This window comes from Ranitomeya imitator, chromosome 2 (assembly GCF_032444005.1).
Source record: "Ranitomeya imitator isolate aRanImi1 chromosome 2, aRanImi1.pri, whole genome shotgun sequence".
Lineage (NCBI taxonomy): Eukaryota > Metazoa > Chordata > Amphibia > Anura > Dendrobatidae > Ranitomeya > Ranitomeya imitator.
Genome location: NC_091283.1, coordinates 467,262,988 through 467,551,345, shown reverse-complemented (window position 1 = coordinate 467,551,345; position 288,358 = coordinate 467,262,988). Strand labels below are relative to the sequence as shown.

General features: G+C 42.8%; 2 protein-coding genes across 3 annotated transcripts; one reads left to right on the top strand and one right to left on the bottom strand.

The window, feature by feature from the left end:
* Positions 1–18,693: 18,693 nt before the first annotated feature.
* LOC138664486 (androgen-induced gene 1 protein-like) lies at positions 18,694–36,935 on the bottom strand. Of its 2 annotated transcripts, none has more exons than XM_069751225.1 (6): positions 33,465–33,704; positions 25,932–26,072; positions 25,708–25,809; positions 24,536–24,651; positions 19,678–19,829; positions 18,694–19,326 (listed from the first exon to the last, which is right to left on the bottom strand). In XM_069751225.1, exons 1-6 carry the CDS (start codon positions 33,594–33,596, stop codon positions 19,280–19,282), a joined length of 690 nt encoding a protein of 229 aa, XP_069607326.1. In that variant the 5' UTR covers positions 33,597–33,704; the 3' UTR covers positions 18,694–19,279. The 2 variants fall into 2 exon arrangements, with proteins under 2 accessions (XP_069607326.1, XP_069607325.1); XM_069751224.1 differs by lacking the exon at positions 33,465–33,704 and adding an exon at positions 36,649–36,935 and having other exon boundaries at positions 18,983–19,326.
* A 21,588-nt stretch (positions 36,936–58,523) lies between these two features.
* On the top strand, positions 58,524–272,612 carry ZNF831 (zinc finger protein 831). Its single transcript, XM_069751223.1, has 6 exons — positions 58,524–58,584; positions 189,342–192,826; positions 206,288–206,382; positions 206,751–206,869; positions 269,668–269,768; positions 271,485–272,612. Exons 2-6 carry the CDS (start codon positions 189,365–189,367, stop codon positions 272,112–272,114), a joined length of 4,407 nt encoding a protein of 1,468 aa, XP_069607324.1. The 5' UTR covers positions 58,524–58,584; positions 189,342–189,364; the 3' UTR covers positions 272,115–272,612.
* Positions 272,613–288,358: the final 15,746 nt, after the last annotated feature.

Sequence of the window (288,358 nt, the reverse complement as noted above, 5' to 3'; positions counted from 1 at the left end):
CAGTTCTCATTAGCCATGTCATTGTGAGGGCGCAGTGTGCCTTGGTCTCTATTTTCACGCTCTGTGCCGCAGACACCCGCTGAAAAGGCCCCATTTTAAAACTGTGTCACTAAGACCCTGGTTCCCACAGGGGACGGGACAAAGCCTCGGCGGGAAAAAAGGTGACGTATTACGGCTGGTGATCAGGGACCACCCAGGTGATGATGGTGGAGAGAGGCAACGAGCGGCTACAAGACAATTAAAAGAGCAATTATTGTGCGGGATGTGTATAGGGTGAAATCAGCTTCCTATATGATGCTAGTCATCTCCAGGAAGCAGATGAAGACCCCGTAAGGAACTGCGAGCAGACTCTGACCATCTGTTCCTCAAAGACTGGTACCGGGATGTGTGCCAGCCATTAGGGAAGCTAAGGGGATCTAACTCTAAAGATACAAGATGAGTAGATTTAGATCGCTGGCATCTTACAGAAAAGCTTAACCAGCAGGCGAGAACGGCTGTGCTACATATTTCATGGAGTAGTAAATGGACACCTTGGTCAAGACCTTACCTGGGAAATGTAGTCCTAGTTCTCAGTTTAATGGGAACCATGCTGAAACTTTTCCTCAATGTGCCTTTGCAATTAAAGAGGCTGGCCTGGATTAGAAAAACATGGTGGCTTTCTTTCGGAAATAGCGCCACCCCTGAGTATAGGTTCATTCGTTATTGGTACCTCCACCCCATTGAATGGAGCAGGGCTGCAACACCATGTGTAACCCATGCCCAGGTCCTGTTTCTAAAAGAAAGCAGCAATGTTTTTCTAATTCTGTACAATCCCTTTTATACAGCAAGGAGCACATTCGCAAATCAGCTTACTGTCCTAGCTCCATATCTAAAACCTTGGTCAAACTTACATTGCTGCACCCCTACAGAGTTCTTCTCCACCATTCACCATTATTTTGGTCTTCTCAGCAGAGCCAACAGTGGTGGCATGTGCCATGTAGTCAGCTACCCAGCCAAGTTAATTGGCGCTTTTCTGCGCATCGGAGGAGGGCTACATTACTAGACCAGTCAGTGGATAGATTCAGCGTTAAATCAGGCCAAGGAATGTGTTTCTGTGTGCAAGTTATTGTAGACATCCTCCTGGAGGAGAGAAGGTTTTCGTCTGGAGGAGAGAAGGGTTTTCCACCAACATAGAAGAGGATTCTTTACTGTTAGGGCAGTGAGAATCTGGAATTGCTTGCCTGAGGAGGTGGTGATGGCGAACTCAGTCGAGGGGTTCAAGAGAGGCCTGGATGTCTTCCTGGAGCAGAACAATATTGTGTCATACAATTATTAGGTTCTGTAGATGGACGTAGATCTGGGGATTTATTATGATGGAATATAGGCTGAACTGGATGGACAAATGTCTTTTTTCGGCCTTACTAACTATGTTACTATGTTACTATGTTACTAATGATGAGCGGACGTGCTCGGATAAGATGTTTTCCAACCATGCTTGGATGCTAAACGAGTGTCTTCGGCGTGCTCGAAAAATATGTTTGAGACCCCGCAGCTGCATGTCTCCTGGCTGTTCGGCAGTTGCAACACATGGAGGGATAGCCTAACGAACAGGCAATCCCTGAGGCTGTCAAACAGCTGCGAGACATGCAGCCACCGGGACTCAAGCACGCCGAAGGCAGTCGGGTAGCGCACAAGCACGTTTGTTCATCACTACTCCTGATGTTACGTGATGCTCCATTCTGGACTATTTACTTGTGTCCTGACCTGGCTATTACTTTCCTATTCTAGAGTAACCAAGGGCAGCATGGTGGCTCAGTGGTTAGCCTTGCAGCTCTGGAGTCCTGGGTTCAAATCCCACCAAGGACAACATCTGTAAAGAGTTTGTATGTTCTCTCCGTGTTTGCGTGGGTTTCCTCCAGGTTCTCTGGTTTCCTCCCACATTCCAAAGACATACTGATAGGGAATTTAGATTGTGAGACAGCGATGATAATGCCTGTAAAGCGCTGCGGAATATGTTAGCACTATATAAAAAAAAAGATTATTATTATTATAACCAACACTCTTCATTGGCCTAATAACTCTACTGGATGCTGAACCGGCTACCCCTTACATTGTCTTTTGGTGCTTCACTTCTCAGGTTGAGACATCGATTTGTTTCGTGATCCCACAGCTCACACCACTAGTCCGCGACAACTCTGCAGACACCACCCCCAAGCCCCTGTCATTACATATATTCTAGAACAAGTATGCAGCACCCCAAAGGCCTGGTCGTTGCAGGAATGTCGCTCTGCCACTAAGGGGAGTGATGGTACGTCTGATGGCACTAAAGGAGTTCACCTGACCAGGTATCACAGTCACACACTACATTTCACACTCCGGCCACCAGGGGGAGCAAAAGGTTCTACCTACTAGGCCACTCCTCACACTTTGGTAAAACTGGGGGTTGGATAGGAAGTTAGTCAGAAGCTGAGTGGGTTTTGTCCAGGCAACATCCCGTGGCAGGGGGTGTTGCGGGGAAGATTCAGAGGGGTCCCTGTCAGGCCTGGGAACCTGGCAGTGACTTAGCAACAAGGAGAGATCGTTATAGAGCCGCGCCTGCACTACCTTGCGGTGGCATCTAAAGAAAGGACACAAAGCGAAGTATATTGTGGAGAAGTGAGAAACGAGATCAAAGCACAAAGGAGAGCCAGTAGGGGTCGTGCCCCGAGATCGGCAACATCCTACTGAGGCGCGTAGCCGGTGGCCAGAACGCAGAGGAAGTAACTGACTCCAAGCATTACTTCAAACAGAGGCAGGACAGTTGATTATAGGTTGGCTGTCTAACATACATCACCTAAGCAGACATAGGGGGCAACCGTGGAGAGGGGCATCTCTAGGGTCCCAGAATAGCTCCGAGCCTACCCGTCATACGGGTGCGTCCTAGCCATAACAAACTGGGGGACGAAGCAGAACATCAGAACAGAAACGACAGTTGTGAGGTCTATCCCAGCAGGGAAGAACTACAACACACAGGCGCTAGTGGTAGGCACTGATTTCCACCTGCAAAGGGAACTCTGGATGTGCCTTCGGACCGGCCGGTCTCAGCCAGCCCTGTTGACAGTGCTCCGGATTGAGGATCCTGAAGTCACCAGTAAAGAGACTGCAACCCTGTGTCCTCGTTATTAACTGGGCCTCACACCGTCGCCACCTACACCACTGGGAAGCCCTGGGGATTCACTTCACCTGTGGGAAGGTATACCATCTAGCTGCCATCACATCACCCCAGCGGACCCCAAGCAGCATCGGTCACCCTGACCAAACACCACAGGTGGCGTCACAAACACCTAACAACTTCCATCACCCTTTCATTGGGCGCCCCTTAGCAGGGTCGCGGACCGGGTCCAGCCACTGTGACAACCCTAGAACTGAGCCATGAAGCAATTCACCAACTGCATACTGTATAATCAGCCATAATAGCTCTAGATACAAAGTCAGGGCTTTTATAGGATTTAGGCTCATTCAGACACCCGTGCATATCGGTCTGATATTGAACCACAGACTGACCGCGGGACTCCCCACCCAAATGTGACAGCTTATTTCTATCTCATGCTCAGATAAGGAACGATGTGGCGAGTACTTGCATTGCGGACTGATCTTGGACCAATTAGCATAGACATCTGAATAAACCCTGAGGGTACGTGTACACGTTCAGGATGGCCGGCGGTTTGGACAGAGTGGCAAAATCGCTCTGCCCAAAGCTCTGCCCCCTTCTGGGGACGCGATGATGCCGGATGTGTTCATTGCACAAATCCGGTATCATCGCACCCCACACATAGGGCCCTGTGTTATACCTTGCGGCGGCGCAGCGTCGCCGCAAGGTAAACGGACATGCTGCGATCTAAAAAGACGCGCCGCATGTCCGGAAGCGCAGGGCCGCCGGATGCGTGTTACCATGCATAGTGGAGACGGTATTTCATTAAATCCCCTCCACTATGCTGTAACATCTGGACACTGCGTGTTTGACGCTGCGTCTCTATGCAGCGTCAAACACACAGCGTTTCCTGAACGTGGAAACATACCCTCAGGGAGTTGGGAATTTGGCTAGGACCAACAGTGTCCTCAATGCTGAAAACTACAGGCAGATACATATACATCATGTAATACCATCAGGGAGGCGTCTAACTGGCTCCATATTGTTCTGTAGGAGAACAACGACCCCAAACATACAGCCAGTGTCCTTACGAACCACCTGTAGTAGTCATGGAAGTGATGATATGGCCCCTTCAGAGCCCTGATCTCAACATTACGTGAAGAGACAGAAAGATTAGCATAAACCTACATCCACAGATCTGCGTTTTTTTTCTCACTGATGTTTGGAACAACCTCAATGCCAAGTTTCTTAATCCCTTCATGACATATGACGTATATAAGTGTCATAAGTCGTGTCTCCCACCCTTTGATGCGGGCTTCGGCACAGAGCCCACATTTTTTCCGATGCATGACAACTGGTGTCACTTGTGGGGAGTTTCCACTGTTTAGGCACATCAGGGGCTCTCCAAACATGACATGACGCCTGCAGACCATTCCATCAAAGTCTGCGTTCCAAAGAATCACTCCTTCCTTGACAAACCCTGCCGTGCGCTCGAACAGTAGATTTCCTCTACATATGGGGTATTGGTGTACTCAGTAGAAATTGCACAACAAATTTCTGCAGCCTATGCAGCGCCAATAGTAAAAACATTGAATATTAAAAATAATAAAAAAAATAAAAAATGATTATATACTCACCTACGCCGCCTTTCCCGCTCCTCGCTATACAACCGGCACGTTCCGGTCGCACGGATGGTGTGGCACAAGGACCTGCCATGACGTCACGATCATGTGACCGCGACGTCATCACAAGTCCTGTGTGCCTGCGCGAAAAGGACCTGCCGTGATGTCACGGTCATGTGACCGCTACACGGTCATGTGACCGCGATGTCACGGCAGGTCCTGCACGACAAGGACCTTGCCGCTTGCAATGGAGCGGTCGCGGGAGCGTGGCGAGGAGCAGCAAAGGTGGCGGATGGTGAGTATAGCAGGACTTCCAACGGGCCTTCGGAAGGTGAGTATAGGTTTATTTTTTTTTTCCGTCTCTATGCTACGTGGCTCTGTGCTGGGCAATATACTACGTGGCTGGGCAATATACTATGTGGCTGGACAATATACTCTGTAACTGGGCAATATACTACGTAACTGGGCAATATACTACGTCGCTGGGCAATATACTACATGGCTCTGCTATATACTATGTGGCTGGACAATATACTACATCACTGGGCAATATACTACGTGACTGAGCAATATACTACATGGCTGGGCAATATACGTCTACGTGACTGGGCAATATACTACGTGACTGGGCAATATACTCTGTAACTGGGCAATATACTACGTAACTGGGCAATATACTACGTGAATGGGCAATATACTACGTCGCTGGGCAATATACTACGTGAATGGGCAATATACTACGTCGCTGGGCAATATACTACATGGCTCTGCTATATACTATGTGGCTGGGCAATATACTACATCACTGAGCAATATACTACATGGCTGGGCAATATACTACGTGACTGGGCAATATACTACGTGACTGGGCAATATACTACGTGACTGGGCAATATACTACATGACTGAGCAATATACTACATGGCTGGGCAATATACTACGTGGCTGGGCAATATACTACGTGACTGGGCAATATACTACGTGGACATGCATATTCTAGAATACCCGATGCGTTAGAATCGGGCCACCATCTAGTACATTATAAATTTCTGTGAAGCACCTGGGGGTTCAAGACGCTCACCACATATCTAGATACATTCCTTGAGGGGTCTGGTTTCCAAATTGAGACCTGCCGTGCGCCCAGTGAATTTCCCCCACATATGGGGTATGTGCATACACAGGAAGAATTGCACAACAAATTTTAGGGTCCATTTTCTCCTGTTACAAATTTGATGATTAAGTGTGAAGCACCCGAAGGGTTAATAACCTTCTTGAATGTGGTTTTGAGGACTTTGAGGGGTGCAGTTTTCTAGAATGGTGTCACTTTTTGGGTAAGAGTCCCAGAGTTAGGCTGCTGTCACACTAGCAGTATTTGGTCAGTATTTTACATCAGTATTTGTAAGCCAAAACCAGGAGTGGAACAAATAGAGGAAAAGTATAATAGAAACATATGCACCGCTTCTGTATTTATCAGCCACTCCTAGTTTTGGCTTACAAATACTGATGTAAAATACTGACCAAATACTGCTAGTGTGACGGCAGCCTTATAACCTCATAAAGTGACAGTGGTCAGAATTGTAAAAATTGGCTTGGTCATTAACCCCTTAAGCCCCGAGGGTGGTTTGCATGTTAATGACCGAGCCAATTTTTACAATTCTGACCACTGTCCCTTTATGAGGTTATAACTCTGGAACGCTTCAACGGATCCCGGTGATTCAGACAATGTTTTCTCGAGACATATTGTACTTCATGATAGTGGTAAAATTTCTTTGATATTACCTGCGTTTATTTGTGAAAAAAACAGAAGTTTGGTGAAAATTTTGAACATTTCGCAATTTTCTAACTTTTAATTTTTATGCCCTTAAATCACAGAGATATGTCACACAAAATACTTAATAAGTAACATTTCCCACATGTCTACTTTACATCAGCACAATTTTGGAAACAAATTTTTTTTTTGTTAGGGAGTTATAAGGGTTAAAATTTGACCAGCAATTTCTCATTTTTACAACACCATTTTTTAAAGGGACCACATCACATTTGAAGTCATATTGAGGGGTCTATATGATAGAATATAACCAAAATAACCAAGTGTAACACCATTCTAAAAACTGCACACTTCACGGTGCTCAAAACCACAATCAAGAAGTTTTTTAACCCTTCTGGTGCTTCACAGGAATTTTTGGAATGTTTAAAAAAAATGAACATTTAATTTTTTTTCACAAAAAATTTACTTCAGCTCCAATTTGTTTTATTTTACAAAGGGTAACAGGACAAAATGCACCCCAAAAGTTGTACAATTTGTCCTGAGTACCCTGATACCCCATATGTGGGGGTAAACCACTGTTTGGGCGCATGACAGAGCTCGGAAGGGAAGGAGCGCCATTTGACTTTTCAATGCAAAATTGGCTGGAATTGAGATGGGACGCCATGTTGCTTTTGGAGAGCCACTAATATGCCTAAACATTGAAACCCCCCACAAGTGACACCATTTTGGAAAGTAGACCCCCTAAGGAACTTATCTAGATGTGTGGTGAGAACTTTGACCTGCAACTGCTTCACAGAAGTTTATAATGTAGAGCTGTAAAAATAAAATATAATATTTTTTCACAAAAATGAATTTTCGCCCCCAATTTTTTATTTTCCAAAGGGAACCATAAGAAATTGTACCCCAAACGTTGTTGTGCAAGTTGTCCTGAGTACGCTGATACCTCATATGTGGGGGTAAACCACTGTTTGGATGCATGGCAGAGCTCGGAAGGCAAGGAGCGCTGTTTGACTTTTCAATGCAATATTGGCTGGAATTGAGATGGGATGCCATGTTGCGTTGGGGAGCCCCTGCTGTGCCTAAACATTGAAACCCCCCACAAGTGACACCATTTTGGAAAGTAGATCCCCTAAGGATCTTATTTAGATGTGTTGTGAGAGCTTTGAACCCCCAAGTGTTTAACTACAGTTTATGATGCAGAGCCGTGAAAATAAAAAAAAAATATTTTCCACAAAAATTATTTTTTAGCCCCGTTTTGTATTTTCCCAAGGGCAACAGGAGAAATTGGACCCCAAACATTGTTGTGCAATTTGTCCTGAGTACGCTGATACCCCATATGTGGGGGGTAACCACCGTTTGGGCGCATGGCAGAGCTCTGAAGGGAAGGAGCGCCATTTGGAATGCAGACTTAGATGGATTGGTGTGCAGGCATCACGTTGCATTTGCAGAGCCCCTGATGTACCTAAACAGTAGAAACCCCCCACAAGTGGCCCCTTAATGGAACGTAGACCCCCAAAGGAATTTATCTAGATGTGTAGTGAGAACTTTGAACCCCCAAGTATTTCACTACAGTTTATAACGCAGAGCCGTGAAAATAAAAAATCATTTTTTTCTTACAAAAATGTTTTTTTAGCCCCCCCAAATTTTTATTTTCCCAAGGGTATCAAGAGAAATTGGACCCCAAAAGTTGTTGTATAATTTGTCCTGAGAATGCTGATACCCCGTATGTGGGGGGAACCACTGTTTGGGCGCATGGCAGAGCTTGGAAGGAAAGGAGCACCATTTGGAATGCAGACTTAGATGGATTGGTCTGCAGGCGTCACGTTGCATTTGCAGAGCCCCTGATGTACCTATACAGTAGAAACCCCCCACAAGTGACCTCATATTGGAACCTAGACCCCCAAGGAACTTATCTAGATGTGTTGTGAGAACTTTGAACCCCCAAGAATTTCACTACAGTTTATAACGCATAGCCGTGAAAATAAAAAATAATTTTTGTCCCACAAAAATGTTTTTTTAGCCCCCCAAATTTTAATTTTCCCAAGGGTAACAAGAAATTAGATCCCAGAAGTTGTTGTCCAATTTGTCCGGAGTACGCCGATACCCCATATGTTCGGGTAAACCCCTGTTTTGGCGCACAGGAGAGCTCGGAAGGGAAGGAGCACTGTTTTATTTTTTCAACGCAGAATTGGCTGGAATTGAGATCGGACGCCATGTCGCGTTTGGAGAGTCCCTGATGTGCCTAAACAATGGAAACCCCCCAATTCTAACTGAAACCCTAACCTAAACACACCCCTAACCCCAACCACACCCCTAACCCTGACACACCCCTAACCCTAATCCCAACCGTAAATGTAATCCAAACCTTAACCCTAGCCCCAACCCTAACCTTAACCCTAACCTTAGCCCTAACCCTAATGGGAAAATGGAAATACATTTTTTTAAATTTTTTTTATTTTTCCCTAACTAAGGGGGTGATGAAGGGGGGTTTGACTTACTTTTATAGCGTTTTTTAGCGGATTTTTATGATTGGCAGCTGTCACACACTAAAAGACGCTAAATATTTTTTTGCGTTACCACATTTTGAGAGCTATAATTTTTCCATATTTTGGTCCACAGAGTTATGTGGGTCTTGTTTTTTGCGGGACGAGTTGACGTTTTTATTGGTAACATTTTCGGGCATGTGACATTTTTTGATCGCTTTTTATTCTGATTTTTGTGAGGCAGTATGACAAAAACCAGCTGTTCATGAATTTCTTTTGGGGGAGGGCGGGGGGGTGTTTATACCATTCCACGTTTGGTAAAATGGATAAAGCAGTTTTATTCTTCAGGTCAGTACGATTACAGCGATACCTCATTTAGATTATTGTTTTATGTTTTGGTGCTTTTATACGATAAAACCTATTTTATAGAAAAATAATTATTTTTGCATTGCTTTATTCTGAGGACTATAACTTTTTTATTTTTTCACTGATGACGCTGTATGGTGGCTCGTTTTTTGCAGGACAAGATGACGTTTTCAGAGGTACCATGGTTATTTATATGTAATTTTGATCGCGTGCTATTCCACTTTATGTTCGGCGGTATGATAATAAAGGGTATATATATATATTTTTTTTATTTAGGAATTTATTTATTTTTTTTAGACATGTAAATTTTTTTTTTTTTTTTTTACTTTGCCCCAGGGGGGGGGCATCACATTATATTGACTTTGCTGTGCACTGTGTCAGATCAGCCATCACACAGGCACAGCAGGGAGGCTTACCAGCACTTGCTCGGAGCAGGTGCTGGTAAGCAACCTCCCTGCAGGACCCGGATGCAGCCCAGCGGCCATTTTGGTTCCGAGCCTGCAGGGAGGAGGAGTTAGGAGACCCTTGGTGCAACGCGATCACATCGCGTTGCTCTGAGGGTCTCAGGGAAGCACGCAGGGAGCCCCCTCCCTGCGTGATGCTTCCCTATACCGCTGGAACACTGCAATCATGTTTGATCGCAGTGTGCCGGGGATTAATGTGCCAGGGGCGGTCCGTGACCGCTCCTGGCACATAGTGCCAGATGTCAGCTGAAACCCGGCCGCGATCAGCCGCGCTCCCCCGTGAGTGCGGCTGATCGCACTGGACGTACTATCCCGTCACTGGGAATTAAGTCCCAGGTCACCTTGACGGGATAGTACATCCAATGGGATTAAGGGGTTAAGCAGCAAATTGGCTTGGGTTAAAATACTGGCGCAGGTCTGATAATGACTAGATTAGTTTGATATCTTAGATATATTCCCATTATTAGCACAATGAATGAAAAAAAAATACCATAAAATGAACTTGGGGTGGAATGAGCTGAGCTGACCTTGAGCTAGGAAACATGGAGGTGCCTCAGCTCTGATCTGACAAGCTTTCTGCATTTTAATATTCTTGGACCCTTCCATATCAGACTCATAATGGAGAGACAGAGTATCGTTCTGCCAAGTCCACAGGGGGGAGACATCTTAATAGCTCAGGAAGTTATCTAACCCACCACAGATGTACTCATTCTAGAATTACAAATGTATTTCTAACCCCTCAACCTCTAGCACAGTCCTCCTTCAGCAATCTACCGCTAGCATCTTAGCTATGCAGACATTACAACCATATGTTTTAGGACATCTATGAAAGCACTCACTGTTTCCCAAAACCATATCAAGCTCTAGTAAGTGGAGGGACGGTGACTGCCATCAAATACAGGAAAGATAAATATCTTGGTATCGTGTTAGCCAGTGGATAGAAAAATATATATAATTGAGAGTCCTCAGTGGTTGGTACCTTTTAATGGCTAACTGAAAAGATGGTAACAAATTGCAAGCTTTCGAGACTACATAGGTCTCTTCATCAGGCATGCACTAAAAGAAATTCTGGAGAATCACATATTTATGCACAACACATCACAGAAAAAAAAACTGGAAAAACCATGGATAAGACAGGTGACAGGAGGCAGAATTACCATGAGTGATAAACAGTTATGTCCATAAATATTGGGCCAGTTCTTAGATAAGGATTGTTTTATTGTCCTCTGATTAGGGTCTCTGTTGTGATGACCCCACATGGTCTGAGGGGTAAATTCCTTAGTTGATGTAAAAAGACATAAATCCGTGTGACACATTCATTCCTGCATTAAGACTGTCAAAGGTCATCATCAGTTTATATTCCCAGATTCTTCTGTCTTGAGATTTGAAGTACAAGTAATTTCATGTCCATAATGCTATGATTGGGAAAACAAAAATGTATTGCCACAGGTAGGTCCATTCTTTTTTCTTATTGTATGGCGATGAGAGTTCATCCTTGTTCTCAGTTTCTGCCCAGTCTCCCCCACATACAGACCCCCAGTTGGACATTTAGTACAAATAATTAGGTACACCACATTAGAAGTGACGCAGCTGAAAGTACCTGGTATCTTGCAGTCCTGATGTGAATTGGGGATCTTTATCTTGTCCGTGGTCATTATAAATGGACAGGTTTTACATTTTTTCTGGTTGCAAGGAAAGGTTCCTGCAGCTGTTGGAGAGGACAGGGAGCTCCTGACAATGATGCTTCTTAGATTTGGGGGCTGCCTAAAACACCGTAGTGGGGGGGGTCTGTAAAAATTGATTGTAAGCGGGCATCTTTATGTAGTAAAGGTTGTAATTTCTGTGCAGCTCCCCTTAGCACCTCCAGATTTGGATTGTAGGTAACTACTAGAGGTACCCGGTTATTTTCTTCTTTAGCTTTGTAATGTAGCAGGTGATTCCTTGATATTCTGGTGGCTCTTGTAATCTGGTTTTCAATTGTTCTTGGATGGTAGCCCTGATTCAAAAAGGTCTTTCTGAGGCGACCAAGGTGTTCATCCCTATCCATTGGGTTGGAACAAATACGATTGTATCTGATGGCTTGGCTGTAGAAAATAGAGTTTTTTCATGTGTTTGGGATGGAAACTGTCCCATTTAAGGTATGTTGGGCGGTCGATTGGCTTCTGATACAGGGATGTCTCTATTTTATTGTTCTGCAGCTTAATGATGGCGTCCAAAAAGTTAATTCCAGTGCAGGAGTAGTTGAGTGTCAAGTTGATGGTGGGATGAAATTGATTAAACTGTTCATGGAACATCTTTAGCAGTGGCTCCAACTCCGTCCAGATGATTAAAATGTCATCAATGTAGCGGTAGTACGCCAGAGGCCTGATGGGACATGAGGACAAAAAGTCGCTTTCAAGCTTGGCCATGAAAAGATTTGCATACTGTGGGGCCATTTTACTTCCCATTGCTTTGTCAGTCTCCTGTAGATAGATCTTCTTGTCAAATTCAAAGTAATTGTGGGTGAGGATGAATTTTATAAGTTTCACCACAGAATTTGCATCAGTCCCTGTGTTTTCCAGGAAGAATTTGCAGGCATTTAATCCATCCTGGTGTGGGATATTGGAGTGCAAAGATTCCACATCCATGGTGGCCAGGATGGTTCCTTATGGTAGAGGACCTATTGCTGATAGTTTATTCAATAGGTCAGTTGTGTCCTGAATGAAGCTGGGTGTATCCTTTACCAGGGGTTTAAGAATACCCTCTACCCATCCAGATACCTGCTCAGTAAGGGTGCCCACGCATGATATAATTGGTCTGGAAAATTTGCAGGATACGTTTTTTTTTTTTTTTTTACAAAACAACGCATTATGATGGAAAATGAAAGAAGGAAGTGTGAAAGAGGCCTTACTACAACATAACATCGATACAGTGCTACCACAAACTGTTGGTGTGATTACCCACCAGACCAAGTGACTGTATTTACTTAGCAGAAGAAATATCAATGTAACAATAAATATTAAATTACTCCCCATTACTGAAAACATTAACTCTGCATTTGTCGACGCCAAAACCCACACCACATGTCTAACAGTTTACAGCGTATTAACTCCAAAGATGATCTGAAGTATGATCCAGCGTTAACGAGACCTCTACACAATCCAAACCATCATCTAAATATTGCAGATTTACAGTGTTGTGCGTGTCAATAAGTTACATTCACATCAATTTGTATAATCATTTATGCTTGTGTACCGTGTATACAGGCGCTCGTAATAGTGGTATCCAAAATTTTGCAATAACAAAAATCTAAATGACGTACAACAGTCACTTTTTAAACAGCTAAATCCTGTATTATACTTAAGCACTGTATTCACTATTCTACCCGAGGAGATACTGCATACATTACTTATCCTGTACTGATAGTGAGTTAGATCCTGTATTATACTCCAGAGCTGCACTCACTATTCTGCTGGTGGAGTCACTGTGTACATACATTACATTACTTATCCTGTACTGATCCCGAGTTACATCCTGTATTATACTCCAGAGCTGCACTCACTATTCTGCTGGTGCAGTCACTGTGTACATACATTACTTATCCTGTACTGATCCTGTTACATCCTGTATTATACTCCAGAGCTGCACTCACTATTCTGCTGGTGCAGTCACTGTGTACATATATTACTTATCCTGTACTGATCCTGAATTACATCCTGTATTGTACTCCAGAGCTGCACTCACTATTCTGCTGGTGCAGTCACTGTATACATACATACATTACTTATCCTGAATTACATCCTGCATTATACTCCAGAGCTGCAGTCACTATTCTGCTGGTGGAGTCACTGTGTACAAACATTACTTATCCTGAATTACATCCTGCATTATACTCCAGAGCTGCACTCACTATTCTGCTGGTGGAGTCACTGTGTACATACATTACATTACTTATCCTGTACTGATCCTGAGTTACATCCTGTATTATACTCCAGAGCTGCACTCACTATTCTGCTGGTGCAGTCAGTGTACATACATTACATTACTTATCCTGTACTGATCCTGAGTTACATCCTGTATTATACTCCAGAGCTGCACTCACTATTCTGCTGGTGGAGTCACTGTGTGCATACATTACATTTCTTATCCAGTACTGATCTGAGTTACATCCTGTATTATACTCCAGAGCTGCACTCACTATTCTGCTGGCGCAGTCACTGTGTACATACATTACTTAACCTGTACTGATCCTGAGTTACATCCTGTATTATACTCCAGAGCTGCACTCACTATTCTGCTGGTGCAGGCAGTGTACATACATTACATTACTTATCCTGTACTGATCCTGAGTTACATCCTGTATTATACTCCAGAGCTGCAGTCACTATTCTGCTGGTGGAGTCACTGTGTACATACATTACTTATCCTGTACTGATCCTGAGTTACATCCTGTATTATACTCCAGAGCTGCACTCACTATTCTGCTGGTGGAGTCACTGTGTACATACATTACTTATCCTGTACTGATCCTGAGTTACATCCTGTATTATACTCCAGAGCTGCAGTCACTATTCTGCTGGTGGAGTCACTGTGTACATACATTACTTATTCTGCACTGATCCTGAGTTACATCCTGTATTATACTCCAGAGCTGCATTCACTATTCTGCTGGTGCAGTCACTTTGTACATACATTACTTATCCTGTACTGATCCTGAGTTACATCCTGTATTATACTCCAGAGCTGCACTCACTATTCTGCTGGTGCAGTCACTGTGTACATATATTACTTATCCTCTACTGATCATGCGTGACATCCTTTAAAAGCTGCACTCACCATTCTCCTTTTTTATTAGAAACAGTCAGCAATCACTCCTAACATCGTAGCAGAGCCCTTATAACGCAGCATACAGTTATTTTGCCCCACATCTGATTACACTGCAGCATAGTCTAGCAGAATGACTACAGTTCACTGAAAGCAAAGCAAACTCTGTTCAGACACCAAACAAGAAAGGAAATGGACCGAAAGACTGTAGCTCTGAAGCCTGCAGAATTGTAAATGCAGCTCTGGAGTGTAAGGCGTACTCAGAATTGGTTCTGTGCTGTATACTACATCACTGGGCAATATACTACGTGGCTGGGCAATATACTACGTCACTGTGCAATATACTACGTGGCTCTGTGCTGTATACTACGTCACTGTGCAATATACTTCGTGGCTCTGTGCTGTATACTACGTCACTGTGCAATATACTACGTGGCTCTGTGCTGTATACTATGTCGCTGTGCAATATACTACGTGGCTCTGTGCTGTATACTACGTCACTGTGCAATATACTACGTGGCTCTGTGCTGTATACTACGTCACTGTGCAATATACTTCGTGGCTCTGTGCTGTATACTACGTCACTGTGCAATATACTACGTGGCTCTGTGCTGTATACTATGTCGCTGTGCAATATACTACGTCACTGTGCAATATACTACGTCGCTGGGCAATATACTACGTGGACATGCATATTCTAGAATACCCGATGCGTTAGAATCGGGCCACCATCTAGTGTTATATAATGTCGGTCATCGTTGCTCCTTTGGTGGCTGTCTGCAGAGAAACATATGAAAAAACGTCCCAAGTTTCATACAGATAACTGACTTTTTATCGGTGTGTGATTTTTTTTTTCTTTTTTAGCACCCAGAGACATGAATGGGCGAGTCTCAGAGACTTTGAAGCAGTGCATGCTGTGATTTCTTTCTCCAGGACATTTGGAGAGAGAATGAAAATCGTTCATCTGAACAGCCCTACAGAATAACATGGGTCACTGTGCTGTCCAATAGAGTCGAGCCAATATGTTTGGATTCAGTGGCCAAATCTGAATTTGCCATATTGGTACCCTATTCGTGGCGAACATATTCGATCATTTCTACTCCCACTGACTAATGACATTCTGCGGTGTTTGGTGAATATTGCAAAAACAATATTCGCTGCCGATCATAATCAGAACAGAAATTTGAAAAAAAAAATTTGCTCAATTCATCTGTCCAATCAAAAATCTGTTAGCGCACGTCCAATTATATGCTCGTCTGCATGAGCCCTTAAGGAAACACAACCTTAAGTCTTCTATCTCTAAGGAGTTAAATAACAGATTTAGCTCTACTACATTGCTATAATTGTTATATGCCTTGAGATTAAAAAAAGAAACTTTGTAATATCCATTTATTTCAAGTTTTCCTCTGTTCCCACCAACTCTATGTACCCCGACCACTTATACATGTCACATGATCATTGCTAAATGGAAGTCATATTACAGAGATTTTTGTTTCCCCATGCATGCAAAAGGAGTACAAAAAGGGTTTTTTTTTCCACTTACAAACATCAGTCCTGTCCTATATTAAACTGTATGGTTAGGATTTTTTTCTATAAATCAGTAGTAAAGGAGTATAAAATAAACTCTTGAAAAAAAAAAATCTTAGGGTAATGCGGCATCATCCCCCGCAGCAGCCCATACCTCCCACTTTCTTGCCTGCAGACACTGGTAAATGTTTAAATGCTAATACACCATATGGTGTAAACAGTACAAAAAAGGGGTGTGTGGGGAGAGGAGGGAGATGGAGCTGCACTTTCTTAGTGCTTTAATGAAACTGGAAGCATCTGATTTACTCAGAGGCCACAGTGCAGGTCTGACATCACACAGGGAAAGTGTCCCACTCGTCAATTTATAGAAACCATCAGAGGGCAAGTAAAGACCCCAAATTTATAGTGCAGGCTACATACAACATTATCTACAGCTGCCTCTAGAGTAATTTTTAAAAATCCCAAAATACTTCTTTACAACATAATCCCAGGTATTTGCTACAATAATCTGCTCCTGTTATTCCTCAAGAAATAGAGAAATAAAAAGACAACTTCTCTTTGAGGAAATGTTGTATCTTATAAAATCAGTAGTAATTGGACACAACGTAATGTCCAAACATTAATTTACTCATACATTTCCAGGAGGAATAACAAAGAGACCGATTTCTAACATTTTTAATTGTTAAATTATTGGGAATGGAAAGAAGAACTAAAACAAACATAAATGGATCCATGAGAACTCGGCTCCAGCACCGATGGGAAAATGATAAAACATAACTTTCACTGTACAAATAAAAACATGGCTAGAAAAAGCAAAAAAAAAAATTAAGGATCCATAAGCTTATATGTTTTGGGTTAGAAACACTTAATCGTAGCTGTGAAATAAGGTTGATGACCTTAAACGCATAAGCTTATGAATCCTTAGTCTCATCTGTTTTTCATTGTATAGTAAAAGTTATGTTTTATCATTTTCTCATTTGTGCTGGCAGAGTGACTTTGGCGTGCTCCAATAATACATTTGAGTCCTCGCTGTTGCAGGTCCTGCAGCTGTTGAACAGCCACAACACATGCAGAAATAGCCTAACAAACCGAACAGTAGCGAGACATGCATCCGCAGAGACTCATACATATAATTGGAGCATTATAACAGCACGTTCGCTCATTGCTAATGTCCAGTAATCATAAGTTAAAACGAATCCAACAGCAATAGGTTCTAAAAAATAAAAATAAAAAAAAGATTTCAACTGGATCTGTTGTTTGTTTTTTTTTAACATTGAAGTCAATGGAGGAAAACAGATTCCTTAAATAGCTATCCATTTTGTTCCATTTGAAACTGATCCAGAAAGCAAACAACGGATCCTTTTAAAATGAAAAAAACAAAACAAAAAAACTGATTAATGGATCGGTTTTCCATAGACTTCAGTGTTAATACAACAGATCCAGTTGAAATCAGCTATTTTTAGCTGGACAAAAACATTTTCTGCTCAACTTTGTCGGCAGATTGCTGCTGATCCACTCTGATTACTACTGGACATGTGAACAGAGCCATAAGGTACCTTCACACATAACGATATCGTTAACGATATTGTTGCAACGTCACGCTTTTTGTGACGTAGCAACGATCCCGCTAACGATCTCGTTATGTGTGACAGCGACCAACGATCAGGCCCCTGCTGGGAGATCGTTGGGGAATGATCAGGACCTTTTTTTGGTCGCTGATCACCCGCTGTCATCGCTGGATCGGCATGTGTGACGCCGATCCAGCGATGTGTTCACTTGTAACCAGGGTAAATATCGGGTTACTAAGCGCAGGGCCGCGCTTAGTAACCCGATATTTACGCTGGTTACCATTGTAAAAGTAAAAAAAAACACTACATACTCACATTCCGATGTCTGTCACGTCCCCCGGCGTCAGCTTCCCTGCACTGACTGTCAGTGCTGGCCGTAAAGCAGAGCACAGCGGTGACATCACCGCTGTGCTCTGCTTTACGGCCGGCGCTGACACAGTCAGCGCGGGAAGCTGACAGCGGGGGACGTGACAGACATCGGAATGTGAGTATGTAGTGTTTTTTTTTTTTACTTTTACAATGGTAACCAGGGTAAATATCGGGTTACTAAGCGCGGCCCTGCACTTAGTAACCCAATGTTTACCCTGGTTACCCGGGTGCTGCAGGGGGACTTCGGCATCATTGAAGACAGTTTTAACGATGCCGAAGTCTTTCCCCTGATCGTTGGTCGCTGGAGAGAGCTGTCTATAGGCAGTAAATGTCGTGTCTGAATGCTTCGTGTTGAACAGCCTCCTCGAATGGCTGGTGAAAAGAGCGAGAGCGCACCAACAAGCCAGGAGTGTCCATATTGTTGGCCCGCAGTTTTCTTGTTCTTGGCTCTGTAGCTTTCCCAAGTCCTTGTGAAATTGTGCCACACATACAGCACCCCTACAAGTCACCAGTGATATTTCTGTGTGCACGGCCTTCCTCTAATGAAATGCAAAACCATCACTCTGGGACCTGTAACATCAAGAGGCCCACAGGGAAAGAAATGTAGGATCAATGAGAGCAAATATACAGAATATTGTACAGTCCACGGTCCTATGATGCACAATTAAAAAAATACAAATTATAATAACAATGTAGCATTAAACCTCCACAGTCCCATAGCCATGCAGCAAGCCATAACCCAGAATTCCTTTGTGCATAGGCTGCTGCGAGGCCACAGATTAAGGCAGGAACTAGGACCAGCTTACAGTACATTCCTGCTTGGTAAAGCCATGTCTCCTGTATGTAAACATAAAATTAAAAAACAGCAAGAGGAAAAAAAACAAACAAAAAAAAACAATATTTGGAGTTTTCATTTCATTCTCAATGTAAATTTGGAAGGGAGATAGAAGGGGAAAACCATTAGTGCCAATGAGTTAGCGGGTAGCATCGTCCGTGATGCAAGCTGTGGACCACTAGGTGGAGCCAGAGAGCTCCTCTCAGCTGGATCTGCAGAGAGGGGGGACCTGGAGCCATCAGCATTACAATGATTCTTCTGCTGTTTTCCTTCCCTCCTCCGATTAAAGGAAAAGGGTTCCTTGTTCAATTAAGAGGAAAGCAAAAACAAAACTGTTTGTTGGTCCTGAATCCGGACTTTTAACTTTAGTTGCTCTTCTTTTTCTTCTTCTTTTTGGAGGGACGTCCGGAGCCTGTGGAACAAGCAGCGAGAAGTAAAGTATTGATGTCAGAACAAGGTAGTGAATCAAAATAGGCAACTATTAGGACTATGTTTTCTGTAAGCCTTTCTGGCCATTTATCAGCACTGGGATGGCCCAGGCATCTGTATAAAGGACTACCTCTCCCAAAATACGTGCAATGGGGGCAGTTTAGATATTTTTCCATAGTTAGATCTAAATTATATTTCCTTAGGAAAATCAGGAGTTAATAGAGCAATCCTATTGGCTTCATTTCACCTCTTATAGTCCCAATATTTGACCATTAATAAACACTGAATATGTAAGTTGTGAATGAGGCGCGGCGTAAAACGTAGAAGTACTTACCCCAGCGCAGCCTTGTCAGCCACTCTCCGATAAAGTACAACGTGAGCATAATTAGGAATGATGATGCGAAGAAAATGAGCATCCCTACTGCATCCAGCTTAGCCAGGATGGGATACACCCAGATATCGGCGGCATAATGCACCCAGTACACCCTGCACATAAGACAAGAGGATATTAATACTTTATATGCACGGACCACCATCAACTGGATCCCCAGATCTTCCCCATAAAACGGTCACTGTATAATATAAAGTTCTGCATCATTCTAGCGTACCACATTAATCAATTACTCAGCATGTTTAACATGTCTCCTTGAAGTCACCCTCCTGTCCGGTGCTACCTGTCAGCATGTTACATATGGAGGTGGTGGCATGACTGTACAGCCAATTGTCCCCCAGTTAAAAAATTAGGCCTTTTTTGTACCGATCTGATGTGCCATTCATGAGAAATCTAATGCAGAAACCATATGCCAATCAGGCTGAAAGTGCACTGGGGGAGTGTCAATGCACCTGGAAGCATGTGTATGCACACGCCCCCAGTGCACCTGCCAGCATGATTTGCATATGGCTTCAACATCCTCTTTCCCCATGATTGGCACAATGAATCATTAAAAAAAAATATAATTATATCTATATATATAATTGTCTAAGGGTTTTTCCGTCTGTCTGTCTGTCTGTCTGTCCTGGAAATCCCGGCTCTCTGATTGGTCGAGGCCGCCAGGCCTCGACCAATCAGCAACGGGCACAGCGACGATGATGTCATAAAGGACGTAGAAATCCCACGTCTGATTGGTCGAGGCCGCCAGGCCTCGACCAATCAGCAACGGGCACAGCGACGATGATGTCATAATGGTTGCCATGGTGACGATGTCATAAAGGTTGCCTCGACCAATCAGCGACGGGCACAGTCTGCCGCGAATTCTGGAATCATCATTGTCCATATACTACGGGGATATGCATATTCTAGAATACCCGATGCGTTAGAATCGGGCCACAATCTAGTATATATATAATTGTCTAAGGGTTTTTCCGTCTGTCTGTCCTGGAAATCCTGGCTCTCTGATTGGTCGAAGCCGCCAGGCCTCGACCAATCAGAGACCGGCACAGCATCGACGTAGAAATCCCGCGTCTCTGATTGGTCGAGGCCTAGCGGCCTCAACCAATCAGCAACGGGCACAGCGACGATGTCATAAAGGACGTAGAAATCCCGCGTCTGATTGGTCGAGGCCGCCAGCAACGGGCACAGTGACGATTATGTCATAATGGTTGCCATGGCGACGATGATGTCATAAAGGTTGCCTCGACCAATCAGCAACGGGCACAGCGACGATGATGTCATAATGGTTGCCATGGCGACGATGATGTCATAAAGGTTGCCTCGACCAATCAGCGACGGGCACAGTCTGCCGCGAATTCTGGAATCATCATTGTCCATATACTACGGGGACATGCATATTCTAGAATACCCGATGCGTTAGACCAATCAGCGACGATGATGTCAAAGGACGTAGAAATCCCACGTTTCTGATTCAGCGACGGGCACAGTATCGACGTAGATGTCATAATGGTTGCCATGGCGACGATGTCATAAAGGTTGCCTCGACCAATCAGCGATGGGCATAATCTGCCGCGAATTCTGGAATCATCATTGTCCATATACTACGGGGACATGCATATTCTAGAATACCCGATGCGTTAGAATCGGGCCACAATCTAATATATATATATATATATATATATATATATATATATATATATATATATATATATATATATATACATATACATATACATATACATATACATATACATATACATATACATATACATATACATATACATATATATACATATATATACATATACATATACATATATATATATATATATATATATATATACACACAGTTAGGGCCAGAAATATTTGGACAGTGACAATTTTCGCGAGTTGGGCTCTGCATGCCACCACATTGGATTTGAAATGAAACCTCTACAACAGAATTCAAGTGCAGATTGTAACGTTTAATTTGAAGGGTTGAACAAAAATATCTGATAGAAAATGTAGGAATTGTACACATTTCTTTACAAACACTCCACATTTTAGGAGGTCAAAAGTAATTGGACAGATAAACATAACCCAAACAAAATATTTTTATTTTCAATATTTTGTTGCAAATCCTTTGGAGGCAATCACTGCCTTAAGTCTGGAACCCATGGACATCACCAAACGCTGGGTTTCCTCCTTCTTAATGCTTTGCCAGGCCTTTACAGCCGCAGCCTTCAGGTCTTGCTTGTTTGTGGGTCTTTCCGTCTTAAAGGGAACCTGTCACCCCATTTTTTGAGATTGAGCTATAAATACTGTTAAATAGGGCCTGCGCTGTGTGTTCCTATAGTGTATGTAGTGTACCCCGATTCCCCACCTATGCTGAGAAATAACTTACCAAAGTCGCCGTTTTCGCCTGTCAATCAGGCTGGTCAGGTCGGGAGGGCGTGGTGACATCGCTGGTTCTTCCTTAGCTTTACGTTGGTGGCGTAGTGGTGAACAAGCAGCGCGCGATCTGCGCTGTCATCCCTTTCGTCGGTGGGGGCGGCCATCTTCCTGGGGCCGTGCGTGCACAGATCGAGTGCTCTGCTGCACGGGGCTTCAGGAAAATGGCCGCGGGATGACGCGCGTGCGCATTAGAGATCGCGGCGGCCATTTTCCCAAAGCCGAGATGCAAACTCACGTGACCGGGACGTCATCGAAGGTCCTTCACTCACTGTATTCTTAGGAACAAAGGCAGGCGCTTGCACCGCTGAGAGCCAGGGTCCGTCGGAGGGGTGAGTATATCCATATTTTTTATTTTTATTCTTTATTTTTTACATTAATATGGATCCCAGGGCATGAAGGAGAGTCTCCTCTCCTCCAGACCCTGGGAACCATCCAGGATCGCTCCCTGCACCAGGCATATAAAACGACCCCCGACTTTTGGGTAGATTTTTAGGGGTTAAAAAGTCGTCTTATACGCGGGAAAATACGATAATCTTTTGTATTGGGATTTTATCTAGGCTTAGAGACCATACACGGCCTCGCTGCTGGTGGCTATATGACCCCTATGGATTTTAGGCCTTTTGGTGGGGCTTATTATCAAGAGAAAATGTGTCTATTTTTGACTAGTTATCCAAGTTTTGAAAACGTACATCTCATTAATATCGGATGGATAGAAATTCCAATATTCTATATTTTCTTACGGAGCCATACTGTCTGCTGGTTTATTGTAACAGCAGTGACCATGGCTATTTGTAAAAGGTGTCAGATCTTCGTTGATTCACTTAGATCCTAATTACCTTTTCCTGTCTCTCTCTATGGACAATACTCATCCTCTTCAGTCACCTGGACATAATAAGGAATCCTCCCATTTTAATTAATCTGCTTCACATCTCTGTTACTGCCATTTTACATAAAGACAGGGTTGAGTGCTAGCTGGTTCCGCCTCAGGACAAATGGTAGATGAAAGAAAAAAGGGAGAGGGGATGAGGGACCTCAAGGATTTTTAATATTTTCTATGATACATGTGTACACAAGCTGGCAGACGTTTCCCTTTATACTGTTACTTTAATTTCATGAAGCTTTTAACTGATCGCTGAAATGAAGGGGTATAAGCGTTCAGCCAAGCATTGTGCCCCTTTGGCACCGCCTATCACAGAGATAACTGTGTATGGGCTTTCTGTGAGCCATCCACCACTCCGCTCTGAGGAGAGCATACCAAAATGAAGGAGCATAATCATCATGTTGGTCCCGGTGTGGGCAGGGCTGTGGAGTCGGAGTCATGGAGTCTGTGTCCATTTTGGTGGAGTCGGTATAAAATGAACCGACTCCTAAATATATAATACATTGGATTCAGTAGTTCAGTGCAGGATGTGCTGAATATTTTTTAATAAAAATTGGGGAAAGTTATGAAATGTGCTATAAATGTCTGTTCTTTTCCCGACCTAAGAATCTTGACTTTTAGTTGAGATGAATCTGTGCTGCACTTTATGTACATACTCAGTAGTGAGACAGCGCTGTGCATTCAGGGAAATTGAGTAGTTGGAGGTCTGGCTTATGGACTCCCCAGCACTGTCGGGTGCACTTCCTGAGTTATGCACAGCACACCTCCGTCGAATATATAGTGTCTGCGGTTGGGTATTGCACATCTGCCGCCACCGCAGATGGCGTAGGGCACACCACCCATCAACCACACTGACGCAAGAGCCCCAGCAGGGAATTAATTTCTTTTTTCTTCTCCAAACAAGTCTCGTCTACCTTTCAGTGAGGTTTGACAAAGACCCGAGAAGGGACGAAACTTAACCTTACCTTCAATGTCTCAACTCTCTGTGGTGTTTTCCCTGCACATGTAATGAACACGCATAACTTTTTTGCAACCTAAACCATTTATTGAGTGCAGCTGTTTTCTCTCCGAGTTTGATCTTTTCGGCTTACCCAAGATCAGCCTGCACCTCCGCATTAGCAGAGTGCACTTCATTTATTTTGCTATTCAAATCAATAGGGCACAACCACCACAGACACTGGGAAAAACTGATCGGCCAGGGTGCTGGAAGTCGCACCCCCCACAGACCAGACATTGAGGACCTATCCCAAGGATAGACCATCAATATTAAAGTCCCAGAAAATCACTTTTATTGGGTAATTCAACACCTTTGATTAAGGTCAGTGTTTCAGCACCCAGATCCCCAATGTGTTAAACTCCTAACATGTTACTGTGACATGTCAGATTTCAGTAATGATCAGTAATAACTGTACTCCACTCTATTGTGTCTGAGAAAAGCCCTAGTTTTCTAATCCCGGACCACCTAATTAGTAGAAAAGAACCACTTACCATGACAGATACGCAACCCCGAAGCCTACCAGGACAGCAAGGCCACTCTTCTTGCTCGGGTATTGGTGTGAACATGTAACAAGCTCGATAAGTATAAGCGGAAGGATGAATGTATGCTGTAAAGAGAAAGGGGATAACAAGGAGCAAGACATCACACAGGGCTACATGCGTCTATGACCAGATTACCCCAAAGGGAACATATTGATATGCTCCCCTCTTTGGGAACCCCGCCTTAGATGAAGTGGGGCATGAGGGTGTTGAGTCGCCTAATACACCCATTACCCTGTGCTTCACCTAAATCTTAAGCAAATGCTATTGCATTACAAGTCTCCATGTGCTACCATAATGGCTCCATCAGGAATTGTGTTTATGATGATATCAACAATATAATAATATGCAGCAAAATTCCATTACTTGGTCACCCAATAATCCAGTAAATCTGGTCATTAGACATGGAACTCCAGTATAAGCTAGACTGTCACTGGACCACAAGACTGAAAAGGGAAAACTAATGATATACTTCCACTACCGTCACTGTGAGGTTTAGCTATAACCTGTCAGATACTTTATGATAAAGTGATGGCGTATAAATATAGTGTATGAATGGTGGGGGTCCGATCTCTGTATCTCTCATTAGGGAGATGCAGTGCGGTCCCCAATACAGTCAGGTGGAGGGGGGAAAAGAAAAGAAAAGAAAGGAAGGCAACACAACGGTACATAGCACAGCCTCCCTATTATCCCCTTAATTCTCAGGATATGTGCCAACGGCATATCCAGCAATGTGCCAGCACTGTAGGAGACAGGAAAACTTCTTAAAAGGATCATTTTTTCTTTACTAGAGATCAACACAGAATAGATATGACAAAATTCCTTTCCCCAAAATCAATAGAAAAGGATAGGTGTCAGATAGTAACGTATTCTGGATTATTAACTTATATGTTTCCAGTTGCATTTACAGTGCTGACATCTTCTGCAGTGCTGTCCCATCTACTTTCCCTCATTTTATGGCAAAAGCTAGAGTCAGGCTTTCTCCCAAAGTCATATTGATAGGGAATCTAGAATGTGAGCCATAATTGGGACAGTGATGTACAACGCGGTGGAATGTGATGGCGCAATACAAGTAAAATAAATAAAAAGCCGCACCAAAAGGAGAATTCATAGGATACTCTTACCATGGCATGGTTAAGCCACTGAGGAATGATGCGGTCCAGTTCTTTGGGGTAGACCAGCTCCCGGTCATAGGCATAAATACTCCAGAATGAAGTAAATACAAACTGGAAAAGGAAAAAAAATATATATATATTAAAAATGGAATGCCTGAACAGTGCAGATCCTGCTGAGAGAGCGCGCCACCTTGGGGACAATTTAATAGAAGTGTGAAATGTGTCAAACTTACCACGCCAACTGGGAATGCCAGTGCAGCAAAGATGCAGTCCTTTACCCGTGTCAGAACGGAGCAGAACCGGTTCCGATTGGAGAGGCAGAGCTGGAGGAGATCACACAGTAGGCAAACACCAAAGAACGTCGTCTGGAGGACCTGGGGAGACATTACAATAACGGAAAAAATAAAATGCAGCAGACATCCATGTATCTGCCATGGATCTATGCTGATGTATACATCTACGTCTGATGGTGAGGAATAGAGAGCCATGCAGGCATGGCCACCTCCACATTACTGACAGAGCAAGACATGTCGCCATCCTCAAGATAGTTATTGATGATATATAAAAGGATGTAAAAGCCTACCTAAGTGGGTTCTGCCCACAAATGGAAAAACATCCCAATAAAATATAATGTACAATAGTCATTGCTGCTTATCTACGTATTTCTATCTTGTGAGATACAAGTGCTTCTCACTAAATTAGAATATTATCAAAAAGTAGGGTATGGGGTATTGTCAAGAGGAAGATGAGACACCAGACCCAACAATGCAGATGAGCTGAAGGCTGCTATCAAAGCAACCTGGGCTTCCATAACCCCTCAGCAGTGCCACAGGCTGATCACCTCCATGCCACGCCACATTGATGCAGTAATTGATGCAAAAGGAGCCCCAACCAAGTATTGAGTGCATTTACTGAACATACATATCAGTAGGCCAACATTTCGGATTTTAAAATCATTTTCCAATTGGGTGTTATAAAAGAATTCTAATTTAGGCCCCTTTCACACATCAGTTTTTTGCCATCAGTCGCAATCCGTCAAATTCTGAAAAACAGATCCGGCGACTGATGCCGCTGGATCTGTTTTTTTCTCATAGACTTGTATTAGCGACGGATTGCCTCACATTTCATCCATCATTCGCTGGATTCGCTGAAAATTATTTGTCCGGCGGCCGGAGACAATGGACAAAGTAATGTTTTTTGTGTGTCGAAAAAACGTGGACAGCGCCGAATCCGTCGTTTGCTAGAATGGAAGCCTATGGCGCTGGATCCGTCAAATGACGGAATCTGACAATGGATTCTGTTTTTTTTTTTTTTAACTGAGCATGCTCCAATTTTTTTAGGATCCAATTAGCCGGATAAGCTAGTCGGATCCATAAAAAAAAAAAACTGATCCGTCGCATCAGTTTTTCACTATCTGCAACGGATCTGTTTTTTTCAAAATTCGACTGATTGTGACTGATGGCAAAAAACTGATGTGTGAAAGGGGCCTCACTGAGATAATGACTTTTGGGTTTTCATTGGCTGTAAACCATTATCACCAACATTAACAGAAATAAATACTTGAAATATGTTATACAAAACAGAGTGATCTACGAGTTTCACTTTTTGTAATAAAGAATTGAAATAAATTAACTTTCTGATGATATTCTAATTTAGTGAGAAGCACTTGTAGGTTGGTAAAGGGCAGGTTCGAAGACCACATAGAAGAAAATGCGACCCGGGAAGCCCTCATCCAGGTTGGCCACCACCTTATCCCCACCCAGCAGGTTTACCGCCAATTTCCAGTGAAAGATGGTTGATAGACTTGATGACATCCAATGTCTAGCTACACATTTCCGGCCATAAATAGGACTTCAGCCAGGAATGATTCTTCTACAATCCTTTGTTATTGTTCAGGGTCAACAAATAGAACACCCATGCAGTTGTGTAGGAACTGAACAACTAAAGGTACCTTCACACTAAACGACGCTGCAGCGATCCAGACAACGATCCGGATCGCTGCAGTGTCGCTGTTTGGTCGCTGGAGAGCTGTCACACAGACAGCTCTCCAGCGAACAACGATGCCGGTAACCAGGGTAAACATCGGGTTACTAAGCGCAGGGCCGCGCTTAGTAACCCGATGTTTAACCTGGTTACCATCCTAAAAGTAAAAAAAACAAACGCTTCATACTTACCTTCCGCTGTCTGTCCCCGGCGCTCTGCTTCTCTGTACTGGCTGTGAGCACAGCGGCCGGAAAGCAGAGCGGTGACGTCACCGCTCTGCTTTCCGGCCGCTGTGCTCACAGTGAGTGCAGGAAAGCAGAGCGCCGGAGGACAGACAGCGGAAGGTAAGTATGTAGCATTTGTTTTTTTTACTTTTAGGATGGTAACCAGGGTAAACATCGGGTTACTAAGCGCGGCCCTGCGCTTAGTAACCTGATGTTTACCCTGGTTACCGGCATCGTTGGTCGCTGGAGAGCTGTCTGTGTGACAGCTCTCCAGCGACCAAACAGCGACGCTGCAGCGATCCGGATCGTTGTCTGGATCGCTGCAGCGTCGTTTAGTGTGAAGGTACCTTTACCCTGGTTACCAGCGAAGACATCGCTGAATCGGTGTCACACACGCCGATTCAATGATGTCAGCGGGAGAGCCAGCGACCAAATAAAGTTCTGGCCTTCTAGCCCCGACCAACGACATCACAGCAGGATTCTGATCGCTGCTGCGTGTCAAACTGAACAATATCGCTAGCCAGGACGCTGCAACGTCACGGATCGCTAGCGATATCGTTTAGTGTGAAGGTACCTTTAGGCCTACCTAATATTCTCTAATCTCTGGGCAATCACATAGAAAGTGAAAAACATGTTCCCTGGCCCATGTGACATTTGCAGACACTAATCCAGGAATTCAGGTTATACCCTGTGTATTCTGGCTGTGGTGTAATACATACGGTGAAGAATATAGAACATTGTGACTCTCTAAGTATTATTAGAGGAAACCTGTTTAGGAGCTTCCAAGGCTCCGTTCCCACGACCTAATGATTATCAGTGCCAAGTCGGTCTCCCACTTGCTTCTCGTCAGGTCATGTAGTGGCTCTGCGCTCCAGCCAGCAAAAGAGCATATAATCAGGATATTGGCAAAGATCCAGGTAGATCCAGTATCACCTGGGACAAAGGAATTCTCCCAGGACACGGGGTGGACCCAAGAACAAGGTCTGAAGGGTATGTCGAAATTGTAGTTAGCGAAAAAGATAACTAGAAGGTTTAGCACGTCTTTTAGGTCTAAAAAGGCTTAAGGCCCCAGTCACAAATATCTGTCCAAGGTAGATCCATCCGGCCCTTTTCCACACATGTCCCCATTCTAGATTTGACAGTTCAGTGAGGGTTTTATTATGGCAAAGTGTTGTGTGGCAGCCAGTCATTGTGAGGGCACGGAAGCAACCTCCATGCTGCAGACCAAAAGGGCCTGCCTGAGATTCAGATATTGAGCAGAGACTCGTGGGGTCCTCGCTGAGAAGCCAGGTGCAACCATGTAGTGGATGTGTGATCTCTCGGTTGGAGGTGATAACGTTAAATGTTAGTAGTTGAACGCACTGACATTACTGTATTAAGAGGAACAGTGACGTGTCCTGATACGTCTTAACACTTGTATTCCTCATAAGCATTCTTTCCTTAGAGTTCTGCACTGTGTTGTCCCTCTGTCATTCCTCCAGGAAACTTGACAACTGGGTTGTTCCCATTCAGAACTGGCATTTCATGGAGTATGAGAACTTATTAGAGAGACATATCTGGGGTGCAGATTGGTCCTACACTTTATAGGCTGGTGGATGTGCGCCATTCCTAAATCCTTTATTTCCCCACATCCACAAACTGTTATCTAACTGCGGACTCGGGGCTTACCTAACCACATCACTATGAAGACAGACATATGGATTTTTCCAACACTTTAGATTCCTTAAATTCTCCCAACCTCAGATAGTAAGGCACAAATCATCGGCTCTGGCAGGTTTCTTTGCTGCCTCACCCCAGAGGATTAGATACAGGTGTAAGCATCCGTCATTCTTGATAAATTGGGATCCATATACTCTGCCCCAGAAATGTAATAGAGTTGAAACATCCCATATATCTGCCAGTTACAGCGGGGAAGGATCCACGGTATGAAGGGAGAACAACTGAACTTAAAGGGGCTCTCCGGACCTCAATAAATACGGGCAAACATTTTTATACAGTCAGTGCTCACTTTTGGGATCAGGCAATTGATTTCATCATACCCAGTCGTAGAAGATAAATCATTAGCAAAAGTGATGGGCAGCACCTTATGCCACTGTCCTTACTGAAAACACATGTAATTGGCAGCGCCAGAGCGACATGTGTGAGAGGGCGGTGGGGTTAATTGCTGTAGGTACAACTGGCAATTTTACTACGTCTCAATAAACACAACCTTTAAAACGTTGAGTCACTGTCACCCACAGGCAAAGTCCCCTCTGCCCACGAGATTGTGATCTCTGCCAGCTCCGCAGTCTGCACACACCGCAAAAAGGACCCACACCTTATCAAGGCGAGCAGAGGTCGGGTAATATCAGTTTGGCAATTCCTATAAATGTCTGTTCTGTTCCCGATCTAAGGATCTGGGCTCTTAGTTGAGATGAATCTGTCCTGCACTTTATGTACATGCTCAGTAGTGACCAGTGCTGTGGGGTCAGGGGTCAGGGAAATTGAGGCGTCGGAGGTTTGGCTTACAGACTCCACAACCCTGGACTGCCCGCGTATGGAGGGGATCAAGAGAGGAGTTTGAGCAGCTGAAAAATACAATAAAAATGCTTGTAATCTGAACATGATTGTATAAATAAATAACAAAAAAATCAAAGCCAAATAGAGAGAGAAACAAATAAAGCAGCTTTATTTTAAACAAGACATACCAAAAGCAAAAAAAAAAAAAAAAACCCAGCTGAAAAAAAACCCCAAAAGGACTTGTTCATACGTAGCATTTTTTTGCAGTGGTTTTTCCATGCAGAAAAGGGAAAAAAATGCAGTAAAAGAACTGAGATTTCTAAAATCTTGTTCAAACTGTTTTTTTTCCTCATTTTTTGATCTGCGGTGAGGGTTTTTTTTTTTTTTTTTTTTTAAACCGCAGTATGTCAATTTTTTCAGTGCTTTTACCCTTCAATTGAATGCATGAAAAACAAACAAATAAATGCATTGAAAATGAGTGTGAATACACCCTACCTCAAAGTGATGAAAATGGTGTATTTATTCTAAAATCGTATCAATAAAAAGAACCAAGAAAAAAAAATACCTGTCCTAACAGCTCAATTAAGGCAAAAACGAAAATGGCTCAGAAAATGGCAGCACAAACCAAAAAGTCCATCATTGTTTCATGCCACACAAAAAAAAAAAAAAAAAAAAAAAAAAAAAACACAGGAAATGAAAACATAGGTCTGAGTATACTAAATTGGAAATCACCGAGACAAGGAATACTCCAGTTTTTGATACACTAAAATATAGCTTTTAATATTAAAATTATTCAAAAACATGATTTACACATATACGACCACCAAAGTATCAAAAGACTCTTAGGAAAGATACCTAGGGAGGTGTCTATCCCTATGGTATCCTGTAATTACCCTACCTGTCAGCGGAGGTTGGCACCCTTGATCCTGCTCAATGGCGCTCCTGCTCATCGACGGCTCACCCTGCTATCCCTATTTGTGGAGTAGGAGTGAAAGAAGAAAATGTGGCACAAAGGAGGAACAAGGAGGTATATCAAAGATATTTAGTATATCTTAGATATTGGCGTCCAATCATTAGTCTACTAGGAATATATAGACGTGTTGATGGTATATTTGCCCTTATTTTAAAACTGCCTAGCAGCGGAGGTAAGCGCCTTAGAGTATAGCGAGAGTGGCGCCCCGCTCATCAGCGGCTGTCCCTTATTGAATGAGGAGGTCACTTGTCATAGTGAGAGGGTGATGGATAAGGTGCTGCTGTGATCCATTGTGGCACCTTAATGTACAGCGATGCACAGTGCAGCAGAAGTGGAATATTCACAGATAAGGTGCAGTATAGGCTACATAGCCATAGTAATTAGTATATAACGGCATCATCAGAAAAGAACTTTGCATGTGATAAGTGAACAGATAACGGTCCTCCTCAGAGCTGCAAAAGTTGTCTCTCCAAGTACGTTGATCAGATAAAGTGCCTTATATTCAGGTATAATAGATAACAGATATAATGCACGCATTGGTAGAGTAGCTCCACATAAGGGGTTCAGTATAAACCAGCAGAACCATGATAACTAGTCTGTGACAACATTGTGATAAAGAAACAATTGACCAAAAAAAACAAAAACAAACACGCATTACACTCGACGCGTTTCCCTTCTCTTGAGCTTCATCAGGAGGAATAGTACAAGGCATAAGGTCGGTACAAGGCATAAGGTCGGTACAAGGCATAACGTCGGTACAAGGCATAAGGTCGGTACAAGGCATAAGGTCGGTACAAGGCATAAGGTCGGTACAAGGCATAAGGTCGGTACAAGGCATAAGGTCGGTACAAGGCATAAGGTCGGTACAAGGCATAAGGTCGGTACAAGGCATAAGGTCGGTACAAGGCAGGTACAAGGCATAAGGTCGGTACAAGGCATAAGGTCGGTACAAGGCATAAGGTCGGTACAAGGCATAAGGTCGGTACAAGGCATAAGGTCGGTACAAGGCAGGTACAAGGCATAAGGTCGGTACAAGGCATAAGGTCGGTACAAGGCATAATGTAGGTACAAGGCATAAGGTCGGTACAAGGCATAAGGTCGGTACAAGGCATAAGGTAGGTACAAGGCATAAGGTAGGTACAAGGCATAAGGTAGGTACAAGGCATAAGGTCCATATGATACAGGACGTCAGAGTCAGATCCCCTCTGGTTAAGTGGCTGGCAGGGTGAGCTGTTGATGAGCGGGGGCTAGGTTGCCAACCTCCGCTGACAGGTAGGGCAAATGCAGGGTACCATAGGGATACGCACCTCCCTAGGGTATCTTTTGGTGGTGGTATGTGTGTAAATCCAGTTTTTGAATAATTTTTATATTGTACACTATATTTTAGTGTATCAAAAAACTGGATTATTCTTTGTCTCGAGGAATGCCACAAAAAACCCAGCTATACATGTTTGGCATCGCCCTATCGCACCCCTCTGGAGGATCATACTGCCATGTAATTTTTAGGCCACGTTCAGTATTTTACATCAGTATTTGTAAGCCAAAACCAGGAGTGGATCAATCAAAGGAAAAGTATAATAGAAACATATGCACCACTTCTGCATTTATCACTCACTCCTGGTTTTGGCTTACACATCCTGAGGTAAAATACTGACCAAATACTGAGGTAAAATACTGACCAAATACTGACTGTGTGACCGCGGCCTTACCATACAATCAACGCTGTAAGAACAAAACCCCAAAGCAATGCTGGAATGGCGGGATTTCCACCACTTCACCTCATTTGGATCTTTTTTTTTTTTACCATTTCTCAGTAAGTTGCATGGTGAAAAAAAGAAGGCAAAAAAACAAGCGCTCATAAAGATATGTAGACTGCAAAATAGTAATGGCTCTTGGGGGAGTCAAAATGGAAGTGCAAGAATTAGAACTGGGTGCAGAATTAAAGGGTTAATCGAGCAGTGTGCTACCCTCTGACATGCTGGGCTCTGTAGTTCCATAGCTGCAGCAAAACTAGAGTATGCTGCATCTGCTCCAAGCATTCATCCTGCTGATGGAGAGGCAGCTCCTTATCTCCAGCCATAGCTCACCTGGTTCAGGAAGGTCAGGTACTTCCACCTGCCTCCATATGTATTGGCTCCATGGCTCAGCTGGTTCTGCCATACCGCGAACACATTCCAGGCCAAGAATCCCACATGAAGGACGATCCCCAGCGCCGCCATCTTGGTGAGGACCCCAAGGAGCCTGCATACGGAGGGCGTCCCTTTGTGTCACTGCCGTCAGCGAGCGACCCAGGCAGATGGCGACTACACGGACGCACAGTGTTCTGTGGGTACAAGGTCCACACAGTCACACGCCAAATACAGAGATTGCAAACGCTAGAGGCCAAAATGTTTTCAGTCACATGTCTCCACCTTCCCTGGGCGGCGGCCATGTTAGTGGAGACCATGATTGACACAATCCCTTTATTTTCTTTCCTGTCTTAATAGAAAAATAAGCTCGTAAATGCAATGCTATCTGTCACATTAGTTTGTGGTTATGAGTGGGTACATGCATGGGTAGTTTTGTGGTAATATTTTACAAGAACAATCAAACAAATGGCGAGAAAACTCTATTTGGAATAATTTGTGGGGTACATTTACTTGTCCTGTCACATTTGCAATTATAGCAATTAGGACAGTTCGCGTTATGCCCCCATACACGTTAGGCTAAATTCGGCTGAACGCTGTGATACCAACAGGCTGGCAGTCTCATGTTTGGGGGGCCCGGATAAATGATGTCTGGGGAGATACGGATCCGGCATGTCCGATCAGTTTTGTCCAGCTGTCTCCAGACATGTCCGGTAGCGGCCCTCTCCGAGTACATAGGAGCTATCGGCAGAGCCTTCACTCCAGTGTATGAGAGACAGCTGTGTCCGAACCATCGATCGGACCACCACTTATCTAAGGTCTTTGGGATTTGTGGTCAGGTAGAAATGTGTTGGAAATAGCCTGAGAATTGGCGCAGCTCTGGAGCTCCAGGGTGTATTCCCCCCATACATCCAAGGAGGTGGCTATTGGAGCTATAGAACCAGGTACGGACTGGGCCTGAATTTCAGCCCTGGCATTTGAAATCACACAGGCCCATGCTATCCCCATCCTCAAGCGCCAGATGGGATATATTACTAAGGCTACTTTCACACTTCCGTCGATACGGGGCCGTCGCCATGCAATGCGTCGCTAATGCAAGTCTATGGAGAAAAAAACGCATCCTGCGGGCAACTCAGGATGCATTTTTTCTCCAAAACGATGCATTGCGACATCTGTCAGAAGACGCTAGTGTGAAAGTAGCCTTAACAGTATAGGTATCTTGAGAACACCAATTCTGTTAACAACATAGCAGACAAGGTGGCCCACGACCAGACAGGCCCTTCTGACATTTGCCAGAATTGCCAGTCCGGCTCTGTATAGAACCCATTGGGGTCCAGAGATCCTTTTGCAATACAAACAAGAACAGTGCCGGGTTTTTCTATTTACTACTAGGGATGAGCGAATAGCTGCATCGGGAACCCGGATACCTGGAGCGCTCCCGATAATCAGCTGTTTGGGGCCGCAGCTGCATGTGTCGCGGCCGTGTCACTGTCACAGCACATGCGTGGAGAGGCCAACACACAGGTTCTCCACACATGTGTTGTGACTGTCACACAGCTGTGACACATGCAGCTGCGGCCCCAAAAGCTGATTATCGGGAGCGCTCCAGGTATCCGGGTTCCCGATGCAGCCCTTTGGTAAGCGCTATAGCTATTTAGATAAGGAGTTATCTGAAGCCTCCAGATTGCAACCTGCAGTTCATTCCTCCGGAGCGCGCATTTCTACTGCTGGAGTCCAGTGCTGTGAACAACATATGATATCTGTTATCCATAGATCTTAAAGTAAAGGGAAGCTGACACATGCTGCAAAAGCGTGGAAAGCATGTGTCAGGCACGGGCTCTATTAACACAGCCATGCATATCTGTCTCTGAAACGCTGCGATGTTTAGGGAAAAAAAAAACACACTTTTCATAGCCGCTGAGACTCAGCCGCGCTATTGACTAGTCGTACAGGCCTCTCTCTGCCCGCTGACAGTGACTGACAAGTCTCTGCCTATACGCCAATGCAGGCCTGTATCATCTGTCAGCACAAAATCACTGCTCAAACCAAGTACAGGCGCTCAGTGGATCATGGTGGAGACAGTCATTTAAATCCTCCTTCCCACCTGCTTGTTATAAAAGTTTTTATCCACTTAAAATTTTGCAATCATCATATTATATAGCACTGATTTTTCCTTTCTACACAGTTAATTCTTCTCTTTCCCATTAGGTCTATGACGTCGCATGAGTAAAAATTGACCAGCTGAATCCTAAGCTCTATGTAGAAACAGGAGGTCAATTTTCCCTGCATGAAACATCAGTCACTGCAACGTCCATAGCAGAAGGGCAGGGGGGAGAATGATAAATGCATGGACAAGAGGCTAACTGTTTCCACATAGAGCAGAGAAAAGAGAAGCATTATCTAGGTAGAAGGCAAAAAAAGAGCAATTGTAAGTACAAAGTACTATATAATATGATGATTGCAGTATATTAGGATACAAACTTTGAAGGGAGAGGGAGTGCTTCTTGAAATGATTGGCCCCGCCATTGCCATGGTGCACCAAGCGGCAGTGTTTAGTTTGAACAGTCATTCTTTGCCGACAGAGTCCTTTTAAGGCCACGTTCACATGTTCGTTATTTGTAAGCCAAATGTAGCGCAACAATCAGAGGAAAAGTATAATAGAAACACGTCATCACCACTTCTGGATTTATCACCCACTCCTGGTTTTGGCTTACACATACTGAGGTGAAAATACTGACCCAATACTGACTGTGTGACCGCGGCCTTACCGTACAATCAACGCTGTAAGAACAAAACCCCAAAGCAATGCTGGAATGGCGGGATTTCCACCACTTCACCTCATTTGGACTTTTCTTTTTACCATTTCTCAGTAAGTTGCATGGTAAAAAAAAAAGAAGGCAAAAAAACAAGCGCTCATAAAGATATGTAGACTGCAAAATAGTAATGGCTCTTAGGGGAGTAAAAATGGAAGTGCAAGAATTAGAACTGGGTGCAGAATTAAAGGGTTAATCGAGCAGTGTGCTACCCTCTGACATGCTGGGCTCTGTAGTTCCATAGCTGCAGCAAAGCTAGAGTATGCTGCATCTGCTCCAAGCATTCATCCTGCTGATGGAGAGGCAGCTCCTTATCTCCAGCCATAGCTCACCTGGTTCAGGAAGGTCAGGTACTTCCACCTGCCTCCATATGTATTGGCTCCATGGCTCAGCTGTGAGCTAGTCACCTCCAGGTTCTGCCATACCGCGAACACATTCCAGGCCAAGAATCCCACATGAAGGACGATCCCCAGCGCCGCCATCTTGGTGAGGACCCCAAGGAGCCTGCACACGGAGGGCGTCCCTTTGTGTCACTGCCGTCAGCGAGCGACCCAGGCAGATGGCGACTACACGGAAGCACAGTGTTCTTACATGTGGGTACAAGGTCCACACAGTCACACACCAAATACAGAGATTACAAACACTAGAGGCCACAATGTTTTCAGTCACATGTCACCACCTTCCCGGGGCGGCGGCCATGTTAGTGGAGACCATGATTGTCACAATCCCTTTATTTTCTTTCCTGTCTTAATAGAAAAATAAGCTCGTAAATGCAATGCTATCTGTCACATTAGTTTGTGGTTATGAGTGGGTACATGCATGGGTAGTTTTGTGGTAATATTTTACAAGAACAATCAAACAAATGGCGAGAAAACTCTATTTGGAATAATTTGTGGGGTACATTTACTTGTCCTGTCACATTTGCAATTATAGCAATTAGGACAGTTCGCGTTATGCCCCCATACACGTTAGGCTAAATTCGGCTGAACGCTGTGATACCAACAGGCTGGCAGTCTCATGTTTGGGGGGCCCGGATAAATGATGTCTGGGGAGATACGGATCCGGCATGTCCGATCAGTTTTGTCCAGCTGTCTCCAGACATGTCCGGTAGCGGCCCTCTCCGAGTACATAGGAGCTATCGGCAGAGCCTTCACTCCAGTGTATGAGAGACAGCTGCGTCCGAACCATCGATCGGACCACCACTTATCTAAGGTCTTTGGGATTTGTGGTCAGGTAGAAATGTGTTGGAAATAGCCTGAGAATTGGCGCAGCTCTGGAGCTCCAGGGTGTATTCCCCCCATACATCCAAGGAGGTGGCTATTGGAGCTATAGTACCCCATTGGGGTCCAGAGATCCTTTTGCAATAGAAACAAGAACAGTGCCGGGTTTTTCTATTTACTACTAGGGATGAGCGAATAGCTGCACCGGGAACCCGGATACCTGGAGCGCTCCCGATAATCAGCTGTTTGGCGCCACAGATGCATGTGTCGCAGCTGTGTCACTGTCACAGCACATGCATGGATGCATGGAGAGCCCAACACACAGGTTCACCACGCATGGGTTGTGACTGCCACACAGCTGTGACACATGCAGCTGCGGCGCCAAACAGCTGAATATCAGGAGCGCTCCAGGTATCCGGGTTCCCGATGCAGCCATTTGGTAAGCGCTATAGATATTTAGATAAGGAGTTATCTGAAGCTATTTGCTCATTCCTAGTTACTACCCCTCACCCACATTCCTGTATTCGTCCGTCAAACCTCCAGATTGCAACCTGCAGTTCATTACTCCGGAGCGCGCATTTCTACTGCTCAAGTCCAGTGGTGTGAACAACATGTGATATCTGTTTTACATAGATCTTAACATATAGGGAAGCTGAAACGCTGCGATGTTTAGGAAAAAAACACACTTTTCATAGCCGCTGAGACTCAGCCGCGCTATTGACTAGTCGTACAGGCCTCTCTCTGCCCGCTGACAGTGACTGACAAGTCTCTGCCTATACGCCAATGCAGGCCTGTATCATCTGTCAGCACAAAATCACTGCTCAAACCAAGTACAGGCGCTCAGTGGATCATGGTGGAGACAGTCATTTAAATCCTCCTTCCCACCTGCTTGTTATAAAAGTTTTTATCCACTTAAAATTTTGCAATCATCATATTATATAGCACTGATTTTTCCTTTCTACCCAGTTAATTCTTCTTTTTCCCATTAGGTCTATGACGTCGCATGAGTAAAAATTGACCAGCTGAATCCTAAGCTCTATGTAGAAACAGGAGGTCAATTTTCCTTGCATGAATCATCAGTCACTGCAAGGTCCATAGCAGAAGGGCAGGGGGGAGAATGATAAATGCAGGGACAAGAGGCTAACTGTTTCCACATAGAGCAGAGAAAAGAGAAGCATTATCTAGGTAGAAAGGCAAAAATGAGCAATTGTAAGTACACAGTACTATATAATATGATGATTGCAGTATATTAGGATACAAACTTTGAAGGGAGAGGGAGTGCTTCTTGAAATGATTGTCCACGCCATCGCCATGGTGCACCAAGCGGCAGTGTTTAGTTTGAACAGTCATTCTTTGCCGACAGAGTCCTTTTAAGGCCACGTTCACATGTTCAGTATTTGTAAGCCAAATGTAGTGCAACAATCAGAGGAAAAGTATAATAGAAACACGTCACCACTTCTGGATTTATCACCGCTTTCAAATACTGAGGTAAAAAAACCTAACCAAATACTGAATGTGTGCACGTGGGCCTAAAAGAAAAAGTCTCTGTTTCATCTAGGGGGCAGCACGGTGGCGCAGTGGTTAGCACAACAGCCTTGCAGCGCTGGAGTCCTGGGCTATAATCCCACCCAGGACAATATCTGCAAAGAGTTTGTATGTTGTCCCCATATTTGCGTGGGTTTTCTCTAGGTACTCCGGTTTCCTCCCACATTCTAAAGACATACTGATAGGGAATTTAGATTGTGAGACCCATCAGGGACAGCGATGATAATCTGTGCAAAACTGTAAAGCGCTGCGGAATATGTTAGCGCTATATAAAGATTATTATTATCTACTGTTTTTATTGTGCACACTACATTTTTCGTCCACTGCACAAATGTTTGTTTAAAACAAAAAACAAACCAAAAAAAACGACAGTTACTTTTTTTTTTTAACATTATAGTCTATGGGAAACAGACAAAAAGGATGAAAATGGAAGAAATTTTAACCCCTTCACGACGTGCGCCGTACATGTATGCATGTCGTGTCTCCCCCTTTGATTTGGGCTTCTGTGGGGAGCCCACATCTTTCCCGGCACATGTCACCTGTTTTGAACAACTGACATGTGCCCGCTACAGCCGCAGGTGGACTCGTGATCCAGCTACTGTAGACATATTTGGAGTCTTTGAACTCGTAATGGCCTGGAAAATCATAACGGCAGGTCAGTTTTAGCACTTTAGAACATGGTAAAAAAAATCCAAAAAAATGTTGTGGAATTGCACTTTTTTTGCAATTTCACTGCACTTGGAATTTTGTTTCCTGTTTTTCAGTACACAATATGGTAAAACCAATATCGTTCATAAGTACAACTTGTCCTGCAAAAAAACAAGCCCTCACATGGCCATATTGACGGAGAAATAAAAAAGTTATGGCTCTGGGAAGAAGGAGAGCGAAAAACAGAAATGCATAAAACGAAAATGGCCTGCGGCGCCAAGGGGTTAAGTAAAAAAAAGAAAACATTGAGTCTTGTAACCAAACATTTTATTTTCGTTGTTCTTCTCAAATGAATCGGAAAAATAGAACTCTGAGGGTATGTGTCCACGATCAGGATGGGCGGCGGTTTCGTCGGAGCTGCAAACCCGCTCTGCGCTAAGCTCCGCCCCCTTTCTGGGACGCGATGATGCCGGATGTGTTCATAGCACACATCTGGGATCATCACACCCCACCATAGGGCCCTGTGTTATACCTTGCGGCGACGCAGCGTCACCGCAAGGTATACGGACATGCTGCAATCTTAAAAGACGCGCCGCATGTCCAGAGTCGCAGGGCCGCCGCGTGCGTGTTACCACGCATAGTGGAGACGGGATTTTATTAAATCCCCTCCACTATGCTGTAACATCTGGACGCTGCGTCTCTATGCAGCGTCAAACACGCAGCATTTACTGCACGTGGAAACATACACTGAAAGGAAATGTAATAAAAACTAATGGCTGTAGAGATGACATGGCTGTGCTTGATTTTATCCATGTGTTTGCACTGAACTTGGCTAACGCACCTGAACTCAGTATTTAGGGGGAAGGGGGGGGGTGTACATTTTTTTTACCATATGTTCCTCAAGAGAAATATGTGACATTGTATTTGTTTGCTGTGAAAAGGCCAAACACCGCAGTTTGGCAGAAGAGCTACATGTTTTAGTTCTCGGAGATGACCTCCTCCCAGAAGCGAAGCATTATTTCACAAGAAGTCTTCCAAAGGCTGACATTCGCATAAATTCTTAATTACATGAATTATTTAGTTACACTGAAGCCCTGGAGTATTTAGATATTCTCCAAGTGAGAATGGCCAGGTCAACGTCTACAAAGATGCAGGGAGCAGGCCAAGTTTATATTTTTGGAAACAAACAAAATTGTATTTTTCTGTAAAGATTTGTGTAATCGGAGGAAAGATATGAACAAAGCAGAATGGGAGCAATGAAAATGTCACCTCAGACTCTCCTTAATACCACCCCAATGTTTCACCCATTTATATTTATTTTTTCGGGAGGGTTATCGATTCCATTCTGATATAGTTTATCGAAAGGAGCACTGTTTTGTGCTGCTACGTTCTTATATAACTTTATTTTTCTATTCCTCACCATTAGTGATGAGCGAGTGTGTTCGTTACTCGAGTTTTCCGAGCATGCTCGGGTGTTCTCCGAGTATCTTGGGCGTGCTCGTAGATTATGTTTGAGTCCCCGCAGCTGCATGATTTGCTGCTGGTAGGGACTCAAACATAATCTACGAGCACGCCCAAAATATTTGGAGAACACCTGAGCATGCTCGGAAAACTCGAGTAACGAGCACACTCGCTCATCACTACTCACCATATTTGAGAGCCGAGTTTGTTAGTGAATGAAAACATTGGTGTTTACCCCCAGAGGCCTAATATAGCTAACATCTAGTACAGTGTAAAAAAGGGAACAGCCCAACACTTTACTCCTCTTCGGGTGCAATGCCCCAAGGTAATCCGTCCAATGATTACACCAATTCACAAGTATTCAAAAAAAGAGGCATCACTCCATTCCTTCAGTGAGAATGTGGGAGATTTAATCAACCCACATGTCTGGGCAACGTTTCGGCTCCATATGAGCCTTTCTCAAGCCAAACATCTAGTATTGATCCCAACTAAGCCATCTAACAGGTGGTGAGAGCCGACCGTCTAGAGATGTTCCAGCTATGTTATCCGGCATGTGCCACTTTAAGATGCTTTTTAAAACTGTCTAATCTAAAAAATTAATCTACCGCATTATAGCATTATAGTCATCTTAACTTGTAAAGGGGTTGTCCACTAATTGCAAATTGTGATCTTTAAAAAAATATAAATAAATAAATAAATAAGTAATAAAATAAGAGCAAAATCTGGCCATTTTTGACCTGGTTATAGGTTCCTTTTAAAATATGAGGATCAGAAGGCTCATGAATTCAATGATACATTTGTCCATCAATTCTATTAGTAATTACAAAATAGCAATGTGAAAACAGGTATGTTAAAGAAAAGACAAAGAAAACATAGGGAATGATACAAACTTAAGTCGTTTTATTGGTTCAGATGGCGTATTTAACGTTGAATCTGGGTATTGTGATCCGCATACACACCATCATATGTGGCCGTCTAGACTTGAACTTAAAGTTCCACTTTGGCTTTTTTTTTAATTTCACTGCTAGAGTGGTATCACTAATGTGTGGTCCTTGCTCCCTGTAAAATACCAGCCGCCATCTTCAGCTCCTGTCCCATTCTGCCATCTTGTGACCATAGCTCCTGAATGACCAGAAGTCATAACTAGTGGTCACAAACTCTCAATGCAAGGCTATGAGAGCTTCATTTTGGCTTTGTTCAGGCTCACATAGACTTATATTGAGAAGTGATTTCCGGTCCGACAAGCAAACAATGGAGTGATCCAACTACCAGAAGACGATGGGACCGCCACCGTAAGTATTCTACTATAGACAGGGAACATACATTAGTAGTGAAATAAAAAAAAAAATCGCCATCGCCAAAGTTGTGCTTTAAGTGCAGAAGCTGCTACTCGAGGATGTATCCCTTTAATTAACCAGTGCTCACAATGTAAAATAAAGTGAACATACAGTACAGACCAAAAGTTTGGACACACCTTCTCATTTAAAGATGTTTCTGTATTTTCATGACTATGAAAATTGTAAAATCACACTGAAGGCATCAGAACTATGAATGAACACATGTGGAATTATATACTTAACAAAAAAGTGTGAAACAACTGAAAATATGTCATATTCAAGGTTCTTCAAAGTAGCCACCTTTTGCTTTGATGACTGCTTTGCACACTCTTGGCACTCTCTTGATGAGCTTCAAGAGGTAGTCACCGGAAATGGTCTTCCAACAATCTTTCCCAGAGATGCTTTGCACTTGTTGGCCCTTTTGCCTTCACTCTGCGGTCCAGCTCACCCCAAACCATCTCGATTGGGTTCAGGTCTGGTGACTGTAGAGGCCAGGTCATCTGGCGTAGCACCCCATCACTCTCCTTCTTGGTCAAATAGCCCTTACACAGCCTGGAGGTGTGTTTGGGGTCATTGTCCTGTTGAAAAATAAATGATGGTCCAACTAAACGCAAACCGGATGGAATAGCATGCCACTGCAAGATGCTGTGGTAGCCATGCTGGTTCAGTATGCCTTCAATTTTGAATAAATCCCCAACAGTGTCACCAGCAAAGCACCCCCACACCATCACACCTCCTCCTCCATGCTTCACGGTGGGAACCAGGCATGTAGAGTCCATCCATTCACCTTTTCTGCGTCGCACAAAGACACGGTCGTTGGAACCAAAGATCTCAAATTTGGACTCATCAGACCAAAGCACAGATTTCCACCGGTCTAATGTCCATTCCTTGTGTTCTTTAGACAAAAAGTCTCTTCTGCTTGTTGCCTGTCCTTAGCAGTGGTTTCCTAGTAGCTATTTTACCATGAAGGCCTGCTGCACAAAGTCTCCTCTTAACCCCTTTCTGACATATGACGAACTATCCCATCGAGGTGGGGTGGGCCCGTATGACCACCGACGGGATAGTACATCATAGCGATCGGCCGCGCTCACGGGGGGAGCGCGGCCGATCGCAGCCGGGTGTCAGCTGACATCCGGCACTATGTGCCAGGAGCGGTCACGGACCGCCCCCAGCACGTTAACCCCCGGCACACTGTGATCAAACATGATCGCGGTGTGCCGGCGATATAGGGAAGCATCGCGCAGGGAGGGGGCTCCTTGCGGGCTTCCCTGAGACCCCCGGAGCAACGTGATGTGATCGCATTGCTGCGAGGGTCTCTTACCTCTTCCTCCTTGCGGGCCCGGATCCATGAAGGCCACGGCATCCGGGTCCTGCAGGGAGGTGGCTTCACTGCGCCTGCTCAGAGCAAGCGCCGGGAAGCCAGAAGTGCACATCAGATCGCTGATCTGACACAGTGCACAGCAAAGTGTCAGATCAGCGATCTTACACTATAACATGATGCCCCCCCCGGGGCAATGTTATAGTGTAAAAAAAAAATATTCACATGTGTAAAAAAATTAAATAAAATAAAGTAAAAAAAAAAATGTAAAAAAAAATTCAAAAAAAAAAAAAATTCTTCCTATAAATACATTTCTTTAAATAATAATAAAAAAACAACAAAAGTACACATATTTAGTATCACCGCGACCGTAACGACCCCATCTATAAAACTATATCACTAGTTAACCCCTTCAGTGAACACCATTACCAGAAAAAAACGAGGCAAAAAACAACGCTTTATTCTCATACCGCCAAACAAAAAGTGGTATAACACGCGATCAGAAAGACGGATATAAATAACCATGGTACCGCTGAAAACATCATCTTGTCCTGCAAAAAAAGGGCCATGATACAGCATCATCAGCGAAAAAGTAAAAAAGTTATAGTCCTCAGAATAAAGCGATGCAAAAATAATTATTTTTTATATAAAATAGTTTTTATCGTATAAAAGCGCCAAAACATAAAAAAATGATATAAATGAGGTATTGCTGTAATCGTACTGACCCGAAGAATAAAACTGCTTTATCAATTTTACCAAACGCTGAAAGGTATAAACGCCTCCCCCAAAAGAAATTCATGAATAGCTGTTTTTTGGACATTCTGCCTCACAAAAATCGTAATAAAAAGCGATCAAAAAATGTTACGTGCCCGAAAATGTTTCCAATAACAACGTCAACTCATCCCGCAAAAAACAAGACCTCATATGACTCTGTGGACCCAAATATGGAAAAATTATAGCTCTCAAAATGTGGTAATGCAAAAATTTTTTTTTTTGCAATAAAAAGCGTCTTTCAGTGTGTGACGGCTGCTAATCATAAAAATCCGCAAAAAAACCCGCTATAAATAGTAAATCAAAACCCCCTTCATCACCCCCTTAGTTAGGGAAAAATTTAAAAGTTAAAAAAATGTATTTATTTCCATTTTCCCATTAGGGTTAGGGCTAGGGTTAGGGCTAGGGTTAGGGCTAGGGTTAGGGCTAGGGTTAGGGTTGGGGATAGGGTTAAGGCTACAGTTAGGGTTGGGGCTAAAGTTAGGGTTAGGGTTGGGGCTACATTTACGGTTGGGAATAGGGTTGGGATTAAGGTTAGGGGTGTGTCAGGGTTAGAGGTGTGGTTAGGGTTACCGTTGGGATTAGGGTTAGGGGTGTGTTTGGATTAGGGTTTTAGTTATAATTGGGGGGTTTCCACAGTTTAGGCACATCAGGGGCTCTCCAAACGCGACATGGCATCCGATCTCAATTCCAGCCAATTCTGCGTTGAAAAAGTAAAACAGTGCTCCTTCCCTTCCGAGCTCTCCTTTGTGCCCAAACAGGGGTTTACCCCAACATATGAGGTATCAGCGTACTATTGGGGTCCAATTTCTCCTGTTACCCTTGGGAAAATACAAAACTGGGGGCTAAAAAATAATTTTTGTGTGAAATTTTTTTTTTTTTACAGCTCTACATTATAAACTGTAGTGAAACACTTGGGGGTTCAAAGTTCTCACAACACATCTAAATAAGTTCCTTGAGGGGTCTAGTTTCCAATAAGCGGTTCACTTGTGGGGGGTTTCTACTGTTTACGTACATTAGGGGCTCTGCAAACGCAATGTGACGCCTGCAGACCATTCCATCTAAGTCTGCATTCCAAATGGCGCTCCTTCCCTTCCGAGCCCTCCCATGCACCCAAACTGTGGTTCCCCCCCCATATGGGGTATCAGCGTACTCAGGACAAATTATACAACAACTTTTGGGGTCCAATTTCTTCTCTTATCCTTGGGGAAATAAAAAATTGGGGGCAAAAAGATCATTTTTGTGAAAAAATATGATTTTTTATTTTTACGGCTCTGCATTATAAACTTCTGTGTAGCCCTAGGTGGGTCAAAGTGCTCACCACACATCTAGATAAGTTCCGTAGGGGGTCTACTTTCCAAAATGGTGTCACTTGTGGGGGGGTTTCAATGTTTAGGCACATCAGTGGCTCTCCAAACGCAGCATGGCGTCCCATCTCAATTCCTGTCAAATTTGCATTGAAAAGTCAGACGGCGCTCCTTCCCTTCCAAGCTCTGCCATGCGCCCAAACAGTGGTTTACCCCACATATGGGGTATCAGCGTACTCAGGACAAATTGTTCAATAATTTTGGGGGTCCAATTTCTTCTCTTACCCTTGGGGAAATAAAAAATTGGGGCGAAAAGATCATTTTTGTGAAAAAATATGATTTTTTCTTTTTACGGCTCTGCATTATAAACTTCTGTAAAGCACTTGGTGGGTCAAAGTGCTCACCACACATCTAGATAAGTTCCTTAGGGGGTCTACTTTCCAAAATGGTGTTACTTGTGGGGGGTTTCAATGTTTAGGCACATCAGTGGCTCTCCAAACGCAGCATGGCGTCCCATCTCAATTCCTGTCAAATTTGCATTGAAAAGTCAGACGGCGCTCCTTCGCTTCCGAGCTCTGCCATGCGCCTAAACAGTGGTTTACCCCCATATATGGGGTATCGGTGTACTCAGGACAAATTGTACAACAACTTTTGGGGTCCATTTTCTCCTGTTACCCTTTGTAAAATAAAACAAATTGGAGCTGAAGTACATTTTTTGTGAAAAAAAGTTAAATGTTCATTCAAAAAATTCATGTGAAACACCTGAAGGGTCAATAAACTTCTTGAATGTGGTTTTGAGCACCTTGATGGGTGCAGTTTTTAGATTGGTGTCACACTTGGTTATTTTCTATCACATAAACCCCTCAAAATGACTTCAAATGAGATGTGGTCCCTAAAAAAAAATGGTGTTGCAAAAATGAGAAATTGCTGGTCAAATTTTAATCCTTATAACTCCCTAACAAAAAAAAATGTGGTTCCAAAATTGTGCTGATGTAAAATAGACATCTGTGAAATGTTATTTATAAGTATTTTGTGTGACATATCTCTGTGATTTAATTGCATAAAAATTAAAAGTTGGAAAATTGCAAAATTTTCAAAATTTGCGCCAAATTTCCATTTTTTTCACAAATAAACGCAGGTGATATCAGAGAAATTTTACCACTATCATGGAGTACAATATGTCTCGAGAGAACAATGTCAGAATCGCCAAGATCTGTTGAAGTGTTCCAGAGTTATAACCTCATAAAAGGACAGTGGTCAGAATTGTAAAAAATGGCCTGGTCATTAACGTGCAAACCACCCTTGGGGGGTAAAGGGGTTAACAGTTGTTGTAGAGATGTGCCTGCTGCTAGAACCCTGTGTGGCATTGACCTGTTCTCTAATCTGAGCTGCTGTTAACCTGCGATTTCTGAGGCTGGTGACTCGGATAAACATCTTCAGAAGCAGAGGTGACTCTTGGTCTTCCTTTCCTGGGGCGGTCCTCAAGTGAGCCAGTTTCTTTGTAGCGCTTGATGGTTTTTGCAACTGCACTTGGGGACACTTTCAAAGTTTTCCCAATTTTTCAGACTGACCTTCATTTCTTAAAGTAATGATGGCCACTCGTTTTTCTTTACTTAGCTGCTTTTTCACCACAATAGAAATTCTAACAGTCTATTCAATAGGACTATTAGCTGTGTATCCACCAGACTTCTGCTCAACACAACTGATGGTCCCAACCCCATTTATAAGGCAAGAAATCACACTTATGAAACCTGACAGGGCACACCTGTGAATTGAAAACCATTTCCGGTGACTACCTCTAGAAGCTCATTGAGAGAATAACTAGAGTGTTCAAAGCAGTCATCAAAGCAAAAGGTGGCTACTTTGAAGAACCTAGAATATAAGACATATTTTCAGTTGTTTCACACTTTTTTGTTACGTGTATAATTCCACATGTGTTAATTCATAGTTTTGATGCCTTCAGTGTGAATTTACAATTTTCATAGTCATGAAAATACAGAAAATCCTTTAAATGAGGTGTGTCCAAACTTTTGGTCTGTACTGTATATGGGATGATTAAGAAAATGTAGCACCTGCAAGGGATCCTACACACTTAAAGGAGTTCTCTGGTGAAAACAAGTTATCACCTGTACTAGGGAAAGGTCAACAGTGAGGTTGATCAGTTGGAGTCTAACTGCTGTAACCCGCACTGATTAGCAGAACGGGTAAATGTTATCCATGTCAGGATAGAGCGGCGGTGCATACACCTGACCACTTCTACATTCATTCCCTGTGAGGCTGCCGAGCGCTGCACTCGCAGCCCCTTAGAGAAAGAATAAAGCGGCAATTGGGCGTTTGACCTGCCATTACATTTTGTAACAGGAATAAAAGTTCCCCGTAAGGTATAAAAATTCTACGTCATGCTGATCAGTGCTGGTCTGAACAGTCGGGCCCCCAACAATCAGCAAGTTATCACCTTTCCTATGGATAGGTGATAACTTGGTTCCACCGGACAAGACCTTTAAGGTTGAATGAAAAGGCCAATTTCGAACATCTACTATGTAATTGTCTAAGGGTCACTTCCATCTTTCTGTCCTTCTGTCTGTCTGTCTGTCACGGATATTCATTGGTCACGGCCTCTGTCTGTCATGGAATCCAAGTTGCTGATTGGTTGCGGCAAAACAGCCACGACCAATCAGCAACGGGCACAGTCCGGAAGAAAATGGCTGCTCCTTCCTCCCCGCAGTCACTGCCCGGCGCCCGCATACTCCCCTCCAGTCACCGCTCACATAGGGTTAATGCCAGTGGTAACGGACCGCGTTATGCCGTGGGTAACTCACTCCGTTACCACCGCTATTAACCCTGTGTGACCAAGTTTTTACTATTGATGCTGCCTATGCAGGGTCAATAGTAAAAACATCTAATGTTAAAAATAATAAAAAAATAAAAAATCATTATATACTCACCTTCCGCCGCCTTTCACGCTCCTCGCGACGCTTCGGTGACCGCTCCATGCAACCGGCAAGTTCCGGTGGCAATGATGGTATGCGACAAGGACCTGCCATGATGTCACCACACCCTGGGAGCGGTAGCTGCCTCGCGGTGACAGAACTACACCGGGCCCTTGGATCGGAAGGTGAGTATGTTTATTTTTTATTTTTTAACCTGTGGCATACGTGGCTGGGCAATATACTACGTAGCTGGGCAATGTACTACATGACTGAGCAATATACTACGTGGTTCTGTGCTGTATACTACGTAACTGGGCAATATACTACGTGGCTCTGTGCTGTATACTACATCGCTGTGCAATATACTACGTGGCTACGTAATATATTACGTGGCTGGGCAATATACTACGTCTCTGGGCAATATACTATGTGGCTTGCCAATATACTACGTCACTGGGCAATATACTACGTAAATGGGCAATATACTACGTAACTGGGCAATATACTACATGACTGGGCAATATACTACGTGACTGGGCAATATACTACGTGGGCTGTGCAATATACTACGTAGCTGGGCAATATACTATGTGGCTAGGCAATATACTACGTGGGTTGTGCAATATACTACGTAGCTGGGCAATATACTACGTGGCTCTGCTGTATACTGCGTGGCTGGGCAATATACTACGTGGCTGGGCAATATACTATGTTGCTGGGCAATATACTACGTGACTGGGCAATATACTATGTGGCTGGACAATATACTATGTGGCTGGGCAATATACTACGTGGCTGGGCAATATACTACGTGGCTGGGCAATATACTACGTGGGCTGTGCAATATACTACGTAGCTGGGCAATATACTATGTGGCTGGGCAATATACTATGTGGCTGGGCAATATACTATGTGGCTGGGCAATATACTATGTGGCTGGGCAATATACTACGTGGCTGGGCAATATACTACGTGGCTGGGCAATATACTACGTGGACATACATATTCTAGTATACCCGATGCGTTAGAATCGGGCCACCATCTAGTTACAAATAATTGGTGGCTGATTTGGTGAACATTTTGACAGAGTGAAAAGAATTAATAACTAAATAATAACATTCTGTCATCTTGGATTTTTACGGCTGATGATCTGATCATTGAAAGAAAAAATCCAATATTGGTCTATGTATTTTGGGACCTTCATCAGCTCATTTTTATGTAATGTGTATGGGGGCCTTAAGAGTCAAGTCTGTGAGAGGAAAGACTCCTTGGAGGAGGTTCCAGTCAGGCAGGATGATGTCATCAGGTCCAGAATGTTGGAAAGACTCCAGGATGTCAGCCAGTGACTGCAAAGGAACATTGCAGCCCTCTATGGTAATCTGCTCTACTTTTTTTAGGAGGGGAGGAGGAAGGGATTTTTCATGAATACTTGAGTCACAGGATTTGGATGCAGTGCATGTGAAAGTAATCATGTGACGTGACGGTGTACCTAATTTTGCCAGAGGACAGGAGAAGACGAAGTGAAAACAATGTTGGAGAATGTGCAAGTCATTATACCTTGAGCTATGTCGTTGTGGTTTGCTCTTTGGGCGAGAGAAACATAATGAAACAAGCATCCTTCTCCATTCTTTTATGTCACACCAGAGGAGTAGCTTTTTATATGCTCTGCAATTTTAATTAACCAGCGAATACTGGCGTGGTTGCTATGGAAGTAGTCTCCCCTGTTATCACCAGCACAAACATGATATGTTGCCATAGAGACGCCTGTCACAGGAGTATTGCAAGTAGCACGATGTGAGCTGCACCCTCAAGCTTCCATTGGCCCAGCTCACGTGTCTGGTGAATGACAGCAAAACATCATGTAACGAGCTGAAGATTACAGAGCACAACAATTGCTGCAGGCTCCAAATCATAAGCATGTCCCTGTCATTGTCCCGTCAGGGCACAGTAGGATGCTGTTTGGGTGAGAGGGGCCTTAGGGGGCCATCTAGTAGTTTAGAGGTCAAAGGGCCTAAACTTGCTTCTGTTTTGGAGGAGACTTTGGTATGCTTAATATCTTTAGCAGTGATGATCAAGCACTAACATGCTCGGTACTTGAATTGAGCACGTCGGATGCTCGGACATGGTCGACTCGAGTAGCGACCACAAGGAAATTAATGTGAAACTCAAGGATTTTCTGGAGGATCTCTCTCTTTTGTCCCCAGAAAAAGAGTCCGGCTGACACAGGAGTTCCTGCGCTCTCGGAAGGGAAATACTCTGCTTCATTGTGCTTGAACGTCTTACGGGGACCCGAGCACTCAAGCACCACAGAATACTTGGCACTGCTTGATGGTCGGTCAAGCACCCCAATGCGCGATCGAGTTTCTGGCAGTGCCGAGAACACTTGCCCATCACAAATCCTTAGTCATGGTGTAAAGCTTTTTAAGGGTCAGATAAATAGAACCCGATACGTCACCTGTTTTTTTCTCGAGTTTTAGAGTCTGATTCATAATTTGCTTGAGTTTTTGAGTTCCTTTTTTTTATCTGTTGGTATTTGCTGATTTTTTTGTGCCCTATCTATTCAGCTATGTAATTACCCTGTGACGAAAGTTGGTCCAGATGGATTAGTCTGTCCCATTCCATCAGTCATGACAGTGGTCTATGGCATCTGGTCGGGTCATGGAGTACTAACTCTTACCTTCCAACATCCTTGGCTCTTCTTTTGATTAGCCCGCCAGGTGCACTGTTATCGTTGCGGTGTGATGCACATATGACATCACGCTATGCCGGCTAATAACAAAAAAAGCCGTGCATGCTGTCATCTAAGCAGTGGTACTGCCTCTCTTGTCTATTTTCTTTAACCATTTTTGCAAAAATTGAACAAAAATTTCTGTCGTACAAAAAATCTCTGCAGAGTATGTGTGCATCAAATTTATAGATTTTTTTTTAAGTGGCAGATGCTGAATCAGGCAAAAACATATGAAAACCCACAAAAAATCCTCACAATAGAACAATAGGGGAACATATTTAAAATAGGTTTAAAAAAAGGCGCAAACAGATTAATTTTGTGCAAACAATAGCCCATACTTACAGATTTGAAAGGACGAGAGAAATGGATATTGTAGCGCCGGCGTTCCTGCACGCTTCCTTCCTCCCTTGAATGGATGCCAACTCACCCACTGCCGTGACCCCGTCTCACTCCTCCTCCTCTTGCTGCTGCTGCCTGGGGTCTGCACATGGCTCACAGTTACCCGGGTACATTGCTTAGGGCGCTCGTGCTCGTGCCCTCTTAAATGGGACAGCGCACGTCACCCTAAAGTGGGAGACGCTTATTATTTAAGCCATCTCCACTTGTTGGAAGGTGCCTGAACGTGTATGCTCTGCTTGTTGCATGCAATACTTGCATGCTAGTGATCGGGTCCCCTGTTCTAGTTTGTCTTTCAGTACCTGACTGTACTTGCCTGTGCCTGCCTGCATACCAGCCGTGTTTGCCGAACCTTCCTGCCCCTGCCGTGCCCTCCTGTATACCAGTATACTTGTTGCGTCCCTGTGCGGTCAGCCAGCGCATCAAAACAACGCTCTGCATACAGTACATCCGCATGTCCTGCTGTCATAATGTTAAAGATAGGTATGCAGGACACATGCAGAAGTAGGTGGACCTAAATGGAAGAAGTGCAGAAGTGGGCGGAGCTTCAGAGAGGAAGTATGCAGCCATCCGCAAAGCCGTGGTACGCAAGTGTGAACTTAGCCAAAGCCAGAGAGAGAGAGAGTTTCCCGCTGACAGCGAGGGCAGAGGCAGGCGTGCTCCACAGTATGAGAGACAGCGCAGGGCAGAACTGCGGCAGGGCATTCGCGTACGGGCTACTGAGCCAGTGAGAGCACAGAGCGCCCGGCTATGCAGGGTGCAACGCTCACGCGGAGGAGCAAGGGCCCGGTGAAGAACCATAAGGTGCGTCCCCCATTGCTGACAGACGCACAGCGGCACCCATGTGGGACAGAGACTACTGCAGTGATCCTCACTTCTGCTGGCACACAGAAGAGCGTATGCCAAGCAGAGTCGTGCAGAGCAGCCGTTCAGGTGCGGCAGCTGCTTCGAGAGACATGTGCCAAGAGGAACCTTGCAGAGAGCTTTACTCTGTTGCTCCACAGTTAAATGGACTAGGGGCTCAGCGGGTAAAACCGGAGACAGCCTGCTGGCGCCAGAAGATGAATTGTTAACTTTGGACCCTATCTGAGGACCGTACACTGGCCATAGTCGGCACTACTACCCCCATCGAACTGTGGCTTAAAGAGCATCAGCGGGAGCCACGATAAGTGTTATTTGAATATAGGACTGTTGCTTTTATTCTGCCTGTTCCTTTAACCCTGAGTCATTGTTTATTAATTCCCTGTTATCTCCCTGTCAGGAGTTTATTACTGTAGATTAAACCACATTCTTGTGACCCCTGCTCTGCACCTCTGCGTTACTGCATCCATTTAACTTGCTTACATGTATACCAGTCGTACCAACCTACACCTGCCATGCTCACCTGTATACCAGCCTGCACCAGCCAATGCTTGCCTGTATACCAGCCGTTCCCACCTTCACCTGCAGTTCCTGTGTTCCTGCAAATGTGGCCGCTGAATAGACCAATAGGTTCATTGAGTTGTGCAGGGGCACTGAGTACTCAAGTAAGGGCTTATTAGATAGTATCGCCTATAGTATGCCTGACATCTGGTTTTTACTATCTGCACTGATTTTGTCTTGAGCACCTTTTATTTTATGTGTCACAAATAATACATGTTTTACTGGTGTTTGAAGCATACTTTATTCTTAATTTATTAAAAGTTACGTTTTACGGTATCCCATGATATAGAATTATATTCCTGCTGTGCCTGCCTGTACCAGCTGTGCTCTCCTTCTGGGCCATTCCGGCTCACTGGCCCTTGGGAGTTGATGCCGTGCGTCCGTGGTCTGTCCAGGTGTAGCACCTGGCGTGCATCTGGAGCCAAGTCTAACCCCACCATCAGGGGCTCTAGTGAAAAATCAGATGTTTCAACTAGTTACGCCCCTCTAATCTCCTCGGATTACGGCAGAGTGGTTCCACCATTTCCATTACAGCTATCAAGCAAAATATATATCAAATCTGGAGCTCGACAAGCAATGATTTGTGGAGTGTCTGAAATGTACTGTCTAATTTGAGGACCGGGAAAGAGAACATCCCAATGTTGATAGAGCGGTCACCCCATTGGTGATAAGTCTTACCTGCTGATTCTGTGGTTTATATCTCTGCTGAAGGAGCTCAACTAGTTCCAAAGTCTTGTCCTTTTTGTAGGCCCCAGAGAGGGTTTTCCTTGTACAGTTTCTTGCTTTTAACCTATGCGTCAGATTTTGTGTTTCTAATTTATAGTTCACCTCCTGAAAATAATTTTGCCTAAGTTGCTAAAACTGTCCAACTGGAATACCAATTTTGTCATGGATTCTGGTTGAGATGTTCTATAAAATGGACACACTGGTCCTCACGTTCTGTCCAAAGGAAGATCATCAATGAATCTGTACCATTTAAGGACATAATCCTGAAAATGCCACGATGGGTACACCCAACCCTGCTCCCACAAACTTATAAACGGGTTGGCATAAGCAGACTCACAATGTGTGCCCAACGCGTTCCCGGAAGCTTGGCGATAGACACAAATTATTATGGATTGAAAACAAAGTATAACAAATTAATCAAGAAGGAGATTTCCATCTTCTACCCAGGAATGTTTTCAGTCAAATATTCTGAAATAACACCAGTGCTGTCCTGACACAAGTGACCAAAATCGTCCTCGGAGACTGACGTGTCACCCAAAGGTTTATACCCTGTGCAGATTGTGTGAATGTACGATGGTAAAGTGGGAACCTCTAAATTGTAACTAAGTATCCGTAAATATTCAATTGAAGAATTTAGAACAAAAATGTCATCAAATACCACAAGACAAAAAATAAAAGCAGGTAAAAGATGCAAATGATGAATCAGATCCATAGGGTTACTGCTTCTTAAAGTGGCATTTCAAAGACAGCTTTCTTTCCTTTGGAGGAAAGCTAATTTCCATAACCTTTCCCTTCAAGTCTTTATCCACAGAGAAGTTTTTATTAAAGATTTTTAATGCCGTTAAAGCACAGAGTGGGTTCTAAAAAAGAACTCTGTGGCCCATATTCATAATTTTGTTTCAGTAATTTTTGTCTGTATTTATATTTGAGCTGCCGGATTTTCACCAAATGTGTCAAAGCAGGAGCAAAATATTTGAAGAATTTGTACAAATTCAAAGATTCTTAATTTTTATTTTTTTTTCTGCTTTATTGCATCAAAAGTTGCACGATTCTCTACGATGTCACACGTTAGTCTTCATTGGTACAAAAATTAAGATCAGACAAATGGGGTAACTGGAGTACAACTGCACAGAAAATGTTGCAACATTTTTAAAAGTCTAAACGGATGAATTAGAGTAATGGTTTAGATTTAGTTTATATAACTAAAACCACATCCATATTGCTGAACAAAGCAAAAAGAAACTAAGTCAAGCTAAATTGAAAAATGGAGCAAATTAAGTAATGAGTAAGGTGCAATTAAAAGAGTCACTATTAGGCCAGGGTCACACGGCCGTCATAAGAGAATCGGGCCAATTATGCAAATGACACTCAAACTTTTTCAGAGTTTGAGCCAAGTGTCATCATAATGTGCTGCAATTCACTTGCGGAGAAGATTGTGAACTTAATGTCTCCATTATCTCTGTGCACGTACATTGGATCAGACTGCACTCAGATGACATATGAGTGCAGTCCAATGTTTCACATGCACCCATAGACTTAAATGGATGAATGTGATCGGATTACCACAACATGCTGCTATTGTTTTCCCATGTCAAACTGGTGTGAGAAAAAATGCAGATTTGCACTGCCCCATAGTATACTATTGGGCCGAGTGCTATCCAATAGAACACTCGGTCTTGTTATATGCTCATGTGAGCGACCTCTTAGAACCATTCGTATGCCTGAAAAAAGGTTCAATGATAAATCGGCCCTTTTAGTCTCTTATGAAGATTCAACAAAATTTATAGGTTCTACCCATATACATATACTAGACTGGGGTGTAACTAAAATATATAGGACCTCATAGGAAATGGAAACCACAACATAGTATAGATAATAGTGCCATATATCAGAAAACCCACATGGTAGTGGAAACTCACAAACCTCTTTTTCCCCACAAATAATTTTTTTATTACCCCAGTGGTCCCTTAGGGTATATGCACACGTTGCCGACTTTGCTGGGGATCTGCAGCGGATTGGCCACTACAGATTTGCAGCAGTTTTCCATGAGTTTATGCAGCGCCCCAGAGTCCTGGTCGTTGCAGTAATGTCGCTCTGCCACTAAGGAGAGTGATGTTATGTCTGATTGCACTAAAGGAGTTCACCTGACCAGGTATCACAAGCACACATTACACTTCACACTCCGGCCACCAGGGGGAGCAAAAGGCACTATGTAGTAGGCCACTCCTCACACTGGTAAAACTGGGGGTTGGATAGGAAGTTAGAACAGAACGCAGCCTGGGAGAGCTCCAGGGAGGACCTGTCAGGTACCTAGCAGAAAGAGTAAAAAGTGATGGAGCCGCGCCTGCACTACCTTGCGGCGGCATCCTAAGGAAGGACACGAAGAGAAGGATATTGTGGAGAAGTGAGAAATGAGATCAAAGCACAAAGGAGAGCCAGTAGGAGTCATGCCCCGAGAACGGCAACATCCTACTGAGGCGCGTAGCCGGTGGCCGGAACACCGAGGAAGTAACTGACTCCAAGCACTACTTCAAATACCGCAGGACAGTTGATTATAGGTTGGCTGTCTACCATACATCACCTAAGAAGACATAGGGGGCAAGCGTGGAGAGGGGCGTCTCTAGGATCCCAGAATAGCTCCGAGCCTTCCCGTCAAACGGGTGCATCCTATCCAGATAAACTTGGGGGATGGAGAGAGAGAGAGAGAGAAAGAACGAACATGAAAGTTGTGAGGACTATCCCGAATGCTCAGCAGGGAAGAACTACAACACACAGGCGCTAGTGGTAGGCACTGATTTCCACCTGCAAAGGGAACTCTGGATGTGCCTTCGGACCGGCCGGTCTCAGACAGCCCAGTTGGCAGTGCTCTGGATTGAGGATCCCGAAGTCTTCAGTAAAAGGTAAAGAGACTGCATCCCTGTGTCCTCGTTATTAACTGCGCCTCACACCATCACCACCTACACTACTGAGAAGCCCTGGGGATATACTTCACCTGTGGGAAGGTATACCATCTAGCTGCCATCACATCACTCCAGTGGACCCCAAGCAGCGTTGGTCACCCTGACCGAATACCACAGGTGGCGTCACGAAACCTTAGCCGACTTTCATCACCCTTTTCATTGGACGCCCCTTAGCAGGGTCACGGACCGGGTCAAGCCACCGTGACAACCCTAGAACCGAGATAGAGAGGACCGGTACCGAGTAACCCGTGGCCCTGCGTCTGGGGGCGTTCCATTTACAGTACCATGTAAACCTATGGAAAACAAAATCCGCAGTGCCCATGCGGCTTAAAAAAAATGTGCGGAAACACTGCGTTGTTTATTCCACAGCATGTCAATTCTTTGTGTGGATTCCGCAGCGGTTTACACCTGCTCCTCAATAGGAATCCGCAGGTGTAAAACCGCAGGTGGAATCCGCACAAAAACCGCGGGAAATCAACAGGGCGGATTTCCTTTGGATTTACCAAAATCAGTGCAGAAAAATCTGCACACCTTTCCGCAACGTGTGCACATACCCTTAAACTTTGTGACCTATACCATCTTATATGACTATAGTCACTCCCATGACACTAGGAACAATTTTCTACAAAGACATTAAAATATATGATTTTTTTTACATTTTAGAGGAAACCATAGTAAAGCCATGGAGAACTTAACAACTCTTTGTGCGGATGTTGTCCATGGTGTCTCAGATTCTCGGTGGTCAAGAGGGTTCTCAAGAAGACTGGGGACATTTAGTATTATGTCCTTTTAGAGGGGTTCTTCAGGGTTTTTATATTGATCGTTGGGTATGTGACACCCGACATCGCCACCGATCAGCCGTTCCCAGTGCCATTGGCGACCAGACATGCAGAGTTCCAGAGTTGACAGCACAGTTCCGTGAACTGCATAGTGGCTGTGGCCGGTACTGCACATGTTCCCCCTCCTAATTTGAGTAGGGGGGCAGATGTGCTCTACCTAGACTCAGCCAGTATTCTGTTGACAAAGCTGTGCTGTGCAGATCCGCAACTCAACACATCCCAGTGACCAGCTGATTGGCGGGGGTCTTGGATGTTGCATCAGAAAGTGATGCCATATCTTAGCGCTCACGTCATCTATTGTAGCCATATAGAAGATCGCCATGTATTGCTTCTTATAAAACCCAAGGACAGATATTGATATCATATCGATGGTGTTCACTTACACGTGTGCTGTAAATCCATAAACTTACAGGACCCTAGAATTGTCACTTTTACATTCTTTGGTTGTCTTGTAGCCATGGTTACTGAAATGTAGACATTCGAGTGGAAACAGAAAAAAAAAACAGTGTTTCCGTGACAACTGATGAAAGCATAACTGCATGAAAGCAAAAAAAAAAAAATATAAAAAATAATAATGCAAGAGCTGTATCTTTTTTTTTAGAGAGAAATCAGGGAAGAGACGAGCTTCACACGCACCACATGCCTGGTGTCAGATCGCTGGTGAGTCCTGCATTTGTCTTATTCTGTCCCCTGTCCTGTGGCCGGATATGTGCTTGTCGTGCCGTACCCTGTGTCATGTGCCTGGGCTGATTCCATACATTTCCCTAGAATGGTGGTGATGCGACCACCCTTGTTCTGCTATGAGTAATGATCTGCAGTCTGTGTTGAGCTATTATTGATGTGGACAGTCATGTAGAGCACGGTGATGTTCGAACAGAACATGCGTGTGATAGGAAAGTGCTGCTCAAGTGGTTGTAAAGGGCCCAGATCTTTTTTTGAGTAATTTATGATGCGTTAGCCGGCATGCATTGTTTGATCTGGAGTCTGTTATAAGATTATATGCACACTGCCAAAAAACAAGAATGAATATTTCTCTCATCCTGGGCATGTGTTCGGTTTGGTGCCCACCTGGCTTGCATTTTCAGTAACTGTTGCCCAGATGTATCCCTTTTTATAATTAAAAATTATTATTAAAAACAACTGCATTGAGATTCTTACCCATATGGTTCATGCTGAAGTCTGTATCCTCCATGTTTAAAGTTTGTGAATAAAGAAAACTCTTTTTTACTGATTCGGTGAAGTTGGACATTCGTTTATTTTTTTGCCCTTTTATTCCTGCTTTTTACAGAGGGGCATGGTTCCTATGGTATTAATGCAGAGCTGCCTAAGGCCAGTCTCACATGTCCAGATAATTCCGGTACCGGAAAAATCGGTACCGGAATTATCCGTGTCCGTGTGTCCGTGTGCTTACGTTGAACATCAGTGTGGCACAGGTGCGGCAGCCGTGTGCCGCCCGTGTGCCGACTGAGGACCACACGGACCGTGCAGGAGACAGCTCTAGAGTTAAGCGCTGTCCCCTGCGTGCGGTGCTGAAGCCGGTATTCATCCCTTCTTCCCAGCAGCGTTCGCTGGAAAGAAGGAATTAATAATCTTTTTTTTTTATTTATTTTTGTTTTTAAAATAAAGTTGCCGGTAATCTGCCCCCTCCCACCCCCTGTGCGCCCCCCCGCTGGCATTAAAATACTTACCCAGCTCCCTCGGCGCTTACATCCTCTCAGCGTCGCAGCTCTTCCTGTATGAGCGGTCACGTGGGGCCGCTTATTACAGTAATGAATATGCGGCTCCACCCCTATGGGAGGTGGAGCTGCATATTCATCACTGTAATGTGCGGCACCACATGACCGCTCATACAGGACAAGCAGCGACGCTGGGAGGATGGAAGCGCCAAGGGAGCCGGGTAAGTATTTTAATGCCAGGGGGGGGAGGAGGGGGAGGGCGCACAGGGGGTGGGAGGGGGCAGATTACCGGCAACTTTATTTTAAAAACAAAAATAAATAAAAAAAAAGGTTATTCATTCCTTCTTTCCAGCAAACGCTGCTGGAGAGAAGAAATGAATGGGGCTTCAGCACCACACGCGGGGGGGACACCGCTTACAGTAGCGCTGTCTCCTGCATGGCACACGGACTGCACACGGACAACATCTGTGTGCGGTACGTGTTTTACACGGACCCATTGACTTTAATGGGTCCGTGTAATACGTGCGCTCCCACGAACACTGACATGTCTCCGTGTTTTCCAAACGGACACATGGTCCATGAAAACACGCTGACATGTGCAGAGACACATTGATTTTAATGTGTCTACGTGAGTCAGTGTCTCTGTTACGTGAGGAAACTGTCACCTCACGTATCGGAGCCACTGACGTGTGAAACCGGCCTAAAGATATACCTCTTTAGTATTGCTGAAACTTAGGGGTAGATATATCATTAGTGCAATCTGGGGCCCAAGAGGTAAGTGGGTCACTGCCACCTCCAAAGCAGCAGTGGCTTTTGTCATAGTCACAACTATAGGACTGCAAAGGGTCCATATATTGTTCTTGCACCTCTTGCACAGGAACACTTTACTATCTCTGTCCTCCACTGCTAAACCATATGGTGGACTTAAACAAAAAAAAAACCCAGAATACTCTGAAGGAGCAGGAGTAAAATAAGAACATAATAACTTTGCCACTTTACCTCTTGCTGGTAAAGGGCAACCAGGGCATATGCCTTGCCACCCTGTCTACACCACAGTAAGTAGGCCACTGACATGTTGGACTGTGCAGTTATTTCAAGGTACAGTTGTCTCTGATGAAGTTTTACAATCGAAATATGTAAACTGACAATCTGCCACGAATAGCGACGCTTCCAGACAGTGTCTTGTGTGGAAAGCCGGGATGCTCCATGATTGCACTGAGCCCCTGTGTTCAAATCATAGCGCAACAAAGATGAATGACTAGTGGGAGAGCTGTGGGGTGTGACTTGATAAGTGATGTAACTATAAGGGGAGAATTTTTCAAAACTCTCTTCCCACAAAGATATCTTTATCTTAACAGGGTTGTCTGATCATAACATATTGATGACCTAGTATGACTTTTTTTTGTATCAACATTTATCAGGCAATGACAATTGAAAATATTAGGCAACATGCATAAAAGTGACCTGATCATGTTTGAGCCACTTGCATGGTGCACAGGGGCTTATTATTGCTCTGTACATACTCATAAAAGTGATAAAGCATACGTAGTGGTCTATGGGGCCATGCTGTACCTCCATATGTGACACAGTTCCCTGTGGACTGTACAGAGGCCTGAGGCACCATATGGGGGTATTTAGATTACCTTCGTGTGTAAACATTAATTCATGGATTTCTGTGATGACGATAACTGTCTAGAGATTACCACCGCAATATGACCTGCTGTGCTGCATGCTGTAGACCTATATATGAGGCACTCCGAGGTACAGTATGGATCCTTACCACACCATGGGTCCTTTTTTATATATCTACGCAGCACATAATGAGGTCTAATCACTGTAACATAAATGTTTGAGCTGATTCTTGGATGTTTTCCATTGGTCTGAAGATAAAAATACTAAAGCCAATTCTTGACTAGGTGATTCATCATGGTGCACAAAAGTAACAGCTAAATCAACCTTAGCAATGCTACATCTGTGTATTATATTTCACAAATCTATATATAAAATGCCTTCACTGCACAGCTTTGTTATTCTTAAGCTTCGTATTTATTACATCAGGGATTTGACAAATTCCTTTCTTATGATACTGACTTGTAAGTCATTTTCTCACATCGTGTTTGATCGCTTTGTGACCATATAAGATGTGTTGGACAGACTGGTGATCAATAAACATGAAATTTCACAGATATTTCTGATGTGACAAGTCAATAAAACCTGGAGCTGATGTGGAATTATGACCTTAAAAAACACCAAGAAAAAGGCAGAGAAGCTTACCTGCCCAGGCCTCAAAACAAATGCACTAACAGGGCGCAGTGGACCCAATTAAAGATGGTGGCTACACAGGTGCAGTAATACCGATGAGACAGCCAGCCTACAATCAGGGATTGACCGTTTGGTACACCAGTGCACAAAAAGATACAGTCTGCATGCGGCAATGTTCACACACAGGAGATGCAGAGCATTTGGCTCACACAGCCTATTAAAGACGCCCATACTCTTAGATCAGGCGGGCTGTCCAGTGCTAACTAAAATGCATCTCCTGTGTGTGAACATTGCCGCATACAGACTGTATCTTTTTGTGCACTGGTGTACCAAATGGTCAATCCCTGATTGTAGGCTGGCTGTCTCACCGGTGTTACTGCACCTGTGTAGCCGCCATCTTTAATTGGGTCCACTGTGCCCTGTTAGTGCATTTGTTTTGAGGCCTGGGCAGGTAAGCTTCTCTTCTTGGTGTTTTTTTTTATAGATTTTTTGGAGGATTTTCAAGTCCTCTTTTTGTGGTTATGATGTTAGAGTAGAATTATGACATTAGTCATAAACTATGCTTCGAGGGTGCACATGTTTATTTTTCAAGGATAAAGGAGATCTAGGGAGAGGACGCTCATTCCTGAGGGAAATTACATGATTCATTCTTGTGAACTACACGCTAATGTGTTTAATACCATGGTCTAAGAAAAGATATGGGAAGGTTTAAAGGGACCATCAAAAGTCATTGATTGACTTAAAGGGGCATGTCTCATCAAAGACTTTGTTGGTATAGTCACACTATTTGGGCTCCACCAGATTGCTAGAATGTTGTGCCATTTTGTCTTCTGGTGCCACTTTGTTGACTCTGCTCAGCCTTTTCCAAGTGTTAACATGGGCAGCAATCATCTGTAATGGTCACTAAAGGAGACTAGTGCATTTTGTTGGGTCTGCTCAGCATTTCTCAGGTGTCAGTTGTAGGCAGTGATTGACTATAATGGTCATTGAAGGAACCTGATACCATTTTGTTGGCTTTGCTCAGATTTTTCAAGATGTCAAATGTCAACATGGAGCGCCATTCATTATATTAGTCATTGATCGATCCAAGTGGATTGGACAATAATGGCACAATGCTTTTCTAATGATATTGCTCCACCATAGTGATGCAGAAAAAATACTGTTAGACCAGTGTTCCCCAACTCTGGTCATCAAGAGCCACCAACAGGTCATGTTTTCAGGATTTCCTTAGTATTGCAGAGGTGTTGACTGCATCACCTGGACAAGCAATAATTCCATCACCTGTGAAATACTAAGGAACACCTGAAAACATGACCTGTTGGTGGCTCTTGCGGACTGGAGTTGGGGAACACTGTGTTAGACCCTCACGATGGAGGAATGTTCTAGTAATATGCCTCCAATATCATTGATGAGATCACCTCTGAAAAAGGGTTTTCCTACTATGGACCTTTATTACCTACCGTATACACTGGATAGATGTTGCTGATTATGATAATTGGGGGCCTTACAAATGGGATCTCTGATGGTGTGATATGTTATGTGGGTATCATTTTGTGTATATTTATACTTTACTGATTTTCATAGTGTTCTCTTGTTGCCCTGTATCATTCCATGTATTCCCCATATTGTCTAGAGTCTCAATTACCTTCCAAAAGGCTGATAATTGGATTAGCTCACTTACTGTCTGCAGCCTGACTGTATCTATGCCTCTTGATGAACCCTCTGTAGTGCCTTAATCCCTGAGGCACCTTTGTCAGGTCTGGGAGGCCTGAAAACCACCCCAACCTGTCTGACTACCCCTGGACATAAGGAGGGGGCTGGGGAGGACAGGAACTGAGAAGTCAGTTCCTGTGTGGTGAGGATGGTGTGAACACAGCACATCAGAGAGAAAGGGAAACATATGGATTTTTTATCCTCTGTCTGCTGGATTATTGGACTCTCATCTCCTTGGACATTTTATCCTGTTACTGAACTGCATTCGTGTTCTGGACTATTGTATCCTCAGTGTGGTGGATTGTTTATGGACCTTTTAGTTTTGCCTGTAATAAAGGTCTTGGGATTGTTCACACTTCCCTCGCTCTGTTGATTGTGTGGTATCGAAGAAGGACCCCGTGACAGGATCCCTGTGACTATTAGAACTAGGGTCATAATCCTGGACAAACACTGTAAGAAATTAGCACTGCTTCCGTGGTTTAAGGCCATGGGACTGACAGAAACAGACATTTTGGTTGATTGGCTTCTTGCATATATTCCTAGAAACCCCCATTATCCAATTTTATGGTATCTTTCAACTCCCTACCCCCAAATATAAGTTAAACCTGTATGAGTAAATACCCAGCACATTATGAAAGTAAAGACTCCCCCATACACCTTACATGGCTGTCGGACAAATAATGGTTCAGCTAAGTATGATTGCAGCCAGGTATGTTTTTGTTTGAAATGCTCCATCATTTTAGTGAAAATATAGTTTGAAGGTCTGGGAACTATAGGGAGAGACTTGTCTAGTCAGGTTTCGCCTCTAGATGGCTTCTCCCTGTTCTGCTGCTCCAGGTGATTCACAAGTTATTCCCAATGTACAGTAAATGGAAACATTGCGACACTCCTGTTATAGGTGCTCAAGTCCTAAACAATAGAAGTATTCAGCAAAAACTTGGCACTCAGATGGATGCAAATTATTTACACTTTAATGGCAGTGAAGTAGTACAGCAGAACGACAACAGACGTTTTGGTCAATAAAGACCTTCATCAGTGTACTACAAATCAATAGGAAAAGAAAAATATACAGTACAGACCAAAAGTTTGGACACACCTTCTCATTTAAAGATTTTTCTGTATTTTTATGACTATGAAAATTGTAAATTTTTGTGTAAAGCAGTCTTCAAAGCAAAAGGTGGCTACTTTGAAGAACCTAGAATATAAGACATATTTTCAGTTTTTTCACACTTTTTTGTTAAGTATATAATTCCACATGTGTTAATTCATAGTTTTGATGCCTTCAGTGTGAATTTACAATTTTCATAGTCATGAAAATACAGAACAATCTTTAAATGAGAAGCTGTGTCCAAACTTTTGGTCTGTACTGTATATAAATCCAAAGTCACATATGTCAATAAATTCAAAGATAAATAAATAAATAAAATAATTGTGAGAAAACCTCCATGAATGACTCTTTCTTTTGTTAACATCAAAATCTGGTATCTAGGTAAATATATAAAAGGAAAAAGAAAAAAAAACATACCACACTGCTTATGAGAATTGGGAGAAGAGAGGGACATAGTATCCAGCAGCATGTGCCATCTGTGAGCGCCATGATAAATGACAGGTGAGGGAAGCTCATAAATGTACAGTGGGAGAAATAAATATTTTATCCCTTGCTGATTTTGTAAGTTTTGCCCACTAACAAAGACATGAACAGTCTATAATTTTAAGGGTAGGTTAATTTTAACATTGTGAGATAGAATATCAAAAATAAAATCCAGAAAATTACATTGTATAAATTATATAAATTTATTTTCACTTTTGCAGTGAGAAATAAGTATTTGATCCCTCTGGCAAACAAGACTTAATACTTGGTGGCAAAACCCTTGTTGGCAAGCACAGCAGTCAGACCTTTTTTGTAGTTGATGATGAGGTTTGCGCACATGTCAGGAGGAATTTTGGTCCACTCCTCTTTGCAGATCATCCCTAAATCATTAAGATTTTGAGGCTGTCGCTTGGCAACTCAGAGCTTCAACTCCCTCCATAAGTTTTCTATGGGATTAAGGTCTGGAGACTGGCTAGGTCACTCCATGACCTTAATGTGCTTCTTTTTGAGACACTCCATTTTTGCCTTGGCTGTATGATTTGGGTCATTGCCTTGCTGGAAGACCCAGCCATGACTCATTTGTAATGTCCTGGCAGAGGGAAGGAGGTTGCCACTCAGGATTTTACGGTACATGGCTCCATTCATTCTCTCATTGATGCGGTGAAGTAGTCCTGTGCCCTTAGCAGAGAAACACCCCCAAACATTATAAAGATACAGTCATTCATGGAGGTTTTCTCACAATTATTTTATTTATTTATTTGAATTTATTGACATGGCATGTGACCTTGAATTTATATATATTTTTCTTTTCCTATCGATTCATAGTGCACTGATGAAGGTCTTTATTGACCGAAACGTCTGTTCTTTTGTACTACACTGCCATTAAAGAGTAAATAATTTGAATCCATCTGAGTGCCAAGTTTTTGCTGAATAGTTCCCTGTGTACAGATATGGAATAAACTTGTCAATCAATAGGAGGGGTGCGGGCAGAAGCCAAACAAGGACGACGTTGGACTAGTCTTTACTCTCGCCATGGTCTCTATGACCCCTATGTTTGCCCTTCAAACTATATCTTCCCTGAAATGCCGGAGCGTTTCCAAGAAACACTTTCCTAACTGCAATTGTGCAGCTAGATTATGATTCATGCTAATTGGGGTTTAGGTAGTATGAATCAGCTGACAGTTTCCCTTTAATACCCTTAGCTGTGTCTGTGTTTCCAATGGCTTCATCCTAAACTCCTCTGTGTCCTCTGCCAATGTGTTACACATATGGTGACGTAAACTCAAATCCACTATTTGTTCTATAAGAGAATCTGAGGGACAATGAATTATGGATATGAAAAAAACATTTGTGGTATGGATGGAATAAATGCTGCAGCTAATGATATAATATGGGTCGTTAGCTTTGTTGTTAGGTATAGCCTTCTATTAGTAATGAGAAGTAATTGTAATTGAAAGTTTACTTCATGTAAACCATCCTTTGCCCTAGTTGGATGCCATCCATTTCCCGCTTTCTTTACAATATGGTATGCTGATTCAGGCTCCGTTAAACTGTGGCTTTTGGTTCAAGGGTCTAATCTCATAACTCATAGTCTCTGTGAGTCTGACTATCATCAATCCCTCTTCTATCATCTCCTATTCAATTATTTTAATGTTTTGGATGTTAATAGAGGTAACCATTATGACCAGTACAACCAAACATTCCGTAAAAATCCAAGGGTGACTGTAGATCACCTCAATTTTCCTTTGTTCTTGCTATGTTCTACCTAAAGAGGGACAAGATGCTGACATACTGGTAGGGGAGGGTAGCAATGGCTCTTTAACCAGGGATGTCCACCTTTACAGGGGCTCTACAGTCAAGAAAAAAAATCAAGGGAGGCACCAACCCCAAAGATTGAATAGTCAAGTGGGTAAGTAAGTATTGGGCTTTCGCTTTCATGATCCCTCAAGTAAAGGGTGAGGGTGAGTCAGCACATGTAATTGGCCCCATTGCGATAGGCCCCTGTCTATCTATATAAGCCCCTGCTCATAAGACCCACATACTATACAGGTGCTGTTGACATTGAGGAATTAAACTGAACATGGACCATGACCATGGAAATGGAATCAAAATCCCAAGTGCTGTGTTTATGTCAAAGGGGTATAAAGCTAGAGCCGTTCAGTCTGAGGACACCATCAAACAGCATGTGATATTTCTCTTCCCTAATTGTGGCATTGTGGGGTGTAGATAATCTACACTGTCTGCCCCACATGAAGATCACGATGTCACATTTTCACATTGAGTTAATGATTCTGAGTGGGTTGCGTTGCATCGTGCAATAGCAAGAACAAATGTTTTTGGTCATTTGACTTGTCTGAAACTTACAGTCATGCAACCAGAGTTGGTGAACAGGTGGACTCTCATGAATTGGCCAGTTTGTGCGCTAAGCACCTTCATTTTTTAACACATTTTCTACTGAAGTAATGCAATTCCAATTTCATGCATTCAATGTTTGCATATTATAGCATTTCAGAATGCAGCTGTATTTTCTTTGTCATTCTTTTTATAAATAGTCCATTTTTTATAAGGAAAAACAAACGGATTTTCAAACCTGTTCCACATATGTCTAATTTTTTTACATCCATCCACGTGGAATTTGTTTTTGTACATTAACAATTGAAAAATATATGAGACCAAATTCAGTTTCCTATGTTAATAATTACAACATGTCTGCATAAAACAGATGGAATAAGGATAATTATTTCAAGGGCTTTTTGGAGCAGAACCCAAAGACTTGAAAAGATGAGTCTCATCTGAAAAACGGAAGAGAATAGTGCACCCTGACATTTTTTCACATGGACTTTTGGTCCATATGAAAGAACACTCATCTGAGCAGCCCAATTGAACAACATTAGTCAGTGCGCTGTCAGTGTGCCATCCAATTGCAACACGGACAGCACATGTACGTATACCACGCTTGTCTTAGCGAGCCCTTAATTGGAGCCATGCTTTACTCTTCAGAGCAAATGGCTGGGGAAAACAGTTTTAAGTACTGTAAAAATATTTTTTTTTTCTAAATATAATTTATGTTCCATTTAGGCACCAGTTTTGGACGTGCTGTGCTTGCTGAAAGTGAAAGCGTAATACATATGGATCCCCCTCTTCATTAAATTACCTGGTACTGCAGGAACACACAGTGAAAACTACAGTATATACAAGCAGGAGAAAAGCAAAGAACATAATCTTGTGAATCAATTTTAGATATACCAATTTTCCCTACATGCCAACTTAATCACATCTAAGTGCTGGAATTCTATTACTGTTCTTTTGCTAAAATGATCCTTCAATAGCCGACTGGTTCAGGCATTGTCTGGATGGAAGTCATTGATATGCCTCGTACATATATGCACATATGCCTTCTTGTAAAAAAGAAGAACACTTCCAGAATACTAAATGTTTCTACACATTGCACTGTAAACAAGGGGGGTGGAGAATTTGTATGATGAGCGAGTGGTGTCCCCCACAGTTGTGTGCTACTGATTTTAACAATGTATGACGAATGTCGTAATGTCGCATGAGGACATGTTGATATTGTTGGAGCCAAGTGATCACAAGAAAAAACCCAAAATGCCACTATTCAAGTGCAGAACAAGAAAATTCGTACTGCCTTGGTCCGGCAGCCACAGAATGCCGACGTGGGTGTAAGACCACAACTGTAGCTACAGGAATGAAAAGTTTGAGGATGTGAACGCACAGAGCCGCTGGCTGCATGTGGCAGAGACTTCACCCAAAAGTGGTAAATGTCCATATGATTATGAAGCAAAGAAATAACACTTTCTTTATGTGCTGAGGATTAGGTTTGACTTTTATTGACTACCGCTTTTTACAAGGTGCAAAGCTTGGAGGTCATGCTCAGGCAGAGGTGCAGTTTGCAACAACAACTGAAGAAAAGTATTTTTAAAAGTAAATACCACCTTGTTATGTTCCAGTGGTGGCTTTTGTCCTGTTGTAAGGAGATGGACATATTGCCCACGTTCCCACTTGAAGAAACATGTATTATTGTAATGTGAATTGTAATATATAATGTGAATGGTGACGTGTGTTAAAGATATTAGTAGTGTTGATAATGTGAATTATCTGACAGAAGGGATAGCACAAGTTAATGTTTGGAACTAGCCCAGAGTGGGAGGGGATATGTTGAAGGGAAAGTGACAGTTTCCTGGTAGTGAGGCAAAGAGGGCCTGGCCTGCTTAGAGAAGGGACCTAAGGTCCAATGTGAGCAGTGCCACATCATTGGGTTTCCCTAAAGTGAGAAGAGTTTAGAGGAAAGGGATAGTGTGATCTGGAGCAGAAGTGACGGAGAGACAGAGTGAATTATCGGAGACGGGTCCTGGAGGCCTAGAGTTTATAGCTCCGGAAGATAAAGGGCATAGACAGGACTGGGTACGCTAGACAAATAGTGTCCCGGGTGGGAGTTCCAGAGCGTCAGAATTAGAGAAGATAAGTATAGGCCATACTGGCACCATATGAGTAAATGACTCTTGCTAAGCTGAACTGTAGTATTGAGCTGGGTTGTGGTAATTTAGTGAGAAACAGTGAATACAGAGGACAAGTGAAGAGAGTAAAGAGAGTAAAGTAGAAGGAACTGAAACTGTGTGGAAAATGCTCCAAATTGTGAAGGAAATATTCATAAGCTTCTGTACCCACTCTTCTCCTGTATATATTCCCTACCAAGTACCCTTTCAGTAAAAAGTTTATTTCTAAATGGTGGTCTCCCTCAATGAACTGTATAACATCTGGTCCTGGTAAACTGGCATCATTGGTTACATGTGGCTTGCTCGGGCGTAGCATCCTCACAGCACAAGCCATGCATCCAGTCAGGACTCTCACTTTCATATAACTTGCCAGGGAATATGTGAAGAGTACCTCACCGATGGCTACGGCTCCACACCACGTTACACTTGGTGCAGTTGACAGAACCGTGTCTTGCAGCTAAAAGGGCAGAATGATGCAGGGCAGACTTGAGTTGCGTGAAGGATAACGACCGTTAAGCAGTCTAAGATTGCACTGAACATGGACTCTGTAATGGTGGTTAGTGGCACAGAAGAACAAGAAGGTCCCACCTATCATGAGCGTAGAAGGAGCGAAAGAGCACAATGAGGTATCCAGCCCTCCAGAGCTTACGCCTACTGGAGGGAGTGATGGAACTGGAAATCCTGGCCACTGCAAGAAAATGAAGTGGAAGGAAAAGACCCTCCCAAGAAGGTGTGACTCAAGAAAATGGTCGGAAGAAATAGAGAAACAGGATGGAGAGCCAAAGAGAAGCCCATCCAGCAAAAGATGGAGCTGTGATGTAGGACGCAAAGCGGTGAGAGAGACGGCGCCATTGGTCTGCTGCAGGTTGATGAGAATGTGCTACTGCATGGTGACAGAGTCGAGAGTTATGAGAGCGAGATAAGGCCTGATGTTAAGTGTGAGACATTGAAGGCAGGGGAAGCACGTGAGGAGAGAGACCGGGAATGGAGCTGTAACTGAGCTCTTCCCAGGATAAAGCGCAAAAGAAACCGGACACCGGAGTCTGTGGTTGCACAGGTACTAAGGGTCCAGCAGCTAGAACCAGGGGGCAGGAGATTGCAAGTCTCCTGGCCCATCTAATACCTGGATGCACCACAGCAAGTCAGGAGCCTGGGGCTTCCAGTGAGAAGACAGTGCCCATGAAAGGCTCATGCTGTTAACCATACAGGTTAGGAGTAACAGAGACTGAGAGGAACTTGTGTAAAGCTTCAGGCAGCAAGGGACACAGAATTCAGTGCAGATGGAAGGCCTCCGAACCCACCTGGCTAAGTGGATCCTAAGTTACTCCCAGGTTGCCCGGACCCCATCTACACCTGTACCCTGTGCCCAGGACTGCACCTGAAATTCACCAGTAAAAGGTAAGGAGACTGCGGTCAGCTGCGAGAGTTGATGAGCCTCATGAGAGAAGGGCTGAAGCACGATTTCATGGAGGGAGCGATCGCTTCCCTAATCGACGAACACTAGTGCCAAGTGAGAAGGTGCCATCCCGTGAGTTGCCAGTTCCTGTCTCGGGCTATGTTGGGGACAGAAGAGTTAGGCGCTTGTGACCTGAAGGTGAGGGAATGCCAGATGACCTGGCGGAGCAGGTCACCAAGTTCTTTGTTGACGGATCGGAGAATGGATCTAGGAGAAAAACCTGGATCTGAGCGAGGTCAAAGGAAGACCGGTGAGGAGAAAGAAAATAAGATTAGAAGCTGGAAGAGACCGTGTTGTGATTGTTTCACCTGATAGCCAGAACAGTTCAAGGTTCCTGAGGGTCATGGTCCAGCGGGTGTAAGACCTACATATATCTGGAACTCCCCTACCTTATTAGCCATGAATAATTGAAGTTGTTAATCCCCCCTTGTGGATTGAGAGACATTGCAGTCACTGGAGGGTTCTACACCCTCAGTCGAGGACTGAGTCTGAATTCTGGTGGATGTTGCCCCTAAGGGACTAGGTGTGTACCTGTCTCATGGACAGGAGTGGAGTTGAAGGACTGTGTCCCCGTCCTACGAACTGATGGGGACAATGGACTGTACCCATGCTAAAAAGGGCTACCCTTAAAGGGAAGGACTGAATATGTTGTTGGCTTGGGGGCCCTTGTTCAGAGGGGGCCAAATTAACCCGAAGGACCTTTGCCGGGTTAGGAGAACAGTAAAAAGGACTCGGATCGTCGTAGTTCCAGGGTCCTAACTGAGAGGACCGGCTCTGTGTTTCTCAAGCAAAAGAATGAGACTTTTTCTGGTTTGAGCTAAGTAATGTGCAGTAGAGTGGTTCGGTATCTTTTACTGCATCTGGTGATGTAAGTTATGTTTCTTTTACCTTTACCGTGTTTTTGGTGGCCCATTAGCCTTTTTTGAGGGCCGTATTGCTGCAATTTTCACAGTCTGCCGCAATAACGGACCTCAAAAAATCTGCGGATCACCATTTTTCGGATTTCCAATACTATGGCAAAAGTATGTGAAAAAAAGGCATTCCGCAAAAACGGTAGTCATGGTGCACCGCAAAAACAAGCTTCCGTTGTTTTTGCGGCCCCATTGATTTTCAATGGTGGCCGTGCCTGTAAGCCGTGAAAAATATCGAGCAGGCTCGATATTTTTTCAAGGCGTAAATATGACTCTCGGAATTATTGCAGCCTGTTTTTGCGGCCCCATAGAAATCTATTGGGGCTGCAAAAACGGGACGCAAAACCACAGCAAGTGTAAAAGAAGCCTTACACTGACGAGCAAAAGGATAAAACTGTTTTGAACTTTTGACTTTCAGGCTCCATATCTTGCCATCCCCTACTGCTTCGAATATGAGACACCATCATTTTAAAGGCAGTCCTCTTGGCTATCTTACACATAAATTTGACTTGCAACTGTTTAGCATATGATTAGTTATCAGATTCTTGTCATGTCACTGCATTGTTACTGTTTTACACCTGGTGGTGGAAAAATTATTTTCTTCCTGTATACTACAAAATACAAACTGTTCTCACATTCGCTAATAGCTCATTGTGTTATTATTAGTTTGATTGCCAAGCAAAAGGTTATTGGTTTGAATCAAGTTATGAAGAAAATTTCCCAAGAAAAGAGATAGAGCATCATTCATTTCATCGATAGCAGTCTTAGGCAAGAAAATTGCCAAACTGAATCATGTAAGTGCCATGACAGTTGGAAGAATACGAAATGAAGTCTGTCCATCCATTCCAAAGCAGAGAGGTGGACATGCAGGCAAAATATTTGAGTCAACAAGTCAGCTCATAACAAGGTCTTTCATTTCTGGCACAACAAACTAGGCAGTGGAGGTGGCTCATATGCTTCATAAGAGTGAGATCACAGATGTCCATGCAAGCACTATGTGATGCACGTTACACAAGTCTGTAATGGTGGCCAGAAAAAAGCGAAGAAGCCTTGACTTCAATATTGATATAAGAAGCGTTGGCTTGAGTTTGTAAAAAAGTGCAAACATTGAACAGTGGAAGATTGGAAACAGGTGATTTGGAGTGATGAGACGAAATTTAATAGACTCTGATGGGTGCAAATGAATCTGGCAGAAACAAGGGAGCTACAGGTGGGTATCCTACAAGACGAGTTTCTTCGTACATTCGAGTACTGTGGATATGAAAAGGACATTGAGGATTGCTGAAGAAATGGTTCAATGACAATGATATAGAGGTGTGGGATTGGCCTAAACAGTCCCCAACCTCAATCCAATTGAACACTTGTGGGTATAGTTGAGGAAAAAGCTGTACACATATCTAAGTGAGTATACTTTGGGAACGTGTAGAAGAGACCTGGGATCAGATTTTGGTCGAGACATGCTTCAATCGGATCGAGAGCATGCCCAGAAGGATTCAGACAGTATTGAAAGGTGGATTTACAAAATACTAACAAAATAATAAAAATAACATTTTTTAGGAGCAAAATAGAAACAACGCAGTGACATGACAAGAATCTTCATAACTAATCATATGGTAAATAGTTGCAAGTCAAATTTATGTAGAGATAGCCAAGATGATTGTCTATAAAATTATGGTAATCTCACATTCGAAGCAGTAGTGGATGGTGAGATATGGAGCCTGAAAGTCAAAAGTTCAAAACATTGTTACCCTTTTGCTCATCACTGTATTTGTCAAAAATATTTAAAAGCTTATGAAGGGCTTATAAATGTACTTCACTAACCATAGAAACCATAGAAAAACGCATGAAAGACTCCCAGACTATAAGAAATAAGATTCTCTGGTCTGATGAGATGAAGATAGACCTTTTTTGTGATAATTCTAAGCGGTATGTGTGGAGAAAACCAGGCACTGCTCATCACCTGCCCAATACAATCCCAACAGTGAAACATGGTGGTGGAACCATCATGCTATGGGGGTGTTTTCCAGCTGCAGGGAAAAGACAATTGGTTGTCATTGACGGAAACATGTCAAGTACAGAGATATCATGGATGAAAACCTCTTCCAGAGTGCTCTGGACCTCAGACTTGGCCGAAGGTTCACCTTCCAACAAGACAAATACCCTAAGCACAGAGCTAAAATAACAAATGAGTGACTTCAGAACAACTCTGTGACCGTTCTTGATTGGCCCAGCCAGAGCCCTGATCTACACCCAATAGAGCATCTCTGGACAGAAATGAAAATGGCTGTCCACCAATGTTCACCATCCAACCTGACGAAACTGGAGAGGATCTGCAAGGAAAAATGGCAGAGGATCCCCAAGTGCAGGTGTGAAAAACTTGTTGCATCATTCTCAAGAAGATTCATGGCTGTACTAGCTCAAAATGTTGCTTCTACTCAATACTGAGCAAAGGGTCTGAATACTTATGACCATGTGATATTTCAGTTTTTCTTTTTAAATAAATTTGCAAAAATTGCTACATTTTTGGTTTTTTTTTTCAGTCAAGATGAGGTGCAGAGTATACATTAATGAGAAAAAATTTACTTTTTTGAATTTACCAAATGGCTGCAATGAAACAAATATTGAAAATTTTAAAGGGGTCTGAGTACTTTCCATACCCACTGTATGCGATGACCCACAAATAGGGTGGGAACTTATTCAGTCAATAACAGTGAAGTAATGAACCGCTATAAGACAGAAGAGAAGGATCCCATATCTTCTAACAATCCATAATGATATGCAGAATTATGCCTCTAAAAATCTTCATATGGTCCTGGCTGAAGAGGTCAGTGTGAGTACATTAGAAACTGTAAGCATCCTCAGCAGAATAAAGAAAAAGGCACAGGGTGGATCAGAAAGGGAATCTAGAATCCTGGAACAAGTCTCTTGGGTGATAGACATCACCACCACCACCACCAGACAGTAATTCCATCTGTCCGATCGAGGCTTTGGTCCGTATGGACTTCCTCTCTGGGACTCAGTCTTCACCTTTTCCTCTCTCTCTGACTCAGTCTTCACCTTGCATCACCTGGGAGGCAATTCATTTGATAAAGATTTATCCCTCAACCTTTTTTGGCATCTAATCACCCCATTTAGCGGTATATACAGCAACTTTCCCAATCAACTCTCACACTGCAAAGCTTAGTGGCCACACATTTCCAAATTCCTTCATGGTCCCCTGACCATAAGTTATAAAAGTCACAAGTGCTATATTTCTGCCAGCGTGACTCACAAACCCAAGTCAAATGCCACTACCCACTATGACAGAACAGCAGTGGAGGATCCAACCGTGCTATATGTGCGCTTTCTCTTCTTAGTATGCCGCTGAGAACCATTAGCACCATTTTGAATACACTAAAGCCATGGTCTTTCCTTTGTATGCAAATATGATGAAGAGAGCCATATCTCCTGCTCTTGAATATCATCTTATAGCAGATAAGTCATTTTTGGATTGCGTCTAGAAGAGGTTAAAACACAGTTGTGTCATTTTGCACGCCCACACAGAGCTGCAGTGGCACAGACATTATGAGCAGGAAAACCATATTACGGTCATTAAAGCTCTACCCACGCCATGCCATTCAGGTCCTTAACGCACAGGCAGAAAGTACTGAGAAGATGTTAGTGCATAGAGGGAAGAACCTTCCCAAAGTGTGCAAACCTCAGAGCGCATCTGTACACGGACATGAAGTCAACCTGCTCAAAGTAAATTCTTAGTTATATAGTCTGTGAATTGCATGCAACAGATAGTGCCTTGTGTTTTTGTAAAAATGCATTATTCAATGCATGCGTTATGTGTATGTAAGAATGTGGAAGCTGCTATGTACAGGAAGAATAGGTAGATTTATAGGCACTCTTGTACAAATTTAAAGTAATATTCCACCTTCAGCAGAAAAGAAATCATAGTTAATTTAGCATAAAAAAGCTGAGTTCTAAAATATCCTATGCATCCATTTGACATTTTCATGTTCTTCGCCTTTATTTGTTGAATAGGAATTGGTAAGGCCTCTTTCACACTTCAGTTATTTGGCGTCAGTCACTACCGACATAGTGACGGATTGACGGATCCGTCACAATTGTTGTAAAAACGGTTCTAACGGATCCGTTTTTTTGACGGATCCGTTACTTGGGGGTTGTCTGGGAAAAGTATCTTCTTTTTGGAGCATGCGCAATTGAAAAAACGGATTGGTGCGACGGATCCGCCGAAAAAACGGTTGCGGCGGATCCGTTGCCCATAGGCGCCCATTCTATGGAATGGCGGACGCGACGGATCCGTCGCGATCCGCCATTTCGGCGTTGACAAAAAACGTTTCAATGTCCGTCTATTTTCAGAAAACGTCCGCCAAATTTCGACGGATCCGTCGCATGGCGGATGGAACATAGTTACATAGTTACATAGTTATTAAGGTTGAAGGAAGACTATATGTCCATCTAGTTCAACCCATAGCCTAACCTAACATGCCCTAACATGTTGATCCAGAGGAAGGCAAAAAAAACCCATGTGGCAAAGAGTAAGCTCCACATTGGGGAAAAAAATTCCTTCCCGACTCCACATACGGCAATCAGACTAGTTCCCTGGATCAACGCCCTATCAAGGAATCTAGTGTATATACCCTGTAACATTATACTTTTCCAGAAAGGTATCCAGTCCCCTCTTAAATTTAAGTAATGAATCACTCATTACAACATCATACGGCAGAGAGTTCCATAGTCTCACTGCTCTTACAGTAAAGAATCCGCGTCTGTTATTATGCTTAAACCTTTTTTCCTCCAAACGCAGAGGATGCCCCCTTGTCCCTGTTTCAGTTCTATGATTAAAAAGATCATCAGAAAGGTCTTTGTACTGTCCCCTCATATATTTATACATTAAAATAAGATCACCCCTTAGTCTTCGTTTTTCCAAACTAAATAGCCCCAAGTGTAATAACCTATCTTGGTATTGCAGACCCCCCCGTCACAATCCGTCACTAATGCAAGTCTATGGGAAAATAACGGATCCGTCAAAAAAAATTGACGGATCCGTTATTTGAGGAAAATGGAGGTTTTAGACTGACGCCAAATAACTGAAGTGTGAAAGAGGCCTAAGACGATAAAAATATATCTTTATGTGATGGTCATACAGTTACAAGGTTATAGTGAGCCAAGCCTCTCTGTGACCATTCAGTTCATCATTAGAATAGTTCCTATTCAACAACTACAGAGACCTTAAAAGTGGTGTGGAATTGGTATACAATGTATTAGAGAATTGTATGGAAGGCATGTATTCCAGTGGATGGGATGTAAAGACTTTGAAAGTATTGACATGCTTCACTATAGACAATGAGCAACGGGAACGAAGGGCAACAGAAGTCCTTCCTTCCTTCCTTCCTTCCTTCCTCTTCCCCTATATCTCCTCCTATTACTCTGGAAAAAATTAAGAGACCACCAAATCAAAACCCTGTCATGGGCAGCCCAATCTCCAGACCTGAACCCCAGTGAAAACCTCTGGAATGTAATCAAGAGGATGATGGATAATCACAAGCCATCAAACAAAGAACTGCTTACATTTTTGCGCCAGAAGCAATGTGAAAGACTGGTGGAAAGCATGCCAAGACGCATGAAAGCTGTGATTATTAATCATGGTTATTCCACAAAATATTGATTTCTGAACTCTTCCTGAGTTAAAACATTAGTATTGTTGTTTCTAAATGATTACGAACTTGTTTTCTTTGCATCATTTGAGGTCGGAAAGCACTGTTTTTTTTAAATTAGGCTATGTTGTGAGACGAAATTTTAACCCCGCGCATTCCAATTCACCAAACAATTTTGCCCCTATCTACATAATGGGGAAAAAGTGAAAGGAAAAGTGTTGGAGGCAAATTGACAGCCAGGAGGAGATGGCATACAGGTATATACTATATACAGGGGAGATGATATACAGCTATAATATACAGGAGGAGATGACATACAGGTATATACTATATACAGGGGAGATGACATACAGGTATATACTATATACAGGGGAGATGACTTACAGGTATATCTAATATATAAAGGTGAATGTGTGTGTGTATGTCCGGGATTGGCATCTGCACCGTCGCAGCTACAGCCACAAAATTGGACCCCGAGAGCGTCATAGGCTATGTTGTGAGGCGAAATTTTAACCCCGCGCGTTCCAATTCACCAAACAATTTTGCCCCTATCTACATAATGGGGAAAAAGTGAAAGGAAAAGTGTTGGAGGCAAATTGACAGCTACCAGATGTGAACAAGGGGGACTTAAAGAGTGAGAGCGATGGCGCCAAAGAGTATATACCGTACAGTTGCCAAGGTGGGGCCCCGACATGGGATACTCAGCACACACGGGGATATGAACACACACACAAAATGCGCCACACACTACCACGTGCTTGAACACATATACCACCCTCAGCACACATTTCACCACACATACACCAACCTCGCCACATAAAAGTCGAAATACAAAAGTTGCCGCTCAAAACTCGCCACACGCAAAACACGCCACGTGCAAAACTAGGCTCACGCAAAACTAGCCACACGTGCAAAACTCACCTCATGGAAAACTCACCACACGCGGAAAAATTGCCACATGCACAAAAAGTTGTAACACATGCAAAAGTTGCCTCACACAAAACTTGCACATACTCAAAATGCACCACACATAAAACTCGCCACGCGCAAAACTTGCCATGCGCAAAACTTGCTGCACACAACTTGCTACACTAACCTATCACATGCAACTCGACACAAAAAGTTGCTACACGCATGTCGCCACACAAAACTCATCTGACAAAAGTCGCTAAATGCATGTCGCCACACGCAACTCAACACACACAACTCGCCCAAAACACACATAAGTCTGGTATTATACTTCAAAAATAAGAATCTGATTAATAAGCAGACAAACTACAAGAGCAACAACTGTACCATATAGGAAATATGGCAGCTGTCAATCACATGACCTGTCTATTATGTGTATGTGTGAGCTAATATATACTGCCAGGGGGAGGGCTTCCTGTTGGCTGGGGATTTATCAGGCTGCCAATTTAGCTTACAAATACTGAGGTAAAAATACTGAGCAAATAACGCGTGAACGCGGTCTAATACAGGAGGAGATGACACACAGATATATACTATATACAGGGGAGATGACACACACATATATACTATATACAGGAGGAGATGACACACAGGTATATACTATATACAGGGGACATGACACAGGTATATACTATATACAGGAGGAGATGACATACAGGTATATACTATATACAGGAGGAGATGACACACATATATACTATATACAGGGGAGATGACACACAGGTATATACTATATACAGGAGGAGATGACACACTGGTATATACTATACACAGGGGAGATGACATACAGGTACTATATACAGGGGAGATGACATACAGGTATATACTATATGCAGGGGAGATGACACACAGGTATATACTATATACAGGGGAGATGACACACAAGTATATACTATATACAGGAGGAGATGACACACAGGTATATACTATATACAGGAGCTGATGACACACAGGTACAGTGCCTACAAGTAGTATTCAACCCCTGCAGATTTAGCAGGTTTAATAAGATGCAAATAAGTTAGAGCCTTCAAACTTCAAACAAGAGCAGGATTTATTAACAGATGCATAAATCTTACAAACCAAAAAGTTTTGTTGCTCAGTTAAATTTTTATAAATTTTAAACATAAAAGTGTGGGTCAATTATTATTCAACCCCTAGGTTTAATATTTTGTGGAATAACCTTTGTTTGCAATTACAGCTAATAATCGTCTTTTATAAGACCTGATCAGGCCGGCACAGGTCTCTGGAGTTATCTTGGCCCACTCCTCCATGCAGATCTTCTCCAAGTTATCTAGGTTCTTTGGGTGTCTCATGTGGACTTTAATCTTGAGCTCCTTCCACAAGTTTTCAATTGGGTTAAGGTCAGGAGACTGACTAGGCCACTGCAACACCTTGATTTTTTGCCTCTTGAACCAGGCCTTGGTTTTCTTGGCTGTGTGCTTTGGGTCGTTGTCTTGTTGGAAGATGAAATGACGACACATCTTAAGATCCTTGATGGAGGAGCGGAGGTTCTTGGCCAAAATCTCCAGGTAGGCTGTGCTATCCATCTTCCCATGGATGCGGACCAGATGGCCAAGCCCCTTGGCTGAGAAACAGCCCCACAGCATGATGCTGCCACCACCATGCTTGACTGTAGGGATGGTATTCTTGGGGTCGTATGCAGTGCCATCCAGTCTCCAAACGTCACGTGTGTGGTTGGCACCAAAGATCTCGATCTTGGTCTCATCAGACCAGAGACCTTGAACCAGTCAGTCTCAGAGTCCTCCAAGTGATCATGAGCAAACTGTAGACGAGCCTTGACATGATGCTTTGAAGTAAAGGTACCTTACGGGCTTGTCTGGAACGGAGACCATTGCGGTGGAGTACGTTACTTATGGTATTGACTGAAACCAATGTCCCCACTGCCATGAGATCTTCCCGGAGCTCCTTCCTTGTTGTCCTTGGGTTAGCCTTGACTCTTCGGACAAGCCTGGCCTCGGCACGGGAGGAAACTTTCAAAGGCTGTCCAGGCCGTGGAAGGCTAACAGTAGTTCCATAAGCCTTCCACTTCCGGATGATGCTCCCAACAGTGGAGACAGGTAGGCCCAACTCCTTGGAAAGGGTTTTGTACCCCTTGCCAGCCTTGTGACCCTCCACAATCTTGTCTCTGATGGCCTTGGAATGCTCCTTTGTCTTTCCCATGTTGACCATGTATGAGTGCTGTTCACAGGTTTGGGGAGGGTCTTAAATAGTCAGAAAAGGCTGGAAAAAGAGATAATTAATCCAAACATGTGAAGCTCATTGTTCTTTGTGCCTGAACTACTTCTTAATACTTTAGGGGAACCAAACAGAATTCTGGTGGGTTGGGGGGTTGAATAATAAATGACCCTCTGAAAAGACTTTTCACAATTTTTAAAAAAAATAAACAAAGAAATAACATTCTTTTTTGCTGCAGTGCATTTCACACTTCCAGGCTGATGTACAGTCCAAATGTCACAATGCCAAGTTAATTCCAAATGTGTAAACCTGCTAAATCTGCAGGGGGTTGAATACTACTTGTAGGCACTGTATATACTATATACAGGAGGAGATGACTTACAGATATATACTATATACAGGAGGAGATGACACACGTATATACTATATACAGGAGGAGATGGCATACAGTTATATACTATATAAAAGAGATGACATATAGCAGGTATATACTATATACAGGGGAGATGACATACAAGTATATACTATATAGAGGAGATGACATACAGGTATGTACTATATATAGGAGGAGATGACATACAGGTAGATAGTATATACAGAAGAGATGACATACAGGTATATACTATATACAGGAGGAGATGACACATAGGTACAGTGCCTACAAGTAGTATTCAACCCCCTGCAGATTTAGCAGGTTTACACATTTGGAATTAACTTGGCATTGTGACATTTGGACTGTAGATCAGCCTGGAAGTGTGAAATGCACTGCAGCAAAAAAGAATGTTATTTCTTTGTTTATTTTTTTTTTAAATTGTGAAAAGTCTTTTCAGAGGGTCATTTATTATTCCACCCCTCAACCCACCAGAATTCTCTTTGGTTCCCCTAAAGTATTAAGAAGTAGTTCAGGCACAAAAAACAATGAGCTTCACATGTTTGGATTATTTATCTCTTTTTCCAGCCTTTTCTGACTATTTAAGACCCTCCCCAAACTTGTGAACAGCACTCATACATGGTCAACATGAGAAAGACAAAGGAGCATTCCAAGGCCATCAAAGACAAGATCGTGGAGGGTCACAAGGCTGGCAAGGGGTACAAAACCCTTTCCAAGGAGTTGGGCCTACCTGTCTCCACTGTTGGGAGCATCATCCGGAAGTGGAAGGCTTATGGAACTACTGTTAGCCTTCCATGGCCTGGACAGCCTTTGAAAGTTTCCTCCCGTGCCGAGGCCAGGCTTGTCCGAAGAGTCAAGGCTAACCCAAGGACAACAAGGAAGGAGCTCCGGGAAGATCTCATGGCAGTGGGGACATTGGTTTCAGTCAATGCCATAAGTAACGTACTCCACCGCAATGGTCTCCGTTCCAGACGAGCCCGTAAGGTACCTTTACTTTCAAAGCGTCATGTCAAGGCTCGTCTACAGTTTGCTCATGATCACTTGGAGGACTCTGAGACTGACTGGTTCAAGGTTCTCTGGTCTGATGAGACCAAGATCGAGATGTTTGGTGCCAACCACACACGTGACGTTTGGAGACTGGATGGCACTGCATACGACCCCAAGAATTCCATCCCTACAGTCAAGCATGGTGGTGGCAGCATCATGCTGTGGGGCTGTTTCTCAGCCAAGGGGCCTGGCCATCTGGTCCGCATCCATGGGAAGATGGATAGCACGGCCTACCTGGAGATTTTGGCCAAGAACCTCCGCTCCTCCATCAAGGATCTTAAGATGGGTCGTCATTTCATCTTCCAACAAGACAACGACCCAAAGCACACAGCCAAGAAAACCAAGGCCTGCTTCAAGAGGCAAAAAATCAAGGTGTTGCAGTGGCCTAGTCAGTCTTCTGATCTTAACCCAATTGAAAACTTGAGGAAGGAGCTCAAGATTAAAGTCCACATGAAACACCCAAAGAACCTAGATAACTTGGAGAAGATCTGCATGGAGGAGTGGGCCAAGAAAACTCCAGAGACCTGTGCCGGCCTGATCAGGTCTTATAAAAGACGATTATTAGCTGTAATTGCAAACAAAGGTTATTCCACAAAATATTAAACCTAGGGGTTGAATAATAATTGACCCACACTTTTATGTTTAAAATTTATAAAAATTTAACTGAGCAACAAAACTTTTTGGTTTGTAAGATTTATGCATCTGGTAATAAATCCTGCTCTTGTTTGAAGTTTGAAGGCTCTAACTTATTTGCATCTTATTAAACCTGCTAAATCTGCAGGGGGTTGAATACTACTTGTAGGCACTGTATATACAATATACAGGAGGAGATGACATACAGCAGGTATATATTATTTACAGGGGAGATGACATACAGGTATATACTATATACAGGAGATGACATACAGGTGTATACTATATATAAGGGAGATGACAAACATGTATATACTGAGGGGAAAATGAGAGGTGTGAGGTGAAAATGAGGGGTGTGAGGTGAAAATGAAAAGGTGTGAGTGCAAAATGAGAGGAGTGAGGGAAAATAGTGGAGAGATCGGAAAATGACAGATGTGAAGTCGAAATGACAAGTGTTAGAGGGAATGAGAGGAGTGAGGGGGAAAATGAGAGGTGTAAGGGAGAAAATGAGAGATGTGAGGGGGAAAATGAGAGGCGTGATGGGAAAATAAGAGAAGTGAGGTGCTATAACTAACCACAGATATTTACTATGCCCAGGCAACGCCGGGCTCTTCAGCTAGTCAGTTCATATAAACTCCTTAGATCTCCTCCTATTACTCCATATAACCACCCTATATCTCCTCCTATTACTCCATATAACCTCCCTATATCTCCTCTTATTACACCATGTAACCTCCCTATATCCCCTCCTATTACTCTATATAACCTCCCTATATCTCCTCCTATTACTCCATATAACCTCCCTGTATCTCCTCCTATTACTCCATATAACCTCTCTCTATCTCCTCCTATTACTCCATATAACCTCCCTAGGTCTCCTTCTATTACTCCATATAATCACCCTATATCCCCTCCTATTACTCCATATAACCTCCCTATATCTCCTCCTATTACTCCATATAACCTCGCCTTTATCTCCTCCTATTACTACATATAACCTCCCTATATCTCCTCCTATTACTTCATATAACCTCCCTAGATCCCCTCCTATTACTCCATATAACCTCCCTATATCTCCTCCTATTACTCCATATAACCTCGCCTTTATCTCCTCCTATTACTCCATATAACCTCCCTATATCTCCTCCTATTACGTCATATAAGCTCCCTTGTTCCCCTCCTATTACTCCATATAACCTCCCTATATCTCCTCCTATTACTCCATATAACCTCCCTATATCTCATACTATTACTCCATATAACTTCCCTATATATCCTCCTATTACTCCATATAACCTCCCCTATATCTCCTCCTATTACTCCATATAACCTCCCTATATCTCCTCTTAATACTCCATATAACCTCCCCTATATCTCCTCCTATTACTCCATTGATAGGGAAATCAAGGACCACCTTAATGTATTTTCATAATTCATACATATGTCTCTGAATATGTCCAGACATGTTTCACCTTGCTAAGACTGATTCTGCTGACTATTGATTAATGTTGTTGACAGGGTGAGGCTAATCAATAGATGAGACTTAGGACATTAGCCCCTACGTGCCTGAACCCAAGTTACCTCTTATGTAAGGATCACCTGATGAATTAAGAATGATTTCATATGTAATAAACAGCTGATTTGCGCACGAACATGATGTATACACCTACTCAAAAGTGTATATAACTGAATGACCTTTTATTAAAGGATACGGCTTGATACAGATCCACATCTGTCCCTGTCCGTCATTTCTCTGGAGAAACTCACACATTTGGCAGCCATCCAATATCCCTGAGGGTCTGACTTGCATACCATCCTAACATTTTTGGCGTCCCTGGGTGGGCGGCCAAACGGAAGACCACCAATATCTGGAAGTCCGGCAGTCGCAGACCTGAGACCAGGACACACAGACAACATCACCGGTGAAGGTAAGAACTGTTATGATCTGGTGGTTTAGGAACAACATGAGACAAGCTCTGAAGGAGGTGGTATCTGTACTGACCACAGACCCTGAACCTAGCAGCGCAACTAGAAATAGCCGTGGGGGGTACCTGACGCTCCCTAGACCCCTCGGCACAGCCTAAGATCTAACTTCCCCTAAAGATGGAAACAGGAAACCTATCTTGCCTCAGAGAAAATCCCCAAAGGAAAGATAGCCCCCTACAAATATTGACGGTGAGAGGAGGGGAAAATAACATACACAGAGATGAAATCAGATTTTAGCATAGGAGGCCAGTCTAGCTTGATAGATAGGACAGGAAAGGATACTGTGCGGTCAGTATAAAAACTACAAAACAATCCACACAGAGTTTACAAAATCTCCACACCTGACTAAAGGTGTGGAGGGTAAATCTGCTTCCCAGAGCTTCCAGCTAACAGAAAAAATCATTAATGACAAGCTGGACAAAAATAGAATGCACAGAACAATAAGTCCACAACATGTGGACTGAAATGAGCAAAGCCAGAACTTATCTTTGCAGAACTGGTCAGGAAACCAGGAGAATCCAAGCAGAGATGTGAATCCAGCAGAAAACATTGACAAGTGGCATAGGCTGAAGACTAGAGTCAGGAGAGACGATTAGTGAAAGCAGCTGCTAAAGCTAAACCCAAGGAGCGGCAGTTCCACTCAAAACCACCAGAGGGAGCCCAAGGGCAGAATTCACAAAAGTGCCATTTACAACCACCGGAGGGAGCCCAAGAACGGAATTCACAACAAAGAACCTTAGCTTCTTACAATCTCTCTCTGTGTCTCCACCTGTCTCACAATCTGCAGCCGAATTTCAAGGTATGTTATAGTCAGGTCCTCCTACAAGGCCATCCATATTATTTGGCAAAGAACCATAGAATATCCAAGTGATATTTAAAAGGCATATTGGATTGATCAATTTTATGTGCTGTTATACGTCTTGTTATATGTCTAGCACATGACTGAAGAGTGAATGAGTGTGTGACTCACCCGTGAGGAGACGTCCTCTTGGAGAGTGATAGAGATAAGGTGTAAAAAGCCGGTTGAATCGGGATAGGGCCTCTGCAGTTCCCTATGGTGACTCCTTGGGGCATCCTGGGCCAGAGGTCAAGTCTGTCTGTGTCTATCTGTCCTTGCACGCACAAACTGCCCTTCCCTAGGTGGTGCTAGCAGGTCGGGAGAGAATTTTGGTCACATTAATCTGCCTGCTGTTAGCTAGTTTTGTTCTCTGGTTAATATATAGGGTTTCTGTGTATGCCATACTAAGTCTGAAGGCGGTGCCCTTAGCAAGACCAGGAGGCCTGAGTGGGATTAGTGAGTGACGCTGCGGCAGTCACAAGGGCCAAATCACTAATCATTGTCCCCTGCACGCCTATTGGCTGAGTATTTAGCATAGGTACGGAGCAGCAGAGAGGAGAGGGGACTTAGGGGTTAACACACCCCAGCACTGATACGTGAGTGCGGGGTCACTAAGTTGTTACGAGGTAGAGGCCGTGAGAGGTGGGCACAAAAGAGGCTACACAGTGAGATATCAGTGTCAGTCAGGAAGACCAGAGAACGCAGACAGAGAGAGAAAGAGCAGGCAGAAATGGGGAACATAGATAGCAAAGAGCACTGGGAGGGTTGCATTGCCCATGAGATAGTGAAGAAAAGAAAAGGTCAAGTTGCTGTGAAGGACTCTAGTAAGTTGTTAAAAGGATTAGGAATGAAGAATGACCCGCTAGATTCTTTCCTCTGGGACTCAGCTCTAGCAGGGAGTATGGGATGGATTACGGATAATAAGTTATTGGTACAGGCAAGGGCTTGGGCAGATGTAGCAAAGGAGTTAAAAAGAGAAGGAGGATGGGTTAAGGCAGAAACACCGCAAGGAATGAGATTCAGACAGAAAGCAAAAATGCCTCCGCCATATCAACCCCATCTCACGGCTCCTGCTCTGCCAGGTCCGGAAGGGTGGGTGTGTGTGTGTGGACAGCAAAACCCCGACTGGCGTGAACAATGTTCTGCCTGCGGGAGACCAAGACCCTACGGGGCAACGACGACAGGACTTTATCCTGTCATCCACACACAGACTAGGACACAAGACCCTGGGCGCAATGTGACAATAAAATCAAAAAGAAACATAGGCACATCAGTAGATGACGGTGACTATCAACCTCCACTCCTCCACACCTTGGACGAAACTGGCGCTGGTGTAGCAACATCCACCCCCATGCGCACAACCGCACCTATGATGACAACTGCCTCCCATTACAAACCATGGGGCCCAAAAGACCACATGACACTAGTCAAGGATGCACCAGACCCATATGACTTACCCATGGCCTTCTATAGATGGATGGTAGGATTGAATAATACCTACACATGTACTTGGGTAGACTTAGAGTCCATCTTGAGGGGGAAAATTGGGGACGCAAGAATGGAGTCAGTTCTGGATGCAATAAATAGGGCAGGGAGAGGATATGGTTTAGAACGAGACTTGGGAGCACAATATGTCAGAACTGTGGAATCAGGAATAGACTTCCTACAGGGTCTACATGCATGGTGCCAGGCACGGGTGGGGGAATCCACAATTTCTCTGCTAGACATAGTACAAGGTCCTAATGATACAGTAGAACACTTCTGGGGGAACTTGAAGCTTAGACACGCAGATTTGGGTTATGGAGACATGGGGGAAGCAGGTAGAAGACTTTTCCATGGGGCATTCATGGCGGGGCTAAAGCCACAGCTCAGGCAGAAGGTCCAGGCAGCTAAGCCCGACTAGAGAATATGCCAAATAGAGGAGTTGGTGCGGGTGGCAAAAGGGGTGGAATTAGATCAGAAGGCAAAGCCAGTACAGATACACTATGCTTCTGATGACGTTCAGGGGCACAGGACAAACTCTACCAAAAGGGACCGACGACAGATTGAGTGCTATAACTGTGGGAAGAGGGGGCACATCAGCCGTCAGTGTAGGGCACCCAGAAAGGAGACTCAGCCCAAGACGGACTCCCCAACCCAAAACCCACAATAGAAAACAGGCAACCCCGTAGCCATCTACCCCCCTTAGGGCACCTACACACCGAAGCCCACAAGGGGTAGTCCCAGTACGTCTCCCAGATGGTAGAAAAATCCCATTCCTGGTGGGGCAGCCAAAACAGTAATCCGCCAGGAACATGTCAAATCATCAGACATATCAGTCCCAACCTCCCTGTATCTCCTCCTATTACTCCATATAACCTCCCTATATCTCCTCCTATTACTCCATATAACCTCCCTATATCTCCTCCTATTACTCCACATAACCTCCCTGTATCTCCTCTTATTACACCATTTAACCTCTCTATATCCCCTCCTATTACTCCATATAACCTCCCTATATCTCCTCTTATTACACCATATAACCTCCCTATATCTCCTCTTATTACACCATTTAACCTCCCTGTATCTCCTCCTATTACTCCATATAACCTCCCTATATCTCCTCCTATTACTCTATATAACCTCCCTATATCTCCTCCTATTACTCCATATAACCTCCCTATATCTCCTCCTATAACTCCATATAACCTCCCTATATCTCTTATTACTCCATATAACCTCCCCTATATCTCCTCCTATTACTCCATATAACTTCCCTATATCTCCTCCTATTACTCCATATAACCTCCCTATATCTCCTCTTATTACTCCATATAACCTCCCCTATATCTCCTCCTATTACTCCATATAACCTCCCCTATATCTCCTCCTATTACCCCATATAACCTCCCTATATCTCCTCCTATTACTCCATATAACCTCCCTATATCTCCCCCTATTACTCCATATAACCTCCCCTATACCTCCTCCTATTACTCCATATTACCTCCCTATATCTCCTCCTATTACCCCATACAACCTCCCTATATCTCCTCCTATTACTCCATATAACCTCCCCTATATCTCCTCCTATTACTCCATATTACCTCCCTATATCTCCTCCTATTACTCCATACAACCTCCCTATATCTCCTCCTATTACTCCATATTACCTCCCTATATCTACTCCTATTACTCCATATAACCTCACTATATTTCCTCCTATTACTCCATATAACCTCTCTATATCTCCTCCTATTACTCCATATAACCTGCCTATATCTCCTCCTATTACTCCATATAACCTCCCTATATCTCCTCCTATTACTCCATATAACCTCCCTATATCTCCTCCTATTACTTCATATAACCTCCCCTATATCTCCTCCTATTACTCCATATAACCTCCCTATATCTCCTCCTATTACTTCATATAACCTCCCCTATATCTCCTCCTATTACGTCATATAAGCTCCCTTGTTCCCCTCCTATTACTCCATATAACCTCCCTATATCTCCTCCTATTACTCCATATAACCTCCCTATATCTCCTCCTATTACTCCATATAACCTCCCTATATCTCCTCTTATTACTCCATATAACCTCCCCTATATCTCCTCCTATTACCCCATATAACCTCCCTATATCTCCTCCTATTACTCCATATAACCTCCCTATATCTCCTCCTATTACTCCATATAACCTCCCTATATCTCCTCCTATTACTCCATATAACCTCCCTATATCTCCTCCTATTACTCCATATAACCTCCCAATATCTCCCCCTATTACTCCATATAACCTCCCCTATATCTCCTCCTATTACCCCATATAACCTCCCTATATCTCCTCCTATTACTCCATATAACCTCCCTATATCTCCTCTTATTACTCCATATAACCTCCCCTATATCTCCTCCTATTACTCCATATAACCTCCCCTATATCTCCTCCTATTACCCCATATAACCTCCCTATATCTCCTCCTATTACTCCATATAACCTCCCTATATCTCCTCCTATTACTCCATATAACCTCCCTATATCTCCCCCTATTACTCCATATAACGTCCCCTATATCTCCCCCTATTACTCCATATAACCTCACTATATTTCCTCCTATTACTCCATATAACCTCTCTATATCTCCTCCTATTACTCCATATAACCTCCCTATATCTCCCCCTATTACTCCATATAACCTCCCCTATATCTCCTCTTATTACTCCATATAACCTCCCTATATCTCCTACTATTACTCCATATAACCTCCCTATATCTCCTCCTATTACTCCATATAACCTCCCTATATCTCCTCTTATTACTCCATACAACCTCCCTATATCTCCTCCTATTACTCCATATAACCTCCCTATATCTCCTCCTATTACTCCATACAACCTCCCTATATCTCCTCCTATTACTCCATATTACCTCCCTATATCTACTCCTATTACTCCATATAACCTCACTATATTTCCTCCTATTACTCCATATAACCTCTCTATATCTCCTCCTATTACTCCATATAACCTGCCTATATCTCCTCCTATTACTCCATATAACCTCCCTATATCTCCTCCTATTACTTCATATAACCTCCCTATATCTCCTCCTATTACTCCATACAACCTCCCTATATCTCCTCCTATTACTCCATATAACCTCCCCTATATCTCCTCCTATTACTCCATATTACCTCCCTATATCTCCTCCTATTACTCCATATAACCTGCCTATATCTCCTCCTATTACTCCATATAACCTCCCTATATCTCCTCCTATTACTCCATATAACCTCCCTATGTCTCCTCCTATTACTTCATATAACCTCCCCTATATCTCCTCCTATTATGTCATATAAGCTCCCTTGTTCCCCTCCTATTACTCCATATAACCTCCCTATATCTCCTCCTATTACTCCATATAACCTCCCTATATCTCCTCCTATTACTCCATATAACCTCCCTATATCTCCTCTTATTACTCCATATAACCTCCCCTATATCTCCTCCTATTACCCCATATAACCTCCCTATATCTCCTCCTATTACTCCATATAACCTCCCTATATCTCCTCTTATTACTCCATATAACCTCCCCTATATCTCCTCCTATTACTCCATATAACCTCCCCTATATCTCCTCCTATTACCCCATATAACCTCCCTATATCTCCTCCTATTACTCCATATAACCTCTCTATATCTCCTCCTATTACTCCATATAACCTCCCTATATCTCCCCCTATTACTCCATATAACGTCCCCTATATCTCCCCCTATTACTCCATATAACCTCACTATATTTCCTCCTATTACTCCATATAACCTCTCTATATCTCCTCCTATTACTCCATATAACCTCCCTATATCTCCCCCTATTACTCCATATAACCTCCCCTATATCTCCTCTTATTACTCCATATAACCTCCCTATATCTCCTCCTATTACTCCATATAACCTCCCTATATCTCCTCCTATTACTCCATATAACCTCCCTATATCTCCTCTTATTACTCCATATAACCTCCCTATATCTCCTCCTATTACTCCATATAACCTCCCTATATCTCCTCCTATTACTCCATATAACCTCCCTATATCTCCTCTTATTACTCCATATAACCTCCCCTATATCTCCTCCTATTACCCCATATAACCTCCCTATATCTCCTCCTATTACTCCATATAACCTCCCTATATCTCCTTCTATTACTCCATATAACCTCCCTATATCTCTTCCTATTACTCCATATATCCTCCCTATATCTCCTCCTATTACACCATATAGCCTCCCTATATCTCCTACTATAACTCCATATAACCTCCCTATATCTCCTCTTATTACTCCATATAACCTCCCCTATATCTCCTCCTATTACCCCATATAACCTCCCTATATCTCCTCCTATTACTCAATATAACCTCCCTATATCTCCTCCTATTACTCGATATAACCTCCCTATATCTCCCCCTATTACTCCATATAACCTCCCCTATATCTCCCCCTATTACTCCACATAACCTCACTATATTTCCTCCTAATACTCCATATAACCTCTCTATATCTCCTCCTATTACTCCATATAAGCTCCCTATATCTCCCCCGATTACTCCATATAACCTCCCCTATATCTCCTCCTATTACTTCATATAACCTCCCTATATCTCCTCCTATTACTCCATATAACCTCTCTATATCTCCCCCTATTACCCCATATAACCTCCCTATATCTCCTCTTATTACTCCATATAACCTCCCTATAGCTCCTCCTATTACTCCATATAACCTCTCTATATCTCCTCCTATTACTCCATATAACCTCCCTATATCTCCTCCTATTACTCCATATAACCTCTCTATATCTCCCCCTATTACTCCATAAAACCTCCCCTATATCTCCCCCGATTACTCCATATAACCTCCCCTATATCTCCTCCTATTACTTCATATAACCTCCCTATATCTCCTCCTATTACTCCATATAACCTCTCTATATCTCCCCCTATTACCCCATATAACCTCCCTATATCTCCTCTTATTACTCCATATAACCTCCCTATATCTCCTCCTATTACTCCATATAACCTCCCTATATCTCCTCCTATTACTCTATATAACCTCCCTATATCTCCTCCTATTACTCCATATAACCTCCCTATATCTCCTCCTATTACTCCATATAACCTCTCTATATCTCCCCCTATTACTCCATAAAACCTCCCCTATATCTCCTCCTATTACTCCATATAACCTCCCTATATCTCCTCCTATTACTCCATATAACCTCTCTATATCTCCCCCTATTACTCCATAAAACCTCCCCTATATCTCCCCCTATTACTCCATATAACCTCCCTATATCTCCTCTTATTACTCCATATAACCTCCCTATATCTCCTCCTATTACTCCATACAACCTCCCTATATCTCCTCCTATTACTCCATATTACCTCCCTATATCTCCTCCTATTACTCCATACAACCTCCCTATATCTCCTCCTATTACTCCATATAACCTCCCCTATATCTCCTCCTATTACTCCATATTACCTCCCTATATCTCCTCCTATTACTCCATATAACCTACCTATATCTCCTCCTATTACTCCATATAACCTCCCCTATATCTCCTCCTATTACTCCATATTACCTCCCTATATCTCCTCCTATTACTCCATATTACCTCCCTATATCTACTCCTATTACTCCATATAACCTCACTATATTTCCTCCTATTACTCCATATAACCTCTCTATATCTCCTCCTATTACTCCATATAACCTGCCTATATCTCCTCCTATAACTCCATATAACCTCCCTATATCTCCTCCTATTACTTCATATACCCTCCCTATATCTCCTCCTATTACTCCATACAACCTCCCTATATCTCCTCCTATTACTCCATATAACCTCCCCTATATCTCCTCCTATTACTCCATATTACCTCCCTATATCTCCTCCTATTACTCCATACAACCTCCCTATATCTCCTCCTATTACTCCATATTACCTCCCTATATCTACTCCTATTACTCCATATAACCTCACTATATTTCCTCCTATTACTCCATATAACCTCTCTATATCTCCTCCTATTACTCCATATAACCTGCCTATATCTCCTCCTATTACTCCATATAACCTCCCTATATCTCCTCCTATTACTCCATATAACCTCCCTATATCTCCTCCTATTACTTCATATAACCTCCCCTATATCTCCTCCTATTACGTCATATAAGCTCCCTTGTTCCCCTCCTATTACTCCATATAACCTCCCTATATCTCCTCCTATTACTCCATATAACCTCCCTATATCTCCTCCTATTACTCCATATAACCTCCCTATATCTCCTCTTATTACTCCATATAACCTCCCCTATATCTCCTCCTATTACCCCATATAACCTCCCTATATCTCCTCCTATAACTCCATATAACCTCCCTATATCTCCTCCTATTACTCCATATAACCTCCCTATATCTCCTCCTATTACTCCATATAACCTCCCAATATCTCCCCCTATTACTCCATATAACCTCCCCTATATCTCCTCCTATTACCCCATATAACCTCCCTATATCTCCTCCTATTACTCCATATAACCTCCCTATATCTCCTCTTATTACTCCATATAACCTCCCCTATATCTCCTCCTATTACTCCATATAACCTCCCCTATATCTCCTCCTATTACCCCATACAACCTCCCTATATCTCCTCCTATTACTCCATATAACCTCTCTATATCTCCTCCTATTACTCCATATAACCTCCCTATATCTCCCCCTATTACTCCATATAACGTCCCCTATATCTCCCCCTATTACTCCATATAACCTCACTATATTTCCTCCTATTACTCCATATAACCTCTCTATATCTCCTCCTATTACTCCATATAACCTCCCTATATCTCCCCCTATTACTCCATATAACCTCCCCTATATCTCCTCTTATTACTCCATATAACCTCCCCTATATCTCCTCCTATTACTCCATATAACCTCCCCTATATCTCCTCCTATTACTCCATATAACCTCCCCTATATCTCCTCCTATTACTCCATATAACCTCTCTATATCTCCCCCTATTACTCCATAAAACCTCCCCTATATCTCCTCCTATTACTCCATATAACCTCCCTATATCTCCTCCTATTACTCCATATAACCTCTCTATATCTCCCCCTATTACTCCATAAAACCTCCCCTATATCTCCCCCTATTACTCCATATAACCTCCCTATATCTCCTCCTATTACTCCATATAACCTCCCTATATCTCCTCTTATTACTCCATATAACCTCCCTATATCTCCTCCTATTACTCCATACAACCTCCCTATATCTCCTCCTATTACTCCATATAACCTCCCTATATCTCCTCCTATTACTCCATACAACCTCCCTATATCTCCTCCTATTACTCCATATAACCTCCACTATATCTCCTCCTATTACTCCATATTACCTCCCTATATCTCCTCCTATTACTCCATATAACCTACCTATATCTCCTCCTATTACTCCATATAACCTCCCCTATATCTCCTCCTATTACTCCATATTACCTCCCTATATCTCCTCCTATTACTCCATATTACCTCCCTATATCTACTCCTATTACTCCATATAACCTCACTATATTTCCTCCTATTACTCCATATAACCTCTCTATATCTCCTCCTATTACTCCATATAACCTCCCTATATCTCCTCCTATAACTCCATATAACGTCCCCTATATCTCCCCCTATTACTCCATATAACCTCACTATATTTCCTCCTATTACTCCATATAACCTCTCTATATCTCCTCCTATTACTCCATATAACCTCCCTATATCTCCCCCTATTACTCCATATAACCTCCCCTATATCTCCTCTTATTACTCCATATAACCTCCCCTATATCTCCTCCTATTACTCCATATAACCTCCCCTATATCTCCTCCTATTACTCCATATAACCTCCCTATATCTCATCCTATTACTCCATATAACCTCCCTATATCTCCTCCTATTACTCCATATAACCTCCCTATATCTCCTCTTATTACTCCATATAACCTCCCTATATCTCCTCCTATTACTCCATATAACCTCCCTATATCTCCTCCTATTACTCCATATAACCTCCCTATATCTCCTCTTATTACTCCATATAACCTCCCCTATATCTCCTCCTATTACCCCATATAACCTCCCTATATCTCCTCCTATTACTCCATATAACCTCCCTATATCTCCTTCTATTACTCCATATAACCTCCCTATATCTCTTCCTATTACTCCATATATCCTCCCTATATCTCCTCCTATTACACCATATAGCCTCCCTATATCTCCTACTATAACTCCGTATAACCTCGCTATATCTCCTCTTATTACTCCATATAATACTCCCCTATATCTCCTCCTATTACTCCATATAACCTCCCCTATATCTCCTCCTATTACCCCATATAACCTCCCTATATCTCCTCCTATTACTCAATATAACCTCCCTATATCTCATCCTATTACTCGATATAACCTCCCTATATCTCCCCCTATTACTCCATATAACCTCCCCTATATCTCCCCCTATTACTCCATATAACCTCACTATATTTCCTCCTAATACTCCATATAACCTCTCTATATCTCCTCCTATTACTCCATATAACCTCCCTATATCTCCCCCGATTACTCCATATAACCTCCCTATATCTCCTCTTATTACTCCATATAACCTCCCTATATCTCCTCCTATTACTCCATATAACCTCCTTATATCTCCTCCTATTACTCCATATAACCTCCCTATATCTCCTCTTATTACTCCATATAACCTCCCTATATCTCCTCCTATTACTCCATATAACCTCCCTATATCTCCTCCTATTACTCCATATAACCTCCCTATATCTCCTCTTATTACTCCATGTAACCTCCCCTATATCTCCTCCTATTACCCCATATAACCTCCCTATATCTCCTCCTATTACTCCATATAACCTCCCTATATCTCCTCCTATTACTCCATATAACCTCCCTATATCTCCCCCTATTGCTCCATATAACCTCCCCTATATCTCCTCCTATTACCCCATATAACCTCCCTATATCTCCTCCTATTACTCCATATAACCTCCCTATATCTCCTCCTATTACTCCATATAACCTCCCTATATCTCCCCCTATTACTCCATATAACCTCCCCTATATCTCCTCCTATTACCCCATATAACCTCCCTATATCTCCTGCTATTACTCCATATAACCTCCCTATATCTCCTCCTATTACTCCATATAACCTCCCTATATCTCCTCCTATTACTCCATATAACCTCCCTATATCTCCTCCTATTACTCCATATAACCTCCCTATATCTCCTCCTATTACTCCATATAACCTCCCTATATCTCCTCCTGTTACTCCATATAACCTCCCTATATCTCCTCCTATTACTCCATATAACCTCTCTATATCTCCTCCTATTACTCCATATAACCTGCCTATATCTCCTCCTATTACTCCATATAACCTCCCTATATCTCCTCCTATTACTCCATATAACCTCCCTATATCTCCTCCTATTACTTCATATAACCTCCCCTATATCTCCTCCTATTACTCCATATAACCTCCCTATATCTCCTCCTATTACTTCATATAACCTCCCCTATATCTCCTCCTATTACGTCATATAAGCTCCCTTGTTCCCCTCCTATTACTCCATATAACCTCCCTATATCTCCTCCTATTACTCCATATAACCTCCCTATATCTCCTCCTATTACTCCATATAACCTCCCTATATCTCCTCTTATTACTCCATATAACCTCCCCTATATCTCCTCCTATTACCCCATATAACCTCCCTATATCTCCTCCTATTACTCCATATAACCTCCCTATATCTCCTCCTATTACTCCATATAACCTCCCTATATCTCCTCCTATTACTCCATATAACCTCCCTATATCTCCTCCTATTACTCCATATAACCTCCCAATATCTCCCCCTATTACTCCATATAACCTCCCCTATATCTCCTCCTATTACCCCATATAACCTCCCTATATCTCCTCCTATTACTCCATATAACCTCCCTATATCTCCTCTTATTACTCCATATAACCTCCCCTATATCTCCTCCTATTACTCCATATAACCTCCCCTATATCTCCTCCTATTACCCCATATAACCTCCCTATATCTCCTCCTATTACTCCATATAACCTCCCTATATCTCCTCTTATTACTCCATATAACCTCCCCTATATCTCCTCCTATTACTCCATATAACCTCCCCTATATCTCCTCCTATTACCCCATATAAACTCCCTATATCTCCTCCTATTACTCCATATAACCTCTCTATATCTCCTCCTATTACTCCATATAACCTCCCTATATCTCCCCCTATTACTCCATATAACCTCCCCTATATCTCCTCCTATTACTCCATATAACCTCCCTATATCTCCTCCTATTACTCCATATAACCTCCCTATATCTCCTCCTATTACTCCATATAACCTCACTATATCTCCTCTTATTACTCCATATAACCTCCCTATATCTCCTCCTATTACTCCATACAACCTCCCTATATCTCCTCCTATTACTCCATATAACCTCCCCTATATCTCCTCCTATTACTCCATATTACCTCCCCTATATCTCCTCCTATTACCCCATATAACCTCCCTATATCTCCTCCTATTACTCCATATAACCTCCCCTATATCTCCTCCTATTACCCCATATAACCTCCCTATATCTCCTCCTATTACTCCATATAACCTCCCTATATCTCCTCTTATTACTCCATATAACCTCCCCTATATCTCCTCCTATTACTCCATATAACCTCCCCTATATCTCCTCCTATTACCCCATATAAACTCCCTATATCTCCTCCTATTACTCCATATAACCTCTCTATATCTCCTCCTATTACTCCATATAACCTCCCTATATCTCCCCCTATTACTCCATATAACCTCCCCTATATCTCCTCCTATTACTCCATATAACCTCCCTATATCTCCTCCTATTACTCCATATAACCTCCCTATATCTCCTCCTATTACTCCATATAACCTCACTATATCTCCTCTTATTACTCCATATAACCTCCCTATATCTCCTCCTATTACTCCATACAACCTCCCTATATCTCCTCCTATTACTCCATATAACCTCCCCTATATCTCCTCCTATTACTCCATATTACCTCCCCTATATCTCCTCCTATTACCCCATATAACCTCCCTATATCTCCTCCTATTACTCCATATAACCTCCCCTATATCTCCTCCTATTACCCCATATAACCTCCCTATATCTCCTCCTATTACTCCATATAACCTCCCTATATCTCCTCTTATTACTCCATATAACCTCCCCTATATCTCCTCCTATTACTCCATATAACCTCCCCTATATCTCCTCCTATTACCCCATATAAACTCCCTATATCTCCTCCTATTACTCCATATAACCTCTCTATATCTCCTCCTATTACTCCATATAACCTCCCTATATCTCCCCCTATTACTCCATATAACCTCCCCTATATCTCCTCCTATTACTCCATATAACCTCCCTATATCTCCTCCTATTACTCCATATAACCTCCCTATATCTCCTCCTATTACTCCATATAACCTCACTATATCTCCTCTTATTACTCCATATAACCTCCCTATATCTCCTCCTATTACTCCATACAACCTCCCTATATCTCCTCCTATTACTCCATATAACCTCCCCTATATCTCCTCCTATTACTCCATATTACCTCCCTATATCTCCTCCTATTACTCCATACAACCTCCCTATATCTCCTCCTATTACTCCATATTACCTCCCTATATCTACTCCTATTACTCCATATAACCTCACTATATTTCCTCCTATTACTCCATATAACCTCTCTATATCTCCTCCTATTACTCCATATAACCTGCCTATATCTCCTCCTATTACTCCATATAACCTCCCTATACCTCCTCCTATTACTTCATATAACCTCCCTATATCTCCTCCTATTACTCCATACAACCTCCCTATATCTCCTCCTATTACTCCATATAACCTCCCCTATATCTCCTCCTATTACTCCATATTACCTCCCTATATCTCCTCCTATTACTCCATACAACCTCCCTATATCTCCTCCTATTACTCCATATTACCTCCCTACATCTACTCCTATTACTCCATATAACCTCACTATATTTCCTCCTATTACTCCATATAACCTCTCTATATCTCCTCCTATTACTCCATATAACCTCCCTATATCTCCTCCTATTACTCCATATAACCTCCCTATATCTCCTCTTATTACTCCATATAACCTCCCCTATATCTCCTCCTATTACCCCATATAACCTCCCTATATCTCCTCCTATTACTCCATATAACCTCCCTATATCTCCTCCTATTACTTCATATAACCTCCCTATATCTCCTCCTATTACTCCATATAACCTCCCTATATCTCCTCCTATTACTCCATATAACCTTCCAATATCTCCCCCTATTACTCCATATAACCTCCCCTATATCTCCTCCTATTACCCCATATAACCTCCCTATATCTCCTCCTATTACTCCATATAACCTCCCCTATATCTCCTCCTATTACCCCATATAACCTCCCTATATCTCCTCCTATTACTCCATATAACCTCCCTATATCTCCTCTTATTACTCCATATAACCTCCCCTATATCTCCTCCTATTACTCCATATAACCTCCCCTATATCTCCTCCTATTACCCCATATAAACTCCCTATATCTCCTCCTATTACTCCATATAACCTCTCTATATCTCCTCCTATTACTCCATATAACCTCCCTATATCTCCCCCTATTACTCCATATAACGTCCCCTATATCTCCCCCTAATACTCCATATAACCTCACTATATTTCCTCCTATTACTCCATATAACCTCTCTATATCTCCTCCTATTACTCCATATAACCTCCCTATATCTCCCCCTATTACTCCATATAACCTCCCCTATATCTCCTCTTATTACTCCATATAACCTCCCCTATATCTCCTCCTATTACTCCATATAACCTCCCCTATATCTCCTCCTATTACTCCATATAACCTCCCTATATCTCATCCTATTACTCCATATAACCTCCCTATATCTCCTCCTATTACTCCATATAACCTCCCTATATCTCCTCTTATTACTCCATATAACCTCCCTATATCTCCTCCTATTACTCCATATAACCTCCCTATATCTCCTCCTATTACTCCATATAACCTCCCTATATCTCCTCTTATTACTCCATATAACCTCCCCTATATCTCCTCCTATTACCCCATATAACCTCCCTATATCTCCTCCTATTACTCCATATAACCTCCCTATATCTCCTTCTATTACTCCATATAACCTCCCTATATCTCTTCCTATTACTCCATATATCCTCCCTATATCTCCTCCTATTACACCATATAGCCTCCCTATATCTCCTACTATAACTCCATATAACCTCCCTATATCTCCTCTTATTACTCCATATAATACTCCCCTATATCTCCTCCTATTACTCCATATAACCTCCCCTATATCTCCTCCTATTACCCCATATAACCTCCCTATATCTCCTCCTATTACTCAATATAACCTCCCTATATCTCCTCCTATTACTCGATATAACCTCCCTATATCTCCCCCTATTACTCCATATAACCTCCCCTATATCTCCCCCTATTACTCCATATAACCTCACTATATTTCCTCCTAATACTCCATATAACCTCTCTATATCTCCTCCTATTACTCCATATAACCTCCCTATATCTCCCCCGATTACTCCATATAACCTCCCCTATATCTCCTCTTATTACTCCATATAACCTCCCTATATCTCCTCCTATTACTCCATATAACCTCCTTATATCTCCTCCTATTACTCCATATAACCTCCCTATATCTCCTCTTATTACTCCATATAACCTCCCTATATCTCCTCCTATTACTCCATATAACCTCCCTATATCTCCTCCTATTACTCCATATAACCTCCCTATATCTCCTCTTATTACTCCATATAACCTCCCCTATATCTCCTCCTATTACCCCATATAACCTCCCTATATCTCCTCCTATTACTCCATATAACCTCCCTATATCTCCTCCTATTACTCCATATAACCTCCCTATATCTCCCCCTATTGCTCCATATAACCTCCCCTATATCTCCTCCTATTACCCCATATAACCTCCCTATATCTCCTCCTATTACTCCATATAACCTCCCTATATCTCCTCCTATTACTCCATATAACCTCCCTATATCTCCCCCTATTACTCCATATAACCTCCCCTATATCTCCTCCTATTACCCCATATAACCTCCCTATATCTCCTGCTATTACTCCATATAACCTCCCTATATCTCCTCCTATTACTCCATATAACCTCCCTATATCTCCTCCTATTACTCCATATAACCTCCCTATATCTCCTCCTATTACTCCATATAACCTCCCTATATCTCCTCCTATTACTCCATATAACCTCCCTATATCTCCTCCTATTACTCCATATAACCTCCCTATATCTCCTCCTATTACTCCATATAACCTCTCTATATCTCCTCCTATTACTCCATATAACCTGCCTATATCTCCTCCTATTACTCCATATAACCTCCCTATATCTCCTCCTATTACTCCATATAACCTCCCTATATCTCCTCCTATTACTCCATATAACCTCCCTATATCTCCTCCTATTACTTCATATAACCTCCCCTATATCTCCTCCTATTACGTCATATAAGCTCCCTTGTTCCCCTCCTATTACTCCATATAACCTCCCTATATCTCCTCCTATTACTCCATATAACCTCCCTATATCTCCTCCTATTACTCCATATAACCTCCCTATATCTCCTCTTATTACTCCATATAACCTCCCCTATATCTCCTCCTATTACCCCATATAACCTCCCCTATATCTCCTCCTATTACTCCATATAACCTCTCTATATCTCCTCCTATTACTCCATATAACCTCCCTATATCTCCTCCTATTACTCCATATAACCTCCCTATATCTCCTCCTATTACTCCATATAACCTCCCTATATCTCCTCCTATTACCCCATATAACCTCTCCTATATCTCCTCCTATTACCCCATATAACCTCCCCTATATCTCCACCTATTACTCCATATAACCTCCCTATATCTCCTCCTATTACTCCATATAACCTCCCTATATCTCCTCCTATTACTCCATATAACCTCCCTATATCTCCTCCTATTACTCCATATAACCTCCCAATATCTCCCCCTATTACTCCATATAACCTCCCCTATATCTCCTCCTATTACCCCATATAACCTCCCTATATCTCCTCCTATTACTCCATATAACCTCCCTATATCTCCTCTTATTACTCCATATAACCTCCCCTATATCTCCTCCTATTACTCCATATAACCTCCCCTATATCTCCTCCTATTACCCCATATAACCTCCCTATATCTCCTCCTATTACTCCATATAACCTCCCTATATCTCCTCCTATTACTCCATATAACCTCCCTATATCTCCCCCTATTACTCCATATAACGTCCCCTATATCTCCCCCTATTACTCCATATAACCTCACTATATTTCCTCCTATTACTCCATATAACCTCTCTATATCTCCTCCTATTACTCCATATAACCTCCCTATATCTCCCCCTATTACTCCATATAACCTCCCCTATATCTCCTCTTATTACTCCATATAACCTCCCTATATCTCCTCCTATTACTCCATATAACCTCCCTATATCTCCTCCTATTACTCCATATAGCCTCCCTATATCTCCTCTTATTACTCCATATAACCTCCCTATATCTCCTCCTATTACTCCATACAACCTCCCTATATCTCCTCCTATTACTCCATATAACCTCCCCTATATCTCCTCCTATTACTCCATATTACCTCCCTATATCTCCTCCTATTACTCCATACAACCTCCCTATATCTCCTCCTATTACTCCATATTACCTCCCTATATCTCCTCCTATTACTCCATATAACCTCCCTATATCTCCTCCTATTACTCCATACAACCTCCCTATATCTCCTCCTATTACTCCATATAACCTCCCTATATCTCCTCCTATTACTCCATATAACCTCACTATATTTCCTCCTATTACTCCATATAACTTCTCTATATCTCCTCCTATTACTCCATATAACCTGCCTATATCTCCTCCTATTACTCCATATAACCTCCCTATATCTCCTCCTATTACTTCATATAACCTCCCTATATCTCCTCCTATTACTCCATACAACCTCCCTATATCTCCTCCTATTACTCCATATAACCTCCCCTATATCTCCTCCTATTACTCCATATTACCTCCCTATATCTCCTCCTATTACTCCATACAACCTCCCTATATCTCCTCCTATTACTCCATATTACCTCCCTACATCTACTCCTATTACTCCATATAACCTCACTATATTTCCTCCTATTACTCCATATAACCTCTCTATATCTCCTCCTATTACTCCATATAACCTGCCTATATCTCCTCCTATTACTCCATATAACCTCCCTATATCTCCTCCTATTACTCCATATAACCTCCCTATATCTCCTCCTATTACTTAATATAACCTCCCCTATATCTCCTCCTATTACGTCATATAAGCTCCCTTGTTCCCCTCCTATTACTCCATATAACCTCCCTATATCTCCTCCTATTACTCCATATAACCTCCCTATATCTCCTCCTATTACTCCATATAACCTCCCTATATCTCCTCTTATTACTCCATATAACCTCCCCTATATCTCCTCCTATTACCCCATATAACCTCCCTATATCTCCTCCTATTACTCCATATAACCTCCCTATATCTCCTCCTATTACTCCATATAACCTCCCTATATCTCCTCCTATTACTCCATATAACCTCCCTATATCTCCTCCTATTACTCCATATAACCTTCCAATATCTCCCCCTATTACTCCATATAACCTCCCCTATATCTCCTCCTATTACCCCATATAACCTCCCTATATCTCCTCCTATTACTCCATATAACCTCCCTATATCTCCTCTGATTACTCCATATAACCTCCCCTATATCTCCTCCTATTACTCCATATAACCTCCCCTATATCTCCTCCTATTACCCCATATAACCTCCCTATATCTCCTCCTATTACTCCATATAACCTCTCTATATCTCCTCCTATTACTCCATATAACCTCCCTATATCTCCCCCTATTACTCCATATAACGTCCCCTATATCTCCCCCTATTACTCCATATAACCTCACTATATTTCCTCCTATTACTCCATATAACCTCTCTATATCTCCTCCTATTACTCCATATAACCTCCCTATATCTCCCCCTATTACTCCATATAACCTCCCCTATATCTCCTCTTATTACTCCATATAACCTCCCTATATCTCCTCCTATTACTCCATATAACCTCCCTATATCTCCTCCTATTACTCCATATAACCTCCCTATATCTCCTCTTATTACTCCATATAACCTCCCTATATCTCCTCCTATTACTCCATATAACCTCCCTATATCTCCTCCTATTACTCCATATAACCTCCCTATATCTCCTCTTATTACTCCATATAACCTCCCCTATATCTCCTCCTATTACCCCATATAACCTCCCTATATCTCCTCCTATTACTCCATATAACCTCCCTATATCTCCTTCTATTACTCCATATAACCTCCCTATATCTCTTCCTATTACTCCATATATCCTCCCTATATCTCCTCCTATTACACCATATAGCCTCCCTATATCTCCTACTATAACTCCATATAACCTCCCTATATCTCCTCTTATTACTCCATATAACCTCCCCTATATCTCCTCCTATTACTCCATATAACCTCCCCTATATCTCCTCCTATTACCCCATATAACCTCCCTATATCTCCTCCTATTACTCAATATAACCTCCCTATATCTCCTCCTATTACTCGATATAACCTCCCCTATATCTCCTCCTATTACTCCATATAACCTCCCTATATCTCCCCCTATTACTCCATATAACCTCCCCTATATCTCCCCCTATTACTCCATATAACCTCACTATATTTCCTCCTAATACTCCATATAACCTCTCTATATCTCCTCCTATTACTCCATATAACCTCCCTATATCTCCCCCGATTACTCCATATAACCTCCCCTATATCTCCTCCTATTACTCCATATAACCTCCCTATATCTCCTCCTATTACTCCATATATCCTCTCTATATCTCCCCCTATTACCCCATATAACCTCCCTATATCTCCTCTTATTACTCCATATAACCTCCCTATATCTCCTCCTATTACTCCATATAACCTCCCTATATCTCCTCCTATTACTCCATATAACCTCCCTATATCTCCTCCTATTACTCCATATAACCTCTCTATATCTCCCCCTATTACTCCATAAAACCTCCCCTATATCTCCTCCTATTACTCCATATAACCTCCCTATATCTCCTCCTATTACTCCATATAACCTCTCTATATCTCCCCCTATTACTCCATAAAACCTCCCCTATATCTCCTCCTATTACTCCATATAACCTCCCTATATCTCCCCCTATTACTCCATATAACCTCCCTATATCTCCTCCTATTACTCCATATAACCTCCCTATATCTCCTCCCATTACTCCATACAACCTCCCTATATCTCCTCCTATTACTCCATATAACCTCCCTATATCTCCTCCTATTACTCCATACAACCTCCCTATATCTCCTCCTATTACTCCATATAACCTCCCCTATATCTCCTCCTATTACTCCATATTACCTCCCTATATCTCCTCCTATTACTCCATATAACCTACCTATATCTCCTCCTATTACTTCATATAACCTCCCCTATATCTCCTCCTATTACTCCATATTACCTCCCTATATCTCCTCCTATTACTCCATATTACCTCCCTATATCTACTCCTATTACTCCATATAACCTCACTATATTTCCTCCTATTACTCCATATAACCTCTCTATATCTCCTCCTATTACTCCATATAACCTGCCTATATCTCCTCCTATTACTCCATATAACCTCCCTATATCTCCTCCTATTACTTCATATAACCTCCCTATATCTCCTCCTATTACTCCATACAACCTCCCTATATCTCCTCCTATTACTCCATATAACCTCCCTATATCTCCTCTTATTACTCCATATAACCTCCCTATATCTCCTCCTATTACTCCATATAACCTCCCTATATCTCCTCCTATTACTCCATATAACCTCCCTATATCTCCTCTTATTACTCCATATAACCTCCCCTATATCTCCTCCTATTACCCCATATAACCTCCCTATATCTCCTCCTATTACTCCATATAACCTCCCTATATCTCCTTCTATTACTCCATATAACCTCCCTATATCTCTTCCTATTACTCCATATATCCTCCCTATATCTCCTCCTATTACACCATATAGCCTCCCTATATCTCCTACTATAACTCCATATAACCTCCCTATATCTCCTCTTATTACTCCATATAACCTCCCCTATATCTCCTCCTATTACTCCATATAACCTCCCCTATATCTCCTCCTATTACCCCATATAACCTCCCTATATCTCCTCCTATTACTCAATATAACCTCCCTATATCTCCTACTATTACTCGATATAACCTCCCTATATCTCCCCCTATTACTCCATATAACCTCCCCTATATCTCCCCCTATTACTCCATATAACCTCCCTATATCTCCTCCTATTACTCCATATAACCTCCCTATATCTCCTCCTATTACTCCATATAACCTCCCTATATCTCCTCCTATTACTCCATATAACCTCCCAATATCTCCCCCTATTACTCCATATAACCTCCCCTATATCTCCTCCTATTACCCCATATAACCTCCCTATATCTCCTCCTATTACTCCATATAACCTCCCCTATATCTCCTCCTATTACTCCATATAACCTCCCTATATCTCCCCCGATTACTCCATATAACCTCCCCTATATCTCCTCCTATTACTCCATATAACCTCCCTATATCTCCTCCTATTACTCCATATAACCTCTCTATATCTCCCCCTATTACCCCATATAACCTCCCTATATCTCCTCTTATTACTCCATATAACCTCCCTATATCTCCTCCTATTACGCCATATAACCTCCCTATATCTCCTCCTATTACTCTATATAACCTCCCTATATCTCCTCCTATTACTCTATATAACCTCCCTATATCTCCTCCTATTACTCCATATAACCTCCCTATATCTCCTCCTATTACTCCATATAACCTCTCTATATCTCCCCCTATTACTCCATAAAACCTCCCCTATATCTCCTCCTATTACTCCATATAACCTCTCTATATCTCCCCCTATTACTCCATAAAACCTCCCCTATATCTCCTCCTATTACTCCATATAACCTCCCTATATCTCCCCCTATTACTCCATATAACCTCCCTATATCTCCTCCTATTACTCCATATAACCTCCCTATATCTCCTCTTATTACTCCATATAACCTCCCTATATCTCCTCCTATTACTCCATACAACCTCCCTATATCTCCTCCTATTACTCCATATAACCTCCCTATATCTCCTCCTATTACTCCATACAACCTCCCTATATCTCCTCCTATTACTCCATATAACCTACCTATATCTCCTCCTATTACTTCATATAACCTCCCCTATATCTCCTCCTATTACTCCATATTACCTCCCTATATCTCCTCCTATTACTCCATATTACCTCCCTATATCTACTCCTATTACTCCATATAACCTCCCCTATATCTCCTCCTATTACTCCATATTACCTCCCTATATCTCCTCCTATTACTCCATATAACCTACCTATATCTCCTCCTATTACTTCATATAACCTCCCCTATATCTCCTCCTATTACTCCATATTACCTCCCTATATCTCCTCCTATTACTCCATATTACCTCCCTATATCTACTCCTATTACTCCATATAACCTCACTATATTTCCTCCTATTACTCCATATAACCTCTCTATATCTCCTCCTATTACTCCATATAACCTGCCTATATCTCCTCCTATTACTCCATATAACCTCCCTATATCTCCTCCTATTACTTCATATAACCTCCCTATATCTCCTCCTATTACTCCATACAACCTCCCTATATCTCCTCCTATTACTCCATATAACCTCCCTATATCTCCTCTTATTACTCCATATAACCTCCCTATATCTCCTCCTATTACTCCATATAACCTCCCTATATCTCCTCCTATTACTCCATATAACCTCCCTATATCTCCTCTTATTACTCCATATAACCTCCCCTATATCTCCTCCTATTACCCCATATAACCTCCCTATATCTCCTCCTATTACTCCATATAACCTCCCTATATCTCCTTCTATTACTCCATATAACCTCCCTATATCTCTTCCTATTACTCCATATATCCTCCCTATATCTCCTCCTATTACACCATATAGCCTCCCTATATCTCCTACTATAACTCCATATAACCTCCCTATATCTCCTCTTATTACTCCATATAACCTCCCCTATATCTCCTCCTATTACTCCATATAACCTCCCCTATATCTCCTCCTATTACCCCATATAACCTCCCTATATCTCCTCCTATTACTCAATATAACCTCCCTATATCTCCTCCTATTACTCGATATAACCTCCCTATATCTCCCCCTATTACTCCATATAACCTCCCCTATATCTCCCCCTATTACTCCATATAACCTCACTATATTTCCTCCTAATACTCCATATAACCTCTCTATATCTCCTCCTATTACTCCATATAACCTCCCTATATCTCCCCCGATTACTCCATATAACCTCCCCTATATCTCCTCCTATTACTCCATATAACCTCCCTATATCTCCTCCTATTACTCCATATAACCTCTCTATATCTCCCCCTATTACCCCATATAACCTCCCTATATCTCCTCTTATTACTCCATATAACCTCCCTATATCTCCTCCTATTACGCCATATAACCTCCCTATATCTCCTCCTATTACTCTATATAACCTCCCTATATCTCCTCCTATTACTCCATATAACCTCCCTATATCTCCCCCTATTACTCCATATAACCTCCCTATATCTCCTCCTATTACTCCATATAACCTCCCTATATCTCCTCTTATTACTCCATATAACCTCCCTATATCTCCTCCTATTACTCCATACAACCTCCCTATATCTCCTCCTATTACTCCATATAACCTCCCTATATCTCCTCCTATTACTCCATACAACCTCCCTATATCTCCTCCTATTACTCCATATAACCTCCCCTATATCTCCTCCTATTACTCCATATTACCTCCCTATATCTCCTCCTATTACTCCATATAACCTACCTATATCTCCTCCTATTACTTCATATAACCTCCCCTATATCTCCTCCTATTACTCCATATTACCTCCCTATATCTCCTCCTATTACTCCATATTACCTCCCTATATCTACTCCTATTACTCCATATAACCTCACTATATTTCCTCCTATTACTCCATATAACCTCTCTATATCTCCTCCTATTACTCCATATAACCTGCCTATATCTCCTCCTATTACTCCATATAACCTCCCTATATCTCCTCCTATTACTTCATATAACCTCCCTATATCTCCTCCTATTACTCCATACAACCTCCCTATATCTCCTCCTATTACTCCATATAACCTCCCTATATCTCCTCTTATTACTCCATATAACCTCCCTATATCTCCTCCTATTACTCCATATAACCTCCCTATATCTCCTCCTATTACTCCATATAACCTCCCTATATCTCCTCTTATTACTCCATATAACCTCCCCTATATCTCCTCCTATTACCCCATATAACCTCCCTATATCTCCTCCTATTACTCCATATAACCTCCCTATATCTCCTTCTATTACTCCATATAACCTCCCTATATCTCTTCCTATTACTCCATATATCCTCCCTATATCTCCTCCTATTACACCATATAGCCTCCCTATATCTCCTACTATAACTCCATATAACCTCCCTATATCTCCTCTTATTACTCCATATAACCTCCCCTATATCTCCTCCTATTACTCCATATAACCTCCCCTATATCTCCTCCTATTACCCCATATAACCTCCCTATATCTCCTCCTATTACTCAATATAACCTCCCTATATCTCCTCCTATTACTCGATATAACCTCCCTATATCTCCCCCTATTACTCCATATAACCTCCCCTATATCTCCCCCTATTACTCCATATAACCTCACTATATTTCCTCCTAATACTCCATATAACCTCTCTATATCTCCTCCTATTACTCCATATAACCTCCCTATATCTCCCCCGATTACTCCATATAACCTCCCCTATATCTCCTCCTATTACTCCATATAACCTCCCTATATCTCCTCCTATTACTCCATATAACCTCTCTATATCTCCCCCTATTACCCCATATAACCTCCCTATATCTCCTCTTATTACTCCATATAACCTCCCTATATCTCCTCCTATTACGCCATATAACCTCCCTATATCTCCTCCTATTACTCTATATAACCTCCCTATATCTCCTCCTATTACTCCATATAACCTCCCTATATCTCCTCCTATTACTCCATATAACCTCTCTATATCTCCCCCTATTACTCCATAAAACCTCCCCTATATCTCCTCCTATTACTCCATATAACCTCCCTATATATCCTCCTATTACTCCATATAACCTCTCTATATCTCCCCCTATTACTCCATAAAACCTCCCCTATATCTCCTCCTATTACTCCATATAACCTCCCTATATCTCCCCCTATTACTCCATATAACCTCCCTATATCTCCTCCTATTACTCCATATAACCTCCCTATATCTCCTCTTATTACTCCATATAACCTCCCTATATCTCCTCCTATTACTCCATACAACCTCCCTATATCTCCTCCTATTACTACATATAACCTCCCTATATCTCCTCCTATTACTCCATACAACCTCCCTATATCTCCTCCTATTACTCCATATAACCTCCCCTATATCTCCTCCTATTACTCCATATTACCTCCCTATATCTCCTCCTATTACTCCATATAACCTACCTATATCTCCTCCTATTACTCCATATATCCTCCCCTATATCTCCTCCTATTACTCCATATTACCTCCCTATATCTACTCCTATTACTCCATATAACCTCACTATATTTCCTCCTATTACTCCATATAACCTCTCTATATCTCCTCCTATTACTCCATATAACCTGCCTATATTTCCTCCTATTACTCCATATAACCTCCCTATATCTCCTCCTATTACTTCATATAACCTCCCTATATCTCCTCCTATTACTCCATACAACCTCCCTATATCTCCTCCTATTACTCCATATAACCTCCCCTATATCTCCTCCTATTACTCCATATTACCTCCCTATATCTCCTCCTATTACTCCATACAACCTCCCTATATCTCCTCCTATTAATCCATATTACCTCCCTATATCTACTCCTATTACTCCATATAACCTCACTATATTTCCTCCTATTACTCCATATAACCTCTCTATATCTCCTCCTATTACTCCATATAACCTGTCTATATCTCCTCCTATTACTCCATATAACCTCCCTATATCTCCTCCTATTACTCCATATAACCTCCCTATATCTCCTCCTATTACTTCATATAACCTCCCCTATATCTCCTCCTATTACGTCATATAAGCTCCCTTGTTCCCCTCCTATTACTCCATATAACCTCCCTATATCTCCTCCTATTACTCCATATAACCTCCCTATATCTCCTCTTATTACTCCATATAACCTCCCCTATATCTCCTCCTATTACCCCATATAACCTCCCTATATCTCCTCCTATTACTCCATATAACCTCCCTATATCTCCTCCTATTACTCCATATAACCTCCCTATATCTCCTCCTATTACTCCATATAACCTCCCAATATCTCCCCCTATTACTCCATATAACCTCCCCTATATCTCCTCCTATTACCCCATATAACCTCCCTATATCTCCTCCTATTACTCCATATAACCTCCCTATATCTCCTCTTATTACTCCATATAACCTCCCCTATATCTCCTCCTATTACTCCATATAACCTCCCCTATATCTCCTCCTATTACCCCATATAACCTCCCTATATCTCCTCCTATTACTCCATATAACCTCTCTATATCTCCTCCTATTACTCCATATAACCTCCCTATATCTCCCCCTATTACTCCATATAACGTCCCCTATATCTCCTGTTATGGCTGGCAATCAGGCAACACAGCGTGCAATAATCAGCGCACATACAGAGATCTGGCAATAACCAAAAACAATAGGACGAGCTCTGAGACGTGGAATCTCTGTAGACTGCAGTACCTGATCTATCCTCACACAACTATAAGCAGCAGTGGATTGCGCCTATAACTACCTATGCAACTCGGCACTGCCTGAGGAGCTGACTAGCCTGAAGATAGAAATACAAGCCTGACTTACCTCAGAGAAATACCCCAAAGGAATAGGCAGCCCCCCACATATAATGACTGTTAGCAAGATGAAAAGACAAACGTAGGAATGAAATAGATTCAGCAAAGTGAGGCCCGATATTCTAGACAGAGCGAGGATAGCAAAGAGAACTATGCAGTCTACAAAAAACCCTAAAACGAAAACCACGCAAAGGGGCAAAAAGACCCACCGTGCCGAACTAACAGCACGGCGGTGCACCCCTTTGCTTCTCAGAGCTTCCAGCAAAAGTTAATAGCAAGCTGGACAGAAAAAACAGAAAACAAACTAGAAGCACTTATCTAGCAGAGCAGCAGGCCCAAGGAAAGATGCAGTAGCTCAGATCCAACACTGGAACATTGACAAGGAGCAAGGAAGACAGACTCAGGTGGAGCTAAATAGCAAGGCAGCCAACGAGCTCACCAAAACACCTGAGGGAGGAAGCCCAGAGACTGCAATACCACTTGTGACCACAGAAGTGAATTCAGCCACAGAATTCACAACAGTACCCCCCCCTTGAGGAGGGGTCACCGAACCCTCACCAGAACCCCCAGGCCGACCAGGATGAGCCACATGAAAGGCATGAACAAGATCTGGGGCATGGACATCAGAGGCAAAAACCCAGGAATTATCTTCTTGAGCATAACCCTTCCATTTGACCAGATACTGGAGTTTCCGTCTAGAGACACGAGAATCCAAAATCTTCTCCACAATATACTCCAATTCCCCCTCCACCAAAACAGGGGCAGGAGGCTCCACAGATGGAACCATAGGTGCCACGTATCTCCTCAACAACGACCTATGGAATACATTATGTATGGAAAAGGAGTCTGGGAGGTTCAGACGAAAAGACACCGGATTGAGAATCTCAGAAATCCTATACGGACCAATAAAACGAGGTTTAAATTTAGGAGAGGAAACCTTCATAGGAATATGACGAGAAGATAACCAAACCAGATCCCCAACACGAAGTCGGGGTCCCACACGGCGTCTGCGATTAGCGAAAAGCTGAGCCTTCTCCTGGGACAAGGTCAAATTGTCCACTACCTGAGTCCAGATCTGCTGCAACCTGTCCACCACAGAATCCACACCAGGACAGTCCGAAGACTCAACCTGTCCTGAAGAGAAACGAGGATGGAACCCAGAATTGCAGAAAAATGGAGAGACCAAGGTAGCCGAGCTGGCCCGATTATTAAGGGCGAACTCAGCCAACGGCAAAAATGACACCCAATCATCCTGGTCAGCGGAAACAAAACATCTCAGATATGTTTCCAAGGTCTGATTGGTTCGTTCGGTCTGGCCATTAGTCTGAGGATGGAAGGCCGAGGAGAAAGATAGGTCAATGCCCATCCTACCACAAAAGGCTCGCCAGAACCTCGAGACAAACTGGGAACCTCTGTCAGAAACAATATTCTCAGGAATACCATGTAAACGAACCACATGCTGGAAGAACAAAGGCACCAAATCAGAGGAGGAAGGCAATTTAACCAAGGGCACCAGATGGACCATTTTAGAAAAGCGATCACAGACCACCCAAATGACCGACATCTTTTGAGAAACGGGAAGGTCAGAAATGAAATCCATCGAAATATGTGTCCAAGGCCTCTTCGGGACCGGCAAGGGCAAAAGCAACCCACTGGCACGTGAACAGCAGGGCTTAGCCCTAGCACAAATTCCACAGGACTGCACAAAAGCACGCACATCCCGCGACAGAGACGGCCACCAGAAGGATCTAGCAACCAACTCCCTGGTACCAAAGATTCCTGGATGACCGGCCAGCACCGAACAATGAAGTTCAGAGATAACTTTACTAGTCCACCTATCAGGGACGAACAGTTTCTCGGCCGGTCAACGATCAGGTTTATTAGCCTGAAATTTCTGCAACACTCTCCGCAAATCAGGAGAGATGGCAGACACAATGACTCCTTCCTTGAGGATACTCGCCGGCTCAGATAACCCCGGAGAGTCGGGCACAAAACTCCTAGACAGAGCATCCGCCTTCACATTTTTAGAGCCCGGAAGGTATGAAATCACAAAATCAAAACGAGCAAAAAATAACGACCAACGGGCCTGTCTAGGATTCAAGCGCTTGGCAGACTCAAGATAAGTAAGGTTCTTATGATCAGTCAAAACCACCACGCGATGCTTAGCACCCTCAAGCCAATGACGCCACTCCTCGAATGCCCACTTCATGGCCAGCAACTCTCGGTTGCCCACATCATAATTACGCTCAGCAGCAGAAAATTTCCTGGAAAAGAAAGCACATGGTTTGAACACTGAGCAACCAGAACCTCTCTGTGACAAAACCGCCCCTGCACCAATCTCAGAAGCATCAACCTCGACCTGGAACGGAAGAGAAACATCAGGTTGACACAACACAGGGGCACAGCAAAAACGACGCTTCAACTCCTGAAAAGCTTCCACGGCAGCAGAAGACCAATTAACCAAATCAGCACCCTTCTTGGTCAAATCGGTCAATGGTCTGGCAATGCTAGAAAAATTACAGATGAAGCGACGATAAAAATTAGCAAAGCCCAGGAATTTCTGCAGACTTTTTAGAGATGTCGGCTGGGTCCAATCCTGGATGGCCTGAACCTTAACCGGATCCATCTCGATAGTAGAAGGGGAAAAGATGAACCCCAAAAATGAAACTTTCTGCACACCGAAGAGACACTTTGATCCCTTCACGAACAAGGAATTAGCACGCAGTACCTGGAAAACCATTCTGACTTGCTTCACATGAGACTCCCAATCATCTGAGAAGATCAAAATGTCATCCAAGTAAACAATCAAGAATTTATCCAGATACTCACGGAAAATGTCATGCATAAAAGACTGAAAAACAGATGGAGCATTGGCAAGTCCGAACGGCATCACCAGATACTCAAAATGACCCTCGGGCGTATTAAATGCCGTTTTCCATTCATCTCCCTGCCTGATTCTCACCAGATTATACGCACCACGAAGATCAATCTTAGTAAACCAACTAGCCCCCTTAATCCGAGCAAACAAGTCAGAAATCAATGGCAAGGGATACTGAAACTTAACAGTGATCTTATTAAGAAGGCGGTAATCAATACACGGTCTTAGCGAACCATCCTTCTTGGCTACAAAAAAGAACCCTGCTCCCAATGGTGACGACGATGGGCGAATATGTCCCTTCTCCAGGGACTCCTTCACATAACTGCGCATAGCGGTGTGTTCAGGTACGGACAAATTAAATAAACGACCCTTAGGGAATTTACTACCAGGAATCAAATCGATAGCACAATCACAATTCTTATGCGGAGGTAGGGCATCAGACTTGGACTCTTCAAATACATCCTGAAAGTCCGACAAGAACTCTGGGATGTCAGAAGGAATGGATGACGAAATAGACAAAAATGGAACATCACCATGTACTCCCTGACAACCCCAGCTGGTTACCGACATAGAGTTCCAATCCAATACTGGATTATGGGTTTGTAGCCATGGCAACCCCAACACGACCACATCATGCAAATTATGCAGTACCAGAAAGCGAATAACTTCCTGATGTGCAGGAGCCATGCACATGGTCAGCTGGGCCCAGTACTGAGGCTTATTCTTGGCCAAAGGTGTAGCATCAATTCCTCTCAACGGAATAGGACACCGCAAAGGCTCCAAGAAAAATCCACAACGTTTAGCATAATCCAAATCCATCAGATTCAGGGCAGCGCCTGAATCCACAAACGCCATGACAGAATACGATGACAAAGAGCACATTAAGGTAATGGACAAAAGGAATTTTGACTGTACAGTACCAATAACGGCAGAGCTATCGAACCGCCTAGTGCGTTTAGGACAATTAGAAATAGCATGAGTAGAATCACCACAATAGAAACACAGTCTGTTCAGACGTCTGTGTTCTTGCCGTTCTACTTTAGTCATAGTCCTGTCGCACTGCATAGGCTCAGGTTTACTCTCAGACAATACCGCCAGATGGTGCACAGATTTACGCTCGTGCAAGCGACGACCGATCTGAATGGCCAAGGACATAGACTCATTCAAACCAGCAGGCATAGGAAATCCCACCATTACATCCTTAAGAGCTTCAGAGAGACCCTTTCTGAACAAAGCCGCTAGTGCAGATTCATTCCACAGAGTGAGTACTGACCACTTCCTAAATTTCTGACAATATACTTCTACATCATCCTGACCCTGGCATAAAGCCAGCAGATTTTTCTCAGCCTGATCCACTGAATTAGGCTCATCGTAAAGCAATCCCAGCGCCTGGAAAAATGCATCAACATTACTCAATGCAGAATCTCCTGGTGCAAGAGAAAACGCCCAGTCCTGTGGGTCGCCGCGCAAAAAAGAAATAATAATCAAAACCTGTTGAATAGGATTACCAGAAGAATGAGGTTTCAAGGCCAAAAATAGCTTACAATTATTTCTGAAGCTCAGGAACTTAGTTCTGTCACCAAAAAACAAATCAGGAATCGGAATTCTTGGTTCTAGCATCGATTTCTGATCAATAGTATCTTGAATCTTTTGTACATTTACAACGAGATTATCCATTGAGGAGCACAGAGCCTGAATATCCATGTCCACAGCTGTGTCCTGAAGCACTCTAATGTCTAGGGGAAAAAAAAGACTGAAGACAGAGCTAAGAAAAAAAAATGATGTCAGGATTTCTTTTTTCCCTCTATTGGGAATCATTGGGTGGCTCCTTGTACTGTTATGGCTGGCAATCAGGCAACACAGCGTGCAATAATCAGCGCACATACAGAGATCTGGCAATAACCAAAAACAATAGGACGAGCTCTGAGACGTGGAATCTCTGTAGACTGCAGTACCTGATCTATCCTCACACAACTATAAGCAGCAGTGGATTGCGCCTATAACTACCTATGCAACTCGGCACTGCCTGAGGAGCTGACTAGCCTGAAGATAGAAATACAAGCCTGACTTACCTCAGAGAAATACCCCAAAGGAATAGGCAGCCCCCCACATATAATGACTGTTAGCAAGATGAAAAGACAAACGTAGGAATGAAATAGATTCAGCAAAGTGAGGCCCGATATTCTAGACAGAGCGAGGATAGCAAAGAGAACTATGCAGTCTACAAAAAACCCTAAAACGAAAACCACGCAAAGGGGCAAAAAGACCCACCGTGCCGAACTAACAGCACGGCGGTGCACCCCTTTGCTTCTCAGAGCTTCCAGCAAAAGTTAATAGCAAGCTGGACAGAAAAAACAGAAAACAAACTAGAAGCACTTATCTAGCAGAGCAGCAGGCCCAAGGAAAGATGCAGTAGCTCAGATCCAACACTGGAACATTGACAAGGAGCAAGGAAGACAGACTCAGGTGGAGCTAAATAGCAAGGCAGCCAACGAGCTCACCAAAACACCTGAGGGAGGAAGCCCAGAGACTGCAATACCACTTGTGACCACAGAAGTGAATTCAGCCACAGAATTCACAACAATCTCCCCCTATTACTCCATATAATCTCACTATATTTCCTCCTATTACTCCATATAACCTCTCTATATCTCCTCCTATTACTCCATATAACCTCCCTATATCTCTCCCTATTACTCCATATAACCTCCCCTATATCTCCTCTTATTACTCCATATAACCTCCCCTATATCTCCTCCTATTACTCCATATAACCTCCCCTATATCTCCTCCTATTACTCCATATAACCTCCCTATATCTCATCCTATTACTCCATATAAGCTCCCTATATCTCCTCCTATTACTCCATATAACCTCCCTATATCTCCTCTTATTACTCCATATAACCTCCCTATATCTCCTCCTATTACTCCATATAACCTCCCTATATCTCCTCCTATTACTCCATATAACCTCCCTATATCTCCTCTTATTACTCCATATAACCTCCCCTATATCTCCTCCTATTACCCCATATAACCTCCCTATATCTCCTCCTATTACTCCATATAACCTCCCTATATCTCCTTCTATTACTCCATATAACCTCCCTATATCTCTTCCTATTACTCCATATATCCTCCCTATATCTCCTCCTATTACACCATATAGCCTCCCTATATCTCCCACTATAACTCCATATAACCTCCCTATATCTCCTCTTATTACTCCATATAACCTCCCCTATATCTCCTCCTATTACTCCATATAACCTCCCCTATATCTCCTCCTATTACCCCATATAACCTCCCTATATCTCCTCCTATTACTCAATATAACCTCCCTATATCTCCTCCTATTACTCGATATAACCTCCCTATATCTCCCCCTATTACTCCATATAACCTCCCCTATATCTCCCCCTATTACTCCATATAACCTCACTATATTTCCTCGTAATACTCCATATAACCTCTCTATATCTTCTCCTATTACTCCATATAACCTCGCAATATATATCCCCCGATTACTCCATATAACCTCCCCTATATCTCCTCTTATTACTCCATATAACCTCCCTATATCTCCTCCTATTACTCCATATAACCTCCTTATATCTCCTCCTATTACTCCATATAACCTCCCTATATCTCCTCTTATTACTCCATATAACCTCCCTATATCTCCTCCTATTACTCCATATAACCTCCCTATATCTCCTCCTATTACTCCATATAACCTCCCTATATCTCCTCTTATTACTCCATATAACCTCCCCTATATCTCCCCCTATTACCCCATATAACCTCCCTATATCTCCTCCTATTACTCCATATAACCTCCCTATATCTCCTCCTATTACTCCATATAACCTCCCTATATCTCCCCCTATTGCTCCATATAACCTCCCCTATATCTCCTCCTATTACCCCATATAACCTCCCTATATCTCCTCCTATTACTCCATATAACCTCCCTATATCTCCTCCTATTACTCCATATAACCTCCCTATATCTCCTTCTATTACTCCATATAACCTCCCTATATCTCTTCCTATTACTCCATATATCCTCCCTATATCTCCTCCTATTACACCATATAGCCTCCCTATATCTCCTACTATAACTCCATATAACCTCCCTATATCTCCTCTTATTACTACATATAACCTCCCCTATATCTCCTCCTATTACTCCATATAACCTCCCCTATATCTCCTCCTATTACCCCATATAACCTCCCTATATCTCCTCCTATTACTCAATATAACCTCCCTATATCTCCTCCTATTACTCGATATAACCTCCCTATATCTCCCCCTATTACTCCATATAACCTCCCCTATATCTCCCCCTATTACTCCATATAACCTCACTATATTACCTCCTAATACTCCATATAACCTCCCTATATCTCCCCCTATTACTCCATATAACCTCCCTATATCTCCTCCTATTACTCCATATAACCTCCTTATATCTCCTCCTATTACTCCATATAACCTCCCTATATCTCCTCTTATTACTCCATATAACCTCCCTATATCTCCTCCTATTACTCCATATAACCTCCCTATATCTCCTCCTATTACTCCATATAACCTCCCTATATCTCCTCTTATTACTCCATATAACCTCCCCTATATCTCCTCCTATTACCCCATATAACCTCCCTATATCTCCTCCTATTACTCCATATAACCTCCCTATATCTCCTCCTATTACTCCATATAACCTCCCTATATCTCCCCCTATTGCTCCATATAACCTCCCCTATATCTCCTCCTATTACCCCATATAACCTCCCTATATCTCCTCCTATTACTCCATATAACCTCCCTATATCTCCTCCTATTACTCCATATAACCTCCCTATATCTCCTTCTATTACTCCATATAACCTCCCTATATCTCTTCCTATTACTCCATATATCCTCCCTATATCTCCTCCTATTACACCATATAGCCTCCCTATATCTCCTACTATAACTCCATATAACCTCCCTATATCTCCTCTTATTACTCCATATAACCTCCCCTATATCTCCTCCTATTACTCCATATAACCTCCCCTATATCTCCTCCTATTACCCCATATAACCTCCCTATATCTCCTCCTATTACTCCATATAACCTCCCTATATCTCCTCCTATTACTCCATATAACCTCCCTATATCTCCTCCTATTACTCCATATAACCTCCCCTATATCTCCTCCTATTACTCCATATAACCTCCCTATATCTCCTCCTATTACTCCATATAACCTCCCTATATCTCCTCCTATTACTCCATATAACCTCCCTATATCTCCTCCTATTACTCAATATAACCTCCCTATATCTCCTCCTATTACTCGATATAACCTCCCTATATCTCCCCCTATTACTCCATATAACCTCCCCTATATCTCCCCCTATTACTCCATATAACCTCCCTATATCTCCTCCTATTACTCCATATAACCTCCCTATATCTCCTCCTATTACTCCATATAACCTCCCTATATCTCCCCCGATTACTCCATATAACCTCCCCTATATCTTCTCTTATTACTCCATATAACCTCCCTATATCTCCTCCTATTACTCCATATAACCTCCTTATATCTCCTCCTATTACTCCATATAACCTCCCTATATCTCCTCTTATTACTCCATATAACCTCCCTATATCTCCTCCTATTACTCCATATAACCTCCCTATATCTCCTCCTATTACTCCATATAACCTCCCTATATCTCCTCTTATTACTCCATATAACCTCCCCTATATCTCCTCCTATTACCCCATATAACCTCCCTATATCTCCTCCTATTACTCCATATAACCTCCCTATATCTCCTCCTATTACTCCATATAACCTCCCTATATCTCCCCCTATTGCTCCATATAACCTCCCCTATATCTCCTCCTATTACCCCATATAACCTCCCTATATCTCCTCCTATTACTCCATATAACCTCCCTATATCTCCTCCTATTACTCCATATAACCTCCCCTATATCTCCTCCTATTACCCCATATAACCTCCCTATATCTCCTGCTATTACTCCATATAACCTCCCTATATCTCCTCCTATTACTCCATATAACCTCCCTATATCTCCTCCTATTACTCCATATAACCTCCCTATATCTCCTCCTATTACTCCATATAACCTCCCTATATCTCTAACTATTACTCCATATAACCTCCCTATATCTCCTCCTATTACTCCATATAACCTCCCTATATCTCCTCCTATTACTCCATATAACCTCCCTATATCTCCTCCTATTACTTCATATAACCTCCCTATATCTCCTCCTATTACTCCATATAACCTCCCTATATCTCCTCCTATTACTCCATATAACCTCCCCTATATCTCCTCCTATTACTCCATATAACCTCCTTATATCTCCTCCTATTACTCCATATAACCTCCCTATATCTCCTCCTATTACTCCATATAACCTCCCCTATATCTCCTCCTATTACTCCATATAACCTCCTTATATCTCCTCCTATTACTCCATATAACCTCCCTATATCTCCTCCTATTACTCCATATAACCTCCCTATTACTCCTCCTATTACTTCATATAACCTCCCTATATCTCCTCCTATTACTCCATATAACCTCCCTATATCTCCTCCTATTACTCCATATAACCTCCCCTATATCTCCTCCTATTACTCCATATAACCTCCTTATATCTCCTCCTATTACTCCATATAACCTCCCTATATCTCCTCTTATTACTCCATATAACCTCCCTATATCTCCTCCTATTACTCCATATAACCTCCCTATATCTCCTCCTATTACTCCATATAACCTCTCTATATCTCCCCCTATTACCCCATATAACCTCCCTATATCTCCTCTTATTACTCCATATAACCTCCCTATATCTCCTCCTATTACTCCATATAACCTCCCTATATCTCCTCCTATTACTCTATATAACCTCCCTATATCTCCTCCTATTACTCCATATAACCTCCCTATATCTCCTCCTATTACTCCATATAACCTCTCTATATCTCCCCCTATTACTCCATAAAACCTCCCCTATATCTCCTCCTATTACTCCATATAACCTCCCTATATCTCCTCCTATTACTCCATATAACCTCTCTATATCTCCCCCTATTACTCAATAAAACCTCCCCTATATCTCCTCCTATTACTCCATATAACCTCCCTATATCTCCCCCTATTACTCCATATAACCTCCCTATATCTCCTCCTATTACTCCATATAACCTCCCTATATCTCCTCCTATTACCCCATATAACCTCCCTATATCTCCTCCTATTACTCCATATAACCTCCCTTATATCTCCTCCTATTACTCCATATAACCTCCTTATATCTCCTCCTATTACTCCATATAACCTCCCTATATCTCCTCCTATTACTCCATATAACCTCCCCTATATCTCCTCTTATTACTCCATATAACCTCCCTATATCTCCTCCTATTACTCCATATAACCTCCCTATATCTCCTCCTATTACTCCATATAACCTCCCTATATCTCCTCCTATTACTCCATATAACCTCCCTATATCTCCTCCTATTGCTCCATATAACCTCCCCATATCTCCTCCTGTTACTCCATATAACCTCCCTATATCTCCTCCTATTGCTCCATATAACCTCCCTATATCTCCTCCTATTACTCCATATAACCTCCCTATATCTCCTCCTATTACTCCATATAACCTCCCTATATCTCCTCCTATTACTCCATATAACCTCCCTATATCTCCTCCTATTACTCCATATAACCTCCCTATATCTCCTCCTATTACTCCATATAACCTCCCTATATCTCCTCCTATTACTCCATATAACTTCCCTATGTCTCCTCCTATTACTCCATATAACCTCCCTATATCTCCTCCTATTACTCTATATAACCTCCCTATATCTCCTCCTATTACTCCATATAACCTCCCTATATCTCCTCCTATTACTCCATATAACCTCTCTATATCTCCCCCTATTACTCCATAAAACCTCCCCTATATCTCCTCCTATTACTCCATATAACCTCCCTATATCTCCTCCTATTACTCCATATAACCTCTCTATATCTCCCCCTATTACTCCATAAAAACTCCCCTATATCTCCTCCTATTACTCCATATAACCTCCCTATATCTCCCCCTATTACTCCATATAACCTCCCTATATCTCCTCCTATTACTCCATATAACCTCCCTATATCTCCTCCTATTACCCCATATAACCTCCCTATATCTCCTCCTATTACTCCATATAACCTCCCTTATATCTCCTCCTATTACTCCATATAACCTCCTTATATCTCCTCCTATTACTCCATATAACCTCCCTATATCTCCTCCTATTGCTCCATATAACCTCCCTATATCTCCTCCTGTTACTCCATATAACCTCCCTATATCTCCTCCTATTGCTCCATATAACCTCCCTATATCTCCTCCTATTACTCCATATAACCTCCCTATATCTCCTCCTATTACTCCATATAACCTCCCTATATCTCCTCCTATTACTCCATATAACCTCCCTATATCTCCTCCTATTACTCCATATAACCTCCCTATATCTCCTCCTATTACTCCATATAACCTCCCTATATCTCCTCCTATTACTCCATATAACTTCCCTATATCTCCTCCTATTACTCCATATAACCTCCCTATATCTCCTCCTATTACTCCATATAACCTCCCTATATCTCCTCCTATTACTCCATATAACCTCCCCTATATCTCCTCCTATTACTCCATATAACCTCCTTATATCTCCTCCTATTACTCGATATAACCTCCCTATATCTCCTCCTATTACTCCATATAACCTCCCCTATATATCCTCCTATTACTCCATATAACCTCCTTATATCTCCTCCTATTACTCCATATAACCTCCCTATATCTCCTCCTATTACTCCATATAACCTCCCTATATCTCCTCCTATTACTTCATATAACCTCCCTATATCTCCTCCTATTACTCCATATAACCTCCCTATATCTCCTCCTATTACTCCATATAACCTCCCCTATATCTCCTCCTATTACTCCATATAACCTCCTTATATCTCCTCCTATTACTCCATATAACCTCCCTATATCTCCTCTTATTACTCCATATAACCTCCCTATATCTCCTCCTATTACTCCATATAACCTCCCTATATCTCCTCCTATTACTCCATATAACCTCTCTATATCTCCCCCTATTACCCCATATAACCTCCCTATATCTCCTCTTATTACTCCATATAACCTCCCTATATCTCCTCCTATTACTCCATATAACCTCCCTATATCTCCTCCTATTACTCTATATAACCTCCCTATATCTCCTCCTATTACTCCATATAACCTCCCTATATCTCCTCCTATTACTCCATATAACCTCTCTATATCTCCCCCTATTACTCCATAAAACCTCCCCTATATCTCCTCCTATTACTCCATATAACCTCCCAATATCTCCTCCTATTACTCCATATAACCTCTCTATATCTCCCCCTATTACTCCATAAAACCTCCCCTATATCTCCTCCTATTACTCCATATAACCTCCCTATATCTCCCCCTATTACTCCATATAACCTCCCTATATCTCCTCCTATTACTCCATATAACCTCCCTATATCTCCTCCTATTACCCCATATAACCTCACTATATCTCCTCCTATTACTCCATATAACCTCCCTTATATCTCCTCCTATTACTCCATATAACCTCCTTATATCTCCTCCTATTACTCCATATAACCTCCCTATATCTCCTCCTATTACTCCATATAACCTCCCCTATATCTCCTCTTATTACTCCATATAACCTCCCTATATCTCCTCCTATTACTCCATATAACCTCCCTATATCTCCTCCTATTACTCCATATTACCTCCCTATATCTCCTCCTATTACTCCATATAACCTCCCTATATCTCCTCCTATTACTCCATATAACCTCCCTATATCTCCTCCTATTACTCCATATAACCTCCCTATATCTCCTCCTATTACTCCATATAACCTCCCTATATCTCCTCCTATTGCTCCATATAACCTCCCTATATCTCCTCCTATTACTCCATATAACCTCCCTATATCTCCTCCTATTACTCCATATAACCTCCCTATATCTCCTCCTATTACTCCATATAACCTCCCTATATCTCCTCCTATTACTCCATATAACCTCCCTATATCTCCTCCTATTACTCCATATAACCTCCCTATATCTCCTCCTATTACTCCATATAACTTCCCTATATCTCCTCCTATTACTCCATATAACCTCCCTATATCTCCTCCTATTACTCTATATAACCTCCCTATATCTCCTCCTATTACTCCATATAACCTCCCTATATCTCCTCCTATTACTCCATATAACCTCTCTATATCTCCCCCTATTACTCCATAAAACCTCCCCTATATCTCCTCCTATTACTCCATATAACCTCCCTATATCTCCTCCTATTACTCCATATAACCTCTCTATATCTCCCCCTATTACTCCATAAAACCTCCCCTATATCTCCTCCTATTACTCCATATAACCTCCCTATATCTCCCCCTATTACTCCATATAACCTACCTATATCTCCTCCTATTACTCCATATAACCTCCCTATATCTCCTCCTATTACCCCATATAACCTCCCTATATCTCCTCCTATTACTCCATATAACCTCCCTTATATCTCCTCCTATTACTCCATATAACCTCCTTATATCTCCTCCTATTACTCCATATAACCTCCCTATATCTCCTCCTATTGCTACATATAACCTCCCTATATCTCCTCCTGTTACTCCATATAACCTCCCTATATCTCCTCCTATTGCTCCATATAACCTCCCTATATCTCCTCCTATTACTCCATATAACCTCCCTATATCTCCTCCTATTACTCCATATAACCTCCCTATATCTCCTCCTATTACTCCATATAACCTCCCTATATCTCCTCCTATTACTCCATATAACCTCCCTATATCTCCTCCTATTACTCCATATAACCTCCCTATATCTCCTCCTATTACTCCATATAACTTCCCTATATCTCCTCCTATTACTCCATATAACCTCCCTATATCTCCTCCTATTACTCCATATAACCTCCCTATATCTCCTCCTATTACTCCATATAACCTCCCTATATCTCCTCCTATTACTCCATATAACCTCCTCTATATCTCCTCCTATTACCCCATATAACCTCCCTATATCTCCTTCTATTACTCCATATAACCTCACTATATCTCCTCCTATTACTCCATATAACCTCCCTATATTTCCCCCTATTACTCCATATAACCTCCCCTATATCGCCTCCTATTACTCCATATTACCTCCCTATATCTCCTCCTATTACTCCATACAACCTCCCTATATCTCCTCCTATTACTCCATATAACCTCCCTATATCTCCTCCTATTACCCCATATAACCTCCCTATATCTCCCCCTATTACTCCATATAGCCTCTCTATATCTCCTCCTATTACTCCATATAACCTCCCTATATCTCCTCCTATTACTCCATATAACCTCCCTATATCTCCTCCTAATACTCCATATAACCTCCCTATATCTCCTCCTATTACTCCATATAACCTCCCTATATCTCCTCCTATTACTCCATATAACCTCCCTATATCTCCTCCTATTACTCCATATTACCTCCCTATATCTCCTCCTATTACTCCATATAACCTCCCTATATCTCGCCCTATTACTCCATATAAGCTCCCCTATATCTCCTCCTATTACTCCATATTACCTCCCTATATCTCCTCCTATTACTACATACAACCTCCCTATATCTCCTCCTATTACTCCATATAACTTCTCTATGTCTCCTCCTACTACTCCATATAACCTCCCTATATCTCCTCCTATTACTCCATATAACCTCCCTATATCTCCTCCTATTACTTCATATAACCTCCCCTATATCTCCTCCTATTACTCCATATAACCTCCCTATATCTCCTCCTACTACTCCATATAACTTCCCTATATCTCCTCCTATTACTCCATATAACCTCCCTATATCTCCTCCTATTACTCCATATAACCTCCCTATATCTCCCCCTATTACTCCATATAACCTCCCCTATATCTCCTCCTATTACCCCATATAACCTCCCTATATCTCCTCCTATTACTCCATATAACCTCCCTATATCTCCTCTTATTACTCCATATAACCTCCCCTATATCTCCTCCTATTACTCCATATAACCTCCTCTATATCTCCTCCTATTACCCCATATAACCTCCCTATATCTCCTCCTATTACTCCATATAACCTCCCTATATCTCCTCCTATTACTCCATATAACCTCCCTATATCTCCCCTATTACTCCATATAACCTCCCCTATATCTCCCCCTATTACTCCATATAACCTCACTATATTTCCTCCTATTACTCCATATAACCTCTCTATATCTCCTCCTATTACTCCATATAACCTCCCTATATCTCCCCCTATTACTCCATATAACCTCCCCTATATCTCCTCTTATTACTCCATATAACCTCCCTATATCTCCTCCTATTACTCCATATAACCTCCCTATATCTCCTCCTATTACTCCATATAACCTCCCTATATCTCCTCTTATTACTCCATATAACCTCCCTATATCTCCTCCTATTACTCCATATAACCTCCCTATATCTCCTCCTATTACTCCATATAACCTCCCTATATCTCCTCTTATTACTCCATATAACCTCCCCTATATCTCCTCCTATTACCCCATATAACCTCCCAATATATCTCCTCCTATTACTCCATATAACCTCCCTATATCTCCTCCTATTACTCCATATAACCTCCCTATATCTCCTCCTATTACTCCATATATCCTCCCTATATCTCCTCCTATTACTCCATATAACCTCCCTATATCTCCTCCTATTACTCCATATAACCTCCCTATATCTCCTCCTATTACTCCATATATCCTCCCTATATCTCCTCCTATTACTCCATATAACCCCCTATATCTCCTCCTATTACTCCATATAACCTCCCCTATATCTCCTCCTATTACTCCATATTACCTCCCTATATCTCCTCCTATTACTCCATACAACCTCCCTATATCTCCTCCTATTACTTCATATAACCTCCCCTATATCTCATCCTATTACTCCATATTACCTCCCTATATCTACTCCTATTACTTCATATAACCTCACTATATTTCCTCCTATTACTCCATATAACTTCTCTATGTCTCCTCCTACTACTCCATATAACCTCCCTATATCTCCTCCTATTACTCCATATAACCTCCCTATATCTCCTCCTATTACTTCATATAACCTCCCCTATATCTCCTCCTATTACTCCATATAACCTCCCTATATCTCCTCCTATTACTCTATATAACTTCCCTATATCTCCTCCTATTACTCCATATAACCTCCCTATATCTCCTCCTATTACTCCATATAACCTCCCTATATCTCCCCCTATTACTCCATATAACCTCCCCTATATCTCCTCCTATTACCCCATATAACCTCCCTATATCTCCTCCTATTACTCCATATAACCTCCCTATATCTCCTCTTATCACTCCATATAACCTCCCCTATATCTCCTCCTATTACTCCATATAACCTCCCCTATATCTCCTCCTATTACCCCATATAACCTCCCTATATCTCCTCCTATTACTCCATATAACCTCCCTATATCTCCTCCTATTACTCCATATAACCTCCCTATATCTCCCCCTATTACTCCATATAACCTCCCCTATATCTCCCCCTATTACTCCATATAACCTCACTATATTTCCTCCTATTACTCCATACAACCTCCCTATATCTCCTCCTATTACTCCATATTACCTCCCTATATCTACTCCTATTACTCCATATAACCTCCCTATATCTCCCCCTATTACTCCATATAACCTCCCCTATATCTCCTCTTATTACTCCATATAACCTCCCTATATCTCCTCCTATTACTCCATATAACCTCCCTATATCTCCTCCTATTACTCCATATAACCTCCCTATATCTCCTCCTATTACTCCATATAACCTCCCTATATCTCCTCTTATTACTCCATATAACCTCCCTATATCTCCTCCTATTACTCCATATAACCTCCCTATATCTCCTCTTATTACTCCATATAACCTCCCCCATATCTCCTCCTATTACCCCATATAACCTTCCTATATCTCCTCCTATTACTCCATATAACCTCCCTATATCTCCTCCTATTACTCCATATAACCTCCCTATATCTCCTCCTATTACTCCATATATCCTCCCTATATCTCCTCCTATTACTCCATATAACCTCCCTATATCTCCTCCTATTACTCCATATAACCTCCCTATATATCCTCCTATTACTCCATATAACCTCCCTATATCTCCTCCTATTACTCCATATAACCCCCTATATCTCCTCCTATTACTCCATATAACCTCCCTATATCTCCTCTTATTACTCCATATAACCTCCCCTATATCTCCTCCTATTACTCCATATAACCTCCCCTATATCTCCTCCTATTACCCCATATAACCTCCCTATATGTCCTCCTATTACTCCATATAACCTCCCTATATCTCCTCCTATTACTCCATATAACCTCCCTATATCTCCCCCTATTACTCCATAAAACCTCCCCTATATCTCCCCCTATTACTCCATATAACCTCATTATATTTCCTCCTATTACTCCATATAACCTCCCTATATGTTCTCCTATTACTCCATATAACCTCCCTATATCTCCTCCTATTACTCCATATAACCTCCCTATATCTCCCCCTATTGCTCCATATAACCTCCCCTATATCTCCTCCTATTACCCCATATAACCTCCCTATATCTCCTCCTATTACTCAATATAACCTCCCTATATCTCCTCCTATTACCCCATATAACCTCCCTATATCTCCTCCTATTACTCCATATAACCTCCCTATATCCCCTCCTATTACTCCATATAACCTCCCTATATTTCCTCCTATTACTCCATATAACCTCCCTATATCTCCTCCTATTACTCCATATAACCTCCCTATATCTCCTCCTATTACTCCATATAACCTCCCTATATCTCCTCCTATTACTCCATATAACCTCCCCTATATCTCCTCCTATTACTCCATATTACCTCCCTATATCTCCTCCTATTACTCCATATAACCTCCCTATATCTCCTCCTATTACTCCATGTAACCTCTCTATATCTCCTCCTATTACTCCATATAACCTCCCTATATCTCCCCCTATTACTCCATATAACCTCCCTATATCTCCTCCTATTACTCCATATAACCTCCTTATATCTCCTCCTATTACTCCATATAACCTCCCTATATCTCCTCCTATTACTCCATATAACCTCCCCTATATCTCCTCTTATTACTCCATATAACCTCCTTATATCTCCTCCTATTACTCCATATAACCTCCCTATATCTCCTCCTATTACTCCATATAACCTCCCTATATCTCCTCCTATTACTCCATATAACCTCCCTATATCTCCCCCTATTACTCCATAAAACCTCCCCTATATCTCCTCCTATTACTCCATATAACCTCCCTATATCTCCCCCTATTACTCCATATAACCTTCCCTATATCTCCTCCTATTACTCCATATAACCTCCTTATATCTCCTATTACTCCATATAACCTCCCTATATCTCCTCCTATTACTCCATATAACCTCCCTATATCTCCTCCTGTTACTCAATATTACCTCCCTATATCTCCTCCTATTACGCCATATAACCTCCCTATATCTCCTCCTGTTACTCCATATAACCTCCCTATATCTCCTCCTGTTACTCCATATAACTTCCCTATATCTCCTCCTATTACTCCATATAACCTCCCTATATCTCCTCCTATTACTCCATATAACCTCCCTATATCTCCCCCTATTACTCCATATAACCTCCCTATATCTCCTCCTATTACTCTATATAACCTCCCTATATCTCCTCCTATTACTCCATATAACCTCCCCTATATCTCCTCCTATTACTCCATATAACCTCCCTATATCTCCTCCTGTTACTCCATATAACCTCCCTATATCTCCTCCTATTACTCCATATAACCTCCCTATATCTCCTCCTATTACTCCATATAACCTCCCTATATCTCCCCCTATTACTCCATATAACCTCCCTATATCTCCTCCTATTACTCTATATAACCTCCCTATATCTCCTCCTATTACTCCATATAACCTCCCCTATATCTCCTCCTATTACTCCATATAACCTTCCTATATCTCCTCCTATTACTCCATATAACCTCCCCTATATCTCCTCCTATTACTCCATATAACCTCCCTATATCTCCTCCTATTACTCCATGTACCCTCCCTATATCTCCTCCTATTACTCCATATATCCTCCCTATATCTCCTCCTATTACTCCATATAACCTCCCTATATCTCCTCTTATCACTCCATATAACCTCCCCTATATCTCCTCCTATTACTCCATATAACCTCCCCTATATCTCCTCCTATTACCCCATATAACCTCCCTATATCTCCTCCTATTACTCCATATAACCTCCCTATATCTCCTCCTATTACTCCATATAACCTCCCTATATCTCCCCTTATTACTCCATATAACCTCCCCTATATCTCCCCCTATTACTCCATATAACCTCACTATATTTCCTCCTATTACTCCATACAACCTCCCTATATCTCCTCCTATTACTCCATATTACCTCCCTATATCTACTCCTATTACTCCATATAACCTCCCTATATCTCCCCCTATTACTCCATATAACCTCCCCTATATCTCCTCTTATTACTCCATATAACCTCCCTATATCTCCTCCTATTACTCCATATAACCTCCCTATATCTCCTCCTATTACTCCATATAACCTCCCTATATCTCCTCCTATTACTCCATATAACCTCCCTATATCTCCTCTTATTACTCCATATAACCTCCCTATATCTCCTCCTATTACTCCATATAACCTCCCTATATCTCCTCTTTTTACTCCATATAACCTCCCCCATATCTCCTCCTATTACCCCATATAACCTCCCTATATCTCCTCCTATTACTCCATATAACCTCCCTATATCTCCTCCTATTACTCCATATAACCTCCCTATATCTCCTCCTATTACTCCATATATCCTCCCTATATCTCCTCCTATTACTCCATATAACCTCCCTATATCTCCTCCTATTACTCCATATAACCTCCCTATATCTCCTCCTATTACTCCATATAACCTCCCTATATCTCCTCCTATTACTCCATATAACCCCCTATATCTCCTCCTATTACTCCATATAACCTCCCTATATCTCCTCTTATTACTCCATATAGCCTCCCCTATATCTCCTCCTATTACTCCATATAACCTCCCCTATATCTCCTCCTATTACCCCATATAACCTCCCTATATGTCCTCCTATTTCTCCATATAACCTCCCTATATCTCCTCCTATTACTCCATATAACCTCCCTATATCTCCCCCTATTACTCCATAAAACCTCCCCTATATCTCCCCCTATTACTCCATATAACCTCATTATATTTCCTCCTATTACTCCATATAACCTCCCTATATCTCCTCCTATTACTCCATATAACCTCCCTATATCTCCTCCTATTACTCCATATAACCTCCCTATATCTCCCCCTATTGCTCCATATAACCTCCCCTATATCTCCTCCTATTACCCCATATAACCTCCCTATATCTCCTCCTATTACTCCATATAACCTCCCTATATCTCCTCCTATTACCCCATATAACCTCCCTATATCTCCTCCTATTACTCCATATAACCTCCCTATATCTCCTCCTATTACTCCATATAACCTCCCTATATCTCCTCCTATTACTCCATATAACCTCCCTATATCTCCTCCTATTACTCCATATAACCTCCCTATATCTCCTCCTATTACTCCATATAACCTCCCTATATCTCCTCCTATTACTCCATATAACCTCCCCTATATCTCCTCCTATTACTCCATATTACCTCCCTATATCTCCTCCTATTACTCCATATAACCTCCCTATATCTCCTCCTATTACTCCATATAACCTCTCTATATCTCCTCCTATTACTCCATATAACCTCCCTATATCTCCCCCTATTACTCCATATAACCTCCCCTATATCTCCTCCTATTACTCCATATAACCTCCTTATATCTCCTCCTATTACTCCATATAACCTCCCTATATCTCCTCCTATTACTCCATATAACCTCCCCTATATCTCCTCTTATTACTCCATATAACCTCCTTATATCTCCTCCTATTACTCCATATAACCTCCCTATATCTCCTCCTATTACTCCATATAACCTCCCTATATCTCCTCCTATTACTCCATATAACCTCCCTATATCTCCCCCTATTACTCCATAAAACCTCCCCTATATCTCCTCCTATTACTCCATATAACCTCCCTATATCTCCCCCTATTACTCCATATAACCTTCCCTATATCTCCTCCTATTACTCCATATAACCTCCTTATATCTCCTATTACTCCATATAACCTCCCTATATCTCCTCCTATTACTCCATATAACCTCCCTATATCTCCTCCTATTACTCCATATAACCTCCCTATATCTCCTCCTGTTACTCCATATAACCTCCCTATATCTCCTCCTATTACGCCATATAACCTCCCTATATCTCCTCCTGTTACTCCATATAACCTCCCTATATCTCCTCCTGTTACTCCATATAACTTCCCTATATCTCCTCCTATTACTCCATATAACCTCCCTATATCTCCTCCTATTACTCCATATAACCTCCCTATATCTCCTCCTATTACTCCATATAACCTCCCTATATCTCCTCCTATTACTCCATATAACCTCCCTATATCTCCTCCTATTACTCCATATAACCTCCCTATATCTCCTCCTATTACTCCATATAACCTCCCTATATCTCCCCCTATTACTCCATATAACCTCCCTATATCTCCTCCTATTACTCTATATAACCTCCCTATATCTCCTCCTATTACTCCATATAACCTCCCCTATATCTCCTCCTATTACTCCATATAACCTCCCTATATCTCCTCCTATTACTCCATATAACCTCCCTTATATCTCCTCCTATTACTCCATATAACCTCCCTATATCTCCTCCTATTACTCCATATACCCTCCCTATATCTCCTCCTATTACTCCATATATCCTCCCTATATCTCCTCCTTTTACTCCATATAATCTCCCCTATATCTCCTCCTATTACTCCATATAACCTCCCTATATCTCCTCCTATTACTCCATATAACCTCCCTATATCTCCTCTTTTTACTCCATATAACCTCCCCCATATCTCCTCCTATTACCCCATATAACCTCCCTATATCTCCTCCTATTACTCCATATAACCTCCCTATATCTCCTCCTATTACTCCATATAACCTCCCTATATCTCCTCCTATTACTCCATATATCCTCCCTATATCTCCTCCTATTACTCCATATAACCTCCCTATATCTCCTCCTATTACTCCATATAACCTCCCTATATCTCCTCCTATTACTCCATATAACCTCCCTATATCTCCTCCTATTACTCCATATAACCCCCTATATCTCCTCCTATTACTCCATATAACCTCCCTATATCTCCTCTTATTACTCCATATAACCTCCCCTATATCTCCTCCTATTACTCCATATAACCTCCCCTATATCTCCTCCTATTACCCCATATAACCTCCCTATATGTCCTCCTATTTCTCCATATAACCTCACTATATCTCCTCCTATTACTCCATATAACCTCCCTATATCTCCCCCTATTACTCCATAAAACCTCCCCTATATCTCCCCCTATTACTCCATATAACCTCATTATATTTCCTCCTATTACTCCATATAACCTCCCTATATCTCCTCCTATTACTCCATATAACCTCCCTATATCTCCTCCTATTACTCCATATAACCTCCCTATATCTCCCCCTATTGCTCCATATAACCTCCCCTATATCTCCTCCTATTACCCCATATAACCTCCCTATATCTCCTCCTATTACTCCATATAACCTCCCTATATCTCCTCCTATTACCCCATATAACCTCCCTATATCTCCTCCTATTACTCCATATAACCTCCCTATATCTCCTCCTATTACTCCATATAACCTCCGTATATCTCCTCCTATTACTCCATATAACCTCCCTATATCTCCTCCTATTACTCCATATAACCTCCCTATATCTCCTCCTATTACTCCATATAACCTCCCTATATCTCCTCCTATTACTCCATATAACCTCCCCTATATCTCCTCCTATTACTCCATATTACCTCCCTATATCTCCTCCTATTACTCCATATAACCTCCCTATATCTCCTCCTATTACTCCATATAACCTCTCTATATCTCCTCCTATTACTCCATATAACCTCCCTATATCTCCCCCTATTACTCCATATAACCTCCCCTATATCTCCTCCTATTACTCCATATAACCTCCTTATATCTCCTCCTATTACTCCATATAACCTCCCTATATCTCCTCCTATTACTCCATATAACCTCCCCTATATCTCCTCTTATTACTCCATATAACCTCCTTATATCTCCTCCTATTACTCCATATAACCTCCCTATATCTCCTCCTATTACTCCATATAACCTCCCTATATCTCCTCCTATTACTCCATATAACCTCCCTATATCTCCCCCTATTACTCCATAAAACCTCCCCTATATCTCCTCCTATTACTCCATATAACCTCCCTATATCTCCCCCTATTACTCCATATAACCTTCCCTATATCTCCTCCTATTACTCCATATAACCTCCTTATATCTCCTATTACTCCATATAACCTCCCTATATCTCCTCCTATTACTCCATATAACCTCCCTATATCTCCTCCTATTACTCCATATAACCTCCCTATATCTCCTCCTGTTACTCCATATAACCTCCCTATATCTCCTCCTATTACGCCATATAACCTCCCTATATCTCCTCCTGTTACTCCATATAACCTCCCTATATCTCCTCCTGTTACTCCATATAACTTCCCTATATCTCCTCCTATTACTCCATATAACCTCCCTATATCTCCTCCTATTACTCCATATAACCTCCCTATATCTCCTCCTATTACTCCATATAACCTCCCCTATATCTCCTCCTATTACTCCATATAACCTCCCCTATATCTCCTCCTATTACCCCATATAACCTCCCTATATGTCCTCCTATTACTCCATATAACCTCCCTATATCTCCTCCTATTACTCCATATAACCTCCCTATATCTCCCCCTATTACTCCATAAAACCTCCCCTATATCTCCCCCTATTACTCCATATAACCTCATTATATTTCCTCCTATTACTCCATATAACCTCCCTATATGTCCTCCTATTACTCCATATAACCTCCCTATATCTCCTCCTATTACTCCATATAACCTCCCTATATCTCCCCCTATTGCTCCATATAACCTCCCCTATATCTCCTCCTATTACCCCATATAACCTCCCTATATCTCCTCCTATTACTCAATATAACCTCCCTATATCTCCTCCTATTACCCCATATAACCTCCCTATATCTCCTCCTATTACTCCATATAACCTCCCTATATCTCCTCCTATTACTCCATATAACCTCCCTATATCTCCTCCTATTACTCCATATAACCTCCCTATATCTCCTCCTATTACTCCATATAACCTCCCTATATCTCCTCCTATTACTCCATATAACCTCCCTATATCTCCTCCTATTACTCCATATAACCTCCCCTATATCTCCTCCTATTACTCCATATCCCTATATCTCCTCCTATTACTCCATATAACCTCCCTATATCTCCTCCTATTACTCCATATAACCTCCTCTATATCTCCTCATTTTACTCCATATAACCTCCCTATATCTCCTCCTATTACTCCATATAACCACCCTATATCTCCTCCTATTACTCCATATAACCTCCCTATATCTCCTCCTATTACTCCATATAACCACCTCTATATCTCCTCCTATTACTCCATATAACCTCCCTATATCTCCTCCTATTACTCCATATAACCTCCCTATATCTCCTCCTATTACTCCATATAACCTCCCTATATCTCCTCCTATTACTCCATATAACCACCTCTATATCTCCTCCTATTACTCCATATAACCTCCCCTATATCTCCTCCTATTACTCCATATAACCACCTCTATATCTCCTCCTATAACTCCATATAACCTCCCTATATCTCCTCTTATTACTCCATATAACCTCCCTATATCTCCTCCTATTACTCCATATAACCACCTCTATATCTCCTCCTATTACTCCATATAACCTCCCCTATATCTCCTCCTATTACTCCATATAACCACCTCTATATCTCCTCCTATTACTCCATATAACCTCCCTTTATCTCCTCCTATTACTCCATATAACCTCCCTATATCTCCTCCTATTACTCCATGTAACCTCCCTATATCTCCTCCTATTACTCCATATAACCTCCCTATATCTCCTCCTATTACTCCATATAACCTCCCTATATCTCCTCCTATTACTCCATATAACCTCCCTATATCTCCGCCTATTACTCCATATAACCTCCCTATATCTCCTCCTATTACTCCATATAACCTCCCTATATCTCCTCCTATTACTCCATATAACCTCCCTATATCTCCTCCTATTACTCCATATTACCTCCCTATATCTCCTCCTATTACTCCATATAACCTCCCTATATCTCCTCCTATTACTCCATATATCCTTCCCTATATCTCCTCCTATTACTCCATATAACCTCCCTATATTTCCTCCTATTACTCCATATAACCACCTCTATATCTCCTCCTATTACTCCATATAACCTCCCTATATCTCCTCCTATTACTCCATATAACCTCCCTATATATCCTCCTATTAGTCCATATAACCTCCCTATATCTCCTCCTATTACTCCATATATCCTTCCCTATATCTCCTCCTATTACTCCATATAACCTCCCTATATTTCCTCCTATTACTCCATATAACCACCTCTATATCTCCTCCTATTACTCCATATAACCTCCCTATATCTCCTCCTATTACTCCATATAACCTCCCTATATCTCCTCCTATTACTCCATATAACCTCCCTATATCTCCTCCTATTACTCCATATAACCACCTCTATATCTCCTCCTATTACTCCATATAACCTCCCCTATATCTCCTCCTATTACTCCATATAACCACCTCTATATCTCCTCCTATTACTCCATATAACCTCCCCTATATCTCCTCTTATTACTCCATATAACCTCCCTATATCTCCTCCTATTACTCCATATAACCACCTCTATATCTCCTCCTATTACTCCATATAACCTCCCCTATATCTCCTCCTATTACTCCATATAACCACCTCTATATCTCCTCCTATTACTCCATATAACCTCCCCTATATCTCCTCTTATTACTCCATATAACCTCCCTATATCTCCTCCTATTACTCCATATAACCTCCCTATATCTCCTCCTATTACTCCATATTACCTCCCTATATCTCCTCCTATTACTCCATATAACCTCCCTATATCTCCTCCTATTACTCCATATAACCACCTCTATATCTCCTCCTATTACTCCATATAACCTCCCCTATATCTCCTCCTATTACTCCATATAACCACCTCTATATCTCCTCCTATTACTCCATATAACCTCCCCTATATCTCCTCTTATTACTCCATATAACCTCCCTATATCTCCTCCTATTACTCCATATAACCTCCCTATATCTCCTCCTATTACTCCATATTACCTCCCTATATCTCCTCCTATTACTCCATATAACCTCCCTATATCTCCTCCTATTACTCCATATATCCTTCCCTATATCTCCTCCTATTACTCCATATAACCTCCCTATATTTCCTCCTATTACTCCATATAACCACCTCTATATCTCCTCCTATTACTCCATATAACCTCCCTATATCTCCTCCTATTACTCCATATAACCTCCCTATATATCCTCCTATTAGTCCATATAACCTCCCTATATCTCCTATTCCTCCATATAACCTCCCTATATCTCCTCCTATTACTCCATATAACCTCCCTATATCTCCTCCTATTACTCCATATAACCTCCCTATATCTCCTCCTATTATTCCATATAACCTCCCTATATCTCCTCCTATTACTCCATATAACCACCTCTATATCTCCTCCTATTACTCCATATAACCTCCCTATATCTCCTCCTATTACTCCATATAACCTCCCTATATCTCCTCCTATTACTCCATATAACCTCCCTATATCTCCGCCTATTACTCCATATAACCTCCCTATATCTCCTCCTATTACTCCATATAACCTCCCTATATCTCCTCCTATTACTCCATATAACCTCCCTATATCTCCTCCTATTACTCCATATAACCTCCCTATATCTCCTCCTATTACTCCATATAACCTCCCTATATCTCCTCCTATTACTCCATATATCCTTCCCTATATCTCCTCCTATTACTCCATATAACCTCCCTATATTTCCTCCTATTACTCCATATAACCACCTCTATATCTCCTCCTATTACTCCATATAACCTCCCTATATCTCCTCCTATTACTCCATATAACCTCCCTATATATCCTCCTATTAGTCCATATAACCTCCCTATATCTCCTATTCCTCCATATAACCTCCCTATATCTCCTCCTATTACTCCATATAACCTCCCTATATCTCCTCCTATTACTCCATATAACCTCCCTATATCTCCTCCTATTATTCCATATAACCTCCCTATATCTCCTCCTATTCCTCCATATAACCACCTCTATATCTCCTCCTATTACTCCATATAACCTCCCTATATCTCCTCCTATTACTCCATATAACCTCCCTATATCTCCTCTTATTACTCCATATAACCTCCCCTATATCTCCTCCTATTACTCCATATAACCTCCCCTATATCTCCTCCTATTACTCCATATATCCTCCCTATATCTCCTCCTATTACTCCATATAACCCCCTATATCTCCTCCTATTACTCCATATAACCTCCTTATATCTCCTCCTATTACTCCATATAACCTCCCTATATCTCCCCCTATTACTCCATATAACCTCCCCTATATCTCATCCTATTACTCCATATAACCTCCCCATATCTCCTCCTATTAATCCATATAACCTCCCTATATCTCCTCCTATTACTCCATATAACCTCCCTATATCTCCTCGTATTACTCCATATAACCTCCCTATATCTCCTCCTATATAACCTCCCTATATCTCCTCTTATTACTCCATATAACCTCCCTATATCTCCTCCTATTACTCCATATAACCTTCCCTATATCTCCACCTATTACTCCATATAACCTCCCTATATCTCCTCCTATTACTCCATATAACCTTCCTATATCTCCTCCTATTACTCCATATAACCACCTCTATATCTCCTCCTATTACACCATATAACCTCCCTATATCTCCTCCTATTACTCCATATAACCACCTCTATATCTCCTCCTATTACTCCATATAACCTCCCTATATCTCCTCCTATTACTCCATATAACCTCCCTATATCTCCTCCTATTACTCCATATAACCTCCCTATATCTCCTCCTATTACTCCATATAACCTTCCCTATATCTCCTCCTATTACTCCATATAACTTCCCTATATCTCCTCCTATTACTCCATATAACCTCCCCTATATCTCCTCCTATTACTCCATATAACCTCCCTATATCTCCTCCTATTACTCCATATAACCTCCCTATATCTCCTCCTATTACTCCATATAACCTCCCTATATCTCCTCCTATTACTCCATATAACCTTCCCTATATCTCCTCCTATTACTCCATATATCCTCCCTATATCTCCTCCTATTACTCCATATAACCTCCCCTATATCTCCTCCTATTACTCCATATTACCTCCCTATATCTCCTCCTATTACTCCATATATCCTCCCTATATCTCCTCCTATTACTCCATATAACCCCCTATATCTCCTCCTATTACTCCATATAACCTCCCTATATCTCCTCCTATTACTCCATATAACCTCCCCTATATCTCCTCCTATTACTCCATATAACCTCCCTATATCTCCTCCTATTACTCCATATAACCTCCCTATATCTCCTCCTATTACTCCATATAACCTCCCTATATCTCCTCCTATTACTCCATATAACCTCCCTATATCTCCTCCTATTACTCCATATAACCTCCCTATACCTCCTCCTATTACTCCATATAACCTCCCTATATCTCCTCCTATTACTCCATATAACCTCCCTATATCTCCTCCTATTACTCCATATAACCTCCCTATATCTCCTCCTATTACTCCATATAACCTCCCCTATATCTCCTCCTATTACTCCATATAACCTCCCTATATCTCCTCCTATTACTTCATATAACCTCCCTATATCTCCTCCTATTACTCCATATAACCTCCCTATATCTCCTCCTATTACTCCATATAACCTCCCCTATATCTCCTCCTATTACTCCATATAACCTCCCTATATCTCCTCCTATTACTCCATATAACCTCCCTATATCTCCTCCTATTACTCCATATAACCTCCCTATATCTCCTCCTATTACTCCATATATCCTCCCTATATCTCCTCCTATTACTCCATATAACCTCCCCTATATCTCCTCCTATTACTCCATATAACCTCCCCTATATCTCCTCCTATTACTCCATATAACCTCCCTATATCTCCTCCTATTACTCCATATAACCTCCCTATATCTCCTCCTATTACTCCATATAACCTCCCCTATATCTCCTCCTATTACTCCATATAACCTCCCCTATATCTCCTCCTATTACTCCATATATCCTCCCTATATCTCCTCCTATTACTCCATATAACCTCCCCTATATCTCCTCCTATTACTCCATATTACCTCCCTATATCTCCTCCTATTACTCCATATATCCTCCCTATATCTCCTCCTATTACTCCACATAACCCCCTATATCTCCTCCTATTACTCCATATAACCTCCCTATATCTCCTCCTATTACTCCATATAACCTCCCCTATATCTCCTCCTATTACTCCATATAACCTCCCTATATCTCCTCCTATTACTCCATATAACCTCCCTATATCTCCTCCTATTACTCCATATAACCTCCCTATATCTCCTCCTATTGCTCCATATAACCTCCCTATATCTCCTCCTATTACTCCATATAACCTCCCTATACCTCCTCCTATTACTCCATATAACCTCCCTATATCTCCTCCTATTACTTCATATAACCTCCTTATATCTCCTCCTATTACTCCATATAACCTCCCTATATCTCCTCCTATTACTCCATATAACCTCCCTATATCTCCTCCTATTACTCCATATAACCTCCCCTATATCTCCTCCTATTACTCCATATAACCTCCCTATATCTCCTCCTATCACTCCATATAACCTCCCTATATCTCCTCCTATTACTCCATATAACCTCCCTATATCTCCTCCTATTACTCCATATAACCTCCCTATATCTCCTCCTATTACTCCATATAACCTCTCTATATCTCCTCCTATTACTCCATATAACCTCCCCTATATCTCCTCCTATTACTCCATATAACCTCCCTATATCTCCTCCTATTACTTCATATAACCTCCCTATATCTCCTCCTATTACTCCATATAACCTCCCTATATCTCCTCCTATTACTCCATATAACCTCCCCTATATCTCCTCCTATTACTCCATATAACCTCCCTATATCTCCTCCTATTACTCCATATAACCTCCCTATATCTCCTCCTATTACTCCATATAACCTCCCTATATCTCCTCCTATTACCCCATATAACCTCCCTATATATCCTCCTATTATTCTGTATAACCTCCCTATATCTCCACCTATTACCCCATATAACCTCCCTATATCTCCTCCTATTACTCCTTATAACCTCCCTATATCTCCTCCTATTACTCCATATAACCTCCCTATATCTCCTCCTATTACTCCATATAACCTCCCTATATCTCCTCCTATTACTCCATATAACCTCCCTATATCTCCTCCTATTACCCCATATAACCTCCCTATATCTCCTCCTATTACTCCATATAACCTCCCTATATCTCCTCCTATTACTCCATATAACCACCTCTATATCTCCTCCTATTACTCCATATAACCTCCCTATATCTCCTCCTATTACTCCATATAACCTCCCTATATCTCCTCCTATTACTCCATATAACCTCCCTATATCTCCTCCTATTACTCCATATAACCTCCTCTATATCTCCTCATATTACTCCATATAACCTCCCTATATCTCCTCCTATTACTCCATATAACCACCCTATATCTCCTCCTATTACTCCATATAACCTCCCTATATCTCCTCCTATTACTCCATATAACCACCTCTATATCTCCTCCTATTACTCCATATAACCTCCCTATATCTCCTCCTATTACTCCATATAACCTCCCTATATCTCCTCCTATTACTCCATATAACCTCCCTATATCTCCTCCTATTACTCCATATAACCACCTCTATATCTCCTCCTATTACTCCATATAACCTCCCCTATATCTCCTCCTATTACTCCATATAACCACCTCTATATCTCCTCCTATTACTCCATATAACCTCCCTATATCTCCTCCTATTACTCCATATAACCTCCCTATATCTCCTCTTATTACTCCATATAACCTCCCTATATCTCCTCCTATTACTCCATATAACCACCTCTATATCTCCTCCTATTACTCCATATAACCTCCCCTATATCTCCTCCTATTACTCCATATAACCACCTCTATATCTCCTCCTATTACTCCATATAACCTCCCTTTATCTCCTCCTATTACTCCATATAACCTCCCTATATCTCCTCCTATTACTCCATGTAACCTCCCTATATCTCCTCCTATTACTCCATATAACCTCCCTATATCTCCTCCTATTACTCCATATAACCTCCCTATATCTCCTCCTATTACTCCATATTACCTCCCTATATCTCCTCCTATTACTCCATATAACCTCCCTATATCTCCTCCTATTACTCCATATATCCTTCCCTATATCTCCTCCTATTACTCCATATAACCTCCCTATATTTCCTCCTATTACTCCATATAACCACCTCTATATCTCCTCCTATTACTCCATATAACCTCCCTATATCTCCTCCTATTACTCCATATAACCTCCCTATATATCCTCCTATTAGTCCATATAACCTCCCTATATCTCCTATTCCTCCATATAACCTCCCTATATCTCCTCCTATTACTCCATATAACCTCCCTATATCTCCTCCTATTACTCCATATAACCTCCCTATATCTCCTCCTATTATTCCATATAACCTCCCTATATCTCCTCCTATTACTCCATATAACCACCTCTATATCTCCTCCTATTACTCCATATTACCTCCCTATATCTCCTCCTATTACTCCATATAACCTCCCTATATCTCCTCCTATTACTCCATATAACCTCCCTATATCTCCGCCTATTACTCCATATAACCTCCCTATATCTCCTCCTATTACTCCATATAACCTCCCTATATCTCCTCCTATTACTCCATATAACCTCCCTATATCTCCTCCTATTACTCCATATAACCTCCCTATATCTCCTCCTATTACTCCATATAACCTCCCTATATCTCCTCCTATTACTCCATATATCCTTCCCTATATCTCCTCCTATTACTCCATATAACCTCCCTATATTTCCTCCTATTACTCCATATAACCACCTCTATATCTCCTCCTATTACTCCATATAACCTCCCTATATCTCCTCCTATTACTCCATATAACCTCCCTATATATCCTCCTATTAGTCCATATAACCTCCCTATATCTCCTATTCCTCCATATAACCTCCCTATATCTCCTCCTATTACTCCATATAACCTCCCTATATCTCCTCCTATTACTCCATATAACCTCCCTATATCTCCTCCTATTATTCCATATAACCTCCCTATATCTCCTCCTATTCCTCCATATAACCACCTCTATATCTCCTCCTATTACTCCATATAACCTCCCTATATCTCCTCCTATTACTCCATATAACCTCCCTATATCTCCTCTTATTACTCCATATAACCTCCCCTATATCTCCTCCTATTACTCCATATAACCTCCCCTATATCTCCTCCTATTACTCCATATATCCTCCCTATATCTCCTCCTATTACTCCATATAACCCCCTATATCTCCTCCTATTACTCCATATAACCTCCTTATATCTCCTCCTATTACTCCATATAACCTTCCTATATCTCCTCCTATTAATCCATATAACCTCCCTATATCTCCTCCTATTACTCCATATAACCTCCCTATATCTCCTCGTATTACTCCATATAACCTCCCTATATCTCCTCCTATTACTCCATATAACCTCCCTATATATCCTCCTATTAGTCCATATAACCTCCCTATATCTCCTATTCCTCCATATAACCTCCCTATATCTCCTCCTATTACTCCATATAACCTCCCTATATCTCCTCCTATTACTCCATATAACCTCCCTATATCTCCTCCTATTATTCCATATAACCTCCCTATATCTCCTCCTATTACTCCATATAACCACCTCTATATCTCCTCCTATTACTCCATATAACCTCCCTATATCTCCTCCTATTACTCCATATAACCTCCCTATATCTCCTCCTATTACTCCATATAACCTCCCTATATCTCCGCCTATTACTCCATATAACCTCCCTATATCTCCTCCTATTACTCCATATAACCTCCCTATATCTCCTCCTATTACTCCATATAACCTCCCTATATCTCCTCCTATTACTCCATATAACCTCCCTATATCTCCTCCTATTACTCCATATAACCTCCCTATATCTCCTCCTATTACTCCATATATCCTTCCCTATATCTCCTCCTATTACTCCATATAACCTCCCTATATTTCCTCCTATTACTCCATATAACCACCTCTATATCTCCTCCTATTACTCCATATAACCTCCCTATATCTCCTCCTATTACTCCATATAACCTCCCTATATATCCTCCTATTAGTCCATATAACCTCCCTATATCTCCTATTCCTCCATATAACCTCCCTATATCTCCTCCTATTACTCCATATAACCTCCCTATATCTCCTCCTATTACTCCATATAACCTCCCTATATCTCCTCCTATTATTCCATATAACCTCCCTATATCTCCTCCTATTACTCCATATAACCTCCCTATATCTCCTCCTATTACTCCATATAACCTCCCTATATCTCCTCCTATTACTCCATATAACCTCCCTATATCTCCTCCTATTACTCCATATAACCTCCCTATATCTCCTCCTATTACTCCATATAACCTCCCCTATATCTCCTCCTATTCCTCCATATAACCACCTCTATATCTCCTCCTATTACTCCATATAACCTCCCTATATCTCCTCCTATTACTCCATATAACCTCCCTATATCTCCTCTTATTACTCCATATAACCTCCCCTATATCTCCTCCTATTACTCCATATAACCTCCCCTATATCTCCTCCTATTACTCCATATATCCTCCCTATATCTCCTCCTATTACTCCATATAACCCCCTATATCTCCTCCTATTACTCCATATAACCTCCTTATATCTCCTCCTATTACTCCATATAACCTCCCTATATCTCCCCCTATTACTCCATATAACCTCCCCTATATCTCCTCCTATTACTCCATATAACCTCCCTATATCTCCTCCTATTAATCCATATAACCTCCCTATATCTCCTCCTATTACTCCATATAACCTCCCTATATCTCCTCGTATTACTCCATATAACCTCCCTATATCTCCTCCTATTACTCCATATAACCTCCCTATATCTCCTCTTATTACTCCATATAACCTCCCTATATCTCCTCCTATTACTCCATATAACCTTCCCTATATCTCCACCTATTACTCCATATAACCTCCCTATATCTCCTCCTATTACTCCATATAACCTTCCTATATCTCCTCCTATTACTCCATATAACCACCTCTATATCTCCTCCTATTACACCATATAACCTCCCTATATCTCCTCCTATTACTCCATATAACCACCTCTATATCTCCTCCTTTTACTCCATATAACCTCCCTATATCTCCTCCTATTACTCCATATAACCTCCCTATATCTCCTCCTATTACTCCATATAACCTCCCTATATCTCCTCCTATTACTCCATATAACCTTCCCTATATCTCCTCCTATTACTCCATATAACTTCCCTATATCTCCTCCTATTACTCCATATAACCTCCCCTATATCTCCTCCTATTACTCCATATAACCTCCCTATATCTCCTCCTATTACTCCATATAACCTCCCTATATCTCCTCCTATTACTCCATATAACCTCCCTATATCTCCTCCTATTACTCCATATAACCTTCCCTATATCTCCTCCTATTACTCCATATATCCTCCCTATATCTCCTCCTATTACTCCATATAACCTCCCCTATATCTCCTCCTATTACTCCATATTACCTCCCTATATCTCCTCCTATTACTCCATATATCCTCCCTATATCTCCTCCTATTACTCCATATAACCCCCTATATCTCCTCCTATTACTCCATATAACCTCCCTATATCTCCTCCTATTACTCCATATAACCTCCCCTATATCTCCTCCTATTACTCCATATAACCTCCCTATATCTCCTCCTATTACTCCATATAACCTCCCTATATCTCCTCCTATTACTCCATATAACCTCCCTATATCTCCTCCTATTACTCCATATAACCTCCCTATATCTCCTCCTATTACTCCATATAACCTCCCTATACCTCCTCCTATTACTCCATATAACCTCCCTATATCTCCTCCTATTACTCCATATAACCTCCCTATATCTCCTCCTATTACTCCATATAACCTCCCTATATCTCCTCCTATTACTCCATATAACCTCCCCTATATCTCCTCCTATTACTCCATATAACCTCCCTATATCTCCTCCTATTACTTCATATAACCTCCCTATATCTCCTCCTATTACTCCATATAACCTCCCTATATCTCCTCCTATTACTCCATATAACCTCCCCTATATCTCCTCCTATTACTCCATATAACCTCCCTATATCTCCTCCTATTACTCCATATAACCTCCCTATATCTCCTCCTATTACTCCATATAACCTCCCTATATCTCCTCCTATTACTCCATATATCCTCCCTATATCTCCTCCTATTACTCCATATAACCTCCCCTATATCTCCTCCTATTACTCCATATAACCTCCCCTATATCTCCTCCTATTACTCCATATAACCTCCCTATATCTCCTCCTATTACTCCATATAACCTCCCTATATCTCCTCCTATTACTCCATATAACCTCCCTATATCTCCTCCTATTACTCCATATAACCTCCCCTATATCTCCTCCTATTACTCCATATAACCTCCCCTATATCTCCTCCTATTACTCCATATAACCTCCCCTATATCTCCTCCTATTACTCCATATATCCTCCCTATATCTCCTCCTATTACTCCATATAACCTCCCCTATATCTCCTCCTATTACTCCATATTACCTCCCTATATCTCCTCCTATTACTCCATATATCCTCCCTATATCTCCTCCTATTACTCCATATAACCCCCTATATCTCCTCCTATTACTCCATATAACCTCCCTATATCTCCTCCTATTACTCCATATAACCTCCCCTATATCTCCTCCTATTACTCCATATAACCTCCCTATATCTCCTCCTATTACTCCATATAACCTCCCTATATCTCCTCCTATTACTCCATATAACCTCCCTATATCTCCTCCTATTGCTCCATATAACCTCCCTATATCTCCTCCTATTACTCCATATAACCTCCCTATACCTCCTCCTATTACTCCATATAACCTCCCTATATCTCCTCCTATTACTTCATATAACCTCCTTATATCTCCTCCTATTACTCCATATAACCTCCCTATATCTCCTCCTATTACTCCATATAACCTCCCTATATCTCCTCCTATTACTCCATATAACCTCCCCTATATCTCCTCCTATTACTCCATATAACCTCCCTATATCTCCTCCTATTGCTCCATATAACCTCCCTATATCTCCTCCTATTACTCCATATAACCTCCCTATATCTCCTCCTATTACTCCATATAACCTCCCTATATCTCCTCCTATTACTCCATATAACCTCTCTATATCTCCTCCTATTACTCCATATAACCTCCCCTATATCTCCTCCTATTACTCCATATAACCTCCCTATATCTCCTCCTATTACTTCATATAACCTCCCTATATCTCCTCCTATTACTCCATATAACCTCCCTATATCTCCTCCTATTACTCCATATAACCTCCCCTATATCTCCTCCTATTACTCCATATAACCTCCCTATATCTCCTCCTATTACTCCATATAACCTCCCTATATCTCCTCCTATTACTCCATATAACCTCCCTATATCTCCTCCTATTACCCCATATAACCTCCCTATATATCCTCCTATTATTCTGTATAACCTCCCTATATCTCCACCTATTACCCCATATAACCTCCCTATATCTCCTCCTATTACTCCTTATAACCTCCCTATATCTCCTCCTATTACTCCATATAACCTCCCTATATCTCCTCCTATTACTCCATATAACCTCCCCAATATCTCCTCCTATTACTCCATATAACCTCCCTATATCTCCTCCTATTACCCCATATAACCTCCCTATATCTCCTCCTATTACTCCATATAACCTCCCTATATCTCCTCCTATTACTCCATATAACCTCCCTATATCTCCTCCTATTACTCCATATATCCTCCCTATATCTCCTCCTATTACTCCATATAACCTCCCCTATATCTCCTCCTATTACTCCATATTACCTCCCTATATCTCCTCCTATTACTCCATATATCCTCCCTATATCTCCTCCTATTACTCCATATAACCCCCTATATCTCCTCCTATTACTCCATATAACCTCCCTATATCTCCTCCTATTACTCCATATAACCTCCCCTATATCTCCTCCTATTACTCCATATAACCTCCCTATATCTCCTCCTATTACTCCATATAACCTCCCTATATCTCCTCCTATTACTCCATATAACCTCCCTATATCTCCTCCTATTGCTCCATATAACCTCCCTATATCTCCTCCTATTACTCCATATAACCTCCCTATACCTCCTCCTATTACTCCATATAACCTCCCTATATCTCCTCCTATTACTTCATATAACCTCCTTATATCTCCTCCTATTACTCCATATAACCTCCCTATATCTCCTCCTATTACTCCATATAACCTCCCTATATCTCCTCCTATTACTCCATATAACCTCCCCTATATCTCCTCCTATTACTCCATATAACCTCCCTATATCTCCTCCTATTACTCCATATAACCTCCCTATATCTCCTCCTATTACTCCATATAACCTCCCTATATCTCCTCCTATTACTCCATATAACCTCTCTATATCTCCTCCTATTACTCCATATAACCTCCCCTATATCTCCTCCTATTACTCCATATAACCTCCCTATATCTCCTCCTATTACTTCATATAAACTCCCTATATCTCCTCCTATTACTCCATATAACCTCCCTATATCTCCTCCTATTACTTCATATAACCTCCCTATATCTCCTCCTATTACTCCATATAACCTCCCTATATCTCCTCCTATTACTCCATATAACCTCTCTATATCTCCTCCTATTACTCCATATAACCTCCCCTATATCTCCTCCTATTACTCCATATAACCTCCCTATATCTCCTCCTATTACTTCATATAACCTCCCTATATCTCCTCCTATTACTCCATATAACCTCCCTATATCTCCTCCTATTACTCCATATAACCTCCCTATATCTCCTCCTATTACTCCATATAACCTCCCCTATATCTCCTCCTATTACTCCATATAACCTCCCTATATCTCCTCCTATTACTCCATATAACCTCCCTATATCTCCTCCTATTACTCCATATAACCTCCCTATATCTCCTCCTATTACCCCATATAACCTCCCTATATATCCTCCTATTATTCTGTATAACCTCCCTATATCTCCACCTATTACCCCATATAACCTCCCTATATCTCCTCCTATTACTCCTTGTAACCTCCCTATATCTCCTCCTATTACTCCATATAACCTCCCTATATCTCCTCCTATTACTCCATATAACCTCCCCAATATCTCCTCCTATTACTCCATATAACCTCCCTATATCTCCTCCTATTACCAAATATAACCTCCCTATATCTCCTCCTATTACTCCATATAACCTCCCTATATCTCCTCCTATTACTCCATATAACCTCCCTATATCTCCTCCTATTACTCCTTATAACCTCCCTATATCTCCTCCTATTACTCCATGTAATGTTCCTTATATCGCTATTTTATATTGTTTACAATATGGTATATAATAAAGGATGGAGAAGTGGCAGTCTTCAGCTGACGTGGATGGCATTGGTTAATGTTCTGCACATGACTTATCTATCATGACTCACGTCTTCGTTGTTTTGTAGAGATACATTTCATTCCAATTTTCAGCTATTTTATTATTGTGAGTCACAACGAGAGCGCCCGCCTCTCAGTGCTTGTCACAAGCTCACGTTTGGGGTTTCTGACTCATTGCTGTGATCTACACAAAAGAAAAAAAAAGAACATAAAACACTTGATAAGAGACAACATACGATGGGGAGACGGACAACCAGGTAGAGTGGCCAGCTTCTCCACCCTTCTGCAGTCCAGCATGAGACAGAGGTCAGACTGATGCTGAGAGGTGGCACTACACTGGGAGATGCTCGACTTGGGATAGTGACTTGTATGCAATGTACCGAGGAGGGGGCTTTCTAACAAGAGATCCAATAAGGATAAAAAGCTTTCAGTGGAGAGGGGTGTCATTACCAGGAGGACCTATTTAGGAACAATGTTGGAAGGAGGATCAAATACATTGTTTATTAGGATTATTTAGAAGTGGTTAAGTGGTGAACCACCAAAAATCTCTGGAACAGGGCACTTTTATACCCATTTGAATGGAGTGTGAATGTTCGGCTGCTCCTCCATTCATTCTCTAAGGGACTGTTGGAGTGCTGTATTTTGCTGCAATGCATGCAATCTAAATTCATCTGTTCCATGGAACCTTTATCTACCACAATATCCCTTTAATATTTGTAATTCACTGTTAATATAAAAAGTCTACACATATAATATGTTTTACCACATGCTTTTGGCAGACTTTAAGTTGGTGTTTGCAAAACATAGTCATGCTTGGATGCTTTTCTTTATAAAAAAATGCTTCCATATTGTCACCCTACTCCACAGTCCAGATGTCAGGGTGGTGGACAATTGCTGTTTCGTTCCTACCCCTGAAGACACCAATCACGTTATGTGTTGCAATGTGAGTAATGACTTACGTCCTTTGTATATATTGTGTCATGTGAATTGTAATGTATTGTGATATAAAGTGTGCTAAGCATTGTCAGTATAGTAATGTAAGACATAGTGTAAGGTATGATATTATGAGTTGATGTAGACAGTTGACTATAGGGTAAGTTAATGTTTGGGACTAGCCCATAGTGGGAAGAGATAGTCTTAGGGAAAGTATCTGCTTACTGTTGGGAAGTGAAAAGTGAGCAGTGCTGCATCGGAGGGTGACCCTGTGTGAAAGGAGACTGAAGAAAGAAGGATGGCAAGATCTTGTGGAAAAGTGACAAAGAGACAGAGTGGCCTTCCAGAGTTGGTTCCTAGGAGAGGACACCAAGAAGAAGACATTGAGCTTGCAACTCAGAAGGTAATGGGCTTTAATGAGACTGAGAAACTGAGACTAGTAAATGGTTCAAACGGGACATCTAGGGTGCCAGTAGTAGAAGAAATAGGATGCGGAACACATGAGCAAGTAAAGGAAAAGGACATTGCCCTCCAGAAAAAAAACTTATGAACATTTTATGTACTGGTGTCTTCCATGTGTCTGAATGGTTGAGAGCGACCATTGTTAAAGAGGGCAGGGTTGTAAGGGTGGTGAACAATTACTGTCACGTTCCTACCACTGAAGACACTAATCACATTATGTGTTGTATTGTGAATATTGCCTTGTGTCTTTGTATATATCGTGCTATGTGAATTGTAATTAATTCATATATAAAGTGTGATAAACATTGTTAGTATAGGGTATAGTAATATGAGACAGTGTAATGTATGATGTTATGAAATGATGTAGATAGTTTACTATAGGGGAAGATATAGTTAATGTTTGGAATTAGCACATAGATGGGCTAGTGTAAAAGTGACTGCTTACTGTTGGGAAGTGAGATAGTGTTTGGAGTTAGAAGTGAGCTGTGCTGCATGGGAGAGTAACCCTGAGTGAAAGGAGACTGAAAAAAGTGAATAAAAAGTGACAAAGACAAAGTGGTCTTCCCAAGTCGAGTCCTAGGAAAGGACCCCTAACCATGAGACCTTGAATTTGAAGCAAAGAAAGTAATGGGCCTTAACAAGTCTGAGAGACTGGGACTATTGAAGGGTCCAGAACCAGAGATCCAGGGCATCAGTAGTGGAAGAAATAGGACACGGAACCACTGAGCAAGTAAAAGAGACTTGTTAATCAGGACTGTAGAGTTAAAGCTGGGTTGTGGCAAAGTAGGGAGAAACCGTGTGCCTAGGAAGTAATGGAATATACTACAGAGGAAGAATACTCTGTAGTATACGCGCGCCATGCTACACATACATATGAATAATATGGGAGATCGTTGTCACATGTAGTGCACAGCCATTATTCTTCAAAAGTTTCTGCAGCTCATTCAGTGTTGCTATAGACCTCATAGCAGCCTCCCGAAACACATTTATTCTTGTATTTCATCAATTTTTGAGGAACATCCAATTCTAGGTAATGTCATTGTTGTGCCAGATTTAAGACATTTATTAATGACCATCTTCAAAGTGCTCCATGGTTTATCTAATGCTTTGGAAAAAATGTTACCTCTCTCCTGACTGTTTACTTTCAGCAGTGAGATCCCATGGCTTTTGCTGTACAATTCATCTAACAAATGGCTTGGAAATCCTAATAGAATAAACTAAACTTTATATGGGGTTAATCAGAATCAGTGTAAATGATGACATCTGTGTATTAACTACTATTTAACGTGAGCTTAAATGTATTTGACTAATTTTGAACCACATTGTTTTAGTTTTGTTATCTTTATATTCTCCCTCAAAATGATTTCAGCTTTTTTCACAATGTATTTGGCGCAGAAAGTGCAGAAAGTTCTTAAATGATTCTTCTTGGTAGGATATTTTTACATGACAAAAACTTGGCATTTTAACAGGAGTGTAAACATTTTAAATTCTCTGTATACCTAATATTAACATACCAAGAGGTTATGGTGTGTATATGACAGAGACATATGACAGCAATACAGATGCTAAGGTTATCCACCTTTGGGAACAATTTTTGTTTGCAATTGTTGTTTTAAGAGAACTTGAACCAACATGCCTAAATTTGCCTCTTGCTACTCCTCCTTCTTTCCATAGATCTACAGTGGGGAAAATGAGTATTTGATACACGGCCGATTTTGCAATTTTTTCCACTTACAAAGAATTGTGAGGTCTGTAATTTTTATAGTAGATACACTTCAACAGTGAGAAACAGAAATTTAAAAAAATCCAGAAAATTATATTGTATTATTTCTAAATAATTTACACCTTTACCTAAAAAGCCTGCTTTCACCTTCACGACTAGGCCAAATGTTACAATTCAGACCAGTGTCAATTTATGAAGTAATAACTGGAACACTTCAACGGAATCCACTGTTTCTGAGATTGTTTTGTCATGATGTATTGTACTTCATGATACTGTAGTTGTAAAATTTGTTCTATATGACTTGAGTTTATTTGTGAAAAAATCTGAAATTTGGTGAAAAATTTAGCAATTTTTAACATTTGAAGTGACTTTGAGGGGCCTATATGACAGAAAAGCAACACTATTATAATAACTGCACCCCTCAAGGTGCTCAAAACCACATTAAAGAAGTTCATTAAACCTTCAGGTGCGTCACAGGAATAAATGTGGAAGGAAACAATTAACATTTAATTTTTTTTCTCAAAAATATAAATTTAGACCCCAATTTTTTTTATTTTCACAAGGGTAACAAGATGAAACTGCACAACAAATTTTGGGGTCCATTTTCTTCTAACACGCCAATACCGCATATGTGGTGGAAAACTACAGTATGGGTGCATGGCAGGGTTTTGGAGGGAAAGAGCACTATTTTACTTTCTGAACACAAAATTGTCTTGAATCATCCGCAGACTCCATGTCATGTTTGGAGAGCCCTTGATGGAAACCCTCCCACAAGTGACACCATTTTAGAAACTAAACCCCATAAGAAACGTATCTAGATGTGTGGTGAGCACCTTGAACCTCTGGGTACTTCACATTTGTAAAGCCGTAAAAATAAAAAAACACATTTTTCCACAAAAAATGTTTTTTTAATCCCCCATTTTTTTATTTTCACAAGGGAAACAAGAGAAATTGCACCACACAATTTATTGTGCAATTTCTCCTGAGTACGCCGATACCCCATATGTGGGGGAAAACTACTCTTTAGATGCATTGCATGATTGGAAAGGAAGGAGCGCCATTTGACTTTTAGGGCTCAAAATTTGTTGGAATCATTAGCAGATGCCATATCATTTTTGAAAAGCCCCTGATATGCTTGAACAGCGGAAATCCTCCACAAATGACCCCATGTTGGAAACTAGACCCCTCAAGAAATGCATCTAGATGTGTAGTGAGCACCTTGAACCCCCAGCTTCACAAAAGTTTGTAATGTTGAGCTATGAAAATAAAAAAAAGAACATTTTTTCCACAAAAATGTTCTTTTAGTATCAAATATTTATTTTCACAAGGTAACAGGATAAAATGGAACACAAAATATGATGCGCAATTTTGTGGGGGAAAACTACTGATTGAGCTCACAGCAGGGCTCAGAAAAGGAGTGATGTTTTGCAATGTAGACTTTGATGGAATGGTCTGCAGGTGTCACATTGCGTTTGGAGAGCCCCTGATGTGCCTAAACAGTGTAACCCCCCCCCCATTTTGGAAACTAGACGCCTCAAGAAATTTATCTAGATGTGTGGTCAGACCCTTGCACCCCCAGGTTCTTTGAAGAATTTTACAATGTTGATCTGTGAAAATGAAAATTATTTTTCCCACAAAAATGTTGTTTTAGCCCTAAAATTTTCACAAGGATATCAGGTGAAAATGGAGAACCTCTGAGGTGCTAGAATAACAGAACTCCCCATAAGTGCCCCATTTTACAACACCTCTCAATTAATTCATTTAGTGGTGCAGTGATATTGAAACAACAGGTGTGGAGGGAATAAAAAAGAATTACATTTTTACCACCAACATTTGGCCCATAATTTCTGCTGAATGTAGAAATAGTCCAAATGTGGCTGTACAGTTTACTCGGGACGGACTGAGTGCTATTTGCCTCCTGGAGTGCATATTTTTCTGGATTTGTTTGCAGACTCCATATACAGAGTCACTAAGTGAATGAAGAGCAGAATCCCCCCTTAAGTGACCAAGTGACCCCATTTTGGAAATTATACACTTTTAGGAATTTATCTACAGGTGAGGTAACGATTTTGACTCCATGGACGTTTTCCAGAAACAAACAGCAGTGGATGCTGCTGAGTGAAAATTGCAAAGTGCCATTGTAGTGCCAAGTACGTTGTAGTCTCCAGTGTGTTGTAGTGCCCAATACATTGTAGTGCAATGTGGATACTAAATGTGGTTTAGACTTGCTATTTTGTTGATTGACTTGAAGCCTTTATTGGGAACGTTTTCCATAACATTTTGGGTCACATTTATCCTGTTATTTGCGCTGATCACTTTCTTTGGGGATTCTGTCTAAATCTCCAAGTCACGTGATTTAGATAAAACCCCTGAGGGATTCATTCACTATAATGAGGCAGAAGAGTTACTCTTCACTCTGTCTAGCCTCCGTTCAGCTGTGTCCTTCTTTTCAGAGGTGCACAAAACTGTTGCCGACCAGATCACAGGTCAGACAGCGTCCAAAGTGACTCCATCTGCCTCATTATAGGGAATCTTCTCCCGGGGTTTTGTCTGAAAAATGTATTTCAGAGATTTACATTGAAACCTCTGTGAATGCCCTCAGTGCAGTGTGGAGAATAAATGTGCCTTACTAAGATCTTTGGGAGACAGAATTAACAAATCAACAACAAGTGATGAATTGGTTTTATTTATATTACACCCACAGGGCGTGGCGATGTATAGTGTACTCACTAGACCACTGATGGTGCAGTGGTAGCTGTATACCCGATACTCAAGAGACAGGAGAATGAGCTTCGAAAACCAAGGATATTTATTAAAGAAAGCTTAACAAAAGGGAAAAGGTGCCTCAGGGGAGAACCCTCTGGATCATGACACTGTACCACGTAGTGGAGCACCAGGCAAGGTATACCCCTATACAGGGATCCCCCTATCGCAACACCAGGAGGCCTCAATGCCGCGAATCCCAGACAAGAGGGATGACCCATACAGACCATATAGAAGAGACTGTGGAATACTGGCTCTGTCGGTGGAGAGAATCCTGAAAGCTCTGTATAATCCCGGAAATGCTGATCCTGCCAGTAGTGGTATCTGGATGGTTCCTTGAGGAGAGGCTTGGTCAGCCTGGAGTGGAAACCAGAGTGTCCAGAAGGATCCAGGATAAGGGAACTGCCAGCAGAGGATTCTGAGGAGACAAAGTTATTAGTATAATGCAAAGCAACAGTCTTCAAATCGCAGAGCACAGCAGAGCAGAGTGTGGCCTGAGCAGGATGCAACGATCCTACCAGGGCCGGACTGGGACTAAAATTCAGCCCTGGCATTTGAAGTTACACAGGCCCACTTGTCACATGGTGACTACATAATATCTTTGTACACTTGTAGGTTACAAGAAGTGAGGGGAGTGTAACATGACTATATAACATATTAGATGGTGGCCCGATTCTAACGCATCGGGTATTCTAGAATATCCACGTAGTATATTGCACAGCCCACGTAGTATATCCCCCTCAGTCAGTGCCTGTCGCCCGCATAGTCCCCTCTGGTCACCACTAACACAGGGTTAATGCCGGCGGTAACAGACCGCGTTATGCCGCGGGTAATGCACTCCGTTACCGCCGCTATTAACCCTGTGTGTCCCCAACTTTTTACTATTGATGCTGCCTATGCGGCATCAATAGTAAAAAAATGTAATGTTAAAAATAATTTAAAAAAAATAAACCTGCTATACTCACCCTCCGTAGTCCACTGAGCCGCTCCTGCCGGCTGCCATCTTCCGCTGCAGTTTCCGGTGGCAAAGATGGTATGGCAGAAGGAACTGCGCAGCACGAGGCCCGGTGACTCTGAAGAGCGGTGACATCAGTAATGTCACCACTCTTCAGATATTCCGGGTCTTGCGCTGAGCTCGGTGACTGTGAAGAGCGGTATTGTTACTACCGACACCGCTCTTCAGAGTCGCTGGGTCTCGCTAGGTCTGGGCTAGTAGTGGGGGTGTCTGATAGACAGCTCTCCATTACTTACACCAGGGATTGATAGCAGCTGACATTACGCAGCTGACATCAATCCTAAAAATCATTACACATACCAGAATTAAATGCTTTGGCGGCTGGGAAAAGCAGTAGAGTTAGCGCTATTCCCAGGCGCCGGGTGCTAACTACAACTGTCATCATCCTTGCCTGGTCTCCCTGCGAAGCATTTCTGTTGTATTTACATGCGCTGATCTCAGGCCACTAAACGAGTGTGATCGACAATACTTAAGTCGTTCGCTTGTTTCCCGGCCTCTTTACACCAACTGAGAAAGAATGAAGGGAACAGAACAATCACAATTAGATTAATCTGTCCCCATACAGTATCATGTTATCAGCAGCACAACTACAGTTTACACCGGCGATGTGTTGCTGAGAACAAAGATTTCTGTTCCCACATAAACAATCCAATCACTCGATGAATAGGCAGCATTTTGCTTGTTTAGTATAATACACCCCATAGTCCTCCATATATTATAATGTGCACCACAGTCCTCCATATAGTATAATACACTCCTCAATCCTCCATATAGTATAATACACTCCTCAGTCCTCCATATAGTGCAGTACACTCCTCTTAGTCCTCCATATAGTATAATACACTCCTCAGTCCTCCATATAGTATAATACACTCCTCAGTCCTCCATATAGTATAATACACTCCTCATAGTCCTCCATATATTAAAATACACTGCTCAGTCCTCCATATAGTATAATACACTCCTCATAGTGCTTCATATAGTATAATGCACCACCATACTCATCCATGTAGTACAATTCACTTCCCATAGTATAATGCACCCCATTGATCTTCATATAGTATAATGTATTCCCCATAGTCCTTGATACAGTATAATGCAGCCCACATATAGTATAATAATGCCACCCCAGAGTATAATGCAGCCACCCCACAGAATATATTGTAGCCCCGAGTATAATGTAACCCCCAGAGAATATAATGCAGCCCCCTCATATAGTATTATTATTATTATTATTTATTTATATAGCACCATTGATTCCATGGTGCTGTACATGAGAAGGGGTTACATACAAGTTACAAATATCACATACAGTAAACAAACTAACAATGACGGACTGATACAGAGGGGCGAGGACCCTGCCCTTGCGGGCTTACATTCTACATAGTATAATGCAGCCCCTGCATATATAATAAATGGTAGCCCCTTCATAGAGCATAATGCAGCCCCCCATAGAATACAATGTAGCCCCTCCATAGAATACAATGCAGCCCTCCTCATATAGTATAATGCAGCTCCCCATTGAATATAATGTAGCCCCCTCATAGAGTATGATGCAATCACCCCTCATAGAATATAATAAATTTAATACATAGAATACATTTAATATAGAATATTATACAGCCTACCTCCCCATAGAATATAATGTAGCCCCATAAAAGAGTATGATGCAATCCTCCCTCAGAGAATGTACTACAGCCCCCCATAGAATATAATACAACCCCCATAGAATATAATACAACCCCCATAGAATGTAATACAGCCCCCATAGAATGTAATACAGCACCCCATAGAATGTAATACAGCCCCCATAGAATGTAATACAGCCCCCTATAGAATGTAATGTAGCGCCCCCCCCAATAGCCCCACAATCCAGTTATTACTCATTGATATATTTAAAAAAAACATACAATCCTCACTTCTCCACGTGCCCCGCGCTGCTCCTGGCTCCAGTCTCAGCGGCTGCAGTATGTCCGGCACACAGCAGGTACGTGATGATATGACGTCATCGTGCACCCGCAGTGTCATAGGCAGAGCGGGGATTGATGGGAGAGGGAGCGTGTTAGGTCTCGAGCTTCTGCACAGGGGGAATCTCGAGCCATCTCCGCTGCGGTCTCCCATTCTTATCCAGCCGCAGTGGAGTCTGCTCAGCAGGGACGTCGGTCCCAGCGTCTTGCTCAGTCTCACTCTGTACAGAGAGTTACTGCTGCTTCTTCAGCTTCTGCCATTAAAGCCAGTGCTGGTCAGCAGCGAGCAGACTTCTCTGGGACTAAGTCCTTGTCTGCACACACTGAGCATGCCCAGGGCAAGATCTCCCGTTGGAGATCGAGGGTCATGTGCTCAGGTCCTGCAGCACATTCCATTGGTCCTCTTGGCAGGTCTTGGAAGGGCAAAGTTTCTGTGGCCACTTCCTGTACTGCAACTATATAAACTGCGCATGACCGCACGGCCATGCGCTAGTGTACATTTGCTTACGTGTGTTTGTTGTGAGTGCAAGTCGTCCTTGGATACCCCTTCCCTATTGAATGTCTGTTCGCGGAAGGTGTATGGTTGCTTTCTAGCGCCCGACTTATCCTACAGCACAAATCACACATTACAGCGTCCAGTTGCTGTGACCGCCAGTACGGCGCCGTGCACTTCCTCTGTGCTTTCCTTACCCAAGCCTGGGTGGTTAGTGGCATTCGTCAGTGCGGCACCGCATGCACTCTTGTGCCCTAATATTGCTATTTAGCTTCCTTACACACCCAGTTGCGGTGTTGTGCCAGCAAGGGTCTAATCGGACTTCAATCCTAGTTGGGGTTGAGTTCGCTGACTACTTGCTCGCGCTCTATGTGCGGTACCGCGATCCTGTGACGCAACAGGATTGCTTCCTTCACGCTGGGTGAAGTCTAACCCACGTGTGTATACTTATGAGTACCGCCATATAGTCCGTCATTACTTGGCAGCAGGTTCCATCTCTGCACGGTGGACCCCGGACTGCGAACGCACCATACTCTATCTGTCTCATTATTTGGTGTGTTCCGCTAGCCCTAACAGAGCGTCAGCAGACGCTCTCTCCTCCATCATTGCATACAACTGTATCAGCGTCATAGACGCCGGTATAGTTGATTGCGGCGGCACTGGCAGGGGGGAGTCAGCCCAGTGGCAGAGCGTGCAGGGATCGAGCGGCCCACTACTGGCACCGGCCCTTCTGACATTTGCCAGAAGTGCCCGATGGCCAGTCCGGCCCTGATCCTACAGAATGAACATGTTGCCCAGGCACCTCCCTCAAGGGGAGGATGCCTTTTATGCACATCACAGCACAGACAGCCCTAATAGAGAACAGGTGTCCTGCTGCTTTAAGTATGTGCAGGAAGCAGGGCACGCCTCCTAAGAGCATTTCCAGAAGACCTGCCAAAGGGATGCAGGTTCCTAGCAGAGAACGGAGCCGACAATCGTCTGGAGCCACGGACAGGGTAAGGGTGGTTTCACACTTGCGTTTTTGTCTGCAGCGTTTTTTACCCAAAAAACGCATGCGTTTTTTTTCCCTATATTTAACATTGAAAACGCATGCGTTTTTTGGTGTACGCGTTTGCACGCGTTTGTGAACGCATGCGTTTTTTTACTGCATGCGTTCATTTTCTAAAATGCAACTTGTAGTATTTTGAGGGGTGTTTTTTTCCCCAAAAAAAACGCATGCGTTTACATGCGTTTTTTTTTGGACAAAAAATGCATTGGAGTCAATGGGGACGCATGCGTTTTTTTGGACATGCGTTTGCATGCGTTTTTTTGACGCATGCGTTTTTTTTGGCACCATTGAATTAACTGTAGATAAGGATGTCTAGACACTGATAAGCCTCCCCCATAGCAGCAGGGTTATAAAAGGAAGGTTGGGGGAAGTTTCTGGTCACTTCTCATCAGACTCCAAAGAAGACAGCACCCTGCCCGGACACATTGTTGGACAAGACACAGAGCAATGTGAGTATATCCTAGCCAATGCATTCATTTTCAATTTTTTGGATCTACATGTCCTAATTTCTTCAATTTTTTTCTTTCAACACGCATCAGAATGTCTTCTCCGGTTTCTTCGTCTGATGAGGAGTTCCAGCCACGGCAATCAGAAGTGGATCACGTGAGCGAGGTAATTTTTTTGTCCGTCAGCTTGGTAAGTATTGACTGTCACATCGACACATGAGGCAATTTTTTATTTTTTATTTTATAGAGCACTTCAACTGAGGGACAGAGAGGTACTGAGCAGCGGAGTCAAGGTCCAGGTGGAAGACGGCAGCGGGTATGTATACCAGGCAGACTGTCCTTATTGTAATATTCTTTACTTTTCTGTACCCTTGTTTTTCTTTACATTTTTCTTGTATCATCCTTTTCTGAAAGTTGTCTTTCATATTCCTGCCCTTTCTCATCTTCGTGTCTTATTTTTTCCAAATGTGGTTGAGCAAACTTAAATGATTTTCTTTTAATTTTAGGTTTCACAACGGGACGACGACCGGATTGATAATGACTTGCTGATCAGTCTGGTCCAGGAGCGAGTCCCGTTGTGGGACAGCCGGGATCAACAGCACTCCGTCAATAGTGTTCTCCGTCGTTTGTGGAGTAAGGTGGCCCAAGCGTTGTGGGATGGCTGGGAGAATTCCCCGCCACGGGTCCGTAATGCATTTGGTAAGTATTGCACGGTAGTGTGAAGCAACAGACCTTGGCCATGCTCTCTTGACTGTGTGTGATGAAAGAAACTTTTCGTAGTTTCTGTCATCACACACAGTCACGAGAGCACGGCCAAAAGTCCTTATTCTGACCATTATATTTTATTGTTATTTCACAGTGGACAAAGTAAGGACACGTTGGCGTTCCATGAAGGACCGCTTCAACAAGGACCTGCGTGCAGAGAAGAGTGCAGCTAGTGGTTCCGGAGCAAGGCACCGGCTCTACAAATACCACCGTGTGTTGGCCTTCCTGAGACCGGTCCTTCTCATGAGAACGTAAGTATTTCTCACATGCCTCCGGTTGTATTGCATAGACATAATCTGTCATTTTTAATTCCACAGGATGTACCGTCTTGTTATAGTTTGGTATTAATTTTCTGTTTTCTTTTTTCACAGCACACACTGCACGACTGTCGCCACAGGTTCTGGAGCGGTCCTTCAGCCGGCAGCCACGGACCCATCCCAGCCATCCAGCAGCGCAGCACCAGGTGGGTCTTCCACACTCACTGGAGACCAGGGGGCTGGCCCATCAGGTCTTCCCCTTTCGCAGTCCTCTTTCGCTGCACCCATTTTTGCGGGCTCATCCCGGCAGCGACAGAGGGCTTCGGATAGGTCCCTCATGCCCGAGTTTTTGGACTTGAGCTCGGTTTTACACGAAGCTATCAAGGCTTTAGGTGACAGAATGGATGTGTCCCATAACCTGTTAGAGTGCCGCATCCAGGATGTCGCCAAAAGCGTTGATCAAGTGAAAGCCGACCTCCAGAAGCCAGCTCATCATTTTTTTAATCAAATCGAACAGGGCATGTCGGAACACCTTAGCCCTGATCTCCAGCTGAGTGTGATGCAGGCCTGCAATGTTACTTTTGTGCAGGCTATGCAGCAGAGTCAGAGTCGTAATGTGGCGGCATATCCAACTGTGCCGTCACTGTCACAAGTAAACACTATTCCTACCTCTGCTGCATACCACTGCACGGCCACCTCTATTCCCTCTACAGGTGTACTCCACTACAGCGCCAACACGATGACGAGTGCTGTTGGACATCCCACCGCCACCACCGTGACGACCGCTGCTCCGGCTTGGACCTCCTCCGCTCACACCACGATGACGCAGGACCCTGGCGTGGCTTATCGGCCCGGCACCCTCCCGATGCAGCAGGACCCATCCATGCAATATCGGACCGGCCCACCCCGATGCAGCAGGACCGAGGCCTGGCATATGGGACCGGACCCACCCCGGTGCAGCAGGACCGAGGCGTTGCTTTCCGGGCAGGACACCCCCCGATGCAGCAGGACCCATCCATGGCGTATCGCACCGGGCCCCCCATGATGCAGCACGACCAAGCCATACCTTTCCGGACAGGACCCACCCCGATGCAGCCCACCCCGATGCAGCAGGACCCATCCATGGCTTTACGTTCCCCCCCCCCAACGATGCACCAGGAACCTGGGAGGGTGTTATGTTCCCCCCCCCAACGAGGCACCAGGATCCTGGGAGGGTTTTTGTTTCCCCCCCCCCAACGAGGCACCAGGATCCTGGGAGGGTTTTTGTTTCCCCCCCCCCAACGAGGCACCAGGACCCAGGCGGGACTTTATCTTTTCCCCCATTGGACTCAGACATTGCCGAGCGCTCCACAATGGAGACTGACTGTTTAATTGTGGAGCCGGGTCCTGACGTGTCTCCCGCCTACACTTTACAACCTAGCCCCAGAAGACTTCCCCCAACCCGGAAAACCCAACGTAAAACTGGCAAAACTCATAAAAAACAAAAAACTTTGATTATTCCTCCCCCATCACCTACCGATGTGTCTCAACCTTCCAGTGTGTCTCAAGCCCCTCATGTTTTAAGCCCCATCCCCGAACTTCCAGACCCTTCAAGTTTTCTTGCCCATTCTCCTGCCACCTCTGCCTCCTCCACAGTGAGCCAGGCTTCAGTTCTGAATACCCCCCAGTTACGTCACTCAACCCCAAGCCGGCGTGGTTCAACCCGGCGCGGTACCAAGAAATAAATTGTTGTTTTTCCTCAATAAAAAAAAAAGATTATTTGCAACAATTATGTTTGGTTTATTGTGTCTTTCACCGCTCTCAATACACACCAATAAAGTTTGTCACACACTTATTCTTTTGGCCTACACATATCTCCAGTAGTATAAAATACCAGACAACATCTATATGTGTTTCTTTAGTATACAGATATGAGTTGGCCAAAAAAATAGCAGTTATTTCCATACTCTTATTTTTAATTTTTAACTAGTGTAGTGTCACTGTCCAAAGAGAAAATAATAATAATATAATAATAATTTTATTTATATAGCGCCAACATATTCCGCAGCGCTTTACAAATTATAGAGGGGACTTGTACAGACAATAAACATTACATCATAACAGAAATACAGTTCAAAACAGATACCAGGAGGAGTGAGGGCCCTGCTCGCAAGCTTACAAACTATGGGGAAAAGGGGAGACACGAGAGGTGGATGGTAACAATTGCTTTAGTTATTCGGACCAGCTATAGTGTAAGGCTCAGGTGTTCATGTAAAGCTGCATGAACCAGTTACCTGCCTAAGTATGTAGCAGTACAGACACAGAGGGCTAATACTGCATAAAGTGTATGAGAACATGATGCGAGGAACCTTTTTTTTTTATTTTTTTTATTATAAATAGGCCACACAGGGATCGTTAGGTTAATGCATTGAGGCGGTAGGCCAGTCTGAACAAATGAGTTTTTAGGGCACGCTTAAAACTGTGGGGATTGGGGATTAATCGTATTAACCTAGGTAGTGCATTCCAAAGAATCGGCGCAGCACGTGTAAAGTCTTGGAGACGGGAGTGGGAGGTTCTGATTATTGAGGATGCCAACCTGAGGTCATTAGCGGAGCGGAGGGCACGGGTAGGGTGGTAGACTGATACCAGGGAGGAGATGTAGGGTGGTGCTGAGCCATGGAGTGCTTTGTGGATGAGGGTAGTAGTTTTGTACTGGATTCTGGAGTGGATGGGTAGCCAGTGTAATGACTGGCACAGGGTAGAGGCATCGGTGTAACGGTTGGTGAGGAATATGATCCTGGCTGCAGCATTCAGGACAGATTGGAGCGGGGAGAGTTTTGCAAGAGGGAGACCGATTAGTAGAGAGTTACAATAGTCCAGACGAGAATGAATAATGGTGGCAATCAAGTTCAGAACTCAACTGAACCGGTCAGATGTCAAAATAGACACCTGACCTGTTTAGTTGATTACTGACTTGTATATTCACCCTATTCTATATAGCACATTATGTGACAATTTTTGTCAAACTGATAGGACAATGGTTGGCACACGCTAACTATCTATCCTCACCTGGGCAGGTGTAAGAAATTTTGAATTCATGATCATGTATATGTTCATCATGAATTCATTATTTCTTACACTTGACTTGACGGGTATAGAGAGCGTGCCAGTCTTGACGCAATGACGTCAAGAAGATTACCAATAAATAAATTTAAATCTGGTTACATTATTATAAGTATGCGTGTTTATATCATTCTTTGTAAACCAAAATAGGGAGTGCAACAGAGGTCAATTATGATTAAAAAAAAATATAATTATTACCTCATCAACTATCACCCACTCCTGGTTTTGGATTACAAATTATGATATACATATCTACTGCCCATCTTTGTTCAACCTTTTTTTAGAGAGGAAAAAGACAGGAGACCTGGTGAACACAACAAAGTTTATTAATTAGAAAAATTTGTATCAGTATTTAATAATTGGTAAACATTAACATACAACAGGACATTTAAACAACATTGTCCTGCCATGAAACCCGTCCAATATCGGACACAAAATAGGCCGCAAATTGGTCCCGCATAAGACCAACGGCTGCAGTTGACCGCATCGGGTGATGCTGAAAATCTGGCAATGGGTGTGAAACTGGTTCATCAAGTTCAATGTTGGGTCGCTCCTTAGCCATTATATAATTGTGTAGAACCACACAGGCTTTGATCACCTCGTCCACAGTTTCCACTTTTAGATTGATGGCTGTTGCAAGACTGCGCCATTTAGCAACCAGAATGCCAAAGCTGCATTCTACGGTTCTTCTGGCCCTGGTCAGTCTGTAGTTGTATATTCTGCGTGTGTGGTCCAAGTCCCTACTAGAATAGGGCTTCAGGAGATTTTCACACATCTGGAAGGCCTCATCCCCAACCATAACAAATGGCAGCGGTGGGCCTTGAGTGTTGGGGAGAGGCTGTGGAGGGGGAAAATTAAAATTGTTGCCATATACCCGACGGCCCATATCCGAGCTCTTGAATGTCTGGGAATCATTGCCACGGCCAAAAGCTCCAATGTCCACGGCGATGAAGCGACACTCCGCATCCGCTATTGCCATGAGCACTACCGAAAAATATTTTTTATAATTAAAAAACTCAGATCCGGTTCTGGCAGGTTTAACAATGCGGATGTGCTTCCCGTCCACCGCCCCTAAACAGTTTGGAAAATCACACACGTTCAAAAATTTTTTTGATATTTCCCGCCACATGTCCACGGTGGGTACGGGTATAAACTCCTCACGGAGTACATTCCATAACGCACGACAGGTGTCCACAACAATTCCGGACAGGGTTGAGATTCCAAGGCGGTATTGGAAGTGCAGGGAAGATAAACTCTCTCCTGTGGCCAGAAATCTAGAAGAAAAGGAAACAAAAACAAAAATTAAAATCTGCTCTTAATGGTGTTTTTAAATAAGAAAAAGGTAAAAAAAAAAACCAAAATACATGTCATAACCAAAAATTTGGACTGTCATTGGTTTAGTTTTGGAACGTACCGTAATGTCACTAACAGACGTTCCTCGGGTGGAATTGCTCTACGGAGCCGTGTGTCCTGTCGCCGTATGGAACCTTCTACACGAGACAGTAAATCCCGGAAAGAATCCTGAGACATTCTGGTGTAATCCTGGAATTTCTCCGGGTTGGCATTCAGCTCCGCATAGAGCGTGTGATATGCTCCACGGGTCTCACGCACTTCAATGATGGGGTGCCTCCAAAAACGCCGACGCTGTCTCCTTCTCCATCTTTGGCGGTTTCGGTCTTGCTCCCAAGCAAAAACACAGGCAAGGAAAATCTTGAAGCTGAACTCCAGTTTGAAATAAAAGTTTGCCATTGAAAGATCCATCATGACACCGTAAACAGTAGCAAGCTCTGAAAATTTCTGTTCCCCTAGGGTCTATATATTGATTGCCAATCATGTACGCCCTCTCTGTTCCCATTGGTTATGTCTGGTAACCTTTTTTTTTTTTTTTTTTTAAATCCCCCAAAAAACGCAAACGCATGCAAAAACACATGTAAACGCTGCGTTTTTTTGACGCACGCGTTAAACGCGTGCGTCAAAAAACGCAGCGTTTACACGCGTTTTTGTACCATGCGTTTTTTTTTTTAAAACGCATGCGTTCAAAAACGCAAGTGTGAAACCAGCCTAAGTGAGGTGCCTAGCGCCGCGTGAAAAGTGCCGGGCTCCCTGTCCGTGAGAGACCGGACCCACTTCTGAGAGCATGACAATTTATTTTTTACGCTGTTCATCATACAATGTAAGTGATTAGACAACTCCTAAATGTATTAAAAGCAAGACCACATTAAATGCAAGCTGTACCTGAAGCATTTCTGAATCACTCCCATGGCGCCAGAGGGGAATTGATCAATTGTTTGCTAAATGTCTCATTTTGACCCCTTTCTGACATCGGACGTACTATCCCGTCGAGGAGGACAAATAGGACAACAACTTTTGGGGTCCAATTTCTCCTGTTACCCTTGGGAAAATACAAAACTGGGGGCTAAAAAATTATTTTTGTGGGGAAAAAAAAGATTTTTTATTTTCACGGCTCTGCGTTATAAACTGTAGTGAAACACTTGGGGGTTCAAAGTTCACACAACACATCTAGATGAGTTCCCTGTGGGGTCTAGTTTCCAAAATGGTGTCACTTGTGGGGGGTTTCTACTGTTTAGGTACATTTTAGGCTCTGCAAACGCAATGTGACACCTGCAGACCATTCCATCTAAGTCTGCATTCCAAATGGAGCTCCTTCCCTTCCGAGCCCTCCCATGCGCCCAAACAGTGGTTCCCCCCCACATATGGGGTATCAGCGCACTCCGGACAAATTGGGCAACAAATTTTGGGGTTTAATTTCTCCTGTTACCCTCAGGAAAATACAAAACTGGGGGCTAAAAAAATAATTTTTGTGGGAAAAAATTTTTGTTTTATTTTTACGGCTCTGCATTATAAACTTCTGTGAAGCACTTGGTGGGTCAAAGTGCTCACCACACCTCTAGATAAGTTCCTTAGGGGGTCTACTTTCCAAAATGGTGTCACTTGCGGGGGATTTCAATGTTTAGGGAAATCAGTGGCTCTCCAAACGCAACATGGCGTCCCATCTCAATTCCTGTCAATTTTGCATTGAAAAGTCAAACGGCTCTCCTTCCCTTCCGAGCTCTCCCATCTGCCCAAACAGTGGTTTACCCCCACATATGGGGTATCAGCGTACACAGGACAAATTGTACAACAACTTTTGGGGTCCAATTTCTTCTCTTACCCTTGGGAAAATAAAAAATTGGGGGCGAAAAAATAGTTTTTGTGAAAAAATATGATTTTTTATTTTTACGGTTCTACATTATAAACTTCTGTGAAGCACTTGGTGGGTCAAAGTGCTCACCACACCTCTAGATAAGTTCCTTAGGGGGTCTACTTTCCAAAATGGTGTCACTTGTGGGGGTTTTCTTATGTTTAGCCCAAACAGTGGTTTACCCCCACATGTGGGGTATCGGCGTACTCAGGACAAATTGTACAACAATGTTTGGGGTCCATTATCTCCTGTTACCCTTGGTAAAATAAAACAAATTGGAGCTGAATTAAATTTTTTGTGAAAAAAAGTTAAATGTTAATTTTTATTTAAACATTCAAAAAATTCCTGTGAAGCACCAGAATGGTTAATAAACTTCTTGAATATGGTTTTGAGCACCTTGAGGGGTGTAGTTTTTAGAATGGTGTCACACTTGGGTATTTTCTATAATATAGACCCCTCAAAATGACTTCAAATGAGATGTGGTCCCTAAAAAAAAACGGTGTTGTAGAAATCAGAAATTGCTGGTCAACTTTTAACCCTTATAACTCCCTAACAAAAAAAAATTTTGGTTCCAAAATTGTGCTGATGTAAAGTAGACATGTGGGAAATGTTACTTATTAAGTATTTTGTGTGATATATCTCTGTGATTTAATTGCATAAAAATTCAAAGTTGGAAAATTGCGAAATTTTCATAATTTTCGCCAAATTTCCGTTTTTTTCACAAATAAACACAGGTACTATCAAAGAATTTTTACCATTGTCATGAAGTACAATATGTCACGAGAAAACAATGTCAGAATCACTGGGATCCGTTGAAGCGTTCCAGAGTTATAACCTCATAAAGGGACAGTGGTCAGAATTGTAAAAATTGGCCCGGTCATTAACGTGCAAACCACCCTTGGGGGTAAAGGGGTTAAAATACAGTTAGAAATCAATATGTGCATTTGCTCTTTATGTATTGCGTTCTGACCATAAACAGCGCTGGCTTCTCCCCTCTTTTGCTTTGATATTGGTATGTGGCTGACCACCACTGTTTCTCTGGGTTATGTACGCCATTCTTTCTGTGTTCACTGTGATTGATAGGCTGCTGTACACACATACAGCAGCCCTGCCCTCGGTGCTGTTTAGTTGTGCACCTGTGCCTCAGCCTGTCTCACCCTTTATCTGTGGGTCTGGCTGGGCACTGTGGAGGTTGCCGTGTCGTGGCGGGGTGGCTCAAAGAATTGATCAATTGTTTGCTAAATGTCTCATTTTGAAATAGTGACGTGTGCCTCAGCCTGTCTCATCCTTTATCTGTGGTACCGGTTAGGCAGTGTGGAGGTTAGACCTGAAATGTCTATGTCTGGACCTGGTTGGCCTTTATCTGCGCTCGCCCCTCTGGCGCCATGGTAGTGATTCAGAAATGCTTCAGGTACAGCTTGCATTTAATGTGATCTTGCTTTTAATACATTTACATAGTAACATAGTAACATAGTAACATAGTTAGTAAGGCCGAAAAAAGACATTTGTCCATCCAGTTCAGCCTATATTCCATCATAATAAATCCCCAGATCTACGTCCTTCTACAGAACCTAATTGTATGATACAATATTGTTCTGCTCCAGGAAGACATCCAGGCCTCTCTTGAACCCCTCGACTGAGTTCGCCATCACCACCTCCTCAGGCAAGCAATTCCAGATTCTCACTGCCCTAACAGTAAAGAATCCTCTTCTATGTTGGTGGAAAAACCTTCTCTCCTCCAGACGCAAAGAATGCCCCCTTGTGCCCGTCACCTTCCTTGGTATAAACAGATCCTCAGCGAGATATTTGTATTGTCCCCTTATATACTTATACATGGTTATTAGATCGCCCCTCAGTCGTCTTTTTTCTAGACTAAATAATCCTAATTTCGCTAATCTATCTGGGTATTGTAGTTCTCCCATCCCCTTTATTAATTTTGTTGCCCTCCTTTGTACTCTCTCTAGTTCCATTATATCCTTCCTGAGCACCGGTGCCCAAAACTGGACACAGTACTCCATGTGCGGTCTAACTAGGGATTTGTACAGAGGCAGTATAATGCTCTCATCATGTGTATCCAGACCTCTTTTAATGCACCCCATGATCCTGTTTGCCTTGGCAGCTGCTGCCTGGCACTGGCTGCTCCCGGTAAGTTTATCATTAACTAGGATCCCCAAGTCCTTCTCCCTGTCAGATTTACCCAGTGGTTTCCCATTCAGTGTGTAATGGTGACATTGATTCCTTCTTCCCATGTGTATAACCTTACATTTATCATTGTTACATTTATCATTTAGGAGGCCTTTATGGCACAGCGAATATAAAAATGTAGAGTAGGACTTCCCCATTATGAGAATGCCGTGACATGGTGGGGTGGCTCAAAGAATTGATCAATGGTTTGCTAAATGTCTCATTTTGAAATACAGTTAGAAATCAATATGTGCATGTGCACTTCATGTATTGCGTTCTGACCATAAGCAGCGTTGGCTTCTCCCCGCTTTTGATTTAAACTTGTTACCTGTATAAAAGACACCTGTTCACACACACAAACACACTCCAACCTCTCCACCATGGCCAAAACAAAAAGCTGTCTAAGGACAGCGGGAACAAAATTGTAGCCCTGCACAAGTCTGGGATGTGCTGCAGGACAATAGGCAAGCAGCTTGGTGAGAAGGCAACAACTGTTATCACAATTATTAGAAAATCGAAGAAACACAAGATAACTGTCAATCTTCCTTGGCATGTGGCTCCATGCTAGATCTCACCTCATGTAGTAATGATAATTCTATAAAAGGTCAGGAAACAGCCCAGAACTACACTGTAGGACCTGGTCAATGACCTGAAGAGAGCTGAGACGACAGTTTAAAACATTAGTAATAGATTAAAATCCTGCAAGGCACACAAGGTAGGTGTAGGGGCTCAAGCCAGCACATGTTCAATATCAATTGAAGTTCACCAATGACCATCTGGATGATCCAGAGGAGGCATGGGAGAAGGTCATATAGTATATAGCATAGAGACATAGTATATAACACTGCCCATGCAGTATATAACACAGGCCATGTAGTATAGAGCACAGCGATGTAGTATATTGCCCAGCCATGTAATATATACCACAGCCACGTAGTATATAGCACAGCCCACATAGTATATAGCACAGAGATATAGTATATAACACAGCCCACGCAGTATCTAACACAGCCCACGTAGTATATAGCAAAGTGGGCACCATATCCCTGTTAAAAAAAGAATTAAAATAAAAAATAGTTATATACTCACCCTCCGTCGGCCCGCCGGATCCAGCCTAGGCGTTTACCGATGCTCCTTGCGATGCTCTGGTCCCAAGAGTGCATTGCGGTCTCGCGAGATGATGACGTAGCAGTCTCGCGAGACCGCTACGTCATTTTCTCACGAGACCGCAATGCATGGACCGGTCACCGGAGCATCGCGAGGAGCGGGAAAGGCCTGGGCTGGATCCGGGGGGCCGACGGAGGGTGAGTATATAATGATTTTTTATTCTTTTTTATTTTTTTTAACATTAGATCTTTTTACTATTGATGCTGCATAGGCAGCATCAATAGTAAAAAGTTGGTCACACAGGGTTGATAGCAGCGTTAACAGAGTGCGCTACACCGCGGCATAACGCGGTCCGTTAACGCTGTCATTAACCCTGTGTGAGCGCTGACTGGATGGGAGTATGGAGCGAGCACTGACTGCAGGGGAGTAGGGAGTGGCCATTTTGCCGCCAGACTGTGCCCGTCGCTGATTGGTCGTGGCCATTTTGCCGCGACCAATCAGCGACTTGGGATTTCCTTGACAGACAGACGGAAGTGACCCTTAGACAATTATATAGTAGATACATATATGTGTGTCACTGACATAAATATATATACAGTATATACCCCTATTCTATGTGTATATATAAAATCTATCTCTTCTATTGTAACCTGTCAGTGTGTTTTTACAGTAGCCGCATATGAATTGTCGGCTTTTCAAAAGACAACGGTGCATAAAAAATCGCACAGCACTCGCATGGTGCGAGTGCTGTGCGTTTTTTTTTCTTGCACCTATTGACTTCTGTTGCGGGATGCAATCAGTTTTCTGATTACATTCGCAGCATGCTGCAATTTTTTTTCCAGCCTGATCGTGATCCGATCCGAGCTGGAAAAAAAAATGCAGTTGAGCACACAATCAAAGATTAACATTGGTCCAAATTCAATCCGATTTTTTTATCGGATTGAATTCGTCCGATTTCATCACAAGTGGGCATGAGCCCCAATAGTTGCCATGTTAACAGATTCTCCCACCTGAGCTATGGATGGCCAAATTGGGCAAGTGTTGATAGGTGTGCAGTTGCGCCATGTTCCTTCCATTTTGAATGATGCATTGAACAGTTCTCTGTGTTCCCTTCAGATGTCTCCCTGGGTAAATATGACTTGAATTATTTGAATCTGTCTTGATGCATATATACAGTATATACTGTATACCTTTGGCTTGTAATACTCCATATGCATTTTACATGATTAATTTGTCAGTATACACAGAATTATTCTTTGCTGCACTATAGCCACTTTACTTTTTTCACATAAAAGGAATGTTCATATATACTAATGGTGCAATATTATTGTGTATTCCCCTGTTTTTTGATATAACATGTGACATATGCCATTTATATCTCATATACATATGCATCACCAGTCATCTGATTCCAGCATTTGAGACCCATTACACTGTTGTCACTTTATTTGTTGCATACTAATGCCTATACGCACTGATGGTGCAATATTACTCTATATTTTTATATCCCATGAAAAAAATGTATACACCATCCTATATTTAACCAGTGCTTTTACATATCATTTTGGGTATTTTGGTAGTTTCCAGACTATGGATGCAAACCTTATATAACAAAAATATAATAAATATGGACTTCTGACTATTACCTGATTTAAAAAAAAATATAGCATTTTGTTTGTTTGCATACCACACCCTTGGTTTGATTTATGTCTCAGCCATATATCCAGTTTTTAATGTTGTGTATTTTCATATTTATTGATAATAAAAATGATTGCTATATATTTGTGCCTTCATACTCTTTGGTTCTGAATAGGTTTTCTTGTAAATAATTTCAGGAGAGCCTTAACACTTTTCAGGTCATTATATGGTTTTCAGTGCTCTGTGATATGTTCTTGGGTTATTTTTTATAACCTAACCCTGCTTTACTCTTCTCCACAACTTTATCCCTGACCTGTCTGGTGTGTTCCTTAGTTTTCAAGATGCTGTTTGATCCCTAATGTTCTCGAACAAATCTCTGAGGCCTTCACAGCACATGTGTAGCTATGCTGAGAATAAATAACACACAGGTGGACTCAATTTACTAATTATGTGACTTCTAGAGGCAATTGGTTAGTCAGAATTCCCGTCTCCAAGACTTTACACGTGCTGCGCCGATTCTTTGGAATGCACTACCTAGGTTAATACGATTAATCCCCAATCCCCACAGTTTTAAGCGTGCCCTAAAAACTCATTTGTTCAGACTGGCCTACCGCCTCAATGCATTAACCTAACGATCCCTGTGTGGCCTATTTATAATAAAAAAAAAAAAAAAAAAGGTTCCTCGCATCATGTTCTCATACACTTTATGCAGTATTAGCCCTCTGTGTCTGTACTGCTACATACTTAGGCAGGTAACTGGTTCATGCAGCTTTACATGAACACCTGAGCCTTACACTATAGCTGGTCCGAATAACTAAAGCAATTGTTACCATCCACCTCTCGTGTCTCCCCTTTTCCCCATAGTTTGTAAGCTTGCGAGCAGGGCCCTCACTCCTCCTGGTATCTGTTTTGAACTGTATTTCTGTTATGATGTAATGTTTATTGTCTGTACAAGTCCCCTCTATAATTTGTAAAGCGCTGCGGAATATGTTGGCGCTATATAAATAAAATTATTATTATTATTATTATTATTTAGGGATAGTACACTACGGGGGACTGAATACAAATGCACGTCACAATTTTCAGAATGATATTGTTAAAGCTATTAGAAAACCATGTATCATTTCTTTTAGACTTTAGATACTTTTTGTTCATATATCACATAAAACCCCTATAATATACATTTAAGTTTGTGGGTGTATCATGTAAAAACGTGGAAAAGTTCATGGGGCATGAACACTTTTTCAAGGCACTTTACAAGCATTTTTGGCTAAAACCCCCCCAGTTTTTCAATTGGAACCCATTAGAAATTTGCACTTTGCCTTAGATAATTTCTGTGTTGCACTGTCTTTTGCAGGCTACGGAATGAGTTAACTGAGAATTCGTCAGTGAGATTGTCCTAGAGCAGTGTTCCCCAAATCTGGTCCTCGAGAACCACCAACAGGTCATGTTTTCAGGATTTCCTTAGTATTGCACAGGTGATGGAATTATTGCCTGTGCAAGGTGAAGCAATTATCACCTGTGCAATACTAAGGAAATCCTGAAAACATGACCTCTTGAGGACCAGACTTGGGGAACACTGTCCTAGAGAATTTGCAACTCTTTTGTGTGTCTTTTCCTGATCTCCACTGAGCTGATTTATGACCATGGTCCACAACAAATGTGAATTTGCAGAGAAATAAAGAGCATGTAAAAGCCAAACGGTGCGAAGCATTTAATGAAAGCTAATAGCAAAAATTATTTTTAGCCCCATATACATGGTTTTGGGTAAAAGAAAGAAATAATGCCCACAAACTGGACAACCCCTTTAAGAGACAGCTGGTAAATATGCTTAAATACCATTAGTCGAATAGGTCTAATATTACATGCTTATGTTGTTCCAGGTGATGTATTGTAGGGCGGATTACGTAACTAGAGCCTCTGCATGGTAACGTAAGGGTTAAACCAGTCAGTGGTTTCTGTTTCCAAGTGACAAGGTTGTAAAAACTGAAATTTAATGTCTCAGCTTCCTCTTTTTGTGGCGGGTCCAACACAATGTTATGTTCTTGTTGAGTGATAGCGTCACAGCTTTTCCTATCAGGGTGCATATCGGACTTCCTAGAATGCTCCGTGCACCTGGAGAGAGGTAAGTTATAGGAAACTCTTAGTTCAGGGCAGCCCAAAACGCATGTGTTACAGGTTCTGTATATACAGCAGGGTGTTTTACCATCTCAGGAAATTCTTACATAGATGGGTGTCATATCCTGTCTGAACATCACCGACAAATCTGCCAGATATGTGCCACTACAATAAGCATAAAAATGGAAAACGACACATGGGACCGCTAATCTCTGCAGGGTGGTATGTACAATGCAGAATATAGCAATTACCGATGAATGTTTGTTGATGAGTACTATAGAAGATAAGAAGTAATGCTCTCACAAATACATTGAAACTCTTGGGTAACAAAGTATCTGCCACTACTATGTGCAGGCCAGAGGGCTGTTCAGAAGACTTCAGTATGTATACATTTTTCTGCTTTTCAGCAGCTAGCAAGGGTAGTCTCAAAGAGAAGATATGAAGAATTAGGCTGGAGCTACACACCGACTTTGGCTGTGACAAAGGTTGCATTGCCAAAGATCGCTATGTTGCAGTGTAATGTAGGTGATTTGGGGTCACATTGTGATTGTTAGTGTAACGTTACCTCTACAAGCAAAATTGGCTCTGACTTTTTGTAACATGTTTGTCGCGGTGCCACAGAGGTCATGATGTGACCAGATTCCACTGTATTGCACTGCGATGTAGCAGCAGCACATAATAATATTTATCCGATGTTGTGGCCAAAGTCACCGTGTAGCATCAATCCTAGGGTACCACACATGAGGCAAGCAAGTCACAAACAGTTGGTCCCAGTAGGCTTATTTTCTACTTGTTTTTCGCAAAATCCTTGGCATCACTTTGAGACCCCATTCACCTGCAATACTCTGCAATGTAGCTGCAGCACATAGCGATATTTAATTGCATACTTGGGTCGCTGCCAAAATCACCGTGTAGCCCCAACTTAAAGGAGTATGCTACTTTTAGCAAGTGATAGCATTTTGCAAGATAGCTGACTGGTGGAGATGAAGGCACCAAGACCCCATTTACGGTAAATGCTTCCAAACAGGAATAAGAACTGCACAGAGAACTGGAAATTAGTCCCACATAGCAAATAGGTGTCAAGCACAGTGAGGGAAGACTAAGTGCAACATGAGGGAAAGAGGGAAAGGAAGCCCAAATGCTAGGGAATGGGGGAATGGAGACCCCTATGCATATCTAATAGCACTCTGCCTCCCCTAACGTCCCTATATTGGTTTCACACCAATCGCTGAGCAGGAACCTAAGCCCTGTATATCCCTCAAGCTAGGCCCTATATAGGGAAGTGGGGGGTGAGCAATGGCCAGTCCCCACTGTACACTAAAGAGAAGGGAGACAAACAAGGGGGAACCAACTTAACTTGGGCAGACTCCAATGAGGTAACACCAAACCCTCCAACAACACCTGAGAGGAAGTAAGCCAACTGCCATCGCTCCAAGCCTTCATAAGGGAAAATGTGAGTATCACCAGTGACTCACTGAAGCAGACTGGGAGTCTATAAACACCCAGGTCCAATTGTGTCAATTAGAGCCGGAGGGAGGTTGCCACTGGGTCCAAAAGTTAGAATGATTAAGAAGGTGTCTACAATGCCAAACGCAGAGACTTTCTGCAGCCAGATGCGGAGCAACTGCCTGTAGTATCTGACACACCCTTGACCCTTGAATAGGTCTATCTGATTCGTAGACAGCAGGGGTGCAGGAACAAACTAAGAAAGAGCTGTAGTTCTCCCTAAAAAATACCAGGACCTGGATGGAATCCTAGGAAGGCTCTAATATAAGTCTAGTCTATTTGCTGATGGGTCTGGCATAGCTCACTTTTAAACAGATGAGGTTAATGTGAACCCATAAAATAGAAATTCCATAGTACTATTACCAGTAATGGTCTGACTTCTAGAAATCACCTAAACCCCAGAATGAAGGAAGTCAAGTAAATATGACTGTGCTGCAAGTCCATACACAATGGGAGGCAAGGCACTGCTGTAGAAGAAAAAAGGTCGAGAAAAACATTCATTCTATTAGATCTCGATGATCACTAAGTGATCACATCCGTTGTAACAGTAGGAAAGCCCCACTAAAGGCAAAAAACTTTTTAACCCATGTTATGCCAAATGTCAGGTGCCAACTTGCATGACATGGGAATTAAGGAAAACCAAAAATAAGAAATCTATCTGTCATAAGCTGCCTTTGCTGTGTATTATCGGTCTTGTCTGTGTCGCCAGGTCAAAAATGGCCAGTTTTTGCTTTTCTGTTATTCCTGCTGCTCCTTGAGTATGCTTTTTTTTTGTTTGTTTTTATATCCACCATACAGTTGCAAATATATGGGCCTATTTATATAGTTCAGTGCTGGCCAATTAAATTTCCAGAGGGGCCAAATGAGAGACCATGACTCTTGTGACCCGATCCAATAGGTTAAAATTAATTCTGTTTCATATTAATATTAACATATTAATTATAATTATTATTGTATTATTTTATATTAATAATAATATATCTTAATGTTGAGCAGAATCAAGTATGCTGTCACCCCCCTATATTGCGTATGAGCCCACATACAGCCCCTATGAACAGTATGAGTCCACACACAGCCCAAATATACCGTATGAGCCCACATAGTCCCCCTATATACCACATGAGCCCCCACACAATAGCCCTAAATACAGTGTGAGCCTCCCTATACAATATGAGCCCACACCCTTTGACTGTTTTGGTTGGAAGGTCGAGGTGGAACAACCAGATGGCCAGATGTGGTAGATGGCTGGATATGGTCTGTGGGCCGCACTTTTGCCTGGTCTGATATAGTGCTATTTTGTATGGTCTTTACCAAAGGTCCATGGCTCACAGGGTAATAATGCAGAGCAGCCTAAAGACAAGCCTCCAGAGAATCCTGTGAGCAACACTCCCTTGGTAAAGAGCATAAAAATTAGCACTACACAAAAATCCCCCGGAAAGGAACAACCACAGGAAGGGCAGCATCCTATGAAGGAAAGCCACCTATGCCAAGCATGGTATCCATCCACAGACAGCTGTTTCGGGGTTTTTGCCCCTCATCAGTGTGGAGTAGGAATCTGGCTATTAGGAGCAGTGCCTAGTAAAAAGGCTATAAAGGCACAGATGATTGGCCTCGGGGAGACCAAAACATCCAACACCGCGGAGACACCATCATGTGTTTCTCAACGCAGTGATTCCAGAACACTGCCCCCATCCCTTATGGGAAATATGCAGATGCATGTAAAGAAGCTGCGGAGACACCATCACGTGTTTCTCGACGCAAGCAGTGAATAGCCAGGCCTTTCCCCGGGAACGAACAACCACGGGAAGGGCAGCATCCTATGAAGGAAAGCCACCTATGCCAAGCATGGTTGTTGTTCCTTCCCGGGGAAAGGCCTGGCTATTCACTGCTTGCATCGAGAAACACGTGATGGTGTCTCCACAGCTTCTTTACATGCATCTGCATATTTCCCATAAGGGATGGGGGCAGTGTTCTGGAATCACTGCGTTGAGAAACACGTGATGGTGTCTCCGCGGTGTTGGATGTTTTGGTCTCCCTGAGGCCAATCATCTGTGCCTTTATAGCCTTTTTACTAGGCACTGCTCCTAATAGCCAGATTCCTACTCCACACTGATGAGGGGCAAAAACCCCGAAACAGCTGTCTGTGGATGGATACCATGCTTGGCATAGGTGGCTTTCCTTCATAGGATGCTGCCCTTCCCGTGGTTGTTCCTTCCCGGGGAAAGGCCTGGCTATTCACTGCTTGCATCGAGAAACACGTGATGGTGTCTCCGCAGCTTCTTTACATGCATCTGCATATTTCCCATAAGGGATGGGGGCAGTGTTCTGGAATCACTGCGTTGAGAAACACGTGATGCTGTCTCCGCGGTGTTGGATGTTTTGGTCTCCCCGAGGCCAATCATCTGTGCCTTTATAGCCTTTTTACTAGGCACTGCTCCTAATAGCCAGATTCCTACTCCACACTGATGAGGGGCAAAAACCCCGAAACAGCTGTCTGTGGATGGATACCATGCTTGGCATAGGTGGCTTTCCTTCATAGGATGCTGCCCTTCCCGTGGTTGTTCCTTCCCGGGGAAAGGCCTGGCTATTCACTGCTTGCGTTGAGAAACACGTGATGGTGTCTCCGCAGCTTCTTTACATGCATCTGCATATTTCCCATAAGGGATGGGGGCAGTGTTCTGGAATCACTGCGTTGAGAAACACGTGATGGTGTCTCCGCGGTGTTGGACTTTTGACCTGGTGACTCGAGATCCCACCTCTGCACAGGGGGAATCTCGAACCATCTCTGCTGCGGTCTACCATTCTTCTCCAGCCGCAGTGGAGCCTGCTCAGCAGAGATGTCGATCCCAGCATCTGGCTCAGGCAGATACTCTGCATCTGACTACTGCTGTTCTTCCAGGCTCTGCCATTATAGCTAGTACTGGTCAGCGGCGAGGACTCGCTTCTGGGACTAGGTCTTGCTTTCTCTCTTCTGAGTATGCCCAAAGGAAGATCTCTCATTGGAGGTCAGGGGTCACACGCTCAGGTCCTGAAGCAACTCCCATTGGTCCTCTAGGAAGGTCCTGAAGATGCTGCAACTATAAAAGGTTCACATGGCCGCATGGCCATGCGCTAGTATAAATCTTTGTTATGAGCTTTGCGCCAGTGTGGTCATGTATGCTTGTGGTCAGGGCTCGGCTGAAATAAGCCACTAGAATACCGGGACCTCTGGTGAGGAATTGTTTGTGTGCTTCTCTGACTGCATGACCACTGACTGCTATCATCTCAGCAGTCAGCTGTGTACTCCTGTGAGCTTAACAGGACACAGTGCTTTTCTATCGCGGTGACTCTGTGAAGTAACAGAGCTCGCTTATACCGCCATATAGTGCCATATGCTAGCAGCATGTTCTCCTGCATGGTGGACCCCGGGCTGCGAACGCACCAATAATAACATCTATATTTACTTGGTGCGTTCCGCCAGCCCTAACATAATACTAGCGCCAGGGTCTGGCTAGTAAATGGCAGATAAACAGCAATCCTTGCGGTGCATCCAGCAGCTGGAGGGTTGATTGGCTGCTCTCGAGCGCTCAATCTCAGCAGTGGATGTTACCGCAGTTGCTGTTCAGGCTGCTAGCGTGGCTGCAGCAACCTTGTCCACTGCCACCCCTGTTCCGACTCTTTCCCACCTCCCGCTGCCAGAGAAATTTTCTGGAGATAGTAAATCTTGTAGGGGGTTCGTGAGCCAGTGCTCTATACATCTCGAGCTTCTGGCCGCACGTTTCCCCACAGAGCGGAGCGGGCAAAGGTGGGATTTATAGTGTCTCTCCTGTCGGACAGGGCGTTGGAGTGGGCTACGCCGCTGTGAGAGCATGGCAATCATGTGGTGCAGAGTGCTCCGCTGTTCCTGAGCACACTGAAACAGGTCTTTTTAGGATCTCCAGTCACACATGATACAGCGCTCCAACTGTTGGCATTGACTCAGGGCTCGTCCTTGGTCAGCCATTTTGCTGCCCACTTCCGCACCCTAGCATCTGAGCTGGAGTGGTCGGATAAAGCCCTTATCCCTATATTTTGGAGGGGAATGGCTGACCACGTGAAGGACGCTCTGGCCACTAGGGAGATTCCTGCCACACTGGAGGAGTTAATAACTGTGTCCACTCGTATTGACCTCCGTTTTCACGAGCGGAGGTTAGTCCAGTGTAGGCAGAGGTTTCGGCTGGCTCCTACCTTCGCCAAACCTTTGGAATCTCCGGTCCTGGTCCCTGAGTCACATGAGGCCATGGAAGTGTCATGAGCGGGATCTAAGTCCCAGACCGCTCGTGCACTCATGGTCTGTCATGTTTGCAGCAGTCAGGACATCTTGCCACCAGATGTTCCCAGCGGCCGAGGAAACGTCAGCATCTAGTGGTAGTAGGTGGAGGTACACTAGACACGGTGACATTTACCTCAAAATTGTCCTTTAAGAGGACAATTACTATAGGCTCATTCTCCCACTCGGTAGAGCTCTGCGTTGATTCTGGGGTGGAGGGCAATTCTATGTCTTCTGCCTTCACCCAACGTCACGCAATTCCCCTGGTAATGCTAGCTCAGTCAGTTACCATACGAGTGGTGAATTGGTCGACACTGCCCTCTAAGATATCACACCAGACCATCCCTTTCTCTCTGTCCATGTCGCCATCTCATCAGGAGAAATTATCTCTGCTCATCATTCCTTAGGGAATTGATGAGGTCCTGTTAGGGATACCTTGGCTACGGTACCACTCTCTTCATATCGAGTGGTCCACAGGCAGAATTTTTTGATGGGGTGAATCTTGTGGGGGGTAGATGTCAGAGGGAAAGAGTTCAGGTTGCTACTACTGAGGTACCCGTAGATCTCTCCTCTCTCCCCAAGCAATATTGGCCCTATGCGGACGTGTTCTCCAAAAGGGCTGCGGAGACCCTTCCGCCTCACTGTCCCTATGACTGTCCTCTTGACCTCTTGCCTGGTGCTGAGCCTCCCCGGGGTCAAGTCTATCCGTTATCTCTCCAGGAGATGGAGCCAATGTCTCAGTACATCCTGGAAAATCTGGCAAGAGGATTCATTAGGAAGTCAGTGTCACCTGCAGGGGCTGGGTTCTTCTTCGTGCAGAAGAAGAACAGAGAACTATGTCTATGCATAGACTACAGGGGTCTTAACACCAATTACCGTTAAGAATAAGTATCCCCTGCCCCTGATATCAGAGCTTTTTTTATATTGGTTTCGGAGAGCAAGGGTATTTACTAAGCTAGATCTGCGGGGTGCTTACAACCTGATTCGCATCCATGAGGGGGACGAATGGAAGACGGCTTTTAACACCAGGGATGGGCACTATGAATATCTAGTGATGCCCTTTGGGCTCTGTAATGCCCCAGCCATTTTCCAAGACTTTGTAAACAATATCTTCTGGGATATGCTTTCCACCTCGGTCGTAGTCTATCGGGATTATATTCTCATCTACTCTCCAGATATTGACTCTCACCGGAGAGATGTTTGCAGAGTCTTCGACCTCTTACGAGCTAATTCCCTCTATGCCAAGTTGGAGACATGTGTGTTTGAGCAGGAGTCTTTACCTTTCCTGGGCTATATCATCTCCGCCCAGGGATTGGCTATGGATCCTGCCAAACTACAGGCTGTGATGGACTGGCAAGAACCCCATTCTCTTAAAGTGGTGCAGCACTTTATGAGGTTCATTAACTATTATCGCCAGTTCATTCCTCATTTCTCAACTCTGGTAGCTCTCTTGTTAGCCCTCACCATGAAGGGAGCAAATCCCAAATTGTGGTCTGAGGAGGTCTCCAAGGCCTTCATTTCTATTAAGTCCCATTTTGCTAGCGCTCCCATCCTACATTGCCCCGATGTAGATAAGCTAATGGAGATGGATGCCTCTTCCGCTGGTGCTGGAGCATTCCTCTTTCAAAAGGATGCTCAAGGTCGGAAGCATCCTTGCTTCTTCTTTTCCAAGACCTTCACACCAGTGGAGAGTATTTATTCCATCGGGGACAGGGAGTTGATAGCAATGAAGTTGACCTTCTCTGAGTGGAGACATCCTTTGGAGGGGGCTCGCTATCCTTTCCAAGTATTCACAGACCACAAGAATTTGGTTTACCTACAAACAGCCCAGCGGTTACATTCTCGCCAGGCCAGATGGTCCTTGTTCTTCTCCCGGTTTCATTTCACCCTCCATTTCCTTTCCGGGGAGAAGAACATTCGTGCCGATGCTCTCTCTCACTCCGTTGTATCATCTGAGGAGGAGGAAGAGGAGCCTCAGCTTATTGTCCCTACCGAGAGTCTGAGAACTGTGACCCCAATTTCGCTAGAGTCTGTGCCTCCAGGCAAGATTTTTGTATCATCCAGTCTGCATTTGGAGGTTCTCTCTTGGGCTCACTCGTCCAGGGTTGGTGGACATTTTGGGTCCAAAAGGACATCTGAGCTTCTGGTGAGGACATACTGGTGGCTGCATATGGCCCGTGACATCGCAGACTATGTTCGGGCGTGTGTCTCCTGCCCAAGAACAAGTCTCCTCGTCAACAGCCAGCTGGGTTGCTTTACCCCCTGCCGGTGGCGGCCAGGCCCTGGGAGATGGTCGTGATGGATTTTGTGGTGGGCCTACCCAAATCTCGTAGCTGCACCATTATTTGGGTAATCACCGACCATTTTTCCAAAATGGTGCACTTGGTGCCTCTTCCATGGCTACCTTCTGCATGGGTACTGGCAGCGTTGCTCATCAAACATATCTTTCGCCTACACGGTATGCTGGACAAAAATGTCAGTGACCGTGGTCCCCAGTTTGTGTCTCGATTCTGGGGAGAGCTTTGTCGTCTGCTCAGCATTGAGTTGAATGTCTTCTCAGCATATCATCCCGAGACGAATGGGTGGGTAGAGAGGGCCAACCAGACTCTGGTCACATACCTGCGTCATTTTGTTTCTGCCAGGCAGGATGACTGGGCATCCTTGCTACCATGGGCGGAGTTTGCGCTAAACAACGCCATAGCCAACTCCACCGGTCAGACATTCCTCCTTAATTACGGCCAGCATCCGCGTGTCCCTGTGCCCATGCCCGTGTCTTCCGCCAACTCCAGGGTGGCAGACTGGGCTGTGGAGGCATGGGACATTTGGGACCGCACTCAGGATGCTATTCGGGCCTCCAAGGAGAGAATGAGGTCCTCCACCGATCCTCATCAGCGCCCCGCTCCGACCTCTGCTCCTGGCGACTTAGTGTGGCTCTCCAACCGTAACATCAGGCTGTGTGTCGAGTCCACTAAGTTTGCACCTCACTACTTGGGTGCCTTCAAGGTCCTCGAACAGGTTAACCCTGTGGTTTACCGTCTGGCCCTTCCTCCTCGCCTAGGTATCTCCGACACCTTTCATGTGTCCCTCTTGAAGCCCGTATACATGTCCCGGTTTTCCGAGTCATCTGTTGGGACATCGGGTTCGTCTACGGACGATTATGAGGTGAACGCTATTTTGGGGTGCAAGGTGGTACGTGGCAAGAAATTTTATTTGGTGGACTGGAAGGGTTATGGTCCAGAGGACAGGTCTTGCTCCGAGCTCCGCAGCTCATTGTGGCCTTCGAGCGTAGCGAGGTCCAAGGAGGGGGTGTAATGTTAGGTCTCGAGCTCCCGCCTGTGCACAGGGGGAATCTCGAGCCATCTCTGCTGCGGTCTACCATTCTTCTCCAGCCGCAGTGGAGCCTGCTCAGCGGAGACGTCGGTCCCAGCGTCTGGCTCAGGCAGATACTCTGCATCTGACTACTGCTGTTCTTCCAAGCTCTGCCATTATAGCTAGTACTGGTCAGCGGCGAGGACTCGCTACTGGGACTATGTCCTGCTTTCTCTCTTCTGAGTATGCCCAAAGGAAGACCTCTCATTGGAGGTCAGGGGTCACACGCTCAGGTCCTCAAGCAACTCCCATTGGTCCTCTAGGAAGGTCCTGAAGTTGCTGCAACTATAAAAGGTTCGCATGGCCGCATGGCCATGCGCTAGTATAAATCTTTGTTATGAGCTTTGCGCCAGTGTGGTCATGTATGCTTGTGGTCAGGGCTCGGCTGAAATAAGCCACTAGAATACCGGGACCTCTGGTGAGGAATTGTTTGTGTGCTTCTCTGACTGCATGATCACTGACTGCTATCAGCTCAGCAGTTAGCTGTGTACTCCTGTGAGCTTAACAGGACACAGTGCTTTTCTATCACGGTGTCTCTGTGAAGTAACAGAGCTCGCTTATACCGCCATATAGTGCCATTTGCTAGCAGCAGGTTCTCCTCCTGCACGGTGGACCCCGGGCTGCGAACACACCAATAATAACATCTATATTTACTCGGTGCATTCCGCCAGCCCTAACACTCACCTCCTTTAAATGACAAAACCAAGACTGTCTGGCATGACACTATTGAGTGGCCAATATCTTATATGTAAGGAAGGGCCATAAATGGAAAAATATGTTTTCTGAGTAATTCCTTCTTAATACCGTAGTTTATATACTATAATAATACGTTGGCTGATAACCGCCCTACTGGCGATGTTATTAGGTTCTGATAGAGGGAAGACTCTCTGGATGGAGGTCATTTCACACACACTTCACTTTATTGGAATTATTAGGGATTATATGTCATCTGAGCCAAGTAGAACAATTTCTAAGCCAACAGTGAACAAATTGAAGGTCAAATCACAGATGGGTTACATAAAAATGAGTTAAGCATAAGTAAAATATTTCACCTACAGTGAATAGATATTAGTTCTTTAGTTTACACTGGTTACAATAATACTATTAGAAGTAATATTGGCTGTACACTGACATTTAACCAAGAAAAAAACACATATGGTATACATATACTGGTGTGAAATGCACTTCAGGGCTGTCGACTTTGGACAATCTCTGTTTTGTTAGAAGTGTTCCCCAACATTAGGGTTGATAACATTGTCTCCAACTGCCAGGATCCTCAGCTATCAACTATAATATGTGTGAGAATCTAAAGGCAAGTAATTAATTTGCCTGAAGTGCCACCACAGGTAAAATGAACAATTCCCATTGAAATGAATACAGGGTGACTATGTAGTGCATGGACATGTGGGTCCTCCAGAGTAGAAGACACTATTTGTAGCCACTCTATTAACTTTGAATGTTCTAACAGAAAATCTACAATGAGCTTTCTAACTTAGATAATTCTTTGAATTTCTGCATGGGTCTTGAGGATTTAAAAAAATATATATTTTTGTTATTGTTTTGATTACATTTATAAAGTGTATTCTTATGATCTTAAAGCGTTTACTCCCATCTTCATAGATGAATATTGTGGGATAGTTTTAATAAAACAAGCACTTTTGCAATTCATTGCTTATTACATTTTGCAGGCTTTCTTGAGACATTAACACTTTTGTCTACAGCTCATTGCTTACAAGACTGATCAACGTTACTGTCTAGTATGTAAAATATTTAGAATTGAGAGTCCTCAGTGGTTGATACCTTTTAATGGCTAACTGAAAAGATGGTAACAAATTGCAAGCTTTCGAGACTACACAGGTCTCTTCATCAATTAGCCATTAAAAGGTATCAACCACTGAGGACTAAATATTTTTCTATCTACTGGCTAACTTGGTACCAAGATATATATCTTTCCAATTCCTGTGTCTAGAATGTAAGCACTGTGCTGAAGCTGTCCGGGGTTAGGAAATAACAATGCGCTCCAGCAATCCTGGCCAGCTTCTAAACAATTCTTACAAGCTTGTTCAATTGAAACGAGCTTGTAAGCACTACACATGTTGTGCTGACTAGCAGTGGTGGTCGGTCTTCAAAGCAATGAGATGTAAAGATAAGAAAACTGTTAATATCTCAAGAACGGCTGAAAATTTAAGCAGTAAATTACAAATTTGCTTTTTTCTGCTAGTACTATCCAACAAAAGTTCCCTCATAATATTATACCACTTCTATAGTACTACTGTTTTCTGCTGATACTACATCAGTCCCTAAGCATCAGTGTTGGGAAGTGAATGCAGTCACCGAACCCCTATAGTTACACCGCTGTTTATGACAAGTAATGGTTGAGAATTTCTATAAAATAAAAATAGCAAATTCATGTAAAACAACCATAAATACTACTAAGTATTACTTTTTCTCCATTAAAAGTGTAACTGTTCAAGGTTTTTATGTTTCTAAATGTTTATTAAAATATCCATTTTATGGTTGATTCTTCGATAACTTTCTGACTGCTACATTGCCCAGACTTATTTATTTTTATCTTTTACCAACAGATATGGCATAGGAGTGTTTAGAAATGGAAGCATCAAATGTATCCATTTTGTCAGCCAACTTGACATGGCCGTCATGCACATCAAATGATCTGCCACACATTGATAACCATCAATCTTCTACGGGAAAAGAAAAAAAATCTCCGCAAGCTGTGGTTTTAAATGGCATCAGTCTGCCTGTAGTTCAAATCGCCAAACAGGAAGGTCAACAGACACCCATTCAACTGGCATCAGGTGGTCCAAGCTTTGCCATTGAAAATGCCAATCTATCTGTAATATTTACCCCTCAGCCTCAAACTATCCTCCAAAAAACGTCACCACAAACTCTCACATTGAATATTGTGAATACATTACCAATTCTAAGTCCATCTTCCCCCGCTGGTCTACTTGGTGCAAGCACAGGAAAATTGAGGAGTATCGGAAAGCACATATGTGCCCATTGTGGTCGGGATTGCTTGAAGCCAAGTGTCCTAGAGAAGCACATTCGATCACATACTGGAGAGCGGCCATTTCCCTGCAACATATGTGGAATCTCATTTAAAACCCAAAGCAACCTTTACAAACATAGAAGGACACAAACACATGTGAATAATGCCAAGCAGAGCTTTGATTCTGATGGTAGTTGCCATGAAGATAGACTCCAAGTACAAGCTGGACACAGCGCAAATCTCGATATCAGCTGTGGAACGAGGGATGTAGGTATAGATAAGAATCGCTTCATCTGGAACAAAACTCTTGATGATGTCCAGGAATGTGATAAATTACTAGGAGACAAAGAAATATCTTTATTTTCACCTGTGAAAACCCATGACAAGATACATGAAGATCCTGATTATTCATCTCACACCAATATCTCACCAGGTATGCCGAACCTACAAAGAACAGTGCTAGATCCAAAGTCTAAAGCTTCAAGTAGGAATGGTCAACTACAAAGGCAACATGAAACCTGCACAGATAAACAATGGGACTCTTCTCCTTCCGAAAGAAAGCTAAAAAAATGTGAAAGTACAGATTCTGGGTACTTATCTCATTCAGACAGCGCAGATCTTCAGATGTTCGCTGGAAGCCCTCTTCATAGTCTTAGTGAGTGCAGTATGGAATCAGAGAACATGCTTGGCATTGGATCTGGGGACAGTGAGGATAAGACCGCATCCTTACACAAGAAGAACTTGGAGGAACGTATCTCAATGCTAATCTCTCAAAATAAAGCAGTTGTAGACAACACACATTTAGACAATGTTCGTCCTCGAAAAACTGCTCTATCAAAGCAAGGCAGTATTGACCTGCCGATGCCGTATACTTTTAAAGACTCTTTCCACTTTGACATCAAATCCTTAGATACCAGCAGGAAGAAGGTGTCAATTTGCTCTGACAAATCTACTTTCATTCCATCAGAGAAGACCAAACCTCTATTTTTTCACTCTGTACCAACTCAGATCTCTACAACTATAGAGAGCATGATATTGACCAGAAGCAACTCCTTGCCATTCGTGGAAAGTGGTAGATTAAAGGACAGACTAAATGTACATAACGTTAAATCCCATGGCTCAGGAAAACAATCTTTAACGGCCAGCTATGGTAATTTACTACTCTCTAACACTGCCACAGCTTGTACAGTGGACTTTTCATGCAGTCACCCTCGTGGGCTTGTTAGACAAGGTGCTGTAGATGAGATGCAAATTGGAAGTGGTTCCTTCTCCAACTCTACTGAAGAAATTAAAGAAAAGAAAAAGGTTACAGGAGATCAGATATCGTCAAAGTCAAAAATCACAAACAAAAAAGGTGGACAGAGAAAACTAAACATGTTCTCTCACGAAAAGTGGCAAATGTATGGGGATGAAACATTTAAGAAGTTCTATCAGAATAATAAAAAGAATGAACAGGTAAAAAAATCAAAACAAGATACTTCTGAGTCAAAAGGCACCTTCAGCCATGAAGTTTGTTTGCAGTCAACTACTGAATTGGGAAAGCAATCTGATAATCTATCCTCTATACCAATGGTTACACCTCAAAATCCAAACTTGCACTTTACTTGTACTTATGCGATGGCTTCAGGGAATAATGGAATGGATATTCCTATATCTATTGAAAGTACTAACATACCTCTAGATAATGATATGAGGGCTCAAGGGATCCAGCCAGAGCCTAAGTACCAGAATAGTCTAAATGTGTCCAAAATTGATGTGAATGGTTCGGAAAATATTCTAGAAAATTTTCAAAATCCTCCTGCTAGAGTTTCTGACATTGTAATAACCGAAAATCGACAAAAAGGACCAACTATTTCAAGTATGCACAACCATTTAGAATGTTATTATAATAGCAATTCCCAAAGCCATGAAAGATCTCCATCAGATAGAAAAAAGCTTAAGGTAGCAAAGTTGAAAGGAGAGATATTATACAGCGTTTCCTTGGACATTCCAGAAGACACCATTGGGAATCAGGACAAGCATGTGGACGACATAAAAGAGATTGAAAAAACTACAAGAACATTATGTGGTGATGAAGTTGGCACAGTCTTAACTTGTCATTCATTTTCTCATCGAGAAGATTCTGGACAAATACCAGCACAGTCAAAAAAAGGTAATTTGTTTATCCCAACTCCTGAACCATCAACAGCTCCAAAAGAAACTTTATTTTCGCCAGGATACTTAATAAAATTTAATTTCACAGAAACTTCTGTAGAAGAGTCTATCTTGCAGTCAAGAGACAATGACTTAGCCAATGTTATAGAAGATCAAAACTCAAAATCTCTTTTTGTTCCAAACAAAATATGCCATGAAACATTACTCGAAAAACAGCTGAATCTTACACAGAAACACGACTCTGTAATTGCACCCTTTGGAAAGATAAATCTTAATGAAGAATCTGTTCCTATATGTTGCTCATCTAAGATTTCCCAACATATAGTACAAAACAAAAGCTTAGACACTCAGGGAAGTTGGTATCAAAAAGTCTGGTTAGCTGACACATGTCCAAAGAGTCATCATAAATTTGTGGAAAATAGAGGAGTGAAAGATCATTTATTTAAACAAATGGATTTGAAAGCTTCTATGGCCTTAGTAAGCAGCGACACAAAATCAACCAATGAGGTTAACAAATTTTCTCAGGATCCATTTCTACGAGATATAGTTCTGCCTGGACAGTCTTGTTGGAAATCGCTTAAGACAACTGGATTTCGACACAGAGAAAACTCATTGTTCTCTACAACATGCACCTATTTTCCATCAGATATCAAGGTCACACAGGTCACCTTTTCAACAATGAACACAGAACCTTCCTCTACTTGGTGCTGGCTGAACAGATGTCTACCTCTTCCAGTGGAGCAAAAGGAAAAGTCATATTCAGTTTATGGTTCTTTGTCAAGTGATGTCTTTAAAGAAAACAGATCTGAACCACATGGAAGAAATCTTGAGAAAGACATAAACCATATAATAACCATTGATGGACAACCTGTGATGTCATCACTTCTGATGTCAGCAAAACCAAAGGTATTTTAAGAAAATTTGCATTTTTAGGCATATTAAAGTCAATGACACCTTAACATTTTGTAATTTAGAAAGCATAGTGAAATTTACTGTTATTGTCATGGACTCTGATGATGAATGAATGGTGTTTCTCTATAAGGTTCTTCGTCTTGGATGTGCAAGCTTCTAAGTAAGTATACCCATCCGTTCATTCATCGTATCACCCAGGAAAAAAAGAAGCATTGCACAGTGCCTATTCAAGTCAGTAGGTTGTCTGTGTAATGTAGGACAAGATTGGTCCTCCAGAGTAAGAGACGCTTCATTCACACCTCTATTAACTTCATTTATACTTATAGAGTATATGGATATGGGTTTAAAAAACCCAGCTAACCCTTCAAAACCTTTAATAAGACATTTCTATAGATGTAAATTGTAAACTGAACTTTTATGCTATGATAACAAGAAGCCTGAGTACTTTGTATAGGAAAACAACCACTGTCTGTAAATATCAAATTCACCAAATATAAGTTTATTAAGTACAGAAAAGTGTCTTAAAATTCAAAGGAGAATGCCTCATAAGGGTCAGAGGACATACATGCCTGGAATAATGCTTGTAGAGCTTGGACTGATATAGAAAGCATAAACTTGTGTGGTCCATAATCTAAAGTACACAGTGCAGTTAGCACATATAGTGGTAAATGAATAAAGGTATCAGTACCTTATAAAATAGGATGACTGCCGCCCAAGATGTGTCCAGCGCTGTGTCCCTACACCCCAACGTGCATTTCACCCACCTTCTTTGAAATAATAAAATTAGATAGAGCATACCTTCCCCTGATCCAAAACAGCCAAAGTTCAGGAACAGCAGCCATGTTGGAGAGCCGCCACTGTACCCAGGGAGGGCACTATCCGATTTTGTTATGCTAAATAGGTGCTGTTTTTTGGGGACTACTTTAAAAAATGAAAAACCTTTAGAAAGTCAGGGTACATGATTACTTTCTCAGTGTTCATGTAAATGTAAGTCATATTCTCATCTTTTCTGAGTAAGAAAGCCTTTAATGAAGTACAGATGGTTGGTCAGTTAATTTAATGTAATATTCCCTCAAATCCAATTGTACATGCTTTTCAATTTACCTACAACACCATTTAATTCACATATTTTGTACAAAATGTCAAGATTAGAGTTGAGCGACCTTGACCTTTTTAGAGTCGAGCCAGGTTTCGCGAAACCCGGCTATCTCAAAAGTCGAGTCGAGTGGAATTGGCCGATTATCGCGAAAAGTCGGGGATCGACCGAAACCCGAAACCCAATGCAAGTCAATGGGGGAGCATAGTCGGCAGTGAGTAGAGGCCAGGAAAACATGTACAGAGCCCATTGTATTGGCAAAAACATCCATTCTTGCTACTGAAGCTTGTCAATCGTAATTTAGCTTATAATAATTGTAAGGCATTTGAAATTGAGGGTCATTTGGCTAAAGTTGTGGGGGGTAGGGTTGGTTCAAGCAATTAGTGGGCCAAGGACATCTGGACCACGTCACGGCAGTGGAGCAGGGAGAGGTAAGTATTTCAACTTTGCAAGTGCTGTGATCCTGAGCAAGCAGGGGGGGCCACTCGTTGGCATTGGCACTGGCACAGGGCCCCTCAAAGTACAGCGGTGTGTTTGCACGGCGGGGGCGCCTCCCACCGGCAGCAACACTTTTGCGTACTATGAGAGGCCCTGTGCCAGTGACGTCGCCAACGAGTATTCCTCCCCCCACCTGATGAAGGAACCTGCACCTTCATCTGCACCTTCCTCTTTGTCCCCGTGTAATGTGGTATGGTATGCGGGAAGGGGGACCTGACTTTCAGCAGGGTCACAATCTTGCAGTGTAGCGTGCACGGGGAATGTTGTGTTATGGGTCAATGTACCAGCAGACTCATCTATCACTGGCTGGGCAATGGGCAGGATGAGGGGGAAACAGATATGGGCCCAAAGAATAAAGTGGGCTAAATGCAGTTCAAAATTGGTAACAGGACTAACCAGGGGGAATTGCTTTGTTCAGTGGAGGACAACTGGAATGAGAGGCTGACACAGAGAGTAGGCCCAAATCAGTAAGTATTCTAAATGCAGTTCAAAATTTGCAACAGTAGTAAACCGGCGGCACAGCTTTGTTCACTGTAGGAGAACAGCAAGGAGCGGCAGACACAGATAGAAGGCCCCAACCCAACTAGTAGGCCTAATGCAGTGTTGTTTTCAACAACTACTTAAGAAGAGCCAGAAGATCGAAGCAATGGAGACGAAACCTGGGGAACACCTTGGAGTGGAACACACCGTCTCTACACCCCATACCCAATTAGTAGGCCTAATGCAGTGTTGTTTTCAACAACTACTAAAGTAGAGCCAGAAGATCGAAGAAATGGAGACTGGAGAGGAAACCTGGGGAACACCTTGGAGTGGAACACACCGTCTCTACACCCCATACCCAATTTGTAGGCCTAATGCAGTGTAGTTTTCAACAACTACTAAACGAGAGTCAGAAGACCGAAGCAATGTAGACGAAACCTGGGGAACACCTTGGAGTGGAACACACCGTCTCTACACCCCATACCCAATTTGTAGGCCTAATGCAGTGTAGTTTTCAACAACTACTAAACGAGAGTCAGAAGATCGAAGCAATGGAGAGGAAACCTGGGGAACACCTTGGAGTGGAACACACCGTCTCTACACCCCATACCCAATTTGTAGGCCTAATGCAGTGTAGTTTTCAACAACTACTAAACGAGAGTTAGAAGATTGAAGCAATGGCGAGGAAACCTGGGGAGCACCTTGGAGCGGCAGACACCGTTAGTAGGCCCTACCGAAGTAGTAGCCCCAATGCAGTTTTCAAATTCCTAGAGGCTGAAAACCAGACTATTGACGCTCAGCTTTTTTCAAAGGAGGACAGCTGTATTGAGTGGCGCAGACAGACACAGGTAGTAGGCCTTAAACCAAAAATGTGGCTCAATGCAGTTTAAAAAAGGTTACAGGGGTACACAGGCAGCATTGGTCTGGTCAGTGGAGGACAATTTCAATTATGGACCGCAGACAGACTTTGTACACCTACTATTAAAAAAAGGATGCTCTATGCATTTAAAAATAGGTTCCAGGGGTCCACGGGCAGCAGTGGTGTGGTCAGTGGAGGAGTATTGGAAGGAGGGACCGCAGACAGGTGTAGTAGGCCTAACATAACAAAATTAGGCTTTAGGCACTTTAAAATTGGTTCCAGGGGTACACGGGCAGCAGTGGTGTGGTCAGCGGAGGACAATTTGAATTAGGGACTGCAGACAGACTTTGTAGGCTGTCCCCTGTGGACCATGCATCCAACACATTAACCCAGTGCGCCGTAATGGACACGTAACTTTTTGTGGACATGCCTACTGGTCCATGCGTCTCTTGTCAGGTGCACCTTTCTACTGTTTGATTGCCTGAGTGCTATGACAATGCAGACTTTTTCATGCCGGTGGAGGGCTGGGATGGCTTTTCTCGCAAAAGAAGTGTCGACTGGGTAGCTTGAACCGTGGTACAGCGTAGGCTTTATAAATATAAAACAAAGAAAAAAAGTAGGCTCCATGCACTTTCAGCTGGGTTCCAGGGGTACACGGCCAGCATTGGTCTGGTCAGTGGAGAACTATTGGAAGGAGGGACCGCAGACAGGCTTCGAAGGCCTAACATAATAAAATTGGGCTGTAGGCACTTTATAATTGGTTCCAGGGGTACACGGGCAGCAGTGGTCTGGTCAGTAGAGGCCTAGTGGAAGGAGGGACCGCAGACAGGCGTAGTAGGCCTAACATAATAAAATATGGCTGTAGGCACTTTAAAATTGGTTCCAGGGATACACGGGCAGCAGTGGTCTGATCAGTGGAGGACTAGTGGAAGGAGGGCCCGCAGACAGGCTTCGAAGGCCTAACATAATAAAATTGGGCTGAAGGCACTTTAAAATTGGTTCCAGGGGTACACGGGCAGCAGTAGACAGGTCACTGGAGGACTAGTGGAAGGAGGGACCGCAGACAGGCGTAGTAGGCCTAACATAATAAAATATGGCTGTAGGCACTTTAAAATTGGTTCCAGGGGTACACGGGCAGCAGTGGTCTGTTCAGTGGAGGCCTAGTGGAAGGAGGGCCCACAGACAGGCTTCGAAGGCCTAACATAATAAAATATGGCTGTAGGCACTTTAAAATTGGTTCCAGGGGTACACGGGCAGCAGTGGTCTGGTCAGTGGAGGACAAGTGTAAGGAGGGACCGCAGACAGGCGTAGTAGGCCTAACATAATACAATATGGCTGTAGGCACTTTAAAATTGGTTCCAGGGGTACACGGGCAGCAGTGGTCTGGTCAGTGGAGGCCTAGTGGAAGGAGGGCCCGCAGACAGGCTTCGAAGGCCTAACATAATAAAATATGGCTGTAGGCACTTTAAAATTGGTTCCAGGGGTACACGGGCAGCAGTGGTCTGGTCAGTGGAGGACAAGTGTAAGGAGGGACCACAGACAGGCGTAGTAGGCCTAACATAATAAAATATGGCTGTAGGCACTTTAAAATTGGTTCCAGGGGTACACGGGCAGCAGTGGTCTGGTCAGTGGAGGCCTAGTGGAAGGAGGGCCCGCAGACAGGTTTCGAAGGCCTAACATAATAAAATTGGGCTGTAGGCACTTTAAAATTGGTTCCAGGGGTACACGGGCATCAGTGGTCTGGTCAGTGGAGGACAAGTGTAAGGAGGGACCGCAGACAGGCGTAGTAGGCCTAACATAATAAAATATGGCAGTAGGCACTTTAAAATTGGTTCCAGGGGTACACGGGCAGCAGTGGTCTGGTCAGTGGAGGACAAGTGTAAGGAGGGACCGCAGACAGGCGTAGTAGGCCTAACATAATAAAATATGGTTGTAGGCACTTGGTTCCAGGGGTACACGGGCAGCAGTGGTCTGGTCAGTGGAGGCCTAGTGGAAGGAGGGACCGCAGACAGGCGTAGTAGGCCTAAGATAATAAAATATGGCTGTAGGCACTTTAAAATTGGTTCCAGGGGTACACGGGCAGCAGTGGTCTGGTCAGTGGAGGACAAGTGTAAGGAGGGACCGCAGACAGGCGTAGTAGGCCTAACATAATAAAATTGGGCTGTAGGCACTTTAAAATTGGTTCCAGGGGTACACGGGCAGCAGTAGACAGGTCACTGGAGGACTAGTGGAAGGAGGGACCGCAGACAGGCGTTGTAGGCCTAACATAATAAAATATGGCTGTAGGCACTTTAAAATTGGTTCCAGGGGTACACGGGCAGCAGTGGTCTGGTCAGTGGAGGACAAGTGTAAGGAGGGACTGCAGACAGGCGTAGTAGGCCTAACATAATAAAATATGGCTGTAGGCACTTTAAAATTGGTTCCAGGGGTACACGGGCAGCAGTGGTCTGGTCAGTGGAGGCCTAGTGGAAGGAGGGACAGCAGACAGGCTTCGAAGGCCTAACATAATACAATATGGCTGTGGACACTTTAAAATTGGTTTCAGGGGTACACGGGCAGCAGTGGTCTGGTCAGTGGAGGCCTAGTGGAAGGAGGGACCGCAGACAGGCGTAGTAGGCCTAACATAATAAAATATGGCTGTAGGCACTTTAAAATTAGTTCAAGGGGTACACGGGCAGCAGTGGTCTGGTCAGTGGAGGCCTAGTGGAAGGAGGGACCGCAGACAGGCGTATTAGGCCTAACATAATAAAATATGGCTGTAGGCACTTTAAAATTGGTTCCAGGGGTACACGGGCAGCAGTGGTCTGGTCAGTGGAGGATTAGTGGAAGGAGGGACCGCAGACAGGCTTCGAAGGCCTAACATAATAAAATTGGGCTGTAGGCACTTTAAAATTGGTTCCAGGGGTACACGGGCAGCAGTGGTCTGGTCAGTCGAGGACAAGTGTAAGGAGGGACCGCAGACAGGCTTAGAAGGCCTAACATAATAAAATTGGGCTGTAGGCACTTTAAAATTGGTTCCAGGGGTACACGGGCAGCAGTGGTCTGGTCAGTGGAGGTCTAGTGGAATGAGGGACCGCAGACAGGCGTAGTAGGCCTAACATAATAAAATTTGGCTGTAGACACTTGGAATTCTCTTGCAGGGGTACTCAGGCAGCATTGGTGTTGTCAGCGGAGGCCGATTGTAATGAGTGTCTGCCAGTTAGTAGTCCCAAACAATAAATACATGTTAATGTCTCGCATTACAACAAAACGAAAACACAAAAGGGTGCAATCATTAGGTAGAGTGGTGGGCTCCTCTGCGTAGTTTCAGACCTAGTAATTTGGCACAAAGTATTTACTTGGGTAAATATAGGACACTGCCCCTGACTATGTTAAGTACCATCATACATGTCAACACAATGGTATTGTCAGTGGCAGGAATTTAAGGATGTCAGCGCATAGACTAAACATTGGTGGAACTGTGAGAGATAATTGTGCAAGTGGTAGAGCAATGTTTGAGCTGGGGGTGGGGGAACTCTCTTGTGGCCGGCGGTACAGGCCCAGGGCCCCTCATGTTACAACAGTGTGTCTGACGTTGGGTACGCACCACCACCGCCAGAGACACTTTATTGTACTATGAGGGACCCAGTGGCAGTGCCGTCGACCAAAAGCGGGCACACCCACCTCTTCAGACAAACAGCACTCTCACGGGTGCTTGCGCCAAGTGGCGATACCACGGCCCCGTGTGGGGAGTTTGGCCATTTAGGGAGGTGTAAATATGTCGTATGCTGGACAATCAGCTGCTGCAAATTACGAGATTGGTAAAGTCATTCAGAGTAGTCCACAGGCAAGACCTTTTCATAGGAAAGCTAGGTGTCAGCCGGGCAAGGTGGGGCAAGGTGGGGCAAAAGAATTCGAAATCCAGTTGTGGTTCATTTTAATGAAGGTTAGATCATCAACATTTTGGGTAGCCAGACGAGTCCTTTTTTCGGTTAATATTGAACCTGCAGCACTGAATACTCTTTCTAATAGGACACTAGCTGCCGGGCAAGCAAGCTCCTGCAATGCATATTCTGCCAATTCTGGCCAGGTGTCTAATTTGGATGCCCAGTAATCAAATGAGAATGACAGTTGAGGGAGAACATCGATAAGGGATGAAAAATAGTTAGTAACCATACTGGACAAATGTTGTCTCCTGTCACTTTGAATTGATGCAGCAGTACCTGTCCTGTCTGCGGTCATAGCAAAATCACTCCACAACCTGGTCAGAAAACCCCTCTGTCCAACGCCACTTCTGATTTCTGCACCTCTAACACCTCTGGTCTGCTGCCCCCTGCAGCTCGTGTGAGAACGATCACGGGCGCTGTGTGCTGGGAATGCCTGAAGCAAACGGTCAACAAGAGTTGATTGTTTGGTTGCTAATATTAGTTCCAAGTTCTCATGTGGCATAATATTTTGCAATTTGCCTTTATAGCGAGGATCAAGGAGGCAGGCCAACCAGTAATCGTCATCGTTCATCATTTTAGTAATGCGTGTGTCCCTTTTGAGGATACGTAAGGCATAATCCGCCATGTGGGCCAAAGTTCCAGTTGTCAAATCTGCGGTTGTGCTTGGTTGAGGGGCAGTTTCAGGCAAATCTACGTCACTTGTGTCCCTCAAAAAACCAGAACCCGGCCTTGCCACGCCACCAATTTCCAGTGGCCCCGGAAAAGCTTCCTCATTAAAAATATACTCATCCCCATCATCCTCCTCGTCCTCCTCCTCCTCTTTGCCTGCTACCTCGTCCTGTACACTGCCCTGACCAGACAATGGCTGACTGTCATCAAGGCTTTCCTCTTCCTCTGCTGCAGACGCCTGATCCTTTATGTGCGTCAAACTTTGCATCAGCAGACGCATTAGGGGGATGCTCATGCTTATTATGGCGTTGTCTGCACTAACCAGCCGTGTGCATTCCTCAAAACACTGAAGGACTTGACACATGTCTTGTATCTTCGACCACTGCACACCTGACAACTTCATGTCTGCCATCCTACTGCCTGCCCGTGTATGTGTATCCTCCCACAAAAACATAACAGCCTGCCTCTGTTCGCGCAGTCTCTGAAGCATGTGCAGTGTTGAGTTCCACCTTGTTGCAACGTCTATGATTAGGCGATGCTGGGGAAGGTTCAAAGACCGCTGATAGGTCTGCATACGGCTGGAGTGTACGGGCGAACGGCGGATATGTGAGCAAAGTCCGCGCACTTTGAGGAGCAGGTCGGATAACCCCGGATAACTTTTCAGGAAGCACTGCACTACCAGGTTTAAGGTGTGAGCCAGGCAAGGAATGTGTTTCAGTTGGGAAAGGGAGATGGCAGCCATGATATTCCTTCCGTTATCACTCACTACCTTGCCTGCCTCAAGATCTACTGTGCCCAGCCACGACTGCGTTTCTTTCTGCAAGAACTCGGACAGAACTTCTGCGGTGTGTCTGTTGTCGCCCAAACACTTCATAGCCAATACAGCCTGCTGACGCTTGCCAGTAGCTGCCCCATAATGGGACAACTGGTGTGCAACAGTGGCAGCTGCGGATGGAGTGGTTGGGCGACTGCGGTCTGTGGACGAGCTCTCGCTTCTGCAGGAGGACGAAGAGGAGGGGGTGCGAACGCCTACAGCCAACTGTTTCCTAGACCGTGGGCTAGGCAGAACTGTCCCGAAATTGATGTCCCCTGTGGACCCTGCATCCACCACATTCACCCAGTGTGCCGTGATGGACACGTAACGTCCCTGGCCATGCCTACTGGTCTATGCATCTGTTGTCAGGTGCACCTTTGTACTCACAGATTGCCTGAGTGCATGGACGATGCGCTCTTTAACATGCTGGTGGAGGGCTGGGATGGCTTTTCTCGAAAAGAAGTGTCGACTGGGTAGCTCGTAGCGTGGTTCAGCGTAGTCCATCAGGGCTTTGAAAGCTTCGCTTTCAACTAACCGGTAGGGCATCATCTCTAACGAGATTAGTCTAGCTATGTGGGCGTTCAAACCCTGTGTACGCGGATGCGAGGATAAGTACTTCCTTTTTCTAACGAGAGTGTCATGTAGGGTGAGCTGGACTGGAGAGCTGGAGATCGTGGAACTAGCGGGTGTGCTGGTGGACATGGCAGACTGAGAGACGGTTGGAGACGGTATTGTTTCCGCCGGTGCCCTAGATGCAGTGTTTCCTACTACGAAACTGGTGATTCCCTGACCCTGACTGCTTTGGCCTGGCAAAGAAACCTGCACAGATACTGCAGGTGGTGCGGAAAATGGTGGCCTTACACTGACGGAAGGGATGTAGCATTGCTGACTAGCTTCATTGGCCGAGGGTGCTACAACCTTAAGGGACGTTTGTTAGTTAGTCCAGGCTTGAAAATGCATGGTGGTTAAATGTCTATGCATGCAACTTGTATTGAGACTTTTCAGATTCTGCTTAAGGTAGTTGAACATTTTTGACAGATGACTTTGCGCTGATCAATTGGATGTTGTTTAAAAAAATGCCAGACTGCACTCTTTTGAGCATCGGATCCCTTTTCAGGCATTGCAGACTGAGCTTTAACCGGATGGCCACGGTGTCCTCCAACAGGTTTTGGCTTTGCCACGCGTTTTGTGCCAGATACGGGCTCGGCAGATGGAACCTGTTGCGATGTTGATGCCTGCTGCGGCCCCTCTTCCTCCGTTTCAGAACTACTGCCGCCTGCACCCTGTTCCCCCAATGGCTGCCAATCGGGGTCAACAACTGGGTCATCTATAACCTCCTCTTCTATCTCGTGTGCAACTTCGTCTGTGTCACCGTGTAAGTCGGTGGTATAGCGTTCGTGACAGGGCGCCATAGTCTCATCAGGGTCTGATTCTGGATCAGTACCCTGCGAGGGCAATGTTGTGGTCTGAGTCAGAGGAACAGCATAGTAGTCTGGCTGTGGCTGTGCATCAGTGCACTCCATGTCCGATTCAACTAGTAATGGGCATGGCCTGTTAACTGTTTCACTTTCTAAGCCAGGGACGGTATGTGTAAAGAGCTCCATGGAGTAACCCGTTGTGTTGCCTGCTGCATCCTTCTCTGTTGTTGTTTTTGCTGAAGAGGACAAGGAAGCGACTTGTCCCTGACTGTGAACATCCACTAACGACGCGCTGCTTTTACATTTACCAGTTTCAAAAGAGGAGGCAAAAGAGCTAGATGCTGAGTCAGCAAGGTAAGCCAAAACTTGCTCTTGCTGCTCCGGCTTTAAAAGCGGTTTTCCTACTCCCAGAAAAGGGAGCATTCGAGGCCTTCTGTAGCCAGACGACGAACCTGGCTCCACAGCTCCAGACTTAGGTGCAATATTTTTTTTCCCACGACCACCTGATGCTCCACTACCACTACCATCATTACCAGCTGACAATGAACGCCCACGGCCACGACCTCTTCGACCAGACTTCCTCATTGTTTTAAAAACTTAACCAAAGTAACGGTATTTGTTGCTGTCAAACAACTTACACTGTGAGCTATAACTTCAGTATGATTTACATATCCTTTTACAGGTGGGTGAGACCGCAAGGAAAATCAGGCACAATGTTACACACTCTGTTTTCTGTGGCACCAAATGAGAGAGATGCCACACACGCAGGACTGTCACTCAAGCACAAATGTCAATATTAATCTCCCACTGTTTTTTTTTTTTTTTTCAGGGAGAATTTAGAAACCAAATAAAAAAAAAATAAATAGGCTTTCTATGGCCCACTATTTGAGAGAGAGATGGCACACTCAGGAGTCAGGACTGGCACACAAGCAGAAAGGCCAATATTAATCTCCCACTGTTTTTTTTTTATTTTTTCAGGGAGAATTTAGAAACCAAATATAAAAAAAAAAACTTTCTATGGCCCATTATTTGAGAGAGAGAGATGGCACACTCAGGAGTCAGGACTGGCACACAAGCAGAAAGGCCAATATTAATCTCCCACTGTTTTTTTTTTATTTTTTCAGGGACAATTTAGAAACCAAATAAAAAAAAAATAGGCTTTCTATGGCCCACTATTTGAGAGAGAGATGGCACACTCAGGAGTCAGGACTGGCACACAAGCAGAAAGGCCAATATTAATCTCCCACGGTTTTTTGTTATTTTTTCAGGGAGAATTTATAAACCAAATTTAAAATAAATAAATAAATAGGCTTTCTATGGCCCACTATTTGAGAGAGAGATGGCACACTCAGGACTGGCACACAAGCCCAAAGGCCAATATTAATCCCCCACTGTTTTTTTTTTTTCAGGGAGAATTTATAAACCCAATAAAAAAAAAAATAGGCTTTCTATGGCCCACTATTTGAGAGAGAGATGGCACACTCAGGAGTCAGGACTGGCACACAAGCAGAAAGGCCAATATTAATCTCCCACTGTTTTTTTTTTATTTTTTCAGGGAGAATTTAGAAACCTAATATAAAAAAAATAGGCTTTCTATGGCCCATTATTTGAGAGAGAGAGAGATGGCATACTCAGGAGTCAGGACTGGCACACAAGCAGAAAGGCCAATATTAATCTCCCACTGTTTTTTTTTATTTTTTCAGGGACAATTTAGAAACCAAATAAAAAAAAAATAGGCTTTCTATGGCCCACTATTTGAGAGAGAGATGGCACACTCAGGAGTCAGGACTGGCACACAAGCAGAAAGGCCAATATCAATCTCCCACGGTTTTTTGTTATTTTTTCAGGGAGAATTTAGAAACCAAATTAAAAAAAAATAAATAAATAGGCTTTCTATGGCCCACTATTTGAGAGAGAGATGGCACACTCAGGACTGGCACACAAGCCCAAAGGCCAATATTAATCCCCCACTGTTTTTTTTTTCAGGGAGAATTTATAAACCCAATAAGAAAAAAAAGAAAAAAAAAAGGCTTTCTATGGCCCACTATGTGAGAGAGATGGCACACACAGGGATGGCACTCTAGCAGAAATGCCAATCTTAATCTCCCACAACTTATTTTTTTAGGGAGAATTAAAAAAAAAAAAAAAAAAAAAAGGGGACTGTCCTACAATTACTATCTCCCTGCAGTAATCTCAGCCAGGTATGGCAGGCAGCAATAAGGAGTGGACTGATGCACAAATTAAATAAAAAGTGTGGACAAACAAAAAAGATAGCTGTGCAGAAAGGAAGGAACAACAGGATTTGTGCTTTGAAAAAAGCAGGTGGTTTGCACAGCGGCGTACACACAGCAATGCAGCTATCAGGGAGCCTTCTAGGGCAGCCCAATGAGCTACAGCGCTGAGGAAAAAAAAATGTAGCTTCCACTGTCCCTGCAAACAAAAGGTGGTGTTGGACAGTGGAAATCGCTACAGCACAAGCGGTTTGGTGGTTAATGGACCCTGCCTAACGCTATCCCTGCTTCTGACGAAGCGGCAGCAACCTCTCCCTAGGCTCAGATCAGCAGCAGTAAGATGGCGGTCGGCGGGAACGCCTCTTTATAGCCCCTGTGACGCCGCAGACAGCAAGCCAATCACTGCAATGCCCTTCTCTAAGATGGTGGGGACCAGGACCTATGTCATCACGCTGCCCACACTCTGCATCCACCTTCATTGGCTGAGAAATGGCGCTTTTCGCGTCATTGAAACGCGACTTTGGCGCGAAAGTCGGCGACTTTTGAAAATGAAAGATCCGTTTCGCTCAACCCTAGTCAAGATAAATCTCTAAAAAAAATAATATTTGCTTCAAACTCTGGAGAATCTAACTTCAAATGGAAGGACACATTTATTTTGACCTTAATGACTTCTTGTTGAGACTTCAAATGTGACAAAACTGACATAGTCTTCCACTTTAGACAGATTCTTTGAAATCATTTCCCCTTAAGCATGAACTGATTACAGAGTTTGCTAAAGTGTTCAATTTCATTACAACGCCACTACAAGGAAAAACAAACTATTACACAGTATCTTTTTTTAAATAATCGGCCTGCTAGAAGTTCTTTGTAGCTGTACTATGCTCTAACTGGTTAAAAAGGGTCCTATGTGAGGACCCTTCTCTCTAGTAATTCATAATTCCATAAAAGAGATTTTTTTTAAACTAAATTTCTTGTTGTCTCATTGTCTTCAGGATTCTCAATTCTAGATAGTGTATTCATAAAATATGTGGTTGCATGCAGTCATCTTGTTGATGGTTGTCTTCTTTCCTTTTTCCTTCTTTTAACTCTCTTTGAGCATACCTGACTTCTCAAGAAGGTTGGCACTTATTGTTCTTTACCAATAACAAGCAGTTATGTAATCATGTGTATTATTTAAAGGGAAAAAACTTCTTTTGAGATTCCTGTGAGACATCAGAAGAATGGTGAGCTGTGACCTTTCAACTCCTACAGTCTGAGCACCATGCCTTTTGTTTTCTGACTATGGATTACTGAGTTTTCTATTGCAATATTCCATTTACATATTTTAAGAAATATCATGATTCTTAGGGCCCACAAGTGGCAAAACATTTTTGAAGGTGAAACATCTAATAATTAGTTGGTGTAAATTTCATAACATTAACCCTTTAGTCACATCCTTTCTTATATCACTATTCTTATTTCCAGGATTGTTTAAAAGAAGAAACTGGAAATAATTACCATCCATTAGTCAAGAGGTCAAGTAAGAAGGGAAAAGCTATGAAGTCTTGGCACGTAAAAAGGTGTGCCTCATTTCTATTTCTATACTTTTGTAAGTCTGTTGATGTCGAGCACGACCATGGGTGCGATTATTACTCTGCTTAAGGTTATTTCACAAGTCTGCATAGTGTTGGCAGTAGAAACAGTCCTTGAATATTTTTGTCATATTTTAGTTTCCTGTCTTCTATTTCATGTCTGGTACAGAAAATTATCTGCAGGAGAAGCGTAATGTTAACTTATTTCATAATAGTTCATAATAGTGTTTCTCTTTAGTTACCGTGTATGCTTTAGCTGGATAGTTCATCTACTGGAACAATGAATAATTTATTAAAATATTGAACTGTGCCGGTTTATTTGGTAGGTGATATGTCTATGTTGTTATCTAATACAGGAGCAAGGATGGTTCCTGTGGGCGTTCCCATGGCAAAATATCCCAGCAGAGGACTTCAGGAGCTATTGTTCAAGACAAACAGCACAGGAAAATCAATTGTCCTTCAACTCATGAGTCAGGTACTGACTAGCCACTTAATTTGGTTGTTACACCAGACATGAATTTAATATCAATCGATCGATTTATCTAAACATGCAAACAAAATGTAGGCAGCGCTCCAGGAAATGTTAAATGCAAGAAATGCATGGCCCATGTGAAAGAAGGCATCGATTAGGCTCAAATACACCTAGCCTTTGTCAAATGCATAAAGCTTTTGGGAAGCCAAACTAAAGCTCTGTGCATTTGACAAAGATCTCTGTATCTGAGTCGAAATGTTGCCTTTTTTCATATGTGGCAATATACAGTGTAGGCCATTTATATGGATACACCTAAATAAAATGGGAATGGTTGGTGATATCAACTTCCTGCTTGTGGCACATTAGTATATGGGAGGGGGGAACTTTTCAAGATGGGTGGTGACCATGGCGGCCATTTTGAAGTTGGCCATTTTGGATCCAACTTTATTTTTTTCAATGGGAAGAGGGTCATGTGACACATCAAACTTATTAAGAATTTCACAAGAAAAACAATGGCGTGCTTGGTTTTAACGTAACTTTATTATTTCATGAGTTATTTACAAGTTTATGACCACTTATAAAATGTGTTCAAAGTGCTGCCCATTGTGTTGGATTGTCAATACAACCCTCTTCTCCCACTCTTGACACACTGATAGCCACACCGCAGAAGAAATGCTAGCACAGGCTTCTAGTATCCATTGTTTCAGATGCTGCACATCTCGTATCTTCACAGCATAGACAATTGCCTTCAGATGACCCCAAAGATAAAAGTCTAAGGTGGTCAGATCGGGAGACCTTGGTGGCCATTCAACTGGCCCACAAGAACCAATCCACTTTCCAGGAAACTGTTCATGTAGTAATGCTCGGACCTGACACCCAAAATGTGGTGGCGCACCATCTTGCTAGAAAAACTCAGGGAACGTGCCATCTTCAGTGCATAAATAGGGGAACACATCATCATGTAGCAATTTCAGACATCCAGTGGCATTGAGGTTTCCATTGATGAAGAATGGCCCCACTATCTTTGTATCCCATATACCACACAATGTGGAGATACGAGATGTGCAGCATCTGAAACAACGGATACTGGAAGCCTGTGCTAGCATTTCTTCTGCGGTGTTGCAATCAGTGTGTCAAGAATGGGAGAAGAGGGTTGCATTGACAATCCAACACAATGGGCAGCACTTTGAACACATTTTATAAGTGGTTATAAACTTGCAAATAAATCATGAAAGAATAAAGTTACCGTATTTTCCGGCGTATAAGATGACTTTTTGACCCCTAAAAATTGTCCCAAAAGTCGGTGGTCGTCTTATACGCTGGGTACGGTGTGTGCAGGGAGCGATCCTGCATTTTGGCGTGTGGTTCCCAGGGTCTGGAGGAGAGGAGACTCTCCTTCAGGCCCTGGGATCCATATTCATGTAAAAAATTAAGAATAAAAATAAAAAACATGGATATACTCACCCTCGGACGGGCCCTGGCTCACAGCGCTCAAAGCGTCTCCCTCTGTTCCTTAGAATGCGGTGAGTGAAGGACCTTCGATGACGTCGTTCACTCACCGCATTCTAAGGAACAGAGGCAGACGCTAGCAGCGCTGTGAGCCAGGGCCCGTCCGAGGGTGAGTATATCTATGTTTTTTATTTTTATTCTTTATTTTTTACATGAATATGGATCCCAGGGCCTGAAGGAGAGTCTCCTCTCCTCCAGACCCTGGGAACCACACGCCGTATAAGATGACTGGGCGTATAAGATGACCCCCGTCTTATACAGCGGGCATATCCCAAATTCCATATTTTATATGGAAAAGTTGGGGGTCGTCTTATACACCCAGTCATCTTATACGCCAGAAAATACGGTACGTTAAAACCAAGCACACCATTGCTTTTCTTGTGAAATTCTCAATAAGTTCAATGTGTCACATGACCCTCTTCCCATTGAAAAAAAAAGTTGGATCCAAAATGGCTGACTTCAAAATGGCCACCATGGTCATCACCGATCTTGAAAAGTTTTCCCCCCTCCCATATACTAATGTGCCACAAACAGGAAGTTGATATCACCAACCATTCCCATTTTACTTAGGTGTATCCATAGAAATGGCCTACCCTGTACTTCTGCACTTTTTGCATTGAACATTTTTTGAGTGCTGTCTACATTATTTATTTGTTTATGCATATTGGCTGATGGATTGTTGGTTCCAACAAACTGTTGGGTTGTACAGGCGGCCTTTTTAAGATATTCTTGTGCTGTTTCACATTCTGTGTTTTAACTACAGAATTATTATTATTATTATTATTATTTATAATTATAGCACCATTTATTCCATGGTGCTTTAAATGTGAGGAGGGGTATACATAATAAAAAACAAGTACAATAATCTTAATCATTACAAGTCACGATTGGTACAGGAGGTACAGTATCTATCCATCTCTGCTTCATGACCTAGTACATTTCTTTGTCAGAATAAATATTAAGAGGAAATTGGGTAATGTCCTAATAACCATAGCAAAATTCACACAAAAGCTGTTAAGTAACCAGTTCTACTCCTCAGAACATATGCAAAACCCAGAAATCCTGAAAATATGCATGAGGCGGAAGAGTGGTCCACTTGTGGATCTGTAGTTTGGGTAGCTAAGCAGACTGTTGCACACTGGTGACACCAACTCATAACATTACTTGACTTTGATTCTAGGGTCAAAAACGTATTACTTTAGTCAGCATGGTGGCTCAGTAGTAAGCACTGCTGCTTTGCAGTACTATGTTCATATCCCACCAAGAAAAACATCTGCCAGTCTGTATGTTCTCCCCGTGTTTGCGTGGTTTTCCTCCGGGTTCTCCAGTTTCTCCCCACACTCCAAAGACATAGTTATAGGAAATTTAGATTGTGAGCCCCAATGGGGGCAGTGATGATAATGTATAATATATTATGTAAAGCACTGTATAATATGTTGGCGTTATATAAGCAAACCATAATGATAATAAAAATTATATTGGTAAAAAAAACTTATCATTGGCAATTAAAAGGAACCTATAATCTGATCCATGCATATCAATCTGCGGACAGCACAAATGAGATCCTAGCTGGACGATTGCAGGCACAAGGATATCTTTGCCATTTCAAAGAAATTATTATGAAACCCCTTCACCCACCCAAGCCTGTTTTCACCTTCATGATCAGGCCAATTTTTTCAATTCTGACCAGTGTCACGTTATTAAGTAATAATTCTGGAACGCTTCAAGATATCCCACTGATTCTGTGACATGTTGTATTTCATGATAGGCATAAAATTTGTTCAATATGACTTGCGTTTATTTGTGCAAATATCGGAAATTTGGCGTAAATTTGACAATTTTCAAACTTTAATTTTTATTCCCTTAAACCAGACAGTTATGTCACACAAAATAGTTAATAAGTAACATTTAACACATATCTACTTTACATCAGCATAATTTTTTTTAAACATAATTTGTTTTTGTTAGGAAGTCAGAAGAGTTAAAAGTTGATCAGCAATTTCTCATTATTCCAGCAAAATTTACAAAACCATTTTTTGAGATCTCATATTTGAAGTGACTTTGAGGGACCTATATGACAGGAAATACTCCAAATTTACACCATTCTAAAAACAACACCCCTAAAGGTGCTCAAAATCACATTCAAGATAAATCACAGGAATTAAAACAATATTTAACCCCTTAACCCCCAAGGGTGGTTTGCACATTAATGACCGGGCCAATTTTTACAATTCTGACCACTGTCCCTTTATGAGGTTATAACTCTGGAACGCTTGCATGGATCCCGTTGATTCTGATATTGTTTTCTCGTGACATATTGTACTTCATGTTAGTGGTAAAATTTCCTTGACATTACTCACGTTTATTTGTGAAAAAAATGGAAATTTGGCAAAAATTTAGAAAATTTCACAATTTTCCAACTTTGAATTTTTATGCCCTTAAATCACAGATACATGTCACACAAAATACTTAATAAGTAACATTTCCCACATGTCTACTTTACATCAGCACAATTTTGGAACAAACATTTTTTATGTTAAGGAGTTTTAAGGGTTAAAAGGTGACCAGCAATTTCTCATTTTTACAACACCATTTTTTTAGGGACCACATCACATTTGAAGTTACCGTATATATACTCGAGTATAAGCCGACCCGAGTATAAGCCGACCCCCCTAATTTTGCCACAAAAAACTGGGAAAACTTATTGACTCGAGTATAAGCCTTGGGTGGAAATGCAGCAGCTACCGGTAAATGTCAAAAATAACAATAGATACCAATAAAAGTAAAATTAATTGAGACATCAGTAGGTTAAGTGTTTTTGAATATCCATATTGAATCAGGAGCCCTATATAATGCCCCATACAGTTCATGATGGGCCCCATTAGATGCTCCATACAAAATACGCCCCATATAATGCTCCATATTAAAATATGCCCCATATAAAGCTGCACAAAGGTTAATAATGGCCCTATAAGATGCTCCATAGAAACATTTACCTACAATGCTCTATAAAGGTTGATGGCCCCATAAGATACTCCACACATTATGGCCCAATAAGATACTCCGCACATTATGCCCCATAAGATGCTCCACACATTATGCCCCATGAGATACTCCACACATTATGCCCCATAAGATGCTCCATACATTATGGCCCCATGAGATGCTCCATACATTATGGCCCCATGAGATGCTCCATACATTATGGCCCCATACGATGCTCCATACATTGTGTGTTATGTTTGCTAATGACAGGTGTTATGAAGGCAATCCAGAAACACAGTGTGCTTAGCGATCAGGGCGCACACAGTGATCTGACAAATACCCAAAAATACAAGAACGAGCTCTGAGACGTGGAAACTCTGTAGACTGCACACCTGATCCTATCCTAAACACAACTAAAAGCGGCTGTGGATTGCGCCTAACAACTACCTAGGCAACTCAGCACAGCCTAAGAAACTAGCTAGCCTGAAGATAGAAAAATAGGCCTGACTTGCCCCAGAGAAATTCCCCAAAGGAAAAGGCAGCCCCCCACATATAATGACTGTGAGTAAGATGAAAAGACAAAACGTAGGGATGAAATAGATTCAGCAAAGTGGGGCCCGATATTCTAGGACAGAGCGAGGACAGTAAAGCGAACTTTGCAGTCTACAAAAAACCCTAAAGCAAAACCACGCAAAGGGGGCTAAAAAAAACCACCGTGCCGAACTAACGGCACGGTGGTACACCCTTTGCATCTCAGAGCTTCCAGCAAAACAAAAGACAAGCTGGACAGAAAAAAAGCAACAAAAAAGCAAAAAGCACTTAGCTATACAGAGCAGCAGGTCACAGGAACAATCAGGAGAAGCTCAGATCCAACACTGAAACATTGACAAGGAGCAAGGATAGCAGCATCAGGCGGAGTTAAGTAATGAAGCAGTTAACGAGCTCACCAGAACACCTGAGGGAGGAAGCTCAGAAGCTGCAGTACCACTTGTGACCACAGGAGTGAATTCAGCCACAGAATTCACAACAGTACCCCCCCCTTGAGGAGGGGTCACCGAACCCTCACCAGAGCCCCCAGGCCGACCAGGATGAGCCGCATGAAAGGCACGAACAAGATCGGAAGCATGAACATCAGAGGCAAAAACCCAGGAATTATCTTCCTGAGCATAACCCTTCCATTTAACCAGATACTGGAGTTTCCGTCTAGAAACACGAGAATCCAAAATCTTCTCCACAATATACTCCAATTCCCCCTCCACCAAAACCGGGGCAGGAGGCTCAACAGATGGAACCATAGGTGCCACGTATCTCCGCAACAACGACCTATGGAATACATTATGTATGGAAAAGGAGTCTGGGAGGGTCAAACGAAAAGACACAGGATTGAGAACCTCAGAAATCCTATACGGACCAATAAAACGAGGTTTAAATTTAGGAGAGGAAACCTTCATAGGAATATGACGAGAAGATAACCAAACCAGATCCCCAACACGAAGTCGGGGACCCACACGGCGTCTGCGATTAGCGAAAAGTTGAGATTTCTCCTGGGACAAGATCAAATTGTCCACTACCTGAGTCCAGATCTGCTGCAACCTATCCACCACAGAATCCACACCAGGACAGTCCGAAGACTCAACCTGTCCTGAAGAGAAACGAGGATGGAACCCAGAATTGCAAAAAAATGGAGAAACCAAGGTAGCCGAGCTGGCCCAATTATTAAGGGCGAACTCAGCCAACGGCAAAAAGGACACCCAATCATCCTGGTCTGCAGAAACAAAACATCTCAGATATGTTTCCAAGGTCTGATTGGTTCGTTCGGTCTGGCCATTAGTCTGAGGATGGAAAGCCGAGGAAAAGGATAGGTCAATGCCCATCCTACCACAAAAGGCTCGCCAAAACCTTGAAACAAACTGGGAACCTCTGTCAGAAACAATATTCTCAGGAATGCCATGCAACCGAACCACATGCTGAAAGAACAAAGGTACCAAATCAGAGGAGGAAGGCAATTTAGCCAAGGGCACCAGATGGACCATTTTAGAAAAGCGATCACAGACCACCCAAATGACTGACATCTTTTGAGAAACGGGAAGGTCAGAAATGAAATCCATCGAAATATGTGTCCAAGGCCTCTTTGGGACCGGCAAGGGCAAAAGCAACCCACTGGCACGAGAACAGCAGGGCTTAGCCCTAGCACAAATCCCACAGGACTGCACAAAAGTACGTACATCCCGTGACAGAGATGGCCACCAGAAGGATCTAGCCACTAACTCTCTGGTACCAAAGATTCCAGGATGACCAGCCAACACCGAACAATGAAGTTCAGAGATAAGTTTATTAGTCCACCTATCAGGGACGAACAGTTTCTCTGCTGGACAACGATCAGGTTTATTCGCCTGAAATTTTTGCAGCACCCGCCGCAAATCAGGGGAGATGGCAGACACAATGACTCCTTCCTTGAGGATACCCGCCGGCTCAGACAAACCCGGAGAGTCGGGCACAAAACTCCTAGACAGAGCATCCGCCTTCACATTTTTAGAGCCCGGAAGGTACGAAAACACAAAATCGAAGCGAGCAAAAAATAACGACCAACGGGCCTGTCTAGGATTCAAGCGCTTGGCAGACTCGAGATAAGTCAAGTTCTTATGATCAGTCAATACCACCACGCGATGCTTAGCTCCTTCAAGCCAATGACGCCACTCCTCGAATGCCCACTTCATGGCCAGCAACTCTCGATTGCCCACATCATAATTACGCTCAGCGGGCGAAAACTTCCTGGAAAAGAAAGCACATGGTTTCATCACTGAGCAATCAGAACCTCTCTGTGACAAAACCGCCCCTGCTCCAATCTCAGAAGCATCAACCTCGACCTGGAACGGAAGAGAAACATCTGGCTGACACAACACAGGGGCAGAACAAAAACGACGCTTCAACTCCTGAAAAGCTTCCACAGCAGCAGAAGACCAATTAACCAAATCAGCACCCTTCTTGGTCAAATCGGTCAATGGTTTGGCAATGCTAGAAAAATTACAGATGAAGCGACGATAAAAATTAGCAAAGCCCAGGAACTTTTGCAGACTTTTCAGAGATGTCGGCTGAATCCAATCCTGGATGGCTTGGACCTTAACTGGATCCATCTCGATAGTAGAAGGGGTAAAGATGAACCCCAAAAATGAAACTTTCTGCACACCGAAGAGACACTTTGATCCCTTCACAAACAAAGAGTTAGCACGCAGGACCTGAAAAACCATTCTGACCTGCTTCACATGAGACTCCCAATCATCTGAGAAGATCAAAATGTCATCCAAGTAAACAATCAGGAATTTATCCAGATACTCACGGAAGATGTCATGCATAAAAGACTGAAACACAGATGGAGCATTGGCCAGTCCGAACGGCATCACTAGATACTCAAAATGACCCTCGGGCGTATTGAATGCAGTTTTCCATTCATCTCCTTGCCTGATTCTCACCAGATTATACGCACCACGAAGATCTATCTTAGTGAACCAACTAGCCCCCTTAATCCGAGCAAACAAGTCAGATAACAATGGCAAGGGATACTGAAATTTAACAGTGATCTTATTAAGAAGGCGGTAATCAATACACGGTCTCAGCGAACCATCCTTCTTGGCTACAAAGAAGAACCCTGCTCCCAGTGGTGAAGACGATGGGCGAATATGTCCCTTCTCCAGGGATTCCTTCACATAACTGCGCATAGCGGCGTGTTCGGGCACGGATAAATTAAATAATCGACCTTTAGGGAATTTACTACCAGGAATCAAATTGATAGCACAATCACAATCCCTATGCGGAGGTAGAGCATCGGACTTGGGCTCTTCAAATACATCCTGATAATCAGACAAGAACTCTGGGACCTCAGAAGGGGTGGATGACGAAATCGACAAAAATGGAACATCACCATGTACCCCCTGACAACCCCAGCTGGATACCGACATGGAATTCCAATCCAATACTGGATTATGGGTTTGTAGCCATGGCAACCCCAACACGACCACATCATGCAGATTATGCAACACCAGAAAGCGAATAACTTCCTGATGTGCAGGAGCCATGCACATGGTCAGCTGGGTCCAGTATTGAGGTTTATTCTTGGCCAAAGGTGTAGCATCAATTCCTCTCAATGGAATAGGACACCGCAATGGCTCCAAGAAAAACCCACAACGTTTAGCATAATCCAAATCCATCAGATTCAGGGCAGCGCCCGAATCCACAAACGCCATGACAGAAAACGACGACAAAGAGCATATCAAGGTAATGGACAGAAGGAATTTGGACTGTACAGTACCAATGACGGCAGACCTAGCGGACCGCTTAGTGCGCTTAGGACAATCAGAAATAGCATGAGTGGAATCACCACAGTAGAAACACAGACCATTCAGACGTCTGTATTCCTGCCGTTCAACTCTAGTCATAGTCCTATCGCACTGCATAGGCTCAGGTTTAACCTCAGGCAGTACCGCCAAATGGTGCACAGATTTACGCTCGCGCAAGCGTCGACCGATCTGAATGGCCAAAGACAAAGACTCATTCAAACCAGCAGGCATAGGAAATCCCACCATGACATCCTTAAGAGCCTCAGAGAGACCCTTTCTGAACAAAGCTGCCAGCGCAGATTCATTCCACTGAGTGAGTACTGACCATTTCCTAAATTTCTGACAATATACTTCTATATCATCCTGACCCTGGCACAAAGCCAGCAAATTTTTCTCAGCCTGATCCACTGAATTAGGCTCATCGTACAGCAATCCGAGCGCCAGGAAAAACGCATCGACACTACTCAATGCAGGGTCTCCTGGCGCAAGAGAAAATGCCCAGTCTTGAGGGTCGCCGCGCAAAAAAGAAATAATAATCAAAACCTGTTGAATAGGATTACCAGAAGAATGAGGTTTCAAGGCCAGAAATAGCTTACAATTATTTTTGAAACTTAGAAACTTAGTTCTATCTCCAAAAAACAAATCAGGAATAGGAATTCTTGGTTCTAACATAGATTTCTGATCAATAGTATCTTGAATTTTTTGTACATTTATAACGAGATTATCCATTGAAGAGCACAGACCCTGAATATCCATGTCCACACCTGTGTCCAGAATCACCCAAATGTCTAGGGGAAAAAAAAAAGTGAACACAGAGCTGAGGAAAAAAAAAAAATGATGTCAGAACTTTCTCTTTCCCTCTATTGAGAATCATTAGTTGGTCTCCTTGTACTGTTATGTTTGCTAATGACAGGTGTTATGAAGGCAATCCAGAAACACAGTGTGCTTAGCGATCAGGGCGCACACAGTGATCTGACAAATACCCAAAAATACAAGAACGAGCTCTGAGACGTGGAAACTCTGTAGACTGCACACCTGATCCTATCCTAAACACAACTAAAAGCGGCTGTGGATTGCGCCTAACAACTACCTAGGCAACTCGGCACAGCCTAAGAAACTAGCTAGCCTGAAGATAGAAAAATAGGCCTGACTTGCCCCAGAGAAATTCCCCAAAGGAAAAGGCAGCCCCCCACATATAATGACTGTGAGTAAGATGAAAAGACAAAACGTAGGGATGAAATAGATTCAGCAAAGTGGGGCCCAATATTCTAGGACAGAGCGAGGACAGTAAAGCGAACTTTGCAGTCTACAAAAAACCCTAAAGCAAAACCACGCAAAGGGGGCAAAAAAAACCCACCGTGCCGAACTAACGGCACGGCGGTACACCCTTTGCGTCTCAGAGCTTCCAGCAAAACAAAAGACAAGCTGGACAGAAAAAAAGCAACAAAAAAGCAAAAAGCACTTAGCTATACAGAGCAGCAGGTCACAGGAACAATCAGGAGAAGCTCAGATCCAACACTGAAACATTGACAAGGAGCAAGGATAGCAGCATCAGGCGGAGTTAAGTAATGAAGCAGTTAACGAGCTCACCAGAACACCTGAGGGAGGAAGCTCAGAAGCTGCAGTACCACTTGTGACCACAGGAGTGAATTCAGCCACAGAATTCACAACAATTGTGGCCCCATATGATGCTCCATACATTGTGGCCCCATAAGATGCTCCATACATTGTGGCCCCATAAGAAGCTCCACACATTTGCCCCATATGCTGTTGCTGCGATTAAAATAAAAAAAATCACATACTCACCTCTCTTCGCTCAGGCCCCCGGCACTTGCGATAGTCACCTTCCTCGTTCCACGCTCCACTCTGTCTTCCATCCTCTGCACTGACTGTTCAGGCAGAGGGCGGCACGCACACTAATCGCGTCATCGCACCCTCTGACCTGAACAGTAAGTGCAGAGGATGGAAGACAGAGCAGCGCGCAGCGGTGGAACGAGGAAGGTGACTATCGCGCAATGCTCACCTCCTCCGATATACTCACCTGCTCCCGGCGCAGTCCCTGGCAGCGTCTCACTGTCAGATGATCTCCGGGAGCCGGCGGCATCTTCCTGTGTTCAGCGGTCACGTACTGCTCATTACAGTAATGAATTCATTACTTTAATGAGCGGTACCAGATGACCGCTGAACACAGGAAGAGCTGCCCGGAGACCATGGGACATGAAGGGACAGCGCCAGGAGCAGGTGAGTATGTCACCGCGCCGTTCCCCCGCCGACCCCCCCGCTGACAATGAATCGAGTATAAGCCGAGAGGGTCACTTTCAGCCCAAAAAGGTGGGCTGAAAATCTCAGCTTATACTCGAGTATATACGGTACTTTGAGGGGTCTATATGATAGAAAATACCAAAGTGTGACACCATTCTAAAAACTGCACCCCTCAAGGTGCTCAAAATCACATTCAAGAAGATTATTAACCCTTCAGGTGTTTCACAGGAATTTTTGGAATGTTTTTTTTTAAAAAAAAAAAGAACATTTAACGTTTTCCACAAAAAATTTACTTCAGATCCAACTTGTTTTATTTTAGCAAGGGTAACAGGAGAAATTGGACCCCAAAAGTTGTTGTACAATTTGTCCTGAGTACGCAGATACCCCATATGGGGGGAACCACTGTTTGGGCGTATGGCAGAGCTCGGAAGGGAAGGAGCGCCGTTTGACTTTCCTGTGCAAAATTGGCTGGAATTGAGATAGGACGCCATGTCGCATTTGGAGAGCTCCTGATGTGCCTAAACAGTAGAAACACCCGCACAAGTGACACCATTTTGGAAAGCAGACCCCCTAAGGAACTTATCTAGATGTGTGGTGAGCACTTTAACCCACCAAGTGCTTTACAGAAGTTTATAATGTAGAGCCGTAAAAATAAAAAAATCATATTTTTTCACAAAAATAATATTTTTGCCCCCAATTTTTTATTTTCCCAAGGGCAACAGGAGAAATTGGACAACAAAAGTTGTTGTGCAATTTGTCCTGAGTACGCTGATACCCCATATGTGGGTGTCAACCACTGTGTGGGCGCATGGCAGAGCTCGGAAGGGAAGGAGCACTGTTTTGGAATGCCGACTTAGATGGAATGGTCTGCGCGTGCCACGTTGCTTTTGCAGAGCCCCTAATGTACCTAAACAGTAGAAACCTCCCAAAAGTAACCCCATATTGGAAACTAGACCCCCCAAGGAACTGAACTAGATGTGTTGTGATAAATTTGAATCCACAAGTGTTTCACTACAGTTTATAATGCAGAGCCGTGTAAATAAAAAATATTTTCCCAAGGGTGACAAGAGAAATTGGACCCCATAAGTTGTTATTCAATTTGTCCTGAGTACGCTGATACCCCCTATGTTGGGATAAACCCCTGTTTGGGCGTATGGAAGAGCTCGGAAGGGAAGGAGCACTGTTCTACTTTTTCAACGCAGAATTGACTGGAATTGAGATCGGACGCCATGTCGCATTTGGAGAGCCCCTGATGTGCCTAAACAGTGGAAACCCCCCAATTCTAACTCCAACCCTAATAGAACAACACCCCTAACCCCAACCCTAACTATAACCCTAACCACTCCCGTAACCCGTACACGCCCCTAACCCTAACCACACCCCTAACCCCAACACACCCCTAACCCTAATCCCAACCTGAGGGCTATAACTTTTTTATTTTTTCGCTGATGTCGCTGTATGGTGGCTCGTTTTTTGCGGGACAAGATGTCGTTTTCAGCAGTACCATGTTTATTTATATCCGTCTTTTTTATTGCATTATTCCACTTTTTGTTCGGCGGTATGATGATAAAGCATTGTTTTTTGCCCCTTTTTCACTGAAGGGGTTAACTAGTGAGACAGTTTTATAGGTCGGGTCGTTACGGACGCGGCAATACTAAATATGTGTACTTTTATTGTTTTTTTTATTATTTACATAGAGAAATGTTCTTATTGGAACAATATATATATATATATTTTTTTTCTTTATTTAGGATTTTTTTTTTAAAAAACATGTTAATTTTTTTATAACTTTTTTTTCTTTATCCCAGGGTGGGACATCATTGTATAGAGTCAGATCGCTCACCTGACACTTTGCAAAGCACTGTGTCAGATCAGCAATCTGACAGGCAGTGCTGGAGGCTTTCTGGCTCCTGCTCTCAGCAGACGCTTGCAAGCCACCTCCCTGCAGGACCCGGATGGACCTCCGCGGCCATCTTGGATCCAGGGCCTGCAGGGAGGAGGACAGAGGAGACGCTCGTTGTTCTGAGGGTCTCAGGGAAGCATGCAGGGAGCCCCCTCCCTGCGCGATGCTTCCCCATGCTGCCGGAACGCTGCGATCATGTTGGGTCGCAGTGTTCTGGGGTTAATGTGCCGGGAACAGCTGTAATAATCAGCTGTCAGCTGTAATAATCAGCTGACACCCGGCCGCGATCAGCCTTGCTCCCCCCGTGAGCGCTGTTGATCACACATGATGTACTATCCCGTCCCTGGGAATTAAGTCCCAGGTCACCTCGACGGGATAGCACATCTAATAGCAGAAAGGGGTTAAGGAAAAAATTAACAGCTTGCTTTTTTCCACAGAAATGTTAATTTTTTTTATTTTCACAAGGGTAACAGGAGAAACTAGACCCAAAAATTTGCTGTGCAATTTCTACTGAGTATGTAGATACCCCATAAAAATAATTGAGTCTACAGTACAATTTTTGTAAAGAAAAATTTTTGAGCACCTTGAGGGGTGCAGTTTTAGAAAGCTGACACTTTTGGATATTTTCTGTCATATAGTCCCAAAATTATGCTGATGTGGTAAATGTTATTTATTGTCTATTATCTAGTTGTGTGACATAACTCTCTGATTTAAAGGCATAAAAATTAAAAGTTTGAAAATTGCTAACTTTTTCAACATTTTTGCTAAATTTCCTATTTTTTTCACAAAGAAATATCGAACACATTTAACCACTATAATGAAGAACAATATGTCAAGAAAAAACAGTCTTAGAACCAGAAAATTTGACTAGTCATGAAGGTGAAAATAGGCTCAGGCTTAAAGAGGTTGTCAAATTCTGAAATCCCAATTTTTTTTAACGCTAATGTGTGCTGTGTTGTAATATGCAACATCCATATACATGTTGTTTTTGTTTCTGCCTTTCGTTCTTCCTGAATTTCACGTCATTTCCTGCAGCCATTTTGTTTACCTGCGGCTCTACCAAACTTGACAGCTCCCTGTGCTGTATTATCTAACCTGGCAGTCAGAACTGGCCCCGCCTACCCTCCGTTTCCAGCCCCACCCTCTGCACAGTCATTGGCTGTCAGTAACCTGCTCCTGTGCAGACCTCTGTCCTCACTCCCCTATTGGAGATGATAACCAGCAATGTCCTCACCTGTGGAAAGCAGCACAGTCACTGCACTCCACACCACCTCTACAGTAGTGATAGTCTCACATGTCTACTCTCCACATCACTCTTGACATACAGTACGTGTACTGTGAAGTGAAGTCTATTGTGATGTGTGTGCAAGAGTCTAAGTGTGTGTATATATCTATATATATACCTCCTAATACACTTCAGCTGCTGCAGAATCTCAGTCTATAGTGATTTGTGTGCAGGAATGTAAATACAGTGGGGCAAAAAAGTATTTAGTCAGTCAGCAATAGTGCAAGTTCCACCACTTTAAAAGATGAGAGGCGTCTGTAATTTACATCATAGGTAGACCTCAACTATGGGAGACAAACTGAGAAAAAAAAATCCAGAAAATCACATTGTTTTTTTAACAATTTATTTGCATATTATGGTGGAAAATAAGTATTTGGTCAGAAACAAACAATCAAGATTTCTGGCTCTCACAGACCTGTAACTTCTTCTTTAAGAGTCTCCTCTTTCCTCCACTCATTACCTGTAGTAATGGCACCTGTTTAAACTTGTTATCAGTATAAAAAGACACCTGTGCACACCCTCAAACAGTCTGACTCCAAACTCCACTATGGTGAAGACCAAAGAGCTGTCAAAGGACACCAGAAACAAAATTGTAGCCCTGCACCAGGCTGGGAAGACTGAATCTGCAATAGCCAACCAGCTTGGAGTGAAGAAATCAACAGTGGGAGCAATAATTAGAAAATGGAAGACATACAAGACCACTGATAATCTCCCTCGATCTGGGGCTCCACGCAAAATCCCACCCCGTGGGGTCAGAAAGATCACAAGAACGGTGAGCAAAAATCCCAGAACCACGCGGGGGGACCTAGTGAATGAACTGCAGAGAGCTGGGACCAATGTAACAAGGCCTACCATAAGTAACACACTACGCAACCATGGACTCAGATCCTGCAGTGCCAGACGTGTCCCACTGCTTAAGCCAGTACATGTCCGGGCCCGTCTGAAGTTTGCTAGAGAGCATTTGGATGATCCAGAGGAGTTTTGGGAGAATGTCCTATGGTCTGATGAAACCAAACTGGAACTGTTTGGTAGAAACACAACTTGTCGTGTTTGGAGGAAAAAGAATACTGAGTTGCATCCATCAAACACCATACCTACTGTAAAGCATGGTGGTGGAAACATCATGCTTTGGGGCTGTTTCTCTGCAAAGGGGCCAGGACGACTGATCCGGGTACATGAAAGAATGAATGGGGCCATGTATCGTGAGATTTTGAGTGCAAACCTCCTTCCATCAGCAAGGGCATTGAAGATGAAACGTGGCTGGGTCTTTCAACATGACAATGATCCAAAGCACACCGCCAGGGCAACGAAGGAGTGGCTTCGTAAGAAGCATTTCAAGGTCCTGGAGTGGCCTAGCCATTCTCCAGATCTCAACCCTATAGAAAACCTTTGGAGGGAGTTGAAAGTCCGTGTTGCCAAGCGAAAAGCCAAAAACATCACTGCTCTAGAGGAGATCTGCATGGAGGAATGGGCCAACATACCAACAACAGTGTGTGGCAACCTTGTGAAGACTTACAGAAAACGTTTGACCTCTGTCATTGCCAACAAAGGATATATTACAAAGTATTGAGATGAAATTTTGTTTCTGACCAAATACTTATTTTCCACCATAATATGCAAATAAAATGTTAAAAAAACAGACAATGCGATTTTCTGGATTTTTTTTTCTCAGTTTGTCTCCCATAGTTGAGGTCTACCTATGATGTAAATTACAGATGCCTCTCATCTTTTTAAGTGGTGGAACGTGCACTATTGCTGACTGACTAAATACTTTTTTGCCCCACTGTATGTATGTGTGTGTACAGTATGTCTCCATATATACCACAGAATACACTTCAGGTGCAGCAGAACCTCATAATTCTCGCCTCAGCTGCTGCAGAACCTCAGAATTCTTGCCTCAGCTGCTTTAGAACCTCATAATTCAATCCTCAGCTGCTGCAGAACCTCACAATACATACCTCAACTGCTGCAGAACCTCATAATACACACCTAAACTACTGTAGAGCCTTGTAATTCTTGCCTCAGCTGCTGCAGAACCTCATAGTTCAATCCTCAGCTGCTGTAGAATCTCATAATACACACAGCAGCTGCTGCAGAACCTCATAATACACTTATCAGCTGCTGCAGAACCTCATAATTCACGCCCCAGCTACTGCAAAACCTTATCAGTTACACCTCGGCTGCTGCAGAACCTCATAATACACACTTAAGCTGCTGCAGAACCTCACAATACATCTTAGGCCTCCTTCACATGTACACGTGCCGTCCATGTGACACGTACTGGAATAAAATGGTTAAAAAAAATTACTGATTTTTATGTGTTAACCCCTTTAAGCCACTGGACGTACTATTCCGTCCATGTGGGGTGGGCCCTACTTCCCAAGGACGGAATAGTACGTCCAGCGCGATCGGCCGCGCTCACGGGGCTGCCTATCGCAGCTGACATCCGGCGCTATGTGCCAGGTGCGGTCACGGACCGCCCCCGGCACATTAACCCCTGACACACCGCGATCAAACATGATCGCGGTGTGCCGGCGGTACAGGGAAGCATCGCGCAGGGAGGGGGCTCCCTGCGGGCTTCCCTGAGACCCCCGCAGCAACGCGATGTGATCGCGTTGCTGCGAGGGTCTCCTTACCATCCTTCCTGCTCCAGGCCCGGATCCAAGATGGCCGCGGCATCCGGGTCCTGCAGGGAGGGAGGTGGCTTACCAAGTGCCTGGTCAGAGCAGGGCTTGGTAAGCCTGCATAGCTCTCAGACAGATCGGTGATCTGACAGAGTGCCGTGCAAACTGTCAGATCACCGATCTGGGACAAAGTAAAAAGTAAAAAAAAAAATTTCCACGTGTAAAAAAAAAAAAAAAAAAAAATATTATTCCCATAAATACATTTCTTTATCTAAATAAAAAAAACGAAACAATAAAAGTACACATATTTAGTATCGCCGCGTCCGTAACGACCCAACCTATAAAACTGGCTGACTAGTTAACCCCTTCAGTAAACACCGTAAGAAAAAAAAAAAACGAGGCAAAAAACAACGCTTTATTATCATACCGCCAAACAAAAAGTGGAATAACACGCGATCAAAAAGACAGATATAAATAACCATGGTACCGCTGAAAGCGTCATCTTGTCCCGCAAAAAACGAGCCACCATACAGCATCATCAGCAAAAAAATAAAAAAGTTATAGTCCTCAGAATAAAGCGATGCAAAAATAATTATTTTTTCTATAAAATAGTTTTTATCGTATAAAAGCGCCAAAACATAAAAAAAATATAAATGAGGTATCATTGTAATCGTACTGACCCGAAAAATAAAATTGCTTTATCAATTTTACCAAACGCGGAACGGTATAAACGCCTCCCCCAAAAGAAATTCATGAATAGCTGGTTTTTGGTCATTCTGCCTCACAAAAATCGGAATAAAAAGCGATCAAAAAATGTCACGTACCTAAAAATGTTACTAATAAAAACATCAACTTGTCCCGCAAAAAACAAGACCTCACATGACTCTGTGGACCAAAATATGGAAAAATTATAGCTCTCAAAATGTGGTAACGCAAAAAATATTTTTTGCAATAAAAAGCGTCTTTTAGTGTGTGACGGCTGCCAATCATAAAAATCAGCTTAAAAAAACGCTATAAAAGTAAATCAAACCCCCCTTCATCACCCCCTTAGTTAGGGAAATATTAAAAAATTAAAAAATATATTTATTTCCATTATCCCATTAGGGTTAGGGCTAGGGTTAGGGTTAGGGCTAGGGTTAGGGCTAGGGTTGGGGCTAGGGTTGGGGCTAGGGCTAGGGTTAGGGTTAGGGCTAGGGTTAGGGCTAGGGTTAGGGCTAGGGTTAGGGCTAGGGTTGGGGCTAGGGTTGGGGCTAGGGTTAGGGTTAGGGTTGGGGCTAGGGTTAAGGCTACAGTTAAGGTTGGGGCTAAAGTTAGGGTTAGGGCTGGGGCTAAAGTTAGGGTTAGAGTTTGGATTACATTTACGATTGGGAATAGGGTTGGGATTAGGGTTAGAGGTGTGTCAGGGTTAGGGGTGTGGTTAGGGTTACCATTGGGATTAGGGTTAGGGGTGTGTTTGGATTAGGGTTTCAGTTATAATTGGGGGTTTCCACTGTTTAGGCACATCAGGGGCTCTCCAAACGCGACATGGCGTCTGATCTCAATTCCAGCCAATTCTGCGTTGAAAAAGTAAAACAGTGCTCCCCTTCCAAGCTCTCCCGTGTGCCCAAACAGGGGTTTACCCCAACATATGGGGTATCAGCGTATTCAGGACAAATTGGACAACAACTTTTGGGGTCCAATTTCTCCTGTTACCCTTGGGAAAATACAAAGCTGGGGGCTAAAAATAATTTTTGTGGGGAAAAAAAGGATTTTTTATTTTCACGGCTCTGCGTTATAAACTGTAGTGAAACACTTGGGGGTTCAAAGTTCTCACAACACATCTAGATAAGTTCCTTGGGGGGTCTAGTTTCCAATATGGGGTCACTTGTGGGGGGTTTCTACTGTTTAGGTACATATGGGGCTCTGCAAACGCAATGTGACGCCTGCAGACCAATTCATCTAAATCTGCATTCCAAATGATGCTCCTTCCCTTCCGAGCTTTGCCATGCGCCCAAATGGTGGTTCCCCCCACGTATCGGGTATCAGCGTACTCAGGACAAATTGGACAACAATATTTAGGGTCCAACTTCTCCTGTTACCCTTGGAAAAATACAAAACTGGGGGCTAAAAAATAATTTTTGTGGGTCAATGTGCTCACCACACATCTAGATAAGTTCCTTAGGGAGTCTACTTTCCAAAATGGTGTCACTTGTGGGGGGTTTCAATGTTAAGGCACATCAGTGGATCTTCAAACGCAACATGGCGTCCCATCTCAATTCCTGTCAATTTTGCATTGAAAAGTCAAACGGCGCTCCTTCCCTTCCGAGCTCTCCCATGCGCCCAAACAGTGGTTTACTGCCACATATGGGGTATCAGCATACTCAGGACAAATTGTACAACAATTTTTCGGGGTCCAATTTCTTCTCTTACCCTTGGGAAAATAAAAAATTTGGGGCGAAAAGATAATTTTTGTGAAAAAAAATGATTTTTTATTTTTACGGTTCTGCATTATAAACTTCTGTGAAGCACTTGGTGGGTCAAAGTGCTCACCACACCTCTAGATAAGTTCCTTAGGGAGTCTACTTTCCAAAATGGTGTCACTTGTGGGGGGTTTCAATGTTTAGGCACATCAGTGGCTCTCCAAACGCAACATGGCGTCCCATCTCATTTCCAGTCAATTTTGCATTGAAAAGTCAAATGGCGCTCCTTCGCTTCCGAGCTCTGTCATGCGCCCAAACAGTGGTTTACCCCCACATGTGGGGTATCGGCGTACTCAGGACAAATTGTACAACAACGTTTGGGGTCCATTTTCTCCTGTTACCCTTGGTAAAATAAAACAAATTGGAGCTGAAGTAAAAAATTTTGTGAAAAAAGTTAAATGTTCATTTTTATTTAAACATTCCAAAATTTACTGTGAAACACCTGAAGGGTTAATAAACTTCTTGAATATGGTTTTGAGCACCTTGAGGGGTGCAGTTTTTAGAATGGTGTCACACTTTTATTATTATTTTCTATTATATAGACCCCTCAAAATTACTTCAAATGAGATGTGGTCCCTAAAAAAAGAATGGTGTTGTAAAAATGAGAAATTGCTGGTCAATTTTAACCCTTATAACTCCCTAAGAAAAAAAAATATTGGTTCCAAAATTGTGCTGATGTAAAGTAGACATGTGGGAAATGTTACTTATTAAGTATTTTGTGTGACATATGTCTGTAATTTAATTGCATAAAAATTCAAAGTTGGAAAATTGCGAAATTTTCAAAATTTTCGCCAAATTTCCGTTTTTTTCACAAATAAACGCAGGTAATATCAAAGAATTTTTACCACTATCATGAAGTACAATATGTCTCGAGAAAACTTTGTCAGAATCAGCGGGATCCATTGAAGCGTTCCAGAGTTATAACCTCATAAATGGACAGTGGTCAGAATTGTAAAAATTGGCCGGGTCCATAATGTTCAAACCACCTTTGGGGGTAAAGGGGTTAAACGGAACCGGGGTTACAGTGCCTTGCGAAAGTATTCGGCCCCCTGGAACTTTTCAACCTTTTCCCACATATCATGTTTCAAACATAAAGACACCAAATGTAAATTTTTGGTGAAGAATCAACAACAAGTGGAACACAATTGTGAAGTTGATCGAAATGTATTGGTTATTTTAATTTTTTGTGGAAATTAAAAAACTGAAAAGTGGGGCGTGCAATATTATTCGGCCCCTTTACTTTCATTGCAGCAAACTCACTCCAGAAGTTCATTGTGGATCTCTGAATGATCCAATGTTGTCCTAAATGCCTAATGATGATAAATATAATCCACCTGTGTGTAATCAAGTCTCCGTATAAATGCACCTGCTCTGTGATAGTCTCAGGGTTCTGTCTGAAGCACAGAGAGCATCATGAAGACCAAGGAACACAACAGGCAGGTCCGTGATATTGTTGTGGAGACGTTTAAAGCCAGATTTGGATACAAAATGATTTCCAAAACTTTAAACATCCCAAGGAGCACTGTGCAAGCGATCATATTGAAATGGAAGGAGTATCATACCACTGCAAATCTACCAAGACCCGACCGTCCCTCTAAACTTTCATCTCAAGCAAGGAGAAGATTGGTCAGAGATGCAGCCAAGAGGCCCATGATCACTCTGGATGGACTGCAGAGATCTATAGCTGAGGTGGGACAGTCTGTCCATAGAACAACAATCAGTCGTACACTGCACAAATCTGGCCTTTATGGAAGAGTGGCAAGAAGAAAGCCATTTCTCAAAGATAGCCATAAAAGTGTTGTTTAACCCCTCTGTGACCTTAGACGTACTATCCCGTCGAGGTGCCCTGGGCTTATCTGACCCTGGACGGGATAGTACGTCATAGCCGATCGGCCGCGCTCACGGGGGGAGCGCGGCCGATCGCGGCCGGGTGTCAGCTGCTTATCGCAGCTGACATCCGGCACTATGTGCCAGGAGCGGTCACGGACCGCCCCCGGCACATTAACCCCTGGCACACCGCGATCAAAGATGATCGCGATGTGCCGGCGGTGCAGGGAAGCACCGCGCAGGGAGGGGGCTCCCTGCGGGCTTCCCTGAGACCCCCGGAGCAACGCGATGTGATCGCGTTGCTGCGAGGGTCTCACCTCCCTCCCTGCTCCCTCCAGCCCCGGATCCAAGATGGCCGCGGATCCGGGTCCTGCAGGGAGGGAGGTGGCTTCACAGAGCCTGCTCAGAGCAGGCACTGTGAAGCCTGCAGCGCTGCAAGTCAGATCAGTGATCTGACAGAGTGCTGTGCAAACTGTCAGATCACTGATCTGTGATGTCCCCCTCTGGGACAAAGTAAAAAAGTAAAAAAAATTTTTTCCAAATGTGTAAAAAAAATAAAAAAAAATAATCCAAAATAATGAAAAAAAAAAAAATATTATTCCCATAAATACATTTCTTCATCTAAATAAAAAAAAAAAAACAATAAAAGTACACATATTTAGTATCGCCGCGTCCGTAACGACCCGACCTATAAAACTGTCCCACTAGTTAACCCCTTCAGTAAACACCGTAAGAAAAAAAAAAAAAAACGAGGCAAAAAACAACGCTTTATTATCATACCGCCGAACAAAAAGTGGAATAACACGCGATCAAAAGGACAGATATAAATAAACATGGTACCGCTGAAAGCGTCATATTGTCCTGCAAAAAAAGAGCTGCCATACAGCATCATCAGCAAAAAAATAAAAAAGTTATAGTCCTGAGAATAAAGCGATGCAAAAATAATTATTTTTTCTGTAAAATAGTTTTTATCGTATAAAAGCGCCAAACCATAAAAAAATGATATAAATGAGGTATCGCTGTAATCGTACTGACCCGAAGAATAAAACTGATTTATCAATTTTACCAAACGCGGAACGGTATAAACGCCTCCCCCAATAGAAATTCATGAATAGCTTGCTTTTGGTCATTCTTCCTCACAAAAATCGGAATAAAAAGCGATCAAAAAATGTCACGTGCCCAAAAATGTTTTCAATAAAAACGTCAACTCGTCCCGCAAAAAACAAGACCTCACATGACTCTGTGGACCAAAATATGGAAAAATTATAGCTCTCAAAATGTGGTATTGCAAAAAATATTTTTTGCAATAAAAAGGGTCTTTCAGTGTGTGACGGCTGCCAATCATAAAAATCCGCTAAAAAACTCGCTATAAAAGTAAATCAAACCCCCCTTCATCACCCCCTTAGTTAGGGAAAAATAAAAAAAAATGTATTTATTTCCATTTTCCCATTAGGGCTAGGGTTAGGGCTAGGGTTAGGGCTAGGGCTAGGGTTAGGGCTAGGGTTAGGGCTAGGGTTAGGGTTAGGGCTAGGGCTAGGGCTAGGGCTAGGGTTAGGGCTAGGGTTAGGGCTAGGGTTAGGGCTAGGGCTAGGGTTAGGGCTAGGGTTAGGGCTAGGGTTAGGGTTAGGGCTAGGGTTAGGGCTAGGGTTAGGGCTAGGGTTAGGGCTAGGGTTAGGGTTAGGGCTAGGGTTAGGGCTAGGGTTAGGGCTAGGGTTAGGGTTAGGGTTGGGGCTACAGTTAGGGTTGGGGCTAAAGTTAGGGTTAGGGTTTAGATTACATTTACAGTTGGGAATAGGGTTGGGATTAGGGTTAGGGGTGTGTCAGGGTTAGAGGTGTGGTTAGGGTTACCGTTGGAATTAGGGTTAGGGGTGTGTTTAGATTAGGGTTTCAGTTATAATTGGGGGGTTTCCACTGTTTCGGCACATCAGGGGCTCTCCAAACACGACATGGCGTCCGATCTCAATTCCAGCCAATTCTGCGTTGAAAAAGTAAAACAGTGCTCCTTCCCTTCCGAGCTCTCCTGTGTGCCCAAACAGGGGTTTACCCCAACATATGGGGTATCAGCGTACTCAGGACAAATTGGACAACAACTTTTGTGGACCAATTTCTCCTGTTACCCTTGGGAAAAACTGGGGCTAAAAAATAATTTTTGTGGGAAAACAAAAAGATTTTTTATGTTCACGGCTCTGCGTTATAAACTGTAGTGAAACACTTGGGGGTTCAAAGTTCTCACAACACATCTAGATAAGTTCATTGAGGGGTCTAGTTTCCAATATGGGGTCACTTGTGGGGGGTTTCTACTGTTTAGGTACATTAGGGGCTCTGCAAACGCAATGTGACGCCTGCAGACCAATCCATCTAAGTCTGCATTCCAAATGATGCTCCTTCCCTTCCGAGCCCTCCCATGCGCCCAAACGGTGGTTCCCCCCCACATATCGGGTATCAGCGTACTCAGGACAAATTGGAAAACAACATTTAGGGTCCAATTTCTCCTGCTAACCTTGGAAAAATACAAAACTGGGGGCTAAAATATAATTTGTGTGGAAAAAAAAATATTTTTTATTTGCATGGCTCTGCGTTATAAACTGTAGTGAAATATTTGGGGGTTCAAAGCTCTCACAACACATCAAGATGAGTTCCTTAGGGGGTCTACTTTCCAAAATGGTGTCACTTGTGGGGGGTTTCTACTGTTTAGGTACATTAGGGGCTCTGCAAACGCAATGTGACGCCTGCAGACCATTCCATCTAAGTCTGCATTCCAAATGGCGCTCCTTCCCTTCCGAACCCTCCCATGCGCCCAAACGGTGGTTCCCCCCCCCCACATATGGGGTATCAGCATACTCAGGACAAATTGGACAACAACTTTTGGGGTCCAATTTCTCCTGTTACCCTAGGGAAAATACAAAACTGGGGGCTAAAAAATAATTTTTGTGGAAAAAAAAATGTTGTTTTATTTTTATGGCTCTGCATTATAAACTTCTGTGAAGCCCTTGGTGGGTCAAAGTGCTCACCACACATCCAGATAAGTTCCTTAGGGGGTCTACTTTCCAAAATGGTGTCACTTGTGGGGGGTTTCAATGTTTAGGCACATCAGTGGCTCTCCAAACGCAACATGGCGTCCCATCTCAATTCCTGTCAATTTTGCATTGAAAAGTCAAACGGCGCTCCTTCCCTTCCGAGCTCTCCCATGCGCCCAAACAGTGGTTTACTGCCACATATGGGGTATCAGCGTACTCGGGACAAATTGGACAACAACTTTTGAGGTCCAATTTCTTCTCTTACCCTTGGAAAAATAAAAAATTGGGGCAAAAATATAATTTTTGTGAAAAAATATGATTTTTTATTTTTACGGTTCTGCATTATAAACTTCTGTGAAGCACTTGGTGGGTCAAAGTGCTCACCACACCTCTAGATAAGTTCCTTAGGGGGTCTACTTTCCAAAATGGTGTCACTTGTGGGGGTTTCAATGTTTAGGCACATCAGTGGCTCTCCAAACGCAACATGGCGTCCCATCTCAATTTCTGTCAATTTTGCATTGAAAAGTCAAACTGCGCTCCTTCCCTTCCGAGCTCTCCCATGCGCCCAAACAGTGGTTTACTGCCACATATGGGGTATCAGCGTACTCAGGACAAATTGGACAACAACTTTTGAGGTCCAATTTCTTCTCTTACCCTTGGAAAAATAAAAAATTGGGGGCAAAAATATAATTTTTGTGAAAAAATATGATTTTTTATTTTTACGGCTCTGCATTATAAACTTCTGTGAAGCACTTGGTGGGTCAAAGTGCTCACCACACATCCAGATAAGTTCCTTAGGGGGTCTACTTTCCAAAATGGTGTCACTTGTGGGGGGTTTCAATGTTTAGGCACATCAGTGGCTCTCCAAACGCAACATGGCGTCCCATCTCAATTCCTGTCAATTTTGCATTGAAAAGTCAAATAGCGCTCCTTCCCTTCCGAGCTCTCCCATGCGCCCAAACAGTGGTTTACTGCCACATATGGGGTATCAGCGTACTCAGGACAAATTGGACAACAACTTTTTGGGTCCAATTTCCCCTGTTACCCTTGGTAAAATAAAACAAATTGGAGCTGAAGAAAATTTTTTGTGTAAAAAAGTTAAATGTTCATTTTTATTTAAACATTCCAAAAATTCCTATTAAACACCTGAAGGGTTAATAAACTTCTTGAATGTGGTTTTGAGCACCTTGAGGGGTGCAGTTTTTAGAATGGTGTCACACTTGGGCATTTTCTATCATATAGACCCCTCAAAATGACTTCAAATGAGACGTGGTCCCTAAAAAAAAATGGTGTTGTAAAAATGAGAAATTGCTGGTCAACTTTTAACCCTTATAACTCCCTAACAAAAAAAAAAATTGGTTCCAAAATTATGCTGATGTAAAGGAGACATGTGGGAAATGTTACTTATTAAGTATTTTGTGTGACATATCTCTGTGATTTAATTGCATAAAAATTCAAAGTTTGAAAATTGCGAAATTTTCAAAATTTTCGCCAAATTTCCGTTTTTTTCACAAATAAACGCAGGTACTATCAAAGAAATTTTACCACTATCATGAAGTACAATATGTCACGAGAAAACAATGTCAGAATCACCAGGATCCGTTGAAGCGTTTCGGAGTTATAACCTCATAAAGGGACAGTGGTCAGAATTGTAAAAATTGGCCTGGTCATTGACGTGCAAACCACCCTTGGGGGTAAAGGGGTTAAAGTTTGCAACAAGCCACCTGGGAGACACGCCAAACATGTGGAAGAAGATGTTCTGGTCAGATGAAACCAAAATCGAACTTTTTGGCAACAATGCCAATTGATATGTTTTGTGTAAAGGCAACACAGCTCATCACCCTGAACACACCATCCAAACTGTCAAATTTGGTGGTGGCAGCATCATGTTTTTGGCCTGCTTTTTTTCAGCAGGGACAGAGAAGATGGTTAAAATTGATGGGAAGATGGATGGAGCCAAATACAGGACCATTCTTGAATAAAACCTGCTGGAGTCTGCAAACGACCTGAGACTGGGACGGAGATTTGTCTTCCAACAAGACAATGATCCCAAACATAAAGCAAAATCTACAATGGAATGGTTCACAAATAATTATGTTCTCCATCTATATGTGCAGGAACACACCCATATGCCCATCGTCCCAAATGTAAAGCCCCTGATTAAATTCAACCTAATTAAATTAAGAATCAGGCCTAATGAATGGGTTGCTATCTGCATTGTATACTTGAACTTTCCTTACATTAAGGCTATGGTCACACTATCAGTATTTGGTCAGTATTTACTGTATAAGCCAAAAATACTTACAAGTACATACTCACCACCGGCGCAGTGACTGAGCCCGCACCAGCGTCGACCCCATGACTGTGAACCCGAACACTGACGGAGAGAATAAAGTTAGTTTTCTCTCCAGAGTGTTCGGGTGCCAGCATGTTAATAACACTATTAACCTGCATATTAAGCCCATATCAGCAGGTTAGTAGCATTTCCTCAGGTACAGTGCCTTGCGAAAGTATTCGGCTCCCTGGAACTTATCAACCTTTTCCCACATATTATGCTTCAAACATAAAGATACCAAATGTACATTTTTGGTGAAGAAACAACAAGTGGAACACAATTATGAAGTTGAACAAAATGTATTGGTTATTTGAAATTTTTGTGGAAATATAAAAAATTAAAAAGTGGGGCGTGCAATATTATTCGGCCCTTTTAACTTAATACTTTGTTGCGCCACCTTTTGCTGCGATTACAGCTGCAAGTCGCTTGGGGTATGTCTCTATCAGTTTTCTACATTGAGAGACTGAAATTCTTGCCCATTCTTCCTTGGCAAATAGCTCGAGCTCAGTGAGGTTTGATGGAGATCGTTTACGAACAGCAGTTTTCAGCTCTTTCCACAGATTCTCGATTGGATTGAGGTCTGGACTTTGACTTGGCCATTCTTTGCACCCTGGTCAGATTTAAACCAAATGGTCAATGCTATCAGGCACGGGTGTTAGCCACTGAGCCATCCTGCTGCCCTAGCCATACAATTATGCCCTCCATCTAAGTACCAGGTAGCAGCTGTTTGGTGTCGAGTTCCCGCCTCTGCACAGGGGGAATCTCGAACCATCTCTGCTGTGGTTTCCCATTCTTCTCCAGCCGCAGTAGAGCCTGCTCAGCAGAGATGTCAGTCCCAGCGTCTGGCTCAAGCTGATACTGTGTGACTGGTTACTGCTGCCCTTCCAGGCTCTGCCTTTGTAGCCAACACTGATCAGCAGCGAGCTGGTCTTTCTGGGACTAAGTCCTGCTTTTCCTATCCTGAGCATGCCCACGGGACGACCTCTCATTGGAAGTTGGGGTCACATGCTCAGGTCCTGTTGCGGCTCCTATTGGACCATCTGGAAGGTCGCGTAGCACTGCTGCTATAAAAGGTTCGCATGGCCGCTCGGCCATGCGCTAGTGTATACTTGAAAACGTGTGTGTGTAGATGTGTGACTCTCGCTCTTTAATCATCCCCCTTCCTAGTGTTGTTGACTGCTCGCGAATGTTGGATGCTTGCTATCTAGCGCCCGACAGTGCTACCTGCGCACCTAGCACACGATACAGCGTCTGATTGCAGTGACCGCCAGTGTGGCGCCGTACGCTAGTAGAGCGCTTTCCTGACCCAAGTCTGGGTGGTTAGTGGCATCCGCCAGAGCGGCACTGAACACACTCTTGTGCATGAAATTATTATTTCTGTTTAACTCTGACACCCCAGTAGCGCTGTTGAGCGCAAGAGGTCAAGAGGAACTCTTTCCCTGAGTCTTGGGATAGAGTTCTGTGACTCCTTGCTTGCACTCTTTGTGCGGTACCGCGGTCCTGTGATGCAACAAGGTTCGTTTCCTTCATACCGGGTTAGGCTAACCCGCGTGTGTATCCACATTATACTGCCATATAGTCTGTCATTACTCAGCAGCAGGTTCCATCTATGCACAGTGGACCCTGGGCTGCGAACGTACCTTAAACCATCTTCCTAATTATTTGGTGCGTTTCGCTAGCCCTAACAGCAGCTATGGTTCCTTTTTCCAATAGTAAATGATAAATATAAATGCGGCCAGCGCTGGGTATGAATTAAAGTGATTAAATAAGCTTTACTGCTAAATCCCATGCTGCTCCAATGCCATCTATACATATACTACTTCTGTGGTCTTTATCAACCATGCTGCAGCCTGTGATGTTATGTCTACAACACGTGACGCCCACAGCCAATCACTAGGCTCAGCGGTCTTGTGCTGTCTACCTTGACATCACTGAGCATTGGCGGTGCATGGCTTTACAAGCTACCAAGGCAAGGCAAGTATTTTGCACCTCCTAATCTATGAAGCATTGGCACTCCCATTCACCAGTCCAGTATTGAACCATTTATCAACCAAGCACATGCATTGTATTTCTAGTAAAGTGCTCAAGTAATTATAGATTGCCATTTGTCAATTTATTTTTTTTGGCTTTTTGTCCAAATCAGACATAGAATTTAAAAAATAAAGTTCTACATTGTTTACATGGTATGCATGTAACAATTTAATTAATCCAGCCTTGTCCCAAACTCTAGCCATAACCTTAGCCATATCCTTGGCCTTTAGTATATGTTAGTCTTGTTTGAAATAATACCATTGCATCAAATTAATAGTTTATAATCCCTATGTGATATGTTATAGTAATGTGTAGAATAGCGGGCATATTCCGAAACCACATGATAGTGTACTAAGATATTTGTTTTATAGAGAAAAGTAAGCAAGGATTATTAGTAATATATTGTAAAGATAGGAAATAGATAATGAATAGTTAATGTTAGGTACAGGCCCACAGATGGGAGGGGAATAGTGGTGCTAAAAGGAGAGGAACTTCCTGGTTATAGGTGGTTAGGAGTGTGGAAGTTTTAAGCAAGTTCTTGGTGGAGTTAAAGTACAGTGGGCTGCTAGGGCCATGTGCAGTGGATTGCCATACAACTCCTCCTTGTGGATCCGTTCATCGGACCCAGGACCTCGAGATTGGCGCCGGGGTCATTGGGCACATCGCACCTGCACACCTGCGGAGGAAGATGGACACAGATCTCCAAAAGGCGGAGGATGATGGAATCTGGGTGTACAGGCATTGGTGGAGAGGGATCTTTAGAGGTAGTCAAGACAGCAGGAAAATGGATACTCTGTCGGGAATGAGTGCACGAGTGCTAGGACTGCAGTTATGTCTGGTACCTGATAGAAAGACTGCAACCTGTTGTGCCCTATCCCATGTTTCACTGTATTGACTGCAAAACTGATCAGTAAACGTTTGACTGTTGAAAAGCACTTCATGCCCCCTGGATTGTGTGCGGTGGTTCCTGAAGATAGAAGCCTGGAGTCAGCGGAGGCACACTGGGAATGGGACATGATTTTATTGTAGGGTGACAGAGCGTGCATGAGCTACAGCTTGCCCATGACTATCCCGCTCGGGCACCGTACAGTATCCCTTGTGATAATTGATGCTTATTTGTTTTTTTTATGAAAACATAACCAATGTCGTCTTCAGTATATTTTATTATGAAACCAACAACTTCTTTTAAAAGTGCATTCCAGGGAACGACGGAGAACAGGGGCGGATATATCATTGGTGCAATCTGTGCGGCCGCACAGGGGCCCAAGAGGTAAGAGAGCCCATTTCTATCTCCAGAGCAGGTGCAATTTTGTGTTTTTAGGAGCTCTTGGGCTGCATAGGGCCCATATATTGTTCTTACACAGAGTCCCTCTTCTGTCTGTGTCCGCCAGTAATGGAGAAGAGTATAATACTTCTACGTAAAGAAGTTATCTAATCAGAGAAGTAATGAGATCCGTCTGACTCTTGAGATCTCCAGGCAACTTTTGATTTTGCCAGGGGGAATTTTGCCAGCTGAACGCTTTCCCTGCAATGTCCACTGCAGTGGAAATCTAGTATTATATGTGAATCAAAATAAAAACTGTTTATGTAGTAAATGAACAAATCAGATCATTCAGAACGAGACCTGCTGCTTGTTAATGGCTCATAGAGGACGATTCTGAGTAAAGAGCCCTTCTTTATGATGTCTATATATCCTAATAGTCCATATAAAAAGGGGTTGCTAATAAAAGAGAAACATATTAAAGGGTCCTGACCGGGAGAAATACTCCTTCATCTTAACTGTTCTAAATTACCCATGGTTACTTTTTGCATTTTTGGAACAATTTTCATTCCATTTTTTATAATATAAATATTATGCTGATATGGGATAAAATTGGACTTCTCCCAACATATCAGGTCAAAGAACACTTCGTGGTTGTAGATGTTTGCAATGCAATAAATGTAACTTTATGCCACATTGACCCTCAAAATTACCACCATATGAACAGCCGGTGTAAGAGTTGCCCGAGGCCTCCTGTTTATGACCTTGAAAGTGATAAAAGAACCGGCAGAATTTCATTTTGTTGTGGAAACCAGAAAATTGATACCAGGAGGATTCAGATTTTGTAAGAGATTAACGGTCAGTTTTAGTGGATTTGATGGTTTTTATTAACTGTTCTTAGCCAATATCAAAAAAGTGCCATAAAGGGCTATTCAGTCCTTTGTGTAACATTTAGCTCACCCTGAAATTTCCTCCATTGACGACTTCTTCCCATGGCACGAAGGCAGAGCCCCTGCTGTCTTGTGATCTGTCATACTGTCATACTGTGAGAATGGAATTACTTGAATGAAAAAATGAAATTACAGATGTAAAGTTTGTTTTTTCCTTAACCCACAATGAATTCCACAGGCGTTACAACCTCCAACTCAACATGCAGCAAAGCTACAAAACTAGTGCAGGCTCTGCCTGCCTTGTCTCATTCTTTCTAACTTTTCTGAAATGTTCTAGACAAAAATTCAGAAGATTTGATAACAATAAACTGATCTCAAATGGTCTCCATTCTGAGACCCCCAACCAACTTTAATCTGTAGAAAAACTGGGCATTAAGACCCCCATTCATCAAACAGTTTTTGCCAAAATAATGGGGAGAAACTGTTTGAAATGTCATACGTTTTTTGCACAAATTAAAGTTGCATAAGCATTTTGCAATTTTTGCCATTTTTACTTCAGTTACGGCCAGCTCCACCAATTTTCTTAAATGGAAGAATGAAGGGGAAATGAAGCATTACAGCATCCACTCCAATGGTTTGTCTGAGTAAGGCCTCATTCAGGCATCCATTGTGTACAAACAGAATAGGTTTCCTTTATAGTCTGCATTAAAAGGAAGGTTAGAAAGTTTAGTTAAATTAGGAATAAGATTGACCATGAAAACCAAACATAGTTAAATGGGTTGTCCTGTCTCCTGGTAAAAGTCTGCAGTCACTCTATGTGCCTGGAAACTTCTGAATCCTTACAGTGCATGCACCGCACCCTGTCAGGATTCTCCAATGTTTCCAGCCAAAGCGGGCGGTCACGTAACTGCAAATATGCGAATTGCATACTTCTAGCTACATTCTCACTAGACATGTTCAGCCTTACTCAATTCACTTTTATTGAGCAAGGCAGAGCACGTCTAGTCGGCCTGTATGCAAACCACATACTTGCAGTCTTGTAACTGTCTGCTCTCACCGACAAGACCAGAGAATCCTCACAGTGTGATGTATGCACGCTTTAAGGATTCAGAAGTCTGCAGTCAAATAGAGTGACTGTGGACTTTCATTATAATACCAGACAATCCCTTTAATCTAGCTAACTTTGAAGACCAGATATGGGAAACCCAGTAGCCTACACTCGAGAATGCAGGAATTAATGGATTTTGGATCTGAGTGGCTCATTACCAGATTTATACGCCTGTAGCCAGGCTCATATGTTAAAGAAGCACTCCAGAGAAACTGATAGGCTACTTTCACACATCAGGTTTTTCGTCGCATGCCGGTCCGGTGTCGCGCCGCAGTGTTGGATCCGGCTTATTTTATGGAAACTGGATGAGACAGATCTGTTTTTCAGCCGGATCAGGTGTCCGGATCCGGCGAGAAACCGGATCCGTCCCATCCGGTTGTCATCCATTTAGTCCGGTTTTCCATCCGGTTTTTGACGGATCCAGTTTTTAAAAACGCCCCCTGACAGGCTAAAAATGTGATTGGCCCGCTGAAAACTATATAAACAGTGTTCCTGCAGCCCATCAGTGACAGGTTGGAGAGGAGCAAGATACAGAGCAAGATGGATGGCATTATTGCGAAGATTCTGCAGAACAACGTGGATTTCATCGTGGAGGCGAATCAATTGAAAACAATTGTTCTTGAGGAGAGAGAGACAGCACATCATGCGTCTGCGCCAACGCCGCTTGTGGATCCACCCCATCACGGCACAGAGAATGACGCGGGGAGTCTTTTCTACTTTATACATAGAGCTACGAGGAGACCCAGAGAAGTTTTTCAGCTATGTGCGGATGAAAGCGGAGAACTTTGATGTATTGGTGGAGCGGATTGAACATCTAATAAGGAGTGATACCTATTGCAGATTCTCCATTACACCGGCTGAGCGTCTGATGGTCACTCTTTGGTAAGCATTCTTTTTTGATGTACTCTTGTATCTCACTTTCATTGATTGATATTTTGAATTTGCAGTAATTTCTGCCTTGCTTTTGTTCACAGATTCCTAGCTACTGAAGAATCCCTGTCTTCACTACATTTCCAGTTCAGACTGGGAATTTCAACCATATCTGGAATAGTGAGGCATACTTGCCGTGCAGTGTGGGACTCGCTGCACGACGAATTCTTCCCACATCCCACAATGCAGACATGGTTGGAAGTAGCTGAGAGATTCCAGGAAGTGTGTCAGTTTCCCAATTGCTTGGGCGCGGTGGATGGGAAACATATCCGTATCGTGAAACCGGCTTGTTCTGGATCCGAGTATTTCAACTATAAAAAGTACTTTTCCATCGTGCTGATGGCCATCACCGATGCAGATTACAAATTTGTTGCGGTGGATATTGGGGCGCATGGCCGCTCAAATCATTCACAAGTTTTCAAACTGTCTTCTATGGGGCGGCATTTGTATGGACAAACCTTTCAATTCCCCCCCCTAGACCACTGCCTCAAATCTCTGAGCCAGCAATGCCTTTTGTTTGTGTTGGGGATGAAGCCTTTCAGCTTTCAGAACATCTTTTGAAACCCTACTCCAGCTGTGGTTTAAACAATACTAAAAGAAATTTCAACTACCGACCCACACGTGCACGGAGAATGGTGGAGTGTGCGTTTGGGATCTCTGTGGCAGGTTATAGCTGGCTGGCTTCTGTGGCAGGCTCGTGGCTGGCTGGGCTCTGTGGCAGGAGAGCTGGCTGGGCTCTGTGGCAGGAGAGCTGGCTGGGCTCCGTGGCAGGTTATAGCTGGCTGGCCTCTGTGGCAGGTTATAGCTGGCTGGCCTCTGTGGCAGGCCCTTGGCTGGCTGGGCTCTGTAGCAGGAGAGCTGGCTGGGCTTGGTGACAGGTTATAGCTGGCTGGCTCCTGTGGCAGGTTTGTAGCTGGCTCCGCTCTCTGGCTCCTTTGTTCTTCAGTCTCGGCAGGGTGTGGTCTCTGTGGCTGGCAGTATGGCTGGAAATGAGTGAAGGCCTCAATGGCATTGCTTTATATATGTGTCCTGGGGGCAGGCACATAGTATCTGAGCATGCTCAGTGTAAAAAGCCGGATCAAGCTGCCGGATCTGCCTTTTTCCGGATCCGGCGCAATCCGGCGTTCATAGACATGCATTATAGCGAAAAGCCAGAAAGGCCAGATCCGGCCCTTCCGGCTTTTTCGCCGCAGACAAAAAAACGTTACAGTAGACGTTTTTTCCAGACGCCGGAATCGAGAGTACGCCGGATCCGGCATCAAACCGGAAGGAATGCTGGGCCATCCGGCGCTAATACAAGTCAATGGGGGAAAAACCGGTTCTGTTTTTTATTTTTTCCAGTTCCGGTTTTTCTCCCAAGAGCTGGATTTAGCCTGAAACAAAAAACCTGATGTGTGAAAGTAGCTTAGACTCCTCTAGCAGCTGCTTGTGTCTAGTGAGAGCAAAAAGGATTGGCCTCTGCAATTCAGTCGGCTGGATCCTTCTCTGCTCTGACGTCATGTGTCAGGTAACAATCGATAGGCCCCCGTACACACAAGGCTGGCCGCGGATTGCAGGTTCGACAACCTTAGTCTAATGTGTATGGGGGCTTTTTCATCATGTTTCCTAAGTACAGTTGATCAATGGAGGCCCGGTCAGTAGGGCACTTTCTTATTGTCAAGGAACCCCTTCTATAAGTAGAGATAAAATGACATTGCTCAGAAGAATTCTTGTACATGACTTCTTCCATGTTTAAGTCATTATAGACAATCCTGCTTTTCATTAGCATAAAGATGTTACCCGTAGTCGCTCCATAGGATATGAGCTACCCCAGTAACTCAACCATGTAACGTGAACAGTGTTTTCTTCGGTAGTGTACAATTGTGGACACCCGAAGTTTACCATCTGATTATTTACAGCCCGTATCATTATTCTGGTCATTCATAAACTTATAGGGAGCAGCTGTTAGTGATTGACTCTTTTCTCTTGAGAAAGAACATGTGCCGAAACTTGATGCTGTGTTTTGAAGGGGGAGAATGCATTAAGTGGAAAACTCTAAGTTTATAATGTAGACTTTACGGCACATCTCATTACTAATCAGCGTCTAAAGGGACTGCGTCATCAGAAAATGAGCTATTACAATTTGCAATGGTTTTTTTTCATATCATAATCTATATTAAAAAAAAATTAGTAATCTTGCAATTTTCACACCGGCCACTGAGGCTTTTTTAGACTCCCACTTAAAGTCTAAAAAAGTCCTAGTGGTCGGTATGAAAGTTACAAGATTTCTAATTTATATTTTTAATAGAGATTGTGATCTGGAAAGAAAGGCAAATTATTACAAAAATTACATTTGACACAAAAACCTGATTTAAACAATAAGTAATTTTCTAGTGACATATTCCCTTTAAAGGATGATGATTAATTTCTTAAAAGAAGATAATGGAGAATTGCTTATAACAAAATTACTTTTTATCAGATAATCCCAGTAAAAAAGTGTATAAGAACTGAGCTTTTTTTTTTTTTATAAAAAAATTATAAAAACCCCCTCAAAAGTGTTATCAGCTTTGGATAATGGGTACCCAGAGGCGTAGCTAGAGCTTTTGCCACCCGGGGCTGTTCCCGAGTTTGGCGCCCCCCCCCCCCCAGCTCAATACACACAAAGGTTACCAAAAATGGTTTTCCTGTTTTGTAGAACTTAAGCTGGGCCTAATGGTGTCACCCCCCACATGCCACACCTGTGACTTAATACCACCACACCATGACCAGGCCACATAGTGACCGAATAATACTACATACAAGGGACAAATACCACAACACCATTTCCAGACCACATATTACCACCACATAGTGACTGAATACTACAATACTGATCAGTAATAAAAAAAAACCCACAATACTATCACCATAAGTGCCAGTATTCACAGGAGATCTGTACTTAGTATGCAGTGTCTGTGTAGAGGTAATACAGAGATCACTGGTGACATTATACACAGGACCTCTATATAGTATACAGTGTATAGTGTCAGTGTATAGGTAACACTGACTCACCAGTGACGTCTCTAGGTGAAGTCCTTCATCTTTCATCCAGCACAGACCGCCATCATTCCTTCCAGCCAGGACTCGTTTCTGCAGGAAATAACACAGTTATCTCGAGCTCCGCTTGCAGAACACATTACTTAATTTTTTACAACTTCTACATTACATCACATGAAGAAAAAAGGTGATATAGTGTCACTCTGCACAGTAACAGGACCGCCCCCCCATTTAAAACAGTATACTCAAAAAATTAAATAAATACATCACTGCAGTAATAATATCCCTTAATTATCCCCTATGGTAACACTATTCCCCACCCTGGCCCCGTTTATCTCATTCCTGGCTCCAGCTATATGTTCTCGCATCCTGCCCTCATGAGTATCCATTCTACCCCATATGATCTCCCCAAACTGCCCCACCAGCCTCCATCGTATCCGTCCTGCCCCATGATCCAATCCTGCCCCGTGTCTCCAATCATGCCCCGTGTCTACATTCTGCACATGCCTCAAGTCCTGCCCCCAGTGTGTCCAGCATATTACCCCCATGTTGTCCAGCAATCTGCCCCAGTGTGTCCAGCATATTACCCCCATGTTGTCCAGCAATCTGCCCCAGTGTGTCCAGCATATTACCCCCAGTGTGTCCAGCAATCTGCCCCAGTATGTCCAGCACTGCCCCCAGTGTGTCCAGCAATCTGCCCCAGTGTCCAGCCTTTCCCCAGTGTGTCCAGCAGTCTGCCCCAGTGTGTCCAGCATATTACCCCCAGTGTCCAGCATTGCCCCAGTGTGTCCAGCATATTACCCCCAGTGTGTCCAGCAATCTGCCCCAGTGTCCAGCATTGCCCAGTGTGTCCAGAAGTCTGCCCCAGGGTCTCCAGCATTGCCTCAATGTGTCCAGAAATCTGCCCCAGGGTCTCCAGTATTGCCCCAGTGTGTCCAGCATTCTGCCCCATGGTCTCCAGTATTGCCCCAGTGTGTCCAGCAATCTGCCCCATGGTCTCCAGTATTGCCCCAGTATGTCCAGAAGTCTGCCCCAGGGTCTCCAGTATTGCCCCAGTGTGTCCAGCAATCTGCCCCATAGTCTTCTGTATTGCCCCAGTGTGTCCAGCAATCTGCCCCATAGTCTCCTGTATTGCCCCAGTGTGTCCAGAAATCTGCCCCAGGGTCTCCAGCATTGCCCCAGTGTGTCCAGCAATCTGCCCCATAGTCTCCTGTATTGCCCCAGTGTGTCCAGCAATCTGCCCCATAGTCTCCTGTATTGCCCCAGTGTGTCCAGCAATCTGCCCCATAGTCTCCTGTATTGCCCCAGTGTGTCCAGAAATCTGCCCCAGGGTCTCCAGTATTGCCCCAGTGTGTCCAGCAATCTGCCCCATAGTCTCCTGTATTGCCCCAGTGTGTCCAGCAATCTGCCCCATGGTCTCCTGTATTGCCCCAGTGTGTCCAGCATTCTGCCCCATGGTCTCCTGTATTGCCCCAGTGTGTCCAGCATTCTGCCCCATGGTCTCCAGTATTGCCCCAGTGTGTCCAGCAATCTGCCCCATGGTCTCCAGTATTGCCCCAGTGTGTCCAGCATTGCCCCCAGACAGTCAGACATAAAGAAAAAAAAAAGTAAAATCCTCACCTCTCCCGTTCCTAGCGCAGGTCCGGTGCAGCGTCTCTCCGGCTCTGCGACGCTCAGGACAGAGAGGCAGAGCGGCGCGCACAGTAGTGACGTCATCGCGCCCTCTGCTCTGAGACGTTGCAGAGTCAGAGGACGCTGAAGCCGCAGGAACCAGGAGAGGTGAGTATTAGAGTGGGGGCGGGGTCCGGGGGTGGGGGGGCTGTCCCTGGTCGTGGCGGCGGCGGAAGATTTAAAGGGGCGTCTTTTTTTTTTTTCTTCTTCTCCTGCAGCGCCGGCCGCCCCCCGCATTGTGCCGCCCGGGGCGGACCGCCCCCCTCGCACCCCTCTTCCTACGCCACTGTGGGTACCTATATGATAAGTTGATAACATAATAATCTCTTTATTTATATAGTACCAACATATTCCGCAGTGCATTACAGTTTGCACACATTATCAGCACTGTCCCCGATAGGGCTCACAATCTAAATTCCCTATCACTATGTCCTTGGAATGTGGGAGGAAACCAGAGAACCCGTGGGAAACCCACGCAAACACGGGGAGGACATACAAACTCCTTGCAGATGTTGTCCTTGGTGGGATTTGAACCCAGGACTCCAGCGCTGCAATGTTAACCACTGAGCCACCATGCAGGTATCCTCTACTTGGACTCTAAGAAGTCAGCTGAAATCTGTGATGGAATTTAGCAGCAAGTATTCATTTTTCCTACAGCCCCAGATTGCATTTTTATCTATACATCACTGTTTTTCAGAAATTACACCCACATTATTACTATGCATTATATGATGTTATATCTGACTTTCCTAATCCAAAGGGCTGTCCATAAATATTGATTTGGGGTTTTCTTCTCTACATCAACATGATTGGTCATTGTTTCACTGAGCTATCACTATAAGCTCTACCCCATGGACTCTTCAGAGCTCCATCCACCCCATGGACTCTTCAGAGCTCCATCCACCCCATGGACTCTTCAGAGCTCCATCCACCCCATGGACTCTTCAGAGCTCCATCCACCCCATGGACTCTTCAGAGCTCCATCCACCCCATGGATTTTTCAGAGCTCCATCCACCCCATGGACTCTTCAGAGCTTCATCCACCCCATGGACTCTTCAGAGCTCCATCCACAACATGAACTCTTCAGAGCTCCATCCACCCCATGGACTCTTCAGAGCTCCATCCACCCCATGGACTCTTCAGAGCTCCATCCACCCCATGGATTCTTCAGAGCTCCATCCACCCCATGGACTCTTCAGAGCTCCATCCACCCCATGGACTCTTCAGAGCTCCATCCACCCCTTGGACTCTTCAGAGATCCATGCACCCTGCATGCATCTGATGTATGGGGAGGTATCCACCACTCCTCTTGGGCTATCTGCACAAAAGCTGTTCTACTCTGTATGCACACATGGATTTTTCCTCTCTGAACCCTGTTCACACAGGTAATATACAGATGATCAGGTTTTTAAATACATCAGATAGGGATTGCATACATAAGTTAGGACTTGAAAACACAAAAAAGCACAGTAAAACCAAAAACACACTGTTGCAAAAAAATCACAGTGGACAGCAAGTGCTAGTAAAAAGATGGAAAAAACAGGGTATTTGGTTGATACGTTTTTTGCAAAAAATGTATATTAAGCCGCTCTACCAAACGTCAAGGTATACCCATATCAGAGCAGTCCTAACTAATGTATGTAATCCCTATCTGATGTATTTAAAACCTGGTCATATGTACAATACCTGTATGAGCAGGATTCAGAAAAGGAATGTCCATGTGGACACGCTGGACAGAACGGCTCCTGTGCGCACAGCTCAAAAAAAGAGGGGTGGAGGCCTCCCCAGTCTTGTGGACACAAGAAAACAATTATATGAAACCAGAACACATGAGCTGCGCGCACAGTGAACAAGCCCGTAGAGACATGTTCACACCACCAAGAGACTTGAAAACACAAAAAAGCACAGTAAAACCAAAAACACACTGTTGCAAAAAAATCACAGTGGACAGCAAGTGCTAGTAAAAAGATGGAAAAAACAGGGTATTTGGTTGATACGTTTTTTGCAAAAAATGTATATTAAGCCGCTCTACCAAACGTCAAGGTATACCCATATCAGAGCAGTCCTAACTAATGTATGTAATCCCTATCTGATGTATTTAAAACCTGGTCATATGTACAATACCTGTATGAGCAGGATTCAGAAAAGGAATGTCCATGTGGACACGCTGGACAGAACGGCTCCTGTGCGCACAGCTCAAAAAAAGAGGGGTGGAGGCCTCCCCAGTCTTGTGGACACAAGAAAACAATTATATGAAACCAGAACACATGAGCTGCGCGCACAGTGAACAAGCCCGTAGAGACATGTTCACACCACCAAGAGACTTGAAAACACAAAAAAGCACAGTAAAACCAAAAACACACTGTTGCAAAAAAATCACAGTGGACAGCAAGTGCTAGTAAAAAGATGGAAAAAACAGGGTATTTGGTTGATACGTTTTTTGCAAAAAATGTATATTAAGCCGCTCTACCAAACGTCAAGGTATACCCATATCAGAGCAGTCCTAACTAATGTATGTAATCCCTATCTGATGTATTTAAAACCTGGTCATATGTACAATACCTGTATGAGCAGGATTCAGAAAAGGAATGTCCATGTGGACACGCTGGACAGAACGGCTCCTGTGCGCACAGCTCAAAAAAAAAAGGGGTGGAGGCCTCCCCAGTCTTGTGGACACAAGAAAACAATTATATGAAACCAGAACACATGAGCTGTGCGCACAGTGAACAAGCCCGTAGAGACATGTTCACACCACCAAGAGACTTGAAAACACAAAAAAGCACAGTAAAACCAAAAACACACTGTTGCAAAAAAATCACAGTGGACAGCAAGTGCTAGTAAAAAGATGGAAAAAACAGGGTATTTGGTTGATACGTTTTTTGCAAAAAATGTATATTAAGCCGCTCTACCAAACGTCAAGGTATACCCATATCAGAGCAGTCCTAACTAATGTATGTAATCCCTATCTGATGTATTTAAAACCTGGTCATATGTACAATACCTGTATGAGCAGGATTCAGAAAAGGAATGTCCATGTGGACACGCTGGACAGAACGGCTCCTGTGCGCACAGCTCAAAAAAAGAGGGGTGGAGGCCTCCCCAGTCTTGTGGACACAAGAAAACAATTATATGAAACCAGAACACATGAGCTGCGCGCACAGTGAACAAGCCCGTAGAGACATGTTCACACCACCAAGAGACTTGAAAACACAAAAAAGCACAGTAAAACCAAAAACACACTGTTGCAAAAAAATCACAGTGGACAGCAAGTGCTAGTAAAAAGATGGAAAAAACAGGGTATTTGGTTGATACGTTTTTTGCAAAAAATGTATATTAAGCCGCTCTACCAAACGTCAAGGTATACCCATATCAGAGCAGTCCTAACTAATGTATGTAATCCCTATCTGATGTATTTAAAACCTGGTCATATGTACAATACCTGTATGAGCAGGATTCAGAAAAGGAATGTCCATGTGGACACGCTGGACAGAACGGCTCCTGTGCGCACAGCTCAAAAAAAGAGGGGTGGAGGCCTCCCCAGTCTTGTGGACACAAGAAAACAATTATATGAAACCAGAACACATGAGCTGCGCGCACAGTGAACAAGCCCGTAGAGACATGTTCACACCACCAAGAGACTTGAAAACACAAAAAAGCACAGTAAAACCAAAAACACACTGTTGCAAAAAAATCACAGTGGACAGCAAGTGCTAGTAAAAAGATGGAAAAAACAGGGTATTTGGTTGATACGTTTTTTGCAAAAAATGTATATTAAGCCGCTCTACCAAACGTCAAGGTATACCCATATCAGAGCAGTCCTAACTAATGTATGTAATCCCTATCTGATGTATTTAAAACCTGGTCATATGTACAATACCTGTATGAGCAGGATTCAGAAAAGGAATGTCCATGTGGACACGCTGGACAGAACGGCTCCTGTGCGCACAGCTCAAAAAAAGAGGGGTGGAGGCCTCCCCAGTCTTGTGGACACAAGAAAACAATTATATGAAACCAGAACACATGAGCTGCGCGCACAGTGAACAAGCCCGTAGAGACATGTTCACACCACCAAGAGACTTGAAAACACAAAAAAGCACAGTAAAACCAAAAACACACTGTTGCAAAAAAATCACAGTGGACAGCAAGTGCTAGTAAAAAGATGGAAAAAACAGGGTATTTGGTTGATACGTTTTTTGCAAAAAATGTATATTAAGCCGCTCTACCAAACGTCAAGGTATACCCATATCAGAGCAGTCCTAACTAATGTATGTAATCCCTATCTGATGTATTTAAAACCTGGTCATATGTACAATACCTGTATGAGCAGGATTCAGAAAAGGAATGTCCATGTGGACACGCTGGACAGAACGGCTCCTGTGCGCACAGCTCAAAAAAAGAGGGGTGGAGGCCTCCCCAGTCTTGTGGACACAAGAAAACAATTATATGAAACCAGAACACATGAGCTGCGCGCACAGTGAACCCTGTTCACACAGGTAATATACAGATGATCAGGTTTTTAAATACATCAGATAGGGATTGCATACATAAGTTAGGACTGCTCTGATATGGGTATACCGTGAAGTTTGGTAGAGCAGCTTAGTATACATTTTTTGCAAAAAACGTATCAACCAAATACCCTGTTTTTTACATCTTTTACTAGCACTTGCGGATTACTGCAATTTTTTTTCAAACTGAGTGTTTTTGGTTTTACTATTCTCTTTTGTGTCGTCAGGTTTCTTGGTGGTGTGTGAACATGTTCCTACAGACTTGTTCACTGTGCAAGTAGCCCATGTGTTCCTGTTTCCATAATTGTTCTCTTGTGTCTACAAGACTGGGGAGGTATCCACCACTCCTCTTGGGCTATCTGCACAAAAGCTGTTCTACTCTGTATGCACACATGGATTTTTCCTCTCTGAACCCTGTTCACACAGGTAATATACAGATGATCAGGTTTTTAAATACATCAGATAGGGATTGCATACATAAGTTAGGACTGCTCTGATATGGGTATACCGTGAAGTTTGGTAGAGCAGCTTAGTATACATTTTTTGCAAAAAACGTATCAACCAAATACCCTGTTTTTTACATCTTTTCCTACACTTGCGGATTACTGCGATTTTTTTTCAAACTGAGTGTTTTTGGTTTTACTATTCTCTTTTGTGTCTTCAGGTTTCTTGGTGGTGTGTGAACATGTTCCTACAGACTTGTTCACTGTGCAAGTAGCCCATGTGTTCCTGTTTACAGTATGTAGGATGTCATTGTCACACATTTAAAACTTCCCTTACATGTACCATAGGGAGACCTCTGGCAGCTTTTCAAAATAAAGACGCTAATTGAATATTTTAATATTCTTATCATCTTATCATTGCGCTGCATGGCCCACCGTTCCTTCTGTTTTTTTCCGGATCCGGCGAAAATTTCAATTCCGGCATCTGGAATAAACATCTACAGTAATGTTTTTGTCTGTGACGAAAAAGCCGGAAAGGCCGGATCTGGCACTTCCGGATTTTTGCTACAATGGATGTCTATGGAAGGCGCCGGATCCGGAAAAAGTCAAATCCGGCGACCTGATCCGGCTTTTCATTCTGAGCATGCTCAGAACCTATTGGCCTGCCCCAGGACACATACCGTATTTTTGGGACTATAAGACGTACCGGACTATAAGACGCACCCAGGTTTTAGATGTGGAAAATAGGAAAAAAATATTTGAAGCAAAAAAAGTGGTAAAATATTTAGTAACATACATAACATACTATTATATCTGGTGTTATTATATATAATAGCATGCTATTATGTTGGAAGCTGCAGGTAGAAGATGGTGCTGCAGGACCAGTGTGGTGGCGGTAAAGTACTATATGAAGGGAGGGTGAGTATAAGAATGGGGGCACATTGAAAGCACCACTCCAGCACTAAAAAATAACACTGGAGTGCTTCTTTAAGAACCCATTGGAGAACTATAACTCCCAACATGTCCTGCAGATTCTATGGCATGCTGGGAGTTATAGTTCATCACAGGAGTGGCAGAGTGCTTTATTGTGTGTTGTAAAGACTAACCTCTTAATTGTGGTAGCAAGCCACACTGTTGTGAGGAAAAAAGCTGGAGCATCCCATGACTGCACACACAGAGCCCTGCCTCTTGTTGCCTCTCCACAGCACAGGTCATAAGAGGAATCCTGCAGATTCTAGTGGGGAGTCTGAAGGACCTGTGATGACATCAGAAGAGGGAGGGCTCTGTGCTGCCATGTGATGCTCCAGCCCGCCCACTTCATGATATCACACAGGTCCTTATGCCGCAGCATCCAGCACAGGCAGGCAGGTGTGCAGCGATCTTCTCTCCTCTGGCCCCTGCTGCTGCCCCCTCCTCCTCCATGGGACACACAGATCTCCCCAGCTGCTGCAGGAATCCAGGGCTGGGGAAACCATGTGTGTCCCTGTGTAAGTGAAGGAATATTGGTTTGATACTCCCTGCTCAGCGCTGACAGGTGGGCGGGGAAGCAGCTAATGAATATTCACTGCACTTTAATCATCGGGACCACATGGTTTCCCCAGCCAGATTCCTGTAGCCAGCCAGGCAGCGGGACACTTTTCTGCCACCTGCAAGTGGGATCACAGTGGATCCCACTCACCGCTGCCCCCTCCCCTGTTAGATCCGGACCATAAGACGCACCCACACTTTCCTCCCAAATTTGGAGGAAAAAAAGTGCATCTTATGGTCAGAAAAATGCAGTATATAAACAATGCCAGTGAGGCCCTCACTCATTTCCAGCCATAAAGAGAGCCTGCCAGCCAGAGAGTCTGCCAGCCTGCCAGCAGAGAGCCTAGCCTGCCAGCCAGAGAGCCAAGAGCCTGCCTGCAGAGAGCCTAGCCTGCCAGCCAGAGAGCCAAGAGCCTGCCAGCCAGAGAGCCAAGAGCCTGCCAGCCAGAGAGCCAAGAACCTGCCAGCCAGAGAGCCAAGAGCCTGCCAACAGAGAGCCAAGAGCCTGCCAGCCAGAGAGCCTAGCCTGCCAGCCAGAGAGCCAAGAGCCTGCCAACAGAGAGCCTAGCCTGCCAGCCAGAGAGCAAAGAGCCTGCCAGCCAGAGAGCCAAGAGCCTGCCAGCCAGAGAGCCAAGATCTATCTATCTATTTATCTGTCCCATATCTATCTATCTGTCCCATATCTATCTATCTGTCCCATATCTATCTATCTATCTATCTATCTATCTATCTATCTATCTATCTATAATTAATTAATTAATGTATTTATCAATCTCTCATTTTTGTAGGAAGCTGCAGCAGAAGAGGTGCTTCCAGAAGAAGACCGAAGGGGTGGAGAAGAGAGACCTGGAGTGGGATCGCAATTGGTATGTTTCTTGCATGCATCGCGGAACCACAACCTCACACTACACCCAACACATAAAAACAGAAGATCCTTACAGAAAAAACACTGCACACAACACATACAAACTTATCATTACAGACATCACACAATATACAACACATACAAAATGATAATACACAACACATAAAAAAGCAACATACAAGCACATAATTTTTTTTTTTTTCCATAGTCTTCTTATTCTGGTGCTCGATCCAGAGGTCCTCACAGCGGCTCCCAGGGTCGTTGGCATGAGAGTGCAGGCGGCCGTCATTGCGTAAGCACTTTTTTTAATGTTATTTTAAACTTTATGTCGTTTTGAATCTAATTTTTTTTTTCCTTTTTTAACAGTCTTCACAGCGTGCTCCTGAGTCGGACGGTGAGGAGGTCAGGCTAAATATTGACCTCCTCATCGATCTGATCCGAGAGAGGGAGACGCTGTGGAACATGGCTGACCGCCGTCACGCTGATGTCATTGTGACCTGTCGGCTCTGGGAGCAAGTCTGCCAACAGCTCATAGACAACTGGGAGGACCTTGATGTTCGGGCCCAGAATCAAGCACGTAAGTGTACACAGTTCAGTTATGTTGATGGATTTAAAGTGTTTTATCCTAACCAACTTGTGTTTTCCCTTTTTTTTCAGGTGAGAGGATTGTCAAGCGGTCGATCAGGGATTGCTTCAAGAAGGAGTTCAACAAAGAGATGCGGGCCCCGAGTGGATCTGGAGGACGCAGGACCAGATATAAATACGTCCAAGCCCTGTTGTTCCTCAGGTCAACGATGGTAAATATTACCCACCACATTTAATAACCAATGTTTTATATGTCTAACCCTGTTTCAGCCGGGGCCATGCAATATCAGTATATTAATTATATATTTTTTTCTCTTTTGTTCCACAGTACCATCAGCAGCACTCGGGAGCCTGCAGCAGAGTTGAACCCTTCTGCGGTGATCCCTCAGGAGTCCGCCACCATGGGACACTTCGACAGGCCCGGCCCTCTGCACCTTCCCAGCCTTCCTTCACATCTGATCCCTCGGTCCCATCCACCAGCGCTGGAGCATCCTGGCCGGCTGCATTGCATGAATCTGCTGGTGAGGATATAGCTTTTCCTTTACCCCACCACTCTGATGCTGCCACCTCTACTACACCTGTGGCTTCAGGACGGCAGCGGCAGAGGGGTCAGGTACAGAGCTATGCGCCCGAGTTCTTTGCACCTGAACGCATCCTTCCAGAACTGTCTGAAAGTTTTGTCCGAGCAAATGGCCGCAGGTTTCAGTTTGGTAAATAAAAGCATTCTCGAGTTGCATACACTTCTGCTACGGATGCATTCAGAAGCAAGTCAATCACCGAACCACACTTTTTTCCGATTGGTAGTCAGGCGCATGGATAAGCTATCTCATGAACAGCAGATGCAAGTAATGAAATCGTGCCAGTCTACTCTAGCGCTTGTTACCTCTCAAGCCACCACACCTGCCACTTGTACACAACTTTGGTAAAAGAAGGTAAAATACTTTGGGTACAACCCAAACAGGTACACAACTTTGGTAATATAAGGTTAAAGGTTAAATACTTTGGGGCAACACAAACAGGTACACAACTTTGGTAATATAAGGTTAAAGGTTAAATACTTTGGGGCAACACAAACAGGTACACAACTTGGCTACAATAAGGTAAAATATGGTTAACAAGGTCCAAGAAAAATTGTTCACACTCACTCATCCTGCCAGTCTACTCTTCCTTCAGATTTTTAAAAACCGGATCCATCAAAAACCAGATGAAAAAACAGAAGAAACGGATGCCAACCATATGGAACAGATCCAGTTTACTGCCGGATCCGGGTATTGGATCCGGCGGTAAACCGGATCCGTTCCATATGGTTTTCACAAATTACACCAGATCTGGCTCTGCGGCGTCACGCTGGAATCGGCAAGGCGACCAAAAGCCTGATGTGTGAAAGTAGCTTAAAAGAAGGAAAAAAATGATACAGCCCACAATGATCAAAAATGGCGTAATGCGCACTAAAAATCTTTAATGTACTTATTTCCATTCTGCCATGTGCAAATTACATCATCACAGAATGGTATTACACTTCCAATGTTAGCTAATATCGTTGGATGAATCTGTCAAATGTCAAAAGTTAATTTTGAATGTTAAATTTTGGCTTTTTATGCATTGAAAAAATATAGATGGCCACATAATTGCATTTGTTCCATGCATTTTTTTAGAACAGCTATGACCCCTTTAGACTAATCACATTTTTTGTGACTTTTGTATAAACACCTCCTTTTCTTGTGATCTTTAAAGGGAATCTTTCACCAGATTTTGGCCACCTTATCTCAGTACAGCACGATGTAGCGACAGAGATCATGAATCCAGAGATGTGTAACTTAGGCTAGTTTCACATTTGCGTACGAGGGCTTTGCGGAGGGCTGCGTAGTTCCTCCGTTAAGCCCTGCCACACCGCTTCCTTCAGCTCCGCCTATGTCGGCATACTTCCTGCATACCTTATCTTTAACATTGGGTACGCAGGCCATGCGGATGTATGCGGATGCCTCAGCATGCGTCGTTTTCACGCTGCACCAACCGCAACAAAATGCAACATGTCGGCGCAGTGTGAAAACGACGCATGCTGGGGCATCCGCATACATCCGCATGGCCCCATAGAACCAATAGAAAAAAGGCATGTTGTATAGGAGATCAACAGGACTAAATAGTAACAAAGTATCAAAAGTATTTTATTAAACAACCTAGTAAGCAAACAACACAATTAAAAACAATTAAAAGCACAAAAATGCCCGAAATGACGGGAAATACAAGACATATCCCACAGACTAAGATGTAATAATGTATGTTGGCACCTGAGAGGGCTGGAATTAATTACAGGGTGCATCCAGAAAAAGAACAATCAAGATAATACATCAATCATATCAAGAGTAACTATATATATATTTTGATAGAATAACAATGGAGAGCACCTGTCCCAGCTAATGCCTACCAGACTAGGACCACATAAAGAGATGTGCAAACCCAGACATCTAGCTCCTACCATATAAATGGTAAGAACATATCTGCCCAAATACCATACCCTCAAATGACCACTACAGGCTAAGTATAATAACCCAACCGAAAAATGGCTCTAGACCCATTCAAAAAAATGGCAGATAGGTCAAAGGTCCAGTCCGTCCTATCAGTCAGGATGCCAGTCAGGATGCCAAAGAAAAGTCTGTGGGGCTAAAAGTCCCTGAACTAATGATTGTATAAACAAGGCAGCTTGTTATAAATACGCACTGCTGCCGTTTGGTTAAACAGCTCTAACAAAATGTGAACCCAGCTACTACTGAATGCCGCAGCCACTGGACCAATAATAATATAGTCAGGACAGCCCGTTATACATAAGCGTTTGTTACCGTGATACCAAACCACTGCACGCCCTGATTGCAAAACCACATGAGGTAAGTATACTCTATGCCAATAAGATTCCTACAAGGTGCAACGGACAAACCAACAGGCAATACTCGGAACTATAATAGAGCGTTATAGCCACCCATATATACATGACTGAACAATGCGTCCCTACGCTGATCCCAGATAAATTCAAATGCCGTATAATCAGCCGTCTACATACAATAAAGCATGCCTGAATAAAGGGTACAAAAACACCCATACATATACATATTACCTAATTGTGAGATGCTTCTCACTTCCAGCCGCACATGGCACGCCACTTTCCACAGACCCCGACGCGCGTTTCGCGACAGCTTCCTCCTGGGGGCGTGTCTATAGAGAGGCATCATAGAGCTTTTAAGTACCAAAGAACCAATGAAAGCATAGAGGGGCGGACCATGCCGTCTCATGATGTTAGTTAGAATAATCGTGAGACAAAATTATACCCTGCTCAATAACTAGAGGTATGGGGGTTTCACAATAAATACATTACCCCCCAGATCTCTTGTACTGGGCATTTATCAGTGACACGTATTCTGTATCATTTTAGCACCTTTGTTTCCTTATATAATACCTCTAGTTATTGAGCGGGGTATAATTTTGTCTCAGGAGACATTTGCATGGCTATTGTGAATCATAAGCGATCATGGTTACTGTCGGTCGATGGACTTTTTACTTAACGCATTCATGCGGTTCTTGGAGTTCTATGTCCTTTATCAGGGAGTAAATCTGGCTGAAAATGCATTTTGTTTAGAAATACATCTGGCACATACAGTGGGGCAAAAAAGTATTTAGTCAGTCAGCAATAGTGCAAGTTCCACCACTTAAAAAGATGAGAGGCGTCTGTAATTTACATCATAGGTAGACCTCAACTATGGAAGACAAACTGAGAAATAAAAAACCAGAAAATCACATTGTCTGTTTTTTTAACATTTTATTTGCATATTATGGTGGAAAATAAGTATTTGGTCAGAAACAAACAATCAAGATTTCTGGCTCTCACAGACCTGTAACTTCTTCTTTAAGAGTCTCCTCTTTCCTCCACTCATTACCTGTAGTAATGGCACCTGTTTAAACTTGTTATCAGTATAAAAAGACACCTGTGCACACCCTCAAACAGTCTGACTCCAAACTCCACTATGGTGAAGACCAAAGAGCTGTCAAAGGACACCAGAAACAAAATTGTAGCCCTGCCCCAGGCTGGGAAGACTGAATCTGCAATAGCCAACCAGCTTGGAGTGAAGAAATCAACAGTGGGAGCAATAATTAGAAAATGGAAGACATACAAGACCACTGATAATCTCCCTCGATCTGGGGCTCCACGCAAAATCCCACCTCATGGGGTCAGAATGATCACAAGAACGGTGAGCAAAAATCCCAGAACCACGCGGGGGGACCTAGTGAATGAACTGCAGAGAGCTGGGACCAATGTAACAAGGCCTACCATAAGTAACACACTATGCCACCATGGACTCAGATCCTGCAGTGCCAGACGTGTCCCACTGCTTAAGCCAGTACATGTCCGGGCCCGTCTGAAGTTTGCTAGAGAGCATTTGGATGATCCAGAGGAGTTTTGGGAGAATGTCCTATGGTCTGATGAAACCAAACTGGAACTGTTTGGTAGAAACACAACTTGTCGTGTTTGGAGGAAAAAGAATACTGAGTTGCATCCATCAAACACCATACCTACTGTAAAGCATGGTGGTGGAAACATCATGCTTTGGGGCTGTTTCTCTGCAAAGGGGCCAGGACGACTGATCCGGGTACATGAAAGAATGAATGGGGCCATGTATCGTGAGATTTTGAGTGCAAACCTCCTTCCATCAGCAAGGGCATTGAAGATGAAACGTGGCTGGGTCTTTCAACATGACAATGATCCAAAGCACACCGCCAGGGCAATGAAGGAGTGGCTTCGTAAGAAGCATTTCAAGGTCCTGGAGTGGCCTAGCCAGTTTCCAGATCTCAACCCTATAGAAAACCTTTGGAGGGAGTTGAAAGTCCGTGTTGCCAAGCGAAAAGCCCAAAACATCACTGCTCTAGAGGAGATCTGCATGGAGGAATGGGCCAACATACCAACAACAGTGTGTGGCAACCTTGTGAAGACTTACAGAAAACGTTTGACCTCTGTTATTGCCAACAAAGGATATATTACAAAGTATTGAGATGAAATTTTGTTTCTGACCAAATACTTATTTTCCACCATAATATGCAAATAAAATGTTAAAAAAACAGACAATGTGATTTTCTGGATTTTTTTTTCTCAGTTTGTCTCCCATAGTTGAGGTCTACCTATGATGTAAATTACAGACGCCTCTCATCTTTTTAAGTGGTGGAACTTGCACTATTGCTGACTGACTAAATACTTTTTTGCCCCACTGTAGATATCTCCATTAGAATGAATATATCCTGAATACGGCGATGTACCTGTTATTTTGTTTGCTATATTGGTCCAGTGGCGGTAGTAGGACTCAGCTGATTATTCTAACTAACATCATGAGTTCTCATGTTGAGGGGGATTCAGGACATCCTGCTTACGGGTTATACTAAAGGTGATGCCCTCCATTCTTTTAATTATATACATCCGCATGGCCTGCGTACCCAATGTTAAAGATAGCTACACAGGACGCATGCCAACGTAGGCAGAGCTGAAGAAAGAGGTGCGGCAGTGGGCAGGGCTTACCGGAGGAACTACGAAGCCCTCTGCAAAAACCTCATCTGCAAATGTGAAATCAGCCTTACTGGGCTTTTTGTTGTAGTTTTTATAAAATCACTGTTTTAATCAGCAGGAGATTATTACTAGAGGACTAGTAAGCCTGCTGCCAGGCTCTGAATAACCTCACCATTGATTGTCAGCTTTCTGCCTATGCACAGTGATCTGAGTGGGGTTATAGAGAGCTCAGCATTCAGAGAAGTGCATGATATAAAGCAAAAGTGATTTCATCGAAACTAGAGCAAGCAGCCCAGGGAGTTCATCAGTACTGACCTGACTGTAAGGCCACCTACGCCCATTGAGTATTTGGTGAGTTTTTTTACCTCAGTATGTGTAAGCCAAAACCAGGAGTGGGTGATAAATACAGAAGTGGTGACGTGTTTCTATTATACTTTTCCTTTGATTGTTCCTCTCCTGATTTTGGATTACAAATACTGAGGTAAAATACTGACCAAATACTGCTAGTGTGCACGGGGCCAGTCAGTGCCAGGGGCATGGTTATAGCTGCCGCTCACTATGTACTGAGGAAACTGAATCCCCACTGGCCGCACCTCTATGACTGACAGCTGGAGGCTGCTGGGAGGAATAAAGTTAATTTCCTCCCTGCAACCAACCATCATTTAATAACCAGGCAGAATACATAATAATATGAGCACAGAACGATCAGTAAAAGATCACTGTGCGCACATAAGTTGCCATTGTTCTTGGCAGCACAATTCTGTTTATATAGCAAGATATGCTGCTGAAAACAATGATCTTTTGGGCAAAACAAAAGATCATATAACCAGACTCCAGGATATAAAGGCAAATTTTGTTTTTATTTTATGGAATTATTATTCAGTTCCAAATGTAAAAAAAAACTATAGAATGTTGTAGTAAATTTTGCAATAATCCCAAGATTACATGTAATATAAATTAGGTTTGCAAATTTTTCGGCAATTTTCACAGAACTCCAAACCTCCTATTTTATATTTGTAACTACTTTACAATCCTACTGACTGTTTCCTATTACTGCAATGCATACGACTGTGACAGGAGTCATCATCCATTATACTTTACGGATATATTGACATGAAATCATGTAAATAGTATGGCCAACCCCAAAACAGAACTGGAAGGTTATACATGTCAAATTCTTCGGCTTGTAAAAAGAGCATGGGTTGCAGAAAGTTCCTAAAACCGGATGATTCTTGGGGCTGCATCTAGTCTATATTGTACACATCCCACATTACTGAATAAGAAGGTCATATCTCAGACTTGTTTCTCAGGATTAATTCCATCTGTAAAGCCATATAGATAGAAATCAGTCGTATAAAGCATCATAAGATTGACAAGCCATTTATTGAGGGAGCAGATAGAATCGGTTATGTGCATGTAAGAGGGTGGGCACAGAAAGATAAAGACAAGGCACCTTTCAGGTGCTTGATTGATACCACCATGCTCCTAAGCAGGAGGTCCTAGTGTCTTCATCTTATTTTCATGACTTTCAAGTCCTTGTTGGAGCAAAACCCGTACAGGTTGCACCACCCATTAAATGGGAATAAAAGTTAAACTGGAATGGACCTCTTCTTTCTTTTGGCCACATAGCAGCCACATGGCCTCTCTCTATGATTAGATTTGTTGTTGAACAGTATAGACCTCATCCTTGACACTGTGTATTTGTACAGTATACAATCTTTCAGCCAAAAAACATTTTTTAGCACAATGTTGGGTGAATTGTCTTGGTGGGAATATTTTTACCCTGTTTGGCTTTGACAGTTTGTGGATTCAAAGAACAAACTTAGATCTTAGATTATTAACAGACTACATTATGGTAGGACTGGCCCACCATAGTACCAGATGAGCCCCGATGGGCCCAGGTTCTGACCCTATAATGGACCCCAAATATGTAACAGAAGACAATCTTACTTGTAGATGACTTTGGAGCTACTTACTAATAACAAGTCTACTATAAAATGATTAGCAAATAATCTATAAGGCTTTAATAAATATGTGTCCCAGTGGTGAGCACAAAAATTGAAATAGAGGGACTGCACATGTTCTGAGTGGCTCTCAAGAAAATTCTGAATAATCTCATTTAGTGGGCTTAAGTAAACTGTGCCCCACCCAGGGCCATAGCTATTCTATGATAAGCTACTTCCATGCATCAAAGGGGTTGTCCACTTTCAAGAAAGTTTTCCCTAAACTGCCATAAATTACTAATATAACAATCTCAGCAGATACTCAGCCTTCCTCGGTCCAGCGTCGACTACAGTGGTGACGTCATGTCAGTATTGTGCATCACTGCTCTAGCCAGTCACTGAGCTCCATTTCATACATTTATGACATTTCCACAGAATGTATCTGTTAGATGCGGGACTCACCTCTCGTATTATCCCCAGTCTTGATTGATTAAGGGACCCCGTCTTAAGGAGAGCTGGCATGCAAGACTCACTACATTAATTTCTCTCTGAGGGTCATTCAAATTGGCCACAAGACAGGAACCCATTCTTGAGATAGATATGGGTCCCAGAGGTTAACATTTATGGCATAGCCATACATGTGTAAGGGGGTTGACTAAAGTCATGAAATATGTTCTATACTATTCTATAATTTGTAAAGCGCTACGGAATATCTCGGCGCTATATAAATAAAATTATTGTTATTATGTTATGTATATTTAAATTTTATTTATGTCCATTGTATGATTTTCTGTATTCTTTGAAGTATTGTAATGTATGGTTTCAAATATTTATAGGGAGAGCGTAGTACCCTAGTTGGCCCACTAGATGAGGGTAGAGTGATACTCAACTTGTAAATAGTTAAGTGGGAGGAGCTAACAGACGTTAACCTGGGAAACATCTGGAATTTGAATCAGTTGGGAGGGAGCGCCCTGACAGGGCAGTTAGCTCTGTAACGTTGAAGATAAGAGCCCAGTCATACAGTATTCTGGGACAGGGCCTCATCGGTGAGTAACAACAGGAGAAGTGCTGACATTGCAGAATAAGTGGGTCTGCAGTTGCCAGAGGAAGATTAAGCAGGTCAGAATGTGGCAGCTTGTTACGTGGGTGGATGTACTCGAGACCGGGGTGAAACAGCTTAGAGGTTTCCCTACTGAAGCAGGACTGAGCAGAGATGATGCTGAGAATTTGAATCAATTTGGCGGGAATGCCCTGACATTCTGGGACAGGGTCTCATTGGGGAGTAACACCAGGAGAAGTGCTGACAGTACAGAATAAATGGGTCTGTGTTGTGAATTCCGCTCTTGGGCTCCCTCCGGTGGTTGTAAGTGGCACTTTTGTGAGTTCTGCTCTTGGGCTCCCTCCTGTGGTTTCAAGTGGTACGGCTGCTTCTTGGAGTTAGCTGTCATCAGCTGCCTCCACTTATCGTCTCTTCTGCTCGGCTATTTAGGCCTGGCTCTTTCTTCAGCCAGTGCCACTTGTAAATGGTTCCTGGTTGGATTCACATCTCTTTGGATTTCCCTGTTGTCCTGACCAGTTCAGCAAAGCTAAGTTTTTGCTTGCTCTTTTCTGTCCATAGATTGTGGACTTATCCGTTCTGTGCTTTCTATGTTTGTCCAGCTTATCAGTATGAATTGATTCTGTCCTGCTGGAAGCTCTGGGAAGCAAATTTACCCTCCACGCCTTTAGTCAGGTGTGGAGATTTTTTGTAAACTCTGCGTGGATTTTTGTAGTGTTTAATACTGACCGCACAGTATTCCATCCTGTCCTATCTATTTAGCTAGACTGGCCTCCTGTGCTCATCCTGGTTTCATTCTGTGTATGTCTTTTCCCTCTCCACTCACAGTCATTATTTGTGGGGGGCTGTTGTGAATTCCGTTCTTGGTTCTTGGTTCAGTATCTTGTCAAGTGGAAGGGTTATGGCCAGGAGGATAATTCTTGGGTTGTTGCCTCCGATGTTCATGCCGCCGAGTTGGTTCGTGCTTTTCATTTGGCTCATCCTGATCGGCCTGGGGGCTCTGGTGAGGGTTCGGTGACCCCTCCTCAAGGGGGGGGGGGTACTGTTGTGAATTCCGTTCTTGGTTGTAAGTAGTATTTTTGTGAGTTCTGCTCTTGGGCTCCTCCTGTGGTCTTTAGTGGTATAACTGCTTCTTGGATTTAGCTTCTCAGCTGTTTCCTTTGATTGTCTTTTGGGCTCGGCTATATTAGTCTGGCCTTAGTTCTCATTCAATGCCAGTTGTCAATTGTCTCTGCCTGGAGTCATTGCTCTTTGGATTGTCCTGACACTCTGACCAAGTTCTGCGAAGCTAAGTCCTTCCATGTCCTTTGCAGTTCACTTATTGTGGACTTGTTGTTTTGTACTGTCTTGTTTTTTGCTCATTTGTCCAGTTTATCAGTATGGATCTATTTAGCTAAACTGGAAGCTCTGGGCAGCAGAGTTTGCCCTCCACATCTTTTGTTAGGTGTGGAGATTTTTGCATTTCTCTGCGGTGGACTTTTTCTAGTTTTTTCTACTGACCGCACAGAGCTCTTTTCTGTACTTTCCTTTTTAGCTAGAAGTGGCCTCCTGTGCTCAATCTTGTTTCATACTACGTATCTCATTTCCTTCTCCTCTCACAGTCATTACATGTGGGGGGCTGTCTTTCCTTTGGGGATTTTCTCTGAGGCAAGATAGTTTTCCTGCTTCTATCTTTAGGGGTAGTTAGCTCTTAGGCTGTGACGAGTTGCCTAGGGAGCGTTAGGAGCAATCCACGGCTGCTTCTAGTTGTGTGTTAAGCTTAGGGTCTGCGGTAGTATAGATACCACCTGCTCAGAGCTAGTCTCATGTCGCTCCATAATCACCAGACCATAACAGGGGGCTAATCTATCCTTTGGGGATTTTCTCTGAGGCAAGATAGCATTCCTGCTTCTATCTTTAGGGGTAGTTAGCTCTTAGGCTGTGACGAGGTGCATAGGGAGAGTTAGGAGCATCTCACGGCTACTTCTAGTGTTGTGTTGAGCGTAGGGACTGTGGTCAGTACAGTTACCACTTCCTTCAGAACTCGTTCCATGTTGCTCCTAGACCACCGTATCATAACAGGTCTGCAGTTGCAGGACTGAGCAGAGATGACGCTGAGAGACCGGAGTTGCCAGTCCGTCCGGGAAGCGTGCTTAGTGACAGAGAAGGAAAGACAGGGACAGAGGAGAAATTGCCTAATGTCCACCCTGATGATGATGATGGAAAGAATATGAATGCGCTGTGTACCAGAACCAGTAAAGTTAATATTTCAAGCGTTGAACTGGATTGTGACTCAATCTTGGGTGAATTGTCTTGGAGCTGGGGAACTTGACAGGTAACAGAACGTAAACCTGTGATTTGTATGTGACGGGTGGTCAGGGTGTGCAAGAGACTTTTACCTCAGCCACAACAACCACCCTGTCCCTCCCTGACACGTGTCTGAAATGGGAATACCCCTAGTTACAAGTGTCTATTAAAATGTTCAGTCAACAATAGTTGTGCAAGATTTTGGATCATGTATAATAGTTGTGCAAGATTTTGGACCATGTACAATAGTTAGGCAAGATTTTGGGCAGTGTACATCCAGACATAATCGACTCTTATGCTAGGCGAGTCTCACCAAAAGTCAGCTGTTGCCCGTGTACATATTGAAAAATCATGAGCCAAAGTTGATAAACAATACACAGCATGTTGTACACAACAGAAACACCTGTTTCTATACAGGGATTACTAACAAAAAGAAATCCCGTGCAATTACAACAGATATAGCCTATAAAGAGATATTGCACAAAAAAGGATCATTATCAAAAAAAAGTCTTTATTAAATACATACAATGTTGCTAAAATACATAGAAACAAAAAATGGGAAACTCTGAGGGTGACAACTACACCCTGGATATTCTTTACCAGCGTAGTGTTATTTATTCCAGTAATATGGATCACTAGCACACCAGTATTTGCTATGGGGCTTGTACCTTTGATTATGAGCAACTTGTTAACCTCTTACCTGCGGCCCTTGGTGTAGTTGTCACCCTCAGAGTTTCCCATTTTTTGTTTCTATGTATTTTAGCAACATTGTATGTATTTAATAAAGACGTTTTTTTGATTATGATCCTTTTTTGTGCAATATTGAAAAATCAGTTGTGTCTGTGTGAGCAGGTTGCAAGAAGCAGTAACGGACAGGAGGCAGAGCAAGGGTTAATGATTGATTTAGTATAACAGGGAATACTACACGCAAGGAGAGGGTAATGGAAACACAGGAGAGTAACGGATTATTGAAAATGGGGTACAACAGGAATAGGGAATTTTAAAGAGGAGTTCAGTAATGATAAACTTATCAGTCCGACGACATCCAGAATGTGAAATCCCCGGTTCAAACAGTGGCGCCAAGGCAGTGCGGTGAGTCCTTGGTGACCTGAAGGGAGCCCTAGGTAAAGAGGCTGCTGTGCAGGAATGTGGGTAGTCTCTGGCTCTGCTGGAGCTTAACGTAACTCGGGATACAGTTCAAGGCGCTTCACCTGGGTTCTCTGTCTCAGCATGCATGTGTCTAGTCTCTGATTGGGGATTTTATCCCTCCCAGTCATGGGTGCCAGCGGGCACTTAACAAGACTCTGTCGACAGTCTCTGTGTGAGGATATTGGGGGCCCTGTGGTGTCGGCCTGCTCCGTCTGGACGCTTAGGGGATGGAGCACCAAAACTGTCTGTCTGCACTCCGCGTGTTCCTGCCAAGTCTGACCAGTCTCCCATGCTCTGCGGCTTTTTAAGCTTAGCCACTCCCCCGGCCACTGAGTGCAAAGGTCAGTCCGGGGTTTTAAGCTTTCCCCCGTACAACATGGGTGACAGCCCCGATAGTTCCGGATCCATCATGTAAGAGGTACACCCGGTCTGGTCTTTTTTGTCCTGCTCCTTACATCTGTATCTACCATACATTAGTACACATATAAATCAACAGCAATGTAAATAGATCATTGAGCAGATGATTACAGCTACGTGTTTACTGGTTCATACCTTGAGATGTTAAAAGATGAATTAAAAACATTCTGGAGTGAAAGTCAGTAATCCAGACCAATAATTGCGCTAATAAAAAGGCTGCAGGGGAACTAAATGTAAGAGGATTGTGAGCATGACGCCAAGCAGCTTAGACAGTCCACTCAAGGGGGAGAGGGATCTGGTCCTCACCATGAAACATCTGCATGGACTGGCAGCTGTCCAGAGCAAGGCACGTTGAGAGAGAAAAAGTTCATGTGAATTGATTCTCCTGAACGGAGGGGCCTCTATTTTGGAGCATTTTCAATCCAAATAAATACCGTAGATCTTCAGAACTGAAAAAGAAAAGTGTGACTTGAATCACTCCCAATGATATCTGTCTTTCACCAAGGATCACAACAATAAAGGGGTTGTACAGTACTAATGTGAATAAATTGGACAAGCTGCAGTGTGTGGCAAAGATGCTTTCATAGGTGAGCCAGTGTAAATATGGAAATAATAAAGGATTCATGGTGCTCATAAGTAGGGATCCCCCAGATCGGAATCACATTGATAGGCTATCAATGTTCAAGTCTTGAATGTTTGCATGGGTTTCCTGCAGGTACTCTGGTTTCCTCCCACACTCCAAAGACATACTGATAAGGAATTTAGATTGTGAGCCCCAATGGGGACAGTGATGATGATGTCTGTAAAGAACTGTGGAAATTATTGGCGCTCTATAAGTATGTAAAATAAATAAACCTCAGTAATATATAGTATTAAAACTTATCAAGATGCCTATGACTGTTCTACAACAGACATGGCAGAAAAATAGTAAAGTAGGATTAGGATATGGGGTATACGGAGCCTGTATGGTGTACATGAAGTCACTGTTTTTGGTATTATGAAGTCATAGGCACTCCATGTTCAACTTTATTGGGTGTTTGTACAGGACTGTATTTTCCTGCAAAAAGTCCAACATTTTTAGGTCCTTTCCAGTCCATTAGTCTTATCATGGAAAGGAATAGGTTATCATGTTCATATTTCCTAATAAGACACATGAATATCATAGAGAGTGGTCGCGGCTTAGGACTCCATTATAAACCAGAGGTAATAGTCTTTCTGATGAGCCTAAGTCATCAACTTATCTGAATTGTTGCTATTTAATATCATATCTCCCCTGTGATGGCCTCAGCTGGGAAAATAGTCCTAGTGGAGACAGCGTCCATTGATATAATCATCTGTGTGTTTAAAACCAATAAGAATTGTCCCTCTCAGTAAGTGATTGGCTCCAAATTGGGCTTAATTTAGGTTGTCGCCTGCTGGATCCTTAGGGCCCATTATTGAGCTATACCTGGTTGTATCGGAGATTGCTTAGTTTAACCAGTCTACATAAATGCTTGATAATTTCTTCATCTTCCCCGGCAGCCAGTCAATATTTCCCACTCCTTGGTTTTCCCATACAAGTAATTGCCAACATAAATACTGGATGGCTGATGAGTGATGGCTGGAAACTAGGAAGTATGTACATGATTGTCCCACTGGGACCCATTGCAATCTGCTTATCTGTTGCAATACAAGTGTCTTGGTACTGTAGTCGCCTGCTCAGAGATATGCAATTCGTAGCAGGGTTATAATGAGACTCCTTGCCTCCATTAAAGGAGGATGTACCATAATTTTCCATATGATGAATTGATGAGAATTTACTGTCTGTAGATAGAGCCATTTCTGGAATGCTGGGGATAATGTACGCTTGTGATGTGGTTTGGTATGTGATGATCCCCTACATGATGCCGCTTTTCCACTATTGTCCGCTATGTAATTCAATAAAGATCTGTTATATTTTTACATATATTTAGCATTACTGCTTTCTTTGACCATAGTGCTTGTAGGATTGTATATGTGGGAGAAGGCAAGCGATAAATACTCTGAGCAATTATGGATGATGGTCCAGATCATATCTCAAAATAATACTGCAGTCAATAGACGTCTTTGTATTACAGATGTCAGAATGACTGAAAAGAGTTTTTCACCTTTTAAAAAGCTTTGGGGAGTGTCTTGCTCTCTTTGAAAGAGTTGCACGGAGGTCCACATGCAGAGATACTCCTAAACTGCTTCTGGGTATAACCAGCAAGGCGAGACATAAAAATAGAACACAATGGAAGACGCTGTTTCATAGCATAAAAACACAGTAAATTGATATCGAAATGAGGATGAAGTAGGTTTGGTGGTCTGCACAGAGAATGAGAAAAAGTTGGCAATGTAAGTGTTTATCTGGGGTGCACTGCCTGGTCGTTTTAATTATGGTTTTGCAGTTAAAGCACTTGTGTTCTTTATTGTTTTGCATACATGGCTTTAAGTTACTTTTCTACATACTTTTTTTTAGTATTGTGCATTTCACTGCTTACTGAAACTAAATTGTTTCATTACATACATGTGGTTTTTCCTGAAGGAGTTGAAACGAGTTGAAATAAACCACCACCTTACTTGCCATACTGAGATATACATCTCAATTCTGTCAGCAGCGCGGAATATTGTCCACTAACTCCCTTTACAGTCTAAATTATTTCATTGAAAGAATTGAATAGTGCCATCAACTATAAAAAATGATGTGACCCTTGGGACTATTACTGGGCTCATAATAATTGCTAGATGGCACGCTTTTACAAATTCCTGTGACTTCCCTCCCCGTTCCTTTCTTTGTGTCTGTCTTGTCTCTGTGTATTTGTTGTTCATTGACTAAGGGTACCGTCACTGTTGTGAATTCTGTTGTCGGGCTCCCTCCTGTGGTCATGAATGGTACTTCAGCTGGTTCTGTCCATGGACTTCCTCTGGTGGGTGTTTCTGAGTTTCCTTCCACAGGTGACGAGGTTAATTCGTTAGCTGCTGCACTATTTAACTCCACTTAGATCTTTGCTCCATGCCACCTGTCAATGTTCCAGTATTGGTCTAGTTCACTCCTGGATCGTTCTTGTGACCTGTCTTCCCATCAGAAGCTAAGTTCCAGCTTGTATTTCTTTGGTTTGCTATTTTTCTGTCCAGCTTGCTATTTTTTCATTTGTTGTCTTGCTTGCTGGAAGCTCTGGGACGCAGAGGGAGCGCCTCCGCACCGTGAGTCGGTGCGGAGGGACTTTTTGCGCCCTCTGCGTGGTCTTTTTGTAGGTTTTTGTGCTGACCGCAAAGTAACCTTTCCTATCCTCGGTCTGTTCAGTAAGTCGGGCCTCACTTTGCTAAATCTATTTCATCTCTGTGTTTGTATTTTCATCTTTACTCACAGTCATTATATGTGGGGGGCTGTCTTTTCCTTTGGGGAATTTCTCTGAGGCTAGGTAGGCTTTATTTTTCTATCTTCAGGGCTAGCTAGTTTCTTAGGCTGTGCCGAGTTGCATAGGGAGCGTTAGGCGCAATCCACGGCTATTTCTAGTGTGTTTGATAGGTTTAGGGATTGCGGTCAGCAGAGTTCCCACGTCCCAGAGCTTGTCCTTTATCATCAGTAACTATCAGGTCATTCCGTGTGCTCTTAACCACCAGGTCTATTATTGTCCTGACCACCAGGTCATAACACGTCACACAGTGGCATTTTGATTGCTACGACGGCACGATCCATGACGCTCCAGCATCGTAACAATATCGCTCCAGCGTCGTAGACTGCTGTCACACTTTGCAATGTACGACGCTGGAGCGATAATTTCATGACGTATGTGCGATGTAGAAGCCGTTGGTTACTATGCGCACATCGTATACAATATCGTGCACACCTTTGTTACACCATGCGATCATGCTGCCACAGCGGGACACTAGATGACGAAAGAAAGTTTCAAACGATCTGCTACGACGTACGATTCTTAGCGGGGTCCCTGATCGCAGGAGCGTGTCAGACACAGCGAGATCGCTGGAACGTCACGGATATATCGCTGGAACGTCACGGATCGTGCCGTCGTAGCGATCAAAATGCCACTGTGTGACGGTACCCTAAGTTCTGTGGTATGGACTCAGGGAAGGAGCTAGATGAAAGAGTTGCCAAATATAACCTCTTTGGATATTTACTTGAAATTTAGAATTTTGTTTCTCTATGCATTGAGGTTTGTCATTTTATGGGGGAAAGTGCTAACTTACATTTTAATTTTTCGTGCTTCTTTCTTGATGCTTTCTCCTTTTTTACTTCCTACGAAGGTGCTTAAACTTGTTTACACACAGACTTGTCTGATTGTAACTGTTGGACGTTTTGTTTTCTAAGTTGTTGGACTTTTTGTTTTCTAATGTTAATATTACAAAATGTAATAAAAATTTCAGTTTAAAAAGGAAAAAAATGATGTGAGACAAGAAGTTATTTTGTGTGTGGCTGAGGACACATGTAGCCTCAATACCAGGCCCCAGAAAAACAAGTTAAATGAGATAGCCAAAGAAAAGTAATCACCGTTGCCATCTGAGATATGGTGGCCCAAAACAAAGTAATAGAATATTGTGATAAGTCATGGTAGCACCTTATGAGACAGTATTACAAACCTATTGCTCATCTTTCATCATCATCAGATGGGAGGTGAATATTACATTTAAAATATAGTCACCCAACATACATAAAAACATGACCTAACGTGTGGTCTCACATGGTGGTTATTGGAGTCGAACAATGTATATGCACAATCTATATTAAATACCTTCTTGAGGCTTAAGGAGTCTACCTTACCAGCAAGGATACCACCAGCACACATGATAAACTGGACCATTTAAGGTATATACACCATGGATGTGTTACAACTGATATACCTGGACACATCTAGCCACTAATGATGCTACCACCACAAATGATTAATGTCAGCATAAACTGGGTCTTACTTACAAATGCTATAACTGGGTCTATGAAATAAACTGATGATACCACCACCACCACATAAATTTACACTTGGCTGTCTTAATTATCTCTGATCTTTCTTTCTTGCAGGGGAAATATTACTGAGGAGTACTAATTTTCAGCTTAGTGATAAGGATGGCAGCAGAACTAGCATTCATCCAACAAGTCAACCAGGAGACCTTAGTCAAGAGGTGAGAATTTGCTTCACATTCATTATAAGGGCCAAAAAAGTCTGAATCCCATCTTCAGCCACTTTGGTAGACCAAAGGGATAGAGTATGGTAAGTGCATTTACAAAACAAAGAATCAGCAACCATACTTACTTGATACAAAATATCAAATACTTTGTTACAACAGAAATCAGGTTATGGTTGGTAGACCAATAGGGGAGGTCCTTACTATTCCCAATAATTGCATCTACTGATTCAGTGGAAGCTATAGTTGCCTTACATACTGTGTGTGCAACCATTGGTTTAAGTGGCACCATGCAACATCTTCATGCAGTTTATATGTTCTCTCTGCTTTCCTCCATCTAAAATCATGATCATTGAAGGAAGTGCTTTTTATGACAGAGTGAGTGGCAAAATCAGAAAGTTAGACTATATGTGGATTAAGTCATGAGACTCATAAATCTTCCATGTAGAGTTTCTCATCGCAGAGTCTCGTTTCTCATTCTACCACTGTATTGTATAGCGTTCTGCAGTGGCGTAACTTGAAACTCATGGGCCCGATGCGAAAGCTCCAATGGGGCCCCCAATATTGTAAATCTTTAATAGCAATAGTCTTTTTCTATAGGTCAAAGGGACTTTTAGGGCCCCTTACTCTTCAGGGCCCGGGTGCGATTACAACCCCTGCACCTGTTGTAGTTACACCCCTGGTTCTGGGAGTTCTAGGAGGTTTTAATGGAAAGGTATTGGTCAACAGTCACCAATGACTTGTGGACCCTACCACTCTTCTTTGGAAATATTTTTGTCTTTATTAAGTTATGGAATGCTAAAGAAAAGAAAAAAAAATCTGGTGCTCAGGAGATAATCCAGAAGATGGTAAACAAACAGTGATGAAACATTTAATATTTTGGTTGTTCAGAGCATTTTAAGTTTTTCCACATGTTGGGTCATTTTATGATTTGTTTTGTAATGCTAAACAGCGGGTGCTCTATGGTCATGATGTAGAGAAAGGGCCCCGTTTCTTCACACCCGCTGTGTACCTTCCCATAACCGTAGGTTCTTAACCACAAAGGATAATGAAGTGCATTCAAACTGTTCCACAAAGCATAGACCTTTCAGGAATTTATTGGTGTATCAGGAAATTGAAAACAGTTTTTTGTTCTGTCATTCTAATGTTTCCACCTAGTTTGATTTACAAGCTACACTTAAAAAATATGTTTCACAGGCTTGTCTTGTTTAGAAAACCAATCCTTAAAAATTCTATACTTCATTTTTGCACATTAATAGAAGAGAGACCCTCGTTCAAGACCCTTATTGCTTAGCCGGAGCAAAAAAGTGGCTGCAAATAAATTTTTGGGGAAACAGCATATCACAGATATATAGACAGTCAATCGATTTTTTGCGGAATTTTTTCTATGGTGGAGTTGTAACACCTGCTACTTGATTTCCCTACAAATTACAGCAAATTGTTGGTGATCCTGGTAGCAACAGAACCAGTCTCTTTACCATTTTGCTATGCCAACTGTCCTTCCATGAAGATAGTCCATCAATGGGATTTTCCTTGGGATAAGAGCATGTATGACAATCAGAATTACTTGATAACTGTCCATACATGATACTATTCTTGATACAACTGTCAGAAATATTGCAACCTCTGTAGTCCAATCAAGATATTTTTTTGTTCATTTGTTGAAATGACTCTTATAAAAGATAATCTAAAAATCTTTCTTGCTTTTACCAGAGTGAAGGTCAAGCTACACTGGACAGTCAAATAAGTGAGGGTTCGACACCAACAAGAAAATTAGCATTGGAGCGCTTAATTAATGAGGAAGATAATAAAAGTCCTCAGTCTACTAAAGAGATGACCCAACTAGAACCTCCCCATTCGGCATCGTTATTATGGCAAAATTCCTGCTCAAATGATCTCCCCACAGAGAAGGAAGCTCGACTACATCATCACCTAAGTGGTTGTCCACCACCAAAACATGTCAGAAAAATTCTACACAGATCAAAGACAATAGGCCACAGCATAGGAGACGAGGTTATAGGCTTGGTATCAGGATGCACATCTTCTGACTCCCAACCAAGGAATTCTGTAGAAGGAAAGGATGGTACTCGAAGGTCATCATTACAAAACATAAATACACCCGATACCTGTATGGCTCAAAATACAAGTAGTTCTGGTTCACCTCTGGGACCTGGAACTTTATCTCGGAGTTGGAAACTTCAGTCAGAAAATGATGGTGAACCCTCAGACCATCAGAGTCTTAAAACACAGAAAATTAACTTGGAGGTGATGAGGAAGCAAACCCATCTAGAATATAGTGACTCTAGCAGTGATGATGAGGACAGACTCTATATTCTTGAGTAATTCCTTGAAGGATTCCTAAAAACATGGTATTTACATCACGTTGTTAGGCTGGTGGACAGTTCTTTCAAGGATCTGAGATATTGTTCTTGATTGGATGATGCGGAACTGAAGGTTTTTTTTTTTATTATGTTTATTTTTTAAGGTCTAATGTTATTGATGATACCAAGGTGAACCTTAATCCAAGTCATTCCAAATATATGGAAGTGGGTTGTTTTACAGCGCAGCTTTTGCCTTTATACAGTGAAGACAGACATACAGTACATATACCAATCAGTGATGAATTTAACAACAATTCCTATAGTTTTGCTTGACCAGTCAAGTTTGTAATTATGTATATCTACATAATCATAGGCAGGGCACATGACTGCTATAGGGTCCATGGTGGGACAGGCCCATCCATGCTTCCTGTGATATTGTTATAGCGGTTACTAACAGCTTTCATTTGGGGGTCTCACTGCATACACATTTATACATCTATTAAATGGTAATTGTGATTACAGAATAAGTGTGCACTATTTCTGTCCCTTTTATGTTTTAGACTTTGCACTTTCACAAGTTTTTTCTCCTCAAAGCTCTATCATTAAATTTACAATTGACTCCTGGTGGATGGAAACTAGCTGCTATAATGTGTCTTATGCACACACAGAAGAATTCCTACTCATCTGCTTAGTTAACAGCACACAGCCAGAAGCAGCAGCAGCCTGAAGGAAATTATACCTCTGTATTGGGCCGCGTAGATTCAGCTCTGGGATGAGGTAAAAGACTTTATAGAAAGCTTAATTCAATCTTTCTGTGTCTCCCTCTGCCTGTTTTCTCACTGTGCTTGCAACCCTAGTCTTGAGCAAGATGAATTGAGATATATTTTCAGAGTGTGTGACATGTTTTAGAGACAGAATGTAAAGTCCCCGTCACACATAGCGAGATCGCTAGCGAGATCGCTGCTGAGTCACAAGTTTTGTGACGCAACAGCGACCTCAGTAGCGATCTCGCTATGTGTGACACGTAGCAGCGATCAGGCGCCTGGTGTGAGATCGCTGGTCGTGTCGGAATGGCCTGGACCGTTTTTTGATCGTTGAGGTCCCGCTGGGTAGCACACATCGCTGTGTTTGACACCTTACCAACGACCTCGTTGACAGGACGTCCCATTGAATCATCATGAAATAGCATCGTTGTACAGGTCGCTACAGGTCGCCGCATCGCTGCTGCGTCGTTGGGGAGATCGCACTGTGTGACATCTCACCAGCGACCACATAGCGACGCAGCAACGATCCCTGACAGGTCGTATCGTTGTCGGGATCGCTTAAGCGTCGCTATGTGTGACGGGGCCTTTAGGCTGGAGTCACACTAAACGTATAAAAAAATCAGTCCGATTCTCACTGCCTAGAGTCGCACGAATGTAATGCAAGTGTAAAGGCCCCGTCACACATAGCGACGCTTAAGCGATCCCGACAACGATACGACCTGTCAGGGATCGTTGCTGCGTCGCTATGTGGTCGCTGGTGAGATGTCACACAGTGCGATCTCCCCAACGACGCAGCAGCGATGCGGCGACCTGTAGCGACCTGTACAACGATGCTATTTCATGATGATTCAATGGGACGTCCTGTCAACGAGGTCGTTGGTAAGGTGTCAAACACAGCGATGTGTGCTACCCAGCGGGACCTCAACGATCAAAAAACGGTCCAGGCCATTCCGACACGACCAGCGATCTCACAGCAGGGGCCTGATCGCTGCTACGTGTCACACATAGCGAGATCGCTACTGAGGTCGCTGTTGCATCACAAAACTTGTGACTCAGCAGCGATTTCGCTAGCGATCTCGCTATGTGTGACGGGGGCTTTATGCGAGTACAATCCGATTTTTCACACCTAGCATCTGATTTACATCTGAATGCAGTGTGATTGCTATCTGATTGCAATGCAGTTTTAACATGAGCTTTTACATACAGCAATTCTCTTTGTCATTTACACATTGTTTGCAAAGGAAATACTCTTCAAAACAAAGATATATTTATTAGATAGATGGAATAAAAGCTGGCAAATCATCTGCCACATACAGTAAAATCACAGCGTGACAGGTTAGAATAGAATCAGTAGAATAGATGGACAAATAGATCTCAGTGACACACACATATATATACTGTATGTATATATACAGTGCCTTGTGAAAGTATTTGGCTCCCTGGAACTTTTCAACCTTTCCCCACATATCATGCTTTAAACATAAAGATACCAAATGTAAATTTTTGGTGAAGAATGAACAACAAGTGGAACACAATTGTGAAGTTGAACAAAATTTATTGGTTATTTTAAATTTTTGTGGAAAATCAAAAGCTGAAAAGTGGGGCGTGCAATATTATTCGGCCCCTTTAACTTAATACTCTGTTGCGCCACCTTTTGCTGCGATTACAGCTGCAAGTCGCTTGGGGTATGTCTCTATCAGTTTTGTACATCGAGAGCCTGAAATTCTTGCCCATTCTTCCTTGGTAAACAGCTCAAGCTCAGTGAGGTTTGATGGAGATCGTTTGAGAACAGCAGTTTTCAGCTCTTTCCACAGATTCTCGATTGGATTGAGGTCTGGACTTTGACTTGGCCATTCTAACACCTGGATATGTTTATTTGTGAACCATTCCATTTTAGATTTTGCTTTATGTTTGGGATCATTGTCTTGTTGGAAGACAAATCTCCGTCCCAGTCTCAGGTCTTTTGCAGTCTCCAACAGGTTTTCTTCAAGAATGGTCCTGTATTTGGCTCCATCTATCTTCCCATCAATTTTAACCATCTTCCTTTTCCCTGCTAAAGAAAAGCAGGCCCAAACCATGATGTTGCCACCACCATGTTTGACAGTGGGGATGGTGTGTTCAGGGTGATGAGCTGTGTTGCTTTTACGCCAAACATATCGTTTGGCATTGTTGCCAAAAAGTTCGATTTTGGTTTCATCTGACCAGAGCACCTTCTTCCACATGTTTGGTGTGTCTCCCAGGTGGGCTTGTTGCAAACTTTAAATGACACTTTTTATGGATATCTTTGAGAAATGGCTTTCTTCTTGCCACTCTTCCATAAAGGCCAGATTTGTGCAGAGTCCGACTGATTGCTGTCCTATGGACAGACTGTCCCACCTCAGCTGTAGATCTCTGCAGTTCATCCAGAGTGATCATGGTCCTCTTGGCTGCATCTCTGATCAGTCTTCTCCTTGTTTGAGATGAAAGTTTAGTTGGACGGCTGGGTTTTGGTAGATTTGCAGTGGTATGATACTCCTTCAATTTCAATATTATCGTGCTCCTTGGGATGTTTAAAGTTTTGGAAATCATTTTGTATCCAAATCCGGCTTTAACTTCTCCACAACAGTATCACGGACCTGCCTGTTGTATTCCTTGGTCTTCATGATGCTCTCTGTGCTTCAAACAGAGCCCTGAGACTATCACAGAGCAGGTGCATTTATACGGAGACTTAATTACACACAGGTGGATTATATTTATCATCATTAGGCATTTAGGACAACATTGGATCATTCAGAGATCCACAATGAAGTTCTGGAGTGAGTTTGCTGCAATGAAAGTAAAGGGGCCGAATAATATTGCACGCCCCACTTTTCAGTTTTTCAATTTCCACAGAAAAATTTTTCTCGCACCCATAGACTTGCATTGGCGAGTCTCGACTGAGTCTTTGTGACAATCGCAGCATGCTGCAATTTTACAAGCACGTCGAAAAAGCGCCTGAAAAAAAAAACGCTGATGTGAACTGCCCCATAGATTGACACTGGGCCGAGTGCTATGCAATGTTTTCTCTCACAGCACTCGGACGTATTTTAAGGTACTGTGACTCAGGCCTTAGGCAAAAAGTGTCTTCTCTCATAAGATATACTAGAATGGAAAAAATGCATGAGCACAATAGGGTCTTAACCACGTTAGATTATTTGATATAAATAAGTAGAACCACTCACCTTTTGTGGTTGTGTGAGACACAACATTTATAGAGCGTGAGAACCAGATGCAGCAGCTTCTATAGACAGTAAAATTAAATAGCAGGCGAGGAAGTATTCCTGCGCTCTCTGGATTTAGCTGCATCTATAGATGAATGAACTTTACATTTAACACATTTCAGAGTCAACTGACTCCTTCTTTAAAGATATATTAGAAAGTATGTTATACCCGTATATACTCGAGTATAAGCCGACCCGAGTATAAGCCGACCCCCCTAATTTTGCCACAAAAAACTGGGAAAACTTAATGACTCGAGTATAAGCCTAGGGTGGAAAATGCAGCAGCTACCGGTAAATGTTAAAAATACAAATAGATACCAATAAAAGTAAAATTAATTGAGACATCAGTAGGTTAAGTGTTTTTGAATATCCATATTGAACCAGGAGCCCCATATAATGCTCCATAAAGTTTATGATGGGCTCCATAAGATGCTCCATATTAAAATATGCCCCATATAATGCTGCACAAATGCGGATTATGGCCCCATAAGATGCTCCATACAGACATTTGCCCCATATAATGCTGCACAAACGTTGATTATGGCCCCATAAGATGCTCTATAAAGATATTTGCCCCATATAAAGCTGCACAAACACTGATTATGCCCCATAAGATGCTCCATGTAGACATTTGCGCCATATAAAGCTGCACAAACATTGATTATGCCCCATGAGATGCTCCATGTAGACATTTGCCCCATGTAGACATTTGCCCATATAAAGCTGCACAAGCATTGATTATGCCCCATAAGAATTTCCATGTAGACATTTGCCCCATATAAAGCTGCACAAACATTGATTATGCCCCATAAGATGCTCCATGTAGACATTTTCCCCATATAAAGCTGCACAAACATTGATTATGCCCCATAAGAATCTCCATGTAGACATTTTCCCCATGTAATGCTGCACAAACATTGATTATGCCCCATAAGATGCTCCATGTAGACATTTGCCCCGTATAAAGCTGAACAAACATTGATTGCCCCATAAGATGCTCCATGTAGACATTTGCCCCATATGCTGTTGCTGCGATAAAAATAAATAAATAAATAAATCACATACTCACCTCTCATCGCTCAGGCCCCAGGCACTTGCTATATTCACCTGCTCCCCGTTCCACCACCGCCGGCCGCCGCTGCGACTTCCCCGTCCTCTGCACTGTTCAGGCAGAGGGCGGCGCACACACTAATCGCATCATCGCGCCCTCTGACCTGAGCATCAGTGCAGAGGATGGGGAAGACGCAGCGGCAGCTGGCGGCGGTGGAACGAGGGACAGGTGAATATTGCACGCTGCGTTATACTCACCTACTCCTGGCGTGGTCCCTCATTCCCCGGCGCCGGCAGCTTCTACCTGTATTGAGCGGTCAATACACCGCTCATTACAGTAATGAATATGCGGCTCCACCCCGCACCGCTCACTACAAGAAGAAGCTGCCGGCGCCGGGGAACCAGGGACACCGCACCAGGAGCAGGTGAGTATGATTACACAGCTGCTGCTCCACCTCCCCTGCCGACCCCTGGGTATGACTCGAGTATAAGCCGAAAGGCGCAATTTCAGCCTAAAAAATGGGCTGAAATTCTCGGCTTATACTCGAGTATATACGGTATTTGTCTCTACTATTGATTTGTCCCACGTTTGTTGAAAGTACAGTTCAAGTTTAAATCCAATCCTAGCTGGGCTCCATCCAGTGGCAGAAGAAAGCAAACAAGAATATAGAATTTGTGATGTTATGGAGTTTGTATGTTCTCTTGGTTTGTGTTTCTGTTTCTTCTGGAATACTTTGAGGGTCTTTCCACAGCAACAGTTTTGGTGATAGGAAAATTAGCTACTGTATTTTTCGGATTATAAGACTCACTCCCCCCTCCACATTTGAGAGGAAAATCTGAATTTAGCTTACCAGGGAAATGGCTGCGGTGCAGCGGTGTCAGAGGAGGCAGGGACGATGCTGTAGGAGGCCGGCTGCGGCAGGAGTGAGGTGATGCTGCGGGCCCCAGGTTGAGAGGAGAGGTGTCCTGGGGGCGAGAGTCTTTGTGCTCTGGGCTCACAGAAAATGTTGGTGGTGAGCTGTGTCTCAGCATTCCGCATTGATTTCCCTGCAATGGGCTTCGGGAAAATGGCCGATGGATGTGGCGCATGGGCAAATTGAGATCTCAGCCCTCCATATCTCCATCTGTGAATGCGCTGCTTTCGGTGGCCATTTTTCCGAAGCCCACCACAAGGAAATCAATTGGGAATACTGGGACTCTGCTAACCGTTAACATTTTCTGTGAGCCCAAAGACCACAGCCTTGCACCACCAGCACGCCCTCCTCCCAGTCCATGTCCCCCAGCACTGCCACACTACTGCTGCTGGCCTCTTGAAACTGTGACTCTGCCTCCTGTGACCCCGCTACACCGCTGCCGCTTCCCCCCAGTAAGCTACCATAAAATCGGACTGTACAAAACATTACTATTTTATAAAAAAAAATTGTCTTCCCCAAAATTTGGAGTGTGTCTTAAGGTACGGTGGGTCTTATGGTCCAGTAATTCTTATAGTCCGCAAAGTACAATATATTCTCATTATTATTCAGTCAATCCAAACAGTGGCTGACTTCACTGCACACAGGTGACAATTAAACTGGAAAGAAATCTTTTGTGATTTTATCGGGGTTTTGCAGTATTCCTGTATGTAAATCGAGCATTTTCCTTGTAAAATACCAAACTTTAGAAATTTCTACTTTACTAGGTGTTTTGATTCCCTACCATTTTCCAGATCTCTGGTTGCTGGTAATGAATAGATTCAGAGATTTAAAACCTGTTCTGATTATGCCCTGATCATGTAAGGTTTTTAAAGAGGAATTGGTTGCCTTTAACAACAAGTCTGAACTGGACAGTAAGAGCTGTATTGATTGATATATACAGGTGCTTCTCAGAAAAATTAAAATATCATCAAAAAGTAAATTTATTTCAGTTCTTCAATACAAAAAGTGAAACTCGTATATTATATAGAGTCATTACAAACAGAGTGATGTATTTCAAGTATTCATTTCTGTTAATGTTGATGACTATGGCTTACAGCCAATGAAAACCCAAAAGTCATTATGTCAGTAAATTAGAGAATAATTAACAAAAAACACTTGCAAAGGCTTCCTAAGCATTTAAAAAGGCCCCTTAGTCTGTTTCAGTAGGCTCCACAATCATGAGGAAGACTGCTGACATGACAGATGTCCAGAAGGCGATCCACAAGGAGGGTAAGCCACAAAAGGTCATTGCTAAAGAAGCTGGCTGTTAACAGAGTGCTGTATCCAAGCATATTAATGGAAAGCTGAGTGGAAGGAAAAAGTGTGGTAAGAAAGGTGCACAAGCAACCGGGATAACCGCAGCCTTAAAAGGATTGTTAAGAAAAGGCCATTCACAAATTCGCATGAAATTCACAAGGAGTGGACTGCTTCTGGAATCATTGCTTCAAGAGCCATCACACACAGACCTATTCAGGACATGGGCTACAAGTGTCACATTCCTTGTGTCAAGCCACTCATGACCAATAGACAACACCAGAAGCGCCTTACCTGGGCTAAGAAGAAAAAGAACTGGACTGTTGCAAGGTGGTCCATGGTGTTATTTTCAGATGAAAGTAAATTTTGCATGTCATTAAGAAATCAAGGTCCTAGAGTCTGGAGGAAGAGTGGAGAGGCACACAATCCAAGCTGCTTCAAGTCTAGTGTGAAGTTTCCACAATCAGTGATGGTTTGAGCAGCCATGTCATCGGCTGGTGTAGGACCACTATGTTTTATCAAGACCAAAGTCAGCCCAGCCGTCTACCAGGAAATTTTAGAGCACTTCATGCTTCCCTCTGCTGACAAGCTTTTTGGAGATGGAAATTTCATTCTCCAGCAGAACTTGGCACCTATCCACACTACCAAAAGTACCAATACCTGGTTTAAAAACAACAGTATCACTGTGCTTGATTGGCCAGCAATTTGCCTGACCTTAACCCCATAGAGTATCTATGGGGTATTGTCAAGAGGAAGATGAGAGACACCAGACCCAACAATGCAGATGAGCCTAAGGCTGCTATCAAAGCAACCTGGGCTTCCATAACACCTCAGCAGTGCCACAGGCTGATCGCCTCCATGCCACGCCGCATTGATGCAGTAGCTGATGCAAAAGGAGCCCCGACAAGTATTGAGTGCATTTACTGAACATACATTTCTATAGGCCAACATTTCGGATTTTAAAATCATTTTTCAAGCTGGTGTTATAAAGTATTTTAATTTACTGAGATAACGACTTTTGGGTTTTCATTGGCTGTAAGACATAATCATCAACATTAACAGAAATAAACACTTGAAATCGATCACTCCGTTTGTAACATCTCTATATAATATATGAGTTTCACTTTTTGTATTGAAGAACTGAAATAAATTAACTTTTTGATGATATTCTAATTTTATGACAAGCCCCTGTAGTTCTGTGGTAAAAGAATCAGTATAACTTGTAATTCATTCATTTATATTCTTGTTTACTTTACACTTAGGAGTCCAGTGGGCGGTCTTATCCATGAATTCCAGCCTTTCCCTTTTAAGTGTATATACATATAGGCAAGTTTCTTCTATATATTATTTTTCTGCAGATCCTGTTGAGTTTTTCCTATGGTGACCCTGAAAAAATGCATGTAAAATTGTGATTGTCTTTTTAAGTACAGAATTCCAACATTCAAGGGGAAGCCACAACAAAAATAACACAAAGTTCAATCACTACAAAATGATATTATGTATTTTGGTGCAGACAACTGTCGGAAAAAAAACGTAGCTGAAAAGAGCAGCATTTTCTGATGTCGTAACGTGTCTTTCATACAGAGGTGGGCAACTTTTTTTTAGTCCAAGTGCCAAATTTTGTGATTGTTCTACTCGTAAAGATATTTCAATCCAAGGAATATGTTAACAGTACTACATAGGCCATAAATTATAATATTCCATTTTTCCCAGGTATATACAGTGGGGGAAAAAATATTTAGTCAGCGACCACTTGTGCAAGTTCTCCAACTTAAAAAGATGAGAGAGGCCTGTAATTGACATCATAGGTAGACCACAACATTGAGAGTCAAAATGAGAAAAGAAATCCAGAAAATCACCTTGTCTGATTTGGCAAGATTTATTTTGCAAAATATGGTGGAAAATAAGTATTTGGTCACCTAAAAATATGCAAGATTTCTGGCTCTCACAGACCGGTAACTTCTTCTTTAGTGCAGTCCTCCACTCATTACCTGTAGTAATGGCACCTGTTTGAACTTGTTATCAGTATAAAAGACACCTGTCCACAACCTCAAACAGTCACATTCCAAACTCCACTACGGTGAGGACCAAAGAGCTGTTGAAGGGCACAGAAACAAAATTGTAGCCCTGCACCAGGGAGGGAAGACTGAATCTGCAATAGGCAAGCAGCTTGGTGTGATGAAATCAACTGTGGGAGCAATAAAAAGAAAATGGAAGACATACAAAACCACTGATAATATCCCTCGATTTGAGGCTCCACAGAAGATCTCACCCCATGGGGTCAAAATGATAACAAGAACGGTGAGCAAAAATCCCAGAACTACACGGGTGGACCTTCATAGAGCTGGGACCACTGTAACAAAGGCTACCATCAGTAACACACTACGCCGCCAGGGACTCAGATGCTGCAGTGCCAGACGTGCAGTGCTTAAGACAGTACATGTCCAGGCCCATCTGAAGTTTGCTAGAGAGCATTTGAATTATTGAGAAGAATATTGGGAGAATGTCATATGGTCTGATGAAACCAAAGTAGAACTGTTTGGTAGAAACAAAACTCGTGTTTGGAGGAGACAGAATGCTGAGTTGCATCCAAAAAACACCATACCTACTGTGAAGCATGGGGGTGGCAACATCATGCTTTGGGGCTGTTTCTCTGCAAATGGACCACGACAACTGATCCATGTACATGAAAAATTGATTGGGCCATATATCCTGAGATTTTGAGTGCAAACCAGAGTGGCCTAGCCAGTCTCCAGATCTCAACCCCATAGAAAACCTTTGGAGGGACTTGAAAGTCCATGTTGCCCAGCGACAGGCCCAAAACAGCACTGCTCTAGAGGAGATCTGCATAGAGTAATGGGTCAACATACCACCAACAGTGTGTGCCAACCTTGTGAAGACTCACAGAAAACGTTTGACCACTGTCATTGCCAACAAAGTATATATAACAAAATATTGAGATTAACTTTTGTTAATGACCAAATACTTATTTGTCAGCATAATTTGCAAAATAAATCTTTTGGATTTGTTTTCTCATTTTGACTCTCATAGTTGTGGTCTACCTATGATCTCAATTACAGGCCTCTCTCATCTGTTTAAGTGAGAGAACTTGCACAATTGGTCGCTGACAAAATTTTTTTTCCCCCACTGTATTCTTAACTAGAAAGTTGAAGCTATCCATAAATTTTTAAAATATAATACATTTATTAAGCAAATGTATATAAAAATTAAATAAAAATTAATGTATATTAATGTCAGGCATGTAGTTTGTCCCTCTTTATTGAGGCATTCCCTTTTTAATTTAATTTTTATATACCGTACATTTGCTTAATAAGCTTATTATATTTTAGATATTTATGGATCTCTTCTACTTTCTGAATAGGAATATATACCTGGGAATTTTGGAAATGTTTTTGGTAATTATAGGCCATAGATTAGTGAGTGAGACAGGACAGAGGGCTCTTGGCACCGCTTTTTAGCACTCCAGAAAAAATGAGTTAAGATGATCAGAGAATGAGTGCAGCTATCCCCATAGTTTAAGAGTTACCGAACACAGAGGAGTCAGATTTCGCTGGGGGACACACAGAATGGCTTCATGCGCCACACATGGCCAGGACGCAGGTTGTGCACCCATGCCTTTGCGTATCCATGTGCACACTGAGTTTTTTAAGGTCACAAACAACATGTTTACTAGTGGAAATCACTTCAGGAAATTTTCTTTTTGGGGGAAGTTTTTAAAGGAATTTTTTGAAGCATTTTTTAAAGAGTTTTTTCCTGAAGGTTTTTTTTTTGTGCAACTTTACAGCCTTGTGTAAAGATATATAATTCCATTTGCTGACAGTAACCAGGACCCTCGAAAAAGGTGAGGAATCAAAGCACAAAATATATTTTAAAAAATTGCATAATACTTCCTCATGTATAATAAGAGTTACGGTACTTGCAATGATCTGGAAAGCTCTTTTAAAGGGGTTAGATTGTGAAGAACAATTCTTAATGATTGGTGTTAAATGTATGATTGCTGGGAGTACTATTTCTGGAACCCCCTACCGAACACAGTAATGGGGTGCCCTCGTTTGAAAGGAGTAATGGTGTCCATACTCACCTCTGCGCCATCAATTGTCTATGGGACTGACGTAAAAAATATAGGCTCGTCTTTCTTTATCAACAAATTAAAGTTGCGCTCTGAAACGCTATAATATGTAACCATTGGATGTATGACATTGGAACTGCATTACTCATGTAGAAAACATGTTAAAAAAATGAAGGTACTTAGCGCACAACTTGACCAATTTGCGTGAGCCCAACAGCCAGCGACAAGGCGTACTCCTTTGTTGGGACCCTAAACCTAACATTTGATATTCGTCTTTTTTCATCAGTATCATAGACAATGACCCCAGTGATTGTCCAGTTACAATTTAACTTGTTGTTCGTTGGTCTACCTCTTTGTATGTGTTTTATTTTACCATTTTTATTGCTTTGTTTTTTGGAGCTTTGTATATCATTTCCGGTGTATCTGAGTTATCTGCATGACAATACGCTGCATCGCACGGTTCTGCTGTTGGACGCTTTATTTTCTATTGTTACTGCTGTTTGAACTAATGATCTGATGACGCTGGACAATCATTGTATATTGTTATGAATATGAAGTGTATAGACTGCTATTGGTTAATTTCACAGGATTTTGTACAGATTTCAGACAATTACTTGATACTCAGTTTTGTAATTTTGTGTGTTTTGGGAAATATCAATATTAAAGTGGATCTCCGTGATCTCCTTATTGAAATTAATTTGTGCAGTTATCTGATTATCTTCTTTGGCTGATGGTTTCCTTGCTTTCCGTTAACGATTACATTGCAATGGAAATCAGTTTATTCGATACAGCATATTGCAGGATGTCTAAGCATGCTGAAATGCAGTGTAGAGCATGGGGGATGATCGGAGAAGCAGGTGGAGTTAGAATGTTACAAACGCCATCAGACAGGGTATGGAAGCAGCGCTCATTACCCATCACTATGCCAGTTTTGCCAAACAATTGTTCATAATGCTTTCAGCTGTTAAAACTGCCCTTTCTTCAGTTAGAAGATGCTTCCCCTTTTTTCTAGAATTTTGTAAACCTGAAGCTTCTTTTTTGTAGCCTCCTTTTCGGTAGTTTTCTGAGCTTTTTTTGGGGGTGGGGTTTTTTTTTTTTCCCTGACGTTTTCCGGTAATTTTTAAAAATCCAATATATCTATTATATAGTACTATACCTCACTTCGTGATACTTACAGGATTCAGTCTGTAACATACGGTATATAGGGAGAAACTCAGCACTCAGGGGTTGAACGATAGGATAGTCAAATTATTTTATTCAGACAATCCAATTGCACAATAAAACAATATAGAAGCTTTTTTATTTGCAGTAGGAACACATACAAAACAAGTGAAAATACATCTGGGCGTCTTCCACATATTCTTTTTTTTTTAGATTCCTATTGATTTCTATTATAAGGTATTGAATGGTCTTCTTAGCGGAAAACTACTAAAGAATGCTTGGTGTCTATGTTATGCTCAGAGGCCTGATGAACAGGTCGTCGTTTTTACATAGACGTGAATAGGTCAATTCTTTTAAGCATTTTGTCAGGACTTTTTATGGCATTATCCTGTGCAAAAAATGGTGGGGGCGCCTTCTATCTCCAAAGCAGGAAGAATTGTGCATTATGATGAGCCATTGGATTGCAAAAGTCCCATATATTGTTCTTGCAAGGGCAGCTATGACCTTGATTTGCCATTTTGTACATTTTAAATTCTCTTTGATTTAAATGAGTTGTCCAGTCTTTTGCTAAAAGTCTTCAGTCACTCTATATGACTGCAAACTTCTGAATCCGCACACTGTCAGGATTCTCCGGTGTTGGCGGCAAGAGCAGGCGGTGCACGTAACCTCCAAGAATGTGGTTTGCATATTTCAAACTAGACATGCTCGGCCTCGATCAATGCAAGTGAATTGAGAGAGGCCGCGCACGTCTAGTTGGAATGTGGTTTAAGTATGCAAATTGCATAAATGATGTCATGTGACTGCCCGCTCTTGTCACCAACATCGGAGAATCCTGACAGTGTGCATGCTATGAGAATTCAGATGTCTGCAGTCAGTGACTGAAGACTTTTAGCCAAATATCAGACAGCCGCAAGAACTAGTTTCTGGGTAGTGGATCCCGGACAAATTCACAGCCAGTCACTAAATTTCTAGTGTTTGATGTCCATGTGCTGCCAGTACATTGTATACTATGTTCTTTTTTCCACTATATGAAAGTCCTGACTTTTCGTAAACATATGATGATGGAGGAAAAGAGGATCGTGCAGTTAGGAAATTCATCGTCCAATGGTTTAATTTTCAGAGGAGTTCACCTTTTTCCTCTCTCCCCGTGACACACACATTAATGCTCTGCTGAGTCGAGCACTAGTGTGTATGGAGCAGCTGTCTGTTCAGATTACATCAATCTCATGTGTGACCAGCTTTATACAGACAGTCCGTACGTGTGGTATATACTGATATGTGTACCAGGCTGCATACCTAACTGTTGATGTTGTGGTGCAGTACGGCCAGGGGGCGCTGCATGTGCTCTTCAAGATGCACTTGAAGGCATAATTGGGATAAGGAAGTCCGGCAGAATTGTAGATGGCCGGTATGTGGGTCGCAGAGGAGGACACTCTGCGCTGTCAGTCTGAAGTTATGTTGTGTTCTGGGACCTGTAGTCCCACAAGTAATTGTGTAATGCTAATGGGAGATTGGCAGGGGTAGTTATGAGAGATGGGAGGGTCAAACTAGCCACACACACCCACGCTCCCACCCAGGGGAGTGGTTACAGGTAGATAATGTGACCAGGGTGTGGGTCACATGGTTCCTGTGTTTGGATCTGAGTGGTTCAAGTGCAAGGCCCTGGAAGCCTGTGTTGGAAGTCCTGGATAAGAGGATTCCTGAAGAGCACCTGGCGGGGCTCTGGACCTGGCACATGCCAGTGTGTGAAACGGTCTGATAACCGTAGGCAATGCCGACCGGGGTCAGTGAGAACGTCTGAAGGTTACCTCTGTGGAGGAGAGGACTTGTGCAGCACCAACAGGTAACGGAAAGGGATCTGTGTTATGCTAACCGGGGTTAGAAGAGAGAGACATTGTGTATGGGGCACCTCTGAGGCCAAGAGGTGTCCAGGAACCTGTGAAGGTCGCCCACAGGTAACGGACAGGGATCCGTGTGTTATGCTAACCGGGGTTAATGACGGACTGTGGTGAAGTAGAATATGTATAGATGGTGTTCAAGCTGTTACCAAGTTCTGAGGATGTGGTTTATGCTGATGTGAAATAAGCCTAGAGACTGTGTTTTATAAGAAATCCGTGCCTGAGTGAGTTAGGCTTCTTTCACACTAGCATCGGATTCAGCCCGTCGCAGTGCGTCGGGCCGAGGTTCCGACGCTAGCAGTGCATGCGCCGCACAACGGGGGCAGCGGATGCATTTTTTCTGCGCATCCGCTGCCCCATTGTGAGGTGCGGGGAGGTGGGGGCGGAGTTCCGGCCGCGCATGCGCGGTCGGAAAAAGCAGTCCGTCGTCAGCAAAAAACGTTACATGTAACGTTTTTTGCTCCCAGCGGTCCGCCACAACATGGCGCAACCGTCGCATGACGGTTGCGACGTGTGTCAATGCGTCGTAATGCGTTGCTAATGTTAATCTATGGGGCAAAAACGCATCCTGCAAACAACTTTGCAGGATGCATTTTTTCCCATAAACGACGCATTAAGTAGCCTTAATCCTGTGCCAAGCGAGTGTCCCCCAAGACAGTAGTGGGTGAAACGCTACAATGTATATAACTTCAGTGTCATGGTAACACAAGCCCCACCCTTTTTTATAAATAAACACAGATGAATACCGAAAACTGTGGAATACAATGGCCGTGGCATTTATTTTTGAGTTACTTTAAATAAAGATTTATTCAATCATAACAGATAAACCATTTAAAATTCAGTAAAATGGAGTAAATCATATCCAACTCTTCCAAATCCACAACAAAAATTAGAAAGAAAGGGGAGGGATCTTCAATCTTCTTAACTGAGTCAATCAAATTAACAGAAAAAAGCAGGAAGAGAACTAGAAAACAACAGATAAAACCTGCTCATGCATAGCACAGCTTACCACTGGTTCATTAACTGTTTGAATACCCAATCAAAGTTACATACCAAATATAACAGCCATTAAATGGGGGCTGTGTTATCATGCAACCCCCTCATATTTAATCAAGGGGAGGGCGTTCATTATACCACCTGAACTGTAACAAGACCATCTTTACACAACCTGTAATGTACCAGCAGCTGCACCCATGTGGACTGTTTGGTTCTTCTAGGGAGGTATTTTGTGCCGCTCTGCAGTATGTGGTGCTATTATGGACGTATTTTGTGCCGCACTGCAGTATGTGGTGCTATTATGGACGTATTTTGTGCCGCACTGCAGTATGTGGTGCTATTATGGACGTACTTTGTGCCGCACTGCAGTATGTGGTGCTATTATGGACGTATTATGTGCCGCACTGCAGTATGTGGTGCTATTATGGACGTATTTTGTGCCGCTCTGCAGTATGTGGTGCTATTAGGGAGGTATTTTGTGCCGCATTGCAGTGGGTGGTGCTAGTAGGGAGGTATTTTGTGCCACTCTGCCGTAAGTGGTGCCATTAGGGAGGTATTTTGTGCAGCACGGCAGTAAGTGGTGCCATTAGGGAGGTATTTTGTGTTGCACCGCAGTATGTGGTGCTATTAGGGAGGTATTTTGTGCCGCATTGCAGTGGGTGGTGCTAGTAGGTAGGTATTTTGTGCAGCACTGCAGTAAGTGGTGCCATTAGGGAGGTATTTTATGCAGCACTGCAGTAAGTGGTGCCATTAGGGAGGTATTTTGTGTTGCACTGCAGTATGTGGTGCTATTAGGGAGGTATTTTATGCAGCACTGCAGTATGTGGTGCCATTAGGGAGGTATTTTATGCAGCACTGCAG

What these genes read in the sequence shown, in the direction of transcription:
- LOC138664486 (XM_069751224.1), bottom strand. Translation starts at nt 36,798, where the DNA reads ATGGCGGCGCTGGGGATCGTCCTTCATGTGGGATTCTTGGCCTGGAAT. An exon ending in AGTGGCTTAACCATGCCATG is followed by an intron (nt 24,652 to 25,707) that starts GTAAGAGTATCC and finishes TTCTCTTTACAG; the next exon opens with CATACATTCATCCTTCCGCT. An exon ending in GGGGTTGCGTATCTGTCATG is followed by an intron (nt 19,830 to 24,535) that starts GTAAGTGGTTCT and finishes TCTTATGTGCAG; the next exon opens with GGTGTACTGGGTGCATTATG.
- ZNF831 (XM_069751223.1), top strand. Translation starts at nt 189,365, where the DNA reads ATGGAAGCATCAAATGTATCCATTTTGTCAGCCAACTTGACATGGCCG. An exon ending in TGATGTCAGCAAAACCAAAG is followed by an intron (nt 192,827 to 206,287) that starts GTATTTTAAGAA and finishes TCTTATTTCCAG; the next exon opens with GATTGTTTAAAAGAAGAAAC. An exon ending in CAGGAGACCTTAGTCAAGAG is followed by an intron (nt 269,769 to 271,484) that starts GTGAGAATTTGC and finishes TGCTTTTACCAG; the next exon opens with AGTGAAGGTCAAGCTACACT.